Source organism: Hirundo rustica, chromosome 6 (genome assembly GCF_015227805.2).
Source record: "Hirundo rustica isolate bHirRus1 chromosome 6, bHirRus1.pri.v3, whole genome shotgun sequence".
Lineage (NCBI taxonomy): Eukaryota > Metazoa > Chordata > Aves > Passeriformes > Hirundinidae > Hirundo > Hirundo rustica.
The window spans coordinates 2,083,103-2,361,730 of NC_053455.1; the positions used below are offsets into that span (position 1 = coordinate 2,083,103).

At 53.2% G+C, this 278,628-nt stretch overlaps 7 protein-coding genes across 26 annotated transcripts; 3 read left to right on the forward strand and 4 right to left on the reverse strand.

Moving 5' to 3' along the window:
• The first annotated feature begins 7,542 nt into the window (after positions 1-7,542).
• Positions 7,543-38,332, forward strand: ATL1 (atlastin GTPase 1). 4 transcript variants are annotated; one of them, XM_040065974.1, is made up of 14 exons: positions 7,543-7,640; positions 19,121-19,368; positions 20,150-20,284; positions 21,444-21,548; positions 21,755-21,805; positions 23,262-23,318; positions 26,320-26,412; positions 27,259-27,397; positions 28,625-28,752; positions 29,339-29,395; positions 29,955-30,026; positions 30,911-31,342; positions 32,771-32,785; positions 37,599-38,332. In XM_040065974.1, exons 1-14 carry the CDS (start codon positions 7,607-7,609, stop codon positions 37,707-37,709), a joined length of 1,677 nt encoding a protein of 558 aa, XP_039921908.1. In that variant the 5' UTR covers positions 7,543-7,606; the 3' UTR covers positions 37,710-38,332. The 4 variants fall into 4 exon arrangements, with proteins under 4 accessions (XP_039921908.1, XP_039921910.1, XP_039921911.1 ...); XM_040065977.1 differs by lacking the exon at positions 7,543-7,640 and adding an exon at positions 13,306-13,420; XM_040065975.1 differs by lacking the exon at positions 7,543-7,640 and adding an exon at positions 13,363-13,455.
• Positions 38,333-38,569: 237 nt separating this feature from the next.
• On the reverse strand, positions 38,570-54,790 carry SAV1 (salvador family WW domain containing protein 1). Its single transcript, XM_040065978.2, has 5 exons — positions 54,533-54,790; positions 52,460-52,906; positions 45,329-45,599; positions 42,767-42,910; positions 38,570-39,778 (listed from the first exon to the last, which is right to left on the reverse strand). Exons 1-5 carry the CDS (start codon positions 54,624-54,626, stop codon positions 39,568-39,570), a joined length of 1,167 nt encoding a protein of 388 aa, XP_039921912.1. The 5' UTR covers positions 54,627-54,790; the 3' UTR covers positions 38,570-39,567.
• A 1,431-nt stretch (positions 54,791-56,221) lies between these two features.
• Positions 56,222-114,442, reverse strand: NIN (ninein). 7 transcript variants are annotated; one of them, XM_040067740.2, is made up of 30 exons: positions 114,393-114,442; positions 108,738-108,941; positions 103,108-103,189; positions 96,525-96,688; positions 91,983-92,022; positions 90,631-90,818; positions 89,413-89,559; positions 88,346-88,513; positions 86,582-86,718; positions 85,366-85,506; positions 85,071-85,245; positions 83,817-83,927; positions 82,975-83,064; positions 81,328-81,481; positions 80,916-81,037; positions 80,160-80,674; positions 77,476-79,440; positions 76,192-76,317; positions 75,295-75,364; positions 74,389-74,604; positions 73,958-74,071; positions 72,605-72,727; positions 71,945-72,058; positions 70,879-71,025; positions 69,961-70,140; positions 69,221-69,370; positions 68,813-68,911; positions 65,860-66,030; positions 60,629-60,742; positions 56,222-59,940 (listed from the first exon to the last, which is right to left on the reverse strand). In XM_040067740.2, the coding sequence occupies exons 2-30, from the start codon at positions 108,918-108,920 to the stop codon at positions 59,731-59,733; spliced, it is 6,216 nt and encodes a 2,071-aa protein (XP_039923674.1). In that variant the 5' UTR covers positions 108,921-108,941; positions 114,393-114,442; the 3' UTR covers positions 56,222-59,730. The 7 variants fall into 7 exon arrangements, with proteins under 7 accessions (XP_039923674.1, XP_039923676.1, XP_039923675.1 ...); XM_040067742.2 differs by lacking the exon at positions 114,393-114,442 and adding an exon at positions 114,167-114,221; XM_040067741.2 differs by lacking the exon at positions 114,393-114,442 and adding an exon at positions 111,117-111,173.
• A 5,407-nt stretch (positions 114,443-119,849) lies between these two features.
• Positions 119,850-124,943, forward strand: ABHD12B (abhydrolase domain containing 12B). Its single transcript, XM_040067189.1, has 13 exons — positions 119,850-119,938; positions 121,386-121,513; positions 121,879-121,981; positions 122,060-122,179; positions 122,474-122,504; positions 122,660-122,705; positions 122,796-122,925; positions 123,138-123,178; positions 123,395-123,474; positions 123,605-123,687; positions 124,121-124,199; positions 124,331-124,455; positions 124,795-124,943. Exons 1-13 carry the CDS (start codon positions 119,850-119,852, stop codon positions 124,814-124,816), a joined length of 1,077 nt encoding a protein of 358 aa, XP_039923123.1. The 3' UTR covers positions 124,817-124,943.
• A 43-nt stretch (positions 124,944-124,986) lies between these two features.
• Positions 124,987-138,345, reverse strand: PYGL (glycogen phosphorylase L). Its single transcript, XM_040067187.2, has 21 exons — positions 138,250-138,345; positions 137,129-137,381; positions 135,559-135,660; positions 133,863-133,941; positions 133,582-133,685; positions 132,960-133,091; positions 132,233-132,344; positions 132,077-132,159; positions 130,958-131,101; positions 130,750-130,842; positions 130,396-130,542; positions 129,679-129,842; positions 129,481-129,595; positions 128,725-128,826; positions 128,498-128,645; positions 128,344-128,402; positions 127,550-127,691; positions 127,213-127,420; positions 127,001-127,135; positions 125,787-125,853; positions 124,987-125,629 (listed from the first exon to the last, which is right to left on the reverse strand). Exons 2-21 carry the CDS (start codon positions 137,369-137,371, stop codon positions 125,441-125,443), a joined length of 2,568 nt encoding a protein of 855 aa, XP_039923121.1. The 5' UTR covers positions 137,372-137,381; positions 138,250-138,345; the 3' UTR covers positions 124,987-125,440.
• Positions 138,346-140,280: 1,935 nt separating this feature from the next.
• On the reverse strand, positions 140,281-210,141 carry TRIM9 (tripartite motif containing 9). Of its 11 annotated transcripts, none has more exons than XM_040067839.2 (13): positions 209,251-210,141; positions 171,802-171,897; positions 171,297-171,419; positions 162,219-162,329; positions 161,162-161,315; positions 157,215-157,360; positions 155,325-155,463; positions 151,051-151,239; positions 148,232-148,273; positions 147,161-147,184; positions 145,820-146,123; positions 144,087-144,249; positions 140,281-141,380 (listed from the first exon to the last, which is right to left on the reverse strand). In XM_040067839.2, exons 1-13 carry the CDS (start codon positions 210,064-210,066, stop codon positions 141,318-141,320), a joined length of 2,370 nt encoding a protein of 789 aa, XP_039923773.1. In that variant the 5' UTR covers positions 210,067-210,141; the 3' UTR covers positions 140,281-141,317. The 11 variants fall into 11 exon arrangements, with proteins under 11 accessions (XP_039923773.1, XP_039923776.1, XP_039923772.1 ...); XM_040067842.2 differs by having other exon boundaries at positions 151,051-151,203; positions 157,215-157,372; XM_040067838.2 differs by having other exon boundaries at positions 157,215-157,372.
• Positions 210,142-241,891: 31,750 nt separating this feature from the next.
• On the forward strand, positions 241,892-247,166 carry TMX1 (thioredoxin related transmembrane protein 1). The gene is made up of 8 exons (XM_040068563.1): positions 241,892-242,060; positions 242,165-242,280; positions 243,308-243,353; positions 243,929-244,057; positions 244,951-244,996; positions 245,081-245,182; positions 245,459-245,531; positions 245,879-247,166. The coding sequence occupies exons 1-8, from the start codon at positions 241,918-241,920 to the stop codon at positions 246,055-246,057; spliced, it is 834 nt and encodes a 277-aa protein (XP_039924497.1). The 5' UTR covers positions 241,892-241,917; the 3' UTR covers positions 246,058-247,166.
• Positions 247,167-278,628: the final 31,462 nt, after the last annotated feature.

Here is a 278,628-nt window from a genome sequence, read left to right on the forward strand (position 1 = left end):
CTGGGATGCTTCCAGAGAGGCTTCCAGAGAGGAGAAGGAAAAGGAGGAGGAAGACGAGGAGGATGTAGGACTGATCTGGATTGCAGCTTTGAAGCCACATCATGTAATCCTTCTCATGGGCTAAGCAGGTACCGTGACATTTTAGCTTTGTGGGCAGCCAGTGCAATGAAAGTCACACCAGAATTACCTCGGACTTGTTGGGGCTTGTCTCCCCGGGCTCACTAGGTCAAAAAAAGCTGCTGTGAAACTGCAAAGTGGAAAGCATTTATAGCTGCCTTTCCCAATTATTTTCAGCAAAGCAGCTGAAATTCTGGGCAAAGCTCACCCGTGGTCTCTGAAATTAATGCTGAACACTTTAAGAAGCCCAAAGATGGGGATAAGGAGTAGAGGAATGCTGGAATTTGCAGTAGCCCTCGCTGCACGGAGAATCATTAGGGCCCGAAAGGAGGTGTGATTTTCTAGGCGTAAAAACTACCACATACTCAGCGCAGGAAATACGTCTGCAGAAGTTAGGTAGAAAAAAAATTCAAATGGATGCCAGATGTAGGAGTCTCTGGTGTCCAGCACTGGTTATTTCAGAACAGATCCTGCTTCTTTGGCAGCCACAGGCAGGTCCAATATAGTCTAATGACAATGTAGCCAGGCACTGATCCTCGCTTTAAAATGGAGCCTGGGCTTTGAACCTGCTCTTGCATTTAGAAATCCCACATGTAGTACCTGACGGAGTGGTGAGGATTGCATAAGATTTTCCTCCAAACCACAGGCTCCATAGCAGAATTCATTAGGATCTGTGGTGCTTTAGGTTAAACTCAAAAGCAACGTGTGCGGATTCCTGGGAATTGCATAGTGGCCTTTGGGTTTATTGGGATTTATTTATGGGCTCGATTGGGCTGCAAAATGTAACCTGCCCCGCCTCCCAGAAACAGGAGAGCTCAGGGCTGCTCACTTGAAGAGATTCCCATTTAATTTCCCCTTGTACTCTCCAAGCCTTCTGCATCCTGTACGTCCTTTCCAACATAAATACCTAAGTTTTCCTGAACCCCCAACAAATAAGAAACTATTTACCCTTTAGAGAGCTGTATTTCCTCAAGTGATTTTTAACAAAGCAATTACCTCTCCCCTCATAAATCAGCTTCCTGTGCTCCCGATAGGGAGCTATTTGTGTCCTTTTTCTTCCCCTTCCTCAGCTGAAGGGTTCGGATGCTGCTTTTCACTCCGCTGACTTGCTGCTCCTGAGAAGCCATCAGATGACAGCACAGCAAAAAGGACATTTCATTTTCCAGTGGCAGATGGTGCATTAAGGCTTGGCCTCCTAGAACATCTCTCAGATCCGAGGGGCTGCGATTCTCTGCAGAAGCTGCTGTGTTTAGCCCTTGCTGGCTTAAGTTTCACTTCCCACCTGGAGGGACAGTTTCTCATCCCATCTTGCCAGTGGTGGAGAGCGAATTCCCAGAGCCCATCTCGTGTTCTGAGCTTTAATCCACCTGGGTCTCAGTCCCTGCTGGAAGCACATCTGGGAGGTGTCCATAGATAAAAGCAGCACTGGGACTGTATTGTTGTTACCATTCCATGATGAGGAGAATGGAGGAAACTGCCTGAAATTGTGCCAGGAGAGGTTGAGGTTGGATATTAGGGTGGTCAGGCAGGGTTTGCCCAGGGCAGTGGTGGTCAGGCACCACCCCTGGATGGTTTTGAGAGCAGTGTGGATGTGGCACTTGGGGACATGAGTCAGTGACAGCCATGGTAGTGCTGTGTTAAGGGTTGTGCTCAATGATCTTCGAGGGCTTTTCCGACCTTAATGATTTAATTAATTATTCTAATGAGTTGTGCAGAGTTTTCAGTGCAAAAACATGAACCCTGTGCCCTGCCAGGCCCTTACTCCTGAGCACACACTGCGTTTTCCACCCCAGACCACGCTGCTTTTCTGGTCAAGCGTGTTCAGGAATGTGCTTTTATGCAGCATCTTCCATCTGAATGGGTCCCAGCCTCAAAAGGAATGTTAAGTGGTTTTACATAAGGCATTACGTGGGTTTGCAGAATGTGATCTGTTTGTGCTGTAGTCTGAGGAAGAAGAACAGCCATGGTTGTTTTAACGAGACACCGAGGTTCACCAGGTAACGGTGCATGCAGAGCTGGAGAAATTTCTAACTGAACGAACGAGATAATAAAGGTGGTCTTAAGAGCAGTGAAAATACTTCAGCCCTAGGTTTTTTATCTGACTGCTAAAATATCTTTCATTTTACACAGTCTAACAAACTCACATGGAAGGAATTCATAACTGCTGCAGCACCTTCAAGAAGATTTGAATTTTATTTTTTTTTTAAGTTTGTGGTTTTTGTTTTTCAGCCTGGTTTTCCTCCCCAGTGGAACACACACTTGCTCCACCCACGGCCACAAGTGAAGGGCCTGCAGTGGAGCCATGCCCAGGCTTTCTGTGAGCAGCTTTCCACCCCTGAGTCCAGCTGAGGATGCTGAACCTCCTAAAGCTTCTTGGCATCACCTTGGCAGCTTTCAGTGCTGTTCACACTGCTTCACCTGCTCTGCTATCAGAATCCAGAATAAGAGGGACAGGGGAAAGTTTGTGGGATCCTGAATGGTTTCTCAGTGCTGGAATGGCCCTTTGGGGGACAGTTAGGATGGCGGCGGATGTGGGCACGCGATGACGAGTACAAAAAAAAAAGCCTGGAAAAAAATAAAGAGCAGAAAGAGAGACAGAAGTCCTGGCAAGATGGATGGAGGCAACACAGCTGAGGGCAAGTGAAGGAGGAGACATCCAGGCCTGTTGGATGTTTCTTATGTCCAGCTTGGGAATTCACTTGCTCAAGGGAGCATCAGTCTGCTGTGGACTGAGGATCTCTCCAGGGGCTGTGCTGAGACGCTCTGGAAAGAGAGAAAAGACACTAAAGGGAGAGAAAAGCCTTTTGTCCCTTGCAGCAGGAGCAGGAGAATTGAACAAGACCCAGCTCAGCACTGAGTGCAAGGATTTGTTTTTCACGGAAGGAAGAGGGGCACTGTGGCTATACATTATGTTTGTGTCACCCCATTTACGTAGATGCATCTCAGGAGACTTTGCAGCTGATTGTGCTCTTTGCATTCAAAGGAAGGAAACCAGCTGGATGCCCTTCCCTCCCGCCAGCACGCACGGGAGGGCAGAGGTGACAGCAGACAGCAACTGCTCAGCACAAGGATGCAGGAAAATGTGGCCATTTCCACGAAAAACAGCATTAAAAAGGGAAACTCAGAGCACTGCCTGAGAACCCGGCTGCTTCCCCCGTTTCCAGGTGCACAAACCTGGCTGGAAGATTTTGCAATCATCCAGGCAGGTGGATTCGGTTGGTTGTGCCAAGAGGAGCTGGAAGCCTTTTCCTGGCCGAGGTGTATCTTCAGGGGGAAATCCTAGAAACAAACTTGGCACGCACAGATTTTGGCTTGGGCTCGCTGAAGCCACGCTGCAAACAAGAGAAGAGGATGGTGAGGAAGGGTGTTTTCAGTAGTGCCCATCTGCCTGTTCAGTGCTGGAGAGAGGGGACAAATTAAAAACAGTATCGGAAATAGATGGGAAGTTTGGCTTAGGAGAGATCCTTGCTGACCTCTAAATTGTAGAATCGTGGGATTATCCTGAGGATCATCCAGTTCAACTCCTGGCCCTGCACAGACACCCCAACAACCCCACCCTGTGCCTGAGAGCTCTCCTGGAGCTCTGGCAGCCTTGGGAACACGACCATTCCCTGGGGAGCCCCACCACGCTCTGGGGAAAGAACCTTTTCCTAATAAAGAGAAATAAGAGGATCAGATGGTGCAAGGGCAGCCACCGAGGTAAAACCAGGCCTGGGCTGATGATTCTTTATCTCCATGGGTTTTTTTATTCTTAAGCAGCTCCTTTAGTTTAGGGAGCATCTTCCAGAAGGAAGAACCTCCACGCTGATTGATTAAACAAGTCATTTAATTAACTGCTGGAATTCTGTCTCCTCCACAGTGAAATACCTCTGTGCAGCCCTGGTGTGCAATCGTGTTTACAGAAGCAGCAAAGATAACTCCTTTGGCTGCAAAGCCCATGTAAATGTAGGCGGTCATAGCACAATTCGGGGTGAGAAATGGGAGCTGCAGGAATAGCAGGATTTCCTAAGCAACAAAAAGCTGCTTCACTTAAAATATTTCAGGAAGAAAAGGAAAAAAAACCCCAAAACCAACAAAAACACAACAGAAAGATGTTAGGAAGGTTTTAGTTTCAGGACCAGGGAAAAAGCTTGATTCTGTTTTATCCCTTTTTGATATTTCCAAGGAATTGGGGCCTCCTAACCCTAGAATTAGGGTACAGAAATGAAACCAGCGATGAGGAATCCCTGCCAGGCAGTGTAACCCCCAGAGAGACATCCCCTTGCAATGCTCTTCAGACACATTTGACATCTAGATCCCTTTGCTCCAGATTTCCCGTGCAATCCAGCAGAAGCAGCGAAAGAGCAAAGCCCGAGAAAGGCAGAAGAGATGACAATAAAAACAGCGGGGAGGAAACGAACGCGTCCCAGAACCTCGCATAACCGCTGCAAGAACAGATCCGTCACCCGGGGGCTCAGGCAGAGCCTTCTTCAAGGAAAACTCGTGTGGATGGCAGCGTTTCCCCTCAGCAGCAAGTCCCAGCGAGCCCGTGGTGGCACCTGAGCAAGAGCAGAGCCTTGGCAGCGTCCCTTTGGCACCTCTTACATAAGCGTTGCACAACGCGCCCGGTTTCTGTTTGCGAAGGGCCAGGGATATGAAAAGCAACTGGAAATGCTGCCTGGGTAAGTGGGACACTCGAATCAAGGTAAATTATGAAACGGCTCCTGCCAGCGGAATGCAGGATGGATTGAAATCCGGGTTTTCTCCGAATTCTGGGGCCTTTCCTGCGCTGTGCTCTCCCTCTGTGGGGTATTTTCTATTTTTTTGCCTTTCCTCCATTTAGTATCGTTTTTCCTCAAGAATCCTTCCAGTCCATGGCTGTTCAGCACATCTGATGTAAAAGCAGCTCTTTGTGATCTGGCAGTTTGGGGAGGAAGAATGTAAGGATGCTTCCCAGGAAGGGCTGTTTGCTACTGGGAGAATAAAGGAAGGATGAATCGGTGGAGAGAAGAAATGGGTGAAAATGAACAAATGCTGAGTCACTCTCTGGAAAAAAAAGATCATGCCCCTGACTTGGGATCATAGGAAATTATGCAGGAAAAGGCCTTGGGAGTTCATGCAGAGAATCCCCACAGCACAGGGATCAAACCTCTCCGCTCCTCTTTCGCTGGGATACCACACGCCATACTGGCAAGAGAAAAGGAGAAAATGCCAGTAAATGCTTGACCTTAACAGCAATTCTCAAAGGGAATGAGGAAAACAGGACTTGAGCCCATCTGAGTTTAATTAAACTTTAAAATTAACAAATTTCCTTTTCCATCCTTTTTTTTTTTTCCCCTCCCTTATCCGTTTCCCAGCTGCTTTTCCTTTAATCTCCTCTTTCAACCTATCTGAACCCCTCTGAGAGTGTCCAGTGTAAGAAATCCCTCCTCACAACACCTGTCTCTTCTCTGCTGCATTGAAGCAGCAACAGGCACACGCAATCTCAGGGATTATTTATAAAAATCCTAATGCAGCTCCTGCAGAGCCGAGTGAGCTCCTCGTGGTCGCAGTGCCCGGCAGGATTCAGCTCTCTGCCACGTGAGAGAGCCAAAATTATATGTTTCCTTCTGATGCTGTAAACACAGGGAAGAGGCCAAGGGGAGGCAGTCACAGAGTGTTGGATGAGGCCACTCAGGAACTAAGTATCAGCATATCAATGGGAGCACAACAACACATGGCTTCGGTAGACGTCAGATGCCTGGAACTGAAAATCGGTTCGTTTTTGAGGGTTCTTCCCACTGTCAGGAATGAAGTGCAGATCCTGCTGGCTCCTGTGAATCCAAGAAAGCTGGATGGCCACTGGCTTTCCCTGACTGCTGGGGGCCAGAGTGCAGAAACAATCAGCACTCTCCCAAAATCTCCTCTTGCAGATACATCTGGGGCTCAGTTCCCTTCCCATCCTGCCAGATCCTGTCCCTCTGGTGACCACCACATTCCCAGTTTCATCAGCTGATCTTTGAGTGCTGTGCCACGTGTCTTCCAGAGAGCAGCACTGGGCTGTGGCTTCACAGTCAGGTCGATTCCAGCAGCTTGCTGGCATCACAAGTGTGGGCAAACAGTAGCTGGGGACAAGTGTGTTCACTCCCATGCTGGCCCACATGGAGTGCCTGGGAGCGGGGAAGCTCCCTGTGGAGCACAGAAAGCCAAACACAACATGGGCTGCATGCCCAGCAGGGTGGGCAGGAGGTTGAGGGAGGGAATTATTCCCCTCTATGCTGCTTTTGTCACAGACCCCACCTGCAGAGCTGCCTTCAGCTCTGGGGCCCCAACACGAGAAGGATGTGGAACTGCTGGAGAAGTCCAGAGGAGGCCACAGAAATGCTCTGAGGGCTGAAGCCCCTCTGCTCTGGAGCCAGGCTGGGAGAGCTGGGAATGTTCCCCTGGAGAGGAGAAAGCTCCAGGGAGAGCTCAGAGCCCCTAAAGGGGCTCCAGGAGAGCTGGAGAGGGACTGGGGACAAGGGATGGAGGGACAGGACACAGGGAATGGCTTCAGAGTGGGAAGGGATGGCAGGGATATTGGGATGGATGGGAGATTGGGAAGGAATTCCTGGCTGCGGGGCTGATGAGGCCCTGGCACAGGGTGCCCAGAAACCCCTGGAATGTTCCAGGCCAGGTTGGAGCTTGGAGCAGCCTGGAATAGTGGAAGGTGTTCCTGCCCATGGTGAAATTAAATGAGCCTTAAGGTCTCTTCCAACCCAGATCATTCTGGGATTCTATGTTATCAACTGCGCTTCACTTAAGTCTTCCCCGGAGGTGTCCAAGCCCAGCCCTTACGCTGCACCTTTTGTGCCACATCTGCATGTAAACACTGTCTCCTGCTGCCTGTGGATGCTGCTGGGACAGGAGGAATTGGGGGAGCAGGGCCTGGCTGACCCCACCCCAGGGCAGGATCCCTGCGGTGATTTCTCAGCCCAAGTGCTCCCATGCAGTCACCACACATCCCTCTTGTGCCGGGTCCCCCTGCCATAGCCCTCTCTGGGTGGGTGCCCACAGAGCGCTCACTGCCCCCGATGAGCCAGGTGCCCTACCCTGGGCTGGGTATCTCCAGGGTATGATGCCTCCAAGTGTATCCAGTACCCCCAGGTTTGGACACTCCATGTGTGGCTGCCCCAGTGATCCCAGGAATAACCTGGATCCTCCTATCTGCGCTGAGCCCCCCAGCAATACCCCGGCGAGTAGAGCATTCGGCACCCACGGCGCTGCCGCTCTGCCCGCCCGCGGGGGCCTCTGGCCGTGCGCACCCCGAGCAGCGGTGCCCGGGGCCAGCCCCGCGGGTGCCGTGGGCGGGTGCCCCGGCGGGCCGGGCCGTGCCGAGCCGTGCCGTGCCGCGCCGAGCGGCGGGCGGGGATGCTGCTGCTGCCGCCGCCGCTGCCGCCGCCGGCTCCCCCGCCCGCCCCGCGCCGCCGCCGCAGCCCCGCCAGACGCAGCGCGGCTCGGAGCGCGCACGGAGCCTCCCGCAGCCGCCGCCATGGCCCGGAACCGCCGGGATAGGAGCAGCTGGGGTAGGGCGGCGGCGGTAGAACCGGGGGGGAGCGGGGGGGAGCGCGGACAATGCCGGGCCTGAGGCGGCCGCGGGCCGCGCTGGGGCGGGGCTGCGGCGGGAGGACGCGGGCGGGGGGTTCGGCTGGCCCGGGCGGGGCGGGGGGATGCCCGGTGTCGGGGGGACAGGGTCCGGTGTCTGGGAGCACCCCCCCGCGCTATCCATGAGGGGCCGGGGGTCCGCCCGTTCCCCGCCGGCATGAGGGGAATCGGGGGTGCGGATGGGGCGCCCCTCGTTCCGGGGCCTCCTGAGGCAGTGTCCCCGCCTCGGGCTGGTCACCGCCCTCGGCCTGGCTGCAGCGGGACCCCCTGACTCACCTGGGGCCAGAGAGCTGCGGCAGCTCCCTGGGGAGCCTTTGGGCTGCCCCGGCTCTCCTCCGGCTTGCCCTGACACCCCTCACCCTGGCCCTGCTGTCCCCTCAGCCCCTGAGGGGGGATGCCACCTCAGCCGCCACCCCACCTCGGAGCGGGGATCCCGCTCACCCCACCTTCCATAGGCAGAGCCACAAGGCCACCACCCTTGGTTTGTCACTCTTCCAGAAGGTTTTCCCCGTTTGTGGAAGCTGTAGAATTTAGTTGTCGAGTCACCCTCCAGACAGGGCCCATTTTCAACCCATCCCCTCACAGCCCCCTGATCCTGGGGGAGCTGGGGCGGCACTGCCAGGCAGAGCGGGGTGACGGGAGGAGGAAGTTCTCTGGTGTCTTCCTGCAAGGCTTCGGTTCCATCCAGAGGATCCTCCAGCGGCTGCTGCTTCCCACTGGAGCCCAGGCTGGTCCCACAGGTGGGCTGCACCCAGCAAGGGGCTCCTCCGCCTTCAGCCTGCCTGTGGTGTATCGCTTCACCCAGTCCCACTGACGCGCCGTTCCGTAGGAAATCAGGTTTTATCCGGCCATTTCCCGTTATTTCAGGAGAGTAATTTGCCGTTTCCTGCGGACTCCTAATTCCATGTGAGCTCGCTCACGGGGTGCCGGCGGTATCCCGGCTTCTCAGGCAGAGCGGGTGAGCTGAGCTGTGATGTTTAGGTACACAAATCACATTGTAATTTGTGTAGATGAGCGTAGGATTTCCCACGGCAATGATTAACAGTTCGGAGGCACGCTGGAGGAAGCGTTGGGATCACGGAGTGTCTGAACCGGTGATGGGCTTTTTGAGATAGAGGAAGGGAAAAAATGGGCGAAGCTCGTTTGATCGCTGCCGTGTTTGGCTGGGACTTAATGAAGGTCCTTGGGTAAACCGGAGGGAAAACTTGCCAGGGAACATGGTGCCATTCTCAGCTTTGTCTCGCGGAGCGTGTGACAGACGTGTCAGCCCCGACTCCGTGCGTGTTGGGAATTGCACACACATCCACACGCTGGTGCCTTCCCTGCGCATCCTGAGAGCAGGAGGAGGGAATGCAAACGATGCCGGGTGGAAGCGGGGAAAGCATCATCCTGGGAAGTACAGCCTGGGCCCAGCAAGGGAATCAGGCACATCCCTCAGCCTGTGCTGCTCAGCCCTGCTCCCGGGAAATGCGATGTGTCACCGATGGGATGAACTCTTCCTGAGCTCCTCTGCAAGAATCTGGAAGCGTCCATGGATCCGAGTGGATCTCTGTGGCATCAGCTGCCTTCTGCTGCCGCCCATCCGCAGCTCAAAATCATTCCCTGTGTCCCACAGACGTTCACCTATTCCTAGAGGATTTCCTGGCTCTTTGCCAGGCTGGTTGATGATGCCAGTAAGAAATTAAGAGAGTGAAATGCTTCAATTTTTTTCCCTAGGAAAGGAGAAGAAAAAGCTGCCTTTAATAAATTTATTTATTCTATCTATACAACAAAACCTCCTTGCCTTGAAAGCTGTGTTTACATCCAGTGACTGCAGCATTGTGTGGTGACATCAGTCCGTGGAGTGACTCTTCCACTGCTACATTTTTTTCAGCTGGCAAAGGAGGAGGCTCGGGCTTTTCCTGAAACTAAGGCAGAAAGGAGAAAGTCCTTGCTTTGTTCTAAAAAATGGGCTTAATGGGTCATTAAAAATATTAACGCTATTTTGAAACGGATCAAACTTTGCCCTAGTTACTCAGGCCTGAAAACAGGCAGCTGCTTAGTGTAACCCTCCTTTTGTTTCACAAAAATAATTTGCTTTTTTTCAAGCTCGCAGAGCAAATTAGGGTGAGTATGTGGGATTGCCCCTGGTCATAGCTGGGTCGCTGTCACATCCCCGGGAGCTCGTGTAGGGGAGTGTGATGCATCCAGAGCAGGATTTAGCCTTGGGCTAAAGGTCAGCATAAGGTTGTGCCTCATTTAAGGCTCTTCCTGAATGTGCCAAGCGGTGCACAGACCTCACAACTGCTGCCAGTTGAATGCTTGAGGCAGCTGGAGATGAAAAAGGGAAAAAAAAAAAAAAAATCACAAATAATTTCTTGCTGTGAGTAGTGGGCCCTGCTTTTTCCAAAATAAAGATTGATAGTCCGAGTTCTGCTTGGCACGGTGAAGTCCAGCCAGCTCGTGGAGGTTTGTAATAGATTACACTGATTTTTGTCTGAAATTCTTTGTGCTTGGCACTTGCAGATGTTCAGCAGCCTGGTGCCTCTGATCCAGTGAGATCCCTGCTCCCACTCACTCCTTTAGACAGCACAGACTGGAACAAATCGTGTGAAATCCCATGTTTCCCATCATGGCCAATTTGGTGTTGAAATTGGAATGACCCACCGATCAAGAATTCAGTTTTAAAACCGTAAAAGGGATTACAGAGGTGATAGATACTCCTTGGTGAGGGTTTTCAAGCTGGATGGGGGATTCAGGAGAGCTCCTAAAGAGAGCCAGGAAAAGCCAAGGAGCTGTTTTGAAGAGAAGGGATTCCTCTCCAGCACAGGCCAGGGATCATCACTTCCGCATCTTAGACAGCACAAAATGGGTTAAACTGAGAAGAGAACTGTGGTTTCAACAGGTTGTTTTTAATTTTAACCATGTTAACTTCCTTTCTGTTTGTTGTTTGATTTCTGCCCTTTTATGACGGATTTTCGGTTCCCACTTCCTGGCATTTCTTTGTGACTCTGAATGCTGGGAACCTGACAAGTGCAAGATGAGATGTTTCAGACAGAGGAGCCTTTACACAAAAAGCCAGAAATATTCACAACCAAATGACTGGCTTGTAAAAGAGAAAAGAAAAAATAATGCTGGGACTTGAAAGAAGAGACAAGTCAACATTGTGATTACAGAATCATGGAATGGGCAGGGACACTTTCCAGTAGATCAGGTTGCTCCAAGTCCCATCCAACCTGGCCTGGAACACTTCCAGAGAGCCAGGGGCAGCCACAGCTTCTCTGGGCACCCTGTGCCAGGGCCTCCCCACCCTCCCAGCCAAGAATTCCTTCCCAATCTCCCATCCATCCCTGCCCTCTGGCAGTGGAAGCCATTCCCTGTCTCCTGGCACTTCATATCCTTATCCAAAGTCTCTCTCCCATGGCTCTTGTGCAGGCAGCAGCGTTGTACAGGGAATTGGAATAGCTGGGATCCACCAGATGAGCAGGAGCAAAAGCAGCCTGGTTTTTTTTTTTCTTTTTGGGGAAAAGCCAGGATGGCCTGAGCCTGCCTCATGTCATGTCCCTGCCATGAGCGGCTCTGGCCTCGGCTGCCTCCCTGATTAATGGAAGTGGGAAGCAGCACGTGGCGTTGGTTGTGCCTTGCTGCGTTCTCCCTGCTGAGCCCACGGGTGACAAACAGCACAGTTAAATATTGTTTAGGGCCTGGGTTATGTTCAGAGGCAGCAGGCTTTACATCAGCTCCCCTGGATCACTGACTGGAACGTTCTCCAGTGGGGGAAGGAGGCTGGGGCAGGTATTGTTATGCTCTGCGGGGCACGAGGCATCCCACGGATCACTTCTGAAAGTCACTTCACTCCAGAGAGCCCCCAGCTCCTCTGCTGCCGCCAGAAACGCTCCCATTTGCCATCAGTTCAGGAAAAGTGAAGTGTTACAGCAGGAAAATAACTGAACACAGATCTCCCAAATGGGGTGGAGGCTCTGGAGAAGGGGCTGAGTTCTGCCAAGCCCATAAAGCATATTTAAAGCTCTTTATATACATAAGCTTTTAATGTAATAACCTTTCATGTTGTATCCTAAAGTTTCATGGCATGTTTACCAAACTTTATTTCCAGGCAATTTTAGCAACAAAAGGGTAAAAATAATTTAATGTCAGAAAAAACAAAATCCAGTCCTGGTGGTGGAGATGAAGGGAGGCTGTTGCTGACAAACAGAGCAGATGAAGGACCATGCAGAAAATGTGTGCTGGGAGGGAAGTGGGAGGTCTGGAGCTTGATCCCTGGAAGTGTCCAAGGCCAGGCTGGATGGGGCTTGGAGCAGCCTGGGATAGAGGAAGGTGTCCCTGCCCTTGACAGGGTGTGGGATGAGATGTTCTTTAAGTTCCCTTCCAACCCAAACCGTTCTGGGATTCTGTGTTACCCTGGGGCCTGGCTAGGCCTAAATGTGGGAAAGGGAGCAGGCCCAGGGTTTGCACCTGACAAGCAGATAATGGCTCTTTGCTGGTGCTTTTCCACCTGTGTTCTGACTATGGGAGGTGTCCACCTTGCCTCTGACTCAGCCATTCCTGCTACGTGAGCTGTCACGGGCACAGCCACCTAACTGTCCCACCTGACCTCAAACTTTCTGAAAAAATTCTACAGAAAACTCTCTGATCTGCTTCGTTCCCAAGGTGGTGGCCTGCCCGTGTCTCCAAGCATCCTGGAGATCATCCTGGGAGTTTGACAGCAGTAGGAGCTGCTCTTGCTTCAGAGCCAGCTGAGCACTGCAGCTTCGTGTAGTAGGTGTTGTAATTAAAACTTTCACATTGTACCTTGGCATTTGAGATGTTGTAAGAGGCAGGTTTGGGGGCCAGTTATCATCCAAACTCTTGCTCCTGTCAGCAGCAGTTCACGTGGGAAGGTCCCAAAGGGCTCCTGCTCTCAGCAGAATCATTCATCCCCTTGTTCCCTCTGCCAAGGGGAGAAGGGGCTGAGCTGGCCGCGCCGGAGCTGGAGCTGTGCTGCTGCCAGCTGGGTGACTCAGGGCTGGCAGGAGGAAGGTGCACTCCACATCTCCACCTCTCCAAAAAAAGCAAAGGGTGAGGATGGAGCCTGGCAGCAGCAGCCACCGTGCTCAGCTCCGTGCTTCAGCCATCCCGGGGTGCAGAGCAGGGTCCCTGCCAGGAGAACGTGGCAGTGCAGATTGGATTGGCAGGGGTGTTCACACAGCTTAGCTGCAGGAGTTTGCCCTGACTTTGGAGAGGACAGCTTGGGATCCCAAAGGGAGACTGCCAGGTGTGGCCTTTTACAGAATCACTGAGTCATTTAGGCTGGAAAAGACCTAAATGAGATCGTCAAGTCCCAAATACCACCTTGTTAACCAGACTGTGGCCCTGAGTGTCGTATCCAGTCTTTCCTTGAGCACCTCCAGAGGCGGTGACCCCACCTCATCCCTGAACAGTCCATTTCTATTTATCTGCCAGCCCTGACTGTTGAATGACAGGGCTCCTTTTTCCACAGCCATTCTCTTCACCTGTTTCTGATGCCCTGCAGCTCCAGGGGTTGTCACTGATCCATCATTTGCACAGATTCGTGGCAGCTGTGATTACATCCAGTCTGAGGAGGTGCAGATGATTTCCTACTTGGGCACTATAAGTTCTGGCTCTGCCTTTCCCTTCCTTGCTGCATTTCCAGATCAGCAGCCCCAGGTGTAAGGAGACAGCATAGCAGGAGAGCCTGCCAGAGGTACATGTGTCACTTACTGGGTCCCAGTGCTTCTGGTTAGTGGATGGGCAGCATTTGGTGTTTCCCCTGCTTGGATCTGGGGTCCTCTGGTTCTGTGGAGAAGTCAAAAATCCCAGCAGAGACCAGCTGTGCCCTGGGTGCAGGAGAGAGGCTTTTTTTACAAGACCACATACTACCAGGAATGGCTTCCCACTGCCAGAGGGCAGGGTTAGATGGGATATTTGGAAAAAATATTGCCTGTGAGGGTGGTGAGACCCTGGGATAGAATTCCCAGGGAAGCTGTGGCTGCCCCTGCATCCCTGGAAGTGTCCAAAGCCAGGCTGGACAGGGCTTGGAGCAGCCTGGGATAGTGGAAGGTGTTGTTTGAGTAAGGGTTGAAACTGAATGAGCGATAAGATCCCTTCCAACCCAACCCAGTCTGTGATGCTGTGACAGTGAGGGGTGGTGAATGTGTGTGTGGTTAAACCCAGCTTGGGAGGATTTCTGCCCTGCTGGCCAGGAGCCTTTGGAGGGTGCAGTGCAGGCAGGACTGCGGCGCAGGGGTGGCTGTAAGGCTTCCCTGCTCCACCCTCTGCAAGGCCCTGTTGCCTCCCAGGAGCACCTCTGTCTAGACACCTTCTGGCAGCCCCTGCTGAGGGAATTTCCCAGCTCTCAGCCAGGCCAGCTCAGCTCTGGGGTGCATCCTTTGTGCAGAACCAGGGCGGGTTGTTGCTGGACAACACCCTGCCCTGACTCTCAATGCACATGCATTGCTTCCACGCTTTATTCCCCGTTTTCCCCTGGCTGGATCAGGTGCTGAGCTGTGCAGCAGCCTGTCGTGGAGAGGAGGAGAGGATTCCTGGTGCGTGCTCCTCAGAGCCCCGCTGATCATGGCTGGCTGCCGTGTGGCAGAGGGAGCTCAGCACAGCACAGAGAGCAGGGCTCTGTGCCAGCAGCAGCCAGGCCGAACGTGCCCAGTGCAGGGGAGATGCTTGGGGAGGGGTGGCTATGTTCCCCAGAGCTGTTGTGGAGGCCAGATAAGCTTCTCTCTGGAGAGCATCCGGAGGGACTGGAGGCTGACTGCAGGCTCTGTTCAGGGCTTGGCTCGTGGTGCTGTTGGTGTGTGATACGTTTGGGATGGAAACTCCAGAAAGGACCCACACAGATATCACTGCTGCTCAAAGTGATCCCCTGAGAGCTGCTGATAAGCAGCCTGACACTGCCATGCGGGATGCTCTGTGCCAAGGAAATAACGGCTGCTTCAAGCTTCCCATCAAACCTCCATTTCCCCTCCTTGGCAGTTTGTTTTCCTTGCAGTAACTTGGTTTGAATGCCCTCAGAATGGCAGCACTGCCTGACATTGGTGTTTTTGTGTGTGTGACACCTGAGCTGGGGTTGTTTTGCTCAGAGAAGAGAAAGCTCCAGGGAGTCTTCACCGTGGCCTTCCAGCACTTGGAAGTGGCTTATAAAAAAGGAGAGTTACTTTGTACGTGGGCAGATAGTGATAGGATGACGGGAAATGGATTTAAACGAATAAAGGGGAAATTAGATTAGAGATGAGGAAAAAATTCTTCCCTCTGAGAGTGGTGAGGCCTTGGCACAGGCTGCCCAGAGAAGCCCCTGGATCCCTGGAAGTGTTCAAGGACAGGGTTTGGAGCAGCCTGGGATAGTGGAAGGTGTCCCTGCCCATGGCAGGGGGGTGCAACAAGATGATTTTTGAGGTCCCTTCCAACCCAAACTATTTTGGGATTGTGATTTCAGAGCGGGAATCGGAGCTCAGGCTGCAGCCCCTGCTTTCCACAGGCAGTGCTTGGATGGCTGAGACTCCTGGGATCTGAGAGAGCCTGAAAGCAGGGCTGGCAAATCGGCTTCCTCAGGCTCTGCTCGGGCAGTGTTTGCACAGATCACGAGCCATGGCTGTGTTTCGTTCTCTGGAATGAAATGTATTTATTGTGCAGGCTCACTTGAGGACAGGGCTGATTCCTCAGTGGGATGCAGTCAGCATTTCTGTGACCTGTTCTTCACGGCAAAAGGAGAACAGGCTTCAGCAAGCACTCACCAAACATTGCATAATTAGTGGCGTGTAATTAACTCCTAGAGAAGAATAAATTAAGTAAATTACATTAGGCATGTCTGTCGGTCTACACACAGGCACAATGTGAAATATGCTGTTTCCATTTAATTAATTTAGTCAAAGTGAGTCTTAGACCAGTTAAAGAATTCTTTTTTTATGCTGTCTGACAGCCCAGTCAGTACAAACGCAAATCCCGCTCCCCTTCCCACTTGGAATCGCCATATGGAAAAGAGACGTGGCTTCCACCCCGCTCCGGAGTGATGGAAATGAGCTGTTATGAAATGGGGAAAAGGAGCTGGATCCTGACAATTTCTGAATGAGCAGCTGGAGAATTGACGTAATTGCAGGGCGCCGGGAGAGAGCTGAGAGAAAGGAGGAGTCAGCTCAGAAAAGGAGTGAAAACAAGAGTGTGCTTGGGAAAGCTGAGCTCTCCTTCCTTTCCTTTTTGGCTGCGTGAGTTTTCACCACTGCCAGGTGCAGTTTCCTTGCAGGCAAGTAACTCCTTTATGGCCAGAAAGATCAGTTAAAATCATTGATTTCCAGTAGTGTGCAGCCGTCTTATAAAATAATCCCTGGCTCTGCAGTGTGGCAGATAATCTAATAAACAGAACCTGGTGGTTTCATCGCATGGAAATATGAGTATAAATATGAAAAAGATGGCTTTGTCTGCAGATGGCCTACGTGAAGGAAGCTGAGATAGGGATGACATTAGTTCAGAGACCTGTTTAATATAATCCTTCTTTCCTGGTGTCTCCAAGGAACTGGGGAATCATCATATCCTGCTCATAGTGCTTTGTGTTGTGCAAACAGCCTGGTTTTCCTGGGGTTCAGGTGATGGAAACCAGGATGTCCCCTAGGAGACCATGGCCACTTCTGTGTCTGGAGACATTCTCCCAAAAATCTGTTAATATCTGCTTAAAAAAAAAATAATTTACTCTCCTTCATGTTATGATGATTTGAAGGATCAAAACAATCCCATCTCCTCTGTGCTGGTTGTTGGTTCAGCTGCTGGAAGGAGCAGAGGGAGAGGAAGATGTGGGAGATCCCATCCAGGCTCCAGGAGAGGGGATCTGGCCGTGGGATGGCAGAGGACTCTCCTCAGCCCCCTTTCCTGGGGCTTGGATCCTTGGCCAGGTCCTTTCAGTTCTCTGAGCCAGGGGCATCCAAGGATTTGTGCCCATCTTGGTACCCCTTGCTAGTGTAGGTTGAGTAAAAACACAAATCATGGAATCCCAGAAGAGTTGGGTTGGAAGGGACCTTTAAAGTTCATCCAGTCCCACCTCTGCCATGGGCAGGGACATCTTCCACTGTCCCAGGCTGCTCCAAGCCTCATCCAACCTGGCCTTGGGCACTGCCAGGGCTCCAGGGGCAGCCACAGCTGCTCTGGGCACCCTGTGCCAGGGCCTCATCACCCTCCCAGCCAGGAATTCCTTCCCAATCTCCCATCCATCCCAATATCCCTGCCATCCCTTCCCAGTGGAAGCCATTCCCAGTGTGCTGTCCCTCCATCCCTTGTCCCCAGCCCCTCTCCAGCTCTCCTGGAGCCCCTTCAGGCCCTGCCAGGGGCTCTGAGCTCTCCCTGGATGCTTTTCTTCTCCAGGTGAGCACCCCCAGCTCTCCCAGCCTGGCTCCAGAGCAGAGGGGCTCCAGCCAAATTGCCGGTCCCGCTTCCCTCTGTGTCCGTGCCTGGAGGTGGGATTTGTCTGGCCTGGGAAGGTGGCACAACTGTTGTACCCTGATGGCTGAGTTAGAGTCAGAAATATTTCAATTTAATTTGATTTACGAATTTTTTCCTGCCCCCGCCATGAGTCACATCCTATCCGAGGATCTCTCCGCTGTCCTTTCTGTGCAGCTGGCAGAAGAAAATAGGAATATGACTTGGATTAGCCGAGCAGGGCTTTGGGGAGCACCACAAGACAGGAGCATTTCCTATCCCTTATATGGCCCTTGCAGCTTGGCAGTGCTTAAAAAGAGCACACGGCCCTGTGGGCCTTTGGCACCTGGCCGTCCTTACCTGCTGGGAATGCCTCAGTGCTGGAAAAGGTGTTTGGTGTGTGCCTGCATCCTCACTCCTTGCATTCGAAATGGGATGGATTTTCTTTTTTCCTGGAGGCCCCTAAGCAGTGACACGGGGCTGGTGCTCCAAGGGGTTTTAGTGCTGCAGTCTGGTGGAGAATCTCGTTTCTCACAGCCTTTGGGACTTTTGTTTAGCTAAAAAACCTCCAAGCAATGGAAAGAAAAGATCTTTGTCTTTCAGCTGTGAGCAAAGAAAGCTCGTAGTATATGTCCAAGAGCCACCAGAAATCCCTTGGCAACCAGGCTTAATGATCCTGGTACTTCTTTGTGGGATCTTAGGAAGTCACAAAAGTGCTGCTGTTATTTAAAATATGGAGGTACTGCTGGAGGCTTCTTTATAGAGAGGCCCGGAATGGGCAAATCCCATTCCTCCTGATATTTATAACTTCTCTTTTAGCGTGTGCACACACAGTCCTTGTGCTTTGAAACAGCTCAAAACCGGGTCCCCAAGGTCAGGGGCTGAAACAGAGACTGAGGAGGTTTAGCTTGAGGCAAAACTTGGGAAGGTTACAGCCTGAGCCAGCAAACTGGGAAGTTTTTGTTGGAATGTGGGGGGAACTTTCCATCTCACGCTCCCTTCCCTGCTGGCAAGGAGGTTTCACGTGGCTGTAGTTGAGCTGACTGACACATTATTCACCTTCAGCGTCTCTTCCCTGCAAAGTCTGGAAAGACTGGGAAAGGAAAACTACTGGAGCCGGCCTGTTCTTCACAAATCCCAGGGCTGCAGGTCTTAAAATGCATCCAGGTCCTGGGGGACCCTCCTGTGTGATCCCTCCAGAGCCCAGGCAGCAGCTCCACAGCTCCACAACGAGAACTTTGCCATTTCCAAGCGGGGAAATGGGCAGTGCTTGTGCTTTGTGTGTGCTTTCCCCTTGGGAGCAGAGAAGTGGCTTTTACCAGGATGGGCTTGTGTCTGCATGGCCTGATTCCTGCTGGGAGCGTCCTGGGGGATGCTGATGATGAGGCTGATGGCAGCAACAGCAGATTGCACTTGGAGCATCGGCTCAGGCTGCGGCTGGAGCACGAATGTGTTGCTGCAGGAGCAGCAGAGGCACAGGATACACAAAGGCAGAGTCCTTTGGTAGAGATGTGAGATCCTTGGACACCTCAGCTGGAGAGCTGCTTCTGGTTTTGAGTCAGCTTTCAGGAAGGAGCTGGTGGGGAATGTCCAGAGGAGAGCAGATCCTGGGTCATGTGGGAATGATGAGAAGGCTTGGATTTCTCTTTTCCAGCTGAGAAAGGGCTAAGGGAGGTGTTATGGCAGGCAGTGTTTATGTAGGAAGGTGCAGGGATCTGTTTTCCACGTAGGATAAAATCTAACAGATGTGTTTTGCCAAGGGAGATTCCAGCAGGGAACGCTCAGCCTGCGTGGAGCACGGGGTCAGATGACCCCAGAGGAGCAAGGAGTCTCCATTGGGATGTCTGAGGGCAGGTGCAGCAGATCTGCTCTGGATGATGCCGTTTTGGGGTGGATGTTTGAGCTTTTGGATCTCTTACCACGCTGTCGCTGGCTCCTCGCCGCGCAGAGGAAGGCACCAATCCCCTCTGGTTTGTTTTCCCTGTTCTCACAGGTAGTTTTGCAGACAAGGCTTACGAGTGGAGCTCCGAGGAGGAGGAATCTGTGAGGAAGGCAGGGCCGGTGCAGGTGCTCATTGTCAAAGATGACCACTCCTTTGAGCTGGACGAAGCCGCCCTGAACCGCATCCTCCTCTCCGAGGCTGTCAGAGATAAGGAGGTGGTGGCTGTGTCCGTGGCTGGAGCTTTTAGGAAAGGAAAATCATTCCTGATGGACTTCATGCTGCGCTACATGTACAACAAGGTAAGGCTGCAGCTCCCAGGGCGTGCTGTTCCTCCTTGCTCCCACGTGCTGCTCAGCGATGAGCTGGGCAGGTGCTTTAGGAATTATCAAATCTCTCGTGAGCATGGGCTTCACAAAATAAAACAGAGCAGATCCTTCCCCAGGCAGAAGTTTCTGGTGGACTCTTGACTTTGGAGCGGGAATGTTCACATCTGGTGCCTTGAATCATGGGATCATTCAGGCTGGAAAATCCCTCTAAGATCATTGAATCTGGCTGCTAACCCAGCATCACCTTTTTCACCACTAGACCATATCCTCAGGTGCTATATCCATGTCTTTTGAACACTTCCATGGGTGGGGACTCCACCACTGCCCAGGGCAGCCTGTTCCAATGTGTGACCACCCTTCCAGTGAAAAAAAAATTCCAAACCTTCCCTGGTGTAACTTCGGATTTTTTCCTCTTTTCCTGCTGCTTGTTCCCTGGGAGCAGAGCCCGACCCCCCCCGGCTGTCCCCTCCTGTCAGGGACTTGTGCAGAGCCACAAGGTTCCCCCTGAGCCTCCTTTTCTCCAGGCTCAGCCCTTTCCCAGCTCCCTCAGCCTCTCCTGCTGCTCCAGACCCTTCCCCAGCTCCGTTCCCTTCTCTGGACATGCTCCAGCCCCTCAGTGTCTTTGTTGTTAGGAGCCCAAAACTGAGCCCAGGATTGGAGATGCCTTGACAGCAAAAGGAAGGAAAAACCTCTCTTCTGGGCTTCTTAACCTCTTTCTGACACCTCCAGCAACTCCTTCTGTTCCTCCATGCAGGAAGCAGTGGACTGGGTTGGGGATTACAACGAGCCTCTGACTGGTTTCTCCTGGAGGGGCGGCTCCGAGCGGGAGACGACCGGGATTCAGATATGGAGCGAGGTTTTCCTGGTGGACAAGCCCGATGGCACCAAGGTGTGTGTGTGTCTCTCTGGTGATGTCAGCTCATTTTCCTCTTCCAGCTTTTGAGACTCTCCTGTGTCACCACGACACACAAAGCAGTCACATGCAGACAAGAGATTTTCGCAGGGCGGAGGTCCTTCTCCGATCCAGCTCAAAGCTGAGACAGGCGGAGAGAGAGCCTCTTTGTTTTATTTCTTACTTTTTATACATTTGTGGGTCTAGCAGAAGATTGGCTTTTAGAGTTTTCACCTCTCAAGCCAATTGGCCAGACCAGCCATCAGTTACAATTGTTTTCAGGTTAGAAAGATGCAAACAAAGGACAGAGAATGAAAAACAAAGGATTTGTTTATGTTACATCTGTGGGAAAAGTTAGAAAACTGCTCTTAATGTCATGCAGTAACTAAAAATCTGACTCCATTTATGAAAATTCAAAAAGGCTATAAAAAACTCAGAAAAACCAGGGTAACACTCCTGCCTTCTCTTAAGTGGCTGTGCAAGTTAAGGGAAGGTTTTCAATACCGTGTCTTTATTTTAGAATGGATGGGTTTTACAAAGTGATGTGATATGATGTCCCAGTGTCCTTGATACCTTCTCCAGGTGTCCCTGATATCTTCTCAAGTGTCCCTCAACTCTGGGCATGCCAGAGTTTGCTCCTGTACTAATCCCAGAAATCTTGGATCTCATCCTTGCAAACGACTTCTCTTTCCTAGAGCAGAAGTTGTAAAGTGGAGTTTCTCCATTCGGGGTTGTCACAGTGGATTTGGAGCATCCTGCAAATCCAGCTGATAGCCAGGAATATTTGTATTTATCTGCACTTCAGGGCGGAGCCTGGCACCTGAGTTACACTGAGTGATTCAGGCTGCGATTCCTAACGCTGGCTGAGTGTGTTTGGGTTGGGGAGGTGCAATTTGTGTTTGGTTCCTGGTGCAGACTCGGGCAGAGCCTCCTCTGCACTGACTCCTCGCTGCCTTGCAGAGCATTAATTTGGCTGCCTGCTGGAGTCACCCTGCTGTCAGGAGTGGCTGGGGATGAGCTTTTCCTTCGTCCCCCACTGCTGAGGAGGCTGAGGCAGAAGCAGTGGGAGCCCAGCAGGGTAACTCAGCTGGCATTCCCCCCGTGGCACCTGGGGGTGGCTTTGCTGGGGTGCTGACGGGAGCGCTGTGCCCCGCAGGTCGCGGTGCTGCTGATGGACACGCAGGGCACCTTTGACAGCCAGTCCACCCTGAGGGACTCTGCCACCGTGTTTGCCCTCAGCACCATGATCAGCTCCATCCAGGTAAGGAATGAGAAACCTCTGGGCTGGAGGAGTTCAGTCCCCAGGAATTACAGAGCCTGTCAGGGCTTCCCTTCCTACCGCTCGTACCTGGGGCCTCGCCCGTGTCCCCGTGGGGATGCTGTAAGCTTCAGCCACACCAAGCACGTGCTAGCCCCGAGGACAGGCTGTTCTCAGTGATCTGAAGCTGGTTTTTTATTTAAATGCAGGTTTATAACTTGTCCCAGAATGTGCAGGAGGATGATCTGCAGCACTTGCAGGTAAGAGAAGCTTTGGGGTAACCTGGGCTGTTTACAAGGGCCTGGAGTGACAGGACCACGGGGAATGGCTTCCACTCCTGGAGGGCGGGGTTGGGTGGAATTTTGGGAAGGAATTTCTGCCTGTGAGGCCCTGGCATAGGACCAGAGGGGCTGTGGCTGCTTCATCCCTGGCAGTGTCCAAGGCCAACCTTGGACAGTGGGGAGGTGTCCCTGGCCATGGCAGGGGTTGGAATTGGAAGGGATTTTGGGTCCCTCCCAACCCAACCCATCCTGGGATTTTATTCTGTGACTCTGAATTATCAGCCTGGATGTTTCCACCCGGTGCTGGCTCGGCACAGGTGACCCTCTCAGGGTGATTCCAGCCCTGACTGTTGGAGACGAGCAGCTAATGGGATTTTTGTGGTGCAGGTGTCCTGCCCGTTTCCTGGAATTACCTTCTGCTTTCTCTTCTGTTCAGCTCACTGATTGATTGATTAATTAGGCAGGTTTTTCCAGGAGCTTAAGGGAAAGGAAAGAAAAGCAAAAGTCCAGCTGAAAAAATCAGCATTTGAAGACTTCTGAATTATCTCAGTCCATAAATATTATTAACAATAACACTTCTTTAACACCGAATTTATTCAGCGTAGCTCTGATCTTTCAGTTTGGATTTTAAGCCATGACTGTTTAACAAGTTGACCCATTTTTAGGCATCTGTGAAACACATCATTGTGCCTTCAGTGAGAAATTAGAGTGCAGAGGGACTGGAGAGGCTTCAAATCTCGCTGCTGGGCTGATTTTAGAGCCTTTGCACAGCAGGGGTTTGCAGGGAAAGTACTTACTCCTGAATTCATTTCCGCTCCTTCCTGGAGCCTTTAGGGGGAGCAGGGCTCCAGCAGCCCCCTGGAGCACGAGGAGTTTCTGCTTGGTGTGTAACCAGCAGCAAGCAGCTGATCTGAGCCGTTTTCCACAGATTTGGCAGCCGAAAGCTCCGGGCTGGGATCTCTCATGTGAGAGCTCAGCAGGGTGATGGTTCCGTAACAGCTCCCTGTGCCTTGGGGACATGAGCTGGGAGCTCAGAGCCACTCTGTGTCCAGCTCTGCACGTGGGGCTGGTAGTCCCTGCTCATAAATGTCCCTTACTGCTTCAGAGAATCATAGAATTCCCTCCAGGAACTCTCAGGGGTCATGGAATGCAGCTCCAGGCCCTGCGCAGACAGCAGTCCCACCCTGGGCATCCCTGGCAGCGCTGTCCAAACGCTCCCGGAGCTCTGGCAGCCTCGGGAATGTCACCATTCCCTGGGGCAGTGCCCAGCACCCTCTGGGGGAAGCACCTTTCCCTGAAATCCAACCTAAACCTCCCCTGGCACAGCTACAGCTCTTCCCTGGCTCCTGTCACAGGGAGCAGGGCTCGGTGCTGGTGCCCGTGTCCCACAGTGCCTGCAGTGACAAACTGCCCTGTTCTTTCCTTCTCCTTCCAGCTTTTCACCGAGTATGGCCGGCTGGCCATGGAGGAGACGTTCCAGAAGCCTTTCCAGGTGAGTCCGAGGATCCTCCTCGTCTGTCCCGGAGCCCTCGGCTTCACCACGAGGTGTCACTGCAGTTTGTAGCGTGGGAGGAGATGGGACTGCCTGGGACGGGAAGGGCTTTGCGCTTCCTTGCTTCCAAAGACATCCCACGTCCTCTTCCCTTCCTCTCTCAGCCCTTGCCATCCCTGTCCTGCCAGGCTTGGAGGGCAGCTGGTTCTGCAGCACGTTTGGCACTCTGTGTAGTCAGGAGCTCTGCCCAGCCTTTGTTCGGAGAGGTTTGAACTCATCTGCCCCGGGAATCCCTGCTCCTGGCTAAGTGAAAGGATAAGGATTAGCAGGGCTGCGGGAAAACACGGTGTAAGTGGGGTTTTAACTTCAGATAAGGGACATCTGTTCATCCTTCTGCTCCCCAACCTGTGAAAAGCTGGTGTTTAAAAAAGGGACAGCGCTGGGCATTCACAGTAGGTGAGGTTGGTTCCTGTTTTTAAAGACACAGGAGTGTTTTGATTAGGTTGGGTGAGAGTTTTTGAACTTCCGAAAGTAAAAAGCAGCAGAGAACAAAGCATGCTGTAAAAACCCAAAGAGTAATTGGGAATGGGTTACAGCTATTTTACATTTGCTTTCTCACATAAAAAGGGAATTTGTTGTCCCGGAAGGACTGAGGGGTTTAAAAGGTGTCTGTGGTCAGGAAGTGGAAGTAAAATTAAAAGGTTTTAAAAAATCAAACAAATGGAAAAATTGAGATTTTTAAGGTGCACTGGATTCTGCCGTGGGCTGGTGACTGATAAATGGTAAAACTACAAATATATATAGAAAAAAAAAATATGACAGGCGAGAGCTTGAAGGATGTTGTAACATGGTACAGCAAAAAGCCAGACATTAAATAAATATTCCTGTTCCTTATTTAAAAACTGGGGGGATAATGCAGCCAAATATCCCACTGAAACTGAGATACTTCCTACACCATCAGAGAAAAAGAGGCTGTGAGGGGAAACTTAAACATGCTTAAATCATTAGGGCTGGCTAATAGGCTCTGATTTTCCCAAACACCCTAATTGCTGTCGAGTCACAGTTTGTGGATGGCGAGTCTTGTCAAACAATCCCATGATCAGTTTTTGAGAGACCACGAGTTGGGTTGATAAAGGTAACTCTGGCCATGATCCCTCACTTTCCGTCAGCCTTATCTCTCCAGGATGCTGATTAAAAGCAAATGAAGTCAGCGTTGTCTGGTTTAATCCATCGTTAATGGATTAAAAACTCATTAACTGATAGATGCCAGAGCACGCTGAACTAATTGTACCAAGGAATCATCATCCTTCAGAAATGTTTCCTTGGGATCCCCCCAGGCTCTCTCTGAGTTAATGTCATCTTCATTAACGATCAGGGGAAAATGATCAAGCGATGCTGGGAAGCCTTGTGGGTGTGACACGTGTGGCAGGAGGGTCAGTGCTGCTGTGGCCAGGTGAGAAAGGATCTCCTGTCCACATCCAGCGTGGGCTGGTTCCTGCACAAAGTGTTTTTAAATGTGAGAGTGTTAACTGGAGAGGAGGAAAAGTGAGGGTGGGGAGTTTTCCCAGAGAAGCTGTGGCTGCCCCTGGGTCCCTGGAAGTGTCCAAGGCCAGGTTGGACGGGGCTTCGAGCAGCCTGGGACAGTGGGAGAGGGCACTGGATGGGATTTAAGGTCCCTTCCAACCCCCAGACCATCCTGGGATCCTGGGATTCTCCAAGTGTGATGGTGAATAAACTGCAGTGGCATCGATGCTGCTGGAAGGGAAGGAAGGGAGACTTTTCCCTTTGTCCCCTCCTCATTTCCCTTTGTCCCCTCCTCATTTCCCTTTGTCCCCTCCTCATTTCTCTTTGTCTCCCTTCTCTCCTCACCAGAGGCTGGCCCTGAACGTGGAGCCTTCACAAAGGCAGTGGTGAACACAGCCAGTCTGGAACAATTTTACTTCAGGGGGAAAAAAAAAAAAAAAATTAAAAAATCCCAGTTCAAGGCATGCTTGATGTGTTTGTGGAAAAGTCCTGAGCATGGATGTGTCTCTTAAGCATCTCCTGGTGTTTGAGAACAGCATGTCCTGAACCAAGCTCACTGGGTGCAGTCACTGTGGCTTCTCCTGCGATTCAAAAAGGCCAACTCACTGTTCTCTCCTTTTTTTCTTTTTTTTTTTTTTAACTTTTTCTGATGTTTTATGAGAGAGAAATAGCAGGAATGCTTCCCCTCCCTCTGTTAGATTTTTGTTCTAAACATAGATAAAGTTTAGGGGAATTCCAATGGACTGGGTTCCACTTGCTGATCTGCTTATCCACGTGGATGAGAGGAACCCTGGCACCTCTGCAGACCCTCCTGGGCTTTGGCATTCAGGACTTCTCCTCCAATCCCTTTATTTCCTAGATGTTGCTCCCTTCTACAGATGAGGCAGTAGAGACCTGATTTTTTTTTTTTTTTCCTGAAAACTTCTTCTTTTTTTTTTTTCCCCAAAGATTCAAAGTTGACCCTTCTGGTATTTATTTATTTATTGCCCAGGAACTTTGAATGCCTCAATAAAGATTACAAAAGCCAATGATTTCTTATTCACCCTCATTCCTCTGCAGCTGCTTCTCATTAAAAGTCTGTCTGGAAGGCTGCCCAGTGAAAAAAGGCAGAAAAAATGAGCCTGTAGAATTCCCATAGGATGGAACTAAATGTGGCTGGAATTAGGGAGCTCGCTGCCTTTTGTCCTGGTTAGAAACAATCCCTTTTCTTGGGCAATTTACATGATTGATGTTGTTCTCCCAGCCAGGGACTCAAACTGGTGCAGCAATTTTGGGGGGTTCTCCCCCCTTTTCCTTGTGGCACAGTGGTCTCTGTCCCTGCACACAGAGACCTCTAATTTCCCCCAGGAAAGGTGGGAGATGCTGCTGGAGCTGGGAAAAGACTCGGGTTTTGGTGTGAAGTGGGGGTGAGGGTGCTCAGCCACCGCTGTGGGCTCTGGGCAGCGGGTCACTGACCCCACTGCTGTGTGTTTTCCAGTCCCTTATATTCCTTGTCCGTGACTGGAGCTTCCCTTACGAATTTTCCTACGGATCTGATGGTGGTGCAAGATTTTTGGAGAAGAGGCTGAAGGTATGTTTTGCCTGCTCTTGGTTCTGGAGCAACCTTGGACAGTGGATGATCTTTAAGGTCCTTTCCAACCCACTCTCCTCTGTGATTCCATGGTTTTCCTGTTGAGCCTCAGCACTGGATGTCAGGTGTGAGCTGCAGTGCCTTAAAATCACACAGGAGGCTTTTGGGGAGGGTCAAGTTCCTTGCCATGTTCAGGCTTCTGCCCAAGCCCAGTTTCCTGGGGCTCTGGGAGAGTGGACAGCAACGGGAGCCAGCGGATTCCCAAGAGTCTGGGAATGATGCTTTAGTAATTAGGGGGTTCTAATGATGCTTTAGTAATTAGGGAGTTGTACAATAAAAACGATGGGCGAGGGCTGCTTGGGCTCAGTCAGGAAATGCATGGGTGATCTGGTAGTGGAGAGACCTAATGAAATGTGAGACCAGGAATGCCCCAGTGGGAAATCCCAAATGTTTTTGTATTCCAGTCATCCGTGGGCACGAGCATTTTCCAGCTGATAATAACATGCTCCAGGCCATGTGGTCAGAGATACTCCAGGTCCTTCTCTTTGTCCTCATGCCTATGGAATCCTCTGTGTTCCTTTCCCCACTGCGAGCAGCCACGGTGTGGAGTGTCCTGTGCTCCTGCCAGCTTTATCCCAGTATTCCCAGCAGGAGGAAACTGACCCCAAACTGGGGGAGGTCGATGGGCAGCACCAAGCTCTTCTCTCTGCTGACCACTGACAGAACCTGAGGGAGCAGCTGGAGCTGTGGGATTGTTGGGGTGTCTGTGCAGGGCCAGGGCTTGGATTTGGTGATCCTTGTGGACACTTCCAGCTCGGGATATTCCGTGCTTCCTTGTCTCCGCAGGTGTCAGGCAATCAGCACGAGGAGCTGCAGAATGTCAGGAAGCACATCCATTCCTGCTTCACCAAAATCTCCTGCTTCCTCTTGCCTCACCCCGGCCTCAAAGTCGCCACCAACCCCAATTTCGATGGGAAACTGAAAGGTACAGAGGCAAAGCTCTGATTCTTTACAAGCCCTGGCAGACTGTCCTGCTTGTTCCTGAAACCCCCGTAACTATTTTCCATGAAAAAAACCTCTGGGAGAGGAGTTGGATCCTCCTCCTGGTGATGTTCACACCCCCATCTGCTTCTTCCCGGCACAGCAGACAGGACGTGGAGGGACAAAAGCTGTGGGAGGCTGACAAGGCCTGAGAGCTGCTGGCAATAGCCAGGACACTGATAGGAAAACTGGGAAGGGCAGGGATGAGGCTGGATGTTTGTGGACGTGGTGTTAAGCCTGCAGTAAATTCCTGCGTCTCTCCTGCGCTGCGAGGCTGGTTCCACAAGCTCCCACAACGTTATTTCGCTTTGAAAAGCTTTCCAGGGAATATTTAATCTGCCTCACTTATCTGACCAGTGGTTTCCCTCCAGGGAAAACCCCGTTCCCCTTGGTTCAGCAGGTTAAAAAAAGGGAGAAGGAGAAAAGAGCTGTGCTGAGATGATTCTCCACCCCGAAAGGAGCCACGTGCTGGGGATATTTTTAGGTGTTTGTTGTGAGCTCCTCACCAGCGTGGCTGGTTCCAGGCTGCCACATTCTTAGCAATAAAGTGGACCATTAGCTACTTAAAATAAGTGAGCAGGCAAAGAGGTGAGTTTTTCCCCTGGTTTTGTCTGGCTCAGACTTGCTCTCCTGGCAAACTCCACGCCGAGCAGGAGGGAGATGTGCTGGTGGGAGCTGAGCTGATCCCTGGAGCTCCCCCTTCATCTCAGGTGCTGAGGATTTTGGAACCAGTGCTGTGTGCAGACAGGAGCTGTCAGCAGCTTCTTGACACAGTTGTCACGATTTTCTCCTTGCCTCAGAGCTGTGCTCAGCTTTTTGTGCTCTGATGGAAGAAATGAGGGGGGATCTTCCCTGCCCTCCGTACCTTCCGAATTCCTGCCTGTTGCATTGGGTGTTTTTCTCCCTTCAGTCCTATACAGTTTAATTTCATGGAAACACCAGAAATCCCACCCCATGCATCCCTGAGAGCTTTGTCCAAATCCTCCTGGAGCTCTGGGCAGCCTTGGGGCCGTGACCATTCCCTGTGGAGCCTTTTCCTTCCACCCTCTGAGGGAGGAACCTTCCGTGGCAGGGGATTGGAACATGATGATCTTTAATGTCCCTTCCAACCCAAACTATTCTGGGACTCTCTGATGCCTCTTTTTTGGTTTTTTTCTTTTTTTTTCCCCAGAAATAGACGATGAGTTCATCAAGAACTTGAAGATTTTGATTCCTTGGCTTCTTAGTCCTGAGAACCTGGACGTTAAGGAGATCAATGGCAACCACATCACCTGTCGAGGCCTTGTGGAGTATTTTAAGGTATTTATTTAAGAGAAAGTGGATTTATTCCTCTGTGGAAGTTTGCTGTAGCTGAAGGGGAAAGCAGCAGCAGCAGCACTGACGCTCCTGACTCACTGCACAGAGGGCAAACACCTCACGGTCGTGTGTTTGACCACACAGCAAGCCCAGAAATTGGGAGGAGCTGTTTTCCTTCCCTGGAGAATCAAGGGCTAGAGGGGGATAAGCCGAGGGCTGTATTCCAGTTGCCTTTGGGAAGAGCTTATTTTTGTTGTCATGGCTACTGGGACATTTCCATGCGAGACGTTGGTGAGTAATTGTCACCACCTACTCTGCAGGGCCACCTTGGCTCCTTCTCCTTCAGGGAAAGGACAGAGGTAGGTGCAGCTCCTTTGGGAGGGATACTGGCACTGAGAGGAGGAGAGGGGAGCCTGCAGTGACTGACCCAGGCCACCCAGGGAGGGGCATTTTCTGACCAAAGCCATCTTGTGTTGGAGCATCCTCTCCTTCCCCGCTTCTGAATCCTGTCTGCAGCTGGGTGGGGGCGGTTGCTGTTGCTCCTGCGTGCTGCATTCCACGTGATTCCCCTCTCCCTGTGCTCTTCCAGGCCTACATAAAGATCTACCAAGGGGAGGAGCTGCCACACCCCAAGTCGATGCTGCAGGTAGGTGTTGAGTGGGAGCTGTGGGAATTCCTGCGCTGGAACTGGCAGGAAATGGCAGAGGTGTCCAGCCGGTGCTGCACCGTGGGTGTGCTGTGACTTGATTCCAAATGAAAGCAGCCGAGGAGCAGCACTTGGGGAAGTGTTTGGAATCGCACCTGGGACGAGCTGTGGGGAGCTGCTCAGCTGCAGCGATTCCCTGCAGGTGGATGACGTCCTTGGGGACACACAGGGAGGTGGCTGCTGGAGCCAGCCAGCCTTGCTGGGGGATGCAGCTGGAGCTGTTCACTTGTGGCTGAGCCTTTTATCTCTTTCCTTGCTGGTTGCCACAGCTGAAGCCAAAGTTTTCGTAGCTCTGGCCCGGAGGGTAGGAATCCTCTCTTTGTGGATGTGTAAATATGGGATGAGCTTGTTTGGGATCAGCTGGAGGCTGGGAGAGCCCCTTGGCTCGTTCTGGGTGTCACACACACACGTCCTGGCTGTGTCCACGTGTGGCCCTGCACTTACACAGCTTACCCCTGTCCTTCTGCACCTAAATTTCGTGTCCCTTTTGCCCTTACAGGCCACAGCAGAAGCCAACAATTTAGCAGCAGTTGCCACTGCCAAAGACACCTACAGCAAGAGAATGGAAGAGGTGGGTGGTGCTGAGCTTCCTTCTCTTTTCTGTCCCTTCTTGTCTCCTGGCTCTCCTGGCACAGATTCATGGTTTGGGTGGGAAGGGACCTTAAAATTCATCCAGTGCCACCCCTGCCATGTACAGGGACAACTTCCAATCTCCCAGGCTGCTCCAAGCCCTGTCCAACCTGGCCTTGGACACTGTCAGGGATCCAGGGGCAGCCACAGCTTCTCTGGGCACCCTGTGCCAGGGCCTGCCACCCTCCCAGCCAGGAACTCCTTCCCAAACCCTAAGCCCTGATCCTAATCCTAATTTCAGATTTCCCTGTGTTAGGAGTGACGTTTCAGGGATGATTTCACTGTATCAGGAGTGAATTTCAGGAGAGATTTCCCTGTGTCAGGAATGATTTCCCTGTGTCAGGAGTGACATTCCAGGAATGATTTATTCCCATGTATAAAGAGTGAAATTTCAGGGATGATTTCACTGTTTCAGGAGTGATTTTCCTGTGTCAGCAGTGACATTTCAGGAGTGGTTCCCCAGTTTCAGGAGTGAGATTTCAGGGGCGATTCCCCCGTGTCAGGGGCGATTCCCCCGTGTCAGGGGCGATTCCCCCGTGTCAGGGGCCATTCCCCCGTGTCAGCGGTGATTCAGCAGTGATTCCCCCGTGTCAGGAGCGGTTCCCCCGTGTCAGGAGCGATTCCCCCGTGTCAGCGGTGATTCAGCAGTGATTCCCCCATGTCAGGAGCGATTCCCCCGTGTCAGGGGCGATTCCCCCGTGTCAGGGGCGATTCCCCCGTGTCAGGGGCGATTCCCCCGTGTCAGGGATGATTCCCCCGTGTCAGGGGCCATTCCCCCGTGTCAGCAGCCCCCCCAGCAGCGCTCTCCCCCTGTTCCCCGCTCAGGTCTGCGGAGGGGACAAGCCCTTCCTGGCTCCCAGCGACCTGCAGGCCAAGCACGCGGAGCTGAGGGACGAGGCCGTGCGGCTTTTCCGCGGCGTGAAGAAGATGGGCGGGGAGGAGTTCAGCCGGCGCTACCTGCAGCAGCTGGAGGCCGAGATCGACGAGCTCTACATCCAGTACATCAAACACAACGACAGCAAGAACATCTTCCACGCCGCCCGCACCCCGGCCACGCTCTTCGTCGTCATCTTCATCACCTACGTGCTGGCCGGCGTCACCGGCTTCGTCGGCTTGGACATCATAGCCAGCCTGTGCAACATGATTCTGGGCTTGACACTTATCACACTCTGTACCTGGGCTTATATCAGATACTCTGGGGAGTACAGAGAACTGGGAGCTGTAATAGACCAAGTGGCTGCAGCCTTGTGGGACCAGGTAGGATAAAGAGCTTCTGATTTCCAACCGGCGCGCAAAACGCGCCCTCCCCGCGCCCCGCGGCGGGGTTTTCTTTAAGCTTTGGGTTTCCTGGGGGTTTTTCTCCCCTTTGGAGGTGGTTTTGGGTTTTAGGGTTGTTAGATGCAGCTGCTTGTGCTGTGATCGGTGCAGGGACGCTTGTCCAGTTTTAATAGAGGTTTTAATGCGTTCCTTCCGCCTGGGGAGAGGAGGGGCAGAGGAATTGTTGGCCGATCAGTTCGTGGGGTTTGTTGTAAGGGGGAGCCCACGGGGCTGCGCTGTGGCTGCAGCACAGGCTGGAGCTGCGTCCCCGAGCCTCCAGTTCCTGTCCAGTGTGCAAAACAAGCTGTGCAGATCCCAGAAAACTCCTGGCAAGCTCTTTTGTTCTGCCTTTTCCTCGTCCTACCCGCCCCCAGGTGCGAGTTGGTGGAGCTTTGTGGGAATGGGCGGCTCTGGGGAGGATCCTGCTGTGTGTGCTCGCTGCGTGCGTGGCTGTGGCTGTTCAAGGGGAGCTGCCATCGCTCTCCCCTGCTTCAGGGCAGGGATTTTGGCTCTCCCAGCTCTGCCAGAGGTCGAGGCCAGATCTTGGCTCTGCCTGTTTTGGCACTAAACCCCGATTTCCCACTTCAGGAAAGGGAAATTCCTGGCCCACACAGCCTCCCCCTGTCCCTGCACCCCAGAAAGGGGTTCACTCCGTGTGCCCAGAGCGCTGCAGTGCCCTCCTGCTCTTCCCACTGCAGAGCTGGACGAGCTCATCCCTCAGGAGCCATCCCAGCTCTGATTTCTGGCAGGAAGGGCCCTTCTCCTTCCCTGCTTTTCCCTCCAGCAGCGAGGTTCTCATGGAGGGCAGGCGCATTTCCCCGCTGCCCTGCGCTGCTGCAGCTGCCCGTGCAGCGCTGGGGGAAATCGAGGCAGCGTTTCCTGACGTTCCTTCATCCCAGAGCTGGGCAGTGGTGCTGCCCTGTCCCCAGCACCCCCAGTACAGCCCCCTGCAGTGGCTCTTTGCCCAGGGACACTTTGGGAATATTCAAGGCCATCCCAGTGCGGGAGGCAGCGGGGGTTCAGCAAGGAAGCAGGAAGCCAGAGGTGCTGCCCACTTGCAACATGTGCAGCTGGGGGAAAAGAAAGAGGGTAAAGTGCTTGGAGCTGCTCCTGGCTTCCACAGGCCCCCGTGGCTTTCCAGGCAGAGGGAAAACTCTCCCAGGAGGGAGCTGGGGCAGAGGGGAGGTGCTGGGCTGGGGGACACCACGAGCCAGCAGCTCTGTCCCATGCGTGTGCAGGAGGGGTGGGCAGAGCAGGGAGGGGATGAGCCCCTCTGGGAACACCCCAGGGATGAGCTCCCGTGGACACTGAGATACACAGAGCTCTTTCTTTCTCTTTCTGTCTCCCCTTTCCCAATGCCTCTCCCAGGGAAGCACGAATGAGGTAAGTGGCTCTCGTTCTCCGCATGAAAAGCGTCTTGGCCCCAAAAGCACGTTTGGGCTGCTGGAGGATGGGACTCGGCAGGGCTCTGGGCAGCAGCTGCTGGCTCTGGCTGTTCCCTGGGATCCAGATGCCTGGGGAAGGGTGTGGATGTGGGCACTGCGCTGCAGGAGCCAAGTGGGACGGAGATTTGGGTGGGGAACGGCAGGATCTGATGGGGATTTTCATCTCTCTCCCATCAGTTCTGTTTGGGGTTTTTCCTCTCCTGCCAGGAGGTCACACCCAAACCCCAGATTGTTTTGGAGCACCAACTGTGCAGGTGCAGGCAGGGACAGCCGAGGAGCCCCCATGCCTGGCCAGGCCTCCCTGTGCTGCTGGAATTGCTGTGGGTGGTTTGCTTTCTTTGGGAAAACCCACCCCAAACTGGATTAAGCTGAATGCAGAGCCCAGGAGGTACAGTTCATCCCGCAGCACCTTCCTGGGCAGCACGTGGGATAAATCCTGCTCTCCCAGCGTGGCAGGGGAGCTGCTCCGAGGGGAAATGGTCCCTGTTCCTTCCAGCAACAGCAAAACCTGGATGAGAGGGGGAGATTCTGCCCCACGCAGGGGAGACCCCACCTGAAGAGCTGCCTCCAGCCCTGGGGTGCAGCAGCAGAAGGACACAGAGCTGCTGGAACAAACCCAGAGGAGCCATGGAGCTGCTCCGAGGGCTGGAGCCCCTCTGCTTGGAGCCAGGCTGGGAGAGCTGGGAATGTTCATCTGGAGAGGAGAAGGCTCCAGGGAGAGCTCAGAGCCCCTGGCAGGGCCTGAAGAGGCTCCAGGAGAGCTGCAGAGGGACTGGGGACAAGGGACGGAGGGACAGGACACAGGGAATGGCTTCAGAGTGGGAAAGGGGAGATTTAGAGAGGAGATTGGGAAGGAATTGTTCCCTGTGAGGGTGGTGAGGCCCTGGCACAGGGTGCCCAGAGAAGCTGTGGCTGCCCCTGTGTAGATACTGCTTTGCTGGACTCCAGGACGGTGTGGATGAAATGTGGACGAGAGATCTCTGAAGTTGGGTTTTAGAAGATGAGTTTTATTATAAAGGATGTGAGGCCCTGCTCTGAGCTGCCAGGTGCAACTCGTGGCAAGGCCTAGGGAGGTGGGGGAAGGGAGAGGTATGGAGTGGGGGAAGGGAGATGTAGGGAGAGGAAATTCCAAGAGGAAGATCCTTGGGGAAGGGTACCAGGCAAAGAGAGAGTCCAGCCCCCTCCGGACCCCTTATCAGGGGTCTTCAAGGTGGGCTGGGACAGGACTTGTGCCAATGGGGTCACAGATACCTGATACTTCAGGGGAGGGTCACAGGTGTGGGATGAACCATGCATTGGGGTGAGACAGAACATTCCATTTGACCTTTGGACCTATCTGCAAGTAACCTTCAGCTGGCCATATAACTGTTTTCCCAGACACCCAGTAGCTAGGACATCTCAAACATCGAAGCTTGCTTTCAATTCTGTCTCACTTACAGGTTTCACATTCTCAGAATCTAAGCAATCATATTTATAGGGCTTTCTGGCTTCATCCTCCCCAATACCCTTGGATCCCTGGAAGTGTTCAGATCAGGTTGGATGGGGCTTGGAGCAGCCTGGGATATCCAAATATGTCCCTGCTTATTCCTGTGGGATTGGAACTAAATGGTCTATGGGGGTCCCTTCCAAGCCAGCCCATTCTGGGATTCTGATTTGTGATCACAGCCGGGGCAGCTCTGTGTGTGCCCAGCTCCCTGTGCTCTTCCTGCCCAGCTCTGCAGGATCCCAGTGTGAGCTTCTGGAATGTTCCTTGGGCAAAGCCTCACCAGGATCTGATTAAAGGAAAAGAGACAAATTTCCTGCCCATGGACATGATTTATTCCAGTTCTGTATCCAAGTGCCTCCCCAGCCTGGCCCAGGTGTGGCACGAGACATTTCCAGGTTTTCCTGTGTCACCAAAAAGCGCCACCTCCTGAGCCCCTGAGTTGTGTGGGGAGTTCCTTTAGAAGAAACCCAAGCTGTTAAAACCCCTCCCACCCCTCGTCCCTCCCAGCAGAACACGGGATTTGCTGTGGATGAGGTGTTGAACAAACCCTGCCATGTGAAAATCAGCGCTGTGGGACCGGGTTGGCATCACAAACCCCTCTAAAACGGCACAAAATGCTGCAAGGTCGCCTAGATGGGGCTTGAAGGTGAATTTTCAATGGAGACAAGCAGAGAAGAAGCGTGAAGTCTCCTCCACCTGTCCACTGCGTTCCCAAGCAATCCCAAAACACCACTTCTGTTCCCAAAATCCCATTTGGGATGCAATCAGCATCCTGTACGACACCCCGGAGGCATCTCAACCCTCCTCCTCCTCGCTGCCCCTTCAGCCTCTCCTGCTTCATTCACCCCTGGAGCACACAATGAGCTCACCCATTCCAGAGCTAATCCTGGCTTGCCAGCGGTCCCCAGCAGGAGCTGGTGGGATTTGGGTTGGTTTTTGTCCTTCCCCCATCAAGTTCATTTGAAATGAGGATGTCAGAGCCGTGTCCTGGCACCTCCTGTGCCATTTGCTCCGGGACAAAGGTGGGGAGGAGGCAGGGAGGGACACGAGGGTGTCTTGGTTTGGAAAGTCAGGTGTCTGCTAAGGAAGGCAGGAGCCTCCCTTGGAATGGAAAATCTAAACCCTCCTCCCTTCAAATTAATGTAATTTTGAAATTAAGGGGCTTTCAGGCAGAGATGTGGGAATAGGAATAACAGTTCTTGACTAGGAAAATGAAAGTAAAAATGCAGCAGCACAAGCAAACCCGTGGATGGTCGGAGCGCAGGCTGACACGCTGCTGCTCAGGGTGTTGGGCACAGCCCAGCCCAGCCTCCTGCAGTGACAGGTGTGGTTCTGGCAGCAGGGATCCTGCAGCAGGGTGCAGTTTTCCTCTGCAGCTCCCGTGGTGCTGGGATGGCTCCGGGGCTCCTCTGGCAATCCCGTGCACACGGGCTGTGCTGCTGTTCCCAGGGCCGGGTGTGATCCAGCCGGGAATGCCGGGCTCCTCCCCTGGCTGCAGCATCTCCCGATGGAGGATGGAATTGTCTCAGCCCTGCAGTGAGCCTGGATGGGCCAGGAACAGCAGAGATCCCTGCAGGGAGGATGGGTCCTGGAAGGGACAAAGAGCAGGGACACAGCTGGATTAACAGCTGGGGATGGGGCACACACTGCTGGGTGCTGCCTGCACTCACCTGTCACCTCCATGGCATCACAGCCTGGTCCCTGCCCTGCGGCTGCTGCGCCGTCGGTTCCGTGCGGGAATCGCAGCCCTGCAGCTGCTCCCGCCTCTTCTGAGCCTGGCCTGGCTCCAGGACAAACAGAAAATGATAAAATGGGAAAAAATCCGCATCATCTGCAGAAAAATGATGAGGACAACGACCTGTCCCACTCCCAGCCCTCGGGCTGATGCAATTATGGAGCTGCCTGGGGGGGGTAAAGCAAACACTGAGACTGCAGGAATCAAAACTGTGTGAAACACACAGGGAAAACACCCCCAAATGCCTCACTCAAAGTCCAAATAATGATTTAATACAGCTCAAGGGGGATGAGGTGCTTGAAAAATTGGAATTGTAGAGTCACAGAATATCCTGAGCTGGAAGGGACCCACAGGGAACATGGAATCCAGCTCCTGGCCCTGCACAGTCACCCCAGCAATCCCACCCTGGGCACCCCTGGCAGCGCTGTCCAAACGCTCCTGGGGCTCTGGCAGCCTCGGGGCTCTGCCCATTCCCTGGGGAGCCTGGGCAGTGCCAGCACCCTCTGGGGGAGGAACCTTTCCCAAAATCCAACCTAAACCTGCCCTACCACAGCTCCAGCCATTCCCTCAGGACTGAGCTGGAGCCCTTTGTGTGTTGGACACTTGACCCAATGCGCTGGTGTGCAGAACACGCAGAGGCCACCTGGGCTGGGATGGATCGGGATTCTCTGGGTTTGGGATTCCCTGGGCTCAGGTTTCCCTGGGTTTGGGATTCCCTGTGCTCAGGATTCCCTGGGCTGGGGATTCCCTAGGTTTGGGATTCCCTGGGCTCGGGATTCCCTAGGTTTGGGATTGACTGGTTGTGGGATTCCCGGTGCTCTGGATTCCCTGTGCTCAGGATTCCCTGGGTGTGGGATTCCCTAGATTTGGGATTCCCTGTGCTCTGGATTCTCTAGGTTTGGGATTCCCTGTGCTCAGGATTCCCTAGGTTTGGGATTCCCTAGGTTTGGGATTCCCTGTGCTCTGGATTCCCTGTGCTCAGGATTCCCTCGGTTTGGGATTCCCTGGTTGTGGGATTCCCTGTGCTCGGGATTCCTTAGGTTTGGGATTCCCTGTGCTCAGGATTCCCTGTGCTCAGGATTCCCTCAGTTTGGGATTCCCTGGTTGTGGGATTCCCTGCACTCTGGATTCCCTGTGCTCAGGATTCCCTAGGTTTGGGATTCCCTGTGCTGGGGATTCCCTAGGTTTGGGATTCCCTGGTTGTGGGATTCCCCATGCTCAGGATTCCCTAGGTTTGGGATTCCCTGCATTTGGGATTCCCTGGTTGTGGGATTCCCTGTGCTCGGGATTCCCTAGGTTTGGGATTCCCTGTGCTCGGGATTCCCTAGGTTTGGGATTCCCCGTGCTGGGGATTCCCTAGGTTTGGGATTCCCTGTGCTCGGGATTCCCTAGGTTTGGGATTCCCTGGTTGTGGGATTCCCGGTGCTCTGGATTCCCTGTGCTCAGGATTCCCTAGGTTTGGGATTCCCCGTGCTGGGGATTCCGCGGGTGTGGGAAGGGGCCGGGCAGTGACCGTGTGTCTCTCCGCAGGCCTTGTACAAGCTGTACAGCGCGGCCGCCACCCACAGACACCTGTACCACCACGCCTTCCCCGCGCCGCGGGCCGAGCCCGCCGAGGGCTCCGACAGGAAGACGGTGTAGGAAGGAAAGAAAGAAGGAAGGAAGGAAGGATGGAGCGATCCCACCGGCGCAGCCCCGGCGTGTTCCAGCCGCCCTCACCCCGCGTCCGCCCCCGACCCCGCCGGGAGCAGGGGAGCGGTCCCGGGGCAGGGATTGTCCCGTCCCCGTGTACATACGGCACTGCCGCGGCGCACAGCTTTGGATCGTCATCGCCAGCGACTCCCAGCTCCTTTATGAAGCCTTACTGCCCCCTTCTTAATTAGTCGCCACTGAGGAACCGATAATCCGCGTGATGCCGCAACTAAAAAGGCCGAAGCTTATCCGAAAGGCAATTTATTTCAGGTTTTAACGTATAACCACGTTTTCCCCCCCTTCGTTTAACTGTTTAATTCCGTAAACATAATTAAACTGTATTAACTTGCTTTATCAGACACTGTAAGGGCACCTCTGCTATGGTCTGTTCAGGGTGCTGTGAGGAACGCGGCCGTTTGTCTGTCTGCACAAAGTGTCACTTTGTAGCTGTGCTGGAGGAAGTTTCACTGTTATTCCTGTACATATTTATCCATGATAGTGCATAGGACGTGTGGTACGGTTCTATTCTTTTATCGTCAGGACTATTAAAGTTTGCTTTTGGTTCCTAAGAACTTGGTTCTGCAGGGAAAAGTTCTTTATTACCTGGGCAGGAGCTTCTCCTCTGGGGTTTTTGACGTGCTTGGTTTGATTTGGGATTTTGGATTTGGGGTTTTGAGGGTCGTTGCCAGACCCGAATCTCGGCGCCACCGAGAGCTTTGATTATCTCAGGCCCGTGGGGCTTTTGCTGCTGGTCAGAGCAGTTTACCTGGCGTTCCGAAAGGCCACGAATCAGTCACGCAAACCCTCCGTTCATCGAACAAAATGATTTTTATTGAATTAATAGGATTTACAAGAAATGTACTTTTTTGTCTGCAGTGTTTATTGCACTGAAAAGAACCCATAAATAACGCGTCGGGACAATTAATGAACCAAATGGAATTATTGGAAAGGGTAACTGGGCGATTAAAAAATTTCCCCAAGTGAGGAGCTTTAAGACAAAAGCTCATTAAAAAAACCCCCAGTAATTGCTGTTACATCCCTGATTTTCCCCGTGGGGCGGCACAGTGGGTCGGAAAATGCTGCTGCCTTTCCACTGGAGCGGGTCAGGTTTTGGGAAACGCAGGATCAAAACCGCTCCGCTTAGAGATCTTGGTCTTTAGGAAGGTACGAGCGTTCCCCCCTCTGAGTAACCTGTGTAAAAACGAGGAGTAAAGCTGGAGTACTAATGAGCTGAAGTAAAAAATAAGGCAACTCAGGCTTCACTCCTGCGAAGCGAAGGGCGAAATCAGCTCCTGGTATGAGCCAGCAGGCCCGGGGCTGGTTCTGTACATTAAAGCTGTAAACAAGGAGCAGAGCTCTCCCAGGAGAGGGAGCCCAAATCCCGAGGGAAGGACCCTGCACCAGGCATCTGGATTTGGAACACATCTGGAAGCCAGGACACGACGGCTGCATCTATTGCCCTTCAAAAACACGTCGCCAGCTTTGAATGCTGCAGCTGGCTGGCAGGAAAGAGCTCAAGGACCAGGGGACTGATGGAACTGCTGGTTTCTCAGGAGAATAAACAGGGAAAAAAAAAAAAAAAACCCAAAAAAAAGATTTTAACAAACCATTCCCACTTCTTTTATAAACAACACAATAATACACGTAGAAAAATATTCCAAGAGGATAATAACAAAGGTGCAACGTCAACAAAAAGAAGCTGCCTTTTCCACCGGAAAGCGCTTTTCCTTTCAGAGTTTGTGTTTTGTGTGTGGTTTTTTTGTGTGTGTGTGTGTGTGTGTGTGTGGGCGGGAGGAGCCGCGGGGGCTCAGTAGTTGGCGCTGTGCTGCTGCTGCTGCTGCGCGTACCACTGCTGCCGCTGCTGCCGCTGCTCCAGCTCGGTCAGCAGCGCCTGCCGGTACGCCTCGTACAGCTTCACGATGCGCTCCAGCTCCTTCATGAACAGCAGCTTCAGCATGCCCTGGTACGTGTCCAGGTCGGCCAGCTGGAACAGCTCCCACTTCAGGATGTGGTCGTACCTGCGGGGACAGCACAGGATTGCTCCAGGCGGCGCTTTGGGGCAGTTGTTTGGGGTGCCTGGGAATCAGCCGGAGGAACGTCGCATCCCTCCTGACACACCAAACAACTCCAGGAGTACAGGAGTGACTGTCCCCTGAGTGAGCAGAGTAAAGCAGCACAGGAAAACACGGCTGGGAGAGCTGGGAATGTTCCCCTGGAGAGGAGAAGGATCCAGGAAGAGCTCAGAGCCCCTAAAGGGGCTCCAGGAGAGCTGGAGAGGGACTGGGGACAAGGGATGGAGGGACAGGACACAGGGAATGGCTTCCAGTGCCAGAGGGCAGGGATGGATGGGAGACTGGGAATTCCTCCCTGGGAGGGTTGAAGGTTGCCCAGAGAAGCTGTGGCTGCCCCTGGATCCTTGAAAATGTCCCAGGCCAGGTTGGACACTGGGGCTTGGAGCAGCCTGGGACAGCGAAGGTGTGACCATGGCAGGGGTGGGATGGGATGGTTTTAAAGCCCCGTCCACACCAAACCACTCTGGGGTTCTATGGAAAGGCATTTTGGAAGCATGGAACAGCAATTCCACTCACAGCACAGCTGGAGTATTTACTGTAAAACATCAGTTCAAATCAGAGCAACACAGAAACACGAATGATCTCAGAAGATGGGACGCTGCTGGCCTTCCCTCCCAATCAGCTCTTCCCAACCCTGCTCTAACGAGTGCTCTTGGCTGCTTAACCTCTCCAATTAACCCCTCTTGGTTAATTAGCAGCAAAAATCTACAGCAGATATTTAATGCAAACCCTGCTGTGGTTCCACCCTCACTGCTGTACCCTCCTTTGCTGCTTTTCCCTCACACAATCCACCCCAATCTGATTTCCTTAGCTTGGAAACCACCCTGCTTATTCCAGAACAGGAGAAACTCGTGGAATAACGGAGTTACTGGGTGCAGCTGAGGCACAGGAGAAGATGGATTCCCCTGAGTGGAGGCTGAGGCTGAAATATCAGTGAATTTCTGGAAATAAACTCCGTTCCCACTGCAAGGTCACATTCCAGAGGCATCAGAGAAGCACCAGGACGTGCCGGTGACTTCCAGAGAAGCTCCGAGGAATTTTAAGAATTTCATGAAAACATTATCACAGCTCCTATAAACCTCCTAAAGAACAGCTTCTGTATTCAAGTTATCCCTAATCCTGACAGAGCTGCACTGCTAAAATCATTTCCCCCCCCCCCCCCAAAAAAGGAGAAATAAGAGATTGCAGCTGTTTGGAGTTAGAGCTGTGTATGACAAAGGGGAGGTTGAAGGTTTTCAGGTACAGCCACCTCTGGGTTCCTGACTTCACATGGACACCACCTTTCCTTTTTCCTAGAAGTAGAGATTATTTTGTTAACACCCACTGGACTCTCTCTCCCAGGCTTTTTCCAACCCTGTTTCTTCTGCTCTGGAGGGATTTGTTAAAACAAAATCTAACTTTCCTTATTTTTTCCCATCATTATCTACTTCTTTCAACAGAAACAACGGGGCTTCACAGCTAAATATCGATTTACAGTGCCTGGGGTAAGTAACAAATCACTGAATGATTTTAGTGCAAAACTGTGCTGATAATTAAATATTTAAAAATTTGTCTCAGCCTCCTTGATATAAAGAAATCCCTGATGAAACGTTTAATTTGTTTCTCAAGTTTCAAGAAAGTATCCAAAATAATCCACACAACACAGAGGCTGAACTATTTAAATTTCCATTGTCCGGAAGTGTCAAAGACCTAAATAAAGGAATGGGTCTGCAGCCAAAACCTGGAAGTATTTCTAGGAAACAAATCCTACAGGAACTAAGTGTGGAGCCTCAGTGTACTGGGGGATTTTAGAGCAATTTCAGTCTTTATGGGCTGCTGGCAAACCCAGCAGTCACAAGAAGTAATAAAATTCATTCAAACTGCAGTTACTAGGAGCAGGTAATAAAAAAAGAGATTTTTTGTTTGTTTGTTTTTAGTGGGAGGCACTGAACACCACAGCTTGAATTTGCAGTTACAGACTGACCTCGCTGCTGTAAAACTGAGTTTCTCCATATTCTCCTTATGAATAGCACATGATTTAATAATTATTAAACCACATTTTGGATTTTTATTGCTTTCTACTCAGTGTTACTGTTCTGCAGAGCTGAACCCATTAGAAAATCTCATTTCCTTATGCTGACACAAACCCCTTTTTTGGAGGAGAGACCCTGTTCCTGTAGCAGTTTTTTTTTTACAAAATGGGTTTTTATTACCCCTTAGTTTTTAACTCATTTTCTTGAGCAGAAATACAGAAATAGAAACAGAGATGTCAGCCAGTATTTGGCCTAAAGGAGCTGGAAAAGGAGTTTGCACAAGGGATGGAGGAAAGGACAATGGGAATGGCTTTAAGCTGGAAAAAGGTGAATTTATGTTGGATATTGGGAAGAAACTGTTCCCTCTGAGGGTGGGAGGCCCTGGCACAGGGTGCCCAGAGAAGCTGTGGCTGCCCCTGGATCCCTGGAAGTGTCCAAGGCCAGGGTTTGGAAGAGCCTGGGACAGCGGAAGGTGTCCCTGACAATGGCAGGGGTGACACTGGATCGTTTTTAAGTTCCTTCCACCCCAAACCATTTCATGATCCTACGATTTAAAACTCTTAAAGGCGAAGGAAAAGCCATGCTGTTTAAAAAGAATTAAAAGAGACATGAGGAAGTTCCACCCTAAAAATGTTTCGCATATTTTTCTGCGCACGTGGTGCCACTCTGAAAGCAAAACACATCCTTCACTCTCTGCCAGAGCTTTCTGCGTGAGCTGCAAGCAGCCATCACTTCAAGCAACGCCTGAAAGAAAGCGAATTAATGTGATAAACGCTTGCTACAACTCCCTCACGCTGCCAGCCTCGGCCCTGACGCAGCTAAAAACCAAACACGGCACAGGCACTCCTGCCGGCCGTGACAATTCAGTACTTTCTTTCTGTTTTCGGTGTGAAACGCGGCAAAAGCAAAGGCAGAATCTCACTTGACGGGAGCCCTGGCGTAGACCTGCAGCCAGTCAGGGATCTCGGCGCTGTGGTAGGGGTTGGCAGGGACCAGCAGGGCTTGGCTCCTCTCCGGGGGCTGCGCCTGGTAGGACACGGGGGGCGGCTGATCGTAACGGGGAACGCTGCAAGGACAGGGACAGGCGTCAGCTCCGCGCTCCTCAGCCGTTCCCCGGCGTTACGCGCACGGCAACCTTCGGCGAAATTCACCCCAGCCCCGCCCACCAGAGCACAGCAACGCACTGGAGCTGCTCTTCACACGCTTTAAAAAGTATTGGTTCTGATAATTCAACGTGTTAGAGCAGATGTGTTCAGGCAGCAGCTGATCTGAGTTTCTCCATACAAAGATATCCCCAGACATTTATCTCTTGTGCCACAAGCTGAAGAACTTTCTCTTCCTGGGTATCAGCAGAACAGGCTGAGCAGCAGGAATTAACAACTGACAGTTGGATTTGGTGAGTATTGACAATTAACTGCTGGATTTGGTGAGTATTAATATTGATAATTAACTGTTGGATTTGGTGTGTACGAACAATTAACACTGGATTTGGTGAGTATTGACAATTAACTGCTGGATTTGGTGAGTATTAATATTGATAATTAATTGTTGGATTTGGTGTGTACTAACAACAGTTGGATTTGGTGAGTATTGACAATAAACTGCTGGATTTGGTGTGTACTAACAATTAACACTGGATTTGGTGAGTATTAATACTGACAATTAACTGCTGGATTTGGTGAGTATTAATACTGACAATTAACTGTTGGATTTGGTGCGTACTAACAACACTGGATTTGGTGAGTATTAATATTGACAATTAGATTTGGTGTGTACTAGCAATTAACATTGGATTTGGTGAGTATTGACAATTAACAGTTGGATTTGGTGAGTATTGACAATTAACTGCTGGATTTGGTGTGTACTAACAATTAACACTGGATTTGGTGAGTATTAATACTGACAATTAAAACTGGATTTGGTGAGTATTGACAATTAACAGTTGGATTTGATGAGTATTGACAATTAACTGCTGGATTTGTGTGTACTAACAATTAACTGTTGGATTTGGTGCGTACTAAAAATTAACACTGGATTTGGTGAGTATTAATATTGACAATTAGATTTGGTGTGTACTAGCAATTAACATTGGATTTGGTGAGTATTGACAATTAACTGCTGGATTTGGTGAGTATTAATATTGACAATTAACATTGGATTTGGTGAGTATTGACAATTAACTGCTGGATTTGGTGAGTATTAATATTGACAATTAACTGCTGGATTTGGTGTGCACTAACAATCAACACTGGATTTGGTGCGTACTAACAATTAACACTGGATTTGGTGAGTATTAATATTGACAATTAGATTTGGTGTGTACTAGCAATTAACATTGGATTTGGTGAGTATTGACAATTAACAGATGGATTTGGTGAATATTGACAATCAACTGCTGGAATGGTGTGTACTAACAATTAACAGTGGGATTTGGTGAGTATTAAGATTGATAATTAACTGTTGGATTTGTTGCGTACTAACAATTAACACTGGATTTGGTGAGTATTAATATTGACAATTAGATTTGGTGTGTACTAGCAATTAACATTGGATTTGGTGAGTATTGACAATTAACAGTTGGATTTGGTGAGTATTAATATTGACAATTAACACTGGATTTGGTGAGTATTAATATTGAAATTAACACTGGATTTGGTGAGTATTAATACTGACAATTAACTGCTGGATTTGGTGTGCACTAACAATTAACAGTTGGATTTGGTGAATATTGACAATTAACTGCTGGATTTGGTGTGTACTAACAATTAACAGTTGGATTTGGTGAGTATTAAGATTGATAATTAACTGTTGGATTTGTTGCGTACTAACAATTAACACTGGATTTGGTGAGTATTAATATTGACAATTAGATTTGGTGTGTACTAGCAATTAACATTGGATTTGGTGAGTATTAATATTGACAATTAACACTGGATTTGGTGAGTATTAATACTGACAATTAACTGCTGGATTTGGTGTGTACTAACAATTAACATGGGATTTGGTGAGTATTAATATTGACAATTAACAGTTGGATTTGGTAAGTATTACTATTGACAATTAACTGCTGGATTTGGTGTGCACTAACAATTAACACTGGATTTGGTGGGTATTAATTCTATTTTACTTTAAAATGACGAGTAGCTGCAGTAGCCATTTTCACTGCAGACAAGGCTTAATTCACGTTTCAGATGTTCAGAGCATCTCCAGGCACACCAGCTCAAGTCTCCTTTCAGTTTACAGCTCAATTCTGCTCTCAGCTGCTTTGCTGTTTTACTGACAGCAGCAGAGCTGCTTTGTTCGATTTAGGAGCAACGTGCCGCTTCTCAACTTCAGAAACGCGAGACAGAACCCGAACTTCTCCTAGAAATCCTACCGAGAAGCGGCAAAGCTGCATTTACTCCCGCCTGCCGCGTTTGCCGCAAGCCCAGCTCCGACGTGGGCTGAGCTCAAGCCAGGGGAGCAGGGGAGGGGTGGGGCTGACCTGGGGGCACAGGGGTGTTTGTACTGAGCCCTTTTGTTGATGTGATCCACGTAGTAAACCCCGAATTCCGCCGACTCCACGCGCTCCCAGCCCGGCGGGAGCCCCTCGCGCTCCAGGGGGTGGCTCCAGTGGGTTGTGTTGGTGTTGTGATCGATGTAGTATTTCCTTCCTCGGATAGTCCAGTCCACTGACCAGCCAGGAGGAAGAGGTAAATCTTCAGAACTATGATTTGTTAGGTTTCCTAAAGATGTAGCAGCAACTCTCCCGATGCCTAAAAACAAACGGAGATCGGGGTTCAGGTAAAGATTTAGGGAAATTATCATTTCTGTTAATAAATTCTTATGGCTGCTTCTTTTATCAACAACAACAAAACCCCACAGCTCTCTTTCAAGTCGAAGTCAGAAACTGAAAAGTATCCAGAAAAATCACTGAATCCCAACCAAGCTTTTCAGGTGAACCAGTCGAGAGCAGCAACAGGAGGAGGCAGAACAAGAGAGGAGGGACAAGCAGGGTTGGGGTCCAAGAGCTGACAGCAATCAGCAGCTGATTTCTTTTCCCACCCTTCCCCTACAAACAGAGCACATTTGGGATTTATCCTGCGCTAAACTGAAGAGACTGCTCTCTGAAGCACTCCGAAAATAGGCCATTTGTTGTAAGACACAGAGAGTTTTTACAAACGAGCAGCTGGATGGTGAGAGGTGACTACAGGAACAGCTCCTGTCACCCAGTGAAATAAAAGCCAGAGCAAGTACAGAAAACTCAGGAAAAAAACACCCCCAAGATACCCAACCACAAAAACCCAGTGATATCATCAAGAATTTCGCAGGTTTCTTTCCATCCCTGGGAATTCTCTACCTCCTGGATGTGCTGGGCTAAATTAAATTCTCTTTTAAAATTCATTTTAAGGAGTTCCCTCCAGTCCCTCACAGTTCTCCAGTCAAACACTCACAGGTTTTAATGAAAATTCCAATTATCTTTTCATCCCACAGCCAGATGCATCTGTTCAGTCCCGTTATCCCCAGGGTTTGTGTGTTACTATTTCCCACAGCCAGCAGAAGGGGGTTGGGAGCTGCTTCTCCCACTTTTTTGGAAGTCAGAAATCACCCCCCACACATTTATACTGACAGGAATGCACCCCCTCCTCCTTTCCTTCAGGAATAACATTTTTGTGTGGTTGTTTTTTTGAGAGAAGGGAAAGGCAGAGTCTCTCTCATCTGAAACGACAGCCTGGAACCTGGGTGAGCTATATCCTAACAAAATATAGTAATAATTGAAAATAAAGTTACAGGAAGGCTCCAAAACAACTGGATAAATAAATTAATAAAAATAATTTTAACCCCCCCTCACAAACATCCTCCTGAGTCCTGCTCTTTAAAACTTTGTGCTCACGCATAAATCTTTTTCCAGCCTTGTCACGTTCTGAACTGTGTGGCCTTAAAGGATTTCCTCTTGTGTCAGTACTTACCTATTTGTCAGCATTACAAAGGGAAGCTGATGGCTGTGTCCATCTTTAATTGGGATTTGACAACCTAGACCTTAATTCCAGAAAAAAGAAACATCCTGGAGGCTTCCTGACCTTTGGGAGGGCTGGGCCAGGGAAGCTGGTTCAGCCCCTCACGCCACTGACAAAATAGAAACATTTCAGCTTCTTGAAAATGCTGTGCTTGGGCTGAAAAAATCCAGGATTTTCCCCAGTTAACTGAACCTCTGGGATGTGATTCCATGGATGTGGAAACAGTGACTGTTAAATCACCACTGCCAGCAGATCTGAACGCACAAACTTGACTGGGGGGAAAAAAAACCAAACGTGTTTTTCTGTTTGCTGTTAAACCCTGCACATTCCTGTATTTTTTCTCGCAGTTCCTCCTCCTCAAATCCACAGATATTTATTTTTACTAAAGGTCAAGGTTAATGCTTCCCAACATTTGGAAGAGCTGCCATCCTCTGCACTGAAGTTCTCCTGACACATGGATTCTCCCAGTGCCAGCTTATTTTTAATTTCCAAGATGCAAAGAACAAAATGAACACCAGATCACAAATATTTTATCCATTCCTTTTTGCCACTTTGATTTCATAAATGAAGTAGCGGAGCCAAACCATTAAAATAAACTTGTGCAGATGTAGAAATTACCAGTTTTGAACAATATTCCACGGACATAAAATCAAAGGCCAGACTTATAAACTGATGGTTGTAACTATCAATTTTTCCCTTGTATCACGGATTACATTGGAATATTCTCTGTGCTGGAAGATTTAAGATGTTGATATTCATAGGGCCTTAAAGCCTTCAACCACTGTGGTGTGAAAATCAACAATTAGTACAATTTAGACTTTTTTTTTTTTTTTTTCCCTGTAAAATGATTTTTTAGAGATCAAAATAAACTGTCTGTTGGTATTCCTGATAAACCTCAGATGTTCCTTTGTGGGAGGATGGATGCACACAAAAGAGGAAAAAGCTCCTCCTATAGTTTTGAACAGTAAGAGAAGAGGAAAATTAACTTTTATATATATTTACGTATCTATATATACACACACACACCTGTAAATTCAACCACAAGACTAAACACCACCTGGAAGAGTAAATTCCTAAGTGATCTTTTCCAACATATAACCCAAAGAAGAAAATTCCAAGACAGCCTAAATTCATGGACCGCCTTTCCCAGGGCGAAATGCCAGGAATGTCCATTTTCTGCTTCAATTCCAGGTAAAGTCTGAGCCCCAAAAGCATTTTCACAGCGGCCCAAAGCTCCACGCGGGATTTTCCTGCAAGCACCAGGGATATTCCCTGGATTAGGGGCTGGCACCAGATTGATGCATCCCAAATAGAAAAGCTGCGCAGTTTTTATCCAAACATCTGGTGTAAAACCTGGGATTTTCCTGGGATGGAGGATGTGATCCCTAAAACAAGGTAAATGGAATATGTTCACTGTAACTCTCGGGGTTTTCTTGCTCACACACTCTTTTAGCTGGATCAAGACAACAATTCTCATTCTTCCTGCTTTCCCAAGAAACAGAGTTGTTTAAATTATCCACTTTTTCCAAATGTCTCCTTTCCCCTGCTTAGGGATGAGCACTCTCTGGAGTGGCACTATCAAATCTCGAGGGTGGTCAACAATTAATTTAAATTTATGCATTTGTAAAATCTTTTCAGAAGGTCTCTTTTGAGCTTGTCAAGCCTCATCCGGTAATTCTGTTTACAATAATATAATAAATAACGGGGTCTTTTTTGGTTCAGCTGTTGCTTTTAAGGAATATCAATATTGAAATTGAGGCTTTCATTTCCCTTCCCTTTCTAGAATACACTATCTCCAACTGAAGGTCTTGAATTATCAATTTTAACTTTGAGCAGCACATTCCAGTGCACTTTATCAGTGCAAAAAGTTCCTTCTCTTAAAAATCTTAATAAAGTCACAAGTGTGAACAATCTGCAGTGTGTTCTTCACTCAAGGAAGTTGTGTTTAGGAAGGAACAAAGGAACTGGAAATGATGTCAGTGTTTTCCCAGCCCAGTAAAAGGGAAAAAACCCCCCCGTTTCTGAGGGAACCCTGCCTGGAAAGAAGTCCAAGCCCTTTGGAGGAAAGATTTCCAGGCCAGCAAAGGGCAGCAGAGAAATCTAATCAACAGCATAAAAGGGAAAGAGTAAAACCAGAGGAGAGAGTCCCACTTGGGTAGAAAATGCAGAGAAATTTCAGAGCCCAGGAACTCCCCACAAACGACTTCACCCAAATTTCCAAGTGTTGAAGAACAAATCTTACAAAACGGTATTTGTCTTTAATTAGCCCAATTGTCCTGAGAGCCTTTCTTTCAGGATGCCAAAATCCTCTCCCTTCCCCTCATCAGAGCAGGAAGTGAAGACGAACAAACTGTTTAATTTGAAAGGAGTTAAGCAATAATAAACTAACAAAATGTCCCAATAACTCTCCTGTTTAGCCAGGCCTGCAAGTCCCAGGCCTTCCTAAGCCACTCCAAAGCATCTGAAGGAGCTTCCTGAGCACAAGCACCTCTTTTGTTGGCGGCAATGGGGCGTTCCAAGCAAGCACAAATTCACAAATAGGAAATGACAGGAAGAACTCCGAAAGCGTCAAGAATTATGCTGCGAAATTCCTGCAAAATCAGCACAAAAGAAGAAAAGGGCAGCAACTGCCATTTGTCTGAAAGCGAGAGAAGTGCACACACAGAAAAATAAAAACATGGCTATTTCAGCTCTGACTGGGTTCCACGTCATAACCTGTATTTCTTTTGCTCTTACATTAAACAAGTTAGCAATTTTTCAGGGGTACAACTTAACAGATGAACCAGAAGCACACGGGATTCTCTGTTAAACTGTTTGTTTTTTGTTTTTTTTCTCACAATCCACCACCAGCAAGTGCCTTTACAGTGTTGATTTCAAGCTCAGCAATTTTCATAGACACAGAAGAATGGTTCAGCTTACCGCTCACACAGGTACAAATAACTCTGAGGTCTTGGTTACAAGTTAGTTCCAATCTACACTGAAGGTATAACTTCAACCACAGACCTCCCCAAAACTTTAACCTAGAAGAGAGGAAAGAGATGGCGAGGAAAGACAGGTAAAGTCTCTTAGAATTAAAAGTTTGAAAAGGACACTAATAATAATAATTAAAAAAAAAAAATTAAAAATTTAGGAAATGCCACAGAGGTAGCTAAACGCATACAAAATTAGGAGGTATCTCAACTGAAAATACTGGTCAGGAAAATCAGCAGCACTGGATTGCTAGTTAGAAACAAAGTGAATGAAAATATGGAAAGGAGGAGATGGTAGAAGTGAATCGCAATGAGAGAGAAAACGTGACTTGAAGGAGAAATGCCCATGGAAGGACATGGCAATGCTAAAACATCAACTGCTGGAAACCACTGCCCTAAACACTCGGCTGAACACCTGGAAGTCTCGGTAAGAACGTGTTTGCAAACTTCTCTCCGAATTACAAAGAGGAGAATGTCGGTTTTGAAGGAAAGCTGAAATTCACAGGCACCTCTTCGCTTCCAGACCGCTCCCAAAAATCATCTCAGCGTGACCACCGTGAAATATCACCAAAGCAGGAACACCTCGTGCTCACCAGGCAGCATCTCCTGGGGAATCCACCCAGAACACACCAGAACTGACCAAGGGCACCTTTGGAGGCAGGGTGGGAGAGGAGGGAAAGGGGAGGAGGCAGCAGTTACAAACTCCAGCTAAAAACCAGCCTTTTCTTTTGGAACTGCAGGAATTTTGCCATCTCAGTGAAGAGAAACAACAATGGAGACGAGCAAAGAAAAGCAATTTAGATGAAGACAGTGAAAGCAACGGGCTCTGGAAATGGAAGGAAAAGAAACGAGGAAATTACAGAGAGATCTGGGTAACTCAAGGAAAACACTGAAGGCGTGAAGGCAATGGATGGTGTAAATAAAAAGAAGCTAAATGGTGAAATGAAGGAAGTAACAAAATGTAAAATTTTCTTATTTTGGGGGACATAATTCTTTAAGAAAAAAGAAAAGAGGACTTTAGGAGTTCATATGGAGATGAAAAAAAATGGAGGAAAGGGAAAACACCGGCAATTGAAAGGCTCACCTTTGTCTCTCCCTACGAGTGCAGGAGATTAAATACTCACCCATCACAAAACCTGTGCAGAACTTGTTCAAAATATTAAATGTTAAAGTATGAGAGTGAATGACCAAACCAAGCAAACAGGAGCAGCTCCTTTACGATTTCCAGCGCTAAGGGGGCACAGGGCAACAAACAGCAGGGGAAAAAAAATCTATTTAGGAAGATGTTGCTACAATTTATTACAAAATATGGCTGTGGAGCTCCTTTTAAAAATTTGATATATGAAATTCCCACTTCCAAGCTGGAGCCCCATTTCTGGGAATCTCCTCAGCAGACACAGCTACTGTTTAATTCTGAAGGTTAAACTGATGGATTGGTTTGTGAAATCCTCCCTAAAATATCCCAGCACACACTCCCAGCGCTTGCTACCTGGACCAAGTAAATGTTTAATGACTGCTGGATGAGCAACAACTGGCAGAGATGCAGGGTTTGCACACAAAATCCAGGCAGACCAGATACATTAACATTTAGAAAAATAAAGGAGGGTTGCAGTAGCAGGCTTTAAACCCCAGTATTTCAGAATTTCCTGCTGGCATTTCCCATTTTTCATGGAAGTGTTTCCGTGGTGAAGAAAGCACAAAGCTCTGACAGGTTCTAATCCCACACACGAGGTCAGCAGCATTAAAAGCTGATGTTCTTCCTGGCACATTTCTTCTTCTAGACAGGAGATTTATTTTATTAGATACTTTTACTATTTTGTTTACAGATTACAAGTGACAACGTATTTCATACTGAAGGTTTGTTATTTACAGGTTAGAATTGTTTCTTTCAAACTCCTCCCTGGACATAGTTTTTGTTATATCAAATACAGAGCCAAGTATTTCAGAAAAGTAATATTTAATGGAGTCTTCTTTCTTGTGCTGTCTTGGTTTAGGAAACAAAGGCAAGTTGCAGTGAAACTAAGGGGGGAGGAACAGGCATATTTACCAACAATTTTAAAAGCTAAAAGAAAGGAGTCAAGAATTAGGAAGTCAATTTCAACACTAATGAGATGCCCATTTGCTAATTACACAACGCAGTCATTCCTCCCTTTGACTACTTATAAGGAATTATTTTAATTACTGAGGTCAAATTCAAATGATGAAATTAAATAAGATGATGATTAAACTTTAATGATAATAACAATAATAATAATGCAGCAATATAATAATACATATATAATGTTGTAATTTAGAGCTGTTGGTTACTCTCTACATCGTGAAAACAGGAGATGTCCCCCAGTGAATAAAATTCCTTGCCAGCCACCAAGTGCTGTGTAGAGGAGATTGTACTGGCCTGGCATTAAAAAACCCAAAACTTGCTTGACCTTACTCCGTCTATTCAAGAAAATAATCCTGGCTGAAGTCTGTTTTTCCTTTCTGCATACGTGAGTGAACAAACCCTCAATCCTCACCACCCAAACCCCAGAAACGCCACGAAAAAGCAGCTCTGTCCTACACACCTCAACCACAACCCCCATCATCCAGACACAGCACCCGAACTCTCCCCAGACCCCTTATTCTGAACGGAAAACAACAGCGGAGCCTTACCTGAAGCGTGCCTGCCATGATTCTGGGACATCCTCTGGAAAAGGTCACTGTTGTGCTCATAATACCTGTAGTCCTCGTGCAGGCGGTCGTTCAGCTGCCGTCTCCTCTGCGCCTCGTAGAAGTGATCGTAGTAATAGCCCCGGGCTGCGGCGTCGCCGTTCTCCAGCCCGGGACCGGCTTCCGACAGGAAGGACTGCGAGGAGGAGCCGTATTCCCTCGGCACCTCGGCCAAGCTCCTGGCCAGGTAAGAAGGCGCAGACAGTCTGTTGCTCTCCCGCCTCATGATCTCGTGAGGCGGCCTCTGCACCGGAGTTCGGAGGAAGCTCTGGTTCCTGGAAACGATCCCATCGCCGCCGGGGGCGTAGGCGGAGGATGAGGAGTCGGGAGGGCAGATATCGGTTCGTCTCGGAATGGTCGGGCCGTGGCGGATGAAGGAAGGCATCAGATCTGACAGGGAGCACGGAGGGGAAGTGAGAACTCTGCCTCTGCAGTACCCGAGCGGTGATTTACACCAAAACTGAGGAAATTCATGTGCAGGACCCACTTGAGGCACCTCTGAGGCCTGTGCAAGTGTGGTGGTAACGCTGCAGAGTGTCCTGGTGCGGCAGAAACCAGCGCAACCCACACCAGCGGAGCACCGGTGCCAGGGCACGGCCGTTCCGCCAGCAAAACTGCAGCTGCGAGGAACAAACCAACCCCAAAGCCATCAAAAAAACCACACAAGAAGAAAAGAAACCCAAGCCACCCACACTGTGCTGTGGCTACATCAGGTAGGGTTCGTATCTCCCTATGAGAAGGGTCAAGAAAATCCACATATCCTGGCTACCATTTCTTTGGGAACGTCGTCCTTACAAACTGGGAATGACAAGATGTTAATGCCCGCAGGAATGCAAGCCAGAAACGGAATTCACACTGCCCCCACTAACCCCAAAGTCACAAAGTTCAGCCAGAAAAACGCTGTCGTTCCATACATGTTAAATTCTCAAATTATCATGGAGATACTTCACTTTCTCCTTTAGAATTTCACTGCCTCCCTCCAGGACATGAAACATTCCTCCTCTCCCTACTTTTACTTTCAACACGATATAAATAACTTATAAAAACTTATACAAACAAGTAGTTTCCCTCCAGGTAAATCAATACAGATGGTAGCTTTCATTCAGAATGAGGTCATTCCTATTATTAACTACTTTTTATTAATAAACTCCCCCAACTCACAGCTAAAATCCGGTGCACCCCAGAAGGTGTCGGCAATACATTTATTCATTTATTTGTGCAAACAAACCCATTTCAGTCTCGGGTTGTCTCCAAAGGCCAACGAAACCGAACCTAAGCGGACTTTCAGTGCGTATTTGTGGTGTTGTGTCCAGCCCTGGGAGCGCAGGGCTGCGGCATCCGCGCGTCCCAGGTGATCTCACCAGGCTGAGTCACGGATAGGACCTGGAGCTTTTGCTTCCGCAGGGATTTTATGCAACTGCCTGGCGGGACAGTTATCTCATCCCACGGCGCCCAGAGGGGGAAAACAAGCACTCTGCAAAGAGCGGGGTCACAGCTCCGCGAACCGCAGAAGGGTTTGGGGTGGAAAGGGCTCACCCAGCTCCAACCCGTGCCGCACGGACATCTTCCACTATCCCCGGCCGCTCCAAACCCACCCAACCTCACCGTGCGATCCCCCCGGTTCATTTAAAAACCAATAGAGACTCCCTGAACCCCGGCCTGCTGAAACTGAGGGGACCGAGAAAATCATAAAAACCACAAAAACCACCAAGTTCGGGCACGCTGAGCACTCGGTGGACCAACGCGTGCAGGGCTCGTTTAGAAACTCGGGCTTCCTTTCGGTTTTAACTTCCCCCCGTCATCTCCCGGGGCTCGTAAGAGGGTTAAACACACACTCTAGAGGGAGAAATAACCCCCTCACACACCCGCAAGGATAACTCCCCCTCACATCCCTCACCCCGCCAAGGCCGCGCAGCTCCAGGGCCCGCCGGACCCGCACTGGCCGCACACAAAGGCCTCGGGATCGGCCCCCCCGGAGCCCCGCGCCGGCGTCCCCCGGTCCCCCCCGACACTCACTCCGCAGCAGCGGGCTCGTCTCCTTCTTCACGTACTTCCCCTGCACCTCGCCCGGCTTGGAGAGCTCCGTCCGCGTCTTCTTCCGCGACAGCATCCCACCTCCCGGCCCGCTGCCACCGCCCGCATGCCCGGCGCCGCTCCCCGCTCCGCAGGGCGGGGAGGGAGAGGGGGGGGGTCCGGCCGCCCCCGGGGGCCGGGCCGGGACCGGGAGCGGGGTTGGGATGGGGACGGGGATCGGGCCGGGCCGGGGGTCGCTGAGGGGACGCGGCGGGCGCGCGGGGCGTTGTGGGAAGGCGGCGGCCGCCGCCCTCCGGGACGGCCGCGGGGCAGCGCAGGGGAGGGGGCGCGGCCACAGCGCCCCCGCGCGGCGGGGAGGGCGCGGCCCCTCACGGAGCGGCGGGAGCCCGCCGGAGCAGAAAGAGCGGAGTGACAGAAATCCTGGGGGGGAGAGAAAATGCCGGGACGGCAGAAATGCCGGGATGACAGAAAGCCCAGAATGACAGAAATGCCGCGATGGCAGAAAGCCCAGAGGAACAGAAATCCCGGAATGAGAGGAAGCGCAGAACGACAGAAATCCTGGAATGACACAGTGACAGAATCACAGAATCGCTGAGGTTGGAATAGACGTCCGAGGTCACCGAGTCCAAGCTGTGCCCGATCCCCACCTTGTCCCCAGCCCAGAGCACCCAGTGCCACATCCCGGCGCTCCTTGGGCACCTCCGCGGATGGGGGACTCCAAACCTCCCCGGGCAGCCCCTGCCAATACCTGACAACCCTTTCTGTGGAGAATTTTCCCCTAATATCCAACCTAAACCTCCCCTAGCAGCCCCTGCCAATACCTGACAACCCTTTCTGTGGAGAATTTTCCCCTAATATCCAACCTAAACCTCCCCTAGCACAGCTCGAGCCCGTTCCCTCTCCTCCTGTCCCTGCTCCCTGGGAGCACAGCCCGATCCCCCCCGGCTGTCCCCTCCTGTCAGGGAGTTGTGCAGAGCCACAAGGTTCCCCCTGAGCCTCCTTTTCTCCAGGCTCAGCCCTTTCACAGCTCCCTCAGCCTCTCCTGCTGCTCCAGCCCCTTCTCCAGCTCCGTTCCCTTCTCTGGACAAGCTCCAGCCCCTCAGTGTCCTTTCCATGAGGGGCCCAGAGCTGGACACAGCGGTGCTCGACCATGGAGGATGGACCAGGACCCACTGTGGCTGCCTCCAGCCTTTCCCATTCCAGGACTCTGTGAAAGGCTTGGAACAAGCACTCGGTTACTTCCCCTACAAAGGTGAGGAGGAGGGACGCAACTTCAGTTGAAAACAAGCCAAGGTGTGGTCACTACCTGCCAGATTTTTACACTTCCGTTCCATACTGTTATAATGGAAGAAACTACTTTTCAGGGCTGGCAAACCATCCTTTTTATTATTGTGTATGCCTGTGATAAATGTGCAGATGCTACTTGAAGCATTTAAAACATCCACGGGAAGAGAGGATCCCTAGAAGTGTCCAAGGCCAGGTTGGATGGGACTTGGAACGACCTGGGATAGTGGAAGATGTTCCTGCCCATGGCAGGGGTGGGACTGGATGGGCTTTAGGTCCCTCCCAACCCAAATTATTCTGGTTTTCATGATGGATAAAAACCAAAAGACACAAGTATGCATCATACATTTATGTGTTTTTTATGTTCATTATAAATAATGCGTCAGTTGTTTCATCTCTCAGTTTTACATGATGTTCTAAGGACAATATATTACACCTGAACAAAACAAACTCAACAGGAAAAAAAAAATAAAAAATGTACATTTGTTTTCCTTTATACAGAAGTTGTTTGTCATGAAATGACACCGAGCAGGAGACTGGACAGGTAAATGATGGAAAACCTGAGTGACAGGGATGGCATTTGCTGGAATTAAACAAAAGGATTTTACTTTTGATCCATCCAGACAGTTCCCACACCCTGCTATACCTAACACACAATCTGGCTAAAATCAAATATGTTACAACCCTTTTCCTTTCCCCAGTCAGAATTCAAACAACTCAATTTTCCTTGTATTTAAAGTACTACTTGTGGCACGTGCCCCAGTATAGACTTTTAAATCATTCTAAATTGACAAGTAGCACTTCTGCTGCGTGAATTTTGTACACCTGCATTAAACTTGGGGTCTGTCCCCTTCCAAAACCCCCAACCTGAAATGTCTACGTCCCTTTATTTTCACAGTGATTCATAAAGTAAGAGTGGAAAACATATAAAACACCTTCTGGTAATGAAGTAGTTCATATGCGACGTGGCAGGACCTGTTGCAGGAACCAGGCCTAAAAGTTCAGTGATTTTTGACCGCAACAATAACATTAAATACTTTGGTTTTTGCCTGTTCTGCATAGGAGACACATTCACGCACAAACCACCCCTAGATGCTTAAATAAATGACGTTGTTTCTATGCTTCTTTTCAGTAGCCTGGACTTTGTAAAACAGCTGCTCCTCTTCTGAGCTGACACAGTGGATTAAGGAGCAGCGTGACACCCGTCTGGAAGCAGCTCTGCCTTTCCCTGGGATCCCTCCCTTTGGGAAGGGATTGTCCTGAATTGTCCTGTGGCAGTACAGTACAGGAAGGCAAAAGGCACAATTAATTCACACAAATCTTCCAGTGAAATTGGGAGTTTTGCCTCAAAAGCATTTACCACTTTACCAACAGGACCCTTTCCTCCTGCTCTCTCCTGTAGTTAAGTTGGGGTTTTTTAAGTTTAATGAAAGAGAAGGAGAGCAAGGTAGGATAGAGGAGAAAGGGAGAAGCCAAAAATCCCTTTTCCCTATTTCTGCTTCCCCCTTTTTGGTGCTGTCCTCTTAGCAATGCCTATGTTTGGTTTAAAAAAGCCTGGTAACTACCAGGAGATTAAAAGAATTAGTTAAGCAGTCCAGCTTTTAAATTGAGCAACATGAAAGTAATTGCACAATAATTTAAGTGAAATATTCATTCCTTCCTTTTAGACTTTGGTCACAGACACAAGTAAATCAAGGTCAAGGTATGAAGTAGTCCTAAAATGTACTAGGCAATAATATTTATTTTTTTTCCAGATGCAGCTCTGTACCTCATTTCTTTTGTTTCCTGGAAATTATTTTAGAACTTTGCTAATTTCCACAGCATGGGTTTAGGGTGTGCTCAGTTCCCACTCTGCCCAACACACAGCCCTGGTACCCACACAGAGATTTATTATAATGTAACTCAGACCACTTGGTGATGAACAGCAAAAGTAACAAGAAATCACTACTTCAGCTTTTGTAACCCTCAGATTTCTATCAATTCAAGACATCCCCAGTTTGTGGAAATATTTTTGCAGCCTCTGAAACAAATCTGTAAAAATCCTTGGATTTGGAACGACTCGGAGAAATCTCCACTACATTCATTTAGAAGGGCACAGCAGTGGAATGATTTATGAAGACTCCAACATGATGTTCTTCCATGATTCTATTTCCATCTCCGCTTTGTTGCCTGCACAAAGCAATGGAGGAGGAAAAAGAGGAGGAAAAGAAGGAGGAAAAGGTCACTTCCAGTGTCTGGTTCAGTCCACGGACGCTCCAAAACTGGTAAGTAACCCCAAAGACACGGGGAACATCCTCTCAGCCGCATCAGTACACAGTAAAACTGATTTTCCACAGGTTCCTCCACAGCTTGCAGGCAGTGTTGCCCCAGTTTCTGGAGGACTTTTGGCTCGTGACAGAATTTTCAGCTTGCCAGTGGTCTCGGAGACAAAACACCTCTTCCTCCCCCTCCTCAATATTTCCAGAGGTCCAGTTTCAAGTATTCCAGTGTTTAGTTCTGTTTTACTGGTCTGAGGGAGGCAGGGCAGGTTAACACACACACCCTTGAGAGGCAGGCTCTTACCCAGCTGCTTCTCTGTCAAACCCCTCTGTCGTGAAGGTGATCCCAAAAATTTTGCATTTCCCCACTGAGCCGAGGGGAGCTTCCACCTCTCATCCCAAACCTTGATGCTCCTCTGCAAGTTGGGTGAGGAGCACCAAGGAAATACTCAAATCCAATTTGGTTTATCCTGCTTTCCCTAAGGTGTGTTTATCTCCCTCTGCTGACATTAATACCCACATTTATAGCTGAAGGAAGCTGATTTAGGCTGTTAGTCCCTGAGTTCTTCATAATTACACTGAATGTGTTTCTTCACGACTAGTGACAGATTCTGCACTAGGATTAGCACAAAAGACAAGACTCTTCCAAATGACTCCTCAGGTCAGAGCAAATGCTGCATTCCTGGCAAAGCTCCACGTTCCTGAGGGTTCCAACAACAGGATCTCACTGACAAAATCATCCAAGCGCCCCTCTTCATTCTTCTGGCAGCTGTTTAATAAATACACTGCACTGCTTTACTGAATTTACAAGTCACATAAACAAAACTCCCATCTTTGCTTCTGCTGCGTGACTCTTCCTGGGTTTAACTCATCTCCATGTACAGAAACAGTAAGGCCTCTACAGTTCAGAGCTGTCTGGCAGCACAGCTTAAAAAAAAAAAAATAGAATAAAAAAAGAAATAATAGTTTTTGTTAGCTGGGAAATTTCTTCAGATGAAATACTGTCCCCACTTAGTTGGAGGCAGTACTCTACTTCTGTATTTTAAATAAACCTCTTTTTTTTTTCCTGAGCTCTGCAGAAAAACAGCCATCAAGAACAACCCAGAAGCCCAATGAATAACTGCTTTAGAGAAACCAGAATCAGTTCACAGGACACAGCCCATGGCAGCAAAGTCAACAACATTTCTACTGACAGAGCTGAAGACTGACCCATCAGGTTTGGAGCATGAAGTATTTTAGAGAGCTGAAAATATTGTTAGGTTTTCAGTTTGACAATCTGAGTTTGCTTTAGGCCTTTGCTTCAATCTAGATGATCCAGTACGGGAAATTCAGAATTTGGATTTTAAGTGAAACCCAAGGCATCAAAGTAAGCTGACCTAAAAACCCGTAAGTTTGGGTTGCTTTTTTTTTTTTTTTTTTTACATAGTGATGATTACTTTTAGGCCAAACTTAGCAGAAAACCACTTTGGGAGCCAACAAAATTCTCCTTTGGCAGTACCCAGTTTGGGAACCGGCTCTGTGCTCTCTGGGGAGGCGTTGGTCGCTAAAACTCATTCAGTCAGAGAAGGCAGCGCAGTGAGAAGCTGAAACGTTCCCATTTCAGTAAAGTGCACGGGGCTGTGCCACAGAACAGCTTTGCTATGACCTGATCTCTGCCGCTGGGCTGAAGGAGGGGGAAGCCAGGTTCCTCACGATCCTGTTGAGGTTGGCGATTTTCTCTTCCAGTAAGTAATTCTTCCTCTCGGCGGTTTTCTGCCGCTGCTCCGTCACCTCCAGAGCCTTCAGCAGCTGCGCGTTCTCCACGTAGAGATCCTTGACCATCACGTCTGCCCTCGTGTTCTTGGAGAGCTGGGGTGGGCAATGGGACACGGGCACTCAGCAAAATAAAAACTCAATAAAAACTCCAAAGGAGGGTGGGGGAAGCAGGTGAACGTGTTAATTAAAACTTCAAATATCAAAGGAAAACCCCATTCCTCTCCTTAACAACCCAGCGTCCTTAGAGATGCTGTGAACATCTTGAGACTGGAAAGGTTTTTTTTAGGGAGATGGGGTAGATAATAGATAATATAATAATAGTTTCAAATTAACCTCGTCAGGTGAGTTCTGCTCTACAGCATTAATCCTCTGAGGATAAATTTAGTGCGCAAGAGAATCCACAAGCCCAGTGATCCCACAGAGAAACTGCCAAAAACTCCAAACCAGCATCAAACAAAGGATGTATTTGGGGCAGGAGGCCTCAAAGAAATCAGTACTTGATTTTCTCTTCAGGAAATTTTTTTTCTAAGCAACTTTCCCAGTTAGCATCCTCAGCTGAAATTTGATTTTTGTTTCTTGATTTAGGAAATCAGTGAGCAGTGGATTCAGTCCCCAGTTTGGGGGTTTATGAAGTTTTGGGCAAATATGCTGGAGTTGAGCTCAAAAGCATTAAATAAAACCCCTCTTAACTTTATTCTGAACAACAGCTTGGCAGCTTTTGCCCACTTTGGGGTTTACAGAAGGAATGGGGAAGGTTTGAGGAAGTCCAAAGAACACTCACTTGTTCTTTCAGCTGATTTACTTTATCTTGGAGAAGCCTCTTCACAAGCCTCAATTTCTGCTCCACATCCATCATCCGCTCTTCCATCATTTTGAGAAGCTGCTCATGACCCCCCTGGAAAGCAACATTGATGTGAAAATCAATTAAAAATCAGTTCCCAGTCACCAGTCCATTTTGTTTTTCCAGTTTATGCTCAAGAAAATAGCTGGCCCTCCACACTTCAGTCTGGCTTAGAGGCAACTAAATTAATAAACCCTTAATTAAAGAAAAATATTGCAGCAACACTTATAGGACACTCTCAGCATTGCGCCGGTTTTCCAGGCAAGTTACACTTGGGATTACCAAAATCAAGGAAAAAAATGATATAAAATTCTAAGTTCTGTCTTGTCTGTAACAGTCAGAGCTGGATAATTTCTTTTCCTTGTTCTTTGGTGCTGCCAAATTTCAGATGAACGTGGGGAAGAAAAATGCCAGTTTAATGGTTTTGGAATTAAAATAAGGTGAAGTCACAAAGTCAGGTTTGACAATGTAACTCTCCCATGCCAGAGACCCCTTGAAATTGAGTAATGTCCAAAAGAAGTAGGATCCCAAACTTCTTTTTTTTTTTTTTTTTTTACATCTTCTTAGATTAATTTTCATAGCCCTAAACTGGTTTTCCTCTTTTTTTTCTTCAGCAAGGTGAGAGTGTGACTAAAAGCATCACAATTCCGTGTCAGGGAGACCGTTACACCAACACCTGAGGGAACTTTTCCCAAATAAATAAATAAGAAACACCAGGAATTACAAAAGCACTTGCTTGGATTTAGGAACTTTCAGACACCGACTGCAGGAAACTTGTGACTGTTATTTTAATGCCAGTTTGTTACTCCAATTCTAGGCAGTCACTTGAGGAGATAAACGTAGAGAAAGCGCCAACCCAAAATAAAAACACCTTCAAACCCAAACCCATCCCACCTGTGGAGGGGAGGAGAAATGAAAATCTGCTTCAGGTAGGGAGTTCCTCATTTAAAACCCTGCAAAATGATCCCCTTGGGGGGGTTGATTTAAGCTCACTCAACATTTTATTTGCTGCAGCAGCAGAAACTCAAACCTGTGTATGAGGTAATGTGATAATTCATTTTTTATGGAAAAGCTTACATCAGAATCACACAGAAAACTGTTTTACAGTGTGGGTGGAATGGGTATTTTTCTGAATTAATGGAATTTGATTGGAATTCGAAACCCTGGAACTCACTACTCCACTTCCCACTGGTTTCAGGAGCCTTGAGTGAGTAGTTAGGTGGAAAAGAAGAATTAGAGAGGTCTCAATACCTGTGATCCCTGGGGTTTTTTGCCTTAAATGTTCTCACTTCACATTATTTCATGTTTAATGGGAGAAGTCAGCTCAGGCAGCAGCTTTAAGGTCATTAAAAATAGGAGAAAAAAAGATCTTTACAAGCAAACAGCTGAAATGGTTCATGGCTCCAACTAGAAAAATCACAGGCCTTAAAGAGGTGTTTTTCTGAACAATTAAAGTATTAAAATCCTAATTTCATCACGCAGATTGAGACAAAATAAAAACTATAGAATTTTATCCAATAGCCACTGACTTTCCCTTTTTACTTGATGGCCACAGCAGTAGAAGATCCCTCATTTTCTTAAATTTTCAGGTATATCTGCTAAAGAAAAGCTGACTTTCTGTGCTCTAGGACATCCCCACCACAATTCTTCCCCAGAAGTCCTGATATAACAATGTTCATTATCAAAGGTAAATATTTTGCCTAAAACTTGTTCATTCTTGAAGTGGAAATTATTGATTTCTATGAAGACAAGAGACATTATGCTTAAAAAAGGATTTTATTTTTCATTTACATCAAAAAAAGAGTCATCTTTTCCTGTTAAAAAGTTTATACATCTTATACAAAAAATGCAGTATAAATACCCCAGATTTTCTTCAAATCTCATATAAAATTAGTACCATTTGAGAAAAATAGGCTCTTTCCCGTACTGAACAACTGCACATTTTAAATAACATAAATAAAACCCATTTGTAACAACTTTAAAAAAAAAAAAAGCTTCTGGAAGCTTCTGAGCTTTCACAAAATAGCTTCTAGACAAAATAAATAAGAAAATAACACTGCGGAGACCTTTTTTTGTTGTTGTCATTTTTTTTTTTTTTTTTTTTTTTTGCGACCAAAAAAAAAAAAAAAAAAGGAGAAAAAAGAAGAAAAAAAAAAAAAAATAGAATTTGATCCTCAAGTTTCTCAGCTTATGCCAGTTCTGTGTTTTTGTGTGTTTTATCATGGAAAAGGAAGGGGATCAAAAGCAGCCAGAGGTGTCAGAGGTGCCCGATCCTCCGGTAGGAATCTGCATGCACTGCTCGCTGCTCCGGTAGCAAGGCCTAGAGAAAGAAGGCAAGTGGGAACACTTCACCCTGATATCCAGGTTTTTCTTCAAAACACGAACGCTTCAAGCAAAAAAAAAACACCACACCAACACAAGCAAAGCAAGCGACATGGGACAAAAACAAACGAAATGCGCACAAAGAGAAAAAAACGTGCAGAGTATCTTACATTTCCCATCTGGAAGCGTGAGCGTTACACGCGCACGGCTGGGAGATTGAGGGGGCATTTTCTACACCCAGTGATGGACACTCATCCGTGGTTTTTTAAAGATCAGTGGCACTGATTAAGTTAGCAAAGGTTCTTAGAGGAAATGCTCCCCTCTCTCTCTCTCTAAAAATCTTATTTATAACATAAAAATCTCATATAATAGATATAAAACCTCACAGATTGACAAGAATTTGGGGGAAATGTAACCAAACTTGCCCCCCCTTAGAAAACTTTGCATTTCTATCTCAAACCTTGCTGTTTATCCCCCAGAGTGAACAAGCAGCTGGTCAGAGGTGATACGAAATTTGAAATAAAGAGCTGTACAAAGGGGGAACTGAGCAGCTCAAATATTAATCAGTGTTAGGCAAACTTTGGGAACTATTGGGTAATTAACAGGCTCCCAAATTTAGGTATTGAGAAAGAGATATGAGGTAATCACAGCACTAGACACAACAGAAACAGTCACTGAGTATTCAGAAGAATCCAGACAGGTTAACACAGTAGAAACAGCTTAGGAGTAATAATTTAATTTAATTTAATTCAGTGAAATTCAAACATGTAACAGCAGCCTTGGGATGAAAACAACTCAGGCCTGACTGCAAAATGAATGAAAAACCACAGACAACCAGGATCAAAAAGCAATGGAAACTGCAAAGCAGGATAAACACAAAATAATTCCATTAAAAAAACAAATAAAAGGGGCAATAACCCTGGATACCTCATAACACAGGATCTAAGGAAGCTGCAAAATGCAAAGCAGCAGCAGAACTACGTGATTCACTTTACACAGAAAGCACGGAGAGAACCTGACCTTGTACTCACTGGTGAAAGGATGATGGAGAGGGATTAGGATGGAAGCTTTCAGGGTGCTAAAGGGGACATCAAAAGGGACATGAGCTCAGCTAAATGTTAAACCCAAAAAAATCAGGATGGCAAAGGCAAAAAAAAAAATCAGAGATTCAAGCAGGGGGTGCTCACAAGCAGCAGCAAAGTGGAGACAAATAAATCCGGCTTTGTTTATAACTGCAGGTTTTTAATAACAATTCAGAAAGTTATGTAGTTAAAAAGGGGTGCTATAAACCAGAATATCCACTCACTTTAAGGAAAAAAAATTAAAAAAAAAAAATTTGAAAGGATTAAGTGCATTAGTGCATTGACAGCAAATTTTTGCAAAGCCTCCTTAAGTATTTTTAAATTCACAAAGCTTTTCCAGGAAATGTAGGAGCGATTCATCTCTAGAACTTCAAGTTCCAGGATGTGACTCCTTTGCAGATTGCTCCAAAAATCTAAATTACAAAGTCAGCACTCCCAATGCAATCCCAGCACATTCATCCTCAGCTGCCACTGCTGCAATATGGCTTTGACTGATTTTTAAATTAAACTGCGCATTTTGCTCCCCCATGGTCTGGGACCAAGTGCATCAGCCTGTGGTGATGCACTTCTAAAAAGGAACCTTACAATCAATTTGTTTCTACTTAACCTGAAATTATTTGCTTTTATTTCTTTAAAATTTTAAGAAACATTTTGGTTTTATGCCTTTATTAAAAAAAAAAACCAAAAAACAAACAACCCAAGTTTTAGATACTTTAAAAACTGGTTATTGCCTATACTCTCTCCATAATGTAATTTTTCTGGAATATCTATTTCCATATCCAGAGATTTTTGAGCTTCAAAGTTTTGGTCTTATTATAATTACTTTAAGGTATTATTTTAAAGTATAACTGCATAACTGCAATCTAAATTCAAAATATAAGGGTGGTTTTCCCTCCTATCAGATGAATAAACAGCTAATAGTATTTTATCTAATTTATTTAATCTAAGTGTAAATCTAAATAAATGTCTAATCTAAAACAGATAAAATACTAAATATACATTTAGGTTACTTAGAGCTTTATCTTTCCTCTTAAGATAAGAGTTGAAATATTATTTTAAGACCTCATTTGGCCTGACCCAAAGCTTTAGAGATTTAAAGACACAATTACTTTTCGAAGATCGTTTGGCAATTTTTATATGGTAGATACAAACATTTCTATTGCCTGTAAATCAGTTTTTACCAGGTTAAAAATTAACACGAGAAGAATTAACTCTGCCCAAGGAGGGCAGTGGATGAATTCATCTTCCTTGGAACTGGTTTTCCCTCCGAAATGCCAGTGCTGCAGTTTCTGCACAGCACTTAACAGTGCCCTGTGCCTCATGGCCAAATCAGGAAGGCTGACCTTAGAGAAAGGACGAATTTGTGTCCTGAGGATTTTATGGGATGGATGCCTGTGCGATATCTGGCAGGGTGTATTTTAAAAATAACAGCTCCACGCAGTCATTAGGTAAAGAAACAACAACAAAAGCCCCTATAAACATTTACTGCACGTGGAGCAGGAGAAAAGCCAGGTAAATGTGGATGGGAGTGGGTTGATCTCTAAAAAAAATGAAGAGGACTCCAGAATGAAGCTCTGCCTCAGGCTAAACCACGCTCAACAGCATTTTTTGCACATCTCCTTGCCGGCATGAAGTCGAATTTTCGAACTGGCATAAACAGAGAACGGATCTCACCAGAATTTAAAAAAAAACAAAACCAAAAACCAACCCAACCCAAGACAACTAAACCAAATATTTTCACTTTGAAAGGTGAGGAGAGAGCCTTACCTGCTGCATGTTTGTCCCCGAGGGTCTGCTCTCGAGCTCTTCCTGGAGGCGCTGACTCCTCCTCTCCGCCTGGAGCAGCTGCTGGTGGAGCTGCAGGAATTGTTCCCTGGGCACCGTGGCACAGCCTTGCTGCTGGGAGCTCTGGCTACGCATCCCCCCGGACTGGAGCATCTGGGGAAGGAGAAAAATCCCAAATCCACCACAGCTCCTGCTCCCTCTGCCAGGGACGCGCTCCGGGAGCGGCTCGCTCTCGGATTTCTCGCGGGCAAGAGAAACGCGCCCGGACTCGGTGGTAGAAGGGGAACAGGCAGCTTTTTCCCCAGTGGAAAATAAAAAAAAAGATGGGATTTCACACAAAGGAAGCTGGGCTTAGATTCATCGTTTCGGGCCCTAATTATAAAAGTCATTGAATTGTTGATGAATTCCTATCAAAGTTTAGTTGGCGAGCTTTAAGTAGCAATAATTTCCCATTTCAAAGGGCAAGGCTGAATTTGCGCTGATTATTAGTTGGGCTGATTATTTCTAATCTTTAGGATGGAGAGGGAACATTTACCTCTGATATCACATTCAGATTCCAGTATTTAACACCCTATTGATATTTCCTAATGTCCATTCCTAACTGTGGAAATATTAAGAGCTAAGACAGTCACGTGAAATGATTTAGAATTTTTCCAGACTAAAGCAAAACCCAAGTAAATAACTCACAGCTGGAAGAGTTAATTATACTTAAAAGGACCAGAACTGGACAGTAAAAGTCCCTGATGGTTCAGACAAACTCATTTGCAGCTGGAATTTGTGCAGCATTAATAATTTCCTCCCATAAAGGCCCCGTGGCCTTAAAACTATTACTCTGTTCCCTTAGGAAAAGGTGTATAAGATTATCTTGGTGATTTTAATTTTCCTTTCACAGCTGTCAAAATTATCCATTTTGGACAATGTTTCAGTTATTGACTTCACCTCTAACTGTAAGTATTTTTCACAATGGTGCAGCTCTTCTGGCCCTGCTTCCATCCCTGTCTCTGCTGGTCCAGGTAAACACAAAATAGGTTTATAAATACTTCAAAATTAAACTATTTCTACTTTTTAAAGCTGCTTAGAGGTTCCCTCTGTCTGTAAAGGAGCTGTTCTTTTCCTGACAATATAAACAGTGAAAATAATGAGATTTTGGAAGAATTTCTTTCAGGGTTCCTGCCATGTTGTGAAGCACACGAGTAACTAATGAGGAAACAGTCAATTAGTGTTAACAGCATCTTAAAAATAAATACTCATGAAACAGCAATGAAAACAATATAGCCCTGCTGCACTCATCTGTGGAAGAAAATGGAACAAGCATGAGCTTGCTAAACTATCAGGATGATGCCAAGTGGAACCAGAAATTAATTGATTTAAGGAAACATTGGACGGTCTGGTGGAAAAGCATGCAGGCACCAGAGGTAAAGATGCAAACACCTTCAAGCCTCACAGTCAACAGGGGTAACAGGAAGCCACTTTTCATTGCCTCACTCCCAATTTGAATTCTTTTGGAAGCAGTGGGGAGATTTCTCTCCATTTTCACGGCGACCCCTTAGGAACACGCAGCTCCTGGGGATGCGGAACCCCACCGCACAACGCATTCACCACAGAGAGCTGTCCAAAATTGACACCCAAATGAATAGTGGCTTCTTGACTTCAGAGATGCATGGAATAAAAAGAAAAGAAATCCATTTTTAAAAATAAATAAAGGAAATGTTTTCTCCATGCTATGGGGGTACATTAAAAATTATTGCTCTACCTTCGCACACTATTTCAGAGAGAGAACTGCCCCCTTCTCTGCTAGTTCCAACCACTGAGTTCTAGCCAGGTTAGCCATGGACAAAAGGAGAACAGGCACAAAAGAGAGAGTTAGAAGTCACAAATCACGGAGTGAATGTTGCACACCCCTGCTGGGAAAGGGTTAGCAGGAGGAACAAAATCCTGCGTGTTTGAAATGCACATTTCAGGAGAAAGCGCAATCCCGGGCTCGGCGTTTATGGCTTTAAGTGTTTGGCATTTTCCCAAAGCTTAATTAAGACTATATCAATAAATTCACAGGGAATCTAAACAGTCTTTTCATTAACTTGTCAAAAATCTCGTATTTCCTAATTAGGTTTTTACAGTTTTATTACTAATTACAGAGGGTTCTCAGCCTAATGGCTCCCATTTGATGAAAAACATGAAGCCATTTAAAAAGTGTTACAGAAGCATCACCTAAAAGATGCTTTGACTTATGGAACAAGTAAAAATTGTAGGGTTTTTTGTTTTTTTTTTTTAATATTATGTTTTAAACTCAAATCCAGGATAACAAATTTAGGCAAGACTACTGAGAGAGAACGTGGAGGTCTGGGCTGACCTTAGGGGACGCACAATGAAGTTGCCCATTCCTACAACCAAGGACTCCTAAATTTTGATACCCAGCATAATCCATTTCCAGCAGAACTTGTACAGCAGCCTCTGGAAGAATCTCCACTAAAGTTTTCACTCGTGCCTTTAAATTAACAGTAAGCTGTGTACGTTGATATTTGATCATGATTTAGATAATATTAAGCTTACATTTAGCAAATTATTCACAGAGGAAATAAGAACAGGTTTCTACATAAAGAGCAGCAGCACACAAATATCAGGAAATTTGAGGTGACACGTTTTAGGAAGGAAGAGAGAAGTGTCAGCCTTGCCTCAAGCACAGAAACTAATTTCTTTGCTATTTAATTTTTTACCCAAAGCCATATGTGAATTACAACTAAGCAAAACATGCTTCAGAGAGCAGGATGTTTGCCACACAACCTGCTCATGAAAGATGAGGTGAAACATCAGGAGAGGTTAATCCTTCTAGTTTCAATTTGTTTCCTCTGTTGCTGCACAGCCATCAGTTGTTTTAAAATAAAAGAAATTCAGTAACAGTGATGAAGGCCCGCAGCAAACACTGAGTGAAAAGTACCTCCATTAACTGATCATCCAGCTTGACTTGCTTTTTTCTTAGCCCTTCGTTCTCTGAGCTGGTTTCCAGTTCACGTTCAAGAGAATTCATCTGACTGATCTGTCAGAGACAAGAAGTTCCCTTAGAAAAGCAGCAGTTTCTCATTTTGTCTGTTCTTCCCCCCTCAGGAACCATTGAATACCAAGACAACTCAAGTCTACAAACCAGGAGTACTTGGACAAGTGCTCTGCTACAAGAGCTGTCTCACAGCAGATGCACAGAGCCCTGTCAGCTCCTTCAGACACAGACTTGTGAGAGGCAAAGAGCACAAAATTCAGAGTAGAGGAAGAAAGTTCCAGCTTCTCCCTTGAGCTTCTGAGAGATGGAAACTACTGCACTGATTTGTGTGTTTCCCACCCAAAAACTCACCTTCCTGTTTGCAGATGACAACTCCTTCTGAAGCTGTTCACACTCTCTCTTCAAGCTCAGCTTCTCCTGCTCTATGGCTTTGACAATCCCTGACTGGCTTTGATGCTTTTGGTGCTTTAGGGAAAGGACTGTGGATTCCAGCTGTCGGATCTGAGGAGGAGATCAGGGATGAGCAAATGTGAAAAGATGTTCCAGGTAATTCCACTTCGTCTAAAACACCAGTTGATTTTGGACTCTCAGAATGCCGGGATGGTTTAGGTTGGAAAGGACTTTAAATCCCATCCCAATTCCACACCCTGCCATGGGCAGGGACACCTTCCACTATCCCAAGCTGTTCCAAGCCCTGTCCAACCCGGCCTTGGACATTTCCAGGGATCCAGGGGCAGCCACAGCTTCTCTGGGCAATTCTGGGGTATTTTTATAACATATTTGCTTTGATATCTTGGCCTTCCTTCCCTTCATCCTCCCCATAATCCACTTAATACTGCGAGCCAAGAAACTGCACAAGAAGAACATCAGGAATATTAAGAATCTTTTTACTAACTCGCAGTTGGACTGAAATCTTGGACAAGAATTACCAGCACTGTCTTTTAGAGAGTAGAAATACCCTGAGAGTGCTGTGGTGTCTCCTTCTCTGGAGACACTCAAAACCTGCCGGGACTGTGATTTACGCAAACCGAGCAACCTCCAGAGCTCCCAAGCCCAGCCCCTCCCGTGACCTGCCAGCTTGCCCAGGTTACCTTTTCCCTGCAGTGAGCCAGGTCTGTTTTAGTGCTCTGCACTTCCCTCTGCAGCCTCTCGTTGTCCTGCCTGAGCAGCCTCTGCTCCTGCTCCGGCGGCTGCTCCAGCTCGTCCCACTGGATGGGCCCCCGCTGGTCCTGCGGCCCTGAGGGAGGCACAGCCGCTTCCAGAACCCGGTTCTTAAGACAGACAGAATTGCAGGGTTAGGCCTTCAACAAAGAAGCAGACATTTGCTCTATTCAGGTGGGTTTGAGGTGGATTTTCCCATCCCCATCTCCCTCCCAGCCTTGTTTTTCCCTTAAGAAATCCAATGTGCAAATCCCAAACGCTTCCCTCGACTAAAATCACGGATAATGGCTGGGTCACAAGGAGTTCAGCAACACAAGGAAAGCAATCTGTGCTCTCTTTAGAGCCAAGCAGAACTCAGTATTCTATATTATGCACTAATAGCTGTAATTTAGCTCCTGTTGTACAACCCTGAAACAGCCTCTTTTCCAGGTGGACATTAGATATTCCTTAATTACATGGCAAACAAGCCAAATTAGTAACTAAATTCATAATAGCAATCCCCAAGACCGCTGTCCCCAACCTCCTTCAGCTACAAATCCTCATTAGCTGAGAGGCTGGTAGAATTCTGTACCTTTCAAACCCAAGTTGCACTGGAAATTAGATCCCCTGTCAACGACTAGTTTAATTTTTACAGTTGACAGGTGCAAATCAATACATTGCCCGCAGATTTGGGGGTTTTATTGGCAAAAGGTTTCTTTTGGGGGAAGAATGGAGGTGGACTGATCACTGCCTGTCCACGTTCAACACTTAAAACGCAGTTTTTTAAAAAAAAAATCAACTTCAAACCCGCACCTTATACCCAACATACAATAATACAGCTACCTCCTGAGATCCCTGAAGCCCTTTACCTTTTCACTGGTGCTCTGCAGCTGCTTGTGCAATGCCACCACCTCTTGTTCCAGAGTTTCCTTCTCCTGCTGTGTCACCTGCAGGTCGGATTTCAGCCGGGACATTTGGAGGTTGGTGCTCTGCAGGGTTTCATTGAGGCTCTGAACCTGGAAAGAGCAGGAGCACAGCTTGGCTTTTGCTGGACCAAGATTCCCTGGTGTGGATCAGGGATCCCAGGTGTTTAGGATCTCTGATGGAAGGAGTGAAGTGAAAACGCTGATTTCACGCTTTGAAAGTGTTAAATTGAGTTTATCCACTCTCTTCAGAGTGGAGCTGAAGGGGATCAGGCTCTGCTCCCAGGGAACAAGAGACAGGATGAGGAACCAACTTCAAGGTATGTCAGAGGAGGTTTGGACTGGATATTAGGGAGAATTTCCTGCTGGAAAGGGTTCGTGAGCATTGGCACAGTCCCCATCCCTGAGGGATTTAAAAGCCCTGTGGATGTGGCACCTGGGGACATGGGTCAGTGGTGGCCTTGGCAGTGCTGAGGGAATGGTTGGACTCAATCTTAGAGGGATTTTCTATCTTTAAAACTCCCAAATTCCTAAGGAATTTCCAGCTTTCTGTTCCAAGCTCGCAGCTTAGAACAGAATAGAGCCACAATGCTGCATTCACCAGAAACATCCTCCAGCCCTGAGCATTTACTGTGATATGCTGGCGAGAAGCTTTCCCTTGAATTATTTATTCTTCCTGGCAGCCCATGGCCGAAGAGAAACTCCAGGAACCACTTGATCCCATCCCTGCCTGGGGAAGGATGAGCCTTCACCAGGACAGAGGAGCAACAGCAGAGTCTCTGCAGCATTTTGGGAATCAACAGGCAGAGGGAATTGGCAAAAGCAACTTGTCTGTAGAGAGAAAAATCCCTCATTGTGTTTAACAAGTTTCCTTTTGTGCTTTAAGAGCATCACTTGGAGAGCCCCACGAAGCTGGCATGGCATCAGAAGGGGGCTTTCATGAGAAAAAGCACCACAAGAGATGATCAAAATGCTTTTAGCCAGGGTTATCACATAAATCAGGGTTTCATACCATGTCCTGGGAGAGGCTGAGCTGCGATTTCAGTGCCTGACTCTGCTGCTCCCAGGATTTCTGCTCCTGCTTCAGACTGCTGACGGCACTCTCCAAGCAGCTGACCTGAGCTACCTGCAATGAGATTACATCAGGAATCCTCACTCAGGAATTTTGGTTTTACTCAATTTGACTTCAAGGGTTACCTTAGAGGGAGTTAAAGCTAAGGAAGGAAGGAAAATGCAGGAAAGCAAAAAGCCCCTCAGCTCCCTGGATCTCCACACAATGGGATTATTATTTACAGCGTGCAGATTGCTCTGCTGCCGTTCAGAGTTCCAGTAGGTTAGAGATGCAATAAAAGTCCAAGAACACTGTCTTCCTTGTCCTGCTGCAGTATTTATATCCAGGCCTCTCTTCCTCACAATGTTTGGAATTTTCTGCATAATCAAATCACAGCAAAGCTGTGCTCCGGAATTCAAGCTTTCCTCTCTAAGACCATTTAGGGAAAAAAAAAAAAAAAAAAAAAAAAATCCAGGCAGTGGCAATTAAGCTTTTATCTGGCTTGAGGGCAAGGGGGAAAACATCCAGAGAAGTTTTACAGGTTATGGTGACACAGATAATGATAGAGGGATTTTAACAGCCCTTTGCTGGTGGTGATGTGGGTTTGCAGTCCTTTCTTACCTTATCAATACATCTGTTCAGTTCCTCACTCAGGGCTTCTTTCTCTTTCTGCAGCTTTTCGTTTTTAGTGCTTAAACTTGAAACCTCATTTTGAAGGTCAGCGAGATCAGGACATCTGGGCAGCTGTGGGAAACAAACCCCTCAGAGTTGCATTTCTGTCCCAAAATCCTGGGCTGCCCAAATGGTTTGGGTTGGAAGGGACCTTTAAAGGTCAGCAAACTCCAATCCCTCTGGAATAAGCAGGGACACCTTTCACCATCCCAGGTTGCTCCAAGCTGTCCTTGGACACTTCCAGGGATCCAGGAGCAGCCACAAATTCTTTGGGCAGCCCGTGCCAGGGCCTCCCCACCCTCTCAGGGAAGGATTTTTTCCCACAATATCCCATCTAAACCACCGGGTGTTAGAACACACGGAGGGAAAACCACTGCACTGCTGACTTCCAATCCTTTTCCCAACTGACCCCGTGCTTTATCTCTGCCTTTCCTCATTCCATCTCCTGCCTGTAATTACACTCCAGCCACAATCCACTCCTTTCTGAACAGGCCTCAGCTGCTTTTGCTTTTTGAGACCATTTATCTACCCTGAGCACTGGGTGCCTCAACTGAGTGTTTTACACTCTGCAGAAAATGATTTTGTGGAGCCCTAATCAGGGAACCGACTCATTTGAAGCCTTCATTATCTGTGTTTATTAGCATATATTTACAGCCAATTGAACTCTGCTTGTACAGGAGATAACTGAGCTCTCCAGGAAATTATCCTCAGATGTTGTGAGACTCCGGTATCTCCAGATGGGTTTAGCAACAGGAATTCCCCCTGACAGGACATGCTGGAAGAGATCACTCCTTAAATGGAGCTAAAATGGGTTATATCTCCAGTCACACAGGGAAATGTTCTCCTGTGGAGCCCATTTGCCCTGCCTGATCCTTAATTAGAGCTTTAAATCTTTATCTTGACCAAAGCTTCTCTTTGTAGCTCCACTACTCCCAAAAAATATTTTGGCAAAGTCTAAGTGTGCCCAACCTTATTTGAAGAACTGCGCCCTGGCCCTGGAGCCTGTTTCAAGAGCAGCTACATTCCCTTACTTTTATGACCTTTCTTCAAAGAAATTAACTATTTCCACCTCTTAATTTTCATCCATTAAGAGATGGTGAAAATCAATCTGATGGCACTTGAACAGAATCCCAGAAGGGTTTGGGTTGGAAGGGACCTTTTAAAGGCCATCAAGTTCCATTCTCTCTGGAATAAGCAGGGACACCTCCCACTATCCCAAGTTGCTCCAAGCCCCAACCCAGCTGGGCCTTGGACACTTCCAGGGATCCAGGGACAGCTCCTCTAGACAATAGGATGCCATACCTGTTTTGTCTTCTCCAGCTCCTGCTTGAGGATGTGGTTCTCCTGCTCCAGCAGATGAGCCTGAACCTTCATTTTCGACACCTCCATCTCCAAAGACGACACCGTATTTGATGACTGCAAAAAACAAAAGGCTCAGATTTCGATTCAGGAGAGTCACGGAGCACCAGAGTTTAAGCAGAGGATGCTGCAGCCACTGGACAGAGCTGAGATGGCCCTGGATGAACAACAGCCGTGCTGGAAAGTGCAGGGAAAAATATCTGGCACCACAAAGCTGCGCTTTCAAGACAAACCTGCGCATTTTTCCCTCCTGGCTTTTGGCTGCTGTTCTGTTTAAGCCAGCACTTAGCAAAGCTCAGCTTTGAAATCCCACGTACATCCCAGGACAGGGATGCCAATTCCCTGAAGTCCAAGTGTCCTACCAAATCCTGTACCTCAGTTTTGGAGTTCTCCAGTTCCTCTTTCAGCAGCAGCCTCTCCTTCTCCCATTCTTCCAAGGTACACTTCCCCTCTTCCCTTTCCTTTTGCTTGAGCACCCTTGCCAGCTGTTGGTTGAGATCCTGCACATCTGCTTGGTTTTTGGAGTTCCTCTGGCTGAGTTCTGTATTTTCAGAGTCCAGCTGTTGGTTCCTGGTCTTCAGATCCGCCACCTGAGCGGGGACAGCAGCGATTTTACACCAGGAATGAGATTTTGGCTGTTTCCTTTCTATTCCGGTGCTTAAAGATCTAACAAGTCTCACTCTGACAGTGACTCCAAACAAATAATTTGTCATAATTGGCCTTAATTAGACCAGTCATATCAGTCATCCACACTTTGCCAGGCTGGTGTGGATTTTGAGGGTTATCCTAAAAGATTATCCTGAGCAAGTATTTCCCTAAGCAATCCCAAGATGACATGGATGTAAAAGGTAATTAACCCTTCTATTTCACCCATTGTAACAAGCCACCCCTAAAATAAAAGTAGCAGCCACATGGACACAACTGGCAGCATTCCTAGACCAAGCCAGCTGGGAAATGAGCAGAGGTTGAATCACAATCTCTATTTCCCATGGGCTACTGCAGAGAATCACAAAAAAACCCCCGACAAAACAGAAGACTTAAACTTTGTATTTCTATGAAATAAACTTTCCAAGTTGACCTTGGAAAGTGCTCTCTCAAGCCTGGACAATTCTGAGCAGGTCAAGCAAGCCTCAATCCCAAAGAGGCAATAAAAGAGTGATCAAAATGTTTGAATTTATAAAGTGCTCGTTTTCTGCTGCCTTTGTGACGATCCAAGGAACAGCTTTGATGCAGTGATGATTTCCACAGAGAAGGTTCTGGGGCTCAGGTCACACACACACCTGCTTTTTCAGGTTGTCAACCATCTTCTGCACAGCCACCTTCTCCTTCCTCACAGCCTCTATCTTCTGCCTATGGAGAAATGAAAGCCCATTAACACTGACATCAATTATCAGTGTACACAACTGCAAGATTGCACGGGAGGACATCACCTCAACTTGTGCCAGGGGAGGTTTAGATTGGACATCAGGAATGATTTCTTCACTGTCCAGGGCAGTGGTGCAGTCCCTATCCCTGGAAGGATTTAAAATCCACGTGGATGTGGCACCTGGGGACATGGCTCAGTGGTAGCCTTGGCAGTGCTGGGTTAATGGCTGGACTTGATGGTCTAGGAGGTCTTTTCTAACCTTAATTATTCCAAAAATGAGCTTTTTTTTTTTTTAAACACCACCAGAAATGGTAATTGTGGCTATTTATTTCTTGCTCAGCATCCCTGTTCTGCATCAGCTTGGCAAGTGCTCAACCTCTCAAGGTGCCCCAAGTGGGTCTTTCCATAATCCCAGGACCATGGATGGTTTTCTGCACTTGCCAAAGACCCAAGCACTGGGATAATCTGTCAGATGAGCCTCTCCCTGCCTTTGCTGAAGCACAAATAATTGCATCAGGTCAGCTCCTAAATCGGTCCTGTGCTCGTGTGTGTCACCGGGTCACCTCGATGCCTACAGCTAAACCCCTGCCTGGCTCCTGGGGCTGCGCAGGACAAGCTGGGGCAGGGAAAAGGATGAGAAATAACATGTCAACCTGCTGGATTTCCAACAGCACCACGAAATAACCCCACTTTGGATTCGTACAGCACCTAACACACGAAGGAGCTTGGAGAGAACGGATGAACCCCTCGTGGCTGAGCCACAGCAACATCCTGAGGGCATCACAGGGTGCATTCCCCTTGGAATTCTCACCTCATTTCTTCCCTGGATCCATTCAGCTCCCTCAGTTTCAGGCTGGAAGCGCTCCCCTCCTCATTTAATAAAGTCACTTCGTTTTTCAGGACGGAGTTTTCCTCGCGGAGCCTCTCGGCCTCACACCTGTGGCAGAGACAGGAAACAAATGAGAGCAGTTCCTGTAGGGCACCTGGAGAGGGGGGAAAAGTCCCACAAGTCAGAGGTACCTGTAATGCTTCAAAAACAAAGCTACAATTGCCTTGTTTTATGTATAAATGGCATATCTATATTTTACTTGAGTTCAGCAGGATCGCTCCCCGGTTTGTTAAGAAAACCCCAATTTTTTACAAAAAACTTTAAAAAAAAAAAACCCCAGGCTTTTAGGGCATCTTTTTGAGCAGCTCAAGTGAGTTAAGAACTAAAGTTTCACACTAATATTCTACATATCTTTCAGGCCTTAAGCTACAAACAACAACTGAACACCACAATATGCAGGCTGCCAGGAGAGTGAGCTGTTTCCCCCAAGTGGAATTCAGGATTCTGGGAACAGCACGGTTGGAAAATGTCTTCTCTGTCCTCAGGAGACCGCACAGAAATAACTTAGCCACGGTGGGACACCTGAAAAAACAATTTCCTGCAGGAAGCTGGTGCTGAACAATAATTAAGCCACTTGTAGCCACTTTATCCACAAAAAAAAGCTGGAATACAGCATTTAAAAACAAGTAGGTAAAAACCTATAATGAATGTATTTTATAACTGTGTTTACCGTATCACACCCCTGAGGGGTTCCTGACTGGGAAAAAAGGCCCTGTCATTCTCTAATATTAACTTAAATATCGAGGAAAAACAGAAGCACTTTCAGCATCGCAAATTGCCGTAATTCGGCGGCATTCACCGAAACACCGAGGAGAAACAGGAGCAATTCCAGCCTCGCGAGCAACATTCAGCTCTAGAAGGGAACAAACCGGGTGAGGTGAATATTAGTAAAAAGCTACAAAGCGCTCTGGGAGTGTTACCATGGAGCTTTGGACAATGGAAATACAATGGGTTTGTGCTGGAGGACGAGCTACACACGGTGACGGTGACATCCACAGACAGGACAAGGCGGCAGGCGCTCCTGCTCGGGCGGCGGGCACAGAGAGGAGTAAGTCACGCACATTTATTTATTCCTTTAGAGGTCTTTATCCACGATTAGAGGAGTTAGGAGTCCACGGCACTGTTTGCTACTCAGAGTTAAACTAGGGTGGTTAAAGGAGCGGCCAAGGCAGCGCTGGGTTAGTGGCTAACGTCGCGTTACGTTACCTCAGCAGGTCAACCTTCTGCTGCAGCTCAGTGCACGTGCTCTGCAAGCCCTGGGTCATTGCCTTCCTCTCCTCTGGGTGGCCCAGAGCCGTCTCCTTCGCCTGGAGGCTGGGCTCCCTCATTCCTGCTGTTCCCGCTTCCGTCGCGGCGCTGTCGCTTTGGGGGTTTGCGGCGGGGTGTTCTTCCAGCTTCCCACCCCTCGTGTCCCCGGGCAGATCTGCGTTTCCATGAGCATCTTCTTCTTGGACATCTTCCAATCCTTTAACATCCACAAGGAATTTGGCGTTTTCCTCTTCGAACTTTACGCTTTCCACCTCACTTTCTTCTCGTTCACAATGAAGCCTTCTCAGCCTACGCAGGCTGTCTTCCAGCGCTTCGTTTTTCTCAATTAACTGCATCACTTCAGCTTTCAGCTCCTCATTTTCCACCTGAATTTCTTCTTGCAGCGACAGAAGTTCAGCCTGTGCCATGGATCTGTCTTCCAACTCTTCCATCCTTTTCCAAAGTTGAGCTATTACGCTCTTCAGGTCACCATTCGCTGCCCCAGGAGTGTGATCCAGCAGGAGAGAGGCTTCACTCAGTTCTTCAGTCCTCTCCAGTTCCACCTGCGTCTTCAAAGCATCAGAAACGAACCCTTTATTTTTGGGAGCTACTCTGTGATTCAGCAGATGAACCTTCTGCTGCTTGACGTCGCTGTGTCGCGTTTTTGGCCCGGGAACTTTCTCCAGATCTCTCTTTTTCGGCAGCAGAGGCACCCAAGAAAGGCTCTTGTCACAATCCTGGTTGCCATCAGCATCCAGAGCTGCCTGACTTCCCTGGATCCAACACCCCTGTGCCTCAGGGTGGCCGCCAGCTCTGGCTTTCACACATCCCTCCTCCAAATCCCAATCCATCTCCGACATTTCTTCCAGGTCTGTATTGTCAGCCTCCAGAGGCGGAAGGACGCTGAAATCTGCTCCCATGGCTACATCTTGACAATCGCCGGGCAGCCCTTCAAAACGGGGATCTATTTCCTCTGCTTCTGAGCCAGAGTGGGAGCAGCTGTGACTGGGAGGCTGCAGAAGCTCCTGCTCTGCTGCTTCCAGCCGGTGCTGCAGCCTCAGGATCTGGGCAGCCATCCTGACATTCTCCTTCACTGCCTGCTCGTGCACCTTCTGCAGGTTTTGGAGAACATCCCCGTCATCTCCCAGAGGAGCTGCAGCAGGAAAAGCAGCGATCTGGCTCTTGGCTTTTGCATACTCACTCTCCAGGACCCTGTAATGGCTCTGCAGGGCAGAAAAACTCCGTGTCTCCCACTGCAATTTCTGTATTTTCCCTCGGAGGTCTGAGATTTCCAAACCCATCTCAGCCTTTTCCGTCTCTGCCCTTTCACAAATGTCTCTGTTTAAACTCTCCAAAGCAAGAAGTTTGGAATTGAGCTCTTCTTTCTCCCGCCTGTACTCACTGTCCAGTCTCTCCAGCTTTTCCCTAACCAGTTTCCCATTTAGCTCCACTGTGGATATATGTTCGTCTTTCTCCTTTAGCTCTTTCTCATGCTCATTTTGGAGCTGGCTGATTTTCCAATTCATCTTTTCCTCTTGCTCCTGGGCAGCATTCCTCAGCTCTCGCAGCTCCTTCTCCAGCTGCTCCCTCTCACACACCAGCTTGTTCACCTCCTCCTTGAAATTCTTCTCCAGGAGATCCTTCTCCTGGGTCAGGGCAGAAGAAACAGCCTTCTCACTCGCCAAGCTTTCCTTCAGCTGCTCGTGGGCTTCAGCGGCCTCCTGAGCAATTTCATCCCTTTCAAACTCCCACTGGGATTTCTCCTCTCTTTGCTGCTCAGCAAGTTCCTGCAGCTCTCGCTGGTAACGTCCTTCCAGACTCTGGAGGGTTTCTTCATATTTATTCACAAGTGTTTGTGTGTCCACAGAAAACTGAGTTTGTGCATGAGATGCTCTTCTGTTATAGTCACTTGCCATTTTTTTCCTAGATGTGGTTAACATAAGATATTACTAAACTACCTCAGAGATTAAAGTGGCTTTTTAGGCTGAATAAAACAAATTGGAAATTTCCTTTTTTTTTTTTTTTTCCCCTCACTGACTATTGGATGGGTGTTTCTGGGAGCCGTGAGTTAAATTCGAGGCAATTTGGTGAAACTTCAAAAAGAAAAACTGCCTTGGAAAAGTGCGACAGCTCCTGAAATGTCCTCAGGAAAGGTTTCACGTGCAAGAGGCGCCGCCCTTCAGCTCCTGTGCTCAGATTTTGGGGGGGGAACAGATGCTCTCACCCCCATCACCCCAGGGTGCCTTCAGTTTCTTTTGACACCCCAGGTTGGCTAAAAGCACTTCCCAGCCACCCCTTTCCTTTTTCAGCAAAGAACTCTGAAAACCCACGAGCTTTAAAAGGACCGAGCAGGGATTTGTGGAGCACAGGGATCCTGAACGGAGCTCGAGTTAATCACGCCTGGTTATGCTTTAACACTACTGCTGCCTCTGGGCAAGCTAAAAAGGAATCTGAACATCTGCTTGAGAAAGGTCAGAAGAGGAAAAAAAAAACCCTGGAGAGCAGCCCAGTGCCGTGGGACGGAGCAGGAACAGCACTGCACAGTCAGGACACTTGGAATTCCCCACCAGGGCAGTGTTTCTGCACCAGGTTCGCCCCGGTCACCAGGCTGCAGCACTGTCCCCACCAGAGGTGACACTCACCTTTCCTCCTCCAGCTCCTGCTCGTGCTTCCTCAGCAGCTCCTCCTTCTCCAGGGCGTGCGCCTCTGCCAGCCTCTTCACCTGCTCGTGGAAGCCACGTTCCAGCTCCCCCTTCTCCTCCTGCAGCGTCTGCACCAGAACCCTCATCTTTTCTTCCACCCAGGCACTGTTCTGGACCAGCTCCTCCCGTTCCTGCCTGAACTCCTCATTCACCTGCTCCAGCCTGGCCCTGACGTCGGCCTCGTGCTCCTGCCTCAACAGTTCCTGCAGATTGGCTTTCTCCTCATCGAAATGCATCTGCAGTTTGTTCTTCTCCTCGCTGTACTCACAGCCGAGCTTTTCCTGCTGCTCTCTGAGCGCTGCTGCCTCTCCCTGCAGCTCTGCTATTTGATTCTTAAGGCCAGTGATCTGCTTTTCCATGACATTCATTTCCTCGGCGTACTTCTGCCTCATATCCTCTTGCTCCTTTTCCCAGTGGGCTTTTGTCTCGTCCAGCTGCTTTTCATAATGGCTCACCTGCAGAAGGGAAAAACAGGATGGATTCATTGATTTTCCACAGGGATGCTTCCCTCAACATTTCCATCTAGTCTTAATATATTCATTCTATGCAATATTTTGATTTACACTCCAGCAGCTTATATTAATTTCCCTGAAAGGAATGCCTTAGTGCTCAGCTTTATTTCTTACTGGGATGATGGAATCCCAGATTGGTTTGGGTGGGAAGACACCTTGAAGACCATCTCATTCCAACACTCACTGTGTCCTCCAGCTCCTGTTTGAGGTGATGCAGATCCCTGTGGTGTTGCTCCTTCATCTGCTCAATGGCCATTTCTGCCTCTATGCTCATATTTAATGGGTTGCAGTCTTCTGAACCGAGTCCTTTAGAAATAGGAATCAAGAAACAATTTATATAACTATAAAAACATATATAATCCACCACAGAATCATCTCATGGATTTAAACTTGTTGAGCAGCTCTCACGCTCCCCTCACAAACGCAGCCGAGTAACTGCAAACATTAACTTCAGCTTTAAATTTGGTCCGGCAGTCACAGCCCAAATTAACATTGAACACCAAATTAGAGGCGGTGACCAAGCCTCAGTCATGACCTCTAGGATGTTTTAAACACCTGCAGCACGGATCTCGGTCCTGCAGGAGGGATGTTTTTACCTTGGTCAGGCTCAATCCCGCCGTTGCCGTGACTCTTCGTGTCCATGTCAAACTCTTCCGACAAGGAAGTTTTCAGGGAAGGCCTGAGCACCTTGCCTTGGGCACGGTACTCCTGCAACTCCGAGTGCAGCTCATCAATCTGGTCCTGCAGCTCCTGACAGAGAGAGGAAAGACAAAAACCCCCAAAAACCTGAGTGAAAAGGAACCAAGGCTGCTGAGCATCGACCCAGTCCCACCACAGGACATTTAGGGGGGAATTACAGCAGAGAAAGACTCTGTAACCCACAGGGAGAATGGCTTCCCACTGCCAGAGGGCAGGGTTAGGTGGGATTTTGGGAAGGAGTTGTTCCCTGTGAGGGTGGTGAGGCCCTGGCATAGGGTGCCCAGAGAAGCTGTGGCCATCCCTTGAAGTGTCCAAGGCCAGGCTTGGACTACTGGGATAGTGGAAGGTGTCCCTGCCCATGACAAGATGGCTTTTAAGGTTCCTTCCAATCCAAACCATTCTGGGATTCTTTGATGATTCCACAACACCAAACTCCCAAAGGTGAAGGTGTAACACGCTCCAGGAGCTTTCCCTTTATTCCTTCTCCCTGTGACCTTTTATTAAAAAGCAGCTTCGGTAACATTTTCAAACAGTTGGGAAATGCCTCCTCAAACACCATCTACTTGAAAAATCAGATCAGAAGCAAAAGATCAAATTAGGAAAGAGATCCCCTCATTACTGCATTACCATCTGGTCCCTCCTCCTGCCTGCCAGAGGAATATCCCAAGGGTTTGTGCCAAGAGCTGCGCACTCCACTCCAGGAACAGCAGTTATTGAGGAAAACAACTCCCTGAATGTGCAAACACAGAATCCTGCAGGTCTGAAAGGCCCAGGAAGTGAACCTTGACTACTGATTTGTATCTGCCATCCTCAAAATTAGAAAAATCAGCTGCATATTGAGAAGTATCGATTCAACTCCTATTTCTAGACAATTTTTGCTTTTGAACTGCAGCTTCCTAAGGGAGCTGCTGTGCTGTTCCAGCAGCCTTTTGCAAAGGCAACCCTTTATGGAATGGAAAGGACCCTGCAGAACAGATCACAGGATCACAAAATGGTTTGGGTTGGGAGGGACCTTAAAGCCCATCCAATTCCACTCCCTGCCATGAGCAGGGACATTTTCCACTGTCCCAGGCTGCTCCAAGCCCTGTCCAACCCAGCCTTAGACGCTTCCAGGGATCCGGGGCAGCCACCGCTTCTCTGGGCAACAGATGAGCCGGTATCTCTGCAGATAACAGAAAGTGGATGTGGAAACAGAAAACTTGCAGGCTCACCTTAAAGTCTTTTAAGTACACAAGATGGAGGAGAAAACTCTTTCTAGTCTCAGGTTTATTTAAAAAAAAAAAAGTTTCTGGTCTGAAAACCAGCAAAATGTGGACGTGTCTTATTTCTCCTCTAAGTTCCTGCAACTCTGAATTTACAGGGCTCCACGGACCCTCTCCCAGCCAACCTCACCCCCTTAACTCAGCCAACTGATTCTGTGAGGAGCTTTCACACCCTCCTAGTGCTGGGGGAATGGCTGGACTCGATCTGAGAGGGATCTCCCACCCTAAACGGTTCTGTGATGCTCCTGGTGGACACGGGAGCCAGGCCTCAGCTGCACTTACCCTGCACTGCTGCTCGTACTCGCTCCTCATCTGGGCCAGCCTCTCCTCCTGCAGGAAGAACTCGGCGCTGCTGGGATCCAGGTCACCAAACTGGAAGGCAGGAGTGGAATATCCAGTTACCCACCCACCCAGCAGCCCTGCTCAGGACAGACAGCACGGATGCCACTCCAAGCAGTCCTGCAGCCTCTCCACTCTGGATTTGTGTTTTAAATAAAGAAACTCCACTTTTCTCCTAGCAGGGAATGAGTAACTTCCCCCCAAAAAACCTGCCAGCAATCTAGCACAGCTCATTCTGATTCCAGATCACCTTAGCATATGCACACCTCAGTGTGGTCAATAATCCCAAGCTTTAGAGAAGGCTGAAAATCCCAATATACGGACCTTAGGCTATGGCTGCACAAACCTAAAACATCTTTGGAGAAGCTGATATTCTGAAAATTTAATGTAATACAGCCGTGAACAGCTGTTCATCTCGATTTTCACTCAATTCCAGCAGCGGTGCCTGGTATAACCTCCCTCTTCCTGCACCATCTTCCCTGGAAAGGCCCTGTAAGTTGGACCTAAGCAAAACTGTGCTGGGGGAAAAAAAAATAAACAAATCCCTGCAGATCTGCAGGACGAGTGTTTCACTCTAAAGCTCGCTGCTTTAATTAGAATAAAATCACAGCTAAGGTGGAATATCTGTGTTTTCCTTCGCTGGAAGGCAGTCCATGTCAGGCTGTGCCTGGATAATCTGGATAGGGACCCCAAAAGGCTCTGGATATCAGTTAAACCAGCAGCTTGAATGTAGCAACTTAAAAGTGATTTAATTCTGAAGCCCCACGGGGGAAAGGAGGATTTACCTTCTCAGCCAGGACGTTTTCCAAGTTCCTCTGCAGTTTGCTTGCCAGGCTTTCACACTCAGCCAGTTTTTCTCCCGTTTCCAGGAGCTCGTTTTCCAGGCGGCTGTTTTCCTGGACCAAACAAAAAAAAAAACAAAACACAACAGCCTCAGCACTTGGAGGAGGAAAAATCAGCATGTGTTAGCTCCTCAAAACAAGGGAAACTCCCAATCAAGCCAGAGCATGACACTATTCCAAGCTTCAGGTGATGACAGGAATTGGGAATCCATCCACACACGACCCACTCCTGCCACAGCAAGAGTGAACGTTGGACTTTTGATAAATTATCAAAAAGCCTAACAGCAAGTTTGCTTTGAGTGGTTTGTTTGCTTTTAAGAGAGCATTTTAAACTCGATCAAGATGTTTTATCTCCTGGCTTGACAGCTCATCTGAGAGCCGTGCACGCACACACTCTGCACTTGATGGCAGCAGAGATTTCAACTGGAGCTTAGGAATCCACGGAACAAACCCAACAAGGTGCCTCAAACACCAATTCTCACGGACATGCCACTATCCTCCTGCTTAAATGAATTTTGGCCAGCTAAACATAACCCAGAATGTGAGCTTTTTGTCTTTTCTTCCTGTTAGAGCTGGGATTAACGCACGGGAGATGCAGTTTTTGTGTTTGGACTCAGATGTTTATTGATTCTTATCTCAAGTAGAGTCTCACAAGCTGTGAGTTCTGGCTAACAAGGTAGAAAATGGCTCTATCTCTATCTCTGTATAAGGTCTTTTAAGTATAATTTGTCCAATAACGAGATGACACCTAAATTATTTTTACTTTTAACCCAATAACCAAACACCCGTGGTCTGCAATGTGGACGTTTTCAACTCAGTTAGAAAACACCACCCAAACCCATGAAGAAGGCGAAAGAAGAACTTAGCCTACGCCCAAAATCCTCCATCCTGCTCCATATATGTTACCATACACTAAACCCTTAAATCCTGAGTTTTTCACCCTGTGCTATCACACACTTCTATTCAAACTCCACACCCACAATCCCAGTGCTGTCACTCAATTCTGGAAGCCTCTTCCAAGGTCTCAGGTCAAACAGGTCAGTGCCTTTTAGCACAGAAAGCCTAAAATTCTCAGCCTCCAGGGCTCCAACACCAGAACTCATCCTTTCAACACAGACCCCACTGCAAGAGTCACTCCCCCTCCCAGAGTATCCCCGCTTTTCGGGGGAAATCCCGGCCATGTTTAGTCCCCGTTACCTTCAGGGCCAGGGCCAGGCGGTCCCGGATGTAGTTCTCATCCGTTTTCAGCTTCTCAATCTCCTGCTCCAGCTCCAGCCTCTGCTTGTTGGCCTGCTGCAGGATCTGCTCCCGCTCTCTGCGGAGCTCGTTCTTCAGTGCGGCGATTCTCTCCTTGTACTCCTCATCCAGCTTCCTGCCAAGGCAGGGCACAGGGGCTCGTCAGGTGACAGACACTGCTGGTGGTGTCACCATGCCCTGCAGTGCTGCCCAGGAGGAGGAGGAGGAGGAGGGAGGGATGATCCAGGCACCCCACCTGAGGTTGTACTCGTTGCGGCGCTCGATGGCGGCGTGGTGATCGTCCACTTCCGAGGCCATCAGGGATTTCAGCTTCTCCGCCTTCTCCAGGTCCGACCGCAGCTTCTCCTTCTCCCTGGCCACCTGGTCAAACCTCTCCCTGGGCAGGGCAGAGCAGAGCCAGCCTGGGATTAGGCCAGCCCTCACTGCTCCCCCCCAAAAAAGGGGATTTGAAACATCGGAGAAGAAGCTTGGAAAGATCTCCAAGGGTCTCGTCAACTGCATTTAGGCACTGGATTTGAACCTGTGCCCAAATAGCTCGGAACATCTCTTGGTGCCCCCACAAATGCTGGGACCTCAACACTCGAGACCTTCAGCTGTGGTCCAGGCCCCCAGTTCAAATCCTGAAATGGTTTGGGTTGGAAAGGACCTTCAAGACTACCTTATTCCAGCCTCTGCCATGGCAGGGACACTTTCCACTGCTCCAAGCTCTGTCCAGCCCAACCTTGGACACTGCCAGCGATCCAGGGGCAGCCACAGCTTCTCTGGGCACCCTGTGCCAGGGCCTGCCCATCCTCCCAGCCAGGAATTCCCAATTCCCAATCTCCCATCCATCCCTGCCCTCTGGCAGTGGGAAGCCATTCCCTGTGTCCTGGCACTCCAGGCTCTTATCCCAAGGCCCTCTCCAGCTCTCTTGGAGGCTCTGGAAGGGGCTCTGAGCTCTCCCTGGAGCCTTCTTTTTTGACAGAGAAACCTGCACAGCGACTCCAGCATAAAGTCAAACTGGGTTGACTTTCAAAGGAAAAATATTGGGATTTACAGTGGGTTTGTACCTCACCTCCACATCTATCACTTACCAGAACCCCTGGAATGCCCCAAATCAGTCTGGATTAAAGTCACTGATAGCTCCACCAGCCTCTGCCCTGAGCTGTGCATTCCCTGGCCACCAACGACCACTGCTGACAGCAGCGACCACTCCCAGACTGGGAAACACCCTCCTTCTTCCATTATCTTTTTATTTTTCAACCACATTTTCCTGCAATCCTTGGAGCTTTGAGCGTTTTTCCAAGGCAAAACAGGACAGCTGGCAGCTCCTGAGCACTCCATCAGAGAACTGAGCCTTGCAGTGCCACCCCAGTGCCCCGGGGAGCACCACCACCCATCAGCTGCTCCCTCAGCCCCTGCTGGGCCAAGCAGAGCGGGGAGCAGCACGTCCAGCGAGCCCTGGGACTCACATCAAGTGCCTGATCTCCGTTTTGAAGCTGGCCAGGGCTGCCTGGTGGACGCCGTTCTTGGTGATCAGGAGCTCGTTCTCCAGCGCCAGCGTCAGCTCCGTCAGGTTCACCTTCCCGTCCAAGCCGAAGTCCAGAGCCTGCGGAGAGAACGGATGCGTGCTTTGAGCGGGAGCAGCTTCCTGCAGCAGCCCGGGGACCTTTGTGCAGGGATTGACAGGATGAAAGGAGCAGGCTCCCAGGAGATCTCGGCTGGCTAATTCATCTGTCACAAACGCCCCCAGGGCAATAAACCAGACGTCTCTGCCACCTCCCTACTAGGCAGAGCTGCTGTGGAGACGGGAATTGTCTTGGTTGTGCTGCAAGACCAAGAGGAAATGAAGCCCAGGCCTGATGGAATGTGCTAATTCCCTGCAGGATCTAACCAGACCGGACCTGGCACGGGTCAGCTGCTGCAAGGAGGTGGTTGGGGATGCTCCTGTTAAGAAAAACCAGCTCTTGCAGCAGAGGAAACAGAAGCAGCCCCGCAGGAGGGACTGGATGGTGAGGATCCCACCTCTTAGAAAGCAAGTTAGCAGCTGCTTGGAATTTCATAAAATCCCAGAATGGTTTGGGTTGGAAGGGACATTAAAGGTCAGCCAGTCCCACCCCCTGCCACAGGCAGGGACACCTTCCACTACCCCAGGCTGCTCCAAGCTTTTCTTTCCCTGGAAGCATTCAAAACCCCTAGGGGTGTGGCACTTGGGGATGGGGTTTAGAGGGGAACAAGGGTTAAGTTGACAGCTGGACTTTTCCAGCTTTTAAACGGTTCAACCCAACCCTGCAGGAGCACAAAGCCAAGCACTTGTGGTGGGGCTGAAGCACTGCAGACACTGGAGAAACCACCCCAGTGACACCAGTACAAAGCAACTCTCCAGGGGAAAGCAACAAAGGGAATGTGGACACACAAATCCGGTGAAGGTGGTCCCACCTTCCCAAACAGTGTGAGGTTACAAGTGGGTTTTAAACCCTGAGCAGTGGCAGAGGTTACTCCAGCCTGGCTGTTCTCTATCCACGTGGATATTTAAAAGCCAGGAGAATCACAGTCAGCATTGCTGGGAATTATCTTCTCCCCTCCACAGCTTCTAACGAGAGGCACAGGGATGGATTTATTCATGTACCTGATTTCATCCCCATCACCCTTTTACGCTAATGGAGCACTGAGGACTGGGCAGGGTTTCAAGTGCTCTCCTTTGCCTCAGCAGCAGCAATAATTCAGGTCACCCCAGTGCTGAGAGGTTTGCAGGTGCAGCTATTCAGGCAAGAAAAGGAATTAAATTGCTTCCTAACCAATGTAGGTGACCTCTTCAAGCTATGCTGGAAATCAGAGTGTATTTTTATCATTAGCTGCTTTTTCTCTGGGATGCACCATAAAGGAAATGATGGGAAATTTCCCAGAACGCTTGTCACTAGCACTGGGAATTTTTACAGAGTTATAGAATGGTTCAGGTTGGAATAGGTCTTAAAGATCATCCAGTCCCACCCCTGCCATGGGCAGGGACACCTTCCACTAAACCAGGTTGCTCCAAGCCCCATCCAACCTGGCCTTGGACACTTCCAGGGATGGAGCAACCACAGTTTCTTCATGGGAAGTTTTAAAAGGGGGAAAGAAAAGAGGGAATTTGAAAAGGAAAAAAAAAACCAAACAAAACAACTCAGCATCCAACACAGGGAGGAAAAAAAAAAAAAAATACACACAACCAGGGGTGAGACACGGCTGGGAGTTACCTTCAGGATCTCCTGGCTGTTCTCTATGCCCTCCTGGTGCCAGCAGTCCAGGACGCCCTCCACACAGCCGTAACCCATCCCATCATCCAGGCTGGAGAACAGGGAGAAGCCGATGGTGCTGGGCATGGCCGAGGGCGTGGTCGTGCGTCTCCCGCTCTCGTCGAAGGACTGCAGGAGAGGACGAGGGTGTGACAGGGCGAAGGCAGTGCCCACAAGGCACTGATAAATTCCATTTATCAATGGAATTTCCCTAGCACTGCTCCAGAGATTAAGGATTAAGCTCTGCTTCTCCTCACTGCCAAGCTCCTGGCAGGAGCGTTGCTGCTGACCTCACGGCACCGGGGCACGGGCAGGCGCTCGGGATTTAAAATAAATCCGCGGAGGAGCAGCTTTTCGGAGCTCCAGAAGGGTTTTCCACTGTTCAGTTTTGGTTTGGAATGTCACTTTCCCTGAAACAGCTGCAGGGAGCACTTGTAGAGTGGTTTGGGTAAAGCCCTCAGCTTCCAGGCAAACACAGGGAGCAGATTTCAAACTCTCTCTCAGAAAAAAAAAAAAAAGGCAAAAATTGGGGCAGAAATGTGGGACCTGCATGTCCCCAGCCTATCCCAGGCAAAGCTTCCCCCTGCACTGGATGCCCCATCCTGGAAGTGTTCCAGGCCAGCCTGGATGGACTTTGGAGCAGCCTGGGATAACGGGAGATGCCCCTTTCGGTCCCTTCCAACACAAACCACCCTGGAATTCTGCAGAGCTCCCCCATTTACTCACTGCACTCCACAGGCTGCCAGAGCCCTCTCCAAGCCACAAAACTTCGAAGGGGGAGCCACGTCCCCTTTCCCACGAGGGAGTTCTCTGTTTTATTTCCCCGAAAGATATTTTCCTGAGAGAGAATTTGAAATGTGCTTTTGGAGCAGGGAATGCAGCAGCTCACTGCCGCCAGGCGCCGGGGGACTCTCCCAGCTGCCCCTGCAGGGACAAACGCCGAGGAAGAGGAGCAGACAGGCTGGCTGGGAATTGTTCAGGAATTCTTCTGCTCCTTTCAGCCCAGGATTCACCTCTCACTTCCTCACCTGCATGGAGAGGTGTCGCTTCAGCTGCCGGTATGGAGTAGATGCTGAAGGTGTGAGAGATTTCCCGTTTCGCAGCAGGCCATAAAAGAAGTCCTCGATGCTCATCGTCCCATCTTGCTCCAGGTTATGGAGCACCTCTTCAAGCACCTGCAAGGAGACAGAAATCACGTAAAAGGCCAAAAAAAAAAAAAAATCTGGCACAGAGAAAACATCCGATTCCCAAAGCTCCAAAAACAGCAAAGCAAGAGTTGCCTGCTACATCAGCCTAACAGATTTCCATGTTCTCCACGTGGAAAACTGCAGACATGCATACACCACGAAGAAAAGCTCCTGGTCATCTTGGAGCTGCTGTTTAATGAGGCAGCAGGAAAAAAAAACAAACCAAACCTCATTTCATTCTGCTCCCGAGACAGTGTGACCCCAGGAATTCAGTTCAAGGTACTGAGAGAGATGCCAAACCCTGAGCAGCTTGAAGTGACCAGGCAAAAAAAACCCCAAAAAACAAAAAAAAAAAACCCAAACAAATCAAACCCTAAGACTCTGCAAGGTTATCATAAATCTGTCATGCTTCAGGGCACGTTGCTTTCTCAAAAGTAGGACTGGAGATGTTCAGATTAGTCCCTCACTATTTCTTTGTCTGCAGTTTATCTTTTCCATTTTCTGCCTTAATACCCTGAAAACATTCCATCGTGGATGCTGCAAAGGAATACCTGCTCAGGAACATGCTTTGTGGAGGAAATCATTGCGAGCCACGTTATCTTAAGACGCCAAAAAAATCTGACTTTTTTAATAAAACCAAATCCCAAGTTGACAAGAGCCTTTTTTTGCTAAGGATTTCATTTTCTCCTGGGCTCTTGCTGCAGAACACAAACAGCCCACAGGCCTTCACAAAGTCAAAAACAACCACCTATGAATATTTAACCCGTGTTTGCTGTCAAGCTAGAAAATTCCTAGGATTAAGGAGACACGCTCGGAATCCAAGCCGAGCTTTTAAATTCCAGCTCCATCGCGTGAGGAGACGCGCACGCCACGCTTGGGGCTGGCAGCTGCCTCCTCCTAGAGCAGCCTCGTGGTTTGGCACCAAAAAAAAACCTCGCTGGAAGAGCTGGAAACTCCTTTCCAAGCAGCCAGCTGTGCTGGTGGTGAAGCCCAGGAGGGATTTTTGGGGGCTGGCACTAAAGCCTCGGGCAGGGGCGGCGGTGGGACGCGCTCGCTCACCTCCCCGGCCGCCGCGTGCAGCCCGTACTGCTCACAGATGGAAACCAGCTTCTTCCTGTTCAGGTGGCCATCCCTGGTGATCCCCAGGTGCTCACAGACCTCCTGGAGTTTCTCCTCGATCCAGTCTGGGCTCGGGGAGGCGCCAGGGGAGGCGTTCAGGTCGTCCGGGTTCCAGAAGCGCAGCTGTCCTGGGAATGGGGGAGATTCTCCGGTGTGAGATTGCTCCTCCCAAGTGAAGGCCAGAAGATCTGGGGGTTCTGCACCCCACAGGAACCTGCTGCTGCACTGGCCAGAGCTCCCTCCTGGCTCTGCAGATACCAAGGGACCGTTTGTCTGAGTTCATCCTGCTCAGAGTACACTCTGGATTTTAGGATTTGAACCTCCAGCAGAAGGTTCTGCTCAGCATTTCACTCATGTGTGCCACCAGAGGGGAAGGAGCCTCGTGTCCACAGAACCAGGGGATTGTTGAGGTTGGAAAAAATCCCTCCAAGACCACTGAGTCCAGCTGCTCCCCAGCACGGCCAAGGCCACCACTGCCCCGTGTCCCCAAGGGTGACATCCACATCCACCTGACCAGGCGCAGATGGGCCAGCAGCTGGGACTGTGGCCAGGAGGATCTTTGGGGACGTGGATGAGTCTGGTGGCCAACACGGGCTGGTGCCTCAGGTGCTGGCACAGAAGGGAAATAAACCCCTCCTCCCCTGGGCAGTTATGGGATCACGGGAGCTGCAGGGCCACCTCCTGGAGAAGGAAAAGCAGCCTCAGGAGAAAAAAAAATTGGCCCCTTTGGATGGGGAAGGGGTTGGAGAGCAGCTGAAATATGGAAGAGGTGCTGATGTAATTAAAAGGAAGTTTTTTGATGATGAAGGTGGTAAAACACTGGCACAGGCTGCCCAGGGAAACTCCCCATTCCTTGAGGTGTCCAAGGCTGGGTAGGACGGGATTTGGATTAACCTGGGACAATGGAAGGTGGTGGGACTGGATGAGCTTCAAGATCCCCTCCAAACCGTTCCAGGATTTTACAATTCTGCGACAATTAGGGAACATTTAACGACTGGACCCTGCTGACATCTAGTGCCCACCAGGCTCCACTACAGCCAGAGCCCCCCGGGGCAGGAGTGGGGACCAGGACAGAGGTCAGGGACACCAGGGACACCCACAGCAGGATGAAGAGGGCACAGGGGGTGTGGCACAAGACGTGCCCTGCCTCAGCTTTCATCCCCAGCGTGAGGGATGCCCCAGCTGCACCTTCCCAGCCAGGCCGGGGTGCTGCACACACCCAGAGCTCCTCTGTCCCCTCCTCAAGGCTGAAATGAGAATAAGCACACCCAGGTGCTGCTCTCCGCTCTTACCCTCGGCCTCGTACTCCTCGCTGCCTCGCGTCTTCCAGTGCTGGGGAGAAAACAAAAAGGTTCCCCAGTTATTACTGCTGCAAGACATCCCCTGAACGAAAGAGACTCTGGGATCAGCTTCCAAGGAGCTGCAGGGCTCCAGCAGCACCGCCAGGCTTTCATCTCCCTGCAGGCTGGGCTGGGAATCCAGGGCTCTTTGATCCTGCCTTGTTCTGGCTCTCCGGCGAGGAGAACCCCCAGAGATCCCAAATCCCCAGAAATGACCCAGGAGAGGAGACAGATCAGAGCCTGGCAGGGAGCTGGGGTGTGTCCTCTGCTCTTTGAGGTGTTGATGGTCGAGGGGATGGGGATGCAGGGAAGATCGTGGGCTGCATAGAGCTGGGTTATCCCTTCCTTTCAGCGCTTCATTTTCCCCTATTTTGCCCCACATTCACCCAAGCTAAATTCAAAACTCCTCCACTGAGTGCAGCTCTGTATCAGGAGAGAGCTGTGCTCTCAGGGAGATGGAAAAACCCCACTCTCTGGTGGTCTTAAACCATCCTGGCTCCCTCTGGCAGCATCCCATCAGCTCAGGCAGTAGCAGGAGCAGAAGTACAGCATTTAAGGTGATTTCCTGGTGTACTACACGCTGTCTCACCCCTGCCACCCTTGTAGCAGCCCAGGGTATTTACTCCCACGTGATGCTCCACAACATCAACACCCGCTGCTTTGGCAGTGGCAGATGTTGGTAGGAGTGGATACTTCTGATGGATTTGGGAGTCAGAGTCACCCAGGACCTAAAGAGGCTCTAAATCATCCCAGAAAAGTTCAATACGTCTCGTTCAGATTACAGCTAAAAGCCATTAATCTACAACGTTACCATGGGAACTGGATTAAGTCACTGGACTTTTTTTAGCTCTGCTGCTGCTCCCGTTTCAGGGGACCAGGAAACCAGGACCAGGCAAGGGCCCTTGGCTGCCACAGCCTCACAACGTCCCACGAGGGACCGAGGGACAAAAAGCAGGAGCTGAGGCAACAGGTGCCATCAAATCCCATCCCTGGAAGCTCTTTACAAAGAGAACGGCAGAACCCCGGGCACAGGGGCCCAGAGAAGCTGTGGCTGCCCCTGGATCCCTGGAAATGTCCAAGGCCAGGTTGGACAGGGCTTGGAACAGCCAGGGACAGTGCAAGGTGTCCCTGCCATGGCGGGGGATGGGACTGGATGGGCTTTAAGGTTCCTTCCAACCCAAACCATTCTGGGATTCTGTGAAATTGCCATCTGAAAATGCAGAAAGCTTTGTGCAGAGAGAAGGTCAGCTTGGGAGCCAGAGACACCAACCTGCAGCCACCCATCCTCGTCCCCGGGGACAGCTGGGACACTGGGAGGAACCTGGCAGCGATGCTCAGAAGGCAGATCCTCTGTGCCCAAGTCATTTTGCACAAGCTACACATACACTTTCGTACAGAACCAGATTAATTTAGCACCAGACCCCCTCACTTCAAGCACTTTCAGCAAAACCAGACAAGCTGCTGCTTGTCCTGCTCAAAGCCAGGTTGGACAGGGCTTGGAGCAGCCTGGGACGGGGGAAGGCGTCCCTGCCCATGGCAGGGGGTGCGGAATGGGATGAGCTTCAAGCTCCACCTCCAACCCAAACCACAACAGCTCCATCAACACCGACAGCCCGAAGAGGCCGAACAAAGCCAGGGGGTTTTGGGCTGGCAGCGCTCGTGTGACCTCCCCTCCCTCCCTTTGTGCGCTGGGGGCTCGGGGTCGGGGAGAGGGGGGACAAAGAGGGGCTGGGACATCCCAGTGTCAGGCTCTCATTGTCCCCAAAGCCCGGCAGGGCTCCAGCTGGCCGCGGGTCACACCCACGGGGATCCCAGGAATGCGTTATCCTTCGGGAGGCGCGTGCTGGCCCGGCCCGGCGAGCAGATGGCCGCGGCTCTGAATGCAGCGGGGCCGGGCGAGCATCTGCAGCCTGCGCCGTTCGCTCTGCCCACAACCAGGCAGCAGCCACCTCTCCCCCCTGCCATCTGCTCCAGGCAGACAGAGCTTTGTTCTCCCCCCGGAGTATATTGCTAATTAAAACGATGAGCGGGAGCGCGCTGCTCTGCGAGGTGCGGGCGGATGGATCCCGTTCTGCCCAGATCCCTGGGATGAGCGGCCCGAGCAGAGAGCCCCCCCAAAAAGCTGTCAAATCCTCACACCTCGCTTTGCCAGGTGCCTTCAGCTCCAAAGCACCGGTCACACCAGTAATGCACTCCTTCTGGGAGCAGGCACTGTCCTGAGCTGTTATTCACAAATCCCTGTCTTTCCAGGACAGTCCCACTTTCTGAGTCTCACATCCAAAAGCAGGAATTTCAACCTGAGCCTCCCAGATTGTTGTGCTCCAATGCCAGCCCTTGCTGGAAACAAGTCTACGCAGAAGCAAACACACAGAGCAAGGGAGCAAGTGGCTCTGAAGGCACAGAACTGGGATGTGCCAGCAGATCCTAAAACCTCAGGGCCAAGTGTGATAGGGCTTGGAGCAGTCTGGACTAGGGAAAAGTGTCTCTGCCCATGGGAGGAGGTGGGGATGAGATGGGCTTTAGGGTCCTTTCCAACCCAAACCATTGTGGGATTCCACGAACCTGCAAGTAGGAGGGACCTCTCCCAGAGCAGAGCCAGCAGCTGGGGAAGGGGAGGTGATGGACGCTCCCCAGTGAGGTTTGGAATTCAGCATCCATGGGGACAAACTCCTGCAGGTCAGAGGGACCCTGGGGATCCCACCAGCACCCCCCTACTCACAGCAGGGTCAGCGCCAAATCCACACCCAGCTGCTCATTCCCTTATCCAACAGCACCTGAAAACCCCCTGGGGATGGAGGTCAGGGAGCCTCCCTGGGCAGCCCATCCCAGAGCAGACTGCCAGCCTCTCCTCGTGTTTACCAGGGCAGGGAGGGAGGGAAGGAAACCTCTCAGGCAGAGCCTGAGCCCTTTTAATTGGCACTGCTTGGGAGCAAGCGCCAATTAAGCCATCCTGCCCCAGTTCTCAGGCTGGGGACAGGCTGGCGGAACGCCGGCAGCAGCCGCGTGTTCGTACGCACAACACGAGGGAGCTGGGCAAAGGCTGCTCCCCAGGCCAAATCCCAAGGAATCCGGGCATCAGGAGCCTCCAACGCTCCCCCGGGACCCCCCAACACCTTCCAGCGAGTCATTCCCATGCACGCCAAGAGGATCTGAGACGGTGATGCTGTTGAAGTTGGGATTTCACAAGTTTAGCCTGTTTTTTTCTTTTTTTTGCTCCAGTTGCAAAGGAATCGAGCATCCCGCCAGCCCTAAAGGTGCAACGAGCGTTCCCAGCAGGAGAGCGATCCAGCCCCCACGGCACAGCGTGGTTACACACCAGCTGGGTTAATTAACCGACCTTGTTAACAGACTAGCCCTTTACACCTCTGGGACAGCCAAAACCGAGGGGTAAGATTAGAGTGGCCTCTTCCACCAAGGACATCACTTCCCTGGGGAGTGTGGGCGGATTAACATCCATCCCGAGGTCAGGGCAGCCCGTGTGGCCAACACCAGGGGATGGATGAGCAGGGAAAAGCAGCTGGGTGTGGTGGAAAAAAGCTTTTCTTGGAGGTGTTGGTTTGGGGGTTTTTTTAATCATCTTTAAAGCTGCACAGGAACACCACCGAAACCACGGAAATTGGAAAAGTCCTTCCTTGCTTTCTCACACGGGGTTGAGTGCCCCCCTACAAGCGGCTGCAGAGGCTCCAAGTGAAGCCACGAGACAGAGGAGGGAGAAAGCAGCAGTGCTTCTCCTTCCCAGTGGAAAAGCTCCCACCGCACGCTCCTGAATCAACAATGCTTGGCGCAGCAGGGCAGGCTGGAAGCAGCCCAGCTCCAGGGAAATGCCGCTGTGGCTGAGCTCTAACACACAGCACCAATTCCAACCACTCGGCTCCTCTGGCCTTCCTGTCCGGGGAACCAAGAGGAGATCCTGGGATTGAAAGCTCTGGCACAAAGAGAGCCACAAATGTGGAGCACAAACCCAGGAATGTGGGGGGTTTTTTGAGCAATTAGACGTCACCGTCCCAAAGCAGCTGCCGGCTCTGCCGCCCACCACCCCTGCTCCCCGTCCCTCCTGCCGGAGCCACGGCCGGATTTTGGCAGCTGCGCTAATGGATGTGGACGTGCTCCGTCTGCTCCCAGCCCGCACCTCGTTAGCCACGGAGGCTCAGCCCTCGCTTAATTGCCGGCCCACACTCCAGCCAGGAGCCAGCGTCACCCCCGGCTCCTTCCCCGCTTCCCACGGCGCACGGAGCGAGGGCGGCGGTGCCTGGCACGGCTCATCCCTAGGGACGGGCACGGAGGGCGGCCAGCAAAGGCCCTGGGACATCCCAACGCCCTCTGGATGTGGGGAGCAGCCGTGCCCAGGGGTGACAAAGCCACCCCAACACCCGTCCTAGGGACATGCACGGAGAGCGGCCAACGCCTTTACTGGGAAGGCTCCAAGCGCATCCCAACGCCCTTTGGATTGCAGAGGTGACAAGGCCACCCCGACACCGTTCCCTCCCTGCTCACCTCCTGGCCGGTAGCGATGTGCGCAGGATGCGCTTCCTCGCCCAGCGGCTCGATGACCGTCACCTCGGCAAAGTCCTCCACCGACTCCCGGAACTCCGGCAGGGAACGGCGCCCGTAGCGTTTGCCGCCTTTGATGTACTTGGGCTGCGCCTCCGGGGAGGAATCTGGGGAGTTCGAGCACAAAACAAGTCAGGAACGGGATTTTTGGAGCTCTGTCCTCGGGGATGGTTTTGTTCGGAGGAGGAATTTTGGGCCACCGCCGTTCCCGGCGGGCGAGCGCCAGCAGCGGCTCCGTGCCTGGATCATCGCGACCCTCACCCTGCCACTGGGTCTGGTGTTGGAGCTGGTGCTGCTCCCTGCCAAAAAGAGCTGTCACAAAGTGGAACCTTCCTCTCCCTCACCCTTCCCCAATTCCCAGATCAGCTTAACAGGATGGGGGGAGGCAAAATCCCCTGAACCTTGCCAGGAGCCCGTGGGTGGAAAAGTCCATCAGGCCTCTCCTCCTTGCACTAATCTCCATTAGCAGCACCGGGCAGGTTTAATTAGGGACAGAGTTGCGCTGAGGCAGCTCGAGTCTCCGGATCCTGCAGACACCTGGGCGGCCGCCGCTGCTTTCCGTGGGCTTGAATTTCAGCTCCATTAAAAACGCCCCAACACCCGGGCAAGCGGAAAAACATCGGGCGAGTTCGGAGCCTCTCGAGGGGCCGACGGGAGCAGCTGATCCCGGCGACAGTGGGGCAGGTCCCAGCCTGTGCTGAGCGGCCAAAGCCAACTGCAAGATCTAAATAACCCTTTGGAGTCGTCATCTAATTACAGGGGCTCCACATTCCCCGGCTCCAGCTTCCCCCAGCAAGCTCCTGCCTTCGGGGACTGAATTATCCCGGAGCACTCGCAGGCGAGGATCAAAACAAAAAATAAATAAGCACGTTTTGGGCTGTTTTCAGCCAGAATCCTCCGACGTCTGGAGCGGGGGGCAAATTAAACCAAGCGCCAAATTAACCAGGGATTCAATTAGGGGAAGGCTCCGTGCCACCCTTTGTCTCAGTGTTTGCTAACCTGACTGCAGAAACCCCCCCAGGACCTCCATCATCTTTTATTTGCTGCCACTCGCGGTGGCGAGAGCAGCAGCTTCTGAAAATTTTATTTGCAGAGGGCTCTGATATAAAAGAAATGCAGGAGTGCAATACTAATAAGGCCCAGGGAAGCTGTTCCACCACTGACAAAGGATACAGCAGGTCTCCAAATGCCTCCTTGGATAATATTCCTTTAGATATGGAAGAAAAGGCTTCGAGCTTGTTAGAGGGAGGAAGAAAAAAAAAATATATATATATATATTCCACAACTTAGCTATGCAATGAATTATAAAATACACAGGCTGGAGGAGAGCTTTGATTCCTGCAGCCCCGCGCTCCATCCAGCCGCGGAGCAGCTCCAGGGAACGAACCCGGCGCCCGTGTTTGAACGAGGCCATTTTAACAAGATTTGCCGCAGCTGGGACTCAGCACATGAAAGTTGGGCGATGGAGCGCGCCGATAGAAAAATCAGGAGGAGACAGGCTGATTAAGGAAGAGCCCCAGAACAAAAGGAAACCTTATCACTCCTATTAAAGCCCGCCCGGTGGTGAACAATCTCCATCCAGCAGCTCTCTCTGAAATGCTAATATTTGTGGCTACTCATTCACCCAGTTATTTTCTCCCTCCAGCACGAGAGAGGGCTGGGGGCTTTGTTTTCCTTCAGAAATCATTTTTATTATTCCTAAGACAGACACCATACCTCCATCTGTCTTCGGAGAGATGGAGGAAGGGGAAGAAGCTGGAATTCAGCAATAGCGAAGCTACAGCTGAATTTCCTTCTGGATTTCCCCCCAGAATCCTGCCTCCAACCCCGCCACACTGACTGTGTTCACCCACTGCTGCAGCTGGGCGTTCAGTGGGGCAGTGGAAGGTGCTCCTGCTGGTGCCAGGGGGTTGGAATGCGATGGTTTTTCAAGTCCCTTCCCACCCACACTGCTCTGTGACTCTAAAACACAAGTGCCATCACGCTGTGCCCCCTGCGAGCACGGGAACAAGGGGAGCATCTCCCCACTTCTGTGCTTTAAGCAGTTTTGCAGGCTGGCAGCTGATTTCTCTCTCCTCTTTGCTCTGAGCACCACAGGTGAGCTTGTTTGCCTTTTGTAATTAAAAAAAAAAACTGTGAAGCTCCAGAACATCCCCGGGAGGGAAAGGTGACCCTTCACGGCGTGAGGAGAACAAAGTTGGCTCCAGCTTCCAAACCAGCCCAGCTGCTGAGGGGATCCCAGCCCAGGCACCCTGAAACCCCCTTTCCAGAGCCAGGGTGCTTTTGTTAGCGCTGGGTTACAGCTCTTCCCTGCTCACATCCTGCAGCCCCACCCCTGGGAGCACAAATCCCTCTCCTTTCCAGCACCGTCACCCCTCTAGCAGGTGGGCACTGATACCTCCCACACCTGCAGCATCCTCTCAGCCTCTCCATCTCCTGCTTTCCCAACCCAAACCCCCTGCACAGCAGCTGCCCCTGATGTTCCCACCATGCCCGATATTTAGGGAATGCTGAGCACACAGGCACAAAAGCAAAAAGCAGCCTGAGTGCAGGAAGTTCCCTGATGAGCTGAACAGGCTCTCGCTCCCAGCCAAAACTGAGGAGGAAGGGTTAGAGAACCGTCAGGGTTGGAGAAGACCTCCGAGGTCACCAAGCCTTAGATGGAAAAGCTGCTCAACCCACAGGTGCTTCCAGAGGCACAGGGGGAGCACGAAGGACATGTCAAAACCAAGCCTCTCACTGAAGCAGATACTCAGGAGACAGCCCTGTGAGCTGTTTACCCCAAAAAATATCACAAGTATCTCCCTGAACAGAGGAGAAGCTGCTCTGGAACCCACTCTTCTCCTCAAGAGCAAGGTGAGGTGCTGCTGCTCAGACCCCCGCTACTGTGTGGCTGATAAATCACCAAGAAAGGGGAAAAAAAAAAAAAAAAAAATAAAAGAGAGAGAGAAAAAAATAAAATAGGTGGAGCCCTCCCTGCTTCCTCCAGCCCTCGGCAAAGCACAGGCTTAGTAAAACCCACTCCAGAGCTGGTGTTTAATTAGACACCGGGGTCTGATGTGCCCCCTGAACTGCCCCCAGGCTGGGGGCAAGAGGAGGAGGCTGAGAGAAGCAGCCTCTCACCCTCCTGCCCGCTGCCCAGAGGGTTTGTGGCCCTCAGAGTGCCCCCTGAAATGAAACAGCCCCCCCCAAAGTCTGCATTTCACGAGACCTCCGTGATTTAAAACCATCAACTCCCTCCCTCGCTCCCCCCGTCCAGGAAACGTCTCCGTGGCTGGAGATTTACACTTGATTTTCTGCCTTTCTGCACCAGATAAGTCATTTCAAAATCCTGCTCTGCCCTCAGATGGGGAGAGAGAGGGGGGGCTCCCCTTCCCTGGGCCCGGCATCAAAGCCCTGCAGCGCAGACAAAAGGGGGTTTAGAGCAGGAAGACCCTCATCCCACAATCCCAGAAATTCATTTCTCTGCTGCTTAAGATTCGGAAGGGAGGGATGTTCCATCTGCTGGGCGAAGCACAGGGCAGCCAGGATGTGCTAAATCCTAATCCCCTCAGGCACACCAGGTACGTCTGAACTCCTCCAAGTCCCATCTCATAACTCAGGCTCAGCAGTGGAGGGGGAGAGGAGCCGTGGCTGGGTCGCCACAATCCAAAAATCCATGGGTTTGGACTCAAAAATGCTCCATGGCATCAACCACCCCTGGCTGGGCTGTGCCACTGGTTTTATCCCAGCTCCTTTTGGGAGAGCACTTCTGTTGTCTCCAGAAGGAGAAGGAAAAAAAAAAAAGGAAGGGAAAAAAAAATCCCAAACCCCCTCATGACCGTAGGGACGATGGCGTCAAGCAGCTCTTTAATTTCTCCTGGGTGTTCCTGTAATCCTGCACTCCACCCCAGTAATCCCTCCCTAGCCCAGCTTCCATGCACTTATTTGCTATAATGGGGAGGAAAAAAAGCCTGATTTTTTTTTTTTTCTCCCCCCTAATCACCCACACAACTGGTTTTTTTTTGTCTTTCCTTCCTTTCTCCACCCTTAAATCTATTTTATTGCCCCCAAGAACCCCCCTTCACTGCTGCAGTGGACAAAGAGCAGCGGTGGCAGCAGCGCCCAGCCCGGTTCCACGGGGTCTCAAGACATAAAACAGTGATTATTTTAAACCACACTCAAGCCTTTTCCTGCTTTTCCTGGAATCTCCCCATCCCTCTTCCCAGCAGAGCCAGGCTTTGCCCAGCTGGGACACAGCTGGGTCTGTGTCCCCCCACTGTCACCCTCGAGGGGACAGAGCTGATGGCAGCAGCTCTGGAACTCTGCCTGCCTCGGTTTCCAGGGCTGCTTCCCAGCCTGCAGCACCGTCCATCCCTGCCAGTCTTGCCTTTGCAGAGGGAATCCAGCCTCTTTGCCAAGGAAAAAAAAAATATATATAAATATATCAGCTGCTCTCTGCAAGCCTGAGCGCTTCTCCCACCCGCAAGGAGGAAACCCCTTCTGCTGCTTCTGCAGGAACTGCAGCACTTCTCGTTCCCTGTCCCCAGCCCCTGGCTCCTGCTGGGACCCCAGAGCCTGGCACAGGATCAGTTTGGGTGGAAGAGATCTTGAGAACCACCCCTGCCATGGCGGGGACACCTCCCACCATCCCAGGCTGCTCCAAGCCTCACCCAACCTGGCCTTGGGCACTGCCAGGGCTCCAGGGGCAGCCACAGCTTCTTCCAGGGCCTCCCCACCCTCCCAGCCAGGAATTCCTTCCCAACATCCCATCCCTCCCTGCCCTCTGGCAGTCCCAAGCCATTTCTCCTTGCCAATAATCCCTTTCCCTGTTTCCTCTTGGCTCCCTTCAGGTACTGGAAGGTGTTCCCAAGGCTGCTCCCGTCCAGCCTGGGCAATCCCAATTCTCTGAGCCTTTCCTCACAGCAGAGGTGCCTCCAACAGCTCCACGTCCTTCCTGTCACCCTCCTGGTGCCAAACCCTCCTCCCTGAGCTGACAGCACCCACGGGGACGAGGATGTGACATCCCCTTGGCCGCGTCACACACGGCCAGTCTGGGGCTGCAGCACGGAGCCACGAGCCCTCCAGTGACCTCCCCATCGCCCAAATCCCCAGATAAAACCATCACAGCCACCTCCTTCCACACAGCAAACTTCCCAGATGCTGCAAACTGCCTTAAAAATCGCTGCTTCCCCCCGCTCCCACCCAAGCCCAAATGAAATTTTCATTTAAATGACACAATTTAGAGCTCTTAACTCAATTTTTTTCCCCCCCCCCAAGCCCGGGGCGGGCTGGAGCACCAGCATTTCCACGCTCCTGTGACAGTTTGACACCACCAGCACAAAGCAGCTTGTTCCCCAAATCTCCCAGTTTGATCTAAATTAAAAGAAGCAAAGACTTCGGCGTTAACCGAGCCGTCAAAACGCATTAAAAATAAAATGCCTCCCGGGCCCGCCTGCCTCTGCCTCCCCTACCTGTGCCTTTGACTTCCTGCCGTTCCAAGCCCAGCTGACAGGAGCGTCCCCAAGGAGGGGACTTGTCCTTTTTTCCCTGAGAGGACCCCAAAATTCAGCCCGATTCTGGAAGATTTATTTACATTTTGATCACGCCGGAGCTTCTCAGCCACGTGATAGCCCAAAAAATGCTGGATTAGCTCTGGCTCGCTGGGGTTGCCTCCTGCTCTTGGTGCCAGCTCCTTCCCAAAGGGCTGGAAGGGATGCTCTCCCCTCCCCAACCCCGAGCAGCCACGGGAATTTGGGAATTCCGCCAAGGAACGCCGGGCGCTAGAGCTGCCATCGGCCCTCTCGGAGCATTAAAGAGCTTTGGAAAAGAGAGGTGGGAAAGAAGAATAACCCCTCAATCACACCTCTCCAGCCCTGAGGTTCCTGCAGCCTGTTTAAAGGGGGAAGTTGTCGTTTTGCTGGCAGGATGCTCTCTCCGGAGTGGGATGCTCCAGGAGAGGAAACCTGGAGAATTCCCTCTCCCCCTTCGCTAAGCTGTTTTCTCCTTGGGGGATTTTGGCTCCCCTGCTGCTCCAAAGACAGGATTAGGGATTTACATACAGGTGTGACAGGAGCTGCAGGGGCTCAGCCCTCACCACGGCTCCCAGGGCTCCCAGTCCCCGGTGCAGTGGAAAACACGGAAGATGAAACGGCATTTCCTGCCAAGGAAAAGCCTAAAAAAAGCCACATTTTCAAGGCACACTGAAACAAAGCAAAACACCGGGACACTGAGGACTCACAGCACTGCCCCTGGACCCCTGGAAGTGTCCAAGGCCAGGCTGGATGGGACTTAGAGCAACCTGGGACAGCGGAAGGTGTCCCTGCCCACTCAAACCATCCTGGAATTCTCTGGTCAGCCCCAGCCCGGTTCCTCAAGGGTTTCAGTGGTTCAGGAGCACCTCTGGAGCAGCCTGACTGCTTCCTGGGAGAAGGACAGAAGCTTCCTACCCCCTGCTCATCCCAGACACAAGGAAACAGAATGGACTTCTAAAGCTCTCCCTCTTTGCCACGGAAAATGAAGTATTTTAGGTAATCTCATTATTTACCTGGTTCTTGGAAGTGCTCTTCATTTGACAGGGTTCTGGATAAGATGAGGATAAGTGCTTCTTTAAACTGTTCAAAGTGGACCTGTGGGAAAAAAAAACCAAACACCAAAAAAAAAAAAGGAAGAAAAGAGGAAATCAGGTGGTGCAGGGAGTTAAATATGAGGGAAATAATCCAGCAGGAGGATGGGCAGCAGTGGGAATCGCTCAGATCACCACCCCTGTGCCAACAGCCTCGGCAAGGGGCACGAAGGAACCCTGGAGAAGTGACAGCACGGGACAGGCAGCACCTGTGGGCACGGGGGAGGAATCACTGCTGCCGCAGAAGGACCCAAAGGCACAGATTTCATGCACTGGGTGGGTTTTTCCATGGCGCAAGAAGCCAGAACAACGTGTCCAAAGCAGCAGGGAACATCTCCATCACCTGAGGTGACCTGGCCAGGGGCTCCTACAACGAGACCGTTCCTGATCAGCGATGAATACCCCATTGTGAAAATGCTCCACTGCCCTAATTAAGCTTCAAACAGCAAACTTCCCAATGTGGGTGGCAGAAAAATCCCTCCCTTCCCATGGCAGCTCCTGCAAGGGGCTGAACGAGGAACACCAGGCCTGGAGGGAGCTTAGCTGGGAAAAGCAGAGACACCATCCTGCCACGGAGAGGGAGCTTTTTTCCCCCCTCATTTTTGGTTTTTTTTTCCCCCATCTGTGCCTTCCTGGAAAGCCTTCTGCCTCCCAGGCACGAACAGCCACAAAGAAACTGCGGCATCCTCCCCAGGCGTGCCGGGAATGTCAGCAATTCCAGGCAATTCCAGCCGTGGGGGACAGCTGGACGAGCTATTTGACATGGGTCAGTGGCGAGGCAGAGCTGCCTGCTACCGTTTCTTTCGGCTAAAATAAATCTGGGAAGAATTTTTTTTTTTTTTTTTTTAGCGCAGAACAAAAGATTTTTGTATTTAAAGAAACCCAGCGAGGCTGCTCTGGAGGGACAGAGGGGTTTTCACGCTGCTGGGGGAGGCACAAGCAGCAAAGTTCAGGTCTGAAGTTGGCCAGCCTGTTTTTGGGGGGGGGGTCAAGAAAGCACAAAAAAAAAAATACCAATAAGCTCCCTGGTAGGGAGGGGATGCAGGTGAGCCACGGAGGTGCAGGGCAGCACCTCACAGCTCAGCTCGGTGCCAATCACCCCCGAGGCTTTGAACAATTGGAAACGTGTTTTTTTAAACACAATTAAAAAATACGTTTGGCAGAGAAGCTCGTCAGGAATGCCTTCATCTGAATACTAATTGCTGCCATCCATTTCCAGACACTGGTGCACTTCAAAAAGGACAGTTTGCAGAGACAGGAGAATTTCCCTGATTAAAAAAAAAAAACACACCACCAAAACTTGACATTTAGAACGAAATGAGGACGAATAAAAGATGAGGGTGCTCAAATTCCAGGTTGGGATCCTCTCAGGATGAGAACTGTGACAACAGCCCCTGGATGGGACCTCGCAGCAGCAAGAAAACCAGATCCACTTTGCATCCCTCATGCAAACACAGGGAATTAAATAAAGCCAAAGCATCTGGGCAGGTGTGCAGCACCCCTGCCATCACCTGCTCTGCATAACGAGCCCCAGGACTAATGCACTAATGAGGAGGAGGAGGAAGAGCTGAGCCCTCGCTCGGCTGCGCAAGCAGAGATGTCCCCGGCCCTGTGCTCACACGCTGATTTTGCCGTGACCACGACATCCAAAGGAGCCTGTGGAAGATCAGGCTGTGGAGCAGGATGTGGCCACGCTCCTGTGCTGCACAGCAGGATTTCAAATGCAAATCAGCAGCAGCACAGGGGGTTCCCCAACGCCCTCCTCACTCTGGAGGTGGGGTGAGGAGATGTTTCCCCAGGATGAGCCAGAGGTTCTCCTAACACCAGAGAAGCAGCCAAACCGGCCTGTGGTGCACGTGTGACCTTGGAGGTGGCGTGTCTGCACGCAGAGAGGGCACAGAGAGCTGGAGAAACACCGCCGATAAAATCAGAGCCGGGCTGAGCACGAGGCAGGCAAGGGACAGCAAAGCCACAAACGCTGCAGGAATCCTCCTGTGAGGGTGGGGAGACCCTGGCACAGGCTCCCCATCCCTGGCAGCGTCCAAGGCCAGGCTGGATGGGCCTGGAGCACCCTGGGACAGTGGAAGGTGCCCCTGCCCACGGCAAGGAGCGGAACCGGATGGGCTTTGAGCTCCCTTCCGACCCAAACCGCTCTGATGCACGGTTCTGGCTTGGTGCTGCTGATTTGTGCCTGCTCGTGGGGGTCTCTCAGCGATTTGGGGCTGATCCCAAGCGGGCAGGAGGCGATGGGGCTTTGGAAGGCGATGCACAACCCAGGAGCGGGGACAGCACGCGCACCCCTGAGCCGGGGCAGCTCCCCGGCGAGGAGAGAGCTTTCCCACAGCACAGAAACCAGAGGCAAACAAGGCAAACACACACCACAGCCTCCTCAGGGCAGCCAGGGACCAACCAGAGCCTCTGCTGCTGAGCAACCCCGGCTCCTCCTGGCAGCCAAGGCGTGACTGATGAGCACCAGAGAGAGCTGCGCGCCCTGTGCCAAGGTACCCGCTGCTCCCCGCGGCGTCCCGGAGCTCCCGGCACAGACCGGGCTCCTTCCAGCTCTGCCCCTGAGCCCAGAGCTCCGTCCCTGCCTGGGAACTCCTCCCAGCCAGGGAAATGTGTGCTGGGGGAGGTACAGAATCACAGAATATCCTGATCCACGGGGACGGTGCAATCCAGCTCCTGGCCCTGCACGGACACCCCAGCAATCCCACCCTGGGCATCGTTGGTGGATGTCCAAACACTCCTGGAGCTCTGGCAGCCACGGGAATGTCACCAGTCCCTGGGGAGCCTGGGCAGCACCTTCTGGGGGAAGAACCTTTCCATGAAATCCAACCCAAACTTCCCCTGGCTCAGCTCCAGCCCTTCCTCCAGGCCCTAACAAGCCATACCAGGGCAGCCCCGGCCCCAAGGCTCCAATGTGGGGGGCACGGAAAACCCCACAGAGCACTGAAGGGGAACGGCGGGAGGGGATTTTGCAAGAGGTCACAGCACGACCTGTGGCACTGAAGGGAGCTGGTAGTGACAGGCAGCCAGGCTGTCCTTGCTGCGGGCTGTGAACGCAGCGCTGCAGCTGAAACCGGAGCTCCCCATCCCTGCCCAAGGACAGCGCCAAGGACAGGCCCCAGGAGGTGCCCGACCTCACAGAACCCCACAAGGATTTGGGGTGCAAAGGACCTTAAAGCTCATCTCATCCCACCCCCTGCCGTGGGCAGGGACACCTTGCACTTGCCCAGGTTGCTCCAACCCGGCCTGGGACACTTCCAGGGCTTCGCCCCATCCCTGCACATCACTGTCCCCAAGACACCTCTGGTTTGCTGCTAATTAAAGGGCACAGAGAGGACAGACAGACAGACAGGCCCAGCCACACCCACCCCCACACTCCTGCCATCCTGGGTGAGGGAAAACAGCCTTCCCGAGGAACGCCAGCACTGGCAGGGAGCGTCACCTCTGGACAACAGCTCCGCAGGGGCCCGGCTCTGCCACGAGTCAGGGCAGGATTTCCATCCCCACACCAGACCCCAACAACCCCCAAACCATCACAGGGCAGGCGGCACCTCCAGCCCCTCCCCGGATGCCAGCTCAGCTCCCAGTCCCCGCCCTGGCTGGAACCAGGTGATCTTTGAGGTCCCCTTCCAATGCAGGACCCCAGAGCCCTCGTCCCCGGAGCAGAGCCCCCGGCACAAAGGCGAGCACGTGGCCCCGGCGAGATGCCCCCGAGCGGACAAAACCTTCCCCCGCTGCCCCCCTCCCCGGTGCCCTGCCATAAATCCCTGGAAGTGCAGGCAAACAAAGGCTGGGGCCATCTGCAGAGAGGGGCTGGAGGGGCAGGTGCAACAAGTCCGTGCTCAGGGTGTGACGCGTTCGCTGCCGCTCTCGCCGCGAGACCCCAGGAAAGCCCAAGGGCCATGAAATCCAGACTTTGCTGCGGACAAAGACCGTGCCGAGGCTCCTGAGGCGGGCTGGGAGGGAGAACCAGCCCCAGAGACAAAGGGGAGGCTGAAATAAAACGGGAAGCCTCGTGCCTTGCAGGGACGGAGCTCCAGGCTGGCATGGGGTGAGCGCGACCCGGCGCTCGGCATGTTTGGATGGGGGGTTTTGTTTTGGTGCCCTGAGCAGCTGTGACAGCCACATCTGCCCTTCCTCTCCACGCCACCATCCCACAGGTGGCAAAGCCGGGCGACAGGACAAGGGGAAATGGCTTCAAGCTGAAGGAAAATAGATTTAAATTCAATATTGGGATGGAATTCTTGGCTGGGAGGGTGATGAGGCCCTGGCACAGGGTGCCCAGAGAAGCTGTGGCTGCCCTTGGATCCCTGGAAGTGTCCAAGGCTGGGTTGGACAGGGCTTGGAGCAGGTGGGACGTGTCCCTGCCCATGGCAGGGGATTGGAACTGCATGAGCTTTAAGGTTCTTCCAAACCATTCCCTGATTCTTTGATAACAGCACCCGAGCGCTGGACGCTCAAGATGACAGAGCAGCACAGGAAATCTCTGGTGCTCCAGAAAATGCCACACAAACTCTAAAGGTCAACAACCTCTACCTGGATCCATCCCTGCTCCAGCTCCACTCACTGTCAGCAGAAGAGCTACAGCCCCAGGGCAGGCGAGGAAGAGGAGCAAGGAGGGAAAATTCCTTTGTTCGTTAAAGGAATTGTTTCGTTTGTGAAAACTGCAGTTTGACTGGAAATTGGAGTCGGGATGGCTGTTCTCTGTTGAAAGGCCTGGCTGCCCTGTCCCACATCTCTCTGATTTTAATGAGCAGTGATGGGATTTCAGGGTGATTTCCAGGGAAGGATCTAACGCGCTCTGAGCACGGCGTGATGTAATGCAGAGCACAAGGACATCCAGGCTGAAGCGGAGATCCCCCCAAGGGCAAGCAGCTTCTGCTCAGTGCCCTGGAATTTAACTCCATAAAGGTACCACCACAACAACAACAAAAAAAGGCTTTGGGAAGCCACCAACACCAGGTAACGTGGACAAAGGTGTCTCAGACAGTGTCTGCCCGAGTGGGACAATATTCTCCACCTTAGAGAGACGTGTGTGACCCCACACGGCCCTGCCAGTCTAACCAGAGCTTAAGCCAGCCTAAATCACAGGCTCGAGGCCTGGATTTAGGTCCTTGTCCCATCCCAAGTGGCTCAGAGATTGTGCAAGCACCGGGTGAGCTGGTGTGGGGAGGTGACCCAGGCCAGCGGCACCGGGAGCCGGTGCCACGGGCGCGGCGTGAGCCAAATGCCAGCACAAGGACAGCCAGGACCTGGCACTCGCTCTGGCCCTGGACACCGGGGAAGCACAGCAGGGCACAAAGCTCAGCCTAAAGCGGTGCTTCCCGAGTTTCAGACCACCTCCAGTCAGGGCAGACAGAGCGGTTCCCTTCCCTGTTACCACCAACTCTGCTCTTGGAAGCTGCCCTGAACAAACCAGACCCCAGGAGTCCACCGGAGCCTCAGGAACGCTGGGCACACACAAAGCACAGACATCAGTCCCTTCCCAAGCCCGTTCCACGCACTCAGGCACCGCCCCAGCCCCCTCCAGCTCCCCAGACGCTTACCCTGCCTAGGAGGTTTCCTTGGAGGAGGGTCTGCCGCAGGGCCGGTGCCACCTCCTCCAGGTGCAGCATGTGGCAGAGGTCAGCGAGCTCCTCCTGCCCCAGGGAGCCCGTGCCCGTGCTGTCGAAGCTGTCGAAGAGCTCCTTGAGGCGAGCTTCATACTGGTCCTGCTCAGCTTCATCCATCCCATAGCCTGCCACGCTCACCTGCGGGAACAGACGGGCCAGGTGACCATCGCTGCCTTGGGACAGCAGAAAACCCCAAGGGCTGGCACAGGAGGTGCCCACGAGGCTGGCTGGCTGCATGAAGGGGTTCCCCCCTGCTGCTCCAGCCTCTCCCATCCCACCGGGGGAAGAAGCCACAGAGCAGAAAGACCGAGAGGAAAAATCCTGCAGAGCCAAACCCTGGGGAGGGGACAGCCCAGGTGGCCGGGCCAGCCCCACGTGGCACGTTCCTGTCCCTGAGTGCCACCTCACGCTGACTCCTTGGGCTCAGCTGGAGCAGCTGCAGGGGAAGATTGCTCCCAGGAGCTCCAGCGATGCCCAGGTGTTGCAGGCGATGCTTTGGTGAGAAGACAAACAAGCCAACCACAGCTCAGCAGCTACAGGGAGCGAAGGGCTGCAGACCCCAACCCAGACCCTCGAGGGCAGCCAGTCACCGTGGCCACCCCCTGCACCAAAAACGGGATCATGGAATGCTTGAGGTTGGGGAAAAAAACCTCCAGGATCAAGCCCAGCTGCCAAGCACCCCCTGAGCTGCTCTCCCTCAGCTATTTCAGGTCAAACCCTGGCTGAAGGCAGAGAAGGGTTTGACAGGCAGCAAACCCAGAGCAGAGCTGACCCCAGCGTGGGGACAGCCAAAATCTACCTGGTGCTCTGCGCCAGCACACAAAGCCCAGCCCCAGTTTGTCTCAGGCCTTTGTCTTCCTCTCCAAGTCAAGTTTTCTCCCCTCTCATCCACTGCTAACAGAGGATCACGGCCCCAGGAGCTGCTCTGGCAGGGGAGTAGAGGGAAATTTCCCGTCTGAAATGAAGGATTTGGCTGGATCTGTTTGTTCAGCCTGGCCCAGGGCTCCTGGCTGGCTTTGGGTGGCAGCAGCGTCACGACACAGCCTTGGTGTGGATGTGCCACCACTGTCACCATCCTTGCCTGACAGGGACCTGCTGTCCCAAGGACCCAACGGGGCACACTGGGAATGCTTCCCCAGCCTCACCCACAGCCCCACAGCCAGCCAGCCACGGGAATTCTGCGTTTGTGACTGCTGCAGGCTGTGTCAGCCACACTCCCCCAAACAGGGGGTCCTTCCCGAGCCCCCTCCCCATCCAGCCCTGCCATGGGGCAGTGCCCTCTGCTCCCCACAGGGTTCCTGTGCCACCAGCAGCACTCCAGGACATCCCAGAACAAGCAGAGCCGCTCCAGTTGCAGCCCAAGAGCCAGGAAATCTCCAGGGCAGGCACTGCAGCAGCCGTGTCCTTGATTCCGCTGGCTGCAGGAGCAGATGCCGAGGCAGAGCACCCCCCGGATCCCACATCTGCTGGGGGATGCGGGGCCAGGCTGTCCCTCCTCCTGCGCTGCCACGGACAAGGAACGGCCGTGGATACTTCAGGGAGAGGACACAACCCCTCCAACCTGAGCCTCACACCCTCCCTGTCCCATTTTCCCCCCCCCAAATCCCTCTCGAGCTGATTTCTCACTGCACTGTGGGGCACAGACACCTTCGACCTGGGGCACAGAGGAGGAGGCAGCACCCAAAACCTCAGGTGGAAGGCAGGAAAAAGGCAACAAACTCGTTTTCCACTCCCAGTTCCCACCTGCACCCACAGGGCTTGACAGTGGCAGGGAGCCCCGCCTGCACATCCCAGTGACCCCAAACCTCACAGCAGAGATGACTCCAACCCACAGAGCTTCCCAAGCACTTCTGAACTTCTCTTCGGGCTCAGCCACCTCTTCCCCCTCTTAGAGACGTCTCCAGCACCTGACCCTACTGCTAGGCTGCCAGAACCAGTTTCCCCAGTCAGCGCAGAGAGCTAAACGCCACCTCCCAGTATATCCCCGAGCATCCCCGCGATCACCCCTCTCAGTGCCACAACAACAGAGAGCCCCAAAAACCTCACCCTGGGCGAGTCCAGCATGGGGGAGCCCATAAAACCGGCAGGAAAAACCCACAACCCATCCCTAAAGGAGAAGAGCCTCGGGTGCGTGGGCCACACCTGCCCTACACCCCGGGCGAGTTTTTGGCAAGGGACCGCGGCAGCCTCGCGCATCCCCGCGCCGGGCAGAGCTCAGGGGGGGGGCACAACGAGCCCTGCAGAGCCCGGGGAAGGGATCTCCCGCTTCCCAGCCCCGGGAAGGAGCAGAGAGGGCCAGGGCTGGTTGCCTACCTGCGGTCAGGGAGCTGCCAGCAGCCCGGCGATCCCGCAATCCTGCACAACCTCCTCCATCTTAGGCAGGCGGCTCCGGCACGCAGCCGGCTGCGCAAGGTGACCCAAGATGCCTCCTCCCTGAATTATTCAGCGACGCTTCCACAGTTTGGGGGGGGGGGTGAGAAATAAAAAAAAAACAACAAACCCACCCAAGCCTCCTACCTGAGGAGCTGGCATCGCCCAGCAGTCAAAATAATGAGGTCAGCAGCATCAGCGGCCACCTCCAGCGGCCGTGGCAGGGAAGGGGGGACACAGCAGAGGCACACAAAGCCCGAATTAAAGGCCAGCCTTTCATCTCCGCTCCAGATGGGCCAGCAGCTGAGATGCAGGAGGGAGGCAGGGATAATAGGGGCAGGCAGGCAGCAGCTGAGCCGGGGCTCCCCGGTCGCTGCGCTGGGCAGCACTTCGTGCAGATTTATTGCCGGCCTTCTGTGTGGTTTCGAGCCCCCCGGAATGACCAGCTTGAGCTGAGAAGCGCAGATTTAGGGGAGTCACCACCACGTTATTCCTCGTTTCTGTTCTCTTTAGTACCGGCCCGGGGAAGCAGAGTGCCCCGGGATGACGAGGAGAGGAAGTTTTCACCGGCATTTCTTTCCTGCCTCTAAACCCACCCCCTCCCGAGAGCCAGATAACCTTCACGGAGCACAATGTAGGGGCCTGACAGGACTAAACTCTCAGCTAAATTTAACTCCAACAATATAGGCTTAAACAGCAATTACTGCTTTGCACATGAAGTGCCCGGAATCAATATCAGCTTGAGCCTGGAGCTAACGAAGACACAGATTACCTGGTCAATCAATGGCATCGGCAAGGAAGAAAAACACCACAATTAGCACAATTACCTATTTTTTTTTTTTTTTTTGGGTGGGAGGGGGATTTGTTTGTAAACAGCGTGAATTACAGAATCCCAGAATTACTTGAGTTGGAAGGGATCTTAAAGGCCACTTTGTGCCAACCTCCAGCGACGGGCAGGGGACACCTCCCGCCAGACAAAACACAAAATGCCATTTGCTGCTGCACAAGAGGGAGATTTTGGGGATGCTCTACCCGGATGCCCCCATGGGCCGCATCACTAACCAGGGCTATGGGTACCGTGCCCTCCATGAAAATCACCAGCTCCAAGGGACAGCGAGGAAAACCTTGCTTTTGCTGCTACTCTTGATTGCCTCGACTCTAATGAGGGCCTGGTGATTAGCAGTAATTACCCAGCGGGGCAGCATGCTGTGGCCACCTCCAAAAACACACGCACCTGCTCCATGGGATGGCACTGCCCCGGAGAGCTCGGCCACACTCGGACGCTTTAAAGCAACTTTCGCCTTCCCTGCGCCTGTGACAATCGCGGTGATGTGAACACAGCTGGCAAAACCCCACCAGGAGCCCAGTTTTTAACGCTGGGGTTTAGAGGAGATGCCCAGCAGCCACCCAAACCAGCCCCTGCTGGAAAGGCAGAGCTGAGGCTGGCTCCCGCTCGTTATCTCCTTCCCCTAATGAACCATCGCATCCATCACAGCTGTGCTGAATCACAGAACGACCTGAGCTGGAAGGGACCCACAGGGATGGTGGAACCCAATCCCAGGCCCTGCACAGACACCCCGACAATCCCACCCTGGGCACCCCTGAGAGCGTGTTCCAAACGCTCCCGGAGCACTGGCAGCCTCGGGAATGTCCCCATTCCCTGGGGCAGTGCCCAGCACCCTCTGGGGGAAGCACCTTTCCCTGAAACCCAACCTAAACCACCCTGACACAGCTCCAGCCCTTCCCTGGATGCTGTCACCGGTCACCAGAGAGAAGAGCTCGGTGCCCTGCGTCCACCCCAAAATCCCCAAACCGCGTCGGGGCAATTCCCAGCTCAGCCCACGCTGCGCTCCCGTCCCCTCTCAGAGCCGCAGCCCCACCAAGGGTCACACCGAGAAACCCAAGAGAGAGGGGACAACAGAACCCAAAAGGACAATGAAGCACCTAAACGTCAGTAAATCACTTGACAGCACGCCCAGCTCTTCAGGGGTCACCACCAGAGTCAGCCTTACAGCCGGCGCTTCCTCCTCCCCATTGACCATAATTTTCCCTTTGCACCCCAAAAACGCCCCCAGACCCTCCAAAGTCGGCAGAGAGCGGCGATTCTGTCAACCAAGCCGCACTCCAGAAGCGGCGATGGCGTAGGAAAAGCACGATAAATTTATGTAAAGGGCTTCCCAGAGCAGCTCAGCGGTTTGAATATTCACGCCAGCCCGGTATTTGCATTGTAATAGGGCTTTTCACTCCCAGCCTTCCCTCCCTCAAGGAAAAACAAAGCGCCCATCTGGTTTGATTTCGCAAATCGGGGCTGGAGTCGCTCTGCAGCGACTCGGGGTGCGATAAAGCCCAAGGTGGAGGCACAAAGCTGATTATTTCAGAAGTAAACAAAGCGAGCCGGTCATTTACCCGGCGCAGGGAAAGGAGGGATTCGGCGATTCCCGCGGAGCTCAGACCTGAGGCGGCCCCGGCAAACCCGGGCCGTGCTGAATCACGGCGAGAACGCGCCCGGAGCCTTCCCTCGGCTCCGTTCTGGGGAGCGCATGAGGAGGATGAGCAAGGATACAGCCGAACTGTCACCCACCCCATGCAGCAAAACCCCAGCACCGGAACCTCCCAGGCTGGGGGTTTTGGCTTTCCCTACGGGGATGCTCCAAGGGAGAGCGGCCCGCGGTGGGTGAGCAGACAGCAGATGCCGTCTGCCACCCTGGTGACAGCGAGAGCTTTGCCGGCGACAAAACAACTGCTGTTATTAATTCCTCCAGCCACAGCCGCCTGCTTCCACGGCTCAGCCCGGGCAGAGCGCTCCAGAACCCGCTCCCAGCGTTTGGAGCATCTCTCCGGGAGCAGGGACGCGCTGCCCTGTCACCCCGCGGGACCCCTGCCACCGGCGCCAAGGGGACCTCGGGGGCTCCGGCGCGGCACCCACCCAGAGACACCCCCGAAACACCCACCGCGCCCTCTGGTTACGATCCCCTCCTTCCCCAGGCACCCACCTCGCCGCTGCTCCCCTTCCCCGCCGGCCCGGCCCGTCCCGGAGCCCCGCACACGCGGCCGCCCCGCCGGGAAGGGACGGGAAGGGGCGGGCAGCGCCCCGGCACCGCCCGCGGAGGAGGGACCGGGCCGGACGGGGCTCCCCCCGCACCCGGGGCTCCGGGATAACCCCTTCCCCCTTCCTCCTGCCCTTCCCCGCAGCCGCCCCCGCACCCGTCCCGGCCTCACCGGCTGCCGGTGCCCGCGGGCGCGGCGGGGCTGGCGGAGCGCTCGGAGCGTTGCGGGGCCGGGGGAGGCGCCGCGTTCAAATAGGGCCGCGTTTATTGGGCCGAGGCTCGGGGGGCGGCCCCGGGGCGGGGGGACCGGCGGCCTTTGTGCGGCGCCGCCCGGGAACGCCCCCGCAGCCCCGCGGCACCGGCGTGTCCCCGCTGTCGTACGCCCGCGTGGCATCGCCGCAACTTGGCGCTGTAATGTCCCCCCGGGGTGGCATCACCCTAACTTCCCGTAGTCCTGCACCTCGGTCCCCAATGTAGTGGTCCCCCCGGAGTGGCATCACCTCGGTTGCCATCATCCTGCACCCCAGGGGACATCATCCCATCTCCCGACTGTTCTCCACCCGCGGGTGGCATCAGCCCAGCTCTCCACTGTCCTGTCCCCCAGGGTGGCACCACCATGGTCCCCACTGTCCCACACCTCAGAGTGGCATCACCCGGCTCTTGAGTGTCCCATCCCTCTAAATGGCATCGTCACAGCTCCTGTCATCACATGCCCCGAGGTGGCATCACCCCAGCTCCCAACTGTCCCGTCCCCCAGGGTGACATCACCTGAGTTCCCATCATTCTTCACCCCAGGGTGGCATCACCCCAGCTCCCTGCTGCCCTGCACCCCAAGGTGGCATCACCCCAGCTCCCAGCGTCCTGTCCCCGAGGGTGGCATCACCTTGGTTCTCATCGTCCCACAAGCCAAGTGGACACCACTCTGAGTCCTTGTTGTCCTATACCCCAGGGTGGCATCACCCCGGCTCCACACTGTCCTGCACCCCAGGGGACATGGCCCTGCAGCTCCTCATTGTCCCAAAAAAACAATGGCACATCACCTGGGCTGTCCCACGCCTGAAGGTCACAGCAACACATCGCTGTCCCCCACCCTGGGGACATGGCACCCCGGCTCCTGGCCATGCCAGGGTACCGTGTCACCCCCTGTCCCCCACCCTGGGGACACGGCACCCCGGCTCCCTGCCATGCCAGGGTACCGTGTCACCCCCTGTCCCCCACCCTGGGGACATGGCACCCCGACTCCCGGCCATGCCAGAGTACCGTGTCACCCACTGTCCCCCACCCTGGGGACACGGCACCCCGGCTCCCTGCCATGCCAGGGTACCGTGTCACCCACTGTCCCCCACCCTGGGGACATGGCACTCTGGCTCCCGGCCATGCCAGGGTACCGTGTCACCCACTGTCCCCCACCCTGGGGACATGGCACCCCAGCTCCCTGCCATCCCTGGGCCTGGGGGACAACATCCCGAGTCTCTTTGTGTCACCGTGACACAGGACGGCTGCAGTGCCCCTGGCATCCACCCCTTCCACCACGCCAGCACCCCTGGTGGCCCTGCCCTGTCCCACCCGTGCCCCTCACTCGCTTTGGGGGGGTGTCACCAAACCGGGGCGGTGCCACACGAGCCACGGGCACCAGCAGAACTCGGAGCCTCGTTGAAAGCTCGGCAGTCCCGGCTGGAAGCTGAAGCCACCGCCCTCCCACGCTCCTGCTCAGCCGAGCCGCAGGGAGCCCGCGGTCCCCAGGATTCTCTGGTGGCTAATAAGGGGTTCCACCCACGCTGCAATCCGCTCTCGAGCAACTGCACGAGATTATTTTGCTTTTTTTTTTTTTTTTGGTGAAAAGGCCAGGGGCGAGATGACTTTTTAGCCTTCTTCCCTTTTTCAAGGCGGCTCCGGGCTGCGGGGTTCAAGAAATTTCGTGGGGAGGAGCGAGGGGAACACACAAAAGCCTCCCACAGAGGGTTGCATGAACCTCGCTCAGATCGTAAACCAGGCTTAAAACCCCACAGCAGAGCCACGGGTGGGTTTGTCACCGCACGAGGACATCTGGGAGCCGGGAGGTAACGGCGTAAAGAGCTTCAAAAGTATTGTAATAAAGTACTTTAATGAAGTATTGTAATGAAATATTGCAATGAAATATTGTAACGATACTTTGTAATGAAAGATTGTAATGAAAGATCGTAATGAAATATTTAGAGGTAGCTCTGCCGCACTGTCACCTGGCACGCCACTGCCACCCGCGCCGGGGGTGACACAGGCACAGCGTCCCCAGCACCCGGCAAAGCCCCGTCCGGGGATGTGGCCGTGTCCCTGCGGTGACAGGAGCCAGGCAAGGTGACTCCGGAGTGCCCTCGGCGAGAGGCTTTGCCGGACAGATGTCAGCAGCCGTGGCTTTGTGCCGGCCGAGGGCTTTTTTGTCTCGCTTTTTAACATTTGCCATTTTTCTCTGCCGCTTTCTTCGGCTCTGACACTCGCCGAGGGTTTTTCTTTCTTTCTTCCCTTTCTCCCTCTCTCGCCACATTTGCTTCTCCAGCCCCGGTTCAAACACTTTTTCTCCGCGTATTATGCTGAAGTTGGAACCATCTGGTGCTTTGTTTTGTTGCGGGCCCGGCGAGTGCCAGGACCTTTTATCCCTCTCACCCTCCTCCTCCTCCTCGCTAATCCAAGTGACAGCCCCGAAACCCCCCCCCCTGTCCCCCGACAAAGCCACACGCGTGCGCTGGGGACAGGCAGCGCGCTCAGTGTCGCCGTGTCCCCATCCCACAGCGATGTGCAGCCCCCTCCTGCTCAGGAGCGCTGCTGATGGTCCCAGTGCAAATTCCTGACTCGTTTTTAGGAGCGGCTGTTCGCAGAGACATCCCGGTTTTATTTCCCCCCCTCTGGTTTTCCCACCGGAGAGGAGCGTGTTTGCACCGGAGCCGTGCCGGACACGGAGCTTATTTTTGGAGCCTCCCCACCCCTTCCCAGCGAGCAGCTGCGCTGCAGGATGGTGGAAGGAAACCTCGGCTCAAGCATCCCGCGCCGTCACAAAAATCGGGACGCGTGGGAAACACCGGGATTGCCGGACGTGAGCCGCCGATGGATGCACGGCTGGCACGGAGCCACCCAAAATCGGGGTCAGCGGCTGCGCTGGCACTGGGTGACCCCCGTGCGAGGCCGTGGGTGCCCGGCTCCTGCAGGAACACCCTCCCGGCTGGGCTCTGGCTGCTCCGTCACGCTTCCCTTCCCGTTTTCCATGAACAATGGGGCGCTTTGTTCTGGGGCGAGGAAAAAGTCCGGCTGCAGCACGGGGAGCTCGGGCTGTGGGGGGGAGCTGGGAGCTGCTCCGGCGTTCCTGGGGTTTTACCAGCACAGGAACCCCTCAGCCCGGCCAGGACACGGGGAAGAAGGCCATAAAATAGCCAATAACAACAATAATAATAATAAAAATCAGCAAAAAAATCCATGAAATCATCAGCAAAACATAAACAAAGGAAAAAAGGGGAAAAAAAAAACCCCACCAAAACCAAAAACCCAACAGCTGGAGGGAACCTCCCCATCTCCCAGCTGGTGCCGGGAGAAGTTTGGGATGACATAAGCCCAAAGTTTGCTATTTTTTTTTTTTTGCGCAAAACAAAGGCGAGCCCCGCTGATCCTGGCCGATCCCGCGGCTCGCTGCTGCCATCCCACGTCCGGCTCCCAGCGCACGATCGCCTTCCCAGCGCCGCCTCCCGGGCCCCCATCCCGCCTCGTTCCCTCGTCGGATTTTCCCTTCAGCCCATCCTCGCGTTTGGCCGCGTTTGCCGTGCTGGCTCCTCACGGCGAGAAATATTTGGGTGCTTGCTCTCCATGCCGGAACAACTCTGCGCTTCCCCAGCTCCGTGCCAGTCCCTTGCAGCCCTCAGGAGCTCCAGACCCACCCCTGGCACCTTTGCCCATCCCTGTGGAGCTGCTGGGGATCACCTCTCCCATCATCTTCGTGAGGATTCACCGCTCCGGCGCTCAGTGGGAACGGGGGAAACTCGGGGGTGGAAGGAAAAGCTCTGTGCCTGTGAAACCAGCTGGGTGTGTTGGTCATTCCCCGTGGGAAGAGCGGCTCGGGGCTGGCTGGTGCCACCTCATTGCGACAGCCGCTGAGGGGGAGGCAGGCAGGCGCCGGCCCACGGCCCCGCTTCGGCCGGACCTGTTTGGATCTGGATTTGCATTTTGCTGGCGAGGTAGGATGGGATGAGATGAGATGAGATGAGATATTGGGAAAGAATTGCTCCCTGGGAGGGTGGGGAGGTCCTGGAATAGGATTCGCAGAGAAGCTGCGGCTGCCCCTGGGTCCCTGGAAGCGTCCAAGGCCAGGTTGGACAGGGTTTGGAGCAATCTGGGACAGTGGAAAGTGTCCCTGCACATGGCAGGGGCTGGAATGGGATGGTCTTCAAGGCCCCTTTAACCCAAACCATTCCGGGATTCCACAATTCCCAGCAGCCCAGGTCTTACTTTGGAGTGCAGATGGCTAAAAGCAGCTCCAAATGCCCGCCTGGGTGGCTGCTCCTCTGGGAAAAGGTTTGTCCCCAGCCCTCCCACAGCTGATTTATGGGGTCCCTGCTGTGGGCCCCGCTGACAGGCGAGGTGACACAAGGGGTGGCCTTGCAGCAGCACATCCTCCTGCACCTGGCAGGCTTTCACAGGGAATTCCGCTGGATCTTCCTTTCCCGGCGGGAAGTTTCATCCCGAAAAGGCCCAGCTGACTCATCCTGCCAGGGCTGCAAGTGGGAGGAGGGACAGCAGCAGGTTTCCACCCTTCCTGCTCAATCCTAGGGACACCAGGTATAGCCTTGAACCACTTCTAAAATGTTTTTTTTTTTCATTTTTTTAACCCGGCAGCTTTCCCTCGCCTGTGGCAAGGCTGTTTTCCCTGCTGTGTCACCTTACTGCTGGCCCCACGCTCCCCCTGGCCTCTTCTGGGCAGATTTTCCAGGCTCTCTTCTAAACCCACCCAGCTTTGGGTCACAGAGCGCTGCAGATCTCCCGGGGGTCCCTGGGGGATGCAGATTTTTGGGGTTCCCCTGAAACCTGCCCATCCCTGGGGGACAGAGGGTCACAGATTTCCTGGGGTCCCTGGGGGACAGAGGGTCACAGATCTCCTGAGGTCCCTGGGGGACAGAGGGTCACAGATCTCCTGGGGTCCCTTGGGGACAGAGGGTCACAGATCTCCTGGGGTCCCTGGGGGACAGAGGGTCACAGATCTCCTGGGGTCCCTGGGGGACAGAGGGTCACAGATCTCCTGAGGTCCCTTGGGGACAGAGGGTCACAGATCTCCTGAGGTCCCTGGGGGACAGAGGGTCACAGATCTCCTAGGCTCCCCTGGGGACAGGGCACTGCCACCCTGACGGTTTCCCTCTAGGGGCGGCCAGCCCTGGGGGGACGAGGGGACCGCCGGGGTCCCGCCCAGCTCTGGGGACAGGAGCTGCAGCCCTGTCGGGCGGTGACACCGCGGGTGGCCCTGTCCCTGTCGGGGGCGTGGCCGGTGGGCGTGGCCGGGTGACAAGAGACAGGCGGGCGGTGCCTGGGCGTGGCCTGGTGACACGGCCGTGTCCCCGTGACGTGGGCGTGTCCCCCGGGGTGGGCGTGTCCTGCCGGCGCTGTCGGGCGCGCAGCGATGCGGCGTCGCGGCGGGGCCGGCGACAGCGGCGACAGCGGCGACATTGGCCGGGCGGAGGGCAGAGCCGGCGGGGCCCGGGGGGCGCGGTGAGTACCCTGGGGTGGGGACATCGCCGTGGGGACATCGCCGTGGCGACATCGCCGTGCTCCCCCGTCCCCGGCCGTGTCCCCTGTCGCGCCCCACGCGCTGTCCCCCGTGCCGTGGCCTGCTGGAGCTGTCACCCTGTGCTCCTGTGTCCCCACGCCAGGTCGCTCTGCTGCGGCCGTGACCCCGTGTCTGTCCCCGCTGCCACCCCGTCCCCGGCCGTGTCCCGCCGTAAGGGTGACTCCGTAGTGCCGCCGTGTCCCCGTGCCACCCTGCCGCCGCCGTGACCCCGTGCGCGTCCCTCCGTCACCCTGCCGCGGCCACCGTCCCGTCCTGGGGCCGTGTCCCGCCCCGGTGCCGTGCTGTGGCTCGTCGCCCCGCTGTCCCATTCGCCCCCCGTGCCAGCTGGCCGAGGTGCCCTGGGTGGGCCTGTCCCCGCCGCTGTCACCCGCGGCTGTCACCCGTGCGAGGGTGGCGGCCCCTGAGCGCTGGGTGCAGCCCGAGAGCAGCTCCTGACGATTCCCTGCGGCCTCTCCAGGGCATTCCTGCCCCGCTCAGACCCATGGCCCGGGGGGGAGCTGGGATTTCGGGAGGCACAGCTCGTGCCGTCCCACACCGTCCCGGGAAAGGTGCCCGTTCCCCCCGGGGACCGGTGCCATCGCGCCCTGGCGCCCCTTGTGCGATCCCTCCTTGGGGTCCTGCGGCGTTCCCGGAATGCTCCGGCTGTTCCTGCGGGAGGGATGCTGACCCTGCAGAGCCGTGCCTGGCTCCCGTCACAAACCTCTGCCCTCGATTCCCCGTGCCCAGACTGCTTTCCAGCCCACGAGGGGCGTTGATGCTGGGGAAGCTGCAGCTCTTGGCTTTCCTTCCCCACCTGGGGGCCGGGGCTGTGCCTGGCTGCTGCACAGAGCAGCTGGATGTGGCCCCCGGCCCTTCAGAGCAGGGCACTGCTGGAGGGGGTGCTGGACATCACCCCCAAGCCCATTCCACACCTTCCTCCCTGTCCCTGGGGTATTGCAGAAGCTCTTAACGCCGGGCTCGGGGCTGTGGCTGTGGCTGTGGCTGTGTCGCGCCGGGTGTTGTCACAGAGTTTCGGTGTCTCCTGATTGCTGGTTTGACTCGCGGCTCCCAGCCCTGGCACGTTCCTGTTCCCTGCCCTTCCTGCCTCCCGGCGCCCCGTGGGAGGGCGTAGGGCACCAAATCTGGGCTTCTGTCACCCTGTGCCACCCTGGGGCTGCTCCGAGGCCTTGACTCCGTCCCCAAAAGCCAAGCACAACGCTGCTGCGAGGATTCAGTTCCCACGCCCAGAAGGAGTGGGATCAGCCTCAGGCCCTTGTAGGAAAAAGCTGTACCCACCGCTTTGGCTGGGATCGGCAGCGGGGAGCCTGCTCCGCTGCACCCCAAATCCCTCGGGATGGGGGAATGTGCTGACAAGTGCCTCCCTCGCAGGGCCCAGCGCTCCAGGCTGCCGTGGCTGCGCACCCTCCTCCTGGCCCCGCTCCTCACCTACGTCTCCCTGCCCTTCCTCATCCGCCTCTTCCCCGGCCTGCTCACCAAATTTGTCTACCTGAACTTCCGTGAGTATCCCGGGGCTTTCCCAGCCAGGAGAACCCCCGTGGGTGGCACCGTGCCAGGGTGGCACCGGGACAGCGCTTACCCCGCTCCTGCCGTGCCGTGGGCTTGCGGAGGAGGCACGGAGGGAGCTCTCCCCGCCTTTTGCAAGCTCTAATAACGCGGTGCTGCCGGCCCTGGAGTCACAACACGCCCGGGCACGCTCGGCATCGGCCTGGAAATTAAGGGTGGGAGGAGGTGGCAGAGGGCTGAGCTCGCCTGCCTCGGCCTGGCCCTCGATAACTTCAAAGCAATCACGATTGGGAGGGGATTTTGTATGAAAGCAGCCGGCTGGGGGGATCGCGGCTGACGGCTGCGCTTCCCCCGGCAGTGGCCTTCCCCTTCTTCGCGGACTTTCGGCGGCCGGAGCTGCTGGTGAACAACACCGTCAGCCTGTACCTCACCACCGAGCCGGGCGTCACGGTCGGCGTCTGGTGAGCAGGATGCCCTCAGCATTCCAGGGGGGGAATTCCCCGGGTGGATTCCCCGGGGTCACGCCGCCGTCCCCGCAGGCACACGGTGCCGGGCAGCAGAGGGGCCGAGGCGCGGGGCAAGGACCGGCGCTGGTACGAGGAGGCTCTCGCCGATGCCCACCCCGTGATCATCTACCTGCACGGCAACGGGGGCACCAGGTGAGCTCCTGAGCTGCTGCTGCAGGGCCAGCACCAGGGCGGGGTGGCTGCTCCGAGGTGAGAAGCGGCAAGCTCCGTGCAGCAGCCAGGGGCCGGGGCTGCTGCCGTGGTCTCTGAGCCCAGCAGCCCAGGAAAATCCCTGGAAAATAAAGGGAGAAGTCAAAATCCGCTCGCCCCACAGCGTCCAGCTCTCCCCTCCTGGGATGAGGTCGCCCTGGTTCCTCCCCTGCGCTGGTGCTGGAGGGGAGGGTCCTTTGGGGTGTCCCCGAGCTCTAACCCCATTTCCCCCATCAGGGCTGCGAGTCACCGCGTCCAGTTCTTGAAGGTAAGTGGCGGCCTGTGGGGACACTGGGAGCTGCTGGGAGTAGGGCTCCTGCGGGCTCTGGGGAGCCCAGAGGGACCCTGTGCAGAGGGGACGGGCCGTGCTGGGGGTCCTGGCTGCATCCCCCGCCAGGACATGACTCGGTGCTGCTCTGACAGACAATGGGGGCTGCTGACTTCCACATCCTGGCTCTCGACTACAGAGGTAAAATTGTCCCCCTGCCTCTTGCTGGGTGATCCTGTTCTTGGGGCCTGTCCCCACCAGGGCTGTGACACCAGGCTGTGTCCCCCACAGGCTATGGGGACTCCACTGGACACCCCTCAGAGAGCGGCTTCACCACAGATGTCCTGGCACTCTACGACTGGGCGAAAGCACGGAGTGGGAACAGCAGCATCCTCTTCTGGGGACACTCCTTGGGGACAGGGTAGGTGCAGGGGGCAGGATGAGGACACACCAGAGCCCGCTCTATGCTCTGTGACACTGCTGCCAGACTGGTGCCACCTGGGGACGGACCAAGGGCTTGGAGCAGCTCCTTGGGAGAGGCCCCTGCAAAGGCAAACGCAGCCAGCAAGGGGGAATCGGGGGAATCTGAGGGAGCTTTGCTGCTCCCCCTCACTGTCACCTCTCCTGTCGCAGGATTGCCACCAATGCGGCGAGGAAACTGCAGGAGGAGCGAGGTGAGGGCCAGCATGGACGGGCTGTCCCCATGCAGTGTCACCCTGAGGCTCTGCACTGCCCTGGCCTGATTTTGGGGCCGCAGAGGAGATGAGGAGCCCTCCCTATCCTCCCTACTGGGTGGGGACATCTTGGCCCCACTGCAGCCTGGGAGAACAGTGTGGCAGCAGCCTGGCAGCGGGGACAGCCCCTCAAAGCCATGGCCACTCTGCCCTCAGGGGTCCAGGTTGATGCCGTGGTCCTGGAGTCTCCCTACACCAACATCCGAGATGCGGGTGCCAACGTTCCCATCACCAAGGTGAGTCTTGGGGCTCTGCCTGTGGGGGTCCCCCAGCAGTGACAGGAGGGGGCTCTGGGGTGCCCAGCTGGGGACAGGCTCTGCCTGTGGGGTGCCCCAGCAGTGACGGCCCCAACTCTCTCCCTGCCAGATCTACCGGCAGTTCCCGGGGTTTGAGTACCTCATCCTGGACTCCATGGCTCGGGCAGGAATGTTCTTCCGCAGCGATGAGAAGTGAGTTCCTGGTGGGAAGGGGCACAGCACACCCCAGGGGCTGTGGGAATGATGCCAGGACCACCTGGCCGAGGAGAGGTGTCAGTCACCCCCTCGAAATTCCTGCACTCCTTTGTTTACCCAGCTTACTCATGCTTCAAAAGTGACTTTTTATTTGTATAATGTTTGATTATTGAGCAAAGTCCACAGGCCACCATCCCTCTTTTTTTGGCACTCCTGTTCCTTGTGGCACACACAGCCTGCCCAAAATCTGTTTGATTTATGGGGATTTTTGAAACCTGCTGACCCTATAACCGGGGGTTAAGGTGATTTAGGGTGCTTGGTGCTGCCATGCCAGGGAATGTGCTGTGGGAATTTTACCAAGGACTGGGGAGGCTCCTGGGGGTCTCTTGGCTCTGGGGAGGGTCCTCAGGGCTGTGCTTGCTGCCTGCAGTGTGAAGGTCCTGGAGTGCCCCCTCCTCATCCTGCACGCAGAGGATGACACCGTCCTGCCCCCAGCGCTGGGACGCAAGGTGGGCTCCTGCCTCCCGGGCTTTGAGCCCGGCTTTGGGGGGCTGAAATGGCCAGACAGGGGGTGGCCACGACCCATAAGGGGTTTGGGGTCCCCTGCTCGTGCAGTGACCACGCTCCCACCCCGTGGCAGCTCTATGAGACAGCACGTGAAGCCTACAAGGACAAATCCAAGGTGAAGTTCATTACCTTTCCCGAAAAGCTGGGCTTGGGCCACGACTATATCTCCTTCAACCCGGAGCTGCCTGCCCTGGTGAAGTAAGTGCTGCTCCACAGAAATGGGGGAGCACAGGATGAGCCTTGGCCTCCTCCTTGCACTGGTGCCTCCTCTCCTGCTGCAAGCTCAGAGCTGCCTGCCCCCTGCTCCTTCCCCTCCCCACGGTGTTTGCTGGCATCACTTTCCGGACTTCCATCGCTCCCCACTGCCCTGAGCCTGTCCTTGGCTTGGGGAGGTGGCTCTGGGGACACCAGCTCCTCTTTGCCCTGGGCGCAGAGATGCTCCAAGCCCAGCCCCGCAGGCAGGGATCACAAATCAGGCTCTGACGCAGCACAGGAGGGTCAGTGACACAGCGTAAGATTTATTACATCTTGTTGCAGAGACTTCTTAAACATCAAGTGATGCCAGCTGCTGCCTGCACTGATCCCGTGCTCCCTCAAATCCACTCCAGGATCCACCCCCCACCCCCGCCATGGCACTGAACTTACTGCTGTAAGTAATAAAAACTACAGAGAAACTTTTAAGTCACCCTCTGCCTCCAGGATGCCGCAGGTTACTCGAGGGATGGAGACACTGATGTGGTCTGGGCCACCAGAGCCATGACGGGGAGCATCCCATGGGACACTGGCGGGGTACATGGGCCTGGCACCCCCTGTCCTGCTTCAGCAGCGCCTGTGAGGGCCCAGCTGTGTCCAGCTGTGCCCAGCTGTGCTACCCACCCCACCCCTGGCCAGCCCTCCTCCTGCGTGAGCACTGGTGGAAGCAAGCCCAGCCCTAACCTCAGGCTCCAGCAAGCAGCCCCCCTCTGGACTCTGGCACTTTTTTTATTATTTTTAGCACCTAATGCAAGCAACAGGGCGACGTGCTTTCGCTTTCCACGCGGACGCTGACCTTATAAAACCCCCCATATCCTCCTCTGCCCGACCCCTAGGGAAAGCCAGCAGCAGCAGCAGCAGCAGCAAACACAGAGACTGAGACAGCAGAGAATTTTACAGCGCGCGTGCTCGCGTCCCCCGGCTCCGGCCCCTACGCCGCCGTGCCGTTGGGGGTCTTGTCCTGCCCCGCGTCCCGGGGCTCGTTGGGCGGGGGGATCTTCAGGTCCGAGGGCTCCACGTGCCAGATGTCCCGGGCGTACTCCTTGATGGTGCGGTCGCTGGAGAACTTGCCGGCCGCCGCGATGTTCCTGATGACCATCTTGGTCCAGGCCTTGGAGTTCTGCAAAGGAGAAGGGGTGGGATCGGCCCCGAGGCTGGCTCCCGGCCAGGGATCCCCTGCAGCAGCACGGGATCCCGTCTCGGAGCACGTCCCCTTCTCTGGGATGGGATGGGATGCTGTGTCCAGCTCCCTGCCCTCTCCCCGGGCTGGCACTCACCAGGTACAGCTCGCTGACCTTCTCCTGGCACTTGACGTACGCCTCGTAGTCCGCAAAGACTTTAAACCTGCAGCAGCGGAGAAGGGGGGAGTCAAGAGCAGGAGAGACAGGAATTCAGGCTGCCGGATCCGAGGCGTTGTTACATCCCGCACCCTTAAATCCAGGCGTTAAACTTAAGGTTCCTCCACTCTCTTTCGGTGCGAAGGAGAAATGCCCGCCAGATATTCTCAAGTGGTGAAAATCACACAAAAGTTTACTTGCAGAAATAGAGCAAATTAGGGAAACTTTGGCAAAAGGAGTAAATACGACCCTGAATTCAATGTAAAACCACTTATCATAGCTTTACTTAGCATCAATTTAGTATTAAGCATTTACTTAGAATTTATTTAGCCTTTGCTTAGCCCATTTAACTGGGAAACCTTTAAAACCTTAAGGTGGTGTTACTCATAAAGCTCCATGAAAGGAAGAAGAGAAGAAGAGAGAGAGGGAAAGATGGAAAAGGTACAGAAAAAACACACAGTTTCTGGGTTCCAGCGTGGATGAGGCAGAAACTCCAAGGAAGATGTCAGGGCAGGACAAGGGCCATAAAGCCCTCAGCCCCTCTTATACCCCCTGGCCCGCCCATAGGTGGGGCTTCTGGTCACTTGACCAATCAGAGGCTGGCTATTACTACTGCCCTTTTGTGATTGATTGGCAGATTGACCAATCAGAGACTCTGTTAGCACAACCCCACACACAAATGCTCTGTGATTGACAGCTCTGCCAGGCTGAGGGGTCTGGGCAGCGCCTCAGCAGAAAGCCAGGCCTGACCCCAGCCCCACACACACAGAGGCGTCCCAAGAACCCTAAAAACAGCTCGAGACATCGATCTAACCCCGTCTGTGATAGGCATCCTCCAACACAAAGCCTTCAGTCAAATTTCCCCTCCCCAAACCCTGCTGGGAGAGAACCCCGGATGCCCCGGGAGGGAAATGCAGAGAAAGCATTTCTCTGACCCCAGTGCCCATGGCTGACCAGTCCTCTGGCCAGGAAAGCCCCTGAGATGCCTCAGATCATCTGGAAGGGCTGAGCACTCAAAGGCACTAACGCGACAACGGCCATCCATGGAGAATCCATGCCTGAGGAGCATCATCCATGTGCATCGTGGCCCCAGCCCCTGATGTGGCCATGGGACAGACCCAGCCCAGGGGATGGGTGGCACCCTGGTACCTCACCTGTCGTAGTGGAAGAGCATGTTGACCACGTCGTTGAAGAGGTTGGGGTCTTTTGGGGAGAAGAAGCCGCTTTTAATCTGGTCAACAGCCTGTTTCAGCTCGGGGAGCCGGTCGTAGTAGAGCTGGGCGTTGTACCTGGAGGGAAGGAGGCTATAAAATGGCGCTGCCCCAGGTACCTGAGGCGGCAGCCCTGGGACATCTCCAGCCCTCACCCTTTCCTGTCCAGCTCCGTGACATCCTCCACCCTCATGCCGAAGATGAACAGGTTTTCCTCTCCAGCCTCCTCGGCCATCTCCACGTTGGCTCCATCCATGGTGCCGATGGTCAGAGCCCCGTTCAGCATGAACTTCATGTTGCCCGTCCCCGAGGCCTCGGTGCCCGCTGTGGAGATCTGCTCCGACAGGTCGGTCGCAGGGATCACTGCCAACAAAACACACGGACACGAGGGGCTCGTGCTGACCACCTTCGGGTTGGTTTCCCGCTGAAGGACCACGGTGGGAGCCATGGTGGAGAACAGCCCCTCCCCACAGCGTGTCCCACCCAGGGTACCTTTCTCTGCCAGGGACACCCTGTAGTTCTCCAGGAAGATGACCTTCAGCTTGCTGCCCACCATGGGGTCGTTGTTCACCACCTGAGCCACGGCGTTAATGAGCTTGATGATCATTTTAGCCATGTGGTATCCCGGGGCAGCCTGGGAGAAAAGCCACAGCTGAGCCAGGAGGGCTGGTGCCAGGGGCAGGTGAGGCACATCCAGCTCCCACGTGTCCAGGGAACAACCTGTCCATCCCTGCTCCCATCACCTAATCCAACACCTGTTGCACAACATTTCTGAGGGCTTCCATGATGGTTGTCCAAGCCCTGCCCAAACTTGCTCGGGTTGAAGCACCAGTGCTACTCCAGTGCTTCTTGGACAACTTCATGGACTTAACACCGTGGAATCAAGTCGGAAAAGCTCTCTAAGATCATCCAATCCAACCATTCCCCCTGTACCGTCAAGGTCACCACTGACCCATGTCCCCAAGAGCCACATCAATGTGGCTTTTAAGTTCCTCCAGGGATGAGGACTCCACCACTGCCCTGGGCAGCTGTTCCAATACACAACCATCATTTTGATGAAGAAATTTTTATTAATATCCTATTTAACCTCCCTTGGCACAGTTAGAGGCCATTTCCTCTGTCATGTCCCTTATTCCCTGGGAGGAGAGATCAACCCCTGCCAGCTGCACCCTCCCATCAGGGAGTTGTAGAGATGTGTCCCCATGAGACACCCTGCACCCACATCCCCCAGGACACTCCCAAGGACTTCCTCCAAAATCTCTAAAGCTCCTGACCCAACAACTTACCTTGCCTCCGATGATCACTGTCCTCGGCACGAACAGCTTTGCAGGATCCCTCCTGATTCCTGGAGGAAAACAGCAGTGTTACTGTGGGATGGGGGGCACAGGGGCGCTGGGGCAGCCCCGGGGCACCCTGTCCCCTCGGGGCGCGGTGGCTTACGGTTGTACATGGTGATGATGTGCAGGCAGTTCATCAGCTGCCGCTTGTACTCGTGGATCCTCTTCACGTGCACGTCGAACATGGAAGAAGGGTTGATCTTCACCTTGTACTCCTTCTCCAGGTACAGCGCGAACTTCACCTTGTTCTCCTAGGCCAGGGCAGGGACCACGTCAGCCCCCAGGCAGCATCAGCCCCCGCTCCCTGCTCCCCCTGCCCACGCCCCTCACCTGCTTCACTTTGGCCACCTCCCGGATGAAGAGGTCGTCGTCCACAAACTCGTGCAGCTTGGTCAGCTGGCTCAGGTCCCGCACGTAATCTTCCCCGATTTTCTGCAACAGGAGCAAGGGCACGTGCTGAGGGTAGGATGGTTTGGGATGGAACAGATCTTGAACATCATCCAGTTCCAAACCACTGCCATGGGCTGGGACACCTTCCACTAGACCTGACTGACTCCAGCCCTGTCCAACCTGGCCTGAAACACTTCAAGGGATGGAGCAGCCACAGCTTCTCTGGGCACCCTGTGCCAGGGCCTCACCACCCTCACAGCCAAGAATTCCTTCCCAATATCCCATTTAACCCTGTCCTCTGACAGTTTACATCCATTCCTCCATCCCTTGTCCAAAGTCCCTCTCTGGAGCCTCTTCAGGCACTGGAAGGGGCTCTGAGGTCTCCCTGGAGCCTTCTCCAGGCTGAACAGTCCTAGCCTGGCTCCAGAGCAGAAGGGCCCCAGCTGTTGGAGCACGTCCATGGTCTCCTCTGGACTCTCCCCAGCAGCTCCACATCCTCCTGATGCTGGAGTCCCCAGGGCTGAAGGCAGCTCAGCAGGTGAGGTCTGACCCGAGCGGAGCAGAGGGGCAGAATCCCCTCCCTCGACCCTCATCTCCTCAACCACCCAGAGGATGTAGATGGCTGATGTTCTCCCGGCACCCTGGGCTCGGCAGGGCAGGGGCAGCGGCCGTGGCGCGCTCCCCCCATGCCGGTACCTCCGCGATGAGCTCCGCCAGCCCCGGGTTGCAGAGCAGGAGCCAGCGCCGCGGCGTGATCCCGTTGGTCTTGTTCTGGAACTTCTCCGGCTCCAGCGCCGCAAAGTCCTCGAATCTGCGAGGGGGGGAGGACGGCACAGCTCCAGCCTTGCCCACCTGGCTGCACCGCCCCTTGCCCACCGCCCTGCCCTCGCTCACACTTGAGTCTTGACGATCTCGGAGTGGATCTTGGCCACGCCGTTGACGGCGTGGGAGCCCACGATGCAGAGATGGGCCATGTTGATCCTCTTGGTGTCCCCCTCCTCGATCAGGGACATCCTGCGCAGCCGGTCCACGTCGTTAGGGAACAGGGACGCGATGTGCTGCCGGCGGAGCCCGAGAGGTGGTGAGAGGTGGTGGCACTGAGGGATGTCCCACCCAGTGGCAGTGTCCCCGGTGCGTTTGACACCAGCCAGAGCGGCGGCTTTTACTCCGTTGTGGTGCCGCAAACTCCCTCCAAAGGGTGCCCTTTCCCAGCACGGATGTCTCTGGATAGAAGGACACCCCCAAGCTGCCACACAGAGGGGTTTGGGGACACACACTTGGCCAGTGAGGCCATTTTGGAAAAATCCTTGTGCTGCCAGGCCAGGAGGTCAAACCACCGTCTCCTCTGCACTCCCAACATCATCTTTCCCAGGATGAATTCAGCATTTAGGGAGCAAAGAAATGCCAGCTCTCAAGTGCCTGAAGCAAGGGGTGAAGCCTCTCAACAGTCACTAACTGCAGGATGGCAACGTGCTGGTGGGAAGGGGCTTCCCTACACATCAGCGTCCCAGAACAGCAGCTGGAATCCCCCAGCCAGGCCCCCAACACCATCAGCTTGTGCGTGCCCCTCATCCTGACGGTACATCCCTGTCCCCTCTCCCAGGCACTCACATCCAGGTGTCTCTGGTTGATCTCGTAGATGATCTGCAGGTGCCTGGGGAGCAGCTTCTCCACCAGGTCCACGGGCCAGCGCTCCAGGGCCTCGGGAAGCACCGTGTGGTTGGTGTAGGCGAAGGTCCTTTTGGTGATGTCCCAGGCCTGGCAGGGAAGAGCCAGTGCTCAGTCACACCTCCACGTGCCAGAACCCACCCACGGCCCCCCCACCACGCCCAGCCAGCTCCTCCCAGTCCGCACCAGTTCGGCCCAGCCTGACTGCTCCGCGTCATTCCCGGCAACCGCAGAATTGGCTCCCCCGCCACGGGCAGGTGGGTGCCAAGCGGAGGAGACCAGCTGGGGCGTCCCTACCTTATCCCACGGCAGCTTCTCGATGTCCACGAAAATCCTCATCAGCTCAGGGATGGCCATGGCGGGGTGCGTGTCGTTCAGCTGGATGGCAACCTGGGGGAGCAGGGTGGCGCGTGGGGACACAGCGGGGACACTGGGAACCCCTGCATCATCTGGGAGGTGTTGAAACAAGCTCCGAGGCAGAGGTGAGAGCAGCCCTGGCTCGTACCTGGTCCGGGAAGGAATCAAACACGGTCCGGACGCTGTCCGTGCTCCCGAATTTGGATGCTTTGAAGCGGCGGATGATGTCCTGGAGGGTGGCAGCCACGACGAAGTACTCCTGCTTCAGCCTCAGCTCCTTTCCTTCAAAGAACTGTGGGTAGAGGAGCAGGGAGCTGCAGGATTCCCGTGGGATTCACTGCACTTCCTGGGGCAAAGTTTTCCCAGGGTGTGACCCCTCCGTGCTTCCCCCAGCATCAGCTGCAATCCCAAGCTTTTCTTGCTTCCCAGATTCCAGCACAAGGTTTGGGGATGTGCTGCTACAAACAGGTTAAATCTCAGCTGAGCATTGTCAAAACCTCTTCTCCGTGGTTTGAACTTTTTGGCTGCAGGGAAAGGTACCAGGACAACGGGAAGGGAAGCCATAGGAGCTATTCCCAAGACAAGGGTTTAAGCACCATTCATGCAGCAAAAAAAAAAAAACCAACATCAACCTGCTGGTCTGCAAAGGAAAAGCTGCAGGAGACAACCTCACTGCTGGAGCCGCAGTGCCCCCAGCTCTCCTCACCAGCTGGGAAGGCTGCAGGAGCATTAAATGGGAAAAGCACCATCAGGACCTGCCTCAAACAGGCTGCAGAGCAAGGAGAGCTTCCCCCCACCCCTTTTTTTTAAAATTTTTTAATTTTTATTTTTTTTTCCTGCTCCACAGCTTGGTCTGTGGCTAGGGAAGGGTTGTGTGTCCCACCACACCTCTGTGCCAGCTTGGCAAGAACTCCCAGAGCAAGAGGGCTGGGGTGCAAAGGGCAATTTGAGTCACAACCTCTGGTCCCGGGGCTGCAAGGGGTAACACCAGCAGTGCAGCAGTTTGCCCTCAAGTTATATTCTGAGACCCAAGGAATGTTTCTGCAGCAGGGCCTGCTCACCCCTCCTCGCTCCAGGCAAAGCTCAGGTGAACCTCCTCGTCCTGGTGAGAGGCAGCAACCCTCATCCAAGCACTGCAGGCAGCTTCAAACACGACTGAAAACATCCCTGCAGCGTCCTGGAGTGAGGAGCTGCTCCCCTTCCCCCTCCACCTGGGCGCCCTTTATCCATCCCCAAACCAGGCACTCCCCAAACCGCCGCCACTCACGTTGTCGTTGGGGTAGAGCACCCGGGAGATGTTCTCCGCCAGGTTCCTGTCCAGCACGGCCTGGATGTAATCCCCGACGTTGACTGGGGAGGAGCAGAGGGTGAGGTGGGCGTGGGACCCCCCGAGCCGTCCCCAGCCCGCCCAGCTCCCACTTACAGTCACGCAGGTTGAAGTCGTTGGGGGCGCGGGCCGACCACAGGCGCATGGTGTTGACGGTGTTGTTCATGTAGCCGGGCACGGGCGTGTCGTAGGGCAGAGCCAGCACCACCTGTGACGCCCCCAGGGCAGCTGGAATTGGGCTGGGATCCCCCCACGCTCCCCCTGCAGCCCTCCCATCGCCCAGAGCTCGGGGCTGAGCTCAGGGTGAGGTCCCTGCACGGGGCTGCACGGGTGGGGATGTCCTTGGTACACCCCTCGGGCTGGTGTTTGCCAGAAGTGCTCAGGGCACGGAGAGGGGCTTGGAAAGGGCAGGAGCAGCTTGATTTGGGTTTCAATTAGAGCTGCACATAGAGAACAGACCTGCTGGAGCTGCTTTTGGGTATTTTATAGAAGCCCAGAATGGTTTGGGTTGGGAGGGACCTTAAAGTCCATCTTGTTCCAACCCCCTGCCATGGGCAGGGACACTTCCCACTAGACCAGATTCCTCCAAACTCCATCCAGCCTGGCCTAGGACACTTCCAGTGACGGAGAGCTTGGCTGCAGATGTGGAGCAGCCAAATCTGTCCTCATCCCTGTGCCCATCTCCTCCCCAATTTGCCCCACCCGGCCCAACCTTCCTGGCAGAGATTCTGCAGGCCTCATCCCTGGGGTGCAGCCAGGCAGGGAGTGCCCCCCAAATGACGGGACAAGCCACGCAAGGGACACTCCTGCCCCCAGCCCTCACCTGGGTGTCGATCCACTTGGCCCCAGAGGCAGAGTGCTCCACGCGGCCGTAGAAGTGCACGGGCAGCATGTACTCGGGCCGGGCCTTCTCCCAGGGATTGCCGTGCCGCAGCCAGTCGTCGGCTTCTTCCACCTGCCAGGGGACCCAGAGCGGTGACAGGGACACCCAGCCCTGGGGGGGCTGGGAAAGGCTCTCGTGGCAAAGGGCTGGATGCTCTGTTCACCCTAAACCTGGATTTCAGTGCCGCAGGGTGAGCCTGGAGGCGCCGCCCTGAACTCTGGGGTGTCCGTGCCTTCCATGGGGATGGGGATTTGCTAATGCTGCATTTCTAAACCAGCCTCTTCCTCATGGGCACACAACTGCTCCATCCTCACCTGCTCCTTGGGGTGGCCCTGAGCAGGGCACGCTGAGGACAGGGACAAGGGATGGATGCTGTGAGCTTGCACCCGGTTAAGAAATTAAATTTGTTCACGGAAATATCTGCTGAATTTTAAATATCACAGCAGCAGCAGGCTGGGAGCCGAGGGGAAGTGTCAGTACACCCCAGTCTAAGGGGGAGGAGGTGAAGGTGGGGTTCCAGCTGCGCCAGGGGACAGCGAGGGCCGCGCGTCTCCGCCCATACCTGCCACCCATCCCGGATCTTCTGGTTGAAGATGCCGTACTCGTAGCGGATGCCGTAGCCGTAGGCTGCCAGCCCCAGCGTGGCCATGGAGTCCAGGAAGCAGGCTGCCCAGGAGAGAGGAGGGCAGTGAGCTGGGCCCTCCTTGGAGCCCTGGGAGATGGATCCTTCTCCCTGGGACAGGAGCCGGGGCCAGCAGCCACCCAGCACCTTGGAGCAATAACTCCCCAGGATTAGATACTTCCCACAGTGGATGTAAAGCCCTCAGGGATGTGCTCACTCACCTGCCAGCCTGCCCAGACCCCCGTTGCCCAGCCCAGCATCCTCCTCGATTTCCTCCAGCTCTTCCATGTCCAGCCCGAGCTACAGATGAGGAAAAGGAGAGGGGCTGGAGACTGTCAGGGTGCCCAGCCCCTCGGAGGGGAGGCATTGTTGGCACACACTCCCTTGCAGGTGGGCTCCAGGAGGGCTGGAAAGGCACCCAATTCCACAAGACCCACCTCTGCAGGTGGGACACTATGATTTGAATCCAAAGCAGCTGCTCTTCCCCTCAGCTGTGCCTTGGCAGAGGCCATCTCCCATGCTCAAAGTCATCCTACCAGGCTGTACAAGGGACATTCACACCCCTGACCTCGCCATGGGCAAGATCTGGGGGTGGGGGGCACCAAACTATAACCAGGGTGCTGCCCTGGAGGTTCCAGACACTTCCAAGGGCTCTGAGAGCTCATTGCCAGGCCTGCTCCCTCTCTCCATGGCTGCAGTCCTGCAGGGGCAGGCACCAGGTTCCTGTTCCCCCAGCACCGCCCACCCCAGGTGGAATATTCCTGTACCCCCAGCACTCCTATTCCCTGGGGGAAGGCACCTGAATGCCATCTTCCTGCTCCCCCAGCACCCCAATCCCTTGGGGACAGGATCCAAGTGCTGTGTTCCAGCTCCCCCAGCACCCCAATCCCTTGGGGACAGGATCCAAGCTCTGTGTTCCTGTTCCCCCAGCACCCCAATCCCTTGGGGACAGGATCCAAGCTCTGTGTTCCTGTTCCCCCAGCACCCCAATCCCTTGGGGACAGGATCCAAGCTCTGTGTTCCTGCTCCCCCAGCACCCCAATCCCTTGGGGACAGGATCCAAACTCTGTGTTCCTGTTCCCCCAGCACCCCAATCCCTTGGGGACAGGATCCAAGCTCTGTGTTCCTGTTCCCCCAGCGCCCCAATCCCTTGGGGACAGGATCCAAGCTTTGTGTTCCTGCTCCCCCAGCACCCCAATCCCTTGGGGACCTCATCCAAGCGCTGTGTTCCTCCATCCTCTGGATCAGGCACGCAGGTGCCCTCCCTCCCAACTGCAGGCATCACCCTTTAGGGTGAGAAGCATCTACACCCCTTTTCCCAGGGAAATTTAAATTTTCCAGCCTCGGATGCTGTAGCAGGAACTGGTTTTGCCTATGCAAAACTGCTCAGGGAGCTCAGGCGGAGACCTTTGGTCCATTGCCCTGCCCTGGTGTCCCCTGCTCACAGCAAGTGGGGACGAAAAATTTAACCCTCCCCCCCCAAAAAAATAAGTTCCTCTCCTTTGAAGTATTTGCACAAAAGCCGTTCCTGCTCTTGTGCAACCACCCCGGCCGCATCTGATGAGGCTGAACGCAAGAAGTGACAGGGTGGGGACAAAAGGAGCCACCCCAAAGCCTTCGATAACCCCAGTGCCACCTGGTGCCAGCACCCAGCTGGGCTTAATTCAAGGTTTTACTCCTCCCTGCCACTGACCGTGGATATGAACAGCCTCATGCACAGAACCACCAACTTCCTTCCAGGACACGGGATCCTGCTGCATTCCCCAGAGCACAGCACCCAGGCTTGGCCTTTCTGGAGCAGCCTTTATTCCCTCAGTCACCCCCAGGGAGCAGCTTGCGGCCAATGTGGCAAAACCTCGACGTTCCCAGGAGCTGGGAAACGTGGATCCCTGCCCTCACCCCTCGTGGGATGCTCACCTGGTAGACGGCCTCGTCACAGGCGTTCTGCAGCCCCAGGTTAATCATCGTGTTCTGCAGCGTCCGCCCCATGTAGAATTCCAGGGAGAGGTAATAAATCCTCTGGAAGACAAAACCACCCCGCGGTCACCTTCCCCAGGGCTGGAGGAGGCTCCCCTGGACTCCAGGAGCTGCTGCTGGGTGATAGCTCAAAAACAAAAAGGAAAAAAAAAACCCAAAAACCCCAGCTCTCAACAGAGCAGGGTGGTTTGCAGCAGCAGTTTCAGGGTTGCGGCTCCTGGGCGGCCCTGCCCTGCTCTCCTGCTCTTTCCCAAACCGGGAAGAGGCTCTTTGATCTGGACGAGCCCCCTTGCCCTGTCCCAGGGTGGGGACGGCTCCAGGACGGGCCGGTGGCAGCGCTACGTTAAACTTCCAAGAGGAGCCGTTTCCTGATGTCACCGCAAAGCCACCGGGAAACGCAGCGAGCTGCCGGGGCCAGGCGGTGCCTGCGGGGACACGGGGCTGGTCCGCTGTCCCCAGAGCAGGGGACACTGCCGCTGACACCGCGGGCGCAGGACGCGGCCGCCCCGGCCTTGTGTAAGCCGAGCCCCGGCGTCAGCACCGGCAGGTTTTAAGGAAGGATTTAGGCTGGGGGAAGTCGCTGACTCGACAGTTTTCCCCCCCAGGACCTGCGCGGGGTCAAGCCGGGAATGGAGGTGGGATAGAATCCCTGGAGTCCTAAAAAAAAAACAAACCCCAAAACGCTTTGGCTTGGGAGGGACCGCAAAGACCGTCTCGTTCCAACAGCTCCAGGATGTGCCGGGCAGGATCCGGTGGGATTTACCGGCGGAGCTGGGAGCAGCGGCTCCAGGCAGGCAGCACCCAGCTGGCCTCGGCTGGACGGGAGAAACCCCAACTCCAAACGCTGCGGGAAGCTCCCTTTTTTCTCACCCCTACACAAGGCGGGGGAGTGCTGAGCTCCCGCGGCTGGCACGGCCCCAGCGAGGTGCTGCCAGGGAGGAAATTGATGCCGACAGGGACATCCAGGTGTCAGGAGGGGGATTAGGGCTTAATCCCCCCGCGGCAGAGCCCGGAGCAAGGCAGCGGGGCGAGCAGCAGCACGGCAACTCCTGCACAAACCGGATCTCTCACGCTTGGCATCGCTCGTGTCGAACAAGACCTGCTTGCGGTTGGCTTCGGGTGCCTTTAAGCCTTTCCAATAATTCCCCCGGGAAGGCTTTGGAGTTGGTTTTGGTAGACGGCACCCACGCCGGCGCCGCGGGACAACAAGCGGCGTTCCCATGCCCTGCACCCCCGCTGCCGGCCAAGCCGCGCTCTGTTTGTTTTGCAAAGCAAAGGACAGTGGCCTCGCTCGGTAAAGTCCAGTCCCACCTCTCGGAAAAGTTACCGCAACAGCCGCAAACCCGTGAAAAGCCGAGCCCCGCCAATCCCCCTATTCCAGCGCGGAGGATGGGCTCACATCCACGGGCTTCCCACGGTTCCCACCCCAGGACCCACCGTGGGTTGGGGGGGGGATTCCCAGCACCCCGCCCTGCACGGAGGGGCTCCCCCCACATCCCACGGCTCCCACCTTGGGATCCTTCTCGTAGTAGTACTGCTGGGTGCGGATCCAGCGCCCCACCAGGTGGTCCCGCACGGTGTGGGCCAGGGCGAAGTAGTAATCGCGTGGGGTGGCCACATTGCGGTCCTTGACCAGGGTGAAGTGCAGGTGCCGGTTGAAGCCCCGCTTCAGCTCGGCCACGCTCTCCGCGCCCACGATGCCGCGGATGCTGATCTGCTTCCGCCGCTCCTGGTCCGACAGCGGCCGCGACATCGCGGCGGGGCTGCGGGGACACCGGGGAGGGGGGACGCGGACACACGGGCTGGGCTCCGGCTCCGCGTTCCGCCTCCGCCCCGCGCTGGCACCGCCCCGGGAGGGGACGGGATGGGGACGGGGATGGGGACGGGCCCCGCAAAGAGCCGCCCACGAGTGGGGCGGGAGCGGCGGCCGCCACCGGGGGGGGGGAAAAGGGGGGACCCCGGGGATGGACGGAGAGGGGTGCAATGGGGGGAATCCCGGGGATGAACGGAGGGAAGCGCAAAGGGGGGACTCCGGGAGAGTGGCCGGGGGGTGTCCCGGGGACCGCCCCTTGGCTGGGTCACGGAGGGGTGTGCAAAGGGGGGACCGCGAGGGTCACAGAGGAGCGTGCGAAGGGAGGGGGACCCCGGATATGGACGGAGGGGTGTGCAAAAAACAGGAAGAAAGCGCGCTCTGCAAAAAAAGGGGATCCTGGGGGTCACGGAGGGCCGCGCTAAAGGGGGGGAGCACGGAGGGATGTGCAAAGGGGGGGACTCCGGGCAGCTGCGGAGGAGGGGGCGCGGGGCCGGGGCAGAGCCGGAGCCCCCCGGGAGGAGCGGAACAGAACGGAGCGGTGCAGCCACTTCCACCCTGCGCTTACCCGGGCAGCGACCGCCCCAGCCCAGGCATGGCCCCGCCCGCCGGGCTGCCTCCCTTGGAGCACGTACGAGGAAGGTGCTTCCCGCCGGGCCCCGAGGGAAAACCGGGAAAGTGCCGTGATGTGTCCCCGCCGTGTCACGGTCCCATCCCCGTGTTCCGGTCCTCTGCCCGTGGCACGGCCCTTCCCTGCCCGCCGCCCTCCCCCGCAGCATTTCCCGGTTCCCTCCCTTTTCCCCTTTTCTCCGTCTCCTCACTGTTCTCTGCCTGCCCGCGGTCCCTCTGGAAATGGCGTGGGATCTCTTTCCCAGCTGCTGCCCGCAGGACCCTGCCCTGCCCTGCCTCCGCTTCCTCCCAAGGGCAAAAATACCCGATAAGAGCTTCCAACGCAACTTTCTCCTCCCCCTCCTGCATCTCCTCCTCCTCCAGCCACGGCCCCGCAGGCTTCCCCGGCTGTGTTTTCCCTGTCCCGGGCTCATCCCCAGCAGGGCGGGCAGCAAGGCAAGGCAATGGGATTCTGCCGCTCTGCCCTGCTCAGGTGAGACGCTACCTGTGCTGCATCGAGCCCTGGGGTCCAGCATCAGAGGGATGCGGAGCTGCTGGAGTGGGTCCAGAGGAGGCCGTGGAGATGGAGCCCTTCTGCTCTGCAGCCAAGGCTGGGAGTGTTCACCTGGCAGAGAGAAGGCTCCAGGGAGAGCTCAGAGCCCTTTCCAGGATTTAAAGGGTCTCCAGGAGAGCTGGAGAGGGACTTGGGACAAAGATCTGGAGTGATAGGATGGGGAAATGGCTCCCCAGTGCCAGGGGGCATGGTTAGATGAGATTAGATCCATGCATGGGCTTCCACCCAGAGAGTAATAGAATCACGGATTCATGGCGCGATTTGGTTTGGAAAGGAGCCTAAAGGTCATCCAGTCCCACCCCCTGCCATGGGCAGGGACACTTTCCACTAGCCCAGGTTTCTCCAAGCCCTGTCCATCCTGGCCTTGGACACTTCCAGCACTGGGGCAGCTACAGGGCAACATGTGCCAGGGCCTCGCCACCCTCAGAGGGAGGAATTTCTTCCCGACACCTCATCTAAATCTCCCCTCTGCCAGCGTAAAACCATTCCCCCTTGTCCCATTGCCACAGATGCTCTGGCCCTGGGCTGTTCCCTGTGCTGTACACGATTTACAGGCTGGTTTTACATGCTGCAGGGAAGATGCAGTTTCCTGTATCTCCGGTGTTCTGGGCACATTCCCACTCTGGAAGGAAAAAGCATCCTTTTGAGATGCACTTCATGCATTAGCATTTTCTTCTTTAGCCCTGGAGCCGAGCCCGTGATGAGCTCAGAGGCTGCACATTGAGAACCTCTCCTGAGTCACTCTGGGAAAACAGAGCAGGCACTGATACCCCAGCAGCAAGTCCTTCTCACAGCCCTGGGAGAACCGTCCACGCTGTTCCCGTGGAAATGGCTCCCCTCCACTGACCCCTTAGCATTCGGCCTCTATTTCATCTCCCGGGGAGGGACGGTGCTCTGGATCCATTCCTCCCTCCTTCCAGGGATCCAGGGGCAGCCACAGCTTCTGTGGGCAGCCTGTGCCAGGGCCTCCCAGCCAAAAATTCCCCCTTCAAGTGCCCTCCACGGCCCCCTCCCTCACACTGACTGCGTTCTGTCCCTTCTCTGCTGCTGTCTCTGGCCGAGGACAGTGAGGGACGTGCACCGGGGAGGGGGATGAGCTGGGAAGTGAAGCACACAGAGATGCTCTGGAAGCTCTGCCCTTCTCTCGTAAAAGTCCTTTATTAGAACGGCAAACGTGACACTTCTGGTCAGTACAGCGGGCTGTGTGCAGCTACCATCGCGCGACGGGGGCGGGGGGACGACGTCTTACAATCACTGGGACTCTAAGAAGCACCATGAACACCCTAAAGAACGGGGGGGATGACGGCCGAGAGAGGAGCCCCGGGTGAGCCGGCCACGGGGGCTCCTCAGGAATCCACCCAGGAGCTGCCCGGCGTTGTCCCGCAACACGGCTCCCGGGCAGCCGGGAGGAACTCCTTGGTGGGGAGTCAACGAGATAGCACCCATCCAATAAATTAGGAAAACTGAACGCTCGAGCGACGAGGGAGCGAACGGGACCGTCCTAGAGGAGGGCGGGCTGGGAGGGAACGGGGCTATTTACACTCGTCTTTCTGCTGGGCCGGCGCTCCCGTCGCGTCGCTCCCGTCGCGTCGCTCCGGCCGCGCTGGGAACGCCGGCACGGCACGCGGCCGGCGGCGATCCCGCTGCCCGCGCCGGCTCCGCAGGGACCAAGCCAAGCCAAGCCAAGCCAAGCGAGGGGACACGGCCGTGCGGGCGCTCGGCGACGGGGCTGGCGCCGTTCCTCTCCTGCCTCTGAATTACCAGAAAGTCAAGCAGGGGATGGAGGCCGACGGGAACTGCTGCCGGCAGCAGGCGCGGATTCCTGAGTGCGTGGCAGGGCTGTGGCCAGCTCTCCTTCCCCCCCATGCCGTGCCCCACCCCCGTGCTCTCTGGCAGACCCTCGCCGCAGAACGGATTCTCCGGTGATCGGAAGGACGCTATCGGTTGGATTTAAGGCTAGGCTTTATATGGCAACTATAAAAAAATAAACGCTAATCTCCAAAGAGCCGGGCGAGGGCTCTCCGGTCTATGGCTGTGGCGCATGTGCGGGCACCGAGGGGAGGGGGGTCCCCGGAGAGACCCCCGTGGGCATTCGGGGCCTGCCAGCACCCGGAGCACCTGGGGACAGGACGGCCACCCCCCGCCCGGGGGGGGACATGGGACAGAGAGGGGTGTTTTGGTAAGGATGTGGAGACTGACTGGTAATCCAGGACCCACCTCTACACGTGACCGAGGGTGCTCTGCAAGAAAGGCCACAGGGGAAAGAAAGAATCCTGCAAAGTAACCGGGCTGGCGTGGGCGGAAGCGTTCCCGTGGTGGGGTCCCTCCGGCTGGCCCCGCGGGAGGGGAGAGCGAGACGGAACAGGCCCCCCACCCCGGAGAAAAAAAAAACCCCAACTCAAATCAGGAGAACCAAACCTAAAAGCGGACACAGGAGAAGAGCTCAGGCTACCTAGGTACTTCATCAGGCAAAGAGAGCTAAAGAGCGAAGCGCACACACACAGGACGGCGCGGAGGCCGGACGAAAGCCAGGATCTTCCTTCCCGATTTGCTTCCCCGTCTCCGGCCAGAGGCCGAGCAGGGACCCGGCGGCCGAGCAGGGTCCTGGCAGCCGGGCAGGGACCTGGCAGCTGGGCCTTGTCCTGCAGGAGGGAACGGGCCGGCTCCTCTCGTCCTGGGAAGAGGCAGCCGGCTCCGGGAGCATCCTCAGGGCATGGCCGAGCGCGAAGCGTAGAACTCGGGCACCGGCAGCCCGGTGTGCAGCGTCACCTGCAAGGAGAGACACGGGGCTCGGCTGCGTGCCAGTGTGCCTGCTGGGACAGCTCGCGGCGCTGCAGCCGGCACATTGTCCCCAGGAGCAGTGCAGGGGACGGGCAGGATGGGACCGGAGATGCAGGTGTCCCCACAACTGTGGCAGTGGCTCCGCCTGGCTTGTTCCTCCCTTTTCTGTGCTGCTGGAGTGAACTGGGACTGCTGGCACCGAGCCCCAGATATTCCCAGCTGGCTGTGTAGGAATCCCACAGCTGGCTGCCAGGGAGGTGGGACATGGCAGCGTGGCAGGAGCTGGGTCTTTGCGCAGTGAGACGGACAGGAGGGGATGGGGGGCCTGAAGGACAGTGAAGACACTGCAGGAGATCTTGGAGAGGGCCCTGAGCTGAGTGGGGATGGGGACAGAGAGGGGACAGGGACAGTGGAGGGATGGGGACAGTGCAGGGGACGTGGCTGATTGCTGGTGGGAGGAAGCTGAGCAGCATCAGGATGTTGGGACGGGGCCATGCTCACACAGGCACCGGGTGAAATTCAGTTCCCTCCACAAAGGCTTTCCTTAGGGAGGAGAGCACAATTCCTGCTTTTATTGCAGCGGCAGCATCTCCCCCCTTCAGATACAGGTTTAAAGAAAACTGTTTAAAACACAGTGATTTCCCTCCTAATTAGAGCTGTTTTCAATTAGGAATATACCTCTGAAGAAGCATAATAAGTGGCTTGGCTTAATTAGCAGCCTTTTATCAGCATCCCACAGGATTTCTGTGTTGTCAGGGGATTCAGGCTCTGCCTTGCCCAGGGAACTCACAAAGCCAAGGGGCTCCACAAATGCCTTGTCCCTCATGGCTGTGTAGAGGACTGAGGCAGGAGTTAAACCCAGCACTCAGCAGGACGTTTTCACCGCACCAAATTAAAACAGCACCTCTAAACCCAGCATAGACAACATGGGCTTCGTTAATGTTTCCTAATTAAACATTTCCCAGCCCTTCTCCAAGCCAGGCAGGCCCTTGGAGTAGGACACTTTGGCAAGGATGCTCCCAAAGTTTGGGATGGTCCCAGTCAATGCACCTTTGTCCCAGTGCTGCTGGGAAACTGTCGCTGCCTTGGTGACAGTGCAGCAAGCGCTGGATCCTGATGGACACAGCAGAATGTGTCCTAATCCATGGATTCCACTTGGTGCCTCTGCCCTTGCACAGAGGGGATCATAAAATCCTAGAATGGTTTGGGCTGGAAGTGACCTCAAAGATCATCTCACTCCACCCCTGCCACAGGCAGGGACACCTCCCACTGTCTCAGGCTGCTCCAAGTCCCTTCCAACCTGGCCTTGGACACTTCCAGGGATCCAGGGGCAGCCACAGCTTGGACAACCTGTGCCAGAACCTCCCCACCCTCACAGGGAAGGATTTCTTCCCAATATCCCATCTCTTCCCGCTCTCTGGCAGGGGGAAGCCATTCCCCCTTTTCCTGTCACACCAGGCTCTGTTCCAAAATCTCTCTCCAGCTTTGACACCCACTGTAGAAGACCCTGCCAAAATTCTCAACACCCCAAGATGATCCATCACGTGCAGAGTGTCCTTGGATGTGCCTGGGCACTTGTGCAGGGCTGGAGGTGCAGGCAGTGGCAGGGAGGATGTGCCAAAGCCAGGGCGTGGAGGATTCCCTGGGACAGAGGATAGCAGGGATGTGATCGGTGAGAAGAGAAATGAAAGATGGAAATACCGGATTGGCTCAGGGTGTCACCGCCTGGGGATGTTCAGGAGAGCTGAGAGCTTGGGAGAGAGGGAGAGAAGAGGGGTTTGAAATGTCCCAGGGGAAAACAGGCTTTGAAAGGTGCCCTTCTCCCCGGGGATGCTCCCATCCAGGAGCTGGTGAGGCTCTTGTGAGGGAGCATCACAAAACAGTTATCAAACCCCATCCCAAGGAGGGCTGGAGAACCCTGGAGCGAGGAGCGAGGCTGCAAGGGAGGCCTGTCCTGGTTCTGGAGACTCACAGGTGGTTTAGGGTGCAAGTTTAGCTCCTTCCAAGGCACCCTTGCTGCACAAGAACCCTCTGCAGTGACAGCAGCACGAGGGGTGTTGGAACCCTGGGCACTGAGAATTCCAGGCTTTCTGTGCTGCCAGGCTCTGACCCCCCAGCAAACCCTGCATTGACCTGAGGCCGTGGAAAAGGCTCCAGAATGGAGTGACAGCGCTGGGATTGTGGGTGTGGAGTTTGGATAGAAGTGTGTGACAGCACAGGGTGCAAAACTCAGAGCTGAAGGGTTTAGAACACAGGAACAGAGATAAAGCAGGGTGGAGGATTTAGGGCAGAGGCTGAGTCCTTCTTTTTCACCTTCTTCTCCATGGGTCTGGGTGGGATTTTGGAATTGGGCAGAAAAATCCACATTGGGGGCCAGGGGTGTTTGGTTATTGGGTTAAATGTTAAAATAATTTAGGTGTCATCTCACAATTGGACAGGTTGTGCTTCAAAGGCCTTGTACAGGGATAGAGACAGAGCCATTTTCCACCTCGTGAGCCAGAACTGACCATAGATAAGAATTAATAAACATCTGAGTCCGAACACCAAAATCTGCGTCTCTCGAGCGCTTAATCCTGGCTCTGACGGGAGAAAAGAAGATAAAAACCCACAGAGGGGGAGTGTGACGGCAAGGCCACCCCTTCCCACTGTTGGGAATGCCACACCCTGCTCCGGAGAGCCCGACCAAGCCTGTACCTGCACGTTCCTGTTGAGGCTGACGGCGGGGAAGAAGAGGCCCTCCAGGTTCTCAAAGGCCACGGGCCCTTGCTGGTCCTCGTTGATGGAGAACGTCAGAGTCCTCCTGGTCAGATCCAGCAGCACTCCCACAGTGGCGCCTTTCGTGATCCCGCCCTCGGTTCTGTGGGGGAAAAAAAACCGGGGAAAATTCCGAGTGAATGGGATGGCAGGAAGCGCGGGGAAATGGACCGAAGCTCGCCCAATTAATCCTCGTAAGGTTTCATTCCCCTTTCCTGAAAGGAAATTCTTCCCATTCAGGAAAGGGGAATGAAATCTTGAAACCAGAGAATGAAGTTTAACAAACGCTCTGGAAAGGAGATGTGATTAAAAAAAAAAAAAAAATGCAAGTGAAGAAAAGCAGAAATTTGGAAATGGAGCGACTACAACCAAATGGACTGAGATGAAATGAGGGGGAATGAAAAGGACCAAATCTTGTCAAAATGACTCCAATTAAATCCTGCAATCAAGGCAGTAAAGGTAAACAAAGAGACAGGAGAAGAATTTGAGGAAATGGAATGCTAAAAAAAAAAAAAAAAAAAAAAAAAAGGAAAAAATTCTGAAACTGTCACTGAGACACACAAAGCAGTCACACGCAGACAAGAGATTTTCGCAGAGCAGAGGTCCTTCTCCGATCCAGCTCAAAGCTGAGACAGGCGGAGAGAGAGCCTCTTTGTTTTATTTCTTACTTTTTATACATTTGTGGGTCCAGCAGAAGATTGGCTTTTAGAGTTTTCACCTCTCAAGCCAATTGGCCAGACCAGCCGTCAGTTACAATTGTTTTCAGGTTAGAAAGATGCAAACAAAGGACAGAGAATGAAAAACAAAGGATTTGTTTATGTTACATATGTGTGAAAAGTTAGAAAACTGCTCTTAATATCATGCAGTAACTAGAAATCTGACTCCATTTATGAAAATTCAAAAAGGCTATAAAAAACTCAGAAAACCCAGGGTAACATGAAACCAAGTGAAAACAATAAATGTGAATGGGATGACGAGAATTGCAGGGAAATGGTCCGAAAGCTCGCCCAATTAATCCTCATTGAAATCGCCAGACAGGAGAAGAATTTGAAGAAATGAAATGAGAAGGGCAGTGGCTCAGGGTCCCCTGTGCTCCTGGCTCAGGCCATGGAGTTCACCCAGGAGCCAGGCCATGACCTGCTCCCATCCCAGCCATGCTCATCATTCCCCGGGAACCTCCTCCTCTACCCTCCCATGGAGCTGCTCTCCTCTTGCCACGATGTCCCCAAGGGAAAAGCCACCCTGAGAGCAGCCACGGCCACACAACCACGGGAGAAAACACGTGGAACTGTGGAGCAAAGCCACAGCACCCACCCCAAAACCTGCTGATCCCTCAGGGAACGGCCCTCAGGGCTGCAGGAGGGTGACCCCAGGCTCTCCCCAGGCAAAGTCCCCAGTGCCACGTGGGACACGAGCAGAAGCTGCGGCACGGGGATCAAGGCACGTGCTGCTGCAGGAGTTGCACGGATTTGACTTTTACTGGGAAGGGGAAGAGTCAGCACGGAAAGAACGGTGGCAGGCAGGGAAGGAGCAAGGCAGCACCAAGCAGGCAGGGCCTGGCCCCCACTCGGGGAACATCCTCCAACAGAGGTGACCAGGATCGGTGTCACCCTCCCCTTGGTGGCACCCGTGGGTGCCACCGCCAAAGCCGCGCTCTGTCCCAGCCCGCCTACCTGTTGGTGTGGGAGTTGTTGTGCATGAACCAGCTGCGGTTGTTGTCCACGTACATGGCCCAGGCCTTGTCGTCCTTGCCCAGCATGGCGTCCTTGAGGACGTCGATGCGAGCCACGCCGAAGGCCGGGTCAGGGTGGTTGTCGTAGCGGTCGATGGACAGCTCCCAGTAGTGCAGCCCTTTGGAAAAGCCCGTTTTCCCCAGCACCACCCTGTCGTCGTAGCTGTTGCAGGTGACGGTCAGGTTGTCGTTGGAAAAGATGATGTCGGCGTGGGCGGAGGCGGGGTCGAAGGAGAACCAAGCGACTGGAACACACAGACGAGGCGGGGTTAGCGCGGTGGGGGACGCGCCGCCGCCGCCGCGCCGAGCCACACGGACAGGGCATGCTGCATGCAGGACACGGAGCTTCCACCAGGGAGGGACAACTTCCACCAGGGAGGGACAACTTCCACCACCGAGGGACGCTCTGAGCTCCTGTGGCTGCAGCCGCCAGTGTGCCTGAGGTTTTTATGGCCGGGATTTGGAGGAGTTTCGCTCTTGCTGATCCCACGGCTCTCCACGTCTCGGCTCGTGAGCCTGCAGGATCCTCGAGGCCTCCTAAAATTCGGCCCTCGCAGGAGACGTGATCCTCACCAGGTCTCCGAGCTCTAACAGAATTATGGGATCATGGAGTGGTTTGGGTTGGAAGGGATCTTAAGGCCCGTCTCGTTCCAACCCCTGCCATGGCAAGGACGCCTTCCACTGTCCCGGGTTGCTCCAAGCCCCATCCAGCCTGGCCTGGAATGTAAATTATTCTCAGGACCGAGCGTTACTTAGTTTGCAGAGTCAGGTCAGTGTGGGAAGGGGACTGAGGATCAGCAGATAAACTCTGTGTGTGTATTTAAGGGCCGTTTTTGGGAACCAGAAGCACACACACACAGGTCTTCATTTACAGAGATTCCACATCACACCAAGAAACCTCCCTGCCAAGCAACGAGCCACACCTAAGACAAGAACTCATGGCAAGGCTGGAAAATGCCCCAAAACCTCCACGACTCCGTAGGGCTGCTGGTTTAACTGCACAGGACTTGGTTACTGCAAATCTGACAAGACACAGTGTCACGTCCTCGACAAGACAGAGGGACCGGGATTCATTCACAAGCCACCAGCCCGGTTTCCCCGGGAGGTTTCCTCCGGCTGAAAACGCGAACTGACACATCCACAAAACACTCTGCCGGCTTGAAAAATAAAAACACTCGGGTGAGACTGATTCAGTGGTTTTATTGGAACGTTTCACAGGACACAGCTCTCCCATGCACGCGGCCGCCCCGCGCTCCCCGCGCCGCGCACGGGCGGGCCGTACCTGCCACCATTTTTTTAATGTCAACTGTGGTCATTCCCAGGGAAAGGCATGCGGGAGAGAAAACAGCACGTCAGGTTGGGTGGGGAAAAGGAAGAGAAACCATTCCTGCTTCGTCTGTGGCTCCAGCCAGAGCGTGGATCTGTCGGCGTTTTGGGTAAGGGGGAAGCGAGAGGCGCGAAGAGGGGCTGGGGCTGCCAGGAGGGTGCAGGGTGAGGAGGGAATCCCACAGGGCTGCAGGCTCCTTCTCCCAGGGGAATGAGCAGGATTGGCGCTGCAGACAGTCTGAAGAGGGCAAGCAAGCAGCAGCCACCTTGCTTTAATTAGCTGCGGAGGGGCTAATTGCATCCATGGCATTTGGCACGCGCTCGAGTGCCTTAATGAGCAGGGGTGTGTACTGAGAATCATGGAATGGCCTGGGTTGGAAGGGACCTTAAAGCTCATCCTGTTCCACCCACTGCCACGGGAAGGGAAACCTTCCACTCTCCCAGGCTGCTCCAAGCTTGCCTGGAACACTTCCAGGGATCCAGGGGCAGCCACAGCTTCTCTGGGCACCCTGTGCCAGGGCCTCACCACCCTAAAAGCCAGAATTCCTTCCTAATATCCAACCTAACCCTCCCTTCTTTTAGTTTAAAAGAGGAGGAGAGCAGAAGGATCAGTTCTTAATTACAGGGACACCTCCAGAGCACTGACCCCAGGCTTCTCTTTAAAACCACATGGGGTAAAACCAAAATGCCTTTACATCATCCAGCAATCATAACTTCTCCAAATGTGCCTCCTGCCCAGGGCAGGGGTACAGTCCCCATCCCTGGAGGGATTTTAAAGCCCCGTGGATGTGGCACTTGGGGACGTGGGACAGCGGTGGCCTCGGCAGTGCTGGGGAATGGTTGGACTCCGTGATCCTAGAGGGCTTTTCCAACCTCAACAATTCCATGATTCTGTCACATCCCGGAGTGCTCTGCAAGCAGGGTACGTGCAAGAAACGCTGCTCAGTCGCCAAAGAAAAGATAAAAAAAGCAAAAAGAATGAAGCAACAGGCAGTAGGTGCCAGTTAATTGTAATTAAGATACTTGCCTAATTGGGAGTAAGGCGATCCTTGTGTGTCAAAACTGCATCCTATAAAGAGATACTACATTTCACACATCACAGCTAAGGAACAACAACCTCCTGACAAACACTGGTGAGCATTTCATTGTTAATTAAACATCCAGCAGCCACGGGAGGCCTGATTCATTAAAAGCCAGAGGGCACGGAGAGGGGTGACAAACACAGCCGGGGAGTTTGAGTGCGGACTGTATGAAGTCTGACTGCTCGGGATGCCGAATTACTCTGCTTTTCTCCAGAAAAGAGGCAGGAAATTTTAGCCTTGGTGGAGTATCTTGGCTGCTTGGTAAAGAGTCTCTAAACTGACTGAAAAACCACTCCTTGAAGGACAGGGATTGAGGAAAAGGCAGCTCCTGATGGGTGTGAGAGGAGCTGGAAAGGGGATCCCCAGGGGGCTCACAGCTGCCTCAGACCCCTGCTAGCCCCAAAGGGCTGTAGCTTCATCAGCTGCATGGGCAGGATGTGTCAGGGTGCCCTTCATGCTCCTGTGCCTGATTGCTGCCTGCCAGCACCTCATGGGAGCCAGGGACTCATCCAGGAGATTGCCCTGATCCAGGGGTGTCCTGATCCAGGAGCTTGTCCTGACCCAGGAGCTTGCTCTGATCCAGGAGCTTGTCCTAATACAGGAGCTTGCTCTGATCCAGGAGCTTGTCCTAATCCAGGAGCTTGTCCTGACCTTGGGGCTTGTTCTGATCCAGGAGCTTGCCCTGATCCAGGAATCTTTCCTGACATAGAAGCTTATCTTGATCCAGGAGCTTGTCCTGATCCAGGAGCTTGTCCTGACCTAGGGGCTTGTTCTGATCCAGGAGCTTGCCCTGATCCAGATATCTTTCCTGACCTAGGGGCTTCTCCTGTTCCAGGAGTTTGCCCTGATCCAGAGGCTTGTCCTGATCCAGGAGCTTGTCTTGATTCAGGAGTTCTTCCTGACCTAGGGGTTTGTCCTGACCAGGATTTTTTCCTGACCTAGGGGCTTGTCCTGACCAGGAGGAGACGCCCACACGAATCCCCGTGTTGGCACTGCACGGGACAGCACTCACACAGGGTGCTGGATTTCAGGGCTGCCCTGCCCAGCTCTGTGCCCGGTTCTCCCCCTCCTGCCCTGGGTGTTGGTGGGAAAGCACCTGGCTGTGGTTGTGCTCCGTGCTGTGCCAAGAGGCTCCTCCTGAGGCTGCTTTAATGAATCCTGCCCCGTGTCCCGACTCCAACACCGCTTTTCCAGGTCTCAGCGCGTGGCTGTGCTCCGAGCTCTCCTGAGGGACACACCGACCCTGTTTTGGCCTTCAGGACCCCGTTTTTCCCTGTCCCCCCACCCCAGAGCGGGGCTGCAGAAGGTCCAGGGTGCACACACGGGAATGGCTCACGGCCGGCACGGAAGGGTCCCCGAACACCGGACACAAAGGAAGGAACGTCCGTAACAAAACAGCGTTGGAAGCCACCAGCTCACAGCAGCACGATGAGAAATCAAACATAAAAAGCACAAAGAAAAGAAAGTTTGCGGGGTCCCCCCACCCCGCCCCGGTTATTCCGGCAAGGGTCATGCTGCAGCATTCCTCATTCCGTGTTATGGGATGGAAGTCAAACAATCGGGGGCCCCCATTCTTCCAGGGCTTACACCGGAGAAAGCCGGGAATTAACGCCTTTGGAGCGGTGTAAATCCAGAGCGGTGGAAGAATCGGGGCCCAGGATCTTGAACAACAGAAGATGTGCAAAGACTGGTTAGAAAAAAAGCTCCGAGAGATCCCTGTGCCTGTGGCTCCTGGCTGGCTGCCCAAACCCATCCCTCACTCTGCCTGACCTGCCCACATCCCGCCCTGGCCCGCGGCTCCGGGCGCACGGATCCGAACGAGGCGCTCGTGTGGGGCTGCCGGGCGAGAGAGGCGTCACAGGAGCGGTGTCCTCTGCTCTGCAGGAAACACGGCTCTGGGATCATCACACCCGGGTTTGGAGAAGCCGAGCCCCGTGCCCAAAGCTGAGCAGAAGACAGCCCACGTCTCCAGGCCCTAAGTGAGGCTGTGAGCTGGAATCAGAATCCCAAACTGGTTTGGGTTGGAGGGGACACAAATCACCTCAGGGACACCTTCCACCACCCCAGGCTGCTCCAAGCCCTGTCCAGCCTGGGCTGGGACACTTCCAGGGATGGGGATTCTCTCTGGGGAACAAGCCAGGCCTTGCCTGCATGCAGACTTGCTTCTTTCTTAAGATTTAAGAAACCAAACTAGATTCGTTTTACAGATTTAAAACTAGCTTGGTCTAGATTTAATCAACCAAACTAATTTCACAGCCCAAATCTCCCTGCAGAGGCTGCGTTTCCTGGTTGTATTAGGAAAGGAAAGCATGGGGATATTCCCACAGGTTTCGCCCAGGGAATGTCTTTTCTGATTATCCCTTGACAGGAGCCCAACATAAACTGGAAATGAGGAATCTTCTAGAGGAAAGTGTCCCTGCCCAGACCAGGAGGTTGGAAGTGGATGAAGGGGCTTTAAGGTCCCTTCTAACCCAAACCATTCAGGGATTCCTGATCACCAAAGGGTTCAGCCTTGCCAAGAGCAGCACCCAGGTAAGGAATTACTGTGCTGCTCCATCACCCCGCCCCTGAACCACCCCAGGGGAACCACGCCACCGACCCCCCTCGGCGGCAGGAGCAGGCCACTGACAAACAGAAAGAATTCCCATTTGCTGCCATCCGCATGTCATGGGGAAAAACAAACACAACGGAACAGAACGAACAGAGAGTTTGGAGATGCCCAGAAGCACAGACCAAGAGGCAACGCCAGAGGTGCTCAGCTCACCGGCTGAATTCAGGGACTGTAAGGAGGAATGCAAGCTCAGCTGGTGGGCCGAAGATCTTAGCTCAAAGTAGGATCTCCCCGAGAAGCTGGGTTGTAGATTAAGGGTGGAGGAGAAAGGACTCATTCTACGAAGCTGCGATCTTTCCAAAGGCACTGGAAAAGGGAGGGTCTGTTCTTCTGACTGCGTGTCTAAACGTAAGATCAATGCAAACTACAGATCAGAAATCGGGGTCTCTGCTGGGCGGCGGCGCTGCCGGGCCCCAGCCGGATCCCGGAGCGGAGCGCCGACCCCGCTCCCGCGGCAGGGCTGGAATGTCTGGTGCTGGGCAGCCCAGAGAGACCCTTCAGGGCGGCCTGACAGCAAGGAAAACACGTTCATCTTCCAGAGTGTCCCCGTGTCAGCGTGACAAATTCAACTGGCGTGCCTGTAAAGGGGAGGGGAGGGGGGGGGGTCCTGCACCTCTTCACAGTAAGGCACCTAAAAAAATCCACAGGTTACCATGCACACGTCCCGTCGTGCTCTAACACATCCCAAACCTTTTTGTGCGCGATAACCGGGGGTGGGAAGCCCAGCTGGCGGCGTTTTGCAGGGCTGTGCTAAGCTCTGTCCCCCTGGGAAGCCCCAAGCACCCACCTTACTCAAGGGTTGTTCAGGAGGCTGTGTTCCCGGTATCCCTGTGTACCTGTCAAAACACATCTGAGCCTTACAGCAAGAACTGAACTCGTGGGATTCACAGCAAAAACGTCAGAGCAGAGGGAACCCCTTGGGCCCTTGGTTCCTGTTCCCTGCTACCACAGCCACCGCCTGCAATTTGTTCCCTAACCTTCCGCAGGATTACGTTAACATGGAAATGTAGAATCCGCACGCTCACACTGTGCCCCCCCAGCCTTCCCAGCTCTGCTGTTGAGTTTGGGCTGAGCTGGGAATTGTGTGAAAGCAGATAAAAAGGGAACATTTCTTTGCGGGGATGGGTTGTAACTTCTGCAGCTCGCTGCTGCTGCGGCCAAGGCTGTGGAAGCAAAGGGTGTCAGTGGGGTCAGAGGAGCTAAATCGTTGCACAACAGTCAATAAACAGAGCTCAAAGTCAGGGAGGAACAGCTTCTAACCCTACCAAGAGTGAGAGGAACTACTGCCACGAGTAGCTATGCTCACGACTCTCCCCAGTCAGCCCCTCACGCCCCTGTAGCTCCTGGCAGGCTGTTCCCCCTTGGGTTGTTCACCCTTTCCAAAACTGCTGGTCAAAAAAAGCCCTGGTTGCTGCTCAGGGTCACTCCATGGATGGGCAGGAATTTAAAGGTGGGCTCCAGATGAGGAGCTGGGCTTGAAAGAAAAGATTCTGGTGCTTGGCTTGGCTGGGGAAGGAGGTGGAAGCTCCCTGGAGTGAGGTGGTCCCTCATCCTGACATCCAGCTCGCTGGGCAGAACATGGGAAGAGGTCAGGAGACTGGCCAGAGGCCAGGAAATCTGCTGGATGAGGGAAAACCTGGAGAGCAGGGGCTGCTCACCTCAGGGAGGAGGAGAAGGAGGCTGGGAGAGACCTCAGGTCTCACAGAGGTCAGGACAGCCAAGCAGGGCTGCCACCAGCCAAGCTTTGGGACATTTCTGTGCCCCGGGTCACCTTGGAAACTTTCTTCCAGGCTCACTTCCCAACCCACAGCTGAGCTTCGCTCAGGTGCTGGAGAAACAGAGGTTGAGGCAGAGCCTTGGAGCCTTTGGCTAAGCTGTGACAGAGCAGGAGACACTCCCAGGGACTGTGTGGAACAGCCCCAAATCAGCTTAGCAGGGGACACGGCTCAAGAGAAGGACGTCACCTTCTACCCCTTGGCTGTGCTGGTGACAGGGATCTTCATCCCTGGGAAGGGCTCTGGAGCATGGATCTTCTCCCAGCCAGGAAACACCTCGTCCTGCTGGTGGCACCGAGAGCCAGCTTTGAAGAGTGACCTGCCATGGTTTCATTTGGGACGAGCAGAAGGTGCCTGGAAGAGATGCTCCTGCTGTAGACTCCTGAGTGTGCTGCCTTCCCATGGGATTTCCACCAGTGCTGTGGCTGTGTGGCTTGGGCAGGACCACAGAACCCCACACCTCATCCCTTTCTTCTCATCACACATCCCCTTCTTCTCATCACACATCCCCTTCTTCTCATCCTGGCTCTCCAGCTGCCGAGGCCCCGCAAGACCTTTTGCTCCCCACTACGCTCTGCTCACAGAAAGCAGGAGAAAGGCTTCAGTTCCCTTCCCCAGGCTGCAGACGAAGATCTCATGGGCCAGAATTAGAAACCCGGCTCTTAAATGCCAGAGTTCCTCGCCACCACTTTCAGCAGGGCAGCCACGTTCGCAGAGAAGCTCTCTCCTCATCGAGCCTGTCCCTTCTTTTGTCCTCTCTTCCCACACAACCGCTTTGCAGGAAGCTGCAGAGCTGAGCTGACGGGAAAGGGCTAAGCCTACTTCAGACAAAATAGCTCTTAAAAAGGCCTGATGCTGCTGTAAAGGCCAGGAATAAAAGCCTAACCAAGGGCTGTGATGTGCGAGGCAGCTCCATTCAACGAGTCACTCGGATATCCGGAAGCTGCACACACAGATGTGATTTATTTCTCTTCGAATCCAAAAGAGCTCTAAGAGCACAAAATGCTCCAGGCCCGTCTGGCTTTTCCTCCCTCTTTCTTTCGTGCTGGAATGACAAATGCAAAAGCTCACTCGAGTGAAAAGGCTGAATGAACGCAGCCAAGGAGCGAGGAACTTCTCCGTGGTGGCACAGACCAGGCCCCAGCCCCAAGCACGGCCCTGCTGCGACCACAGGAAGATATTTTCTCCCAGATTCCTTCGTATTTTGGAGCTGGGCTCGAGCTTGGCTCAAGGTGAGAACACCTCTGAGAGGAAATCAAAGCTGGGAAGATTGTAGTGCGAACTCCTGGCTGGGACAACTTAAAGCCCAGCTGGTTTTGATGAGGAAATTGTGCCTCAAAAGTGTGGTGTGAGGCACGAATGAGAAGTCAAAGCTCTGCTGTCTCCTGCTAAGGCTGGAGTGGGAGCTGTTGACCTGCAGGCTTTGGGAGCAGTCCTGCCCAACCAGGCACGGGGCTGGATCCAGCCTGTCCCATCCCTGGATCTCCAGAGAAACCTCTGCAGCTTCTTTGCTGCTGGTGCTCACTCTGCAAAGAGGCACCGATGTGTCCCTGACAGAGGTGCCAAAGGCCTCTGTGCTGTGCTGTGACCTCCCTGCCTCTCCTGTGAGAAGTTTTGTCACACTTTTGCTCTGCTTCTGGATGAATCCCATTTCTCGCTGACCTTCCCAGGCCTCCAAACCTGCCCTTTCCAAACTGGAATGCTGACCTGCTGCAGGCAGAAAGGGAAACACTCTGCACAGCCTTGCTCTGCTTTTGTCTTCTATTTTTTCCTTCAGCAAAAATCCCATTTTCCTCCTTGCTCGAAGCCCCCAGGGCTGCTCTGTGGCAGGAAAGCTCTCACCTTCCTTCCACCCCACGAGCTGCGTCCTCTCCCTTCTGATCCCTGCTGCGTGCTGCTGTGAAAAAACCCTCACACGGCTTGGAAAAGAGAGATTTTCATCCGGGAGCAAGGAAAAGGGATTCCAGCAAGCGTGGAAAGCTCCCCAAGAAGGGTTTTGTGCCTGCCTGTGGGGGCTGATCCCTTCCTCCACAGCACTCCCACCTCGGAGCCAGCCCTGCCACTCTCCACCTGCGTGTCCAAGGAATAAACCGATTTTCCACAACGGATTAAGTGCCCGGTGTGACAAATGTGCTTAAAGCCAGGCAGGGAGATCCCCCCCTGCAGCCTGCAAGGGGAGTGTTTGATATTCTGAGTGTCTGCGGGCGCGGGGCCGATGCAGACGGTGCCGCGGGGCTCCGGCACATCCCTGGCTCTGGAAGGACACCCACCCTGCCCCATGGTCCCTCTGCTCCCTTATCCCGCCCTGCCAGGGCTCAGCCCGGTGGTTCTGGCATTGTGCAGTCAAGCACAGCCCTCGGGAGCAACGCTGGCAGAGTTCTCCTTGTTAAAGGGGAGCGGTGAAAACATCCCAGCTCCCCTTTGGCGTCGAGTCCCCCCAAATTTAAACGCCTCTCCCCGCGCCTCCCCAAAGGACATCCTCTGCAAAGGAAAAAGGGTGAGAGAGAGAGAGAGAGGGGGAAATTCTGGCGCTGTTGGAGGCTCCTGACACAACTTTCCCCCCTTGCTGCAGGGGTTTCTCAGTGGAGCTGAGCTGGGCTGTCCTGAGCCGTGTCCGAGCGCTCCGGGGCCGGAGCTGCTGCAATTCCTTACCCTCGGAAGTCTGGAGGACCAGGGTCTTGCTGTAGGGGCTGACTCCCGACTTGTTGAAGGCCTTGACCCGGGCGCTGTAGGTGCTGTTGAAGTGCAGCCCATCCACCGTGCACATGGTCTCCTTGCCCACGTACACCTCCTGCAAGGCAACGCCTCCCGTCAGCGGTCAGTGCCACCCCCAGGGCTGGGAAAACCCCAGTGCCAGGGCAGGGAAACAGGATCCCAGCCTGCCCTGCTCCCCGGGGCAGTGCTGGATACGCTGAGCAAAATGGGATTTGCTCCTCGGGCTGCAGCACCGGCAGGAGGTGAGGGGAGGGTTCTGCCCCTCTGCTCTGCTCAGCTGAGATCCCACCTGGAGTTCTGCCCCCAGCTCTGGGCCTCCAGCATCTGGGGGATGTGGAGCTGCTGGAGCGAGTCCAGAGGAGCCACGGAACAGCTCCAAGGGCTGGAGCCAGGCTGGGAGAGCTGGGAATGTTCACCTGGAGAGGAGAAGGATCCAGGAAGAGCTCAGAGCCCCTGGCAGGGCCTAAAGGGGCTCCAGGAGAGCTGGAGAGGGGCTGGGGACAAGGGATGGAGGGACAGGACACAGGGAACGGCTTCCAGTGCCAGAGGGCAGGGATGGATGGGAATTTGGGAAGGAATATTATCAGCAGCACGCACTGACCTTGTTCTCCCCACACCCAGGCTCCTGCTCCCTTCTCTCCAGGTCCCACCCACGTCACCTCTCCCTTTCCTCAACTCTGCCCTGGCTCCTGCCTGCCTGAGCTCCTTGTGGATAAATTCAGAGTGCAGCGGGCCCTCAGTGGATGTGAACACGCCAGGGCAATTATCGGCGTGTCGGATCAGAGAAAAAAAATCACATTTTAATTGTGTAATTACAGCAGTTTAAAAGCCCTCAGGCCTTAAACACCTCTGCCTGCCGGCAGCTGGCAAAACCACGAGGCTTTCATGGCAATTAGTATACCTTGCATGAAATATGCAGCAACACAAAAATATGGAGCTTCGTGGAATCATGGAATGGTTTAGGTTGGAAGGGACCCTAAAGATCATCTTACTCCAACCCCCTGCCATGGGCAGGGACAATTCCCACTGTCCCAGGCTGCTCCAAGCTCTGTCCAGCCTGGCCTTGGACACTGCCAGGGATCCAGGAGCAGCCACAGCTTCTCTGGGCAATAAGAGCTTCAGACTCATTCTTTGAGTTTCCAAGCTACTGGAAAGGGAATTTGCACCCCCTCAAATCCCCCTGTACCCCAAAACCCTGTAGTAAAGCACCCCACACCCGAGCAGGTGTCTCCCTAGAGGGAAAGGTTTAAGACTCACCCCAAAATCTTTTAAGGAAAGTACAGGAGCAGTTTCTTTGCTCTCCTGGCAGTAATCGGCTCCGTGCCGAGACAAAAGCACTGATAGCTCTGTTTACCTGTTCCTCAGATAAGTAGATGTTGTCTGTTTGCCAAAAAAACCCACCCAAATCATCCAGCCCTTAAGGGAGAGCACGAGGCTCCTCAGTGCATTTTTGGGGTGCTGCAGCAGGTGTGTGGGACCCGTCCCTGCTCTGTGCTCGGCTTTGTTCTTTGGGTTTTTTTGCGTTATTTCCCTCTTTAATTAAGACCTTTTTGCTTTTTCAAGACGCGCTCGACCGTGCCATCTCACAAAGTTATTTAAACCATTTTCTGCGAGGTGCTGGGCACCCTCAGAGGCGTTGAACCCTCTCAGAGCTGATCCCACCTGGCTCTCGGAGAAATTCAATAAAACCCCACGGCTCGCCCGCGCCATCCGCTTCCCCGAGCGCCCCAGCAGGGAAAAAAAAAAGCACGAGGACAAATTCCTGATGGCAGGGAATCACTGGAGGCAGAGCATCCCCTCCCCACAGGACTGGCTCCAAGCACCTACCCTGAACTGGCCGCCGTTGCCGTCGTCCAGCTCCAGGATGTATCCTTCCACCTGCACCGTGGACAGAGGGGGCTGCTTCCAGGACAGGGTGGCACTGTTGTTGTGGGTGCAGCACTCCTCCAGCTGCAGGATCGGCGGGGCCGGCACTGGGGAGGAGACTAATCACCAATTAGAGCAATTAGTGCAACCCCCGGGCGATGCAGGGTGCGTTTGCTGCCTCGCTGGGAAGGCAGCTCACGGGAGGAAGCAAGAGAGGATTGTCCTCCCAGCAAGATCCATCAAATTCTTCCCCCCACCCCCAGCAGCCTGGTCAAGCTTTTCTGCTTTATTCCCATTTTCTAATTAATTTTGGAGAATTGTGGCAGCACACTGCGCCTGTTTTGAGCTGCCTGGGCCTTTCATGCAGCCAGTCCCAAACCTGGGACATTCTCCCACAGGTTCTGCTGAGCCCTGGCTCTGGACTTGTCGACAGCCCTGCTTTTCCATTCAATAAACTCACTGCAACAAAACTGGGGGGGGGTGAGTACCCTCTTTGGCTCGCATCAGCTGCACAGGGGACAGAAAGGACTGCCAGGGTTTTTTTTTTTCTGCTGTGTTTGGGCATCTCCACGTGTGTCCCACAGCTCTGAAAAGCACGGGGAGAGTGACAGGCTGACAGGGAGATGTCCCCTGACACATCTCTCAACAGAGCTGCTCGTCCACCCTCCTCATCCTCACTGCCCAGAGTGACAATGGAAAATAGGCATGGAGAGCCCAGGCAAGATGGGGAGGAGCCATGGATGCCTGGGAAGAAGCTGGAGTTGCTGCCAGAGGCTCAGCATTCACCTCCTGCGCTGGATCCCCTGGGCTGGCAGGGGTTTGGTGTTACCCTGGTTTTTCGGAGTTTTTTATAGCCTTTTGATTTTCATAAATGGAGTCAGATCTTTTTAATTACTGTATTACTGTATTAAGAGCAGTTCTACCTTTTTCCCACGGATGTAACATAAACAAATCCTTTGTTTTTCATTCTCCGTCCTTTGTTTGCATATTTCTAACCTGAAAACAGCTGTAACTGACAGTTGGTCTGGCCACTGAGGCTGAGGGGTGAAAAACCCCAGAAGCCAATCTTCTGCTGGACCCACAAATGTATAAAAAGTAAGAAATAAAACAAAGAGGCTCTCTCTCCGCCTGGATTCAGCTTTTGAGCTGGACGGAGAAACCTCTGCTCTGCAAAACCCCTTGTCTGCGTGTGGCTGTGATTTATTAAAGAAATATGGGTATTGATCTAGTATCGATACCCAACTGTGACGGACAAAAACTCTCTAACAGTTTAAAGTTAGAAAGTGTATGTTTATTACGGCCGGGCAGCACGCGGGATATTTCCCTAATTCGCACTGCGAAATTCACAGGTAATTACAAAGTCTTTTATTTATAAAAGTGTTGAATATCCAAAATACAAATGCATATTCATACCCCTGTCACCTCCCATTCCTCGCTTCGTATGCTAATGGACAAAAAAGCTATTAAGCATGCGTACTTTGTTTCTTAAAATGAGTCGGGGGTCTATTTTGGGGAGGGGTCACCCAACATGAGGAAGTAAGATGAGTCTTCCTCGTTCTGACCTTTCTACCTTTTCAATGCATTTGTGACAAATGATTCCTTGGTAGAACTTACAGTTTCCTGTGTTCCATGGGTCCTTTAAGCAGGAAATCTGCCGCTATCTTATGTCCTATTTACCACATTTTGTTTTTCTTTACAACTACATAAACATAAACCTGACAAGAAATGAGTTACAAGATCCGGAGTAGCTTATCTAAGATCTGGCTTCTGTTAACTGCGAACAAAGATTACCTATCTACTTCAGCTAATTCAGCAACTTATTATCTTAACTTTCCTAAAAAATCCTTAGTTCCTCAAAATTAACATCTCAGCTGCTTTGTGTGTCTCAGTGACAGTTTGGGATGCCTTGTGCCTGTTGTTCCCTGCTCCTTACTGAGGCCTCAGGTGTTGCCCTCCCTCCCCTGGTGCTGTGACACGGATTTGGGATCCAAACCCAACCCTCCTGCAAGTCTACAAAGCCGACAGCTGACTTCCACAGCGAGGGTGAGCTGGGAGGAGGAGGGATTTGATTAAGGGGAGGGAGGGTGGCTGAACCAGCAGCAGATTTGCTCTTATTAATTAAAAATAACCCTGTGGGCTAAACTGCAGAAGGGAGGGCAGGAAGACAGGAACGTGAAACAGCAATCGAGCCCTCCCTGGGTTTGCTAGCCAAGAATGCTCCTGACTTTTCAAATGGACAGCCCGGCTAACGAAGGGCAAGCACGGGCAGCTCCTCACTGCCACCAGCACCAGCGGGGCCATCAGCTGAGGAGGCTCCTTGTGGTGACAGAGTGTCTTGGGTTGCAGTGAGAGATGTAACCAGCAGTGTGTATTCTATTACCACATGTTGGAACCCGTGTTTTGCTTCATCTCTTCTATAACCCATTCCTCATAACTCTGGGAAGGGAGAGGGGCTGGGTGTCCTCTGTTCATGGGCAGCTGTTAATCCAGCTGTGTCACTGCTCTTTGTCCCTTCCAGGACCCATCCTCCCTGCAGGGATCTCTGCTGTTCCTGGCCCATCCAGGCTCACTGCAGGGCTGAGACAATTCCATCCTCCATGGGGAGATGCTGCAGCCAGGGGAGGAGCCCGGCATTCCCGGCTGGATCACACCTGGCCCTGGGAACAGCAGCACAGCCCGTGTGCACGGGATTGCCAGAGGAGCCCCGGAGCCATCCCAGCACCACGGGAGCTGCAGAGGAAAACTGCACCCTGCTGCAGGATCCCTGCTGCCAGAACCACATCTGTCACTGCAGGAGGCTGGGCTGGGCTGTGCCCAACACCCTGAGCAGCAGCGTGTCAGCCTGCGCCCCGACCATCCATGGGTTTGCTTGTGCTGCTGCATTTGTATTTTTGATATTCTTAGTCAAGAACTGTTATTCCTATTCCCACATCTTTGCCTGAAAGCACTTTAATTTCAAAATTATAATAATTCAGAGGGAGGGGGGTTTGCATTCTCGATTCCAAGGGAGGCTCTAGCTTTCCCTGGCAGATACCTGTCTGTCCAAACCAAGACACAGAGGAAGAATGATGTGGCCAACATCCTTCCTGTCCCTGGCCACTGAGACACCCTGGTGTGCGCAGACAGCTCCTGGGCCAGGAATTCCAGCGAGTTCCAGGAATTCTGTGATGGGAATGAAGAGCACTGCCAGACCCGTGGCCGGCGGCTCTTCCTCCGGGCATCTGAAGGTACAGCCCACGTTCAGTGTCCTCCTGAGCCTCCCTGGGTCACAGCCCCTTTGCAGCTTTGTCAGCTTCCCTGCGCTTGCCAAATCCCAAATTTCTCACGGGCTGCAGCAGCCCTTGGTGGGACAGGAGAAGGAGCAGAGAGGGAATGAGGAACGGGGAGGAAATTAAAGCCAAAATGATGATTTAACCAACACTGAGGTGAGGAGAGGGAGGGCAGAGCCCAAGCTAAGTGACCTGGCCCTCTGTTTGGAGGGACATCTGGTCTGTGACAGATGCTGCTCAGCACTGAACGAGCGTGGGGGTGTGAGGAGAGGTTTGGGAAAAGCCTCGTGCTGCTCTCAGAAGAGAGGCCCCAACCTGCAGAGCACCTTTCCATGCTCTAATAACTTTGTCAGAACATTTTCAATGCACTAATAACACTTTAATGCACTAAGAGTGCTTTTCCAGGCAAAGCCAAGCTCCTGGCACCCTGCTCTGGCACACAGATGCCCAGGGATCCACGACAAGGAGGCCAAGGGATGTAAAACACATAGAAAATGGGCACAACTCTGGCTCTGGGGTGCCCAGTCTTGCTGGGAGATGAGAAACTCTCCTTTTCCGCCCTTTCCCTGGGATGAGCCGCATGGAAACTCCCAGCAGGAGCAGAGCTGAGCTTTGGAAAGGCACTGGAAAGATCCTTACCTTTCATCTGGACGAAGTCGAGCTGGTGGATGGACTGCAGCAGAGGGGCGTTGTCCAGGTTCAGGTCGAAGTCCGTGGTCATGCGTGGGGTGAGCGTCCCCTTCCCCCACTGATCCTCGGTCAGGTGCACCCTCCTGATGAGAGCATCCGAGATCTGCAGGGATGGAGCAGCCTCAGCTGCCGGGGGCTGTGTCCCATGCCTCCTCCCCACCCTGCTCTAGCCCTCCTCTGATGCCTTGGGTTTTATCTGCCCTGTGTTCCACGTTCTGCGCTGCCCAGGTGCAGCTCTGAGCTCACACTCAGCGTCACTCAGCTCTCTGCACACAGCAGCCACACAAAACAAATCCTGTTCCTGCTGCACACCAAGGACAGCGAGTACAACTTTCAGGCCCAAAAGCACAAACAGTGGTGGCTGGAGGGAGGAACAAGAATGACTGGATAACCTGGAGCTGGAATTAGACAATTCAACCACAATATGCAAATGGACCAAAACCTATAAAAGTGTGAGACCTCGTGGCCATTTGTCCATTTTGTGCCCATTTTGTGCCCATTTTGGTTCCACCTTGGGTGTATCCCTGTCCAGGCTCTTGTCCTGCCCAAGGTGTACCTTAAAGGCCTTCAATAAATATCTGCTTTTTTCTCCAGCTCTGCCCAGTCTCTGTTCCAGCTCAGCCTTCCCGAGGCATCGCCTCTGCCTCCCAGGCCGGCTGCCGGAGGCTGGGATGTCACACGTCATTTCCAGCATCGCTCCTCACCGCAGGCTCGGCTGGAAGAGGGGACCCCGGGGTGCTGGGTGCTATTTAAAGGCAGGGTTTAGCGCCAAAGGGAGCCCAGGAGTGAGTGGTGGGATGCAGCTCCCGAGGGCTCTCTGTTGGTCCCTGCTCCAGAGATGCACCATCCACTCCCTGCCTGCTGCACCCCTCTGCTCCTGAAACGTCGCTGCCCTGATCCTGCTGGGAACACGGAGGTGATCAGAGGCAGATCCCAGATTTTGTGGGGCCATCCTCCCTTGGAGGAGCCCCCAGCTCTGCTGCGTCCCCCTGGGCTCGACACTGACCTGCAGGAAGCCGCTGGGGTCGTTCTCCTTGATGACCTCCAGGCAATATTCCATCAGCCCCGTGGTCTGGCGCAGCTTCACCGTGCAGTGCGAGATCTGGTCCCGCACCACCTGCGGGGACAAGGACAGCAGCGTCACGGGGACTCCAGGGAACGGGGAGAGGAGGGACTGGCCAAGGCTCACAGTCGCTGCGACTCCACGCGCTGAACAACGGCACAGGATCCCAGAAAGTTCTGAAGGTCCCTTCCAACCCAAATGAATCTTGTTCCACTCCCTGCTCAGGTACCTCCTACTCCTCAACTTCCACTATCCCAGGTTGCTCCAGCCCCGTCCAACCCGGCCTTGGACACTTCCAGGGATGGGGAGCCCACAATCTCTCTGAGCAACCCGTTCTAACAAGCTTTGCTTAGCCCCAAAATCATTAACACACACGTAATTATTCAAAGCAGGAGGGCAGCTCCGTGCCCTGCCTTTAATTAAGCCAGCTTCCAAACGGCAGCTCGGCAGCTCCGTGCCAACTTCCACAGACCCACGGCTGCCCTATCCACCCCTGGAACGCAGCCAGGTTATGGGGCTGGCTGTGGGGCAGCTGCACTCGGCAGTCCTGGATGAGGAGTGACCCTGGCAGAGGAATGGACACACCGCCTCCCCCAGCCTCATCCCCGGGGATCCGTCCGAGATGCTCATCAGCTGGACGCACCACGCTGCCGAATTCCGCTCAGGTCTCTCCGCTCAGCTCTGAGCGAGGGAAGTTCCAGGGAGAGGAGATAAAACAAATCAATCCAAGGCTCTGCATTAAGGCACCTCTGGCACTCCTTCCCCAAGGGATCAGATTCCAGCATCCCTGCAGAGAAGCACCAGTGGGTGGTTTGCCGGTGCCTGAGGGCTCTGCAGACCTTCCCCGAGGCACAGAGAGGAGGAGAGCTCAGGCTGGACGCCACAAGGATTTATTTGAGAGCTGGCTGGTCCCTCACACCGGATCCTGCAGCTCCAGGGTTTCTGCTGCGGGACGCTGGCAGAGCAGCTCGGGAAGAGAGATTTTATTCTTACACGAACGTGCTCGAACCCTCATGGAAGGGTTTTTTTTTTCATTTTCTACTCCTGGAAGAGCTTTAAAAAGCTGTGTAAAGCACTGAGCAAAGCTGCACAGCTCCGCGGAGCGTTACAGCGAGGGTGAGCCGTGAGGATGAGCTTTGCAGCTGCAGCGGGACGGGAAAAGCTGCAATAAACAGGGAAGAACCTTCCTGGGAGCTCAGTGCCTGCTGCTCCACAGGCTCAGCAGTGCTGGGATGCTCGCTCCGGGCTGGAGAGCAGCTCCTCCTGCAGCATTCCCGTCTGAGGGATGGGCAGGGGAAGGGAAGCACGTCAGGCTCCCCCGTGAATGAACCCGGCCTTCGAGGGAGGGGGTGACTCTTGCAGGGCAATCAATCGACGCCGTCACGTGCCGGTTAATTAAAATTTAATCACCTCTACTTGATCACCTAGCAGGAAGAAAAGAACTGCCAGTCTTGCAGCTTAGGAGCACAGATTCACTCAGTTCGGGAGAAGCCCCCTAAGATCACCCAGGCCAACTGTTCTCCCGAAGCCACCACTGATCCGTGTCCCCGGGTGCCACATCCCACACGGATTTTAAATCCCTCCAGGCATGGAGACTCCTGTCTCCTGATGAACAGCCTGTGCCAGGGCTGGACACCCTTTTCCATGAAGAATTTTTTCCCTGATATCCAATCTAAACCTTCCCTGGTGTAGCTTGGGGCTGTTTCCTTTCATCCTTGTTCACAGAACAAGGGGACACAGTCTCAAGCTACGTCAGGGAAGGTACAGGTTAGATATTAGGAAAAAATTTTTCACTGAAAGAATAATAAAGCACTGGAATTGTCTTCCCAGGGAGGTGGTGGAGTCACCATCTCTAGATGTGTTTAAAAAAAGACTGGACATGGCACTTAGTGCTATAGTCTAGTTGAGGTGTTAAGGCATAGGTTGGACTTGATGATCTTAGAGGTCTCTTCCAACCTCATTATTCTGTGATTCTGTGATTCTGTGATTCTGTGATTCTGTGATTCTGTGATCCCTTGTTCCCTGGGACGCTTGGGGACAGCACCACTGAAAGGCCACTGAACACCCTCCAAAACAGCTCCAGATTTTTAGGGAGCAGCCATTCCTCGCTGCTCCCATCAACCCCAGGCTGGTGTTTCCAGGCTGAGGCAGAGGGAGGCTGCAGCAGGGCCGGGAGCCGGGGAAGGGGGTGCAGCCAGGGCACCCCGTGTGCAGGGTGGACAAGGCAGCAGAGGGAGCTCCCATATTGCTCCTCTGGACCAGGACACTGAGCAGAGGCTTGTGGAGATGCTGCACGGCTCTGAGATGGAGCTTTTTGTGCAGCAGGACCTGCACACGCCGGTTTTGGCCTCAGGTGGTTGCTGTTGTTGGAGTGGGGAGCTCGCTGAGGGCCAGTTTTTAACACCTGAGTGCACTGGAACAGCTCTGCTGGGGTGAATCCCTGAATTCCAGGGTGGTTTGGCCTGGAAGGGATCTTTAAAAGCCATTCAGTCCCATCCCCTGCCATGGGCAGGGACATCTTCCACTGTCCCAGGTTGCTCCAAGCCCTGTCCAACCTGGCCTTGGACACTGCCAGGGATCCAGGGGCAGCCACAGCTTCTCTGGGCACCCTGTGCCAGTGCCTCAGCACCCTCACAGGGAACAATTCCTTCCCAATCTCCCATCCATCCCTGCCCTCTGGCAGTGGAAGCCATTCCCTGTGTCCTGTCCCTCCATCCCTTGTCCCTCTCCAGCTCTCCTGGAGCCCCTTCAGGTCCTGTAAGGATAAAGCAGAGCCAGCAGCTGCTCCTGGAGATCCCCCTCCTACACTGACCTTCCTGAAAGAGGCCAAGCCCCTGGATTTCCTTTCTCAGCAGGGATGCTCAGCCCTTCAGGGCAGGATCCAGAGGGTGCAGTGGGGGTGCACAGCAGCCTTTTGGCTTCCTGTGACCCCTCCTGCTCAGAGACAGGCCTCAGGACTTGTCTGCTCCTGCAAGGGGTTTTTTCCCTGCGTGGATGTTGGGTCTCCCAGCTGCAGAGTGTGAGATAAAACCAGCCTGTGGGGTTAGGGCACATCCTGAGCGTGCCAGCCGAGCCAGAGGCAGGATTTGCATTCCCTGCAGGCTGGGAATCGGGGATCCTGGAGCAGCCACGTCCCTCCGCTCCCGTGAGACCCCTCTGTGGGGATGCACACGTGCCACGGGGAAGGCAGCAACGATGGGATGGCTAAAGCAATCTTCTTATCTTCTTTGCAGCCTTAAATCTCTGTCTGGCTTGCCCAGGATGACGAACTTGTGAAGCTCTCCCTGCCGGAGCTGATGCTTTCCAAGCATTTCCAGCGGAATTGCCATCTGCTCCCTCCAGCCAGGCACCAGCTGCAGGAAACTGGGTGAAGACATGATAAAAGCTTTTCTCTTTTTCTACAGAAGTGGTCAAAGACCAGAAAAAAGAAGAGGCTGTGGAGTCTCCAGCATCAGAGTCACATCAAACTCACAGGGAGTGAGCTCCAGGCGAACCCAAAGCTGCGGCTCTGTCCCAGCCCTTCTCTCACTCTGATCCCCTCAGGGATCCAGCTGGAGAAGCTGGGCATAAAACCCAGCATTTTAATTTCAGCATCTCTGCAGCAAGAAAGCCAACAGCAGAAATCCACGTTGCCTTCACCGGCACCAAGCTGCCTTTAAGGCAAAAAGAGGGATTTTGGGTTGGGATCTGGTGGGGCTTCGTGGCTTCGAAGGAGAAGTGGGACACACACAGGACAGAAAGGTTCCATCAGTCACTTTGATCAGTAAAATCAGAGGTTTTAGAAGTGAGACATAAACATCTCTCACGCATTTGAAGGCCTGGTGTAAACCCAGTGGGGTCAGTAAAGCCGAAATATTTTCCACGTGGAAAATATTCCTTAAGCCACCTGAATCCTGGGATCCCTAAGCCACAGAACCCTGGGATTCTCCTCATGCACGAGGGATTTCTGCTCCCCCTTTGCCCCAGTAATGCAGAGTTTGTTGATGGAGAGAGCTGGAAGGGAAATCTGGGAGTTCCTCAAGCCTTGGACTCGTGCAAGAGCCCGTGCTGGGCTGAGGGGCAGCCTTGGGAGGCCACGAAGGATGCACCAGATTCCCAGGAGAACCTGGCACATCCACACAGGGTTTGAACACATCCAGGGATGCTGATCCCGCCGCTGGCCTGGACAACCCTTTCCATGAAGAAGTTTTCCCTCACATCCAATCTAAATCTCCCCTGAAACAACCTGAGGCTGTTTCCCTTTGTCTGTAACCTCGGGGAAGAGACCAACCCCAGCCTGGCTCAGACTTTGAGGGGATTTGGGAAGCTCCATACGTTTTGTTTACAGTAATTTTTAACCAAATACCTTTTTTTTTCCCCACCCTTTAAGTGCTAAATACGGCAAGAGCCAGAAGCTGGCTGCTAAGTCCAGCCTGTAAAAAAGGGGTTTTGTGCACTCACAGCAGCTCACCACGACCTCAAAAACAGGACAGTTCTTCCAGGAGCTTTTCTTCCCTGAGATGACATTAACTGTAATTTACATTTTAATTGTGATACAGCTCCCAGAAGGCAATAACATCTCCACTCAGCTCTACTTAAGTGTCTTCCTCCCCTTTTTTTTTTTTTTTTTAAAGTATACTTGGGTGGGAAAGAGATTTCAAGGCACTCAACCTTCCCAGTGCCTGGGATGAGTCCTGCTGGGAATGTCACGTGGAGGACACGGATCCTCCTCGCCCTGGGTCACCTGGGCATGGAAGGCATTGCCCTGTGCTTCACCACGGAGCTTCACGGGAAAAATCCCGGATGGAAAACTCGCCAGGCCAGGCCCTGGTGAGGGTTTGAGTGCGCTGAATCCCACAGGCAGAGCTTTTTCCAGGTGTTTGCTTCCGACTCAGGCCGGAGCTGCTGTGTTAGCAGCACCAGGAACACGATCCAACGGGGAAACACCGAAAGTCCTGACTGCAGCCTTGAGGAAGGAGCAGCGTCTCACCTCCGGAGGTGCGGTGCCAACGCACAGAATCCCTCGGTGAGTGCTTCCCGCGTAATCTGCTCTCCTTGGAGAAGTGGCAAGCGCTGTCTGCCTGAGCAGCCAAAGCAGCCTGGAGAAAACAGGGAGCAAAGGCATCCCACGGCCTGAAGGCTGCCAAGGGACTGGAATGCTGCTGAGAGCTTCGGGAGGTGCACCCACAGGAGAGATTTCTTCCTGGGGACAAGGCTCCAGGGAACCCCATGCTGAGGGACGTCATCCCTCTGGAAAGGCTCCTTTGAAAAGCAGGAGCAGCGATGAGAGGGACAGATGAAGAGGTCTGTCCTGCAGTGGAGCAGGCCCCAGTGCTCCTCCAGATGTTGGGTTTTTAAAAAAGCACAGGTTGTGGGTCCTGAGTCCGGCCGCAGCGGGAGGAGGGCAGGGAGATGTTCCTTTCCCTTCCTCACAAGCCTCTCCCCACTCTGGAGTAACGAGTGCTGGCCTGGATTTGTGCCTGCCTCCAGGGGATGTGTGCCAGGACAAAGCAGAGCGGCCCCAAAGCCAGGCCGGCCCCATTTGGGGCAGTGATGAGAGGCACAGATGAAGAGGTCTGTCCTGCAGTGGAGCAGGCCCCAGTGCTCCTCCAGATGTTGGTTTTTTTAAAAAAGCCCAGGTTGTGGGTCCCGAGTCCGGCCGCAGCGGGAGGAGGGCAGGGAGATGTTCCCTTCCCTTCCCTTCCCTTCCTCACAAGTCTCTCCCCGCTCTGGAGTAACGAGTGCTGGCCTGGATTTGTGCCTGCCTCCAGGGGATGTGTGTCAGGACAAAGCAGGGCGGCCCCAAAGCCGGGCTGGCCCCAAAGCCGGGCGCCAGCCACACCGGGATGGGAACTCGGCCTGGGAACTTGTGCCGTGTCCTCGGAGCTGCCTGTGGCCCCGGGCCAGGGCTTGGCTCTGTCCCCCTGTGCCCCTCCTGCTCCCTGCCGCCCTGCCAGGATGGCAAACATCCCACTGGGAGACACGGGACAGGAGCCAGGACACTGCGGCTCTGCTGGAGCCACCAGCTGGGATGTGGAAGGGCTCCCTGGCCCTGCCCAGGCTCTCAGTGACCACTCATCCCCCAGGGTGGGGTGCCCCAGGACCGGGCAGTGACAAGGGGACACACAGGACAGGCCTCCTGTGGGAAAGGGGGACGTTCCCAGCACAGGTCAGGGGCCAGAAGCGTCCTGTGCTGATGGGAACATCACCCAGGACGAGCCCCAGGGCCCTGCAGGACTCACCCCGGTCACAATTCCACAGAAAGCACCGGCAGCAGGTGACCTCTTGCTTGTTTGCGGGTGGAAATTGGCACAGGGTGATCTCAGGGTGAGTGATGACCCTTCCAAGTCGGCGTCCTCACAAGCCTCCCCCCGCTCCGGAGTAATGAGTGCTGCAGCTTTTATTCCATTCCAGTGGGAGGTTTAGATTAGATACGAGGAAAAATTCCTTCCCTGTGAGGGTGGGGAGGCCCTGGCACAGGGTGCCCAGAAAAGCTCTCCCTGGATCCCTGGAAGTGTCCAAAGCCAGGATGGACAGGGCTTGGAGCAGCCTGGGACAGTGGAAGGTGTCCCTGCCCATGGCAGGGGTGGCACTGGGTGGGATTTAATGTCCTTCCCAACACAAACCATTCCATGATTCTGATTCTAACTGGGTGAGGCTCAGGTGCCACATCTGCCAGGGCGCCACAGAGCCCTTGCTGCCCTTCCCACGGCACGTGGAGCTGCAGGAGCTCCAGGGAGGGAGGCTCCAGGGGGAATTTAAGAGTCCAGCCACAATCCCAGGGGCTGCTTCTTGTTTTGAGGACCAGGCCTGGCCAAAGCCCAGCTGAAAACGAGGGTGGATGGGGCTGGGATGGAGGCCACAGGACAGGAACAGTGGGATGCAGATCCATGGACAGGAACAGTGGGATGCAGATCCATGGACAGGACAGGAACAGTGGGATGCAGATCCATGGACAGGAACAGTGGGATGCAGATCCATGGACAGGACAGGAACAGTGGGATGCAGATCCATGGACAGGACAGGAACAGTGGGATGCAGATCCATGGACAGGAACAGTGGGATGCAGATCCATGGACAGGACAGGAACAGTGGGATGCAGATCCATGGACAGGAACAGTGGGATGCAGATCCATGGACAGGACAGGAACAGTGGGATGCAGATCCATGGACAGGAACAGTGGGATGAAGATCCATGGATGGGACAGGAACAGTGGGATGCAGATCCATGGACAGGAACAGTGGGATGAAGATCCATGGATGGGACAGGAACAGTGGGATGCAGATCCATGGATGGGACAGGAGCAGTGAGATACAGATCCATGGACAGGACAGGAACAGTGGGATGCAGATCCATGGATGGGACAGGAACAGTGGGATGCAGATCCATGGACAGGAACAGCGGGATGCAGATCCATGGACAGGAACAGTGGGATACAGATCCATGGATGGGACAGGAACAGTAGGATGCAGATCCATGGATGGGACAGGAACAGTGGGATACAGATCCATGGATGGGACGGGAACAGTGGGATACAGATCCATGGATGGGACAGGAGCAGTGGGATGCAGATCCATGGATGGGACAGGAACAGTGGGATACAGATCCATGGACAGGACAGGAACAGTGGGATGCAGATCCATGGACAGGAACAGTGGGATGCAGATCCATGGATGGGACAGGAAGAGTGGGATGCAGATCCATGGACAGGAACAGTGGGATACAGATCCATGGACAGCAACAGCGGGATGCAGATCCATGGACAGGAACAGTGGGATGCAGATCCATGGACAGGAACAGCGGGATGCAGATCCATGGACAGGAACAGTGGGATGCAGATCCATGGACAGGAACAGTGGGATACAGATCCATGGACAGGACAGGAACAGTGGGATACAGATCCATGGACAGGACAGGAACAGTGGGATGCAGATCCATGGATGGGACAGAAGCAGTGGGATGCAGATCCATGGACAGGAACAGTGGGATACAGATCCATGGACAGGAACAGCGGGATGCAGATCCACTCCTCCAGCCAAAGGCCTCCGTGGGTTGTGCTGAGCAGGGAAATTGCTTTGTGCTGCCCGGCTTTGTGAGAGTTTAATTAACCATGGCTGAGGGGGCTGAGGCCAAGGGAGCCCTGCGTGCCCCGGGGGTCCCCTCGGTGCCGGGGCTCTTTGGGGTTGTGCTTTGTTGCTGGCAGTGAGCGCCGAGGCTGGGCTCGCTCCCACAAAGCCGCCATTGTCCCTGTCCCCGTGGAAATGCCCGTGGTCTGCAGGCAGAGAGGACTGCTGGCCTTCACCCTCGTTTTAGGCAGGTCCAGGAATCCCTCTGGCAGCCTCCTGGGCGGCCCAAAGCAAGGTCAGGAGACGCAGAAGGCGTGGAATGAGCTCGGGAGAGGGACCCTGGGATCGCCTGGGAATGTGGCTGTGACATCCCTCAGCTGGACTCCATCACTGATGGCCAGGGTGCCAACCCCCTCGTCCAAGAGTTCTGGGCATGGCTGCACCCGTTCCACTGCTCCCAGGGGAGCTCTGGTCCTCTGCTTCCCTTCTCAGCCCCACACCAGCTGGAAAGACGTGACAGTGGGAATGACACAAGGTTCCCACGGCTCCCGCTGAGCTGCGCCTCTGCTCCCCAGCACCAAAAACCTCAGTGCCGCCGCCAGCCCGAGGCCAGGAAAGCAGAGAGCTCAGAGTCAGTCCTGATCCTGGCGACAGGAAGCGGCTCAGGACTTCAGCAGAAGTTACAAGCACTCAGCATCCTGCAGGATCATTCCAGAAGCTTGGGAGCAACATGGGACACGAACAAAGTCGTTTTCCACGCCGTACACGTGGTCCTGCTGACCTGAGGACCAAAAATGAACCCAGAAATTCAGTGGGAACCACCCGGAGGAAGCAGCGCTTTGTCAGGGACGTGCTGTGCGTGGGTCAGGCAGCGAGCTGGAATTCACATGGAAAAGGAGCGGCTTTCCAGTGACCTCCCCCAAAAAAACCCAGCACCCCGGTGGCCATTCCCGCTCTCTGAGCACCCACGCTCACCTTCAGCTTGTGCTCGTGCTCCTTGTTGACCCGGGACAGCAGCTGGGCTTTCCTCCTGTTGAGAGCGTCGATGAGGGCGTCGCACTGGGCCACCAGGCATGCCTCGAACTCCACGCTGTTCTCCTGCGGGGCACAGAGGGACTCACAGCCCGGGGAACGTCCCCAGCCCAGCTGGAAGGCTGGGTTTTCCTTTGGAACGCTGCCACGCGGGCCGATCCCGCCCACGAGCCCGTAGCGCGGGGTGCGGGATCCTCGGGGATCGTGGGACACGTGGTGGTGGCGGGCGAGGAGCGGGTCTGGACGCGCCCCTGGCAGAGATGGGAAGGGCTCAGGGCTCTGCCGTTCCCCCCACGGCGCCGGGAGCAGCGGTTTCGGGGAGGGATCATGGAAAGTGAGGTGTGGGCTCCTTCGGGAGAGCAGCCACCAAAGCAAGCTCGGGAAAAGGGACAGGGGCTGGCTCATCCTGGGATGAAAGGGGCAGTTTCTCAGCCTGGAGACTCAGTACCTGGATTTGCTGCACCATGTTGCGGAGCTGGACCAGGAACTCCTTCGCCTCCTTGGCTCTGTCTGACAAACCGTTCAGGGCCTGGGAAAGCTGGCTCTGCAGGGGAAGCAAAGAGCAAGGTCAGTTCCACATCCAGGAGCCATCCATCCACACCCCTGGATTGTGTGGGGTTTGGGCTGGGGACGAGCTGCAGCCCAGCACTGCCCCAGGATCTCAGTGAGGTGTGCCCGGGTGCGAGGAGAGGAACGGGAGGATTGAACATCAGCTTTGGGAAGCAGATATTCAGTGTCCTCCTCCTCCACAGGCATCCCTGGCTGATCAGGGATGAGCCACATCCACCCTGGGTCTCACAGTGAGCCGTTTGCTCCTTCCCCTGGATCTGTGTGCTCCAGGGAATCACCAAAAATTCTGCAGGATCTGACCCACGTCTGCTGGGAACGCAGCTCAGGCCACCTGAGTCAGACTGAAAACCACCCAAACCCTCCTGGAAGCGAAGGGTAAAATAATTCCTGCAAAATACCGGCTGCTCCGTCTCCCTCTGGAGTGGGAACGCTCCCACAGCCCTGGCCCGCGCTGGGCTGAGCAGCAGGAGGTGGTAATAACGATCATTATGTTCATCAAATGCTTTTTCCTCAGGAATCTTCCCCGTCTCCCCCTTCTGCCGTGATTCCAGCAGCCTGTGGATTATCTCAAATCACCCTCAGCAATTTTCCTCTGGGAGAGATTTTGCCTCTTTTGTGGGCTGCAGATTGGCTGCAAACACCCCGTGGGATTTGAGGTGGGTTTTTTTTTTGGGGGGGGGGGGGGTGATCTTTCTTTGAGGCAGACACAGAAGGGAGCTGGGAAGGTGGGTGATGTCCCCCAAATCTCCCAAAACCTGCTGTGTCCATCCTGCCAGGGATCAGGATGTTCCTGATGAGGGGCTGGCACCCCTTCCCAGAGGACGCCAGCGTGGGAGATGGGGAGTGAGATGGGAGAGGGGGAGCAGGGCTCTGCTGAGGTGGTGCTGGGCTGAAATCAAGAACAAAACCCAGCGCCGCTACCGAGGAGAGCTCCTTAATGGCCCAGAAAATAATGGCCCAGGAAATGACCTGGCTGCTGCTTCCCCTCCCCGGGAGACGTTCATCTCGCCCAAGCGGCTCCTGCGTCTCCTTTGCAATTTATCTGTGCGCCGGTCGTTAGGACGTGGAGCTAATCAGCGAATGCATCTCTAATAAAAATGGGATTGCTAAGTCAGCTCAGCAGGTCCCCCCATCGCTCCTCCCTGCCACGGCCAAGGTCAGAGCCCCGCAGGGACAACCCAGCCCTGCCTCTTCCAAAGCCTCCATCGCGCTGCTCCTCAGCCCCCCTGGATTTGGGCCCCGAGCCCAAGGTGTTTGGCTGAGAGCTGCGCTGCCGCAGCGCCCCGCTCCCTGATAACACAGGCAATTAACGGGAAAAATCAGCAGGGGTTGGTTGTGTTTACAAGCTCCTCATTAAAATTGCAGCATGTTGGATCAGGTTTTTGGGTTTTTTCCCCCTTTAAAGTCTTTAGAAGACTTTTTTTTTTTTTTTTTCTCCCCGTTAACATGCATTTCACAAAGGGTATCTATAGATCGACGCATTTCTTTGAGGTTTTCCTGATGGGAAAGCTTTTTAGACGTGGGGCTTCAAATTTCCCAAGAGCCCTGTGGTGCCTGTGTGTGTTGTCCATGGAAATTCCTTCACCCCAGACTCGCAGCACAAACGGTCCCCACGGTGCAGCAAGCTTGGAGCCCCCCCAAAAGGATGCTCCATCAGCTCAGAGCATCCCTGCCCGTGATCTCACTGCTCCCCTTTCTCAGCTCAGCCCTTCCCTCTGCTCCAGATATTCCTGATGCCTCCAGTGCGAGTGAGGGGCATTAGAGACGCTCCAAAAGCGCAATTTCCCCATAATTTTAAGGCCAGTTCCTACTGAGAGGAGTGACAAGGTTTGTCTTTGCAAACAAGCCCTGGGTCTGCTGGTAGATAAAACCAGAACGGAGAGGCAAGAGAAACAATGGGAAGGATTCCACTGACTGATGAATGGAAAAGAAGATGTTTGCCCTTAAATGAAATTGGATATTGAAGGATGAAAGTAACAATGGGGAAAACCCATAAATCCCTTAAGAATTAAAAATTAGGAGGGTTTTACATTAAAAGGGGAATCTTAGGCATTTCGGGAAGTCTGTGCCTCTCAAGTCCCTCGGCCAATGGGGAAAGAGAGAGGGAAATGCGCCCGGGAAATTGGGATAAAAAGGAGGCTGCGCCCTCCAAAAATCTGAGAGACCCCAGGAGAAATGCCCCATGGCATCTCCCTTTATTGGAATAAAGTAAAAGGACTCCTCTGTCTCCTTTTTGCACATAAACCTCTGGTGTAGAAATTGCTTCCTCCTGCTGCTGAAGACTCCAGGACGGTGTAGATAAATGTAGATGAGAGATCTCTGAAGTTAGGTTTTAGAAGATGAGGTTTATTGTAAGGGATGTGAGGCCTTGCTCTGGGCTGCCAGGCTGCAGCTCGTGGCAAGGCCCAGGAAAGTGAGGGAAGGGAGAAGTAGGGAGAGGAAATTCTAAGAGAGGAAAGTCCTCGGGGAAGGGTGCAAGCAAAGAGAGCCAAAGAGCCAAGAGAGCGTCCAGCCCCCCTGGGACCCCTTATCAGGGGTCTTCAAGGTGGGCTGGAACAGGGCTTGTGCCAATGGGGTCACAGATACCTGATACTTCAGGGGAGGGTCACAGGTGTGGGATGAACCATACATTGAGGGGTGAGACAGAACATTCCATTTGACCTCTGGGTCTGGCTGCAGGTAACTTTCAGATGGTCACATAACTGTTTTCCCAGACATCCAGTATCTAATACATCTCAAACATCAAAACTTACTTTCAATTCTATCTCACTTACAGGTTTCTCATTCTCAGAATATAGGCAATCATATTTATAGGGTTTTTTGGCTTCCTCCTCCCCAACACTGTGGTGTTCGTGGGTTAATTTTCCTAACACCACGTATGGGTGGGCACAGGTTGCTCACTGGGGCTCCAAGGTTTAGCTTTTCACCAGCAGGAGCTTCGTTCCCAGCTCCAGGATGGCTCCTCCTCATTCCCCGCGTCCTGTCCCTCCATCCCTTGTCCCCAGTCCCTCTCCAGCTCCCCTGGAGCCCCTCTAGGCCCTGGAGTCCTCCACAAGAGCTGCCAACACTTCTGCCACGCGCTGGAAGGATTTCCCCCCTCTGCAACAACAACCCGGAACGCCGCACTCCGCGTCTCCACGTGACGACAAAAATCGCTGTGGCTTTTTGGGGTGGGGGTCCCTGCTCTGGGGACACCATCCACGGGATCACCCCGTGGGCCGGGCAGCTCCCGTGCGCTGGAGTGGAGCTGAGCCCAGCCCTCAACTGGCGCGGGGGTCGTTAGAGGACACGAAGAGAGCGATACGCGCGCAGCCAAGTTCAGGGCAGAAAGATGGGAAGTTTATTTACTTGACCTCGCTTATAGAGATTCACAGAATCACAGAATCACAGAATAATGAGGTTGGAAGAGACCTCTAAGATCATCAAGTCCAACCTATGCCTTAACACCTCAACTAGACTATAGCACTAAGTGCCATGTCCAGTCTTTTTTTAAACACATCCAGAGATGGTGACTCCACCACCTCCCTGGGAAGACAATTCCAGTGCTTTATTATTCTTTCAGTGAAAAATTTTTTCCTAATATCTAACCTGTACCTTCCCTGACGTAGCTTGAGACTGTGTCCCCTTGTTCTGTCAGTTGCTGCCCAGTGGAAGAGACCGACCCCCACCTGTCTACAACCTCCCTTCAAGAAGTTGTAGAGAGTGATAAGGTCACCTCTAAGCCTCCTCTTCTCCAGACTAAACAACCCCAGCTCCTTCAAACGTTCCTCATACGGCTTGTGTTCCAGGCCCCTCACCAGCCTCGTTGCCCTCCTCTGGACACGCTCAAGCATCTCAGTATCCTTCCTAAACTGAGGGGCCCAGAACTGGACACAGCACTCAAGATTTGGTCTCACCAGTGCCGAGTACAGGGGAAGAATGACCTCCCTGCTCCTGCTGGCCACACCATTCCTGATCCAGGCCAGGATGCCATTGGCCTTCTTGGCCACCAAGGCACATTGCTGGCTCATATCCAACCGGCTGTCGACCAGCACCCCCAGGTCCCTTTCCGCCTGAACACTGTCCAGCCACACTGTCCCCAGCCTGTAACGCTGTAGGGGATTTTTGTGGCCAAAATGTAGAACTCGACACTTAGACTTATTAAACTGGACATTCTGGACAATGGGCAGGGATTGGGGAATAAGACTGGCACCTCTCCACCCCACTGGCCAGGCTAGGAGCCCATCAACTGTCCCTCCTCAGAGAGGAATGCGAAAACAATCACTGTGTTTATGTTACAATCCCTGAGAAGACTCCACTATAAAAACGTAAACGATTCAGAAAGCTAGCAGAATATGGCACGGGCAGGGGAATTAATGAGTGTGAAATGAAGGGAAAAAAAATCCCATTTACCGGCGCCTTAAAATCAAGGGAATTTGCTCTTTGCGGACAGCTGCCCTCTTTTTTTTTCAGCACTCTTGCTCCAAGGCGGTGAGAAGAGATCTCTGTGATTCACATTAGCATTAATGGGAGCTAAGCATTTAAATCTCTCTGTCCCCAGAGCACTTAGGAGAGAATCTGTCCCCTCTTTGTGCTCGCTAATAGCTCCATAACCCTCCTCCTTCCCAGGCACGGCTGACAAAGGGATTTCTGTCACTCTGATTCTCCCTTGCCCCAGCACAGGGACGAGAGCAGCCGGTGCAGAAGGCTGAGGGCTCAGGAGAGCTGAGCGGGCTCCAAGAAATGGAGAAAAGCATCATTTGAACCCTTCGTCGCCAGGGCTGCTCTGGTTTTCCTCCTGTGCAGCCCAGCTGCCAGTGATGGAGCTCATCCACGTCGACTTTGAGGTGAGGAGGGAGCTGGGCTTGTTATTTTCGGGGCACTGGGTGCTGGATGGGTGTGGCAGCTCTGTCTGGAGCACCGGGAAAAGCCTCAAGTTCCCTGGGGTTGGACACCAGCAGGGCTGAGGAAGCGGGTCCCATTTCCAACCCCAGCTTGTTCGCAGGCTCTGGCACCAGGCAGGATCATAAAATCACAGAACTGTTCAAGTTGGAAAAGCCCTCTGAGATCGTGGAGTCCCAACTGTTCCCCAGCGAGGCCACCACTGAGCAGTGTCCCCAAGTGCCACATCCACGTGGCTTTTAAATCCCTCAAGGGATGGGGACTCCAGCACTGCCCTGGGCAGCTGTGCCAGGGCTGGACAAACCCTTTCCAGGAAGGAATTTTCTCTCATATCCAATCTAAACCTCCCCTGGCCCAGCCTGAGGCCGTTCCCTCTCCTCCTGTCCCTGTTCCCTGGGAGCACAGCCCGATCCCCCCCGGCTGTCCCCTCCTGTCAGGGAGTTGTGCAGAGCCACAAGGTTCCCCCTGAGCCTCCTTTTCTCCAGGCTCAGCCCTTTCCCAGCTCCCTCAGCCTCTCCTGCTGCTCCAGACCCTTCCCCAGCTCCCTCAGTCTCTCCTGCTGCTCCAGACCCTTCCCCAGCTCCGTTCCCTTCCCTGGACACGCTCCAGCCCCTCAGTGTCCTTTCCACGAGGGGCCCAGAGCTGTCCCCAGGGCTGGAGGTGCCTGGGAACAATCTCTGCCCTGCTCCTGCGGCCACACCAGGGCTGGCACTGGCCAGGTGCCTTTGGCCTCTTTGCCCACCTGGGCTCGTGTTCAGCTGCCGTCAACCGACATCAAACTCACCCAAAACTCACCCCAAAAGAGCTCCTGGAGTCACAGCAAGAGCCCAGCGCCTGCTCTGACTCCCCAAGCACTGCAACCAGCCCCTGTCTCTTCTCTCCTTCCAGCCAAGTCACCTCCCAGCCAGTTCTTCCCCTGGAGCATCCACATGGAAGCAGAAGAGGAGAGGAATGCCATGGCAGGGAAAGGAGCTGTTCCCAGCTGTTCTGCTCCTGCCCTCCGATGGATGAGGAGCTGTCACAGATGCTGGAGTTGAACTCATGCGAGTCTTCCTTTTAATTAAAGCACAGGACCTGCAGCCTTTGGGTCTTGAGGCCAGCCCTCCGTACGTGATGCCTGACTAATTAAAATGGGATGTTTAATTAAAACTTGCATTCAGTCAGGAAGGTGATGAAGCTAAACTGCTGCTAATTGGCTTTTGGCTCCAGTCACGAGCGCCTGACTTTTGGATTCAAGGCTGCCTCTGGAAAGAAACCAGGGGCTGCAGCCTGGGCTGAACCTGCCCCTTGGGATGTGAGGGGTCGGGCAGTGACACGTCCTGGGATCCTGGAGGGGCCTGGCCTTGGACACTTCCAGAGATCCAGGGGCAGCCACAGCTTCTCTGGGAATTCCATTCCATCCCCTCCCCATCCTCCCAGCCAGGAATTCCCAGTTCCCAATCTCCATCCATCCCTGCCCTCTGGCAGTAGAAGCCATTCCCTGTGTCCTGTCCCTCCATCCCTTGTCCCCAGCCCCTCTCCAGCTCAAGGCCAGGTTGGATGGGGCTTGGAGCAACCTGGTGGAAGTGGGATGGAATGAGATGGTCCTGAATGTCCAACCCACACCATTCTTTGATTCTGTGATTCTGAGATCTCAGCTGCAAATATCTGTAACTCTGAGCAGGTGACAGGAACGGGCCATGGCAGGAACGGGCCAAGGCAGGAACGGGCCATGGCTCTGAATTATCCCTTTTCCACCACTGCACCATTCCACTGCCAAGCATTTGACACGGCTCCAGCTCAGGCTCTGCTGGTTTTCCACGAGAAGATGCGCTCCCAGCCTGCCAGGACGCTGCGAATCAAGCAACAGAGGGAAGAGCCCACGCTTGTCCTCAGAAGGACACGCAGAGCCAGGTTTGTGAGCAGAGCTCCTGGGTGCAAACTGCAGGAGAAAAGGAAATTTTAGGAATGGATCCCACTGCACTCAACAGGGGCCTTGGTTCTCCTCCTTCAGTGCAGTTACACGAGGGTGCGCAGGAGGAAGATGAAATATAAATCCTCAGGTGGGAGGGCAGCTCCAGGAGGGCAGTGTGCCTTAGGGCTGGACGCTCCTGCTGTCCCTGCCACAGCCTAGAGAGCAGGCGGGATGTGCAAAGATGATCCTCCACACGACCTGGATCTCTGGGGCAGGCACAGGAGATTGTCCTGGGGGCAACGTTATTGCCACCGGAATTAACTCCAGGGTGCGGAATGTGCAGAGGGGTCCCTCATCTCTGGAAAAGGGAGGGATGCCACTACACCCACTCCTGTTAATCCTAGCACCTGGTGGGTCCTCCTGGGGGAAGGATGCAGCCCTTTTGCCAATGCAACACTGGGAAAATGCCAGGCAGAACCTGAGGAGGGAGGACACCCCAGGTGGGGACGCTCTGGGACGTGTCACCTCCATGGTGGTGACACCCAAGGACTCCCAGCCCATCCTTTCCCATGCCAGTGGAGGGATGGGGTGGGTTTGGGATGCAGGATGGGTGCAGAGCGTCAGCCCTCACCTCTCTGCAGTGCTGAGGGCACTCCTGGGGACACAGACTGTGTTCTGTGCACAGGGGATTTCCCTCCTTTATACCTCCCACCCTTTCCCCCGTCCCTGTGCACAGCAAACTCGCATCCCAATGCTGGCAGTGGGAAATCCTGCTCCAGAAGGGACTGGGGACCAAGCCAGGATGGAGGCAGTGGGGAATTCAGCTGGGAGAGAACCTCCCATCCCCTCTGCCAGGCAGAGCTGGGGGAGGCCGTGCAGTGGGGTTTGCCCCGTGCCAAATCCCAAACCCAAAGCGCAGCCTGCCAGCTGCCAGGATTCTGTTAAAGCCACTTACTTCTTTGGTAGTGTGGATAACACAACAGCAAAGAGCAGAGACCACTGCCAATCCCTCGGAGTTTGGAGGCTCCACCAGCTCAGCCCAGGTGGTTTTTATTTATTCCCACCACAGGTATTGTTTGCCGAGGTGAAACCTCGCACGTGGACACGCACCCATCCTCCCCTGCAGCGAGGAGCTGTGGGTGTTTGGATGGATTTGGGGAGAGCTGGGCATGCCCAGATCCCCAAAAACAGCCCCTGGGATGTCCCTGCGAAGGGGAGAGAGAGCTCTGGACGCCTGCCTGTCCCACAGGAGCCTGGATGGCACCAGGATGCCCGGCCTGACCGACCCCTTCCACACGTGGCTAAATCCATGTCCATTTCTGTAGGAGAAGGGAACACAGGTGACCTCACCTACTCAATAAGTAACAGCTGTGTTAATTAACCAACACAGCCTTTGCCCCGATGAGTAACAGCTATATCCAACTGAAACAGGGTGGAAAAAATTATAATAAATATTATAATAAGAATTACAATAAAAATTATAATTAATAATAGTTGTTAGAGTAGTATGTATTTTAATTGACGTCGAGATGTGTGGGGAATAATGTTATTAACGATACGTATGAACACTAGAGAGCTTGCTTCTTTTATTATTTTTTTGAGGTTTTACGTACGTATGGCATCGCACAATTTGTTTTATCCATACTTATTTTCTGGCTTTGCCTTTGTTTTGTATGGTAATTGCGCTTTTCTGGGTATGCTTAGTTTGTTGTGGTGCTCTTTGAGGGTCTTTAGAAGATGAAGGAAACAGAGTCTTCTTTAGTGAACATTTTCCTTTTATTTCTCTTGTGTGTGCTTTGGCTCTTGGCGCTTTTTTAAGGCAATAAATTAGTTTTTGTTGGTTAAGAGTTTGTGCCGGTTTTTTAAATTCGTATTATTAGCTTTGTTATTTTGTTGTGTTTAGGTTAGTCTTTTTTCATTACTGAGGGGTCTTAGATGTTTTTACTGTCTTAAAATATGTAAAAGGTAACAGATATGGTGTTGGATATTTACTAAATGTTTTCTAAAACATAGTTTACATTCTACAGCACTATTTAAAATACATTTTAAAATACAGCGTATACCCTTACATTTACTATAAAGATCAGTCAGAATTTTCAAACTTCTGTCTCACAATAAAGACGAGTGAGATAAAAGGGAGCGGGTCAGCTGGTAAGGGGAGGATCATCATGAAGGAGAGCGTCACGAGGCAGGATCCTGGGGAGAGAATCACTGCTGTGAGGTCAGTCTGGGGCTGCAGTTAGAGCCTGTTGGAACCTGCAGGCACAGTCGAGCTGGGTAAAAATCTGCAGTCAGAATCTGCACACCAATCCCTGCAGTCAGAATCTGCACACCAATCCCTGCAGTCAGAATCTGCACACCAATCCCTGCAGTCAGAATCTGCACACCAATCCCTGCAGTCACAGTCTAGCTGGGTAAAATCCTGCAGTCACACGCTGCACACCAATCCCCGCAGTCAGAATTGCACACCAATCCCTGCTTTCACACTCTGCACACCAATCCCTGCAGTCAGAATCTGCACACCGATCCCTGCAGTCACAGTCTAGCTGGGTAAAATCCTGCAGTCACACTCTGCACACCAATCCCTGCAGGCACAGTCTAGCTGGGTAAAATCCTGCAGTCATACTCTGCACACCAATCCCTGCAGTCAGAATCTGCACACCAATCCCTGCAGTCACACTCTGCACACCAATCCCTGCAGTCACAGTCTGCACACCAATCCCTGCAGTCACAATCTGCACACCAATCCCTGCAGGCACAGTCTGCACACCAATCCCTGCAGGCACAGTCTAGCTGGGTAAAAGCCTGCAGTCACACTCTGCACACCAATCCCTGCAGTCACAGTGCAGCTGGGTAAAATCCTGCAGTCACACTCTGCACACCAATCCCTGCAGTCACACTCTGCACACCAATCCCTGCAGTCACAGTCTAACTGGGTAAAAGCCTGCAGTCAGGGGCTGCACACCAATCCCTGCAGTCACACTCTGCACACCAATCCCTGCAGCCACAGTCTAGCTGGGTAAGAACCTGCAGTCAGAATCTGCACACCAATCCCTGCAGTCACAGTCTAACTGGATAAAAGCCTGCAGTCAGAATCTGCACACCAATCCCTGCAGTCACAGTCTAGCTGGGTAAAAACCTGCAGTCAGAATCTGCACACCGATCCCTGCAGTCACAGTCTAGCTGGATAAAAGCCTGCAGTCAGGGGCTGCACACCAATTCCTGCAGTCAGAATTGCACACCGATCCCTGCAGTCACAGTCTGCACACCAATCCCTGCAGTCACAGTCTAACTGGGTAAAAACCTGCAGTCAGGGGCTGCACACCAATCCCTGCAGTCAGAATTGCACACCAATCCCTGCAGTCAGAGTTCAGCAGGAAATACCCAGCAGCCAGAGCCTGCAATGGAAACCTACAGCAGGAGCTGCTGCAGGCAGAGTCGGTGAATGGTTGGAGTTAAGATGACTAAGCCGTGAAGAGGAATAAACCAGGACCCTTTCTATGCTGTGTTTAACAAGAAGTCTGTGCCTCGGCTCATTTTTACCCTCTAATAAGAGGGCTGCTGCAAATACATTTCTGGGCTCAAGCCCCGTGTCTGTGGGATTTTTTGCTTCCTTGGGGTGTCCTAAACTCCCTGTGAGGTGCTGCTGGCTGAAGTCCCAGCCCCGATGTGCTGTCACTGGGGAGCACAGACGGCCCCAGCCTGGCTTTGTTCAGGCAGACACAAGGGCACTGTATTCCCTCAGCAGGCAGAACTGATTCAAAAGCTCCAGCCTGGAAATAAAACAAGGATAGATCCTTTTCAAGCATGACCTTACTAAAACCCTTTCATTGCCTCCCATGTGGGATCCCCTGGCCCTGGGCAAGGCACCGTGCTCCGCCTGCTCCCAGCCTTGCTGGATTCCTGCTGGATTTAGTGTTTTATTGAGCCTGGTCACGGTGACAATCCTGCAGCAGCGGCAATGTCTTGTCATCCATCTGCACTTGCCTAGGCCCAGCTGGCTGCCCAGAGCCCCTCACCCTGACCAGCCACCAGGTTCTCCCTGAAAGGAGACTTAAAATGTTTTCAAAAATTATTTGGTCGCCAAGCCCTGCCCTGGGACGCTGCTGGAAGCAGGAGATTTAGGGTAAAACCCAGCAATTCTTCTCTTGGCACGGATTCTAAGGCACATAATAGTTATGTCAGAGCTGTGGAAGAACAAGTCTGGCCTCCAGACCTCCTGCGAGGAGCCGTGTGCATGGGGGCCTGGCTGGAACCCCTGGGATGCTGCGGGGACAGGTCACACGCCACTTTTTCTGAGATGAAATGGAACAGCAAAGCGTTTTGCTCCCGCTGTGAATCCGTGTGCTCACTTCAACCTGCCATTCCCTGGCTCCCAGGCCAGGCCAGCTGGCGCTCTGCAGCCTGCAGTGACTCCTCGGCAGGATTTGGGAGAAGCCTGGATGAGGAGAACGCCCCGAATTCCAGCACCCCTGCTCTTTGAGCCCATTTCTTTGAGGGGCAAACCAGGGCATGCAAAACTTCGCCAGCAGAAGACACAAACCCAAGTGGCGTGAGAGATAACAACCTTCCAAAACCATGGAGACACCAGATGAAGTTCTCAGATTCCATCAGAGCTGCAGCTTCCATACCTCAAGCACTGGGATCAACCTTGGTTTAGCTTATCCCCCAGAAAAGGGCTGCTCTAGGATGATTCCTTGTCACCTGATGAATCCTACAATCATTAAAGGTTGGAAGAGACCTCCAAGACCATCAAGTCCAACCTTCCAGGGTGGCTGAAGCTGACCAAGGCCAGTTTTACCCTTGGGGACACTCAATGTGGTTCACTGATGTGACTTTCTTGGTTGTCCCTGGTATTTGGACTGGACAAGTATACCAGAGCTATGGAATGTCCCGGGCTGCTCCTGACTGTGAGGATGTATCACAAGATCCTCTGTCCTTGCTTTGATATGGGATCTAGCCTTTGCTTTGATTTTTAGGGAGAAGAAATGTAAGCACCTCGCAACAGCCCTTTGATTTCGTCCAATTAATTCCTGGGTTTGCTTCATTAGCGATCAACAGAAAATGATCTTAGCTTTTCCCTGCCAACACCTGACACGGGTCCCTTTGAAAGCACAGACAGAACTGCAGGATCTATTACAGGGATGCTGAGAAAAACTCAGCCAGGAGCTGCTGCTCTCCCACAGGGACAGACAGGGGCAAATGAGGTAAGGACAGAAACGAAAAACTCCAAATATCGATTTCTTGAGTGAGCTGGTGATGAGGTTCACTCTCCAGGCTGTAGGAGAGACAATCCAGTTGTGTCCCTGAGAGAAAGCGCTGCAGCCCCTGCATCAAGGGGGAGGGGAAATCAGGACAAGAGAATTCCAAACCCATGTTGAGTCTGGCTTTTCTGGGGATGTGAGCCCTGGCAAGAAGACACCCAGCTTTGCTAAGGGTTGGTCCTTATGTCCTGGGCTCCTGCAGAGGCCAGGCCTTGGACATTTCCAGGGATCCAGGGGCAGCCACAGCTCCTCTGGGCACCCTGTGCCAGGGCCTCCCCACCCTCCAAGCCAGGAATTCCCAGTTCCCAATCTCCCATCCATCCCTGCCCTCTGGCAGTGGAAGCCATTCCCTGTGTCCTGTCCCTCCGTCCCTTGTCCCCAGTCCCTCTCCAGCTCTCCTGGAGCCCCTTCAGGCCCTGCCAGGGGCTCTGAGCTCTTCCTGGAGCCTTCTCCTCTCCAGGTGAACATTCCCAGCCTGGCTCCAGAGCAGAGGGGCTCCAGCCCTTGGAGCATTTCCACGGCACCTCTGGACTCACTCCAGCAGCTCCACATCCTTCTGACCCAGTTTTCTCATTCAGCCTCCTCCACTGCCCCTTACTTAATTCCAAACCTCCTGCAGAGGCAACTCCTTCTCTGCTGTGCCCTGGGATGTCCCTGGAGACGACTGACTGGGATTTTTTGTGTGAGCCACTCCACCTGAGCCAGAGGTGACCTCTGGACCCTGGCAGGGTGACCTAGAGGGAGATGTGAGCTCTGCAGCTCAGCGGGCAGCGCTGGGGAAACAAAAGGGAACGCTTGGAGCTGACCCTGGCGCTCAGGACACCAGCTGAGTCTTTAATACCTATTCCCTTCTGTCTGCTGCACCGTGGTGAGGGGAATCCAGGGCTCTGAGGCTTAGGAGGGAAGGGAAAATGCCACAAGGAGCAGGGATCAGCTGCTGTGGGGGGATTAGCTGCTAAGCAGCCTGCGCAGGAAATGCAGCTCTGGCTCCATTGAAGGCCTTTCTCTCCGGTTAAGGCTCTGCAATGAATTTGTTGCTTCCTAAGAACGACAGGAATGCTCTTTCTGTGGCTGCCTGAGATGAGGGAGATCTTCCTCGATGAGCCAGCTCCTTCTGACCTCCTCCAGAAGCTGAACTCTGCTTCCTGAGGCTCCTTATAACTGGATCCGTTGCCTTGATTACCTGGCACTAATGAGCAGTATTACTCTTTGCTGCGCACTGACTTCCTTCCACAGCGGTGCAGCAGCCCAGTGGGGAACTCCATAATGCACCTCCCTGGATTTCTCCTGGATGCTTGTTCAGGGCCGGCTCTGTGAGCTCAGGTCCAGCATTCTGCCCAGAAGCAGCAGCAGTAACTGCTGAGAAAACTGAGAGAACTGAAAGAGAGTTTTCTCCTGGCAAGGGGAGCAGAAGGACAGCAGCTCTGGGTAAGGTGCACCTCATTTTCCAGGGTAGCAGGAAGCCAAATTTCTGCAGGTTCCCTTCAGCACAGACTCTTCTTCTGGGTTATTTTGTCCTGGGTGTTCGTCTGCAACGTGTCCTGCCCTCCATCATCCCCAGGGAAAGGAAACCTGCCAGGATGTGCCTGACTGCAGCAGACAGCCCCAGTGATGTCAGAATCCCAGAATGGTTTGGGTTGGAGGGGACCTCAAAGCTCATCCAGTTCCACCCCCTGCCAAGGCCAGGGACACCTCCCGCTGTCCCAGGTTACTCCAGCCTGGCCTTGGACATTTCCAGGGATCCAGGGACAGCCACAGCCGCTCTGGGCACGCTGTGCCAGGGTCTCATGGAATAATCCCTTCCCAATATCCAATCTAAACCTACTCTCTGTGTGAATCCATTCCCCCCTGTCCTATCACTCCATGCCCTTATAAAAATATCCCCTCTCCATATTTCTTGTAGCTCTCTTCTGGAGGTAACAGCTACTTTCCCCTCATTCTGACCAAGAAGGACCTTTTCCAGCCAGGCTTGACCCCAAAATCCTCTCACCTCAAGCAGGAAGCCTCAGTGCAGCCCTGTGGTGCCATTCCAGAGCCTCTTCCAGGGCAGCCCATCCCTGAGGAGCTGCATCCAGGCCAGTTCTCCCAGTGCTGGCTGTGCTGATGGAGCTGAGCACCGTGTCCTGCCCTGCTCCCACCCACAGATTTCTGTCACCACCCCCTTTTCCAAAGGCTCCCTGAGCAGGACCGGGTGCTCCAGCCTTCCCTGTTACCCTGGTTTTTTTGAGTTTTTTATAGCCTTTTGATTTTCTTAAATGGAGTCAGATCTTTTTAGTTATTGTACAATATTAAGAGCAGTTTTCTACCTTTTCCCACAGATGTAACATAAACAAATCCTTTGTTTTTCATTCTCTGTCCTTTGTTTGCACATTTCTAACCTGAAAACAACTGTAACTGACAGTTGGTCTGGCCACTGAGGCTGAGGGTTGGAAACCCCAAAAAGCCAATCTTCTGCTAGACCCACAAATGGATAAAAAGTAAGAAATAAAACAGAGGCTCTCTCTCCGCCCTGTCTCGGTTTGAGCTGGATCGGAGAAACCTCTGCTCTGCAAAACCTCTTGTCTGCGTGTGGCTGCTTTGTGTGTCTCGGTGACACTTCCCCTCTGTGGTTCCCCTCTCCTTGGTGGCTTGGACACGTTCCCATCCCCTCTCTTCTTTCTGGATCTCTCTGCACGGGTTCAGCTCTGCTCGTTTCACCTTCCTGCCCCTGTTCCAGCTGCAGCTGGAAGCGGGAGCCTGCTGGGAATGTCCCACACAGATGAACATCCCAGTGTAGAAGGACATGTGCTGTCCCAGCTGTGGGGGAAACGGGCTCCAAACTCCAGGAGCAGGAGGGCAAGGTCCCATGGAACAGCCCTGGGGGCTGCTCTTCCCCAGGCAAGGGTTTGCTCCCTCTGAGGGCTGGGAGCAGCAAAGAGTGCTTAAAAATCCCTCTTTCCCCAAATCCAGGAGCAGTGTGTGCAGGATGCTGCGTCCTCAGCTCCCCTGGAGAGGAGGGCAGGGGCAGCTCTGTGTTTGTTCTGCCTGTCAAGCTCCTCCAGCCCAGAACCTGCCCAGGGACGTGGCTGCGAGTGCTGATCCAGGAGAGCTCCCAGCATTTCCAGGACGCTGCTGGAGCAGGCCCCACGGGGGAGGGAGCTGCAGGACAGCTGTGACTCGTCCCCTGCCTGTCACCAGCCTCATGCACCTTTGGGAACACACGCCGAACAAGCCCTGGGCACGCAGGGTGATTTGGAAGGGTCACCAGGTGCTCAGAGCAGCCACGAGGTGACAGTGACCTGCCACCACCAGCACGGTGCTCCTGCAGACGTGGCTTGGCACAGCTGCTGAAGGGATCCTTGGGAAGGATCTTCACTGGGCCTTTTCCAGACAAAGGATCTCTCTGCTTCCTCCCACGGCCTCATCACAGCCCAGACAGCTGTCCATCCCTTCCCTGCTGGCACGTGTCCCTGTGGTGTCTGCACCCATCCCTAGGGACACAGAGCTGCTCCAAGGGCTGGGGCCCCTCTGCACCTGGAGAGGAGAAGGCTCCAGGGAGAGCTCAGAGCCCCTGGCAGGGCCTGAAGGGGCTCCAGGAGAGCTGGAGAGGGACTGGGGACAAGGGATGGAGGGACAGGACACAGGGAATGGCTTCCAGTGCCAGAGGGCAGGGATGGGTGGGATTTTGGGAAGGAATTGTTCCCTGTGAGGGTGGTGAGGCCCTGGCACAGGGGCCCAGAGGAGCTGTGGCTGCCCCTGGATCCCTGGAAGTGTCCAAGGCCAGGTTGGACACTGGGGCTTGGAGCAGCCTGGGACAGTGGAAGGTGTCCTTGCCATGAACAGAGGGTTGGAATGAGATGGGCTTGAAGATCCCTTCCAACCCAAACCATTCTGTGTTTCTTGCTATGAATTCTCACCAGTTTTAGAATTTAGAGACAAAAAAGAAAAAAATAGAGACAGAGCAGCCTCTCTCCATGACAAACACCAAAGCAGATTTTCACACGATGCTCAGGGAACACTGAGCCATGGTCAAGCATCTCAGCTCTTCCCAAGGATTCCCAGAACATGAAAAACAGGGTGTTGAACACTGATGGTGTCGTGGCCATCCTTAATTATATCCCGCAGGCAGCAAACGCCTCTGTCTTCCTCAGCGACCTAAAAAACCACTGCTCCACTTGACCTCCCTTCTGCTTCAGGCCCGAGGAGTGCCAGAGGGTTTGAGCTCATCCAGAAGAAAATGAGCTCCTCAGGGATCGCTGTGAAATGCTCCTGTTTATGCAGAACAAGTGAGCACTGGGGGAATGACTGCCAGAAAAGGTCAAGGAGCTCTAAACCCCTTCCAATCTAAACCACTTCCAGTCAGGTCAGGGCTAGGGAAAGGGTTGGGTCCTTGTCTTGGGTTGCAGTGCAGGATGTAACCAAAATTGTGTATTCTATTCCCGTCTGTTGGAACCGCCTGGGGAGGTGTTTTCTTTATCCCTTCCAGGACCCATCCTCCCTGCAGGGATCTCTGCTGTTCCTGGCCCATCCAGGCTCACTGCAGGGCTGAGACAATTCCATCCTCCCTCGGGAGATGCTGCAGCCAGGGGAGGAGCCCAGCATTCCCAGCTGGATCACACCTGGCCCTGGGAACAGCAGCACAGCCCGTGTGCACGGGATTGCCAGAGGAGCCCCGGAGCCATCCCAGCACCACGGGAGCTGCAGAGGGAAACTGCACCCTGCTGCAGGATCCCTGCTGCCAGAACCACATCTGTCACTGCAGGAGGCTGGGCTGGGCTGTGCCCAGCACCCTGAGCAGCAGCGCGTCAGCCTGTGCTCTGACCATGGATGGGTTTTCTTTTTCATTTGTTTGCTTTTTGTGTACTGCTACATTTTTATTTTTAATATTCCTAGTAAAGAACTGTTATTCCCATTCCCATATCTTTGCCTGAAAGCCCCTTACTTTCAAAATTATAATAATTCAGAGGGAGGGGGGTTTGCATTCTCCATTCCAAGGGAGGCTCCTGCCTTCCTTAGCAGACACCTGTCTTCCCAAACCAAGACAGTCCCGCTGAATTTGAAGGACACAAATCACTGCTGCATCTTTTCACTCAAAAAATCTGGAGGACACTCCTGGAAGTGGTGAGGGTAGTTCCAGCAGGCAAACACTGTCTCCTTAGACACAGATTTTCCTCCATGGTGGATGAAAAAGACACGGAAGCAAAGACTCAGGTTATGATCTCACTGGTCAAGATCTGTGTCCTGTGCAGAATGAAGGTGCTGTGGACAAACCCAGGCCATGAAGCTGTCAGGGGACGGGCACACCCAGTTTTTGGGGCAGAACTAGCACAGGAATACACAGATGTGGTCACCACTGCATGCGAGCACCAAGCATCTCCTCCTCCATCTCCCACCCTGGCAGTGCTTGTGGTGCAGGCACTGCCCAGCACCCAGGAACGTGCACGCCGCAGATCCGGTGCTTTGTGCCTTAAAATCCCGCTCCATCTGCCTCCAACCCCAGCAGTGCCTCCCCACTCCAGCGGTTACTCACGCTTCAGCTCCCCCATCCCATCATTGCATTAAGTCTTTAAATCTGATTACATTGTTTGGAGTTAAATTTAAACCTGATTAACTGCATAAACAATGATTCTTTTTTTTTTCCCCACCCCGGTCCTGGCCCTAACCCAGGGCTGAGAGCCCTGTGGGGTAATTCCTCCTCCTGCAGGGAGTGTATTGACCACCCTTTTGTCTTGTCCTACAGCCTTTAATTACCATCTGGCTGCTGGAGCCAGGCTCAGTCATAAACAGCCTTGACAGCTCGCCAGCATCTTGACTTTGCTTTGACATTTAATTGCCTAGAAATGCAAATTGTATTGGAGTCTCCAGTTCTGAGCAGTCACTGAGGCAGTAAGGGAAAGAAACACATCCCATGGCTGTGAGTGGCTGGGTGATGACCATCAAGGGTGGGAGAGCTGGGATGTCCAGGCTGGAGAAGGCTCCAGGGAGACTCCAGAGCCCCTGGCAGGGCCTAAAGGGGCTCCAGGAGAGCTGGAGAGGGACTGGGGACAAGGGATGGAGGGACAGGACACAGGGAATGGATTTAAACTGAAAGAGGAGAAATTTAGGTTTGATATATGAAAGAAATTCTTCCCTGGGAGGTTGGTGAGGCCCTGGCACAGGGTGCCCAGAGCAGCTGTGGCTGCCCCTGGATCCCTGGCAGTGCCCCAGGCCAGGTTGGACAAGGCTTGGAGCACCCTGGGACAGCAGAAGGTGTCCCTGCCATGGCAGGGGCAGCAATGAGATGAGCTTTAAGGTCCCTTTCCAACCCAAACTATTCCGGGATTCTACGACCCTATGAAGTCCCGCCACAGAGGGCAGCTCAGGGAAGCGCCTTCCTCCTGAGCCTGTCCCAGATGCGGCACCCAGGAGCTGTGGAACCCAGCCCTGCTCTGCCACAGGCGACCACTGTGGCACTGGGCACCTCTCCCAGTGCCAGCTCTGGGGCACTCGGACTCAGGAGGCAGAAGCGCTTTGTGCACCTTCCAGGCAGCAGGAGCAGGTGGCTGATGTCCTGGCTGTCACCAGGCAGGTCCCACAGCCACAGCAGCCCTGTGCAGGACGTCCCTGGCAGCCCAAACCACGGCTCTCCACGATCCCAGCCCGGCGCCTGAGCAGCAGCTCCTCATTTCGCAGCCCTCTGCCTCTTTGGCTGCTGCCCAAAGCCGGGATTTTACACAATTTACTCATGGATTCAGCCCAGGGGAGGTTTGCAAAGGCGCAGATGGGAGATGGCATCTCATTCCCTTTGGCTGTGGACACACAGAACTTTTCCTTGCGCAGGGGGGAGCACAAACATCCTCCAGCATCCCCGCAAAGTGGTTCTGCGCTCATCTCCCGGCGTTTCCTGAGGAATCCTCGGCGCTGCAGCCTCCGAGGATGGGCTGCTGTACCCAAAAGCTTGTCTGCCTTTCCCAAGGGAAGGAGCCAAACAAAAGGTCTCTCCTCTCCCACTCAAGGCTTACCTCGGACACATCCGAAGTCCTACAAGAGTACAAAATGTGGGTTTCTGTGTGTGTTCCTTTTGGATGCTTCTCTTAACCATGTGCAACTGTGAAGAGCAGCCTGGGGTGTGTGAAGTGAAACAGGATCAGCATGGAAGGGGTTGGAGCAGATGACTTTGAAGGTCACCTCTAACCCAAACTTTTCCATGATTTTATGATTACAGCCTGCATTTGGTCATTTCCAACCTTGGCTCAAATCCTAAATCAGATGAGCCCCAGGCCATCTTTCCCATTCCTGATGGGATTCTGGCTAATCCCTGTTGAAGGAGATGGGATTTGGGGTCATTAGCACTCATTCAGGCCATCGCCCATGTGCCAAAATTCCCAATCCCAGAGTGGGAAAGGGGAAACGAATTTCACCACGTTTCCACTGCTAGGACTGAAGTGCCAAACTTCTTGCTGCACCCATGGAAACACAAAGCCTCCACCAGCCTGCCCGAGGCTTGAAGACCATCCCAATCCCCTCTCCAAGCTCCTCTCCTCCTCCCAGTGCATTCCCAGCTTGCTGCTCTTCCCTCAGGTCTCGTTTTCCGGCCGCTCTCCACCACGGTTTGCAATCGCCCCATCCCGGGGTGTCCCACACCACCACCACCCTCCAGCTGAGGCGGGGCTGCCATGAATTTTCCCAACATTCAGGACAGCTCACAGCACCTTTTTTTTTTCGGGTGGTTTTTGTGGTTCTCCTCTGAGCCCTCCCGTCGACTTGACCAAATAAATCCCTGCGCGCCACCAGCCATCATCTCTCCAGGAAAATCCACCTCCGCCGACCTGACCTCCTCCCTCTGCTCGCCTGACGTGGTTTTTTAGGAGGATGTGGCTTCTCCTAAAACATCCTCTTCGCTGTTTCACTTGGCGTCGCTTGAAAGCCCGTGTTCCGCGGCGACGAGCACGAAAGCGACGCGTTGGAACCTCCCGAGACATTCCGCGTAACGGGGGACGCCCAGAGCCGTCAGCAAAACACATTCCAGGGACCTGAGCATTCCCAGCAGCTTCCCTGAGCTCCCTCTCCCTCACATCTCCAGGGAGCAGCGGCTCTGCCCGTCTTGACTTACCCACCTGCTCAGCCACTGCAGCATCTCTGCTCGGCAGCCACGGGGCCGCAGGTAATCACCGCTAATTTTATGCTTTCTGCTTTTAATCAGATTGCACGGCGGCAGGAAGGAGGAGGAGGAGGAAGGAGGAGGAAAATATGGATCACCTGGGCTTTCTGCTTCATTTCTTCCTCCTCCAACAGGATGGGAAATGCTCCCTGGAGAGCATCACCTTGGATCTGTGCTTTCAGCCAGGAGCCTCTGGAAGATTCCAGGCAGCCTCAAAGACCTGGAGCTCTCAGGACACGGGGAATGGCTTCCCACTGCCAGAGGGCAGGGGTGGATGGGAGATTGGGAAGGAATTCCTGGCTCTGAGGGTGGGGAGGCCCTGGAATGGAATTCCCAGAGAAGCTGCGGCTGCCCCTGGATCCCTGGAAATGTCCAAGGCCAGGCTGGACAGAGCTTGGAGCAGCCTGGGACAGTGGAAGGTGTCCCTGACCATGGCAGGGGGTGGAATGAGATGGGATTTGAGGTCCCTTCCGACCCAAATCACTCTGGAAAACTCTCCCTCAGTTACTGCTGCTGCTTCTGGGCAGAAGGCTGGAGCTGAGCTCTCAGAGGTCCCTCCTAATCCATAGTTTTTTATGTCCAAAGCTGTGTGACTGGAAAATAAAAACAAAAAACCAAACCCAACCAACCAAACAAAAAACCCAAAACAAAACAAACCCACAAAAAAACTACCAAAAGAAAAAAAAAAAAAAAAAAAAAAAAAAAAAAAAAAAAAAAAAAAGGAAAAAAAAAAAAGCTTTTAAAGCTTTTGCCTGCCAGGAACATCTTTTCCTGGGCAGAGCTGCTCCCACCTCGTCACCCACTGCGGTCTCATCGTGGGGACAAAGCAGAGCCAGACTCCTTGGGCTCCACAGCCCTGCTCTGCCCTTGGGAGCTCTGCAGGAGACCGAAGGGAAGGTCCGAGGACCAGGATTCCACATTTCCTTCAAAGCAGCGCTTTAGAAATCCTTCCCATCACCATGGATACCGGAGCCCTGGGAATGCACCACTCAGCCGGACGGGGTGGAATGCACACCTAGGGAGCTCAGACCTCACCTCAAACACGGGAAAGCACGGGAAAAACATGGGGATTAGCTCTTCTCCTCTGGTAACCCCTTCTGCCAGGGCTCTGAGCCCCTACAGCTGCATCCCAGGTTGGAAAGGGCTGGAGCTGGGATTAATCCCAAAATGTGATAGCAACCAGATTGCATTCGGGGCTGCAGACACCCAAAAAGCCAGCCTGGGTTACAGAGACCTCAAAACATGGAGAGAGCTGGATTTACAGAGACGGGAAAGCATCTCATTCCCAGTCTGAGAACAAACAGGGAGCAGACTGGGCACAGGAGGAATTTCACGGGCCCCTTTTCCTCCTCTGGCTGGGGGCTGGAAGTGGCCACCAGGAAAGCAAACCCAAGCTCTCTCTGGAAATCCCACTCCCTCAAGCTCAGAAGTGGCCTCTTGGGAGCCCACCCTGAGATTCCCAAGGAAAACAAACCCCAGAGGGAGGCACCGAGTGAGGAAAGCATCGAAGGCAGCAGGAGAGCCGGGAAGAGTGCAGGGAAAGGAGGACGAGAGGCAGGGATGGATTACGAGAAGGTGGTAGATCCATCAATAAAAAAGGAAGGAGAATAAATCAATAACCCTTGGAAGAGCCGAGATAATGACTGCCTTTTAAAAAATATTAATCTTTAATAAGAAGGGACGTCTGGCTAATTAGGAAGGAACGAGGAGCTTGTCAGTGTTTCCACAGAGAACGAGGAGTGAGGGGGTTCTGTCCCCGCAGCTGGAGGGAATCTGAGCCACTGGAGCACAGCATCACACCCTGGCATCACCAGGGAAGCCAGTGATGGACTCATGAATCACTCATGATTATTTGTGGAGAAGTGAGGAATCCAGGAAATTCCAGGGGATGGGAGCAGGGCGGGGATAATTCACATTTACTTCAGTAATAGGTTTGGGGTTCTTTTTTAGGGAAAAGTGCTTTCAAGGAAAAAAAAAAAAAAAAGAAAGAAAAACCAAGCTAAGGAGGAAAGGAGCCACAGACAGAGGTCTAAAACAACATGGGGCTGAGGGTGCCAAGGCCACATCCACATGACTTTTAAATCCCCCCAGGGATGGGGACTCCACCACTGCCCCGGGCAGCTGTGCTGTGACTGCACAACCCTTTTTTGGGCAAAAAAAAAAAAAAATTTCTCCTAATATCCAGCCTAAACCTCTCCTGGTGCACCTTGAGGCCGATCTCCTCTTGTCCCACCTGTGGGATGTCCACCCCACGGAGCTGGATCCACAGCAGGATTAGCCCAGTGAGCTTGAGCTCATTAGCCCTGATTATTAATTAGCTCCCAGGTGGTCAGCCTGAGCGTCCCTGCCACGACCTGGTTGTCCCTGCCCATCCAGGGGCACGGGGCAAAGCCTGGATTTGTCCCATGGATGCCCTTTGTCCTGGCTGTCCCACCCAGGTGCCCTCAGCTCCAGCCTGGGAGCACTGGCACTGCCAGGATGTTGGAACCCTGGATACTGAGAATTTTGGACTCAGACTCCCGGCTCTAAACACAAAAGGAGATAAAAAACCCTCACCAGGAGGCTCTGGAGGTTTCTCACGAGGGAATCCAGGACAAAGAGCCTGCACACAAATGTCACAGACAGCCAGGGCTTTTAACAGAACCCTGAAATGTGAAGTTTGGGCTTTTTCCAGTGGCTTTTTCCCTTTTTGTTTTTTTCCCTTGGCTTTTCCAAGGCGAGGGCTGAGTCACAGCAGTGCCAGGGCCTGCTCCTTTCCCTTGAAGGCTTTGCTTTATTTTAATGTTTCCATTTAAACTCACAACCAGCTTTGAAGGCAGAAAGGAAGAGCAGCCCACTAAGCAAAGCTTGCCCAGGCCTGTCCTTCCCAACTTTCTCTCGAGCCCAGGGAAAGGGGCTCCCAGCAAAACAACAAAAACATTCCCTGAGCGTGGAGCAGCACCAGGAGCCAACAGCTCCGTGGGTTCTGAGCTGCCACCGGCATTCCCAACGTGGAAAACCACCAAGGAGGGACCTAAAGAGGCCTTGGACACTGTCAGGGATCCAGGGGCAGCCACAGCTGTTCTGGGAATTCCAGCCCAGCCAGGAATTCCCAGTTCCCAATCTCCCATCCATCGCTGCCCTCTGGCAGTGGGAGCCATTCCCTGTGTCCCTTCCCTCCATCCCTTGTCCCCAGTCCCTCTCCAGCTCTCCCTGGAGCCTTCTCCTCTCCAGGTGAATATTCCCAGCTCTCCCAGCCTGGCTCCAGAGCAGAGGGGCTCCAGCCCTTGGATTATCTCATATCCCATCTAGGGCCAGGGATGTCTCATGTTATTTAATTCCAGACCATCCCATCTGCCACTCGGAGCACAGGCATCAAAAATAATCATCCCTACAGCAGCCCTGCCTCGGAATAAACACCTTTTTTTTTTTTGCTGCAGGGCCGTGCAGCCACCAAGGGCACCTGCTTTTAAAGGATTCTCCCTCAGGAAGAGGTTGGTTGATGTATTTATGCACATGCAAAGTGGTGAAGGCAGCGAGTTGTTACATAAGGCGTTATATAAATTACCTACGTTCGGAGTCAAACTCCACCAACCCCACGCCGGAGGAATCAATCGCTTCAGGTTACCGCAGATATTCCTGACATCCAGGAGAAATGAAGGAGGCAGAAGCAGGCCTTAAATCCCACGCTGGACACACATTTGTGACATTACTTGTGCTCAGAGATCTCCTGGCTCCTTCAAACTGCAACTGCAAATCAACTTGGAGACCCCCAGACCACATAAGCTGTTTAAATCGAATGGCTGCGATAAAATGAATAATTATTTCATAAATGTCTTGCCAAGGGACGGAGATGAGGCACCAAACCCTGCTCAGGATCCCTGTGAAGCACATTTAGGAACAGGTCGTGTTTCATGGGGGAGTCTGAGCCAGGCTAAATCAGCACAGCCCCCCTGAACTGCACAGGCAGCTCCCACCAGCTGAAGGTGTTGGCCTCATAAGCTTGGTTATATTTCATTTAAATCAGCTGTCATATCGAATTTAAATCGGCTGTGGGTGGAGGCACGTACAAGGAAAGTGGATTTTTCCTGGGTTCAGGAGCCCTGCTGGGATGTGACCTCTTCAGGAAGGGCTGCATAAATACAAACCCCTCGGGCAGGTCTTGTTTTAAGTTACACTTATTTTCTTGTTTGTAACACACTCGCTGGCAGGGAACAGAGCCATGACCTCCCTGATGCTAGCTGTGAATAAATCACAGAACCATGGAATGGTTTGGGTTGGAAGGGGCCTTGAAGCTCATCTCATTCCCTCCCCGGACAAGGGCAGGGATGCTTCCCATTATTGTTACTCTGTTTTTTCTGAGTTTCTTTATTAGCCTTTTGATTTTCATAAATGGAGTCAGATCTTTTAGTTACTGTACAATATTAGAGCAGTTTTCTACCTTTTCCCACAGATGTAACATAAACAAATCCTTTGTTTTTCATTCTCTGTCCTTTGTTTCCATATTTCTAACCTGAAAACAATTGTAACTGACAACTGGTCTGGCCACTGAGGCTGAGGGGTGGAAACCCCAAAAAGCCAATCTTCTGCTGGACCCACAAATGTATAAAAAGTAAAAGAATAAACAAAGGGGTCTCTTCTTCTCTCGGCTCTCCCCGCTGTGAGCTGGGAGCAGAAGGACCCCTGCCTTGCGAAATCTCTTGTCTGCGTGTGACTGCTCTGTGTGTCTCGGTGACACCATTATCCCAAGCCCTGTCCAACCTGGCCTGGAACATTTCCAGGGATCCAGGGGCAGCCACAGCTTCTCTGCCCCAGCGCCTCGCCACCCTCACAATAAATAATTTCCTCCTTCAACCTAGGTTGAACCAACCCTCTTTCAGTCCAAAACCACCACCGCAGGCCCTGTCACCGAGTCCATCCCTCCCTCCCGGGCTCACGGGCGGGTTTGTGAAGCCCAAAGCTCTGGGACCCGCCGTGATTGGGGAGCATGTGACAACTGCCAGCTCTGGGGAAGCCAAACCCAGCACAGTGGCAGGAGGGGCTTTCATCCCACCTCACACAGCCTGCCGCAGCCGTGACGTAAATCATTTCCTCTGGATGCGTCACAAGACGGAAATTATTCCTTGGCTTTCCTCTGGATGCATCACAAGACGGAAATTATTCCTTGGCTTTCCTCTGGATGCATCACAAGACGGACCGAGGTGCCAAATGCTGAGTGCACAAGGTCCCTCCAAGGCAATCTGTGCTAATTGCCACAAATGACCTTGTGCAGCGTCACCCTCCTGTCGCTGCCTCTGCCGAGCCGCAGGCGATCCCAGGAGTTGCAGGAGGCCCAGGAAAGCATCCCACTTTCCCCTCTCAGCTGGAGAAACATCCCACAGCTGCAGGAGGTGCTCAGAGCTCATGTTTGAGGACACCTTTCATTAGACCAGGCGGCTCCAAGCCCTGTTCAACCCTGAACAAAACATCTTTGCCCCTGAAGTGTCTCCAGCTGCTGGAGCCCTGCGAGCAGGGGATGGAGAATGTTGAGAGTGGGTAGGATGCTACTCCCTTTCCCCTTTCCTCCTCCCACCTTACAGCACATTCCTTCTTCCTTCAGGCTTCCCACTGTGATGGGACATCCCAGAGAATCCCAGAATCACTGAGGTTGGAAAACCCCTCCCAGCCCATCCAGCCCCAGCTGTGCCCGGTCCCCAGCTTGTCCCCAGCCCAGAGCACAGAGTGGCACCTCCCGGAATTCCTTGGCCACCTCCAGGGATGGGAAATCCAAACCTCCCTGAGCAGTTCCAAGCCCTGAGCTCCCTTCCCATGGGGAAATTCCTGCTGCTGTCCGCCCTGAGCCTCCCCTGGCCCAGCCTGAGGCCGTTCCCTCTCCTCCTGTCCCTGTTCCCTGGGAGCACAGCCCGACCCCCCCGGCTGTCCCCTCCTGTCAGGGAGTTGTGCAGAGCCACAGGGTTCCCCCTGAGCCTCCTTTTCTCCTCTGGCACTTCCCAGCTCATCCAGGAATCACATCCCGGGCCAACCAGCCACATCTGGCACTATCAAACAGCACAGCGTGGCAACAGGCAGCGGTCAGCTGGCAGCTTGGCAGAGACGTGGCCAGAGCCACCTGGCAGCCAGGAATGGAGAAAAGATCCTGCCTGGAGCTGCCTGTGGCCTGTCCTTCCCCATCTGACAGCCTGGCACCACGGCAGGAAATCAATGGAGAGCCCAAGCCACGGATGGATCGAGCGCTCGCTCATCTGGCCACAGCTCCCGGAGCACAGCACGGCTCCCACTGCCCATCCTCCCTGCCCCTCAGTCTGGGCTGTCATCTGTGCTCAGCAGGGCAGCGGGAAGGTGCAGCATCCACTGCCAGAGGGCAACGTTTAAAATGTTAAAAAAAAACAAAATTAGAAAAAAAAAATTAGGAGGAAAAAAAAAAAAAAATTCCTATATTCACAAATTTTAACTGCTGCGCTCCGGGGGAGGCGAGAAATCAATCTCCGGGGTGAGAAACCGCGTCTGAGCTCTCGCTCTGATTCACCGAGGTGTGGGCTGCTGGCGGCACAGACCTCAGCGAATGCCCTCCGAGGTTCTCATTTCCCGGGAACAAACCGTCAGCGTGGAAGAGGCGTTGGTGCAGGACGGGATCCGGCACGGCCCCGGCCGCGCGTGGGCTCCGCGTGACGGCGTGACGCGAGCCGGCAGCGCTGCTGCTCCGAGGGAACAGCCCCACGGAGAGCTGGCCGGGGAGCAGGAGTGGCACAGCAAAGGGGGAGCTGGCTGAGCCACAAAGCAGCACCGAGGAGCCAACGTGGGGACGGCCACGGAGGATGAAGCTCGTTTCGCGCTCCTCCGCCTCGGACCCTGCCCAAAGAATGAGTGCTGTGCTCCCAGGGAAGGGCGGCATTTGTCACGGAGCCAAGGGACGCCGGCAGCCCTCGGCCAGCGCCTCGTTAATCCAGCGCTGCTTGCACGTCAAGGGCTCCCCCCGGTTCATCATCTCTGGCGTCCCGACGTGAGAAAGCATTTAAGTCATGGCCTCAAATCTCTGTGACTTCGATCTGAGGCTGAGCAAGGGTGGAAGAGCTTTCCCAGGGAGGGAGGGAGATGCTCCCATTGTGTCCTTGATGGGATCCCAGCCCTCTCAGCTCCTCCACGTCGTTTTTGGAAATTCCCAGCTCATCTCCGTGTGCTCCGCTATGAATTCCCACCGGTGCTGAGCACACATTTCCTGGCAGAGGGCAGACAGCGGGGCTTTGTGCAACTCCTTGCCCAGGAGGACGGAGCAAATCCTCGGCAGGTGTTAGAGTCCAGGGCATTCCTTTGGTTGCCCTGGAGGGTCAGGGACCTGGGCAGGGGGGTCTGGGACCCCAGCCCAGAGCCCAGAGCTCAGAGAGACACTGGATTTGATTTCAGAGCGGATCTCCAGCCCACCGTTCCCTTTCCAGCATCCTCAGGGAAATGCTGCCACAATTCCCTCTCCCTGCTGAAGAACAAACAGCCAGCGCTGCACCTGCCAGTGCCTTCCCACTCCTCCCCTGCCCCAGCCTGGATCCCTGGGTGTTGTGGGGGAAACAGCCCTGCCAGGAAGGGAACAGAGGCTCTGCCCTCAGAGCAGAGGCTGTGTCCCGAAATCAATAAATGTGCCTTGTTAGGAATAATCCATTCCACAGCTTGACACAACCTCCCCCTTCTCCCAGCTTTCCATCCTCTGACAGAGAGACCTGCTCTGACACCGGGATCGAGCTCAGACCTCTGAGTTTGCCTCTGCAGACAGAAAGTTCCTTCCCAGGCAGGAATCCCACAGGCGCAGCAAAGCCCCCAGGTCACAGACCCTGGGAATCACAGGATCCCAGGATGGTTTGGGACCTCAAATCCCATCTGGTTCCACCTCCTGCCATGGGCAAGGACATCCTCCCCTAGACCAGGCTGCTCCAAGCCTCATCCAGCCTGGCCTGGAACACTTCCAGGGAAAGGGAGCGGGGAGAAGAAAAATGGTGAAATCAACAGAATCGGTGAATTAATCCATCTTAACTCCGGGGGCAGTTGTTATCTGGGAAAACAGCGGGATTTCACCAGAGAAAAGCCCAAGAGCTGCAGGTGGGAAGCGGTTCCACGGCACAGGCTGTCAGGAGTGATGCTGAGGATGCCCTGTGCACCCTCCACCATAACCCATCGTTAATTCACACACCCCCCGATCCTGCCACAGGGAACAGCAACAAGAGGGGAACTGACCGTGCAAACCCAGAGAGGCCAGGAGCAAGGGAAAAAAACCGGGATTTAGTGCAAGGATCCAAAGCCCAAAATGAAAAATTAAAAAATATGAAAAAAAAAAGGGGATCGCTGGCAGAAAGATGCTCCACGTTTCCAGGGTTGAAATAATTTAACTGATATTTCCCGGGTGTTTCGGCTTTGCACCAAGCAGGAAGCAGCAGCCCCAGTGTGGGCAGCCAGGCTGGGATCTCCAGAGGAGATCTCCTGGGATTTCCAGGAGGCATTGGAAGTCACAGATGTGGATCTTCCACTCCAGTGGCTGCGTGCTGCTGCATCTGCTCCCGAGGAGCCGAGCTCCCCTCATCCCAGCTGCGGATGCGACCTGCTCCTCTCGGGAATGGCAACCGTGGCTCTCAGCACTCCAGGCACTATCCATCCTTATTAACATCTAATTCCCAGCTTTTTTTTTTGCCCCCTTTTTTTTTTTTTTAAAAAAAAAACCCCATCAACTCCTATAAGGTTAATAAAGGGGAAAGGGTAATTAACGCTGACGGGAATTCCCTCAACTGCCAGATCCCTCCCACGGAACGGGAGAGGGTTCCTATTAACACCCCTCTATTTCTGTGACACGGGGAATTTAATGGCTAATTAAACACAAAAAAACGTGGCCCAAACCCCAGTTCGCACCCTGCCTGTGGTGTCACCCCTCCGCCCTCCCCTGCCGCGCAGGAAAATTTCAAACTGAATCTGAAATTCTGCACTGATCGGAGCCTGGGCTGAGCTTTTCCAGCCAGCTCCAGGTCAGGCTGTCCCCAGAGCTGCATCCGGTTCTGAAGGCCAAATATGAGCCGGTTCAGACTGCAAACAAAATTTTCCTTTTGACAGGAAAGGTGAATTTTCTGACCTGCTGCTCTCAGCTCCCGTCTGCTCCCTGCGTTATTCGGGGAGGTGCCGCTGGAGTGGCCGAGAGCTCGTTTCTGTTTATTTCTGTCTCCCTGTCGAAGGGTTTGGTAGGTTCCCTGTTTATGAGCACCTGGTAGGACCCTCATGGTCCCAGACCCCAAACCATCCTGCTCTTCCCAACTGGATGGTCCGTGGGGCTTGGAGAAACTCACCCTGAGAGCTTTCACTCCTCACAGCAATTCCAGCCTCTGCCTCTCTCCTTCCAGGGCGTTACCTGAGCCAGGGTCACCAGAGATTTATCCCCCCGGCTCTCTCTGCTTTATGTGCTTGCTCTAAATAGAAATTTATCCAATTCATCCCGGCAGGACGAGCTGAACGAGCAGGGAATGAGCTGGCTTATTTATAAGCCAATTTAACAGGTAGAAATGCCTCTTCCCAAGAAGAAACAAAACAAGGGCCAAGGCTGACAGAAGAGCAGCTCTGAGAGCTGTTACGTTTCAACCAAGCTTTCCTTTAATTATTCTTTGGTACAGCTGGGAAGAGCAACGCAATTTGAAGGCACTCTGAACTAAATGAGTATGTGTGAGGAACAGGAGATAATCAAAGGCTGCTCAAAGTTCATTCCAAGATCAGGAGAGGGAAGGGAAATATCTCCCAGTGGTACGTGTTGGGTTGCTGGAAAGTGCAGAGCAGGACTCCGGAGAGGAATCTGTGGTCATACAGCATGAGGAGAAAACAGGGAGTATTCAGATGGGATATTGGGAAGGAATTCTTGGATGTGAGGAAGATGAGGCCCTGGCACAGGGTGCCCAGAGAAGCTGTGGCTGCCCCTGGATCCCTGGAAGTGCCCAAGGCCGGGATGGACAAGGCTTGGAGCAACCTGGGACAGTGGAAGGTGTCCCTGCCCACGGCAGGGGGTGGAATGGGATGAACCTGAAGGCTCCTTCCAACCCATTTTGGGATTCTGTGACACCAAGCAGAGTTCTCCCTTTAAAAGCCAAAACTTCTGAGCGCTGGATTATTTTGAAGAGCAGCAGTGAGCAGTGCAGAGCAGCCCCAGAGCCCCTTGAGAACGTTCTCCCAACAAAGATCCGATGTCAGCTCTGTGAAAGCATCCTGTGAAACCTGGTTAATAAACAGCAAAGCCTTTCCACACTCTCGGGTAAATTTATTTAACACCACGTGCAGTGCTTGCTCTGCTTCCTAACTCTCCTGGTTTTTTCCAGCCTAGGGATGTGGTGACAGAGGAATCTCTGGGCGTGGATATTGCTGGAATTTCCTTGAAAGAGAGACAAGAGTCAATCCCTGGGTTCATTCCCCCGGCTCTGAGCCGGGGTGCTCCTGACTCGCAGCAAGATCCAGCCAGGGGGGTCCTTCGTTCATCACGTGGCCAGAAGAAGAGAAAAGGCGTGGGAGAATGGAAAAGGTTTGGTATTGACAGAGTGCAGGAACCCTGTGGGTGAGGATGGACCCCAGCAGTGCTCGAGCTGCTCGCTGAGGCGCTCCAGAGCCTGAGGCAGATGGTGCAGCACAGCGTGGATCCCTCAGACCCGTGTATTTTTGGACACAAAATCATGGGGCGGTTTGGGTTGGAAGGAACCCTCAGGATCATCCCATTCCAACCCCTGCCATGGGCAGGGACATCTTCCACTGTCCCAGGCTGGCCTTGGACACTTCCAGGGATCCAGGGGCTCCCCTGGGCACCCTGTGCCAGGGCCTCACCACCCTCACAGGGAAGGATTTTTTCTTCATATCTAATCTAAACTTCCCACTGGAATGGAATAAAAGCTGCAGTGATTTACACTCACTCTGAGATGACCCCGGGCCCATTTCCACCTGCAAAATAACTCAGAGGTCACCTCCTGCCTGCTGGGCTCCAAGATCCCCCGGGAGAACTCGCTAGACCGTGTTACCTTTGATTAACAGGGTGTCTGGGGTGGCTCCTTACTCCATTAACTGCAGTGAGTGCAAAGCAAAGAGCCGCCTGACAGAGAGCTTTTGTCCAAATAAAGGAACGGGAGAAGGCAGCATCACCTCTGGATCCCGGGCAGGCACAGGCTGCTGGGAATCACAGCGTCGTTCGGGCTGGAAAACACTTTTAAACCGTTAAATTCTCATGTCCCCAAGTGCCACACCCACACAGGCTTTAAATCCCTCCAGGGATGGGGACTCCAGCGCTGCCCTGGGAAGCTTCTTCCGATGCCTAACTGTCCTTTCCATGAAGAAATGTTCTCAAATATCCAACCTGAACGTCCTCTGGAGCAACCTGAGATGGTTTCTTCTTGTCCTGTCCCTGTTCCCTGGGGGCACAGCCCGATCCCCCCGGCTGTCCCCTCCTGTCAGGACTTGTGCAGAGCCACAAGGTTCCCCCTGAGCCTCCTTTTCTCCAGGCTCAGCCCCTTTCCCAGCTCCCTCAGCCTCTCCTCATCAGATTTTTTGCTCCAGATCCTGACATTTCTTTGCTTTTTCCCTGCCTCTCAGCCTGTTTGCCACCCTCTGGATTTGGCCACAGAGGAATGGAGGCGGTGGGAAGGCTGCTGGGCATTGCTGGAGAAGGGGAGGATGGATCCTGCTGCTGGAGATGGAAAAAGGGTGCTGGGATTCAGGGAGGACATCACACCCAGGCTTGGGAAACAGCAGAGGGGAACATAAAGGATTCTCCCCGCTCCCCTTTAAACAGCAAATATTTTACTTTGCAAATGCAAACAGGTCTTGGTCATACAGCAACTCCCTGGATACCTCCCCAGGCCCCGTGGGCTACAGGAATTCCCGTGGACACCAGAGCAGCACATTCCCAGTGTCCCAACCTCCCCTCAAAAGCTCCTCTGGCAGCCAACTCTGGCAGCTCCTCTGGAGCCCTGGCCAAGTGAGCGAAGGAAAAGTCCTCTCTGCTCGTCCCTGTCCTGGCTCTGGGCACACACTGAGGGGCCCCTGCAGTGTTTCCCATCCCTGGTTCCCTCCAGACGTCCAAACCAGCCTGAATAAAGTCCCAGCGTGTGATTTTTTGGTTCTTAACGGGAATCACCCGCATCCCTCATTCCATCGGTGCTGGGACGGGAGGAGCTGAGCTGCAGGTGCCAGCGGTGCTGACGAGGTGTCACCTCTGCCTGCTGACCATCCCTGCTGAGCCCGCACGGCGTGGGCTGGAAATTCCCAGGGCTGAGCTCCGCTGCAGCCTCCAGAGGTTTGCAATCCTAGGACAGCTCGTGTCTCCAGCCCAGGCAGTTGAATCCCACGGAAAATTAAAACAGAGAGCGCTGTTTTCTTTCCACTAAAGTCAAGATATGTTTCTGCTCCTCTCTGAGAGGGCCAGGACGTGCCTGACCTCCTCAAGGAGAGAGTGGTCCCAGCTCAGAATCCTGCTCTAAAATCCTGGAATCACTTAAGCTGGAAAAGCCCTTTAAGGTCACGGAGTCCAACCCTTCCCCCAGCGCCGCCAAGGCCACCCCTGATGTCCCCAAGTGCCACACGCACAGGGCTTTTAAACCCCTCCAGGGGTGGGGACTGCACCTCACTCCTCACGGGAATTGTGCTCCAGAGCCTTCCCCGGCCCTGCTGCCCTTCCCTGGAGGCAGAGAACAAAAGGAAAGTGGATGGGAGTGGAGAGAAGGGGCAAAGCCCCACGGCGCCAGCCCAAAGCAGGGGGGAGGCAGCTGCCCCCTGCCCTGCCCAAAAACGGCAGCAGCTTTTCACCGTGGGACCTCTTCAGCCTCTCTCCAGTGCAAACCCAGGCTCGCCTTGGCTGCAGTTGGGAAAGGGATGGCAAAGACAAAAACAGCCTCTGGCAGGCGTGTGCCACCCCCAGGGAGGGGACAAGCGCCAGGGACTCGAGAGCAGAGTCGGGCACAAGAGGGACGGGTAAGAACTCAGCATTTGAGGGACGGGCGGGAGTAAGAGCTCTGCATGGCTGGCTCTCCATTTCCCAACCCAGAACATGTCCAGACCTGCTTCAAATCCCAAAATCAGAACCCACAAACTTCTGGGAGACGCTTTTAACCCGTGCCGGCAACAGTGAAATGATTTTAAGGTCGAGTTTGATCAGCTGGCTGGGATTTCAGGGCTGTGGGAGACAGCAGAGCCCCTGGAGATCCCTCCCAGTCCATTTGTGTTTGTCCACACGCTTCCATCCGTCTATCCATGCGTCCATCTATCCACGAGAACGCATCAGCAGGCTGCTGAGCCTGCACTCTCCACGCATCTCCAGCGGAAAACAAGAGGGGCCGGGATGCGTCAGGAATAAATGATCCAGCTCCATCTTGTGCTCCTGCTTCCGGGCATGCCAAGCAGCATTCCAGCTTGTCAGGATGAAAACCCAGGCAGCTGCAATACCTGCGCAAAACTGGGACCATTCAGATTAAAAAACTCATTTCCCCCTACGTTTCTCTGGGTATTTACCCCAATAACTGACAGGAAGACGAGGAGAGAGAGAGGATTTGCCACAATCTGTGTCCAGCTTAGAAATCCCAGCTCCCTGAACGATGACTGATTGTGCCTCAGCACCGGTTATTTTCAATCTTCACCCCGGAGAAGCTCAGGGAGGAAAGGGAAAACTGGTTCCCGAAGAGGGCTGTGAAAAGCCCTTTGGATCTGGATCCGAGGGGAGCACGCTGCACTTCACAGGGATTGATTGCCCTGGGCCTGGCAATCACCCACCGAGGCGTGAACGCTGCTGCTTCCAGGAAAAACCGCTCGTCCAGGCACCCCAGGAAAGAGCATCCCAAAGAATATTCACACCGAGAGGCGCTGGAACAGTGCAAGAGAGTTCAGGGGCTGGTTGATGGGGGTAAATTTTAAAAGTGGGTCGATTTAGATGGGATATTGGGAAGGAATTCCAGGCTGGGAGGATCCCAGGAAGTGTCCAGGGGCAGAGTGGACAGGGCTTGGAGCAGCGTGGGACAGTGGAAGGTGTCCCTGTGGATGGCAGGAGGTGGGACTGGCTGGGATTTAAGGCCCCTTCCAACCCCAACCATTCCATGATTCCCTCCTGTGAGCTGTAGGTGTCATTACACCGCTCATCACGGGGGGAAAGATCAGCCAAGACGAGACAGTCACCCTCTCAGCAAATCAGTCCCACTGCCAAGGGGCTGTGCCCCCCTCAAAAAACGACACCTCCAGACACTTGTGCGAGAGGATCACCACGCCAATCCACAGGTGGTTTGGTTCCTAACACCAGGATGAAGCTTGGAAATTGTGGGTATTGATTTTTATATTTAATTTTTTTTTTTTTTTTTTTTTTTTTTTTTTTTTTTTTTTTTTTTGGTAACATAAATCAAGGTAAATGGGGTCTTCACCTGATTTTGTTGGCTGGCATCTCAAGGAGCAATCTGAGCTCTGGTCCTGAAATCGCTCCTTGAATTATCCCTTAAACACCACATTTAACGCCGCAGACTCTTCCCCTCCCTAAAAAGCAAACTAACACCAGGAAATAGCAGGGAACCCCTGCAGAGACACAGCTCCCTCCAGACCTCGCTGCCCAATTTCCAAAACTGTGAGAGAAAATCGTCACTTGAAATAATGTTACAGCTCCTCATCTGTCAGCTACATGAGTGAAACAGCGCCTGGCTAAAGCTCTGTCCTGGGAAAAGGGATTTGGAAGGAAAAGCCAAAGCTCATCCCATTCCAACCCCGCTGCCACGGGCAGCAGACACCTCCCACCAGCCCAGGCTGCTCCAAGCCCTTCCCAGCCTGGCCTGAGCAGAGAGGTTCTCGCTCACGTTCAGGCGGAATTCCTGTGCTCCAAACCCTGCCTGCTGCCTCTGATCCGCCTGCTTCCCATCACGGGGGCCTGGCTCCATCCTCTGCCTCCCCGGCCACCTGATCTGGGCATCCCACAGTACCTGTGCCATCCTGATCGTGGGCATCCCACTCCACCTGTGACATCTGATCTGGGCATCCCACTCCAGCTGTGCCATCCTGATCCTGGGCATCCCACTCCACCTGTGCCATCTGAGCTGGGCATCCCACAGTACCTGTGCCATCCTGATCGTGGGCATCCCACTCCACCTGTGACATCTGATCTGGGCATTCCACTCCACCTGTGTCATCCTGATCCTGGGCATCCCACTCCACCTGTGCCATCTGAGCTGGGCATTCCACAGCACCTGTGCCATCCTGATCCTGGGCATCCCACAGTACCTGTGCCACCCTGATCCTGGGAACCCCCAGTACCTGTGCCATCCTGATCCTGGGCATCCCACTCCAGCTGTGCCATCTGATCTGGGCATCCCACTCCACCTGTGCCATCCTGATCCTGGGCATCCCACTCCAGCTGTGCCATCTGATCCTGGGCATCCCACTCCAGCTGTGCCATCTGATCTGGGCATCCCACTCCAGCTGTGCCATCTGATCTGGGCATCCCACTCCACCTGTGCCATCCTGATCCTGGGCATCCCACAGTACCTGTGCCACCCTGATCCTGGGCATTCCACACTACCTGTGCCATCTGATCTGGGCATCCCACTCCACCTGTGCCATCTGATCTGGGCATTCCACACTACCTGTGCCATCTGATCTGGGCATTCCACAGTACCTGTGCCACCCTGATCCTGGGCATCCCACTCCACCTGTGCCATCCTGATCCTGGGCATTCCACTCCACCTGTGCCATCTGATCTGGGCATTCCACAGTACCTGTGCCACCCTGATCCTGGGCATCCCACTCCAGCTGTGCCATCCTGATCCTGGGCATCCCACTCCACCTGTGCCATCTGATCCTGGGCATTTCACTCCAGCTGTGCCATCCTGATCCTGGGCATTCCACAGTACCTGTGCCATCCTGATGCTGGGCATCCCACTCCACCTGTGCCATCTGATCCTGGGCATTCCACAGTACCTGTGCCATCCTGATCCTGGGCATTCAACTCCACCTGTGCCACCCTGATCCTGGGCATCCCACTCCAGCTGTGCCATCCTGATCCTGGGCATTCCACAGTACCTGTGCCATCTGATCTGGGCATTCCACAGTACCTGTGCCATCCTGATCCTGGGTATTCCACACTACCTGTGCCATCTGATCCTGGGCATCCCACTCCAGCTGGATGTTCCTGCTGGCTGCCAGCAGCTCTGGGACCAGGGATTGCCCCCCACGGACAGGGACAAGGGCACCAAACTGCTCTGGCACATCTCCACAAAAGCTCTGAAAATCCCGAGAGGAGCTGCTCCTGCTCCCAGCAAAGGGGGGGTCAGGGAAAGCCCCTTCCAGCAGCAACGAGCACCACCGAAACCTTCTCCCCACAGCATAACGTGGTTCCCCCCGTTTTTGGGGCACCGGGACAAGCGACAGCTCGTCCCCGCACGCACCCACTGACCCAATTCGGGTCCAGCCCGGACAAATGCATCCTGCACGGACCACACAACCGGCCAGAGCATCCCGAGATATTCCTGGAAGGCAATCCAGCCCGGTCCCTTCCACCGGGGAGGGGTCACAGGTGCCCCCCACCCGCCCCGATCTGTTGGAGCGGAGGCCGATTATGCCGATGTTCATCCAAGCAGTGACGCCCAGCCCCTTGCGCCCTGTCCACCCGCGTCCCAGTCACTTCTGCCCCAGTTCCTCCGGCCGCTGCTGCGGGGAGGGAGAGGAGGCAGAGGGAGGGATGGAGCTGGAGCTGATGATGGCCACAGCCCTGCCTCCAGCACGGACGCGTTGGGGGCGAGTACGCTGGGGAGCAGCTGATCAGTATTCAGGGACAGGCTCCCGGCTGCCCGCTGCCACCCCTCCTCCTCCTCCTCCTCCTCCTCCCAGTGACTCCGTGTGCGGCTGGAGGTGGCACCCCTCGGCTCCTCCGTCCCCGCCGTGGATTTCACGCCTCCATCCTCCTCCTCCTCTTCCCCACACCATCGCTCCCCGTCGCTTTCTCTCCCAGCTCCGCGGCGCAGATGTCCCCGAATCACCCTCCTTTGATGGGACCTCGGCTTGCGGGGTCCGGGATTTGGGGACCCGCGGGGAGCATCATCCGCGCGATGCCAAGGCTCCCCTCGAGCGAGGGTGCAACACGGAATGGGAGAGGAGAGGACGGACGCTCCCAGCCCGCCAGCCGGGGACGACGGAACGCGTAGCGGGGGGAACAAGGGCGGCTTGGCCGGGGCTCACCTTGTGGAGCTTCCACATGGCTCCCAGCGCCTTGACCTCGTGGCTGGAGTGCTTGCCCTCCTCCAGGCACTGGTAGCAGACGGGGCTCTTGCACTGCACGCAGTACATGCTGTGGTTCTCCAGCTCGTGGTCGGTGCAGGTGGAGATCTTGCGGGGGCTGAGCCGGCGGCTGACGCGGCCCTGCGCCGGCGGCACCAGGCGGTGCTTGGCCAGCGGTCCCCGCGGCGGGTGGCACCGCAGGCGGCACGGGTCGCAGTAGAACACGTCGCACTGCTCGCACATCACGGCCGCCTCCTTGGGCGCCTTCTCGCACAGCTGGCACCGCAGGGCCGCCGCCCTGCCCTGCTGGTAGCGGTCGATGACGCCCTCGAGCAGGCGGTTGCGGGGGAAGCCGCGCAGCCCGCGCTCGTCCAGCACCAGGCTGCGGTGGCACTGCGGGCACGTCAGGCACGCGTTGCGCGGCGGCGGCGGCGGCGCCAGCGCGGCCGGGGGAGGCGGCGCGGCCGGAGGGAACACGCGGACCCCGTTCGGGGACTTCTGGCACGGCGTGGTGGGAGCGCTGGCGAAGCCCCCGTAGGAGCCGTAGCCGCTGTCCGCCTCGCTGTACAGGCTCATCTTGTCCAGGTCCAGGTAGTCATAGTCGGAGACGGCCGAGCCCGAGGCGCGGCGGCTCTGCGGAGACTCCGAGTCCGGCGTCTGCACCAGGATGTTGCGGGCGCACGCCTGGCACAGGTTGTGCGAGCAGGGCAGAATGATGGGCTCCCGGTAAAAGGAGCCGCACACCGGGCATTTCAGCTCCTCTTCCATCTCTTCCATAGGGGAGGGAAGGAGGGCGGCGGCGCGGCTCCGGCGGCCGCGGCAGGAGCCGGAGGAGCGACCCGCACCGCACCGCGCCTCGGCGCCGACTGCCGCCCGCCCGCCGCCCGCCGCCGCGCGCAGCGCCGGGCCCCGCCCCCCCCGCCCCGCCATTGGTCCGCCCGCCGGCGCGGGGGTGCGCTGCGCGCTGCGATTGGCCGAGCCGCCCGTCAGTCACCCGCTCCGCCCGCCCGCCCGCCCGGCGGCGCCGCTGCGGGAGCTGCGCTCGGGGCTGCGGCGGCGCTGCGGGGTCGGTGCGGGGAGAGCGCCTGTCCCTGCCCTGCCCCGGCCCTGCCCTGCCCCGGCCCTGCCCGCTGCTCTTCCACTCCTCATCCGCTCCTCTTCCCTTCCCCGGCTCCCTGCAAGCGGCACCACACCCCCCGGCTTCTCGCCCCGCAGCCCCGCCCGCCCGCCGTGCCCGCAGCATCCCCTCCCCGGGATCCCGGGGCGCTCCTGCGGTTTCCCCTCTGACCGCGCAAGGTGATTCTGGCAGTGCAAGGGATCTGCTGATGGCAGCGGTGTTGTCGTGACTGTTAGGGGAGCCGCACGCGTGCGAAAAGCGCATCTCCGTGGTGCCGCGGCTCCCCGTGGATGGAGCGGCGCCGGTGCGGTGATGCCCTGCGTGGGCAGCGGTCCGTGAGCCTGGGACGCCCCCGCGGGGACACGCTCCGCCACTGGAGAGCGGGCACAGGGGCCCCGAGGCGTTCCCGCGGCTTTGCCTCTCAACCCCGCTCGCTCCGAAGGTCGGCTGAGGTCCTGAACTCTCCCGGCAACAGAGCGGCACAGCGGGTCCCGTTCAGCCAATGGAAAAACAGGATTGCTTGGAACGTCGCTGTGTTATCTCTCCTTTCCCTCCCTCGGCGCACGCATTTGGGGCTGCCCGTTGGTGCAGATGCTCGGTGATGGCTTTGGGCTGTGTCCAGCTCCGGGACCCAAACGTGGAGCTGCTGGAGAGAGTCCAGAGGAGCCACGGGGATGCTCCAAGGGCTGGAGCCAGGCTGGGAGAGCTGGGAATGTTTGCCTGGAGAGGAGAAGGATCCAGGGAGAGCTCAGAGCCCCTGGCAGAGCCTGAAGGGGCTCCAGGAGAGCTGGAGAGGGACTGGGGACTAGGGATGGAGGGACAGGGAATGGATTTAAGCTGAAAGAGGGAAGATTTAGAGCAGATATTAAGGAGAAATTCACCCCTGGGAGGGTGATGAGGCCCTGGCACAGGGTGCCCAGAGAAGCTGTGGCTGCCCCTGGATCCCTGGAAGTGTCCAAGGCCGGGTTGGATGGAGCTTGGAGCAGCCTGGGACAGTGGAAGGTGTCCCTGCCCATGGCACTCTTTTCCATGGTGGAGAGATGACAAAAATACTGGGAGCACCCTGGGGCTGTGAGTCCCCTACTTGCCAGGACACTTGAGGGCCTCCTGCCCCTCTCCGGTGGGTCCATGCAGGTGCTGGGATTCAGGGAGAAGGTGTAATTCCAAGCTCCCACGCTGATATTCAGACGGGGGGAAGCCCAAGGGCCCAGATGCCCGAGGAAGGCGCCACCATTTCTCAGCCTGGCGAGGAAGGACAAGCGATAAGGAGAAAAGGATTTTCTGGGTGCTTCTCTTTTCCACTCTGGTGCGCTTTGTCCTCCCCTTTCTGCCTCCTCAGGCTCCTGCTGGCTCCGTATTGACCGTGGCTTCCCCTGGACTCTGCTGAGCATTCCTCATTTGCACCCTGTTGGTGTCTCTGCTCAGAGCTGGTCATTTTTTTTCCCCTGCTCTCCCTCCCGGAGCCGCCCTTTTGCCGAAGTCAAACCATCATTCCTCGTTTGCCTCTTGTTTCCCACGGCCGTTTTTCACCCTGGCAGGTTTAGGATTGCCGTTTCTGACGGAGCGATCCCGCTGATCGTGGAAATGGGCAGGAAGAGGAACACAGCCAGTGCCTTTGGAAGCAACCCTTGGTCATAAACATTGAGCTGTTTTCTTCTTGGCGCTGCAGCTTGAGCCCTCGGCGAGCGCTGCTCGCACCCTGGCTGTGTTTTATTTACGACTGTCACACTTGTGGCTGCCCCCAGTGCTGCACAGCTCTGCACCTGCAGTAATTGCTTGACCCAGCTTCAGCATTCATTTGTGTGACGTGGCCGTGATCAGCTAAAGGGTGGAGGATTCGTCTTGTTCTCAGCTGGCTCCTGCTTTTCCCGTGTGGCTCTTGCCAGGGGCCTCGCCTTCGCACAGGATCTCATGGAATCATTGAGGTTGGAAAGGATCTTTGGGATCACCAAGTCCGACACTGATGCCCACCTTGTCCCCAGCCCGGAGCACTGAGTGCCACGTCCAGGAATTCCTTGGGCACCTCCAGGGATGGGGACTCCAAACCACCCCTGGCTTGGAGCCAGTCCCTTCCAATGCCTGGTTCCCTTTCCATGATGAAAATTTTCCTGAATTTTCCTGCCACAGAAGCGGCTCCATCTCCTGCTGTTGGTGCATCTCCTGTTGTAACCAGCCTCTGCTCTGGGGAGTGTGGAAGCCACCGCTGGGCTGAGATAAATTACAGTCATTTAGACCCTGTAAGTGCTGTTGGATCCTCTTGGTGAATCGTAATAAATATCTGAGCTGGGCTAAAGCTCATAAACAAACGAGAGAAACGAACCAAGACAACAACTCTGCAGCCTCTTTATTCATCCCACGCCCGGAACACCTTGAGGAGATAAATCAGGGAGCGGAGAAGGGCTCAGAGCTCCTCAGAGGAGAGGCTTGGGAGCACCAGAACCTTTCCAGAGGTGCTCCCATGCTGCTGGAGAGCCCTCAGGTGTCTCATGCGGGCAGATCTTCCACTGCCACGTGGGAAACCTTCTTCAGGCTCTGGGAATGCGTTTCCTCTTGTGCCTGGAGGCGTGGTGCCTTGTCCCTACACCGGATCTCTGCTTGTCTTGGGTTATGTAACCTAAAAGTGTGTGTTCCATTTCATCTGTTGAGAGCCGGTTTTTGGGAGATGTTTTAGCCTTCTAACTCCAGGGGGAGGGGGCCGGATGTCTTCTGGTCATGGCCCAGCCATCAAACCCAGGTGGGGCAGTGTTTGTCATCTCTGTCACCACCCCTCCATCCTCCAGGGGACATCTCCTGATAATGGGCCATCAGGGCCCACCAGTGCCAGGACACATTCCATCACCCCACTGGGAGATGCTCCACACAGTGGGGAGGAGCCAGCTGCTCCCAGCTGGATAAAAACTGGCACTGAAGGACACAAGGGATCCCGTTTTTCCACTGGATTCCCGGAGGAAGACCAGACCCATCTCATCACCCTGGACTTCCTACAGGACCATCTCTACTCCACAGAACCACATCTGTTACTCCAGGAGGATTTATCTGGACTGCTTCCAACACCCTGACCACCAGGCTGCCAGCTCGTGTCCCTGACCCTGTCAGGGTTTTCCCAGGATCTTTGTTTGCTTCCTTGCTTGTTTTTTTTGTACTACAACATTTGTATTTTCCTTTTTTTGATATTCCTAATAAAGAACTGTTACTCCCATTCCCATATCTTTGCCTGAAAGACCCTAATTGCAAATTATAATAATTCAGAGGGAGGGGGTTTACATTCTCCATTCCAAGGGGTGCTCCAGCTTTCCCTGGCAGACACCTGTCCTTCCAAACCAAGACACTGCTGTGCCTGTAGAAGCCAATGGGCTGGAACACTCTCCCTGTGCCCCCTGGGAACATCTCAGCAGACGCAGCCAGCCCTTGGAGTCGCCTTTTTATGACTCCAAGACACTGGCAGCTCATCGTTCATCCTGTCACCAACCAACGCATCCCACTCCTCCTCCATCATTTTGAACGGAGGAGCTCTTGGCTGACAGGAGAAATCCTTGTCTGTGAGTCCCTGCGTGCACGACCTTGAAATCCTCATCCTGCACCCTCAGGTCAATCCAGAGCTTTCAGCACATCCTGATTTCCCTGTCCTGGGGACAGCTCCTGGCAGCAGGACGGGTGCTGAGGTCACTCCACTCTCTGGTGCCAAGACCATCGTCAGGAATGCTGGCCCCGTGCCTGGAAAGGTTCCAGGGCTCCCAGAGTTCTGGCAGGAGCTGCCTCCAGAAGAAGCTTCCACAGCTTCTCACTGGTGACATCGTTTGCTCCAAGCGCCGTTTCAGGAGCTCAGGAGGTTGGAAACCCTTCCCATTTGTTTCTGATGTCTCCTCCCTGCAAGGAAAAGCGCCGGATTTTTGTGGATGACCGACTTCATTGAATGCAGGTGGCATCTTTGCCCGTTTTATCTAGGTGTCACAAACATGGGGGATCCAGGAAACGTAGCTTGTAGCCAGAACTTCCAGTTTTTGAGCATTTTGAGCATTTTGATGCCCAGTTCTCCAGAATGAGTTCCCCCTTGCCCAGGACAGGTTCCTTCCCGTCACTCCGAGCTGCTGCAGGCTGAAGGCGATGCCAGCTCTGCTGCCTCGCTGCTGGCAGGGAGCTGCAGCCTCCTGGGAGACTGCTGAGGTTTCCTGGGGTTAGATGGATTGTGGAAGTTAAAGGAAAGCTTCCCAATGGCAAAACACTCAGATTTTTTTCCTGTTGTGTAGGAGGCAGACAAAGAGGCTCAGCACAAGAAGGATGTGGAGCTGCTGGAGGGAGCCCAGAGGAGCCACGGAACAGCTCCAAGGGCTGGAGGCAGGCTGGGAGAGCTGGGAATGTTCTCCTGGAGAGGAGAAGGGAGAGCTCAGAGCCCCTGGCAGGGCCTGAAGGGGCTCCAGGAGAGCTGGAGAGGGACTGGGGACAAGGGATGGAGGGACAGGACAAGGAGGAATGGATGTAAACTGAGAGTGTTAGGTGGGATATTGGGAAGGAATTTCTGGCTGGGAGGGTGGGGAGGGACTGGGCTGGAATTCCCAGAGGATGGAATTCCCTGGATCCCTGGGAGTGTCCAGGGACAGGCTGGACAGGGCTTGGAGCAGCCTGGGACAGTTGAAGGGTTCCCTCCCTGTGGCAAGGGGTGGAACAAAATGATCTTTAAGGTCTCCTCCAGCCCAAACCATTCCATGATTCAGGGATTTCTCAGCTTCCCTCTCTCGATTCCCAAACGACACTCAGGGCTGGTTTGGCTGATGAGCAACGCCAGCAAAGTTGTTCATCAGCACCCACACGGAGTGGGCGTCAAACAACCCCTGGTTCATTACTGCTCCAGCCCTTCCCAAGGACCTCTGGAGCTGCCCCAGGCTGCTCCTTGCCCTGGCACACTGGATCCTGAGAAACACTAATGGCAGTATTAACTATTCCTGATGGAAATATTTAATGTGGTTTTTTTTTTTTCTCTCTATCAGACTTTAATTACGATTGCTGAGCGCTCACTTTGCTTATTAAATGCAGCGCTTAATTGGTAGCACAGGGTAAGGATAAACCCCCAGGTGTCAGAGGAGGCTGTTCCTCCCTGAGCAATTCCAGCTGCGACCACGGGCATTGGCAGGGGATAATGCTTCCCAAAAACACCTCCTGGAGCTCACTTCTGAAAATAAGGTGGCAAAATTGCTCCATCGAGTACGAGCCGGGCTGGCGAGATGCCAGGATCTGGGGATGTCTGACTGGAAGAGGAGAAGTTAAAACTCCAACGATGCCTCAGAGTGAGATGTACTGAAAAAAAAAAAAAAAAAAGAAAAAAAAAAAAGAAAAGAAAAAAAAAGATCTGTAAATCTCAATGTGCTGCTTACTTTCAAGGGTGACATCATTTATTTTTAAGTTATTTTCTTTTCGTCCTCCCGGGAGCTGGTGGAAAATTCCTGATTTTTATCGAAACGGAGCAGAAACCATTGCTAATACACGGGGAGAGCAGAGCTTCGAGTCAAAACGGTGATGCTCCTTTGCCCAGCCTGCCCACTTACTCATCCCCTCTGGGATTAATGCCCCACTTCTCCAGGCTGTGACTCATTTTGGAGAACAGCAACATTAAACTCATCCCACCAGAAAAATCTGTCCTTCCTCCCACAGCCAGTTTGCCTCCATCCTCCCTTCCCTGCTGCCCGAAGGCTCAGCTGGAACATTTGGTGGTTCAGATGTGCTGAAGGTGGGACGTCCCCTGTGCCTTCAGCATTGAAAAAGAAGCTTTGTCCAAAATTTATTGGCTTCACAGACAGCTCAAGGCTTGTTTGACCTGCCCTGGAAGTGTCCAAGGTCAGGTTGGACTGGGTTTGGAGCAGCCTGGGATAATGGGAGGTGTCCCTGCCATGGCAGAGGGTGGAATGAGATGAGCTCAAAGATCCCTTCCAACCCAAATCCTTCTGGGATCCTCTGATATTCCCATTTTCAGCCAATTTCTGCTCTCCTTGAGCACAAAGCTGCTCATTCAAAAATGATCTCCTAACCTCTGCAGCGCAGACTTCTCTTAAAATAAAATCCAAATGATGAAGTTTTAAATTCTGAACTCTAAATTATATCTAAATATAACGACAAAACTGGATCTGCTGATGAGTGCCTGCTGTCACCCAGGTGTTAGGGAGGCCCTCAGGAGCAGCTTTCCCAATAATTGATGGAGTGGGATATTTTCTTTCCAAGCCTCCTTCCACCCCTCGCAGCTCCTGGCCGAGAACTTCGGGGGGAAAAGCAGCTGAAAACTTTTTTGGATGTATCAGGTGGGAGGCTCAAACCTAACGTATGGCTGAGTCTGGTGCAGATTTCTTCTCGCTGCCATGGCAACCCAACCAACTAAAAATAAGAAGCATTCCCACAAATGTCAAAACACTCCATGCTTCCGTGACGTATCGGAGGATCTGACCTGGAATCCGCAGTCGTTATGTAACGGCGTTTAACATTCCCCTAATTGCAGGGGGGAGCTGTCTCCAGGTTGGACGCCTGGCGTAACTTCGGGAGTCGATCTGCTCCGCCGTGCTCTCGGGGATTTGCGCTGGGGGTGAGCTGGAGGTGCTCGGAGCAGCTGTTTAACACCTGCTGCGATTACGTGTGAAGGGGAGGCTCACAAAACCGGTGCCGGTGTCCGTCCGCTCGAGGTGACCACGGAATAAACCACCGAAATCCAAAATCGGGGCTCCTGGAAAGGCTGCCCGTGCAGGTGGCAGCTCCGTGTGAGCTCGGGGAGCCAGCCCGGAGGGAGGACACCCCGGGAGGGTTTTAGGGGCTCCCTCCCGGGTGTGCAGGTCCTGCTGGAGGGGGCAGCCCTGACCGGCGCCTCTGTCCAAGGGCTCCATCACCTCTTCCTAAATCAGGGAGCTGGAATCAGACACAAGGGCTTGGGAAGGGAGCCTGGGAGACTCGCCCAGGTGTGGGTGGACATCTGCTGGTAGCTGGGATCAGATGGAGGGGATGTCCAGGTGATGCCCAGGCTCCAGGACATTCCTCCTGCTGCAGAGCCTTCACCAGAGGCTGGGATCGTCCAGCCAAGGTCAGCTGAAGGTGCCACCATTCCTCATGGTGAGCCTCACGGGATCCTGGAATGCTGCAGTGGTTGGGGTCGGCAGGGACCCTCCAGACCACCCAGTCCCACCCCACCAGCCCGGGTTCCTCCAAGCCCCACCCAGCCCAGGCTTCCTGCTGCGTGACTTCTCTTCCAGGATCTCCAGCGTGGGGAGAGGATTCTCACCAGAAAGGAAACAAGGGTGAATGTTGGAGTCCAGGGCATTCCTTTGGCTGCCCTGGAGGGTCAGGGACCTGGACAGGGGGGTCTGGGACCCCAGCCCAGAGCCCAGAGGGACACTGGCTTTGATTTCAGTCTATGGGAGAGGCTTCTTGCACTGCAGGAAGCATTGCAGGCCACAAGAGTGTGGAAAATAGTAGTTTAGTATATCACAGAGTGAAAAAACAGTGGGTTTGGGATTTTTGGCATTGAAGTGAATGGGGCAAGATGGAGAATTTGGGGCGTTGTCTCCTTCTTCTTCCTTCTTGTTCCCTCACTCCATTTCTGCAGTGACGTTGGCACAAAGTAGTTAGTGAGGATTGGGTCAGAGTAAAGATGACCTTTTTAGTAATAGTGATAGACTTTGGTAATAAATAGTAAATAAAGAATACGTAGCAATTAGTATAAAAGATAAGGACAGCCCAGAGACAGGAGGAGTCACCAGATGTCCGAGCCGCGGCAAACACCTTTTGGACACTGAGAAAATTGTAAGATAAGAACTAATAAATGAAGCATGTAACCTTGAAGACTCCGTCTTTTCCTGCGTTTGGCACAGAGCTTTGCAGAGGGCCAGAACTCTAAAACCACCTGAATGCCGGGGAATTTAAACTCCTGAAAAGGAGCCCCCGACAACTGGCGTCTCTGGGATGGGCAGAAACAACTGCCGTCCCAAGGATGGGACACAAACAACTGGCACCCCAGATGGGACAGAAACAGGTGAAGAGCAGGGATATCCTGGGGAGGAGCTGTGAGGTGTATCCCTCTCCCCGGGGTCACTCGGCCTCACATCCCGGGTCTGGTGGCCGCACGTGAGATCCTGGCAGGCAAAAGCTGACCTGACCCGAAGCCACGGTGGTGGCCAGAGGCAATGTTAACAGAAAGGTTGGTGGTTCGAGCCCACCCAGGGACGCCAGTTGTCGTGGGCTTTTCCTGACATTCAGGTGGTTTCAGAGTCCTTTTTGCCCTCTGCAAAGCTCCGAGCCAAACGGATGAAAGAGACGGAGCCTTCAAGTTCTGATTTTTCAAGGTTGCATGTTTCGTTTATTGTTCTTATCTTACAATTTTCTCAGTGTCCAAAAAGGCGTTTGCAGCTGCTCGGACCTCTGACGACTCCTGCCTGCCCAGGGCTGTCGTTATCTTTTGTACTAATTGCTACAAATTCTTTATTTCTCATTTCTCGCCAATGCCTATTACTAATACTAAACAGGTCATCTCTACCTTGACCCAATCCTCACTAACTACTTTGTGCCACGTCACTGCTGAAATGGAGTGAGGGAAGGAGAAGGAAGAAGCAGGAGACAACGCCCCAAATTCTCCATCTTGCCCCATTCACTTCAATGCTAGGAATCTAAATTTACTGTTTTCTCACCCTGTGATAAGCTAAACTCCAATCTTTCACACTCTTGTGGCCTGCAATCCTTCCCGCAATGCAGGAAGCCTTTCCCATGGACTGGGATCAAAGCCAGTGTCTCTCTGGGCTCTGGACCGGGGTCCCAGACCCCCCTGTCCAGGTCCCTGACCCTCCAGGGCAGCCAAAGGAATGCCCTGGGCTCCAACATGACAGGATCAACCCTTCCACGTGGATCTGCTCCTCAGCTGAAGGCTGTGGGAAGCAGAGCAGCAGGGACCCTTCCCAAATCCTCCAGCCCTGGGTGGGATCGCTGTCCCTGACCCCACGCTCACCCCTCCCGGAGGAATCTCCTCTTCCAGACGTGTCTCCCCCCGTCCCAGCACGGATCCCTCGGCATGGGTGTCACAACTGGCCTCTGGATGGATCCAGGGGGTGGTGGTGGAAGCGCTGAGGGGATGTGAGGGAAGCAAACCAGGCGTGTTCCCATTCCAACTGCCCACCCCTCACGCAGACTCACCTCTGGCAAAGCAGCGTTTTAAATCTCACCAAAAGGGAAAAACGGAGAGAAACTGGCACATTGAGATATTCCGGGATTTGTTTTGTGATTTGATCTCATCCCAGGTGGCAGCGGGAACATCCTGGGGCAGCAGCCAGTGTGTGTGTCCATGGAAAGCCAAGGCTGCTGCTCTCACACACCACTGCTCCCTCCTGCTGTTCCAATGGCAAGGTTAATTCCAAGAAAAGCGGGGAATCCTTCTTTGGGGGTGTTAACGCTAACCACAGGCACATTCCTTGCAAATTTGGGGGGTCCAGCACTCAAGCATCCATCCTGGGGTTCAGGGATGGAAGAGGTGCAGCCCATCTGGTCCGGACATGGTGAAAACAAATCTTGGAGTGGGTGAAGAGGAGAGGAGTGGGAAGGAAACATCCTGGGCCATTTTATTTGATCACCTCCCACTGCACCTGAATTGTGCCAGGCCGACACTTCCCCTCCCTCAGGCTCCCTGCACTGCTGGGGATCCAGCAGGATTTTAGGAGAGAAGAGCTGTGGATTCCTTGCCTGCTCCAGCCTGACTGACCCCCAGTCCTTGGGGTTCTGCCGAGGGAATGGCTCCTGCCGGTCCCTGTTACCCTGGTTTTTCTGAGTTTCTTTATTAGCCTTTTGATTTTCATAAATAGAGTCAGATCTTTTAGTTACTGTAGAATATTAGAGCAGTTTTCTACCTTTCCCACAGAAGTAATATAAACAAATCCTTTGTTTTTCATTCTTTGTCCTTTGTTTACATATTTCTAACCTGAAAACAATTGTAACTGACAATTCGTCTGGCCACTGAGGCTGAGGAGTGGAAACCCCAAAAAGCCAATCTTCTGCTAGACCCACAAATGTATAAAAAGTAAGAAATAAACAAAGGGGTCTCTTCTCTCCGCCCTTTCAGCTGGAAGCTGGATCAGAAGAACCTCTGCAGAAATCTCTTGTCTTCGTGTGATTTCTTTGTGTTTCACAGTGACAGGTCCCCCGATGCAGGGACCGAACCCTCTCCAAGAAAAACCTTTCCCTTTTTTTTTTTCCTGACTGCCTTTGCTGTGCTGGAGCTGAGGCAGCTCTCCAGCCTGAACCTCCTCAAGGAGATGAGGGAAAAAGCAAGGTCTGGACCATGGAAAGAGGAAAACGTGGACACCAGCACGTCGGCGCTCCCTGGGATTTGCCGGACACTTTTCCGAAGACTCTTATTCTTCCTCCCTGCTCTTGGCTTTGAATTTTTGGGAAGAAACTCCGAAGGTTCTTGCCATCAAGACAAAAAGGGCAAATAATTGCTGTGGAGATTTAACCCACAACCTTTCCATTTCAAAAGGCTGCTAAAACTCCCGGAAAATGAAAGTCTGTGGATTTCTTTGCCCAAAGAAGCTGTGGCTGTCCCTGGATCCCTGGAAGTGTCCAAGACCAGGCTGGATGGGGCTTGGACCAACCTGGGATAGCAGGAGGTGTCCCTGCCCATGACAGGAGTGAAATGAGATGGGATTTAAGGTCTCTTCCAACCCCAACCATCCTCTGCAATTCCATGGTTTTGTGTCTTAGTGCAGCACTGCTGGGAGCAGAGAGGGCTGTGGGGAACAAAAGTGGAAAAATCAACCTAGAAAAGAAAATGGGGGGAATTCAAATGAGTCAGTCTAGTCCTTTTAGAGCTTGGAAAAGTCCAGGTAAGGAACAAACCTGCTTTGATGGGCTCTTTCCGTCACTGGATGTCCAGAGCCAGGGGTGAGGCACTTGGAAGAGAACAAGGAACCACTGCAGCATTTCTGTCTGTAAAAAAAGGGAATTTTTTGGAGTGTCTGGGCTGTGGCAGTGCCTCCACCTGATGCAGACATCCCATAAGGCTCTGAAGGGCTTTTTTTCCTCCCTGAAGGAGAGTGACAAACTGGTAATGCTGAGCCCGCCTTCCTCCTCCTCCTCCTCCTCCTCCTCCCACGACTGCTCTGCATCCATCCATCATCCATCCCCGTGCCAACACACCTCCCTCTTCTCCCAGGAGCTTCCACCGGGTCTGTGTCAGCACTGAGATCATCTTGGCTTTTTAATTTGTTGGAGATTCCTTCTCCCATAGTTAAGACTTTTTTTTTTTTTTTTTTTTTTTTTTTTTTTTTTTTTTTTTCCCTTCTTGTTTTATATTTATTTTTTAATTTATTTTATTAAAATTTTGTTCCTGCTGTCATGGCAACCTGGAGGGATTCTGGTCATGGCTTTGGCCTCCCCGGCTGCAGATGGCCACGGGGACATCAATCAACAAGTGACACAGTTCCCTGGGGTCTGGCAGGGCTGGGAATGCCCCTGCAGGCAGGGATTGTGCTGGATCCCCAGCAAAGAGCAGAGCTCACCCTCCCAGGATGTGCTCCCTTCTCCCTCGTCCCTGAGGATCCTCCAGGACTGGGTGCTGGAAAGCTTTCAGGGGGTTGTTTTGGGCAGTGGCCGCCTGGGATGGCAGGAATCGGGTCTGTGTGCCATGATGAACAGAATCATCAAATCATGGAGTGGTTTGGGCTGGGAAGGACCTTAAATCCCATCCCATTCCACCCCTGCCATGGCAGGGACACCTCCCACCGCCCCAGGCTGCTCCAAGCCCCAATGTCCAACCTGGCCTTGGACACTGCCAGGGATCCAGGGGCAGCCACAGCTGCTCTGGGAATTCCTGCCCAGCCCCTCCCCACCCTCCCAGGGAAGAATTCCTTCCCAATCTCCCATCCATCTCTGCCCTCTGGCAGTGGGAAGCCATTCCCTGTGTCCTGTCACTTCAGGCCCCTGTCCAGAGTCTCTCTCCAGGCACCCCTGGATGCTCCAGGAGCAAGCACTGGTGATGATCCCTGCTGGGATTTGACCTCGGTCAGAGGTGCTGCTGCAGCTGGATGGAGGAGGAAAGCTGGGAATCCGCAGACTGCTCCCCTCTGAGCTCGCAGGTGACTTCCTCCCTCATTCCCTCCTCATCATCACCAGCAGCTCCCTCCAGTCTCCCTGGAGTGCAATCCAGGGCATTCCCACCCTGCTCAGCCTGTGGGGTGCCAGCTCTGGGCAGCTTTAGCCATGGATGGGGAGGTGCCACTGCTTAGATTCAGCAATTCTCCCAAGGGTCCTCACCCACCTTGCCCACCCGCCTCTGCAGCTTTGATTTATTCAGAAGTGGCTGACCCGGCCTGAACTTTTCCAAGAGGACAGGAAGGACACCAGGCATGGGAAGTTCCAGCTCTGGCTGCCTGGAGTTCGGGGTGACGCCTTAAGCCACAAAGGTCTCCTCAAGTGGGAGAGATGTTTTGTCCCCTCCTCATTCTGCTTCTCAGTTCTTGTGACCAAATTTAATATTCCCTGTTGATGTACGTGACTTTCAGTGGAAATGGACCTTCGGCTTGAAGTTTATTTGCATTTTAATAAATCTTCTTTGACAGAGAGCACCCTTCCCTATTCATCCCCCACGAAAGAGGAGTGAATTGAAAATTATGCGGGAGCTCAGCGCGGCTGAAAGGAAATTGCAAGCTCCGACTTGGCTGCGCTGAGAAATCTGGAGATCAAATGATCCCATCTGCAACGGGCATCAAAACGAGCGGCAGCTGCTGACGTGAGGCTGAGCAAGGGAAGGGATTTTGGGAAGGGTGCTCTGGAATGGGAGCGGTGTCCGTTTAAGAACGCAGCAGTGGCCACGGGCGGTGGGCCCTGGGCTGGGAGTGTCCCCAGCAGGGAACACCAAGGGAATGGGTGATCCTTCTCCAAGTGACCTCTGGTGGCTCGGGGACTTGGACCCGAGCTGAGCTGTCTGCTTGCAAACCCCGCGGAGGCTCTGGTGGGACGTGGTCGGGGCGGGGAAGGAATGGGACGGAGCAGAGATGCGGGGAGCACAGGAGGATTCACGTTTGCTCTCCGCAAGCACCTTCCGTCCGAGCATCCCGCTTTCCAAGAGGGATGCGCAGGCAGCAGAAGCGGATCCCCAGCTCCCTTTCTCTCCCAGTCCTCCTCGGATGCCGCAGCTCCATCTGCGCCCGGGGGCGGGGGTTTGCTGGAGGAGGAGCGGGAGGTGGGCAGACGAAATCACCGGGGCGAAGGCAGGCAGAGAATAGGATCCCAACGCCTGAGATCTCCTCCATTGTCTTCTCTGTCACCGAGCTCGGGAAAATTTAGCAGCAGCCGAGCGGAGCAAAGCCGGCCCTGCCTCGAGCACTTGGAAACGGGAGCCGAAAGCTCCCTATTTATATCTGCTCAGCAGCTGCTCCCCTGGGCACCAGCACGGGCTGAGGGGCTCTGGGGATGTGGATTCCACAGCTGGGCAGAGAGGAGTTAAACATCAGAGAGTCAGGGAATGGTTGGCATGGAAGGGAGCTTAAAGACCATTTAGTTCCACCCCTTGCCCTGGGCAGGGACACCTTCCATCATCCCAGGTTGCTCCAAGCCTCATCCAGCCTGGCCTTGGATACTTCCAGGGATCCAGAGACAGCCACAGCTTCTCTGGGAATTCCAGCCCAGCCAGGAATTCCCAGTTCCCAATCTCCCATCCATCCCTACCCTCTGGCAGTGGAAGCCATTCCCTGTGTCCTGTCCCTCCATCCCTTGTCCCCAGTCCCTCTCCAGCTCTCCTGGAGCCCCTTCAGGCCCTGCCAGGGGCTCTGAGCTCTCCCTGGAGCCTTCTCCTCTCCAGGTGAACATTCCCAGCTCTCCCAGCCAGGCTCCAAGCAGAGGAAATCCAGCTCTCAGAGCATTTTTGTGTATATTCCGAGTGACAATAACAGAGGAGGTCTGTGCTGGTGCTGTGCTGGATTGGGAACATCCTGCCTGGTCCCACAGTGCTGGAGGCAGTGCCAGGCTGGCTGTGTCACCTCACTGGCACAGGGTGCCCAGAGCAGCTGTGGCTGCCCCTGGATCCCTGGCAGTGCCCAAGGCCAGGGCTTGGAGCAGCCTGGGACGGTGGGAGGTGTCCCTGCCATGACAGGGGTGGATTGGGATGGGATTTAAGGTCTCTCCCAGGCCAAACCATTCCATGATTCCATTCTGTGCTCTCCAGGAGAGGAGGTGGCTGTCAGGCATGTCCCCATGCCAAGCTCTCGCTCTCCCTCCCAGGGATCCATCTCTCCTCCCCAATCCCCTCCTGGGGTGTGGAATACCCCAAACGCTGAAGGGTGAGGAAGATTAAGAGAGAAAAATGAGTATTATTATGGCTGGGAGGAAAATACCAGCAGAGAGAGGAGGGGAAGGAATGAATCATTTTTGACAGATGTCCCCACACTGCAAATGCTGCCTGGATGTGGAAAAAAAAATTCCTGTAAGCTAAGTGGAGTCTCACTGTTTATCTAAACAGCAAATATGAAAAAGCTTTCATAGAATCCCAAAATGGTTTGGAAGGGACCTTAAAACCCACACATTTCCACCCCCTGCCATGGGCAGGGACCTCCCACTGTCCCAGGCTGCTCCAAGCTCTGTCCAGCCCAGCCTGGGACACTTCCAGGGATCCAGGGGCAGCCACAGCTTCTCTGGACGTTTGTTACATCCCGTGCTTCATGCAGAGGATTTATGGTTTTGCAAAGACTCCACAAGTTACCCTCATTTAACCTGTATTTTGAAAATATTTTCCAAGGTCTGGCAAGGCTCCGTGGGACACCGAGCTCTGCCTGAAACGCCTTCAATCACCTTTACATTGGCTTTCAAAACAGGCCATTAATTCCATTTTTTTAGGATGTTCCTTTAGCCCTGAGTAGTCCTGGTGAGGAACTTCTCTCCCGATGCTCATTACAGCTGTGCTCCTTCTTTTGTGCAGCAAGAAAGCCGGTGGAGGGCTGAACACAATTCCTTAATTCCCAATTAATGGTTGTCATTATCTACCCCTTACATAAATAACCAGCTGGAGCACGGCGCTACCTTACAAGGTGCCCTGACTCACAGGAAATAATAAATGGTAAAGAAAAAAACCCTTTATCCAAGTAAGGAATAAACAAGACATTTGCCTTCTCAAAAGAGGATGACTCTGGAGGTAAGGAAGCTCTTCCACACAACAATTCCCAGGCATCACTGACTCATTGTATTTATAGGAGAAATTACATTTCCTGGCAAAATTTCGAGCGGCCCCAGGAAGCTTTAATCTCCAGGCAGAGGAATAAGTCAGAGGCCCCACTGGTGGTGGTTTTAATTCTTAAAAAAACATTTTTTTTGCACTTCCACGGGCTGCCAGCCTGAGCCTGCCTCCGCGGCAGCTCAGCTGATCTCTTCCCAAGGATGCTTTCAGAAGAATGTGGTGATGGAGAAAGGGAAGGGGCCCAGCAGCAGCTGCCACCTCCAGGGACGCTCTGGAAGGGCAGGAGGGAAAACCAGAGTCAGGCTGAAGTCACGGGTGTCTCTGCCAACATTCCCGAGGATTTTATAAGCGAAGGGAAACTCTCAGGGAGCAGTGGCTCCTTCTCCATCGATGTGGAGGATGATTCCTGCCAAGCTCCCCTCCAAGACCATCTCTGCGGGGGCAAACCAGCTCCCACTCCAAAGGTTACAGACGCCGGGAAGGAGCACAGAGGTCATGCAACGCTCCTGGCTGTGCCCGGGCTCCTCCCGAGCTCCCCACATCCCCTCCAGGCACGGGGACACGGACATCAGCGTGCCGGGGATGTTGCGTAAGGAGCCGCATTCCCGAAGATGCGCTCCCGAACCGCGACGGATAAAAATATCCGGGGAGTACGTGTTGCTCTGACTAAAGCGCTGCTAAAATAGGAGAGTGCGCAAATCCCGTTTTAGCCGCTCCTTCCGAGCCTCTCCTGCCTCTCCTCCTTGTGTCTCACACCCCCTGTCATCGTGGGCGCGGTCCCTTGAGTGTCCCCTGTGTCCAGGTGGGCGCTTGTCCTGCTGGGATGAGGCTTAGCGCTCCCTGGGGCGGTGGAAGGGGGGAGGTTAAGATGTGGTTTTGCTCAGGGTTCAGGCTTTGGTTGTAAAAGGTTTTTTTTTTTAGGGGCTCCTGGGCTTGGGGAAGACTGGATGGGTGATTTCATGCTGGTCACGGTCCCCTGGCTCTGCTGAAAACTTCCCTTGTGAAATGTTCTAATAAAACCCCTTTTTAAATGATGCCTTTCTGTTTGAAATCCCGTCCTCCTGGTCTGCTGCTGTCTGATCTGGCCATGAGACAAATTCTGCCTGTAGAATCACAGAGTGGTTTGGGTTGGAAGAGATCTCAAAGCTCATCCAGTCCCACCCCCTGCCATGGCAGGGACACCTTCCACTGTCCCAGGCTGCTCCAAGCCCTGTCCAACCTGGTCTTGGACACTTCCAGGGATCCAGGGGCTGCCACAGCTTCTCTGGGCACCCTGTGCCAGGGCCTCATCACCCTCCCAGCCAGGAATTCCCAATTCCCAATTCCCAATCTCCCATCCATCCCTGTGTCCTGTCCCTCCCTCCCTTATCCCCCTTTAGGCTCTGAGCGCTCCCTGGAGCCTTCTCCTCTCCAGGTGAACATTCCCAGCTCTCCCAGCCTGGCTCCAGAGCAGAGGGGCTCTGGCCCTCTGATGATTTTTGTGGCCTCTCCTGGAGCCCATCAGACCCAAATCCCAAAGCAGACCTTCCCACCACCCACACCTGCTCTGTCAGTCCTCATCTCCCTGCTCTGCCAGCGTTCCCTGCCAGCTCCCAGGACCATGTGGAGGCGGTGTCCCCCTGGGAGGACACTGGAACCGTTTTCCTCCTGAGCCCTGTCGTGGGCTTTCCCTGACATTCAGGTGGTTTTAGAGTCTTTTTGCCCTCTGCAAAGCTCTGTGCCAGCCGGAAGAAAGAGACAGAGTCTTCAGGTTCTGAATTTTCAAGGTTGCATGTTTCGTTTATTGTTCTTATCTTACAATTTTCTCAGTGCCCCACGAAAGATGTTAGCAGCTGCTCGGGCTCTGACTCTGACTCCCGACTCCTCCCAAACTGGGCTGTCCTTATCTTTTATACTAATTGCTACATATTCTTTATTTCTCATTTCTCGCCAATGCCTATTACTAATACTAAACAGGTCATTTCTACCTTGACCCAATCCCCACTAAACTACTTTGTGCCAACGTCACTGCCAAAGTAGAGTGAGGGAAGGAGAATGAAGAAGCAGGAGACAACGCCCCAAATTCTCCATCTTACCCCCATTCACTTCAATGCTAGAAACCTAAAATTACTGTTTTTTCACCCTGTGATAAGCTAAACTCCAATCTTTCACACTCTTGTGGCCTGCAATCCCTCTCTCAGTGCAGGAAGCCTTTCCCATGGACTGGGATCAAAGCCAGTGTCTCTCTGAGCTCTGGGCTGGGGTCCCAGACCCCCCTGCCCAGGTATCTGACCCTCCAGGGCAGCCAAAGGAATGCCCTGGGCTCCAACAAGTACAGCTCCACACAGAACAGGGTGGGGAAGGAATCAGGAGGAACCTGGGGTTCCCTGTAACTGGTGCTGGGCTCCAGAGCTGGGGGCTGCTGGGTGTCCCAGGACCTGCAGGATGCGGGAGCTCCTCGTCATCTTTGCTTTTGGGAGGAGACACTGGCACAGGGATGAGACTGGGGGAGAGGCAGCTGCCTGGGAAGGGGAGGTCTGCTCCATCTGAGCGCAGGGATGTGCTCCTGATGCCTCTCCCTTGTTTAGGACCAGCACAAACCTGAACACCTGGGGTTGCTTTTCTCTCTTTTTGAGCAGATAACTCCTCAGGGCCCTCAGCCACCACCATATGTGGTTCCCCATGGCCACAAAGGGGTCTGGAGCAAAGCTGCTTCTCAAGGCTGCAGCGAGGCCCCGAGGAGCCTCAGAGCTGCTGGAAATACAGCTGCTGGCAGAGCCCCAGTGACACTCCTTGGATGCTTCAGCTCCGAACCAGGGAATTCCAGACACTCGATTGTGGGCAACATGAGCCTGTGCTGGAGAGGAACCTGCCGGGAGGATGGAAAAGAGCTGGGCAGTGACCATGAACTCTTGAAGAGAATGAGGCGAGAGGTGACAGCACAGCTCCTGCCACCCTGCCAGGTCATAGAACCATGGAATATCCAGAGATATTCTCAGGGAATATCCTGAGGGACCCACAAGGATCATGGAATCCTGCACAGACCCCCCAGCAATCCCACCCTGGACATCCCAAAAGCTCCTGGAGCTCTGGCAGCCTCTGGAATGTCACCATTCCCTGGGGAGCCTGGGCAATGCCCAGCACACTCTGGGGGAGGAACCTTTCCTGAAATCCAGCCTAAACTTCCCCTGGCACAGCCATTTCCTCAGGAGTCAGGGAAAGGTCTGTGCTCTGGCCTGGGGGTGACTCACCTTGCCAGGCAGCTCAGCTATACAGGAGAAGAAATTATTAATCCTCCTGTACCCCTCAGGAAATGTCTGTCCCCCCATCCTCCCGCTGATAACAACAAATCCTGCACACATTGTTAAGGGCTTATTAAAATTCACTGGGAGCTGCCACTGCAGGCGGCTAAAATAGAGGCTGCTCAGGATGCTAAGCCAAATAATTTAAGTTATTCATGTCTGTGATCATGTAAACAAACTGTTAGACATCCAGATGCAGGGAGAAATATCCATGGGCAGTAGCAGAGACAGGGCTCGGCACATACTCATTTACTAATCTGATTGTGTGAATAAATTAAGTGACAGTGTTACAAATGTATTCCCCGGGCCCGTGTTCTGCTGGATTAAGATGTGATAATTTGGTATCTTGGGTCACTGAGCAAACAGAGAAGTGGCTTGGTGATCAATTCAACCAAAGCTGGGTGGACACAGCCCCATCTTTTCAAATCCATGGGTCAAGGTGTGGGGTAACATCCTGGTGTCTGGTGTGGGGAGCCAGGAGAAGTGTTAGGGAAATGGACTATGGAAATAGAGTATGGAAAAATAAACGGTCGTGTAGATTTTTCCCATCCAGCCTGGCCTTGGACACTGCCAGGGATCCAGGGGCAGCCACAGCTTCTCTGGGCACCCTGTGCCAGGGCCTCACCACCCTCCCAGCCAGGAATTCCCAATTCCCAATCTCCCATCCATCCCTGCCCTCTGGCAGTGGGAAGCCATTCCCTGAGTCCTGTCATTCCAAGCCCGTGTCAAAAGTCTCTCTCCACCTTCCTCGTAGGCTCCCTTCAGGTACCTGAAGGTGTGATTAGGTCACTCTTCAGCCATCTCTTTTCCAGGCTGAACAATCCCAGTTGTCCCAGCCTTTCCTCACAGGTCAGGCGCTCCTTCCCTCCCATCAGGACGATGCTGTCACAGCAGGACAGTGTCTTTGATTTATTCCCTGAGCGTGTTTCCTCACCTGGATGTGGTTTATCTGTTGGGACAGCCTCCAGAATTCTCCCTTCCATGCCCTGTCTCCCCAACTTTTGGCTTTCCCAAAGGTCTTTGGAGAGGATTTCCCCAGTTTGCTCCGCATTGTCCAGAGGCTCTGCAATACTCAGAGCACCAGTGAGGCCTCTCCTCACACAGGGACTCCACACATCACCCTGCGGCCTGGGATCAGAATTCCAGCAGTGGCTGGGATCCCAGATTTCCTCAAAGGCTCTTCCTGGCATTGCTGCATTGCCTCCTGGCAGCTTGAATCCAGCCCTGCTCCCTGATCCCGTCTTCCTGCTGGTGGGGAGGGGGGATGGAACGTGGACGAGCCCATCGGCCCATCCTGGTGTGGGATGGAGGTGGACACTGGGATCTGTCACAGCACTGGGATCTGTCCGGGAGTGACCGTGGCTGTACCCCCTGTGTCAGGGCACCCACAGGCTCCTGCAGCACCAGAAAAAGGACACGGCACCTCCAGGTTGCTCCTGCTCATTGTCAGAACTGTGTTCGGACAGCCCCACATCCCATCTAAAGCACTAAAATCTCCCAGGCTGCACTTTTCCAGGGCTGGCCCTGCTTCCCACTGCTGCTGCTTCCACAGGAGTGAGTCTGGTTCTGCCCCAGCTCCAGAGGGACATGGAGCACCGGGTGGGACATGGAATAAAATGTCTGTGTGCTCTGGTGCCACCGCGTTTGGGAGGGTCCTGCCAGCTGCCAGCCAGCCCTGTCCAGGGTTTTGGCTCTTCCCCCTGGCCTCTGGCCATGGGGACACAAGGGAACAGGGAGAGTGATCCCAGAGCTGGGATGGGAACCAGCCCCGAGCTCCCTGCTGCTTCCCTGGGAACTGGGATTAGCTCTGGGTTGGAAAAAGGGTCTGGGATCATCGAGTCCAGCCGTTATTGCAGAGCTGCCAAGGCCACCACTAAACCACACCCCACGTGCCACATCCACACAGCTTTTAAATCCCTCCCGCCACCCCGGGCTGGACAACCCTTTCCGTGAAGAAATAGCCCCTAATATCCAACATAAAACCTCCCCTGGTGCGACTTGAGGCCATTTCCTCTTGTGCTATGTATTTCTCTTCACCAGTCCCAAATCCAACTAGGCACCTTCATTTCCAATGGCGTTTTGTCTTTGTGTGGCCTACTGGCGCTGCAGGAAGGATTTCGGTCACCAACCAACCAGAAAGGCAACCTCGGGATTGCAGCTGCATTTTCCTTTTCACTTGGGCTTTGGATTTTGTTCTGTGAGGTTTTTTTTAAAGCCTGACATTTCCCGTGTGTGACTAAAGAACCTGAAAAACAAAAGGGGGAGGAGATGGCACAGGCAGAGATGTGCTGTTGCTCAAACCACGATGACAAAGCCCCGCTGAAACCCCAGCTGGAACTGTCCTTGTTCCAAGAACGTCCTAAAATTGCCTCCACCTCTTTTCCACCAGTCAGGAGCAGATTTTTGGCACCAGCTCAGCCGAGATCTCCAAAATCAGGAAGCTCAGAGGAGCTTGGCTCTGATCCCACCTGCGCTGCTGACACACACCTTTGGTACCCATCCTCCCCCTTGCCCCCTCTCCCACCATTCATTCCTGTGGGCTGGAGGTCTCTGCATTCCCAGCACTGCACACAGCCAGCCCTTCCCCGAGCAGCTCTCCAGACACACTGGGAAGTGCCTGTCACTCAGCCAGGACATGGGAATGCCATCACAGCTGGGATGTGCTCCTGCCCCCTGTCCCTTAGAGCCTCTCCCCCGTCCTGTTTTTGGAGCAGAAGCAGAACATTTGGAGCCAGTGGCCTCCTGAACCTCGCACACACCGGCTCTTCCTCTCCTGACTTGGCTTTCCACCACAGGGATCCAGAGCTGCCGCTCACTGCCACTTGTCTCGTCTCCAAAAGCACAAGGACAATCAGCATAATGACTCCGTTTGCAGTGGAAATCCAATTACTGCGGGAAGCGTTTCATTAGGGTGGATTTTCTCCACGGGGGAGCCTGAGTGCAGAACAATGGGGTTGGGATCATGGAACCACTGCCAGCACATCCCTGGGGATGTGAGGGCGACAGGGTGACAAAGCAGCATGTCACACCTCACTCAGCTCTCCTGTGACCTGTGCTGCTCCCACAGCCGTGTCCCAGCTGTCCCCTCTCCCCTCCTCATTCCTGAGATCTCCAGCTTTAATCCACCTAACCCTGAACTCTGGCAGTGGGAAGCCATTCCCCCTTGTCCTGGCATTCCAGACCCTTGTCCCAAGTCCCTCTCCAGCACCCCAGGAGTCCATTTAGACACTGGAAGGGGCTCTGAGGTCATAGAATCATAGAATGATTTGGTTTGGAAGGGACCTTAAAGGTAATTTTGTTCCAATCCTCTGCCATTTGCAGGGACACCTTCCACTATCCCAGGCTGCTCCAAGCCCTGTCCACTCTGACCTTGGACACTTCCAGGGATCCAGGGGCAGCCACAGCTTCTCTGGGCACCCTGTGCCAGGGCCTGCCACCCTCACAGGGAAGGATTCCTTCCCAATATCCAACCTAAACCTACCCTTTTCCACCTTAGAAACAACCCCCTGCCATCTCATACCTGTTTAAGGCCAGGCTGGATGGGGTTTGGAGCAACCTGATCCAGTGGAATTCGTCCCTGCCCATGGCAGAGGGTGGAATGAGAGAGTTTTTAAGGTCCCTTCTAACCCAAACCACTCCATGGTTTTATGATTGTATAATTCTATTATGAACGTGGTGACATCAACACTTTTAAAGTGTTCAGGAGTTACTGATCTGCACGAAATTGCTGCTGCAGCCCCACCAACACCGGATGAATAAGAGTTGGGAGTGATTAAACCTGACTTATCTCACTGCAGCCGGCAGACAGGCGAGGAGGAGATGCTGCTGCAGAAGAAGCAGCATGAGCCATGGCTGTGCAGGAGGTGCTGTATTCCTGGGACTGCTCGGGCACAGAGAGGGAAGGGGAGCGATGGATTTTGCTAAAGAGCAGAGTTCAGCTGCATGGCAGTGCCGGTTCCTCTCCCTGCCATCGCTGCCTCGCGTTATGTACCCAGAAAATGAACCCCTGTCTCCTGGAGAGGATTTTACTGCCTGTTTGTTTGCTTGTCTGGAGGTTCAGTTTGATTCCTACAGCACACGGGGTTGTTGCTGATGTGAGGAAAAGCAGAAATAAATGGAAATGAGAGGCAAGCCTGAGAGCTTGGAAAAGCTGCTCCTTTATGGACCCATTTTATCAAAATTCGTCCTGTCTCCAGCTTTTGATTTAGATGTTTGATAGAAAACTCTGGGTCCAACTTTTCCTTTTGATGTTTGGCCTTCAGGCTCTCTCCCATCATTTTCAGCTTCTGTTCCTGTGAGGCAGGAACTGCCCTACCCTCACCATGCTCGAATATGGGGTCCAGCTCTGGGGTCCTCAGCAAAGGGAAGACAAGGATCTGTTGGAGTGAGCCCAGAAAAGGCCACGGAGATGCTTTGAGAGCTGCAGCTCATCTGACAGGCTGGGAGAGCTGGGAATGTTCACCTGGAGAGGAGAAGGCTCCAGGGAGAGCTCAGAGCCCCTGGCAGAGCCTGAAGGGGCTCCAGGAGAGCTGGAGAGGGACTGGGGACAAGGGATGGAGGGACAGGACACAGGGAATGGCTTCTAGTGCCAGAGGGCAGGGATGGATGGGAGACTGGGAATTGGGAATTCCTGGCTGGGAGGGTGGGGAGGGGCTGGGATGAAATTCCCCGAGAATCTGTGGCTGCCCCTGGATCCCCGGCAGTGTCCGAGGCCAGGTTGGACACTGGGGCTTGGAGCAGCCTGGGACAGTGGAAGTTGTCCCTGCCATGTCAGGGAGCTGGACAAGATGATTTGTAAATTCCCTTCCAAGCCAAACCAGTCAATGACTTCATGATTTCACATAACCAGATGTCCCCCATGCTTTTCATGTGAATGCCAACCCCTCCATCACTTTTCAAACTGTGCAGCAGATTTGGGATTGCCACCTCCAGCTCAGCAGGCCCAGGCTGGAGCAGACTCCAGGCAGAGAAGCTTCTCCACTAGCGCTGGATTCTGGGCTGGTTTCTCAATGACATTTTAAGGCAGAGGCAGGTAGGGCTGGTGGGTGAAGGAACATTTTGCATAAGCCCACACAGCAGTCACAGCGTGGGCAGCTCGTTCGGGGCTCTTCCCAGCAGGAATGTGGATAAATGTGCCAGAGAGAACCCCCCCTGCGGAACAGGGGGCAGAGCTCTCATTACAGAGCCGCTGACTCAATTATGCCCTGAAAGCAGATTAAAGTGACTCTGTTCTCACTGCAGAGGGGTGAATAAATCCATATTTTGTTAGTGAAAATAGGTTGCCATTTGAATTTACAGAGGGCATAAAGCTCAGCCGGCTCCTCTCTGCAGGTAGCTCAGCGTAACCCCTGGGGCCCTCGGTGACAGCAGCAGAGGAAGGGACAGTGTGACAAAAACAGCCCTCCTGTGAGTGAGCCAGCACGGCCATCCTTATCACAGCTGGTGCCTCGCAGCTCCCTGGGGCCTGGGACTGCAATCCCCACGGCGTCAAAGGAAACAGCAGTTATAAAAATAGCAGGAGGAGCTTTTAGCAAACCGTACGGGCTGTCTGGTAGAACAAGCGTGGCAAATGCACGCCCACTGTATAAAGGGAAAATCACGCGGTCAGGAATAAACAAATGTAAATAAGAAAGGCCAGAGCGAGATCTAAATTCTTCCGGCCTCAGGGAGTTTGGATGTCAAGGGGTTTTTTGGGGTCCAAGCAAGTTGCTGCCATCCTAATCCCAGCCCAGGAGAGCGAATATCCGTCAGCACCAGCCGGAAGCGGGGTTACTCACAGCAGCCCTTTCCAGGGAAAAAAGTGAGGGAGAATTTTCCACGGAAAATCATGATGTGCTGTTCAACCTCTTTGTGACCCTGACTCAGAGCCCACCAGTGTCAGTGAGGAGATATTTGGCTGGACATGCTGGTTCCTCCTGGAAGAACAGTTTTGTTCCCTTGCCATGCCACCACTGCGCTTCTCTTTTTGTTGGAAAAGAGTCACAAGGAGAAATGCTCCTTCTGTGTGCCTTACTGGCCTCACCAGGGTCTGGAGTGTCATTCTCTGCCTCCTTAGATGCTCTGGAGCTGTTTCTGTGCTGCTCTGTTGGATTCTTTGAAGCTGAGCTCTCTGTTTGAATTGTCTTGCTTAAAGAAAAAAAGAAAAAAACCTGACCAATTTGATTTAAAATCCCTTTTTAAAATGAGGCAGCAGTGGGTTTTCTGCCAGCAGCCAGCCAGCCTGGCTCTTCCTGAGGGCACAAATGCTTTTATTTGTGGCACTGCCTGGCACTGTGGGTTTGATCCCAGCAGTGAGGACATGGCTAGAAAGAGGTTGGCATCAATCCCCTGACAGAAGTAAATTGAGTAGGGATGGAAAGAAAAGGAGGATGAGCTGATTCCCCATGAAGAGCACCTGGATGCCTGGGGATATGTGGAACACCAGCCTATCCCCCTCTCTTGTGACCTCAGTATCCAGGAGAAGAAACTAATCTAATTTAATCTGATCTAATAGTCCAACAGAATCTTCCAGAAGGTCATGACCTGCCTCTCATTTACTTTACAGTGAAGTAAAGGGCCCGCTACAGATTAAATCATCTGAAAGAATTCTTTTTTGCCTTCTAAAGCAACATCACTTCCTTCCCAGAAAAATCCCTCCAGCCTCAGGGACCGCAGTGAACACACAGGTTGGGTCTTTTCTGCCTGCACAAGGCTGGGACTGGTCTGCAGGTGCCTGGGAATGCATCCACACGGAGCACAGGCTCCAATAAAAAAGAACTTTCTGGCTCTTTTTCCAGCTTCTCAGGCTGGATAGGCTTCCTTTTCCACGGTGACAGGGAAATGCAAAGTGTGCTGACGTCTCCCCTGCCTCGTGGATTTTCAAGGATAGAAATTGGACATAACTGGAATGTTTTTGTGTTAAAGATGGCCTGGTTTTGGTCTGGTCTGAACAAGGCCTGTGCTTGCATGGTCTGCTGGAGCTCCTAAATCAGCACAAAAACACCTCCCCAGACCTTGCTCCTGCAAAAGCGACATTTTACAAGGAAACACTTTTAATACCATTTCCCCCTCCATGCCTTTGGCCACCCTCAGGCAGATTCCTGTGCTGGCCTCAGGGCACCAGGATTCTTGTCACTAAAAAACAGCAAAATGGGTTTCAATCAGCACAGTATTTGCTGTCTCCCAGAACCAAGAGCAACTTCCAGGCTGGTGCAAAGGGATGGAAAACCAGCAGGTCAGAAGGGATTGACATCTGGACAAAGAAGGGCTTGGAGGGCAGGATTTGGCCATTTTGGTCTGGCTCTGCAGGTGGGTGTCTGAGAGGGTCCTTGGCCCATGTTCTTCACTCTGCACTCTCTGGTTTATTCATATTTTTGCAGCAAAATCTGCAGAGGAAATGCCAACACCTCAGTTTCTGGCTGCCCAACGTTTCCCACTGCAAGCCCTTGCTTCCAGTCTCTTCTCGTCTCCCCGAGCTGAGATCTCGTGTTCCAGGCTGCCTCAGAACAAATATTCTGGAAGGTTTCTGCCAAAATCACTTCACCAGTTGGAGACTGGAGCTGGGGGAAGGAGGAGGTTTGCTTCATGCAATGCTAATTCTCCCCCGGGGTTCTCTGAGGTTGTCTCACTCTTCCTTGATTTTGATTAGAAACTGGAAATTCGGTGGTTTGGCTCTTGCCTTTTCCAAGGTGATGAGCTGTGGCTGCAGGTGGGAAAAGTGGGATTAAGGCACTGTGATCTGAACAGCAGCTGGAAAATGAAGTGGGTTTATGGAGCTGAACTCAGCTTTTGCCTCTGGTGGGACAGAAATATTGTTTGTGAAGAGCTGGAACAACAAAGGGATGGATCAGCCCCTGGGAAAATGAGCAATTCCGAATCCAGCGCAGGGAAGGAGGTCAGCAGCACACAGGGGAGGGGGCTGAGGAGGAGCTTGCTTTTTAAATACATGAACATTGGATTCCCTTGGGAGGGGAATTCCTCCTGTTCACAGAGTCACGCAGAGGTCTGAAGGAAAATAAGGACATTCCACTGCTAGTGATTTTTAAGGTGTGATACATGTGCTGTGAGGGGAGAGCCAGAGGATGGCAGGATGCTGGGAGAGGAGTCAGGAGATGGGATGGGGGCTGGAAAAAGAGGGTTTGGAAAGAGGGGAGCAGAGGGACAGCTGCTGGCACTGGGGTCAGTTCTCAGCTGCTCCTCCCTAAAGTGCCAAACGTGGAATTAGGAGAAAGGAAGATTTGAGGAGTCCAAGGCGTTATAAAAGAGAGCAGAGGGATTCATGTAGGACAAGCAGCGAGAGCTGCTCAGCTCAGCCACCAGTCCTGGTTACAGGGACAGGATGGGAGCCTTGACCCCACATGTTTGTCCCAATCCCAAACCAATCCTACCTGGATGCCCCAGAGAGGTGCCCAAAAAGAAAACAAGGAGGGGAAGCTGAAGCCAACCAGGGCTGAAAGGTGGCAGAACAAGGGATGAATCCTCAGGGGAGCAGAACCTCTTTGACACAGCACTTGATATGGAAAAAGAGACAAAAACTACTTTGGAACAGAGCACAGAAGAGTTAAAGCTAATGAATGAGACAATATTAATTGGCTGAAACACAATCTGCTTGACTTCTGGTTTACAAAGATCTCTCCCTACTTCAGTTCCCATGGTAACTCCTGTGCAGAACCACACTTTTCCTAATCATCTCCACAGAGTTTAAAGCAATTTTGTAATCCAATCAAAAGGGGAAGAGAGAATTTGTTTGGGCATTGAGGAAACTGCTGCCTAACGAGCACACAGCGATGGGGAGAGGCCACACTCACAATTACGACCTCAGAGAGACATTTAATTACTGAATAATTAGCAGTTGCTGGGGTTTCATAGCTCAGAGAGGATTGGGAGAATAATTCCGAGGTCTTCCAAATGGTTTTCCAAAGTGGGAAGCAGCAAACTGATTGTGTAAGGCAGAGCTGAGGATGGGAAACTTTTTGTTCCCAAATCCAGAACCCTTGGACACCGTGGGCCTTTGTGAAGCTTTGCTGAGGCAGCTCAGGTGCTGTGGAGCAGAAGGAATGGGCCTGTTGGATGGGAATGTGCTTTCCATGGGGGGTTTTCCAAGCAGGAGGGGAGGATTCTGTTAATCCTTCCCCGACATGGCCAGCGGGGAATGCTCACAAGCACCAAGCCCAGTGTGGTTCCTGAGAAGTCACTGGCACCTCTGGGGGTTTCAGTTCAGGATGAATTATTTCCTGTGAAATACAGGATTTTTCTGTAGGAAAAAAAAAGGCATTCATGTGTGGCTAGAGTTCCTGGAATGAAATCCCGAGCCACAGAGAAACAATTCTTAATTTTTTTTTTAATGCCGATGCCCAGAAAACTGCTCTGAGTGGAATTCTAGATGGCAACTTTCCCAAAAGGATGAAGCCAGGAAACAGCTCACTCTGGCTGGACAACTCATGAAATTCACAAACATTTGGTATTTTTGTAACCGAACCTTGCTCAAATTGTGGTTGTGTGTTGGTGTGACCACAAAATCCCCTTCACCTTAGCAAAACCACCTAGAAAAAAAATCAGCCAGGATCAGTTTTTCTCCATGCAGCACTACAAAATGCAGCTCCAGACACTTTTTGGGACAGCCTGGTTTCACCTTGGGCTTTAGGACGATGACTTCATGTCTCCTCCCTCACATGATCACACTCAGGAAAGCTCTCTGCATAATCTCTTGGCATTTCAGAAATGCAGGAGCTGTAAATGAGGTCAGGGCTCTGATGCTGTACCCGATCCAGGGACTGCAGAGCTTGGAATCATCACCTGGCCAAGCCTCTGCTCTCTTCGAGTGGTCCTTCAAAAGGTCAGCCCCAGGAGGGCAAGTGCTGGGCTCCTGCTGCTCCTTCATCTGGTTTGGTGTTCAGCTCATCGTCAGGACACGCAAAGGTGCTTAAAAAAGAGAGAGAAAAAAAAAAGATAAAATAAGGAAAACCAGAACTGCTTTGATTAGTTCCGTTTTGAAATATAAATGAATCAACGTTCTGCGAAAAAGAAAGCCAGTAAGTCAGTTTGTGTGCAATTTTTAAATTTAATAATTTAATTGATGCTTTGAGCATTTACAGATTGGAGTGAGTTTGTAGAATTTGTTCATCTCTGGCTTTAGCTTTGGGGACAGCATTGAGGCATTTGAGTGTTCAAGTATTTTTATTTTCAGCTCAAAAGAAAGCAAAGCCCAAAGGGAGCTGAGTCTTTCCATTTCCACTCCTACCTGCAGCATCTGATTTTATGAGGCACGGACATCATGAAAAAAAGATTATTTCTTGATGACATAGGCTTCTCTTATTTCATCATCCCTCGTCCTGTATCAACATCTCTGTGGACAGAATTTATCCCAGAATGGTTTGGGTTGGAATCACCTCCAAATCCACCTTGTTCCAACCCCCTGCCATGGGCAGGGACACCTTCCACTAGACCAGGTTAAGACTTTCGTAATTTTGCCTCTGTCAAACAATTATCTGGGCTCGTGCTTCTTCCTGTCCATCACAAGTGCTCATTCTAAATGGAGAATTTTTCTCATGAAACTTAGAGAATCTTTGGTGGTGGTATTTTTGTAGCCCAAACCTTGATCAATTTGTGGCTGTGTGTTGGTGGGAAGGTTTAAACTGACCAGAAAATCCCCTTGACCTTAGGAAAACAATCTAAACCACGAGTTCGTGGCTAAGGAAAAAGCCTTGAAAGGTGATGGGGTGTCCCCAGCAGGAAATCCAGATAATTTCTAACCAAAAAGGAGTTTTTTCCTTCACTCTTTCCCTTTAGAAGCAGCCTCAATTCTGCCTCTGTGTGGCAGCACTGAAAAAGAACATGGAGAAAAAAAATTAAAAATGAAAGATGTGTTTCTTTCTTAAGATCACTTGGTTATTAACTCTCTTTATCCTGCCGTGAACCTTGAAAGATGAGGCAGATATTTCTCCTGTCAGCTTGGGAGGGCTGAGAGCACCAGGCTGGAGGAAGGAGCCTCAAAGGTAAGGTTAAAGCATTCTTGTTCTCAAAACTTTACAAAGAAACAAGACAATGTCAATGTGATACTAAAAACGGAGATAAAAGTAATTCAGAGCAGTCATTACACTTGAAATAATTCCTGGAACCAAGCACGGGAGGTATGAAGTCATAATTTTCAGGGTCTTTCAAGCTGTTCCCATAGGGAGCTCGATGTACCTTTGAAGAAATCTTTTTATTCACAGTGGAAAATTTATTTACACGTGGTTACACAACACGCTTTTATGCACTTATTCCTGAAATTATCAGGGATAATCACAGAATCCACAGGACTGTTTAGGTTGGAAAAGACCTTCAGGATCATTGAGTCCAGTTGTTACCCAGAGAAAGCTCTGTGCATTTCGCCTGATTGCTGATGCAGAATGGAATATTCATGGATTATCAATAACAAATTTCAAAAATTCAATTATGCCTGAAACAAGCAGTCAGCAGAGTGCTGCAAGCAGTGATTTATTCCCGAGTGCTGAATCGATGAATAACAGGTCCTTAATAATGCCTGTTCTCCTACAGACAGGAACATACACGTTGTACTATAGAAAAGTTGGCAAAAAAAAGAGAAAATTAAAAAAAAAAAACCCAAAAAAAAAAAAAAAAAAACCAAACAAAACAAAAAACCAACAAATGCTGATTTATTCTTTTTTCTTGCACTGCTCAATGGCTGCCAAGGCTCTGAACTGTGGGACATGAAATTATGGCAAAGGCACAAGCAAAGAAGTTATCCAGGCAGGGAAAAGGAAGGTGACATTATCACAGGGAGCTGAGGAAAAAATTGTGTTAAAGAAAGTATGTGCATGTGGAAAAAGAGGTTCCTTCCCTGGAAACACTTCAAGTGGTGAGAGGCAGGAGCGAGTTGATGTCGGATTTGTCTCTTTGTTAACATCAACCTTCTCCCTGACTTCTGCTTGAGAACTAAGCATTCAGGTGCTGTTACTTTCTGCTGTAAGTAAAGATCACAGAATCATTGAATGGTTTTGGTTAGAAGGGGCATTAAACCCAGCCAGTTCCAGCTCCTGCCATGGGCAGGGACAATTCCCACTATCCCAGGCTGCTCCAAGCCCTGTCCAGCCTGGCCTTGGACACTGCCAGGGGTCCAGGGGCAGCCACAGCTTCTCCGGGCAGCAGCAGAGGGAAGCTGTTCCCTCTATCCCAGACACACGGGTTGGATGGAGAAGGGACTGAGAGCTCCCCTGCAGAGAAAGATTGGGGATGATGGTTAATGAAAAACTCAACATGAGCCAGCAGCGTGTGCTCCCAGCCCAGAAGCTGATGGACCCTAAATTTGGGAAGGACACTGAGGGGCTGGAGAGTGTGCAGAGAACAGAACTGGGGTAGGGTCTGGAGCAGCAGGAGAGGATGAGGGAGCTGGGAAGGGGCTGAGCCTGGAGAAAAGGAGGCTCAGGGGAACCTTGTGGCTCTGCACAAGTCCCTGACAGGAGGGGACAGCCGGGGGGGATCGGGCTGTGCTCCCAGGGAGCAGGGACAGGAGGAGAGGGAATGGCCTCCAGTTGAGCCAGAGAGGGTTTAGGTTGGATATGAGAAAGAATTTCTTCGCAGGAAGGCTTGTCAAGCATCAGAAGGGGCTGATCAGGGAATGATGGAATCCCCATGTCTGGAGGTGCCCAGGGAGCGCCGGGATGTGGCACTGGGTGCTCTGGGCTGGGGACAAGGTGGGGATCGGGCACAGCTGGGACTCAGCGACCTCGGAGACCTTTTCCAACCTCAACGATTCTTTGCTAATGGGTGCAAATTGAAAGAAGGGAAATTTCGTATATACGGAAGAAACCCTTCCCTGTGAAGTTGGTGAGGCCCTGGCACAGCTTGCGCAACCAGCCGCCTCATCCCCGGAATCGCCAAAGCCCGGCTGGACGAGACTCGGAGCACCCAGCTCAAGGCGTGCCCGGCCATGGCAGGGGGTGGAACGAGCCGGGATTTAAGATCCCTCCCCATCCCAGTTATTCCAGGATTCCCCGATCCCTCCTCCCCGCGCTGCCCTGAGGGCGGGCCCGGCCATGACGCGGCGAGAAGGCGGAAAAGGGCGGGCCAAGATGGCGGCGCCGCTGAGGGCTCCGCTCTGCGCTCTGCTGTGCCTGGCGCTGGCGGCCGCCGCCCGGGCCAAGCCGAGCCCCGTGAGGGTGCTGTCGGACGGCATGTGGAGGGAGCTGCTGCAGGACGAGTGGATGGTGGAGTTGTGAGTGCGGAGCGGCGAGCTCGGGCTGCCGGGGCGGGGGGGATTTGTGTGTGTGTGTGTGTGTGTGTGGGGTGTGTGGTGACAGCGCTGTGCTGCTCCCACAGCTACGCGCCCTGGTGTCCCGCCTGCGAGAACCTGCAGCCCGAGTGGGAGAAGTTCGCCGAGTGGGGAGAGGACCTGGGGGTGAACGTGGCCAAAGTGGATGTCACGGAGCAGCCGGGTGAGAGGGGCTGGAAAGGGCTCCTGAAACTTCGGGGATTTGGGGAGCTGAGGGGCTTGGGGGTGCTCATCCCCAGTGTGTGCTTGCGGGAGGCAAAGGGAATTAATAAGGGTAATAGAAGTGTTTTACTCATCTCTGCCAAACGCACGTTGCTGTGTGACTAAACGCCCTGATCTTGCTTAACAGAATCCCGGAATGTTTTGGTTGGGAGAGACCTTAAAGATCGTCCCATTCCACCCCCTACCACAACTTCCACCATCCCAGGCTGCTCCAAGCCCTGTCCAACCTTCCCCTGGACACTTCCAGGGATCCAGAGACAGCCACAGCTTCTCTGGGAACCTCTGCCAGGTGTCACCCAGGAACCTCCAGCTCTCCTCACAAGGAGGAGCCTGTCAGATAGTAGATAAAATAAATAGGGTTGAATAAATAGAATAAATAAAATGGATAGACTATAAGAGATAAAAGGAATTAGAGGTTTTTCTCCAGAGCATGATTTCAAGGAGATTATTTGCCATGCTTTTAAAGCGAAAACCAAAGTTTCAGCCTTGCCATTCCAGTCCCTCTGGTTGCTAGAAGGGAATGCAAACAGATCTCCTCTCCCTGTCCTGAAACTCCTTTGTCTCCGTGGGATTTGTAAACCTGGCCTTTGCCATGCTGATCTCTTTTCTCCAGAGTCACTTTACTTTTGGAACTTGCCTCACCTGGGTTATTTTCTTCAGGGTTTCTGGAGGCTGCAGATCGTGTGTGCAAAGTCTCCCTCTGAAGAGCTCCAGCCAAAACAGTCAGTAGAGCAGTTATCCCTGGAGATCTCGTTTTCCCCGTGGATAAACTCCCTTGCTCTTGGTCCAAGGACCTTTTTTATAGTGTGTGCTGCTTTGAACATGCACAAGGTTGTGTTGGATTGCTCTGAAAGATCGATACCTAGGCCTGCCGTTGTATTTTGGGGAGTTAAAAACATTTCTTGCCTCTTTTTTTTTTTTTTTCCATAGAAATGCTCAAAATACTCTCAAAATAACTTTTCTTACAGGGTTAAGTGGACGGTTTATCATCACAGCCCTCCCTACCATCTATCAGTAAGTATGCAGGGCAGCAGGGGTTTTTTGGGGTGAGAGTGGGCGTTTTTTCCCCCTTTTTTGGGGCCAAATAAATGAGATTTATTATGTTTTTTAAGAACAGGAGCTGCTTTTCACTGGCACAGCCATCATTTCTCTTGTGACCTTGTGCTGCTGGATGATTTCTTTTCCTTTCCCTCCAGGCCTTATTTATTCTGCCTTTTCATGGGTGTTTCTGTTTTGCAATCGTTTCTCTCTGGGTTGATCTTCAGTGCAGGTGTGTGGCAAGGCCTTTAGGAAGATCATTATCTATCTTTCTTTTTTTTTTTTTTTTTTTCTTTATGGAATCACAGCCTAAAGCTAGCCAAGGTGGAGTCCGTGTTCTGGAAATAACTTGGAGTTAGTCCAGGTGTTTGGAAAATACTTATTAGAGGCAATATCAGCTAAAAAAAAAAAAATAAATTAATGAATTAATGAAAAAAAAGCGAATTTGTAGAAATAGACAAAGTGGTGGGATTTGTTGGATGGAAAAAAAAATGCTGCACTTGGTGCTTGGATCTTATAAAATAAAGGATTTTGTTGTTGTTGTTTTACAGCTGCAAAGATGGAGAGTTCAGGAGGTACCAGGGTGCGAGGACTAAAGCTGCCTTCATTAATTTCATCAGTGACGAGGAGTGGAAATCCATTGAACCAGTGTCCTCCTGGTTTGGCCCTTCCTCTTTCCTGTGAGTTTTGGGTTGGTTTTTGGCAGAATTTATTACCAGATATCCTGAGGTACCAGATATCCTGCTCCCTGTCCCAGGAGCTGTGTGAACGTGCTGGGTTGGTGTCCCAGTTCCTCCTCGGCTGTGGGAACGTTGTCACCGTGGCAGGGGTGACCTGAGCATTGTCACCACAGCAGAGGTGTCCCCAGTGAGGTTTATTTAAATGTTTGAAGAGGTTCCTGGTCCCTGCATTGTTTCCTAAACTCTTGTAGGTACCTTGCTGACCCCTGTAGTTGTTTGGTTTCTGTGGCGCTGAGGTGGTTCTGCCCAGCTAAACCCTAGGGAATTTTTTTCCACTGTCTGGGGGGGTCTACAAGGAAATCACACAGGGATTCTCCATCAGGAGCTGACAGGAAAAAGGGTTCAAACTGTCCAGAAGGGAAATTTAGGTTTGATATGTGGGAGGAATTCCTGGCTGTGAGGGTGCTTCTCTTACAGGGTATTATCCCACACCAAGGAATGTGGGTATTCAATTAGCATTGACAAGTTCTCTATTGTTTTCTGTGTTCAGACACCAAACTTAAGTGTCTGAAGATCTCTCAGCTCTTATAACCCAATTTTCTTTTAATAGCTTGATTTTTTTGTTGTTTTGGGTTTTTGTTGTTGTTGTTGTTTTGTTTTGTTTTAATGCAACCTCCTGGTGCTTCTCTCTTAACATCTTGACTGGAGTTCCAGCTGGCTTCTCACATTGGTCCAGATAGAACAGAAAAGTGACTTGAAATTCACGTGTCAGCAGATCCAAGTTAAAGAGATTTGGGAGTTTGTAGCCGCCCGTGTACGAGCTGAGGTTGTTTCACGCCGGTTTGGGGGTGACTTTAAAGCGTTCTCAGTTCCTCTTCTCTGCTTTGTTTCAGGATGAGCAGCATGTCGGCGTTGTTCAAGTTGTCCATGTGGATCAGGGTATTTGCTTACATCTCCACTTCATTTTGTCCTCAGTATGAAACGCAGCTCTTGCTGAAATGATTCTCTTGTCTTTTATTCCAGCATGGCCATGGCTATATGACAGAAAACCTTGGAATACCGGTCTGGGGCTCCTATGCTATTTTTGGATTGGCGACTCTGTTCTTAGGGATGGTCCTGGGGCTTGTAAGTGAAATCCTTGGTGCTGATTGTGACTTTGTCCCACCCGTGCTGCCTCCACCTCAGTTTTGGGGTGGGCTTTCGGGGTACCCTGAGCTGGAACACAGGGATGGAGAGCAACCCCCATAGTCCAAGGGGAAATGATCACAGCAGGTGTGGGGCTGGCCGGGATCCACCTGGGGGTAAATGTTTAGACTTGGTTTTAAAGATCTTTTCCAGCCTAAACGGTTCCAATGCGCCAGAACGTTTGGGAGTTTCACCTTTGGGTTGCTTTGGTTCCAGATGATGGTGTTCCTGGCAGACTGCATCTGCCCCTCCAAAAGGCACAGGCCGCCACAGCTCCAGCCTCAGTCAAGTAAGCCCTCAGCAAACTTCTCATTCAGTGAAGCTGTTTGGTAAATCTAATTTATGGAAAATACTGAAGAAATCCTGGATATGGGATGGAGCGTAGAACTTGGCTTTTGGGATGGATGTCTCGCCCTCAGGGTTTATAGTGGGCTGGGATTTTCTATTTAAGAAAGCTAGTTTTAGGGATAGAAAAAACTTTTGGGAGCATTTTGATACCTGCAAGACATGAAATTCCACATGGGCAGGGTGAGAAAATTGAGAGGAGCTCTCGGTGTTGCTGTGACGATGTTAAAAAAAAAAGTGGATTTTACTTGGGAATGGTATTTACTTGTGCATTTTTCCTTTCTCCTTGAGGGAAACAAGGTCCAGAGTCAGCTCACCTGCTGAAAAATCGCTTTGAAGAGCAAGAAGCGGATGAGGGAGATGTCTCAGGTGGTGAGACTGAGGGTAAGGAGGGGAGCAAGAGAGACTCATCACCGAGCGGGGTCCGGCAGCGCCCGGTGCCCAGCGCTGCTCCCCTGGAGAAATCTTAGCTGCGTTTGCATCAGGATTAGTGCTTGAGTCAGCCACTCAAAGGGAGATCCACCTCAAATCCTTCAGCTTGAAGAGAAGAATGACTCCTGGCTTGGTAACGTTGCTGCAGTTCGTGAATTCGGAGGGAATAATAATTGTTTAAAAAAAAAAAAAAAAAAATCCAAAAAAGAACAAAGAGCATCAGGTGTTCCAAAGGAAAACTTGCTGTTGCAAATGGCTGGAACTTCTCCTGTCTGTGTGCAGAGAAGTGCCAAGCAATAATTGCTGTGGCTTCTGCAATGATTTGTTCCCTGGGGATTATTTGGAAGAGAGCGTAAACCAGAGTCGTTCTTGCATTAGGGAGCATCAGCAAGGAAAATGCACTCCCCTGGTTGTCGGTGAAACCTCCCAAAAGGCTTCCCCCTTCTTATACTGTTTTCCAGTATAAATCTCTCTAGCTGTGCCCCAAAGAAATGCTGAGGGGAACAGTTCCTTTAGTTGTGGAACTAAAATTCCTTTAGTTTAGGCTTTTTACGTGCCAGAACCTGCTTTTTGCGATGACAACGAGTGCTACAAACCCCTCCCAACCTTTTTTTCCTTACAAAGAGCTGGTGGAACTTTAGCACAAGCACTCTGCAGCGGGATCCTCTGGCTGACCAGAAACCTGCTGCTTGCATCGATTTCTTCCAGAAAAGGCTGTAGAAAACTCTCTGGGCTTCTTGGCAAAGTAGTTTTCTTCTAGGAACAAGTGACGAGCAGCACCCTGAAGTCTTGCCTGTCTCTCTGACTCCACGTGGGAATGGTTTACACGCAGGGTTCTCTGTGCAAATCCTCTCCATTCCTCCTCCTGGATGCCAGCAGCACTCTGCTCGTTTTTAATCCATCATTTCTTAGCCAAATCTTGCTGCAACTCCCTGCAGGCTGTACCTGGCCTGAAGTTAAAATAACTTTTTCCTATTTCTTTTGCAGAACCTCTTTTTTTTTTTTTTTTTCCCTGTTTTCACAAAACCATTTCGGAACATTAAACCTGAATTTTTTTCTTAAAAAAAAAAAAAAAAGTTTACTCTTGTCTGTATGATGTTTGTTTTCACTCCGAATAGAAATAAAAAGAATGCACATGCCCATTGGACCAGTGTTGTAAAGAGTTTTCCATATTCTTTTCATTAAAAGTTCCAAAGTTTTTGCAGCTGAAGGATGAGCCTAGTACTGAGCACATTTTAATTTTTTTTACAAGCCTGTTTATGATTTTTTTGTTTGTTTAGCTTTATGGGTATTTAGCTTTTATTTGTAGTTATTCAGTGATTTTTTTTTTTTTTTTTTTTTTTGTTCATCTGACTTCTTCCCTGTTTTTCTTTTTTTTCTTTTTTCTGCATTGGTGCTCTGGGATAACTTCAGTGCTGTATTTTAGAAAGATAAACCGGTGTTTGAAAGGGTCTTTTTGGCTAAAATCTGAGCGTCCCTGTCCTTTTTTTTAAAGATAAAACCTCTCCTGGTGTTGGAGTGAGGACCATTGTGTGCCAGAATTGCCTTTAAGGTGTTGGTTCTGTGGAATTGCCTTAAATTCTCTAAAAGTTTCCGTCTCTCAGCCTTTGTCACTCGTAAATAAAGCAATAAAGAAATAAATACTGCGGAGAAGTGGTAGCACTGCCTTTGCTCAGTGGTGTTTTTCAGTTTGAGGAGACAGAAATTGTCGGGGCTTTCCCCGTTTTTCAGGTGGTTTCAGGGTCCTTTGCCCCCCTGCACAGCTCTGAGCCAAACTGAAGGAAGAGATGGAGTCTTCAGGTTTAGATTTTTCAAGGTTGCATACTTCATTTATTGTTTCTTACCTTAAAATTTTCTCAGTCAGATCTTTGCAGCTGCATGGACTCCTCACGTCTCCCCCAGAACTGGGCTGTCCTTATCTTTTATACTAATTGCTACGTATTTCTTATTTACTATTTCTTACCAATGTCTATCACTATTACTAAAAAGGTCATCTCTACTCCGACCCAGTCCTCACTAACTACTTTGTGCCAACGTCACTGCAGAAATGGAGTGAGGGAAGGAGAAGGAAGAAGGAGGAGACAACGCCCCAAATTCTCCATCTTGCCCCCATTCACTTCAATGCTAAGAATCTAAAATTATTTTTTCACCCTGTGATAAGCTAAACTACTATTTCTCACACTCTTGTGGCCTGTAAACCCTCTCTCAGTGTAGGAAGTTTTTCCCATGGACTGAGATCAAAGCCAGTGTCTCTCTGAGCTCTGGGCTGGGGTCCCAGACCCCCCTGCCCAGGTCCCTGACCCTCCAGGGCAGCCAAAGGAATGCCCTGGACTCCAACAAGAAATGTTGTAGCTGGTGGGGAAGAAGTGTTGAATTGTTTCAAAAGCTGAATTCTGCTCACTCCACTCGGGATATATTTAAATGTCGCTTTTCTAAGTGCAGAGGTTTCTAATTTTTCACTTACAACCAAACTTGGTGCAATATGGAAGGGACACCCTGCTGACTTTTGGCTAACTTTTCATTAAAAAAAAAAAACCCACCCAACCTTTCCTTTGTTGTGCTGGGCTTGTGGGCTCCTGCTTGAAGAATTCCAGCATTAATTTACTTTTTTTCCTCTGCCTGCTGCTCACTTCTCCCTGCCTTAGGCACAGAACCAAACCCCAAACCTGCCTTGTGGGGGTGACTGTTCCCAGCTGGAATCCAACCCCTGTGTGTAATTCCTGCTTGGATTATCCATGGGCAGCCTGGGCTGATCTCTGCTAATCTCACCCTTCGTAATGTTACGGTTTTGTCCTGTGAATATTTAAGTTCCTTGATTTTTTTTTTTTTTTTTTTTTTTTTTTTTTTTTTTTTTAAAAAAATCTCTGTTCCAAAGATGTTTACTGAGCTGTGTGTAAGAGCTGCTTGAATATCAGTTTTGTAAAAAACCAAACTGCCCTTCCCATATCACCTGGACCAGGCCTCTTTCACTCCAGACAGAATTAATGACCTGTAACAATAATTTTGTTTTTCCCAGAGCCTTCAAGTAAAAAATAACCACCAGCTTTGGATTCCCGTCTTTGCGTCTTTTTTTTTTTTTTGGTCAGGTTCTTGCTGCTTAGTGATGAAACAGGATAAAAATATTTTTATCCATGGATAAAAAATAGTAACCCTGGAGCTAAAAAATGTGGGTTTTTTTGAAAAGTCAGGTTTGAATAATAATTCGAAGCAAAGCTGCGCTGAGTGACTTTTAGTCGAGACTGGCTTGGGTGCCTCATTTTGGTGGATGGTTCTGGTGGTTTGGGAAGGAGCTTTCACTCATGCCAGGCTTAGCCAGAAATGGTAATAAAACGTGGTTTTGTGTAGCAAAAAAAATGTAGGCTGGGGCTGACAAACCACGTTTAAAATTCACTTTTTTGGTGACCGTTTTCTTGGTTTGTGTAAAAGGCGTGCGAGGGGTGTCGGAGCTGCGAGTGGGCTCCTCCCACACTGGGGGAATAATCCTGGAGTGGGAAGCTTGATTCCAACTCGTGCCAGCTCTGAAGTGAAAGAGGCTTCTTGGGGAGGAGAGAAATCCAGATGAGGAATGCTCGGAGCACTGCTGAGTTACAGCCAGCCTGGTGCCTGCTCCTTCCCTTCCCTTCCCTTCCCTTCCCTTCCCTTCCCTTCCCTTCCCTTCCCTTCCCTTCCCTTCCCTTCCCTTCCCTTCCCTTCCCCTCTTGAGGATCTGGGAGCTCTGGATGCGTGGAATTTTCTGGAAAAGTGCAATGATCCTCTCAGCTCCTCCCCGGCAGGAGTAAGGAATTGAGAATCCCACAGGCACTCGGGGGGTGCTGACACAAACCTCACTGCCCTCCTCTTCCCCTCTCCGTGCGTTACATCCAACAGGAAATAACAGCAGAAGGAAAAAAAAAAAAACACAAACTCAAAAAACCAAGGGAAAAATCAAGCTGAAGTATTTTTAGATATTAAAATGGTTGGGAACAGCCTGAAGGGGGAGAAAACCTCTGGGAGTTGCTGGCGGTTGGTGTTTGCCAAAGGTTGGGCTGGAAATGGGGATTTTGGTTGTGACGCTGATTGGTGGGGAAGGAGAAATTTTGGTGTTCAGCACTGGTTTAGAAAACACCAAACACCATCTCAATTTTAATGTTTCTTTGCTTTAAGAAGGGGAATTGTGTCTCCTGCAGCTGTCTTATCCTTGGAGTTCTTGGTTTGACCTGGACAACGCCATCTCTGGCCCTTCCCTGAGTTTATTCCATGGCTGATTCCCAACTCTTGGACCTGATTTACCTTCCAAACTCCCGACCTTGATTAATCCAGCGACTTCCCAGGAGAGATTCTGCCTGAACCTGCCCTTTCCCCTCACTTTTCCCTGCTTGAAACTTCCCAGCCACAGATTTCACTCCCATTTGGCATTGCTTGCAGAAATTCCCTTTGACTGCAAGGCAGATCCAAAAGGACAACTGGGAATTCTGCCTGCCCCAGGTGGGTTCCCAAAAAACCGGGAGGGATCCTGGTGATGCGTGAGCGATGTCCTTGAAGTGAGGGCGGGTTCTGAAATCCCTGTGAACATCAGAGGGGGGAAAAGCCACCAGTGAAATCTGTGTGTCTAAAATGATTTTTTTTTTGTTTTTCTGAATTAAATTATGTCTCCATCAAGCAGTAGTAAAGTGCAAAATGAGAAACCATCAATGCAAGGTCGCTGTTAAAGATATTTTTTTTTTCTCAGCTGTGCTTCTCCTTCCAGAATATTTCTAGTTTGGTTTTTTTTGTTGAGCCTGGACCTCAATGCCCCTTTTTTCCTCTTTTGTGTGACTGCTGATTCCTCAGGAAGATCCTCTCTGAATTTTCCTTTAAATTCCTTGGCACGTGGATGTATCAGGAATCAAGGAAAAGGTGTGTTTGGAGTAAAGATTTCTGGGATAATGGATCTCTAAGGATAAGCAGCCATTTCTCCCTCTTCTTCCTTTTCTCAGTCCCTTGTCAAATATTTGGGAAGTATTTGAAGTGTGGTCTCATACAGATTCCTTCCTTCTCTTCTTCCTTTTTCTGCTTCCTCCTTTTTCTGCTTCCTTCTTTCTCTTCTTTCTCCCTTCTTTCTTTTCCTCCTCCTTTTTCTTCTCCCTGCTTTTTCTTCCCCCTCCCTTCTTTTTCTTCCTCCTTACTTTTCATCCTCCTTTCTTTCCTCTTCTCTTTCTCTCTCTTCTTTTTTTCTTTTTTCTCTTTTTTTCTCTTTTTTCCCTTTGTCTACTCTTCTCTTCTCTTCTCTTCTCTTCTCTTCTCTTCTCTTCTCTTCTCTTCTCTTCTCTTCTCTTCTCTTCTCTTCTCTTCTCTTCTCTTCTCTTCTCTTCTCTTCTCTTCTCTTCTCTTCTCTTCTCTTCTCCCTTTCTCTTCTCCCTATCCTTCCTCCTTCTTTCTCTTCTTCCATCTCTTCCTCCCTCTCACAATAACTGAGATTAAACCCTCCGTTTTCCACAGGTTTCCCTGTGGGCTCTGTGTGTTCCCAGGAGCAGGAATGACACCCCACGTGCCCGCCTTAGGGCAGCGCCTGTGCCCGTCTCCAGAATTCCCAAAGTTTTTGAGGTGCTGCAGGGCGAGAGAGCCGGTCAATGAAATCCCCTCGCGAGGAGGAATAAAAGCCAAACATTCCCGGGATCTCCGTGGTTCAGGGAGGACGCCCTGGGAGTAATCCCGGCGTTTTTAGCTCGCTCAGGCTGCTGGCTGCGGTGACAACCTGCTGAGGGAGCTGCCAGGTTGATGCATCACTTGTCAGAGCCCTCAGCGGGGGCGATCCATCCTTCTCCCGATCCGTCCTTTTCCCGACTTATCCTTTTCCCGACTTGTCCTTTTCCTGACCCGTCCTTTTCCCGACCCGTCCTTTTCCCTGTCCGTCCTTTTCCCTGTCCGTCCTTTTCCCTGTCCGTCCTTTTCCCTGTCCGTCCTTTTCCCGACCCGTCCTTTTCCCGACCCGTCCTTTTCCCGACCCGTCCTTTTCCCGACCCGTCCTTTTCCCGACCCGTCCTTTTCCTGACTCGTCGTTTTCCTGATCCGTCCTTTTCCCGACCCGTTCTTTTCCCGACTCGTCCTTTTCCCGACCCGTCCTTTTCCCGACCCGTCCTTTTCCCGACCCGTCCTTTTCCCTGTCCGTCCTTTTCCCGACCCGTCCTTTTCCCGACCCGTCCTTTTCCCGACCCGTCCTTTTCCCGACCCGTCCTTTTCCCGACTCATCCTTTTCCCGACCCGTCCTTTTCCCGACCCGTCCTTTTCCCGACCCGTCCTTTTCCCGACCCGTCCTTTTCCCGATCCATCCTTTTCCCAACCCATCCTTTTCCCAACCCATCCTTTTCCCGATCCGTCCTTTTCCCTGTCCGTCCTTTTCCCTGTCCGTCCTTTTCCCTGTCCGTCCTTCTCCCGACCCATCCTTTTCCCGATCGCTGGAGCCAAGGCCCCTCTTCCTGAGATCTGAGCTTTCCCTGGAGTTTTCCTCCCGTTTTCCTAAGCGGGACAACAAACCCTGCCCGGAGCTGCTGGCCCCGGGGGAAGAGCTGTTTGCTGGGATGCTCCGCTGGAATTCTGCAGCCAGGACTAAACCTCCAGCCACCGTGGGGTGGTGCAGTGAGACCTCGCTGCCGCGGCGGAAAGGCGAGAAAGGAACCTTTTAAATCAGTTTTTTTTTTTTTTTTGCAAGATTTCCTGCTTGAAATCCTTCCTACGGTGGCTGAAAACGCCTCGCTTCTCTCCCGCACGCCCGGGAAAGGGAGAAGCCGGGTGGAGCCTGGGGAAATTCGGTCCGGGTGGGGAATGCGCAGGTGGGGCTCCTTCTTCCTGCCTCGGGAGGAGCTCCGGGGCATCACTCTTTGCTTTTGTTTAGGGTAATTAGGAGTTTAGGATAATTAGGACTAATAGTTAACTCTCCCCGCGCTGCTCCAAACAGACCTGCTCCAGCCTGGGCGTGCTTAAATAGATTTTTTTTTAATATATTTTTAAAGTGTTTTTTAAAGGAGTTTCGGAGCACGTTTCCTAAAGGGCTGCTCCAGCTTGACTCCAGAGAGCTGTGGAAGAGGCGAGGCCGGAGGAGGGAGAGAATGGAACCATCCCACCACGTGGTGGCAACGTGGGGATGCTGCAGAAGGATTGCTTGGATTGCTGCGCTTCCCTGAAGGAATTTTCACTTCTACCGAGACACCTGAAGTTAATCCGTGGCTTAAAACAGGGTGGCAAAAGCGGGAAATGCAAATATTTTCATCTGTGTCGCCTGACCCCGTGGATGCCCGCGGCGGCGGGGACCAAACGAACGGAAAAAGCAGGTTTTTTTTGGGATTGGTGAGGCCTTTTTGAATGAAAGGATGTCCGGAAATGAATAATTAAGGCCGAGCCAGAGGAAGTGCAGCGGGAAGGAACCTGGCAGCGGGACGGGGTTTGGATGAGGTAACGACAGCACGGGGGAATCTCCAACTCCTGCGCTGGGCTTTCCACAGATGGATTTAGTTTGTGGAGATTGAGATCGTCACTTGGATTTCCAGGCCTGGGAGTGAGCAATGAGACATTGGCAGGCTGAGGAGAGACTTTACAGCTCTCCACAATGTCCTGACGGGAGGGAGCAGCCAGGTGGGACTCAGGCTCTGCTCCCAGGGAGCAGGATGAGGGGAAATGGCCTCAGGTCATGCCAGGGGAGGGTCAGGTTGGACATCAGGAAGAGTTTCTTCATGGAAAGGGTTGTCAAGCGCTGGAACTGCCCAGGGAGGTGGTGCAGTCCCCATCCCTGGAGGGATTTAAAAGCCATGTGGATGTGGCACTTGGGGACATGGGACAGTGGTGGCCTTGGCAGGCCTTGGGGGAATGGTTGGACTTGGTGGTTTTAGAGAACTTTTCCAACCTCACCCATTCCATGATTCCATGGAATCTGTCCCCAGAGCACGCTGTCTTCCATGGCAGGTCATCCTCAAAATCCTGTTGGGATTTCCCTTGCCCAGCTCTGCCCTGCTCCTTCCGACTTTTCCCACCGAGTATCGTGCTGAACCGGGAAGAGGGAGCCTGGGAAGGCAGCAGGCTGCTGGTGCTGGCTCTGTGGGGCAGGAGACGGGAGAATTCCAGGGCAGGAGCAGCGTTTTGCCTGCTCCAGGGAGAGCCGGGCTGCTCTGCGTGTTCTCCTCGCTGGAATTCTGTGGCTGTGCGGCGCTCGGAGGGCAGGGAAGGCTCTGGAATGGGCAGGTGGTGAGCAGAGCCCAATCCTGCCCCGAGGCTCTGCCTGTGCTGCAGCTGCACATCTCTGGATTTCCTGCCTTGTGAATGAACATTAAAAACGCCCCAGTTTTCTCTTCAGGGCGGCGCGTCAGGGATTTTTCCCCTCCGTTTCCCGCAGCGCCGGGAGCCAAATCCGCCGGGTGCCCACGCCTGGTGTGCGTGTCCCGGCGGGATCCCCGCCGGAGCTGCCGGCACAGGGCTGGGCTCTGCTGCTGGATGTCCTGGGGGGACGCACAACAGCCCGATGCCACCTGGCCTGCGCCGCGTGACAGGCGTGGTGTGACCCGTGGGGATGTGCCCACATGGGAGCTGGGACTGCCGCTGCTGGAAACGGCTCGGGCTGGCGAGGGGACGGAGTGGGGGAGAGCACGGAATAATCCCGCCCCGGACGGAGAAAATGGGGAGGCAGCATTGGGTGCTTCAGCTTGGTGTCCAGCCTGGAGAAGGGAAGGATCCAGGGAGACCTTGAAAACCCTTCCAGTGCCCCAGGAGAGATGGAGATGGACACGGGGCAAGGCATGGAGGGACAGGACGAGGGACAATGGCTTTAAGCTGGAAAAGGGTAGATGTAGGCTGGATATTGGGAAGGAATTCTTGGCTGTGAGGGTGATGATGCCCTGGCACAGGGTGCCCAGAGAAGCTGTGGCTGCCCCTGGATCCCTGGAAGTGTCCAAGGCCAGGCTGGACAGGGCTTGGAGCAACCTGGGATGATGGAAGGTGTCCCTGCCATGGCAGGGGTGGGACTGGATGGAGTTTAAGCTCCCTTCCAATCCCAAAAGTTTATGATTCTGTGAATTCCCTCAATGCTGAGTTTTGGGATAAGACTTTCCCCATAGTGTCTTTGGCATAAATGAACTCCGTTGATGATCTGTTGGCTCCAGTAACTGGGGATAGTCAGAACAATCCCACAAACCGCTTTGGTGCAGCTTCCCATAACAAACAGGAGCACACGGAGCTGGACTCGGGGATCCTTGTGGGTCCTTTCCAGCTCAGGACACTCCGTGGTTCTCTTTTCTGTGATTCTGTGACATTTTTAGGAGATCTTTCCAGACCCCCAGGAGCTGCAGGAGGAGCTTGCTGGTCCCTGCACGCAGAGGATCCTTCCAGATCCTGCTTCATCCAGGAGCAACAGCAGCAGCTGAGGCAGAGATGCAGAAATCCTGTTTTGGAGATTTCCCATTTCTGCTGCCATTAACCCTGCGCTGGCCTCTGGGTTATTTTCCCAGCTGGGCTGATTAATCATTCCCTGTTCCTTTAGTCTCTTGGCCATCTCCTCAATCCCTTCAATCCCAACATGTATTTCCATTTATCAGGCCTTTCCCCTGGATTCTTTCTTTTTTTTTTTTTTTTTGCCTGGCTGGCTTTGCAGAAGTGGTTTATTTACAAATCTGCCCAGAATTGGCTCCGAGTGACGCGGGTGCTGGTTGAAGGAAGGCTGATTTTTGACAAAGTCAGCACGAGAACGGGAACAGATGGGGACGTTGATGGATTTGATTTTGCTAAATGTCCTCCTGCAAATCAGCTTGCTTTTTCCTATTAGCATAAGAAGCAGAAAAAAAAAAAAAAAATTGATTTCTCTAAACATTTCCCCTTAATGATCCACCTCTCCAGCTCAGAGATGTATTTGGCTGCTTATAGCAGAGCAGCTGAATTCCTTCCGCCGAGAACCAACTGCAATTTCGAGGTGATTTCTGGCACTTCTCCCTCCCTGGGGTGAGAGCTGTGCTTAGGAGAGGTAGTTGCTCTTCTGAGGTGGTGTCAGTTCAGGGGTTTGTATGTGCTTAGTTGATTTAAACGAGCCCATTTTAATTTTTTTTTCTTTTAAATTTGATTTTGATTTTGGAAGGCACGTTTTGGAGGTGCTGCCATCCCCAAGCGTCACTGGTGAACTCCCTACCTGTATCCAGCGCACACAGAGCTGCATCCCTGCGGCCCTTTGGCTGCAGGAGGAGGTGGGAGAAGCCCAGAGGCAAAAGATTTCCCAGGCTTTGGGCTGGAATCGTCCCACGACAGGGCTGGGATCAGCACACAGCAGCATTGGGCATCCAGTGCTGCAGCACTCACATCCTGCTGGCTCCATCCTCTGCCAAGAGCCCGCAGGGAAAACCTGGCACAGTTCCACGCAGGGAGCAGCCCTGGCACAGCCCCAGGGGCCGCCCCAGCTCTGTCTTTCCCTCACTGCCTGCCCACAGAGCAGATCAGTCCCAGAGGATCTTCCCCCAGCCTTCCTCCATGCTGGCGTGTGGCAGAGCCGCTGTCCCCTCTCCCACCCTGCAGTGAGACCGTCCAGGAAAGCTCAATTATCCCAAAATGCTAAAAGAACCGTGAGGTTGGTGCCCTCACCACCCTCACAGCCAGGAATTCCCAGTTCCCAATCTCCATCCATCGCTGCCCTCTGGCACTGGAAGCCATTCCCTGTGTCCTGTCCCTCCATCCCGTGTCCCCAGTCCCTCTCCAGCTCTCCTGGAGCCCCTTTAGGGGCTCTGAGCTCTCCCTGGAGCTTCTCCTCTCCAGGTGAACATTCCCAGCTCTCCCAGCCTGGCTCCAGCCCTTGGAGCAGCTCCATGGCCTCTCCTGGACTCATTTTTATGTCGGGACACCCAGATCTGCCTCTCCTCTCAGTCCAGAGGCTAAAAGTGCTAAGACTCGATTTTTTTTTAATTCTCCTTTTCTCTCTTCTCCTGGAGCTGCACAGCTCTGACTGGTTCATCCCATTGGTCACACTGGGTTTAGCCTTACCCATCAGCTTGGAGCTGCTGTCATCTCCTGCAGCGCCTGGGGTGCTGCAGCATCTCCTTCTGGATTAGCCTGTCCGACCGTGTCCGAGCCCAGCCACAAACAGAGGCTTGAGATAAGCTGCTGGAGCCAACTCCCTGCCGGGCACTTCAATTTCTTACAAGTTTCTTCCTGACATCCAGGTAAATCCATCTCCCTTCGGCTTAAGGACATTCCCCCTTGTCCTGTCACTCCAGGCCCTGCCCAAAGTCCCTCTCCGGGTCCCTTAGAGCCCCTTCTAGGAGTGATGGAATCCATCATTTTGGGGTTTGTTGCTTCAGCTTTACCCACCGGTGGCACCGGCCTTCTCCGAACTTCTGTGTTCCTGTCCTTTGTCCTCCGCCTTGCTCAAACCATTCTGGAGAGCATCCTGCTGTCCCACAGAGTGATGGGACACAGGGAACGGCTCCCACTGCCAGAGGGCAGGGATGGATGGGAGATTGGGAAGGAATTCCTGGCTGGGAGGGTGGGGAGGCCCTGGCACAGGGTGCCCAGAGAAGCTGTGGCTGCCCCTGGAGCCCTGGAAGTGTCCAAGGCCAGGCTGGACAGAGCTTGGAGCAGCCTGGGACAGTGGAAGGTGTCCCTGCCATGGCAGGGGTGGAATGGGATGGGATTTAAGGTCCCTTCCAACCCAAACCTCTCGGGGATCCTGTGATTTGTGATGCAATACGTGGAGACGCGCAGGTAAGGAGAGAAATGGGAGGCATTTCTTCCATGTGCCAACAAATCCCTGGGAGACAGATCCACCTGGCTGGATCAAAGAGCCCTGGAGTGCTGCTTGGCTTGGCTCCCTGACAGGATGCTCCCGAGCAAAGCCAGCCCGGAAGATGAAAGGTTCAGTTAATGCTCGCACAGATGTCTCGGACATCCGAGATGGCTCATCCAAGCTGTGGCTTCGGAACTTCCCAGCGACAACTGGAAAGGGGGAGATCAGGGAGATCATCTTCCCTCTCCCAGCCGGTGCCTGATTCAGTCACGGCCGACACTTGTGCGTCCTCAGAGCCGTAAATCTCCCTGACGGTGGAGCTTCGGCAGCGGAGGAAGGCCGGCGGTGCCGAGGTCGCGGATCCCGACGATCCCCACGCCCGTCCCTCCAGCGGGGAACTGCTCGTGCGGGATAAATGGATCCCACGAAATGGTGCTGTTCCAATCCCGAGCTCTGCGCGCCGCAGTTGTTATCCCGTGGGGGATAAATGGGAACGGCGGCGAGCTTGTCCTTCTGGCGGGGGAGCCCGGATCAAGGCTGCAGCGTGTGCTCTGCCTTCACGGGCAGTCCCGTGTCTGCTTTGCTCCTTTAATCACCTCGTTGCGTTGGATTTTTCCAGATGAAGAGCCCCTCTTCAGCGAGCTCCTCCTCTGAGATCGAAACGCGGAGTTTAATTATCTGCCCTTGATTTGTTTATTTCGACGCCACGGGCTCGCAGCCCTTCCGTGGAGCTGCTCCCCTCCGCGGGAGGCTGGAAGGAGAAGATTCCAGAGGATGTGACTCATTGGTGGTGCTCTGCTTCGCTGGGAGCGTCAGCAACATCCGAGGAGCCGGGATCGCTGCCGGCTGCTCGTGCAGTCGGGAATGAGCCGGAGTGTGGCTGCATGGTGAATTATTGATAAGGGAGTAATAGCAGCTGGAGATAATCTCTCCCACGGAATACAGGGAATAAATCTCCTCTGCCGTACAGGGAGTTAAGTCTTTCAGTGAGAAGAACGGGAATAATGGTGGCAGGAGGATTTTTCCTGAGCAGAGAGCATGGAAGGAGCCCCTGGGAGCTGCGTGCAGCGCCGCAGGGAAAGGGGTTTGGCGCTGTCGGTTTCACCCACAGACCTCACTGTTGATTTGGGAACTTCTGCTTAGCTGAGAGCTGTGGGTCTTCCAGCAGAAAACAGGTCGTGGAAACTGGGAATCAAACAGGCATCCCAGGGCAGGTGGAGAGGAGTGGATCACGCTGAGTGCAGAGGATCATTTTTGATGTTACCTGCTCCATGGCAGGGGCAGCTCCTGGGACTGTCCCTCCTCCGGGACGCAGCTGGGGAAGGGGTGGCACAGCTCCGGCCCGGGATGGGAGCAGGCACCAACCACGGGCATGAGGGAGGCTGGGTGCACCGGGGTGTGGATGGGGAAGAGGCACAGCAGGGTCAATACCTGCTCCAGGGAGTCTGTTTCCAGTCTTCCATGCCAGAAAGCTTTGTCCTGGTTATCCTTTCACACCAGGCCGAGCTCTCCATCCATCGCCTGTGCCGGAGGCGCTGAGGGTGGCACAGGATGCACAGCTGGGACACCTGGACACTGTTGGGTTATTTACAGCCAAATACTGTTACCCTGGTTTTTCTGAGTTTCTTTATTAGCCTTTTGATTTTCATAAATGGAGTCAGATCTTTTAGTTGCTGTACAATATTAGAGCAGTTTTCTACCTTTCCCACAGAAGTAATATAAACAAATAGTTTGTTTTTTGTTCTCTGTCCTTTGTTTGCATATTTCTAACCTGAAAACAATTGTAACTGACAATTGGTCTGGCCACTGAGGCTGAGGGGTGGAAACCCCAAAAAGCCAATCTTCTGCTAGACCCACAAATGTATAAAAAGTTAAAAAATAAACAAAGGGGTCTTCTTCTCCTCTCCGCTCTTTCAGCTGGAAGCTGGATCAGAAGAACCTCTGCGAAAATCTCTTGTCTGTGTGTGATTGCTTTGATACTCCAAATTAAAGTCTTCAGCGGCACCCAGAAGGCTCTGACCCCCCGTTCAGGAGGGTTGCAGTGATCCCTCAGGGCCTGAAAACCCAGCAGCCAGGCTGTGCTCCGCCCCGCAGCTCCATATGGGATCGGAGACGTGGATGCAGCCTCCTCAAATCACAGCCTTTGTTTTCTTCCCTGATGCTGAACACGAAGAGCACAACCCTGGGGTGAGGGGGGATGATTTCCCTCCGTTCCCTGTGCTGCAGAGCAGATTTCCCAGCTGGGCCGGCTCTGCAGACACCATCCGCTTGGTGCAAACCACGTCTTGGGGACAGATGGTCCGTGCGCCAGCGGGACCTGCCCAGCCGTGCCCGACCTCTGTGTTCTCTCCAAACTGATTCCTCTGCACGTCCAGGATCCCCACGCCAGCCCACGGCGGATCTGGAGCGCCGTGGATCCGGGGATGGAGCCTCAAGGCGTTTCTCTCATCCCTCATGGGGTGTAGTGGGACTTTCCCCTCTCCTTGCTGTCTTGGGTTGCAGTGCAGGATGTGTTCTACCCCATCTGTTGAAACTGGACAAAGAGGTGTTTTTCTTTATCTCACAACTCCGGGAGGGGAGAGGGGCTGGGTGTCTTCTGTTCATGGGCAGCTGTTAATCCAGCTGTGTCACTGCTCTTTATCCCTTCCAGGACCCATCCTCCCTGCAGGGATCTCTGCTGTTCCTGGCCCATCCAGGCTCACTGCAGGGCCGAGACAATTCCATCCTCCCTCGGGAGATGCTGCAGCCAGGGGAGGAGCCCGGCATTCCCGGCTGGATCACACCTGGCCCTGGGAACAGCAGCACAGCCCGTGTGCACGGGATTGCCAGAGGAACCCCGGAGCCATCCCAGCACCACGGGAGCTGCAGAGGAAAACTGCACCCTGCTGCAGGATCCCTGCTGCCAGAACCACATCTGTCACTGCAGGAGGCTGGGCTGGGCTGGGACCAACACCCTGAGCAGCAGCGTGTCAGCCTGCGCTCCGACCATCCACGGGTTTGCTTGTGCTGCTGCATTCTTGTTTTTAATATTCCTAGTCAAGAACTGTTATTCCTATTCCCATATCTTTGCCTGAAAGCCCCTTCATTTCAAAATTATAATAATTCAGAGGGAGGGGGTTTGCATTCTCCATTCCAAGGGAGGCTCTGGCTTTCCCTGGCAGACACCTGTCTTCCCAAACAAAGACATTTGCCATGCTCAGTGAACCACTCTGGGAGGAAAATCTATCAAAACCAGTGGATGCCCTTCCATTATTTAATTGGGAAGGAAAACCTGGGGATGTCCCCCAGCAGCGCAGCTCTGCTCTGGCTGCCCTGACACCACACACCTGGATTTCTAACAGCTTAAAAACCCACTCAGAGGGGTCAGTGGACACCTCTCCCATCCCTCTGGGAAGAGCAGAGTTCACATTTCAGTTAAATCCTGGTGGGATCAGCAGCAGCAGCAGCACAGACCAAAGGGCGGTGATGTCCCATGGGAGGGTGCAGACAGCAGGGGAAAATTCCTCCCTACTAATTTTTTATGGGACTGGGAGGCAAAGCCCCAGCGCTGGCACCACCAAACACATCCCTCTGCCATGGAAGGGCAGTGCGAGGAATTCTCCCCTGTGAGGCAGCTGAGGCCCTGGCACAGGGTGCCCGGAGATGTCACCGAGACACACAGAGCAGTCACACGCAGAAAAGAGATTTTCGCAAGGCAGAGGTCCTTCTGATCCCAGCTCACAGCTGAAAGCAGAGAGAAGAAGAGACCCCTTTGTTTATTTCTTACTTTTTATACATTTGTGGGTCTAGCAGAAGATTGGCTTTTTGGGGTTTCCACCCCTCAGCCTCAGTGGCCAGACCAATTGTCAGTTACAGTTGTTTTCAGGTTAGAAATATGCAAACAAAGGACAGAGAATGAAAAACAAAGGATTTGTTTATGTTACTTCTGTGGGAAAGGTAGAAAACTGCTCTAATATTCTACAGTAACTAAAAGATCTGACTCCATTTATGAAAATCAAAAGGCTAATAAAGAAACTCAGAAAAACCAGGGTAACACGGAGAAGCTGTGGCTGCCCCTGGATCCCTGGCAGTGCCCAAGGCCAGGTTGGACAGAGCTTGGAGCAGCCTGGGACAGTGGAAGGTGTCCCTGCCCGTGGGAAGGGGTGGAATGGGATGGGATTTAAGGTCCCTTCCAACCCAAACCATTCCATGATTCCTGTGGCACACCTTCAGCACCGGGGCCTGACAGGGCCCCTCCAGGCTCTGCTGCCAGCTCTGTGTTTTCCCAAATCTCTGGCCGGGCGTGTTTTGGGCACCAGCCTTGGCGGTGGTGGCTGGAAGGAGCGCTGAGGAAGTTTCCCGGTCCCAGGGATGTCATTTCAGGGGTTGTGGTTTGGCTGAGCCGCCGTGGAGAGCCACATCTGGGCTGTATTTCTGGGAATCCATAGAGCTGAGCTCTGTGTTCTCACTCAATTACAGTGGGACACTTGTCAGCAATTTCTTGTTTTTATTTCCTGCGACTTTCCAAACTTGGTTGTTTTAAAAAGAAAAAAAGAAAAAAAAAAAAAAAAAAAAAAAAAAAAAAAAAAAAAAAAAAAAAAAAGAAAAGAAAAGAAAAGGAAAAAAAAAAAAAAAAAAAAAAAAAAAACAGGCAGGAGAAAAAAAAAAAACCACAACAAACCAAAAACCCCCAAAACAACAAAAACCCCGAAGCACATGACACGGGTTGGGAGTGCACCAGGATTGGACTTTTTCTGGGCAGGAATGACTCCAGTTCTGCTGGAGTGAGAGAAGCTGCCCAGAGAGCTCCTTAATGAGCCTGTCAGTGCTCCGTGGAATCACAGAGTGGTTTGGATTGGAAGGGACCTCCAAAACCTTCCCATTCCACCTTCCACAAGACCAGGTGTCTCCAAGCCCCATCCAACGTGGCCTGGAACATTTCCAGGGACGTTTAAGAGGCACAGTTCCCTCAATAATTAACTTTGGGTCAGCCCTGAGGCGATCAAGCTGTTGGACTCGATGATTGTGACAGGGCCCTGCCAGCTGTAAGATTCCAATCCATTCCTGCTGTGGATGAGAGATCCTCAGTGCCCTGGTTTTGGGAAGAGTCCAGGAGCACCTCCAGACCCTCCAGAGCAAAAGTAGGCCCAGAGTGATGCAAAATCCAGCCCCAATAGCCTGGATCCCGCATCCCCCTCCTGCTGTGGGCACTGGAGATGGAACAATCCCAGAACGAAGGACTTCTTCCAGTAATTGCTGCCTGCAAACACATAATTAATTCTGATAGATTGAGATGGGAGCTTTAAATTGATTTAATGGCAGGTGGAAAAGAAGAATGCCCAAGGGTTGCCAATTTCTGCGGTTTCGCTTCCCTGATATATGTAGGAGCTTTGGAATAATCACGTTTGTCATCGGCACTGCCAGTGCTAATACATTAAACCAGACTAGAGCTGAATTGCTTTGTTTCAAAACTTACCTTATTCACTGGACCGAAGCGAGCGCGCTTGGAAATCTGCTGGCTTTGGGAGGAAGGTGGAGAATCGTGGAATCGTTGAAGCTGGAGGAGACCTTGAAGAGCTTCGAGTCCATGATGATCCAGCAGAGGCTGACAGCCTCTGTCCCTGATCCCATCATCACCTTTTCCCACAGGAGCCCTGCTCGTGGGTGTGGCAGTGATGACAGAGCAGGGATTGTCCCTGCCGGGCCTCGGTTTCCCCCCAAATTCCGCGCCTGCCGTTGCACTGGTGGATGGAGCCCTGCGGAGTCGCAGAGCCCGGCTCTCGGCAGCTCGTTTGCTTTGCCTCTTGGATCCAGCCCCGTTTATCGATGGAAGATCAGGATCACTTGGCTCCGGCGGGGAGGAATTCCCTCCTGGCCCGGAATCCTTGGCAGCAGGTTGGCAGAGTGGGCAGCTTCCAGCCCTCCTCCCGTGGCTTGGCTTCACTGCAGTCCCCTCCTTCGCTGGGAAGCTCTCGTCCAGATGGTGCTGGAGCCAAAACATCCTTGTTCCCTGATTTCCGGGGCTTTTCCCAGGCATTGGCACAGCCGTGCCTCCTGCTGAAACCTCTTGGGTGTCCCTTCTGTGTTTGTTCCTGGAGGAGCGTCCCCGTGGCAGACCTGGATCCGTGACCCTGCTCCTCAGGAAGCCTCTCAGGAGAGCAGGGAACACAAAATATTTCCCAGCCCCTCTGAGCAGGTGCTGGGAGCATTTGGGAAGGCAGAGGAGAGCAGACTGCTCCTGGAACAACTTCCAGGGATTTTCCTCCAGGTGCTGCTGCTCAAGGTCACCTCGGGACGGTCAAGGCCATTGGAGTTGTTTATTCTGGAGAAAAGGAGGCTCAGAGGGGACCTCTCCACTCTCCACAGCTCCTTGACGGGAGGGAGGAGCAAGGTCGGGCTCTGCTCCCAGGGAACAGGGACAGGAAAAGAGGAAAAAGCCTTTAGCGATGCCAGGGAAGGGTTGAGGTTGGACATTGGGAAAATTTCTTCATGGAAAGTGTTGTCCAGCCCTGGCCCAGCTGCCCAGGGCTGTGCTGGAGCCCCCATCCCTGGGCGGATTTGAAGGCCACACGGATGTGGCACCTGGGGACACGGCTCAGTGCTGGGCGATGGTGGGACTCAACAATCTTCAAGTGCTTTCCCCACCTGAACAATTCCATGATTCCATAAGAACCTGCCAGCTGCTGGGAGCTAATGCCTGCTGCTCTCCCTTTCCCCTTGGGACAGCTACAAATCGGCCCGTCCCAACCTCATTCCCAAATTTTTTTTTGCGTTCCTTGGAGCACCGTCGCCAACAGAAGCGGCTGCCCAAGGCTGGGCTCTGCCAGGAGCTCATCCTGGTGTTCCCAGCCTCTCCACTTCTCCGTGGCCATTCCCAAACCACAGGTGCACTGCTTCCCTCACCCCTGCTCCCAGCCTGTGGAGAGGCACAGGCAAACCCAGGCTCTCCTGCAATATTCATCCCCCGGGAACGTTCACCCTCTGTCGCCTCCTCCGATGCTCCCCAGGACCAGCGCCCAGCTGCTTTTCCAGGTTTTCCTGTGGAGCTCCAGGGCTGGGGCTGTGCTGAGCTCTGTGCTGCTGACCCAGAGGGGGACAGGGGCACCTCCCAGAGCTGCTCTGCATCCCAGGGCTCCCTCCAGGCGCACGTGATGCTGAAAAAGTGCAAACAAAAGTGTTGGTAGAGGTAGATTTTTCTTCTGCGAGTTCGTTTCTTTTCTTCGCCCGCCTTACAAACATCCCCGCCCAAACTCACGAGAAATTCTGGGGTTTGGAGCCTCCCGTCTTGTTTCTCCTTTCCTCTGGGTGACCAGCCTGTCACTGCTCCTTTTTGGATGAAACCCCACCTCAGCTGCCTCGGTTTGTCGCATCTCTCACCCTCGAGGGAGTCGACGCTTCCACCCTCCTCCTCACCTCATCGGAGCTCGCCCCTTGTACTCTATCTCCCGAATTAATTTGTCCTGTGTCAGCTGCTGGCTCGTTCTTGCAATTATTTTCTTCAAGGCTGAGGAAGCAGCACACTTGGTGGGGATCTTTTCCCGCTGGATGCCTGCAGACCTTCATCCGCACAGCCAAAAAGCGCTGCCAGATGGAGCTCCTGGAGCTGGGCTTTATCCACAAGGTTTTCCTGCAAGCCCTGCTGACTCTGACCCCCCCCCACCCAAAAGCTCCAGCACCCCTGGGATTCTCAGTGGGGTCGGAGGTTGATCTAAGAAAAGGTTTCCCACCCTTGCACGCCCTCTCCAGCTCTGCAGCATCCCCCACGGAGGGGAATTCCTGCTGGGAATGGAGCTCTGATGGTGTCACTGCTTTGCATCCAACCGGCTGGACGCCCCAAGTTGTGTTTGTCCCTGTCACTGATGCCGGTGTCTCGCGTTCTGCCCCCTCCCAACTGCCCGCTCCAGACTCTCAGAGTCTGGGAGCTGCTCTGAATTGCAAATTTCCCTCCAGAGTCCTGATCCCGGGATCTGAGTCACTGCATAATCCACGGCCCCAGGGCCGAGGGGTTCAGATGCAGCCCAGGAGAAGAGTCATGGAGTCATGGAATGGGAGAGGAAACCACGGCTGGGAATGTAACACCCTGCTTGGAGCTGATAGACCTTGGCTGTGAGCTGTGTGTGATGCATCACAGGCTCCCTGGTTTCCTACAAAGTGCAGGGAATTGTTGGGATGAGTCCAGGAAGGGCCATGGAGCTGCTCCAAGGGCTGGAGCCAGGCTGGGAGAGCTGGGAATGTTCACCTGGAGAGAAGAAGGATCCAGGGAGAGCTCAGAGACCCTTACAGGGCCTGAAGGGGCTCCAGGAGAGCTGGAGAGGGACTGGGGACAAGGGATGGAGGGACAGCACACAGGGAATGGCTTCTACTGCCAAAAGGCAGGGATGGATGGGAGATTGGGAATTGGGAATTCCTGGCTGGGCTGGAATTCCCAGAGCAGCTGTGGCTGCCCCTGGATCCCTGGAAGTGTCCCAGGCCAGGCTGGACAGGGCTTGGAGCAACCTGAGACAGTGGAAGTGTCCCTGCCCATGGCAGGGGTGGCTCTGGGTGGGATTTCAGGTCCCTTCCAGCCCCGGCCTTCCCGGGATCACAGCTCTGGGTCACCCCAGGACAGCTCAGGTGTGGGAGGAAAGAGCTCTGGCCCCATCAGTTTCCTCCCTCCGCAGACAGAGTCACCTTGGAGCTGGCAGGGAGCAGCAGCCAGGCTGTAAACCACTGCTCACCCTGGGTTTGGGCCCTTCCCATGTTTTGGGTCTGCCCACGGTGAGTCAGAGCGGCCCCAGATGGCCTCAATCCAGCTGCTCCCTGTGTGCATTCCCAGGATTTACACGGGATCAGAGGTTGGGTAAGGGGCTGCTGCTCTGGGGGATGTGGGGTGTGCTCCCACATGGAAACCAGGCGTGGCTTTGCTGGAAGAGCTTCTCTCCCAAGGAACCAAGTGAGATGGAGATGTGACTTTGAGGGGAAAAAAAAAAAAAAATAGAGAGAGAAAAGGACAATCCAGGCGCTGAAGAGATCATGAAAATAATGGAGTTTTATTTCTTTGCCTCCTTCTTCTCCCAAATGTGGGGGTGGGGAGGTCCCGTGGGCCTGGACAGTGTTTGCTTGGAGAAAGAGGAGTCGATGGTGAGGGCAGGAGCACGAGGAGGGGAGATCCTGCTCCAGGTTCCCCAGGGATTCCTGCAGCTTCTCCCTCTCTGCCCCTAACATGAGCGCGTGGAGATGATTTGTGCTGAAGTTTTCGGTGATTTTGGTGATGTCTGTCAGTGTCAGTGATATTTGGGACTGGCAACGCTCCCCCCAGCAAACCCTGGCTTACCTGCAGGAAGGACGGGGGGTCACTTTAAACCCTTGCTGATACCCATCTGGTTTTTCTGTGAAGCCCGGCCAGGGGAGCAGACACAAGCCAGCCTGGAAACAAGACGCAGCAAGCCTCAGAGCAGAGTCCTGAAAATTCCCTGATCTGTATCAGGGCAGGGGTTCTGGAGGAGAACAGAGCAGAGCCGGGCCAGGGTGACAGAATCGTGGAATTAGAGAATGGAGAATATCCTCACCTGGAAGGGACCCACAGGGATCATCCAGTGCAGCTTCTGTCCCTGCTCCGATCCCCAGCAATCCCACCCTGGGCATCTCTGGGAGCAATGTCCAAACACTCCTGGAGCTCTGGCAGCCTCGGGAGTGTCACCATTCCCTGGGGAGTCAGTTCAGTGCCCAGCACCCTCTGGGAGAAGAATCTTTTCCATCGGAGTGCTGAGAGCCTCTCCTGGGTGCTGAGATGCTCTGCTGGAGCAAGGGTTGTCCTGGCTTTAGGAGAAGAGACATAAAGACGGGAATGTGGGGGATTTCCGTGGTGTTGCATGAGAAAGCCCAGAGGAGGCAGAGCTGGAATCTCATTTGAGGTTTTGCATTTTTTTCCCCCCCCCCTCTGATTTTAGCTGCTGTTTATCTGCAGCATCGAATTCTGCCCTTATCTCTTGTTTGTTCCTGGGTTTCCAAGGCCCAGCGCCAGCCTGGGGTTGGATGAGGGCACCTTTGGCTCATCCCGGCACGGGGAGCCCTCCGAGCCCAGCCAGGGGGATGTGTTTGTGTGCTGGGCCACCTCTCTAAAGTTCTTAACAAAATTCACGGACCCACCAAGATCAATCCCCGTGCCAGCTTGGCTCATCAATACTTCAGCGCCCGTCTCCTCCCGTCTCTTTGAAGGGATTATTTTAATATGCGCCAGCTCCTCAGACGTGGATAATGAGGGGTCAGGCGGGTGCTCCTGTGTGCTCAGAATGTGTCTTCAGCTGGGCTGCTCCCTCACTCCCTCCTGCTGGGGCTGCCAGAATATTCCTCTGTAGCTTCCCAGCTCCCGGATTCCCGGGGCGCATCCCGACCTCGTGCTGCGTGCGCTGCTGGGACCGGGGAAAAGCCGAGTGCCGAGGGACAGCACATCTGTCCCCTGGACGTGGGGCCAGAGGAGAGCCCGGACTGCCTCTCCCTAGAGGAGAATCCCATCATTCCACGCATGAACTTTCCCATTTTATCCCAAAATTTCGGCTGCAGGGTGTGGTTTCGGCTGTGCTGGACTGTTTGATTGTGTTGATGTTTTTGGAAAACTCCTCTGTTGAGAAGGTTTCATCCTTCCTCTGCTCCCATGGAGGGTTTGCCCACCCCGCTGCTGAACCGGAGCTCACCCCGTGCCAGCCCGGGCACGGAGCAAGCGTCCCAGTGCCGACGGATTTCGGGATGGGGTGACGGCAGCGAGGCGGCTGGGAGAGCTGGAGTTACTGGAATGCTGGGTGTGGGCTCCAGGGGGGCTGGGATGGAGGCCACAGGCCACAGTGAGCTGCTGTTTTCCTTCTTTCCGCGACAAGCGGGGAGGGCTGGCGCTGGGGTTTGTTTGTTTTTCTCATCCTCGCTTGCAAGCTCGTTTACTGTAATAACAGCCCTGCTGGGCTTCCAAAGGACAGGTTTCCACTGCTCGGAAAAGGAGATTCCGTGGATCAGGGGCAGGAGGGAACCCTCTGCTGTTTTAAATATTTTTCTCTCGCAGACATCCTCTCTCCAGCTTTACCTGTTCACCGCGGAGGGGCTTGAGCAGCCTTGGCTGCAGGAGATCTCCATGGAGATGCTCCAAGGGCTGGAGCATCGTTCCCAGTGGAGCCAGGCTGGGAGAGTTGGGAATGTTCACCTGGAGAGGAGAAGGCTCCAGGGAGAGCTCAGAGCCCCTGCCAGGGCCTAAAGGGGCTCCAGGAGAGCTGGAGAGGGACTCTTCATCAGGAACTGTCATGATAAGACAAGTGGGAATGGGTTCAAACTGAAAGGTGGGAAACTTAACTTGGATACGTGGAAGGAATTCCTGGCTGGGAGGGTGTTGAGGCCCTGGCACAGGGTGCCCAGAGGAGCTGGGGCTGCCCCTGGATCCCTGGAAGTGCCCAAGGCCAGGTTGGACAGGGCTTGGAGCAGCCTGGAACAGTGGAAGGTGTCCCTGCCTGTGTCACTGGATGAACTTTAATGTTCTTTCCCACCCAAACCATTCCATGACTCTGTGATTTTGTGGAAGCGGTGATGTCACTGGCATCCAGTGATTTGGGAAAAGCTCCCTGGGAGCTGCTCCATCACTCCACGGCACGCCAGGGAAGGGTGGCCCAGCGCTGGGGCGTGGCAGTCACACACAGGGAGCCGGGATCAAAGGCACCGCCATGCCAAACCCTCCTGACCAGATGTGGGTTCTGATAAAGGAACCGGGCGATGACGGCTCCGCCTCCACGGAGCGTGTGCGCATCATTAAGCGGTTATTAATCCCTCATTACGCTCCAAGCCCGAGAAAGTGTGAGGAGGAATTCGCCCAGCGTGGTCCAGCCCCGGAGCCGGGGACGTCACACCTTGGATGTGCAGGAGGGTTCAGGGACGTTCCTGCTCCAGGACATCCATCGCTTTTTGGTAAGGCCGCCCTTGAGGAGATTCCTGCCCTTTCACTGTGCCAAATGGGATGGGATGAATCCCAGAAGACCATCCCCACATCCTCCGCCCTTGTCCCATTATTCCCAGCTGACTTTGGAGGCTGTGAGAAGACACAGTGACCGCGGGGACAGCTGGAGGGTGACACCAAACCGTGGCCACCACAGCCTTGGCAAAGCACAAACCCCACGGTCTCAGCCCTGTTTGGGCTTTTTTCCCCTCCAAAAAGGGCTGAAGTAGTCAATAAATTATATCCTCATGGGATGTTGGGCAGGCACGTGCTCCAGGTTTTTCTCTCCAGCTCTCCTTGAGCAGGTGAAGGGTCCATGAACCACCAGCAGAGAATTAATTGCACAAATCACGAAGCATTTTGGTTCCCTGGAGCAAACTGGGGCTCATCAAGGAAAACTCGCCCGAGATTCCTTCTGCTGGGCTGGAACTGGGCTGTGAGACGAACACCGAGGGTACCGCAAGCACATTTTAGGGGATTCTCTCATTAGGGACAATTTTGAGGCCCAGCACGGACCAGGGGGTGTGGAGGCCCTTTGGGTGGGAGCCCGTGGAGATGTTTCCCGCGGAGGAGAGCGCGGGGTGCTTCTGCAGGAGCGTGCGAGCCAGAGGACAATCCGGGGAGCGCCGGCTCCGGGGTGGAGCGGCCGCAGGGACAGGCAGAGCCGGCTGAGCCGCTTCCCACGCCCGCACCCGGAGATTCCCCGGGAGGCAGCCGCGGGCTGGAGACAGCGCTGAGGGGCCGCGCTGGCTCCTCTCTGCTTTCCTTCTCGTCTGGCCACGGAATCTGCCCGGGTTTGGGTTCGTCTGGGAGCCGGCGGGATGCGCCTCGGGGCGCGATGGGCTCCGTTCGCCCTGCTGGATTGCCACATTCCCTGCCTGGAGTGCAGACAAGCCCCTCCTGCCCCATCCCGGCACGCTGGGATCGTTGGGATCATCCCTGCCCGGGTTTTGTGTCTGGGCGGGGAGCTCAGGGACACCCCCGGGCTGGCGGAGGGTGCTGGTGCTTGGTGGGAGTTGGCAGCTCCCCTCCAGCCCTCTCTACTTCCCTCCCCTGCCTGATTTAAGGACAAAAAAGAGCCCCGTGAGCAGCCCCGTCCCTGGCTTCCCAAACACTCCGAGTCCTCCTTCCCTCTGTGTTTGTTCAGCACCCGGCGCCTGGTCCCTGCTCCCAAGGAGAGGGGACAAAGAGAGGTGGCACTGCCACATCAGGTGACATTTGCCAGCAGGATGCTGGAGGCTGTAGCATCACGGATGGTGTCAGGGAATCCGGGCTCTTCCCAGAATCCCGGCCTCTGTCCCTCCACTCGGACAAAATCGGTTCGTTTTCTTCCAAAAAGGGGGGAAAGAAAGAAAAAAAGGAAAAAAAGAAAATAGGCGAAGCAAACACCTCAGCCTTTGTTCGGGGAGGCGAGGGCTGCAGCCCGCTCAGATGGAATTTATTTTGTGCTCAGTAATTCAATCCATTCGGGCTCAGGATGTGGCCAGGAGATAGGAGCCAAAAAATGCAAGTTTAAAGCAGCTAAATGTTACGCTGTGTATACAGCGGAGTTCGGGGCTGGCTGAGACAAGCGGTTTCCGTGGGGGTTTTTTTGGGTTTTATTTTTTTGCAATTCCTGTTGCAGCAACGAGCTCCTTGTGCAATGGAAGTGGCTGGAGAGGGGCAGGAGGGGAACTGGGCCAGCTGGGGTGGGGGACAGGGCTTATCACAAGAGGGTTGATACCAGCCCAGCTGAGTGACCCTCACTGGGGACAGCATGATGGCTGAGAGCATCCCTGTGGTCTGGCCTGGGAAAGGCTGGATCTTCCCTGCAAGTCCATTCCCCCAACACCCAAATGCCTCCAGTGCCATGCAGGGCTTCTCCCAGCGCTGGAATGCGGCCGCTTTCCCTCGCGGAGGTGTCCCTCTCCCTGCTGCTAACATTTTCCAGCTGGAAAAGCTGTGCAACGCTGAGCTGCGGCCCGACAGCTGGGCTGCAGATGTGGGAAAAGCCAGCCTGCAGCATCTCTGTGTGTGTCTGTGTGTCCCTGTCCCCTCCAGCCCCCTCCGTGCACATCCCTGAGCACGGCTCATCCTTGATTTTGCACCTCTGAGTCTTCCACGGAGCTGCAGAGCCACTCATGTTAAAAATCATGAAATCATGAAATCATGAAATCAAATCCAGGCAGCACCCCAGGGCTCTCAGGAACAACTCCTGGTTTTCCCCTGATTATTATTTCAGCTGGCCAGCTCGCTCGCACCGGCCCCGCTCATCCCTCAGCCATGGTTTTGGCAGGAAAAACTCGGTGTGGGAGCTCCTGGTGGGAGCTCAGCACTCCAGGCCTGGAAGAGCACCAGGGCTTGGGCAAAGCAAACCTCTGCAGGGAGGTTTTCCCCTTCAGTGGCATCAAGTGGCACTTTTTTGCTCGGGGATCGTTCCCAAAAAAGTGCTGCTCTTTCAGGAAGCCCATCCCAGTGGCCCAACGGAGCCCAAGGCGAGTTCTGGGATTTATCCCCAGTCCAGGGCTGGGTTGGAGGGGGTTCTCCTCCGGTTTTGCCCCGTGCTTTGCTTGTTGCTGCAATCAGGGCCAGTTTACAAAACATTTATCAGCTCATCAGGCTGCTCCCGGAATGTGCCCACAGCCACCCACAGGACTGGGAGCTGCCCTCCAAATCCTTTTTTCTCTCAGGCTTTGCACTTTTGCCTGCAGAACACGCAGTGCCCTGCTGAAGTCAGTTGCAGATTAGATTAATCCTGGAATCATTTAGGTTGGAAAAGACCTTTCGCTCTCCCGGCCCATCCTGTCCCACGAGAGTCACCCAGAGATGGATATTTCACATCACTTGTCCAGCTCAGGGGCTTCCTGATGGGGCTTTTGAGAGTTTAGCAACCCAGTGGGTTTTTATCCCATGAACTTCTCCAGTATCCTCACGAGCCATCGGCATTCCTGGTGTTCTGTGAGCTCAGCAATTAAAGAGGGGCGTTTTGGGGAGTCACCTTCTTCTGGGTGCTCCCACCTGCATCATCTGATGCCTGCTTGGTTCTGCATCAGCCCTAACTGGACACAGCTCCTGATTCCCAAGGCCACCGAGATTCCACAGCCTCCTGCTGCCTCATCCTGGAGCTCCAGGTCACCTTGGGCAAACAGAGGGCTCCTTCCCTGTGAGGGTGGGCAGGACCCAGAATGGAATTCCCAGAGAAGCCGTGGCTGCCCCTGGATCCCTGGAAGTGTCCAAGGCCAGGCTGGATGAGTCTTGGAGCAGCCTGGGACAGTGGAAGGTGTCCCTGCCCATGGCAGGGGGTGGAATGAGATGGGATTTAAGGTCCCTTCCAACTCAAACCATTCTGTGATTCCACGATTCCATCCTGCCCCGTCCCCTCCCTGCTCTTCCACCACTGCTGGGCCCCACGGCATGTCCCCGAAACCTCTTTGCATCCCCACGGGCTGGAACTGGAGTGGATTTTCCCCTGGAACTCACACGTGCCTGCCTGCCTCTTCCTCCTCCTCCTCCACTTGAGATGATCTCCTGGGATGTTTGGAATATCCTGGACCTGCAGGAGATCCCTGGAAGACTTTGATCCATCCAGTTTCGTCTCGAGGGCGTCCACGCCTTGCCAGCGACAGGACACCACAGAGGTGACACATGGGGTGTGTGGGGACCTTCTGGAGACCACTGCCACTTTTGGGACAGCACCTCCACGCCCCTGGCACTCCTGGACCACCCCCCAGAGGTGCTGATGAACAGATCTCCACAGGCTGGCCCATAAACTGTTAACACATTAATTAAAAGAAGAAAAAGGAGTTGGTCCCATTAAGCTCCCCATCTGTTTTAATTATCCGCTGGAGCTCACAGAAAGCTTTGTACACACTGTAATTGCATAATTAAAACGAACTGTTGGGAGATAGATGGCACGGAGTTGACTGGGGAGAGAAAAGCGGCCCTCGCTCCTGCTCTGCTGTCGCCGAAGAGCATCGTAATTAGAAAGAGACATTTAAAAAAACAACAACAACACTTTTTTGGGCTGGGCTTAGCATTGCACAGCCCCAGCTGAGTTTTGAGAGCTTCCCGGGGGTGTTGGTGTCATCTCCACCCTGAGCAGAAGCAGCAGCGCTTCGCTGATAGCTGGGATGAAAGTTTGCTCCACCAAATTCCGAATTTCCGGCCCAAATCAGCATCAGGATGCAGAGACAACCCAGCCTCTCCTGCCTTGTGCCCGTGGGTGGGGATCTCGGCAGAGCCGAGGGAGTTTGTTTGGCAGCTCCCAAAACCAGGCTCATCCAAAGGGATCACATCCAAAACCCAGCTGGCTGCTCCTGGGCATGGAGCAGGTGGCCGCGTGCTCATGACAGAAGTTTCGAAAATCAAAATATTAGTGTTAAGAAGAGAAAGCAACAGGCGTAACAAACTTCCTGTGAAGCAGTGGGAATTCTTCACATTTTTTTGAGGGGGAGGTTGTCTGTGTTTTTTTGGGTTTTTTGGTGGTGTTGTTGTTTTTTTGTTTGTTTTTTTTTTTAAATTATTATTCTTGCGGCGTTGAACTGATGTTCTCACGTCTTGCAGGTTGTTTTTCCCAGATTTCTGCCCTTCCACGTTCCCTGCAAACCTAATCTCTGGATTAATGCTTTTATTTTTCTTGACATTAAACTTCTGATCCGCTCCGAGAAAACGCGGTGAGGTCACTGCCAGTCCTGAAAACTGGAAAAAGTCCTCCTGGTTCAAAGCCCTCCTGGGACAATCCTCTGACAAGGAGGAGATCCAAAACACAACAGTTCCTGGAGAAAAATATGACTCTGGATCAGGCCAGGAACGAGCTCGTGGCAAGGAAAACGCTGGAATGGAATAAGAGCAAAACGCTGTAGCCAGCCAGAACCTCCCAACTCTAAATGTCAGCTCGGAGACACACGGATAACTTGCGAGGGTCTCCTGGAGCCAAGGTAAACTTGGGATAATCTCCCGGCGCGCCTTCGGAGCGGCGACGCCCTGGTACCACCTCCTCCTTGGTACGGTCCTGATGGATGGCTTCTGTCACTCCCCATCTCCCAGGGGCTGGCATTCTGTTACGAAGCAGATTTCCTGGCAGAGAGCGATGATTCCATCAAAACCGGGGCGTTCTGCGGGAATATGGCCGACCGTCCTCCCGAGGGCGCGTTTCGACCTCTCCTTCGGGGACAAACTTCCCTCGCCACGACAAGGCAGGTTATCTTTTCTAATCAGAGCTGGGATAAAAGGCTCAGGTTCCTCCCCGTTGTCCCGTTTCTCTTCGGAGTTTTGTTTCCTGGCAAATTCCAAGGTTTTGAAATGAGTTTGCAAATATGGGAGCACGCTCCCAGCAATCCTGGCAGGCAGCAGCTCCCAACATCTGACGGCAATCCAAGGCATGGGGGAAAAAACCCTCCACCTGCAACAGTTCATTCGTGGGCTCCTCACAGAGATGGACTCAAGCAAACCCTCTTTTACAAGTGATGCTTTTCCCTGTTTTTCCCTCTCCCAGAGTTTTTTTTTTCCCCAGACAAAAAGCTGGTGTCGGTTGCTCAGCTCTGCAGAAAAAAAAAGTGCGGAAGGGAAGGGTGGGAGATCCCTGTGGATGTGGCACTTGGGATAGGCTTGGAAGCGCTGGTCAAAGGCTGGGCCTGATGATCTTAGAGGGCTTTTCCAACCTTAACTCCTCCGAGTTCCATCATGGACCCCTAGCAGCAGATGCTGGGATCTCTATCCATACAAAATTGTGGAAAACATCACAAATTTAAGCAATGAAATGGTGTCACGGCAGCAACTGGAGAATTGGAGATGCCCAGTCCTGGATGCTGCAACACACTCCGGGATGGGGTCCTGAAGCGTCCAGAGGGTGGAAAAGCACCCGGTTGGCATTTTCTTGGAAAGCCACTTTTGAATCCCAGTGGTATTCCCAGGCTGGGATTCCTTGCCCATGTGTCCTCTGGAAAACTCCCAGGCCTGGGACTGGGAAGCAAATCTCATGGATGGCTTAGCTGAGATGCGTTTTGCCACACGCCTAATGCTCCAGAAAATTAGAGTGCAGGTTTCATCTTCTTTCTTTTCTTCTCTCAAGTGTACTCTGGAATTAATTGAGCTCAGTGTTGGAGTGAAATAATTGCAGAACGTGCAGAAAAAGGATTTTTTTAGTCCAAAACCCTTTTTGAGACATTCTGAGTGCACAGTTTGCCAAACCATGGCTCGGTTTTGTTGGCTGTCGTAACGGGAGGTCTGTCTCGGGTGTCTCCTACCATGGATGTGATCCGTGGTGGCTTTCCCTGGAGACCAAAATTCACCCCAAATCGACTGCTCAGGGGCCAAAATAATGAAGCATCTTTTGGGAAATCTCTTCCATCTGGAGAAGGTTTTATTGGGGAAGGCAGTAGTCACCAAAACGCAGTTTCTCCCCTGAATACATGTATAGGTGAATATGTGAATATTTGTGGGGGGCTTTTTTTGTTTTTCAGGTGGTTTCAGGGTCCTTTTCCCCCCTGCACAGCTTTGAGCTAAGCTGAAGGAAGAGACGGAGTCTTCAGGTTTAGATTTTTGAAGGTTGCGTGCTTCGTTTATTGTTTCTTGTCTTACAATTTTCTCGGAGTCCGACAAGATGTTCGCAGCTGCATGGATTCCTCACGTCTCCCCCCGAGCTGGGCTGTCCTTATCTTTTATACTAATTACTACGTATTTCTTATTTACTATTTCTTACCAATGTCTATCACTATTACTAAAAAGGTCATTTTTACTTTGACCCAATCCTCACTAACTACTTTGTGCCACGTCAATGCAGAAATGGAGTGAGGGAAGGAGAAGGAGAAGAAGAAGGAGACAACGCCCCAGATTCTCCATCTTGTCCCATTCACTTCAATGCTAGGAATCTAAAATTACTGTTTTTTCACCCTGTGATAAGCTAAACTACTATTTTTTCACATTCTTGTGGCATGTAAACCTTCTCTCAGTGTAGGAAGTTTTTCCCATGGACTGAGATCAAAGCCAGTGTCTCTCTGGGCTCTGGGCTGGGGTCCCAGACCCCCCTGCCCAGGTCCCTGACCCTCCAGGGCAACCAAAGGAATGCCCTGGACTCCAACAAATATTAACTGCCCCAATTCCCACTGAAGTAAGGGAGTTAATAATGCAGAATAAAATCAGACTAATGCTCTGAGTGAGGGTGGATCTACATCACTGAATCCCAGAATGGTTGGGGCTGGAAGGCAACTTAAAAATCATCCAGTTCCACCCCTGCCATGGCAGGAACAACTTCCACTGTCCCAGGCTGCTCCAAGCCCCAGTGTCCAACCTGGCCTTGGACACTTCCAGGGATCCAGGGGCAGCCCCAGCTTCTCTGGGCACCCTGTGCCAGGACCTGCCCACCCTCCCAGGGAAGGATTTTAATGAGGCCCTCAGGATTCCTGCAGGGTTTATTTATTAATTGGGGTGTTCTTTTTTCAATTCACACAAGCGAGCAAAAGGAGCCCAGAGAGATGAATAGATGGGAAAGATCTGGATACTTTCGCTGTAGCGGCCAGGCCAGGAAGTTGGGATGGTTCTGGTGTAACCAGCTGTGCTCTAGAGTTCTCAAAAACAAAACAAATGAAAAAAAAGCAGCCAGATTTTTGAGGTTTTTTTTTTTTAATTCCACTAAAGCTTTTTACAAAAGCTCTGAAATACGCTTTGTCTGGACCCACCCAGAACTGCTCGTGGGACCAGCGCCGAGGTTTTGCTCCTGGCGTCAGCTCCCCGTCCCTTTTGGGCAGCAATTTTTCTTCCCACTGAGGTCACTGCTGAACAGAAAGCTCTGGTTGTTTGGAAGCAGAAAGTTTCCTGTAGAAAAACATCCAAATGAAACATTTCAGCGCTGGGAAACCTTCTCTCCCACCCGCTCCGGCTTCGTTTGGTTCTCCCCGTGGAAAATCCTTCGTGTTGCAAACCCACGGCTCATCCCTGTCCCCCTGCTCCGTCTGGGATGCACAGAGGCACCTTCCCAGGGCTCATCCCTCCTGCCAGGCAGGGACACGGAGCGTGTCCATCAGTCTGATCAGCCTCTGGGAAGCCCAGGGAGGTGGTTTGTAATGGACCTGGAGGTGACACCTTGATTTTCCCTCCCAGGCTGGGAGCAGGTGCCTGCCTCACTCGGCAGGGCAGAGACATCGGGCTGGAATTGCCCCAGCTCAGGTACGGCTGCACTGAAATTGTCTGTCCCCGTGGAATACTGCAGGGGAGGCAATTCCCAGCCCATCTGTCTGCTGGATGATGAGGAGGAGTCTGGGCTGACGGTGACACCGGTGACACGGCTCTACTCGGGCTCCGGAGGGGCTGGGGCCATTCCAACATGAAATTCCCGCATGGCACATGGAGCTGTGTGCTCCTCACCCTCGGGACACTTTTCCCAGAGCCCCTCTCTGGACAATTCCTTGCTCTGGAGCCCATTGCAGGTGGATGAGGAGCTGATTTCCCACCTCCACGACGCTTTGGAGCTGTTCTCCCTGGGTTGCACTCGCAGGTCACTGCCTGTCTGCTCTGGCTCCTTCCCCTGCTGCGACTGCCCCAGTCGATGGCAGGATTTCTCCTGGGTGTGGATCCTGGGTTGCCATCAAGGAACTCCTGGTTTCCTTCTCTCCAAACACCTGAGCTGCGGGCAGGACAAACCTCCAGTGCTCCGGATCAACCCCTTGTCCACCCCTGGTGTTCCCAAAATTGAGGAGGCTTTCCCACCCCACACTTGGGCACTGCTGCTTCACACCCCGTTCTCCTGCCTTGCCTCCTTCTCCTTTTCCGTGTCATCCACGAGAAAGCAAAGGGAGAGACAAAATCGCAGAATCAAGGAATGGTTTGGGTTGAAAGGAACCTTGAAGCTCATTTTGTTCCACCCCCTGCCATGAGCCCCAACTTCCATTATCCCAGGTTTCTCCAAACTCTATCCAGCCTGGCCTTGGACACTTCCAGGGATCCAGGGGAAGCCACAGCTTCTCTGGTGTCATAATTTTAATTAATTAAATTTAATTTTAA

Excerpts from the sequence above, each read along its gene's own strand:
- ATL1 (XM_040065974.1), top strand. The coding sequence starts at position 7,607 with ATGGCCCGGAACCGCCGGGATAGGAGCAGCTGGG. Across the intron at positions 21,806-23,261 it reads ATGATCTGCAGCACTTGCAG|CTTTTCACCGAGTATGGCCG; the intron begins GTAAGAGAAGCT and ends TTCTCCTTCCAG. Across the intron at positions 28,753-29,338 it reads GCCTTGTGGAGTATTTTAAG|GCCTACATAAAGATCTACCA; the intron begins GTATTTATTTAA and ends GTGCTCTTCCAG.
- SAV1 (XM_040065978.2), bottom strand. The coding sequence starts at position 54,626 with ATGCTGTCGCGGAAGAAGACGCGGACGGAGCTCTCCAAGCCGGGCGAG. Across the intron at positions 45,600-52,459 it reads TCATGGCAGGCACGCTTCAG|GCATCGGGAGAGTTGCTGCT; the intron begins GTAAGGCTCCGC and ends GTTTGTTTTTAG. Across the intron at positions 42,911-45,328 it reads AAACACCCCTGTGCCCCCAG|CGTTCCCCGTTACGATCAGC; the intron begins GTCAGCCCCACC and ends CTGTCCTTGCAG.
- NIN (XM_040067740.2), bottom strand. The coding sequence starts at position 108,920 with ATGGATGAAGCTGAGCAGGACCAGTATGAAGCTCGCCTCAAGGAGCTC. Across the intron at positions 74,072-74,388 it reads TGGAGAACTCCAAAACTGAG|TCATCAAATACGGTGTCGTC; the intron begins GTACAGGATTTG and ends TGTTTTTTGCAG. Across the intron at positions 71,026-71,944 it reads TCAGCCTCTCCCAGGACATG|GTTCAGAGCCTCAATGAAAC; the intron begins GTATGAAACCCT and ends TGCTCTTTCCAG.
- ABHD12B (XM_040067189.1), top strand. The coding sequence starts at position 119,850 with ATGCGGCGTCGCGGCGGGGCCGGCGACAGCGGCGACAGCGGCGACATT. Across the intron at positions 122,706-122,795 it reads CCTGGCTCTCGACTACAGAG|GCTATGGGGACTCCACTGGA; the intron begins GTAAAATTGTCC and ends TGTCCCCCACAG. Across the intron at positions 124,200-124,330 it reads CCCCAGCGCTGGGACGCAAG|CTCTATGAGACAGCACGTGA; the intron begins GTGGGCTCCTGC and ends ACCCCGTGGCAG.
- PYGL (XM_040067187.2), bottom strand. The coding sequence starts at position 137,371 with ATGTCGCGGCCGCTGTCGGACCAGGAGCGGCGGAAGCAGATCAGCATC. Across the intron at positions 133,942-135,558 it reads GTGACGAGGCCGTCTACCAG|CTCGGGCTGGACATGGAAGA; the intron begins GTGAGCATCCCA and ends CCTCATCTGTAG. Across the intron at positions 129,596-129,678 it reads GAGATCGTCAAGACTCAAGT|ATTCGAGGACTTTGCGGCGC; the intron begins GTGAGCGAGGGC and ends CCCCCCTCGCAG.
- TRIM9 (XM_040067838.2), bottom strand. The coding sequence starts at position 210,066 with ATGGAAGAGATGGAAGAGGAGCTGAAATGCCCGGTGTGCGGCTCCTTT. Across the intron at positions 157,373-161,161 it reads CGACTTCGTCCAGATGAAAG|TCTCCTCCCCAGTGCCGGCC; the intron begins GTAAGGATCTTT and ends ATTGGTGATTAG. Across the intron at positions 147,185-148,231 it reads ATCGCCTTACTCCCAATTAG|TTGACATTAAAAAAATGGTG; the intron begins GCAAGTATCTTA and ends GAATGACCACAG.
- TMX1 (XM_040068563.1), top strand. The coding sequence starts at position 241,918 with ATGGCGGCGCCGCTGAGGGCTCCGCTCTGCGCTCTGCTGTGCCTGGCG. Across the intron at positions 244,058-244,950 it reads TTTGGCCCTTCCTCTTTCCT|GATGAGCAGCATGTCGGCGT; the intron begins GTGAGTTTTGGG and ends GCTTTGTTTCAG. Across the intron at positions 244,997-245,080 it reads AGTTGTCCATGTGGATCAGG|CATGGCCATGGCTATATGAC; the intron begins GTATTTGCTTAC and ends CTTTTATTCCAG.